The 288,358-nt window shown below is 44.2% G+C and overlaps 2 long non-coding RNA genes across 3 annotated transcripts; one reads left to right on the top strand and one right to left on the bottom strand.

Annotated features, from left to right (window-relative positions):
• The first annotated feature begins 125,781 nt into the window (after positions 1-125,781).
• Positions 125,782-228,238, top strand: LOC144507951 (uncharacterized). Of its 2 annotated transcripts, none has more exons than XR_013500181.1 (3): positions 125,782-125,987; positions 137,737-137,861; positions 225,484-228,238. It is a non-coding gene; the product is annotated as an uncharacterized LOC144507951 (long non-coding RNA). The 2 variants fall into 2 exon arrangements; XR_013500180.1 differs by lacking the exon at positions 225,484-228,238 and adding an exon at positions 140,022-142,778.
• On the bottom strand, positions 177,931-178,179 carry LOC144507952 (uncharacterized). Its single transcript, XR_013500182.1, has 2 exons — positions 178,101-178,179; positions 177,931-178,032 (listed from the first exon to the last, which is right to left on the bottom strand). It is a non-coding gene; the product is annotated as an uncharacterized LOC144507952 (long non-coding RNA).
• Positions 228,239-288,358: the final 60,120 nt, after the last annotated feature.

Genomic DNA, 288,358 nt, shown 5'->3' with positions numbered 1-288,358 from the left:
CCTGACATTTTCTGCCACAGAAGAAAAATGTATCATGTTGTGGTACTTCATCATTTTGGAATCCACATGTTATGAAGCACTCTGCATACCTCCAGTTTGAAAAAACAATAAATCTTCCTCTGCTATATTTGAGCTGCTTGGATGTAGTCGTGTCGCATGCATCAGGTCTGATTTTAACCCAAGTGGGAATCGGCAAGGTGGAATGAGATGCGAGTCACTGCTTCGCACAGAGCTAAGTGGCGTAAGTCCTGGTTGATTGCAATCCAAGCCTTATCTGTGTGCCACTGATCAGATGTCCACATGAAGTGGGTGAGATTATTGGTCACTGTCCCAGCCTGAAGACATAGTCAGTCGCAGTGAGATAGATTGTCGGGGGTAGATAGGAATGGGAGAGTTGCCAACGCAGTGGTGGCTTTAACTTCCTTAATGAAGCCGAGAAAAGCACTCATACTCTTCCTGGGCCATGATGCAGATTATAAAAAGTAAGAAAACTACCCGTTTCATTCTTTCATTCATTCTGGTTCCACATCCACTTCCTACCATCTACTCCTGAGGGGAAAGGCACATTTTTCCTTTTCAGGCCATCAGTTAAAATTGAAACCCTCCTCATGCTGTTATCAGATGCCAATCGAATAACCCCATTGGTTTCAGAAGGGTTTCCTGGCTGCTTAAAAAAGCAAGTTAAAATAGCAAACACTAAGGATTATGTGGGATCTGTTAGGAAACCAAAGGTAATTTTAAAGGATTTCTATTTGTATTGGTAATCATTAAAAATAACATATAGTTTTAGGTGGGTTTAATTTATTGTTTCTATGCCTGTAAGGGACCTACATTTAAATTCATGTTGGACAAAGGTGTCTGTATGTGTGGGGATTGGTTTCAGTTACAACTGGGATTGTATTGTGCTTACAGGGAGCTCGGGCATATCGAATAACTATAGTTGCTTAGCAACTAGAGGCCCTTGTAAAGAGAAGGAGCTTTTCTTTGTTCTTACTTTAACTGGAAGCTGGAGCAGTTGGTGGCAGGCAGTTAAAGAGGGAACATCTCTCTCAGCTTTGCTAGAAGAAAAGTCATACAATGGAGTAATGGTTAAGAAAGCCAGCGCCAGAAATCTAAAGCACAGTTACACAAGAAAATTAACAAAATGAAAACACATTTCCAGGAAGCCTGAAGTTAAAAGGATAAAGATGAACTGGGAGCAGAACAGGGTACTGTTCATTTCAAGTCATAGGAGTGAAAATGAGCTGGCGAGTGAGAAATCAGCAAGACATCTGAAGTGATTCTAAGGTTTGTGATATCTTACGAAAGCTTGTGAGACATTAATTGAAATAATTGTGGAGCAATCAGTGGCTGGATATTGAGATTTGTATGTGTAAAAGCAGTCAAAGAAATCCTACAGGGGTTGGTGTAAAACCCGGAGTGGATTCATTGATCGAAGAGGAGCTCTGTTTAAAAGAGTCCTTTGGAAAAAGTGGACTGGATTTCATAATACAACCTGCTAATGAAAAGCATTATTATGAGAGAAGGTTTTAAAGTGTGTTTTGGAAGTGGAGTTTGGCAACTCTCATTTGACAATCATCTGGGGGGATTCTGAGGAGAAATCTACAGCCACTAACATGGGTTCAGGGCAGAATGTATGTCAGACCACAACCCATCTGTGTGCTTAAAAATAGGACTTGGTGTGAATGAGACCATTGTAGATTCAAATGCACTGTGTCGTCCGTGTTAATCTTAAAACCTGTGCATATTTGCTAAGCTAAGGGGAGAGTAAAGGAATATTGTATTACACTCCATTTTTTCATGTTTAATAATTTTTTTTCTTGTTGTTAAAACTAATTAGTGGTCTTGTGATTCTGTTCCTCCACATATGATGAAAAAAAGTAAAAGTAAAGGTCTTTTGAGCTAGGTTTCCATTCTGGGATCTTCCCGTCCAGTTATAACCTCAACTGGGATCATAACAGATGTCAGCAGGTAGCTCTCTCAGTTAGAATCATAGAACTAAAGAGTCCCAACAGTGCAGAAAGAGGCCATTCGGCCCATCAAGTCTGCACCAATCCTCTCCCCTATCCCCGTAGCTCATGCATTTCCCATGATTACGCCACCTAATCAACACTTCTTTAGATATTAAGGGGCAATTTAGCATGGCCAATCCACCTAACCTGCACATCTTTGGAAGTGGGTGGAACCGGAGCACCCGGAGGAAACCCAAGCAGACACAGGGAGAATGTGCAAACTCTACACTGTCACCGAAGGCTGGAACCAAACCCATGTCCCTGGTGCTGTGAGACAGCAGTGCTAACCACCTTGCCACAGTTAATTTGAATTGCATTCCCAAACCCATTTCCACAGGGGGAAGTTTGTTGCTTTGGTTTTTTGTTTAACGTGCAAACTCCACACAGGCAGTGACCCAAGCCGGGAATCAAACTCATGTCCCTGGCACTGTGAGGCAGCAGTGCTAACCACTGTGCTGCCCAGCTGAAGCTGATCGTTAGCCAAATGGGTGGGTCTTAGACTGAAACCTGTGATGCTGCTCACATAGGCAGAGAAGGTTGATATTATATCAAACCTGATTTCTTTTGTTAAGGGTGGATATTAATTTGGGTAAAACCTTCTAAGTAAACAAAAATGCTGCAAGGCCCTGGAGTATAAACATTGTGAAATGTTAAAGTAGGGTGAAGGTGGCACAGATACAATCAGAGGGCCTTCATTTCATATGGTTCAGGTCGCATGAAAGGGACATTAATGAATTGTCACCCGTTTTCACTGCACAAAAACCCAGAGGATTGGCCGGGGTTTGGGGGGGAAGCTGGTTGGGCAACTGATCCCTGATCAACTATTGTGTGCTGAATTATACCCTATCATCTTGCACCATTCTTGTGAGATCAGGCTAAACACAGTCTGGTCACTTCTCCTCTTCGCATTTTGTTTATTGAAACAATATTTGCCCACTGTTGACCCCCCTTCTGAGAAAATAATATTTTCCTTTCAAAAGAATCTTGGGCAGGATTTTTTAACCTCCCCAATCCCATCCCACCCCCCACATCCCCCACTCTTCCCTCCCCCACCACGGCATGTGCTGTGGGGGCCCACAATCAGCTGGCAGCAGGACCTTCTAGTCCCACTGTTGTCAATGGGATTTCCCATTGTTCGCTCCCTCCACTGTCGGGGAACGGCCATCGATGGGACCAGAAGATTTCGACCACTTCTGATGTGCATGATGTACAGGTGTGTAAAATTAGTGTCACAATTTGCATATCAATGAAACCAATGAGCCAGATCTTGTGGGAGCCATTAAATTGTGATTGATATTAATGCAGGTTCAGCTTTGAGCGGATCTGGGAGAGGGGGGTTGGGATTAGGAGATAATGGGCACAAGATCACAATATGCCTGGAATCTGATTTCAACACGGATGCCTCAGTGTGGCTTGTGTCTGTGTTTTGCTTCTCCAGTGCACAGATATCGTCATGATGAGCACCTGGAGGATGTGATTTCACCTCGACTATTTAAAGAGCCAATACACAGATGGAATTTTGAGGAAGTGGTTGAATTACTTTGAATGGAAAACAGGAAGGACAATGGCTAATCCCACTTTATTGTGATGAACCTTAACATGCTGCTGAGTAAAGGGGAAGGAAAGGGTCCTTATTTCCCAGTGATGGGAAAATAAATACTGCTTGAATCCAGAATGTGTAACTGGAGTTGGCTGAAGAGGTGAACAGAAGATTGTGTTTGAGCTGTGGTTTCAGTACAGGAAGCAGTCCCTGGATCGCACATCCTCCACTGTAAAACTTGAATCTTGATATAGTTTGCACATTCTCCCTGTGTCTGTGTGGGTTTCCTCCTACAGTCCGAAAGACGTGCAGGTTAGGTGCATTGGCCATGCTAAATTCTCCCTCCCGAACAGGCGCCGGAGCATGGCGACTTGGGGATTTTCACAGTAACTTCATTGCAGTGTTACTGTAAGTCTACTTGTGACTAATAAATAAACTTTAACTTTTAACCTTAACACTAACACAGACTCTGACAATGACCATGCAAACAATGAATACCAACATATTCTACCACCTTTAACAGGATGACAGATATATCAGCCATGGCATTACATGGCACCAACAATCTGCTCTAAGATGGTTTTATTTTATTCATTCGTGGGACATGGGCATCACTGGCTGGTCGGCATTTATTGCCAATCGCTAGTTGCCTGAGGGCAGCTGAGAATCAACTGAAGTCACATGTAGGCCAGACCAGGTAAGGACAGCAGATTTATTTCCCTGAAGGATATTAGTGAACTAGTTGAGTTTTTCCTACAATCGACAATGGTTTTATGGTCATCTGTAGATTGTTAATTTATTGAATTCAAATTCCACCATCTGCTGTGGTGGGATTCGATCCCAGGTCCCCAGACGATTAGCTGAGTTTCTGGATTAATAGTCTAGCGATAATACCACTGAGCCATCGCCTCCCCCTTCTGTTCTGCTGCAGAAAGGCAGAAATGAAGTGCAGATGGACCAGGAGAGGGAATGATGGTGAAAGGGGATAAGCAGTGAGAACTCCGCTCATAGTACTCCTACCCGTCACCCATTGTTTCCTCATCCGGTTCAGTGTCCAAATGGCTGCCTCCTCTCCCTCTGGTTGAGGATGCCTCTGCACAGGTAGAGGAGGAGCAGTCTTTGGTGGGACCCTCCGTGGCTCCAACACCAAGATTGTAGACCAGGAGCTGCTTGGAAGTATCATGGCAGCTCCTAGAAATCCGGCATAAGCCTTTGTGAAACTTTTGTTGCAGGCACACAACAGCAGATGAAATGAAATTCCTTACAATTGCCGAATGTTCCCTGATGATCTGGGGATATTCGGATTGCTAAACATGTGCAGTTGAAGACCAATCAAGAGAAGCCATGAAACCACCCATCATGATGTTCTCTCTGCATTAATATCTTCACACTGCACAATAAAATCTCTCACAAGTACTCTCACCAACCAGCTTTCCAGAGGAAACTGCAAAACCAGCTGTCAGCACTGAGCTTTTATAAATCTTGGGATTCCTGATTTTATTTTTACAATCTTATGAAGTATCACTCAATCCCCTGTCAAGTTTCCCAGAGCTGCAGAAACCTATTCTCGGACACGTTGATATTACTGTGCTTGGCAATTTAGGGTCAGGTTTTGAGAGTTTGACAAATTAACCTTGCCTTGACCCTCTCCCACGCATTGCCTGGGAATTAATATCAAACCCATTATTACCAAATATCTCACAGCCTGTGGACCATTGTGACAAACTTGTTCTCTACAAAATGACACATTTTTCCCAACTATTTCAGGTGAACAGTCGAAACAGCTTATGCACTTGTCTGATTAGAAGAAGAATATGTTCACATTGAAATTACAACTTGTAATTAAAATATGTTCTTGATCCAAAAAAGCTTGCCATAAATCAGCCACCAATAGACCTGTAATTAAAATGATTTTCATTACCACTTTGGCTCAGTGCTGTTTAATTATCACATGCCATATAAATATAGTGCCAGTTTTAGGTTGCATCTCTGCACTTACTAAAATTGTCACGACGGTGTTGAAAATCCAGTTATTAAACTGACAGACTCAATAAAAGTGGTGTAACATCACAGGAATCACCCTTTAGCAGTGATCCCCATCAATTAATGTTCAGTGCTTGTTTCTTTAATAAGAGAAAATGTTATTCACACAAACCTCCCTTAACAAAATATCAAAGCTATTGAACCCAGAGAAACAAATAGATTTAGACAATTGATGTTGGCTCTTCCTGAGCTTCCTGTTATAGTTACTGGGACAAGTCCCAAAGTCCCCGTGCAGACAGTTGTGGCAAACAACATTCGCTTAAGCAAATACAGAAGTCCTTAGCTTCCTGTTTTTCCCAGTGAGGTCACCTGGAAAGAGCAAGTTGAATGAAATCAGGTGTTTGTGTTCGTTGTGTCACCGCAGCAGATCTGATGTAGAGTTTGGGATTATCCTTTCCTGTTATTTGCACCCTGGCAGATTTCCTTTGCTGATTATTAGCAGCACATCAGATGTATTAATGTTATTCAGCAGCTGTTCTACAATAGCTGTGTAAACACTTCTATGACTCTGGTTCCTTTCTACACAAACTTGCATGAGGAAATGGCATGGAGGGAAGAAAATGAGATCATAATTTTTTTTCTCTAAGTGAACTATTAGTCATAATCAGCCAATTAGTTTGTTTAGTGGAGCGTGTAATTGTGTTGAATTTGGTCGAGTTTTCTGGTCTCAAATAACTCTCACACATAACAGACTCATTTTACTGGGTCAATTTTGACTGAGATGGAATAAAAAGACAACAAAGTAATGTGCGTTGTGACAGACGTACAATAAAACCAGACTGATAATTTACATTGTTGTCCCAAACTATCCCAACTCTCGTGCCCCCATGGCTTAGCAGTCACAAGGCAGCATAGACAGATAGGTGGATGTGCACTGAGGCTTAATTGTGGCATGCCAGGTTTCAACTAACAATGCTACTGAGACGTTGATTAGCACTGGATAAGGCTAGTGAGCACTGATATGGATTTTTAAAATAAATATTGCATGGTAAAATGTGAATTTACAATGTACTGAGAAATCTATAAAATTTGGCATTAAGTATTTAGTGTATATTTAGCTGCAACCTTCACTTTCCAGACTCCAACCAGCACTACCTTGGCCCCCACAGCTCAGGAAAATGCCACAGAAGCCGAAGCCTTCACTCGCCCGGTCTCCACTGGCCAGACCTGCTACCCTGGGGCTGGACTCCTACCCTGGGGCTCCCACCAAACCTGACGGCCAGACCAGCAATCTGGAGCCAGAGCCTCCACCCGACCGGGCCCCAACCCCTCTAACCTGGAGAGCTGTGACCTCCGGCAGGCCCCAAGCACTCCCTCCACTCCCCCCTTCCACAGTCAGCCCACACTCCTAAAAATCAACTCCCACTGCCTAAAAATCACTAACACTGCTCTCTTAAATTTACTTGCAGGTCTAGGGATCCTCCAACCTCTGAAAGAAGATCCCCAACTGGCAATGACCCAGAGGACCTCAACACGTGGACCCGAACATCGGCACATCCGTGACCCCAGAGACGTCATGCATTTGCCGGCCTTTGACTCATCCATGCCGGAACATGGTCGGAACATCCTCCGACCTCTGAAGCCAAACCACAGCCCGACAGCGACTTGGAATGCCTGACCACGCAGACCCCATCTACCGACGCAGGAACTGCAAGCGAGGCAACAAATCCTCCATCCACACACCGATCAGAGGGGAGAAACTCATTGGACGCACTTATGCCCTTAACACCGCATATTACTCTCACTGTCTCCCAGGCCCAAAAAGAAGCCGTCACTCCAGGAAGCGTGGAAAACATGCAGACCTGCAGGTGAGAATGAAACAATGCAGTCCCAAGGCTCCCCTCCCCGGCTTACTCCTAGTAAATGTCCAACTTCTGGAAAACAAGCTGGGAGAACTTAAAGCCAGACTCACTTTCCAATGAGAACTGAGGGACTGCTGTGTGCTTTGTTTCACAGAGACATGGCTCACTCCTGCTTCACTGGACTGTGCCCTATACCCAGAGGGCTTCTCAATCCACTGAATGGACTGCACAGCGGCCTCAGGCAAGACTGGGGAGATGGGGCCTGCTTTCTAATCAACACCTCATGGTGCCTAGACATTGCTACACTGGCAAGTTTCTGCTCCCTGGACCTAGAATACCCGAAATGCTAAAATGCCACCCCTACTACCTTCCGCGGGCGTTCACCTCTGATATCCTGACAGCAGTTCACATCCCAACCCACGCAGACCTGAAGACTGCCCTGGACAAAATATAAACCACCACAAATAGCCTTGAAATGAAACATCCCGATGCCTTGTTCATCATGGCTGGGGACTTCAATCAGGCCAAGTTCAAGAGTGCTCTACCAAATTATCACCAACACATCTCCTGTTCCACCAAAGGCCCAAACACCCTAGACCACTGCTATACAAATATCAAAAATGCTTACCACTCTATCGCCCACCCACACTTTGGTAAATCAGATGGATGTGCTCCTGCTCCCGGCTTACAAGCAAAAACTGAACCAGGAGAATCCATCAAAGAAAGTCGTGCATTGTTGATCTGAGGAATTGGATGATCTCTTACGGGACTGCTTGGAGTCAGTTGACTGGTCAGTATTTAAAAACTCTGCGACCAGCCTGAACATCAGTGCTGTACACGACTGTACTCCTTATACATCTATGACTGTGTGGCCAAATTCCCCTCCAACTCGATTTACAGGTTTGCTGATGACACCATCGTAGTGGGTCGGATCTCAAACAATGATGAGACGGAGTATAGGGATAGAGTGATAGAGAATCTGATGAACTGGTGCGATGACGGAGGGATTATTGTCAATGTCAACAAAATGAAGGAGATAGTCATCAACTTCAGCAAGCATAGAGGAGAACATGCCCCTGTCTACATCAATGGGGATGAAGTAGAAGTGGTTGCGAGCTTCAGGTTTTTAGCTGTTCAGATCACCAACAACTTATCCTGGTCCCCCCATATGGACGCTATAGGTAAGAAAGCCCACCAACACCTCTACTTTCTCAGGACACTAAGAAAATTTGGCATGTTTACTACAACTCTCACCAACTTCTACAGATGCAACATAGAAAGCATTCTTTCTGGTTGTATCACAGCTTGGTATGGCTGCTGTTCTGCCCAAGACTGCAAGAAACTACAAACGGTCGTGAACGAAGCCCAGTCCACCACGCAAACCAGCCTCCCATCCATTGAAACTGTCTACACTTCCTGCTGCCTCGGCAAAGCAGCCAGCATAATCAATGACCCCACGTACCCCGGACATACACTCTTCCACCTTCTTCCGTCAGGAAAACGATACAAAAGTCTGAGGACACATACTAATCGACTCAAAAACAGCTTCTTCCATGCTGCCATCAGACTTTTGAATAGACCTACCTTGCATTAAGCTGATCTTTCTCTACCCCCTAGCTATGACTGTAACACTACATTCTGCACTCTCTCCTTTCCTTCCTTATGAATGATATGCTTTGTCTGCATAGCGCGCAAGAAACAATACTTTTCACTGTTTACTAATACATGTGACAATAATAAATCAAATCAATTCAAATCAAATGTACTTCTTTTTGGTGAGGAGAAGAAAGGCTATGTGTTAAGATTAAACTGTGAAGAAATAAAATGTGCAACCACATGTAATAGATACATAATACTTAGTTTGTTGTATAGTAAAAGGTCCTAGCTGGAATCACAGTATCATAGAATCCCTACAGTGCAGGAGGAAGCCATTGAGTCCATCAAGTCTGCACTGACTCTCTTTCAGAGGATTCTGCCCAAGCCCTATCCCTGTAACCCCACGTACTTACCATGCTAATGCCTCGAACCTACACATCTTGGGACACCAAGGGGCAATTTAGCATGGCCACTCCACTGAACCTACACATCGTTGGACTGTGGGAGGAAACCGAAGCACCCGAAGGAAACACATGCAGACACGGGGAAAACATGCAAACTCCACACAGCCAGTCACCCAAGGTTGGAATTGAACCCAGGTCCCTTGCGCTGTGAGTCAGCAATGCCAACCACTGTACCACCGTGCCACCTCCTATTGCATAACAAAGTGGAAACACATCCCATTTCAATGCCACGTATTCCTGAATGGAGATATTTTATTTAATTTTCCTTTGTGATATAATAATGACTCCACTATCATAAATGGAGGGTGTTGTTCATTATTGTTTCCTTACTTGCAATGTCACTTGGCCGGAGCTTCATTTTGAGAGGTGAAAACTATGCAAGTTATCTCCTCCGGTCTGTAAACGAAAGTTCCAAAAGCAAAACCAGGGAGTGACAGAGAAACACTGGCAAATGTGCAAATATCTCCTACTGCAACAATTAAAATGACTTAGTCATTCTGTCGAATAAACTCCTTCTCCAAAATATAGAATCAGAACAAGTATATAGAAATGCTTGAAAAGTAAAGATATGAAATTAAAAAATAACTTTCGTGCGCCACAATAAAATTATCATGAGAAAGTAAACAAAATAGAAACTGGCATGTCAAAACTCTTGACTAGACCCTGCAATGTTAGCCTTGATTCAACTGAGTTCAGGTTCAGGTCAGGTTCAATGGGTTGCAATTGGTTTAGATTAAAATCCAGCTGAAAGTATGGCTTGCGCATCCCTGCTAATTGTATTGAATCAATGAATGTTAGGTGTGGCTGTGTCCTCTTCCTGAATCCACTTGATTGTTTTATTGTTGAAAAATCCATTACTAGTCCACACCACATTTCGACTGAAATTTAATCCAATCCTGCAGCTGTTGCTTTTCATTAAGCTCCATCTTAATGGCCAAGCTTAAATAAATTCACCACAAATTCAAAAGTCACCCCCCCCCCCCGCTCCCCTCAAAGCACCCATTTCACAATTACCCCCAAAACAGCCACAGATGGTTTGCTATAATTGTGTGTATTGTTTAATGCATTGGTTTTTCTTTTGGAGCAACATAATGACTCTAACTACATTATTGTAAATTAAAGTCTTGTGATCAATGACTAAATTCGAGCATCTGAGGAAATTTTAATGAGGTATTTTTGGCAGCGATGTGCGGCTACACTGAGTTCATGGTGCATTCAAGAAATCACGGGAATACTATTGGAAAAGGCCTAGTTGGGTGGGAAAAGGGATTATGTGAACAGACTTCGTTTATTCACATCTGGAGTCTCAGGTCACAAGACAGGAAAAGTGACTTTTAACTTACCACTGGACCACAGAGGCAGCGCTGTAGATTGAGCACCTAATATAGAAGCCACCTGATGTTCTAGACCATTGCGTTTAATGGAAAAGTAGAAGAGGTGTTTTCTATAGACATCGCCAACCAGCAATGCCAATTTTACATTCCAGTGGGGTATTATAACTTACTTCTGTGGAATCATGTTCGGCACTGATTTGAGGCAATATTTGGTGTCTGTTGAAATCGAGTGTGTCTGTCTATTCAAAAGTCAGTCCAAAAATGCTCTTAGCTATGATGGCTTGGAACTTACGAGTAGGTAGGCCTGAAGGAAGGCAGCACATAACTCCAATTATTTTCTTAGTTCCAGCTTATGTACCATTTGCTCTGACTGGTAGATGCCCCATAGACTATTCAATTGAACTGGTGTAAGCAATTGGATCTGAATGTGTCCGCTCTTGTTTTCTGTGTTACAGTCAGCTGGTTTATATCGATAGGCATGTACAACCCTCATATGTTAACTACTATGTTCTTTATATTTTTACATTTTTCTCATCTATTTTGCTTCTTGTTTTAAAAAATTATGCAAAGTGGACAATGCTAAATGGTTTTAGCCCTGTAATGACCGGAAATGCAGCAGTGTACACAATGCCACTACATAAATTAAGGATTCATGACCATAAGGTACAAGGGCACATTTTTGAATCACTTTTCATCGGTGTCAACTTGGTTCAGTTACTAAAATCCTCATCTGTAAATTAGATGATTCCAAATTGCCATGGCAATGCAGTATTGGCAGAGTGCCACATGGTTGTCAGTGCCATTTTTCAGATGAACTGTTAAACTGAGGTGTGAAATCAAAGATCTATGCACTTTATGAAGAACACCGTTAAACCAGCCAACATTCTGCCCGAAAGCAATGTCACCAGAAAAATAGCTAGGTTGACGGCACCTTACTATGTATAGTGGGCTGCTTAAATTATCTGTGTGCTATGGAAATGCAAATTATTTCATTATTTCTTGCTGATTTATATTCGTTTTATTTATGGGACATGGTCTGATGCCAGCATTTATTGCCCATCCCTAGTTGCCTTTGATCTGAGTGGCTTGCTAGGTTATTTCAGAGAGCAGTTAAAAGTCAACCACATTGCTGTGGCTTTGGAGTCATATGTAGACCAGGTCAGGTAAGGATGGCAGATTTCTTTCCCTAAAGGACATTAGTGAACTAGATGGGTTTTTCCAACAATGGTTCCATGGTCTTCAGTAGATACTTAATTCCAGATATTGTTTTATTGAATTCAAATTCTGCTATGGCAGCATTTGAACCCGAGTCCCCAGAACGTTAGCTGAGTTTCTGGATTAATAGTCTAGCGATGATATCTAGGCCATTGCTTCCCCTGTTATTTTATCCATTCCTACACCACAGCCAAGCAACCTGCCCCACCCACTGATATATCAGCTTTCGGATGATAGTAATATTTAGTTTCTTACCCATGTAGTTAACAATTTTCTACAGTTATTAACTGGTGATATTGGGAGTCATATTCATTATAAATGGGATATGGAATGATTTTGGACATAATATTGAAGAAAGGAATGGACCTAGATTTCCTGAACTACATTGACTAGCTTTATGGTTGATATTTCTTTCATGAATTGTCAGATGTTCCGAAACACACCAAAGACTTTTTCTTTCAGATTTGATGCATCACAGCTTTCAAATTAAATAACCAACAACTTTCTAAAGCTGCACACTCACTTGTCCTGGGTGTTTTTCAAATTAAGAGTTTTAACAACGCCAGGTTAAAGTCCAACAGGTTTATTTGGTAGCAAATGCCGTTAGCTTTCGGAGCGCTGCCCCTTCCTCAGATGGAGTGGATATCTGCTCTCCAGATATCCACTCCATCTGACGAAGGGGCAGCGCTCCGAAAGCTAATGGCATTTGCTACCAAATAAACCTGTTGGACTTTAACCTGGTGTTGTTGAAACTCTTACCGTGTTTACCCCAGTCCAACGCCGGCATCTCCACATCATGTTTTTCAAATAACATGCAGGCTTACATTTGGATGTTTTAAGACACGTGGCAGTCTCTGTTCAGAGGAATGAAAAGGCTTGTAAACATAACTGCTACTGGAAACTCCGTGTTGTTAAAGAGCGTCAAGGTCTCTCCATGTGTGCTGTTTGTACTTGTACACGGCTTCCCTCAGGCAATTGAATGAGAATGGAAATAGAGCTTATGCTAATACTGACTATGGAAAGCGCAGGGATGATGGATTGAATAGCTTTCTGCAAAGCTAAATTATCTTGGGCTGAATTTTACAGTCCATTGTGGTTCAGTTTCAGGTCCTGTAAAATTCTATGGGTGCCTTTCCCACTTCCTACCTGCCTGCCTATGACTTGGCCATGACTTAATGGGTGGCAGGTGAGGCCAGAGGCAGCCCAGCAACCTTCACACCAATTGAGGCCTCAATTAATGGGCACTTATTGGTCACTTCTGCCCAACCACAACTTTTCAGACAGGAAGAGGTTGACAACAGGTGTTAAGCCCGCCTTGGGTGGGTGGGATGGGGTGCTTCTGTACAGGCCTCCTTTTCCTCCTCCCCCTGTGCCGCGGGTGTGCGCGCGCACACACACACACACACACACATACACACAGTCCTGAGAAGCCACATGTTGAAAAGCCTTTGGATTTGCTCTTTCCCCATGTCTCATGGCACATGAGCTAGACAAAGAACATGCTTATGTCGATTTCCATGGCTAGTTTATCCTGGAACAGGTCACAAACCTGTTGCCAGCTTGAAAGGTTGCATGGCTGAGCAGGAGATTCTCCTGCTCATTCTGCCTGCCATCAGCCTATTGGAAGGATTCACAAGTTGATATTCAACCTGCTCACTCACGTTATGAATGTATCCTCCATGCGAACCCGGAACTCCTGGCTCAGGGGCAGGTACACTACACAAGAAATAGAAGCAGGAGTAGGCCACCAGGCCATTCAAGTCTGCCCCGCCATCCTAGTGATTTATTAGGCTTATATTAACACTGCAATGAAGTTACAATGAAGGCGCCACACTCTGGCGCCTGTTTGAGTACACTGAGGGAGAATTTTGCATGTCCAATGCCCCTAATCAGTACGCCTTTCAGACTGTGGGAAGAAACCAGAGCACCCAGAGAAAGCCCACGCAGACATGGAGAGCACATGCAGACTCCGCACAGTTACCCAAGCCGGGAATCGAACTCGGGTCCCTGGTGCTGTGAGGCAGCAGTGCTAATCACTGTGTCTCCATGCTGCCCCAATACGATCATGGCTGATCTATCCCAGCCTCAACTCCTTTTCTGTGCCATTTCCCCATTGCCCCCTATTCCTTGATCTATCATACATTTATGCAACTCCACTTTAAATACTTCTAATGGTCCAGATACCACTACGCTTTGGGGCAGAGAATTCCAGTGATTCAGCATCCTCTGTGAGAAGACATTTCTACACACCTCAGTTTTAATGGGCCCTCGGCCCTTTATCTTGCAGCTATGCCCCTTTATTTGAAACTCTCCCACTATGAAAACATTTCACCACCTACCCTGTCAAGCCCCCTCAGCATCTTATATGTTTGAATAAGGTCACCCCTCACCCTTCTAAACTCCAAAGAGTACAGAGCCAGACAGTTTAGTCTCTCTAGATAGGACAACCCTCTCATGGTGCCCCGATCTCAATTCAGCCAGGATTTGCCAGTGTGCTTAGTGCATCCACCCCCCCCCCCCCCACCCCTCTACCTTACCCACATGACAGTGGGAAATTCACCCAGCTGTTTTTTTTTTAACAGAGTGTGGTAAGATCTGGAGAGAAACATGTCATTTTTCTCACTGGAACCAAAACTCTGCCAAATTCTAGTAAGATCGACCCCATTGCCTAAAGAGGAATATGGATAGGTTAGGTGAGTAGGCAAAAACTTGACAGATGGAATATAATGTCAGAAAATGTGAAGTTATGCACTTTGGTAGGAAGAATAAAGGAGCTAAATATTATTTAAATGGAGAAAGACTGCAGAAAACTCCAACACAGAGGGATTTGGGGACCCTTGTTCATAAATCACAAAAAGCTACCATGCAAGTTTAGCAGGTAATTGGGGGAGCAAGAGCTGCCAACTACAATCAGTGGGTGGGGAAGAGGTGTTGACTCCGATCGGAGGGGGGGAAGGAGGGGTAGGGCGTTGAATGCCGCCTCCGATCGAGGGGTGTTGGGGGATGCCCCTGAGAGCTCCAGACTTGGGTGACAGTGTGGAGTTTGCACATTCTCCCTGTGTCTGTGTGTGTTTCCTTTGGGTGCTCCGGTTTCCTCCCACAGACCAAAGATGTGCGGGTTAGGTGGATAATCTATGCTAAATTGGCCCTTAGTATCCCAAGACGTGTAGGCTAGGGGGATTAGTGGGGTAAATGCATGGAGTTACAGGCATAGGGCAGGGGGTGAGTAAGATGCTCTGTCAGCGAGTCGGTTTGGACTCGATGGGCCGAATGGCCTCCTTGTGCACTGTAGGGATCCCATGGCTCACGTGTAAATACAGTGCTGTTGGTAAGGCTCAGAACAAAGCTTGCATCGATACAAAACATTCCATAATTAGTTTTGAAATCTATAGTAATTGGTTGAGTTAGAGACAATCTCAACAGCTAAGTTCTATACATAAGGCACTGAAACAGCAATGCAATAAGTTAATGTATGTTTTGTGCGCTGCCCATAGAGTTTATGGAAAGGTTTTTTTTTCGGTATCGGTAATTGGACAGAGAGGTATTACTCTGACTGATTTTGCATTTTGCTGCAACACAGCACTCATTAAACTCGGCTTGAGAGCTGGTTGGATGAATACGCTTTCCTCCAGCACTAAATGCGATCCAGCTGAACTCTGGATTGTTAATTTATAGATAGGATGCCAAGCTGCAGGAACAACTTCCTGTGCGAGGTCATTCCAGTTGGCCTGGCCATGCAGCAGAATCATGCCTTTGGAATTCCTTTCAAGGTATCAATAAAGGATCATTTGGATTCGAACCAAACAGTTGTTAAATGCGCCAACTGATGCTTTGTTGAGCGCTCCGGAGTAATCAGGGGAGTCTGAAATGCCAGATATAAACAGGCATTGAGTTGCAGAACAAACTAACTAATTGTAGCCATTAGCAACCGTGACAGGGAGCACAGCTCTGGTGGTCTGGTTTTCAGTTGCTTCCTCACAAAACCATCTGGTGACAATTGAAATTTTTGATCAGAATAAAGGTGCATCTAAGGATAGAGTTGGGTTTATGCTGCTTGACAAGTTGACTAAAACGGAGCTATCCAGAATTTTACTCTGCTTGAAATTTATTTCTGCCCAAAGTACCTTGGAAGCACTTGATTCCAGATCCTGGCTGGCACCTTGGTTTGAACCACCATTGATGCCAGTGCTCTGCCAAAAGAGGCTGTATTCGATCCAACCTTACGTTTAACCTCCTTTTAGGAGAATGATTCAAGAACTGGGTAACAGACTGGATTTTCATTCCCAGGTCCCGATCCCATCATCAGGATTCAATATATGTCAGGAATCTGGAATTGTCAGCGGCTGAATATGAGGGAGATTTTCAACAACGGTAGATAGCCGGAAGACCAATTGAAGTAGTTCAGATTCGTTGCAGTCCCACAGTCTTAACTGGGCACTGCCTATATGAGCAGGGGGACGCGATAGTGCCTTAAGATGGAAGTGTCCTTTTTAGAATTTAGAAAGTTTTAAATTAAAATGTGATCATTGTTGCCAAGCCATCATTGTGGAGGCCACCTTTTCCCATCTGACAGACTTTAGCCTCAGTTGGGGGACCCATATGACATCTGGAAAATTCTACATAGTGTGGGTAGTCAGATGCTCTTTCCTAGGGTAGAAAAATCAAGTACTCGGGGACATAGGTTTAAGGTGTGTGGGGAAAAGTTTAGAGAAGTTGTGTGAGGCAGGTTTTTTACACAGAGGGTGGTGAATGTCTGGAACGCGCTGCCCAGTGAGGTGGTGGGAGCAGGTATGATTGCGGCATTTAAGGGGCATCTGGACAAATACATGAATAGGATGGGAATGGAAGGATACGGACTCCGTAAGTGCATATGGTTTTTGTTTAGGCAGGCATCATGATCGGCACAGGCTTGGAGGGCCGAAGGGCCTGTTCCTGTTCTGTACTATTCTTTGTTCTTTGTGTGAAAAGCACCCTTGATAAGCACTTGAATTGACTCAACTGGCTACCTACCTCTGGCGAGCGGGTAGCTGTCACTCCCTGGATGCAGCCTGCCTCTAAATAGGACGGAAGTGGGAACCTGACGGTAGACCAACCTCCTGGCCAGTAGCGCAATAAATGCTGGCATGGAAAATGCAGCCCAAACTGTCAATAGATGACAGGTTGGCTGAAAAAACAATGCGGGCGGGATTTTCCGGCCACACTCGCACCAAGTCTGGAAAATCCTGCCTGAGGTCAACGGACCTTTGCATGGTCTGTGTCCCACCTGCTACAATCCCATGGCAGGCGGGACAGGAAAATTCCACCCTATATGTTTGAGGACTATGAAATATATTTTTGGTCCTTGTACATAAACAGATTGTCAACAGTCAGAGTATTTTTTTTCCAGACTCCGTGTTAGTTCAGCAAGTTTGTGATGTATCTCCTTTCACCATAACTCTCATGAGTTTGGATATCCTTCTCAGGGTATCTACACACTTCACTTTGCTCTTCCTGCCAAACAGTACTTTTCCTATGATGTGATCAAACTAGATGTTGCAGCGAATTTACTTCACGAAGAATACTGAATGAACTTATATGCAAAGATACGAAAAGGAGGATGGGCTCTTGGGTCCATCAGTGTTTAGCTTTTATTATGCAAAACCTAGATGCACCAAATGCAATCACTATTTATGCTAACTCCTTGAAAGAGCATAAGCATACCATTGCTGGTGCTGGCCCTCATCTATTCTTGGCAATCATTAAATACCCCATTCAAACATTGGGGGTGCAAGACTTCCAATTTTCTCCTGCCTTAACTTATGCAGATGTGTACTGGAAGAGTCGGAAACCATTCTGAGGCCCAGATTCACTGGGTTTAGGGGGAGTGAGGGTGGAGCCACCAACCACCTAAAACATGGGCATTGATGTAAAAGAGTGAGGAGAGAACTCCATTAATTGGGTGATCCATCATTCCTGGACCTTCACTTAGCTCTGGTGAGTGGTATAAGACCACACATGCCATGCTAACCAGGGCCAGTGGGATTCAAATAATGTTTCTTGCCAGATTAGGACCCCAAAGAGAAAAAAACATCTATTTGATTCAAGCCATTTAAATGTGGCCTCCTTACAAAAGGGCTTGCTAGAGACGATTTCAGTTTGTTACAGGGGGAAGTGGGGAGTCTCATATCCCCAAACTGCATCTCCACGCTGGGAACTTTGCCAATTTTTCAGCCCCTTTGCTGCAGTGATGGGTGGGGTACTTTATACATCTCTCTACTGGTGCAGGTTTCTGTCACTTCAACATAAAATGAAGAAACATCTCCCTGGCCCCTGAAGACACATTGGAATCAGCAGTGTAAGTTCCTGGTGCGGACATCTCAACAGTTATGCTCAGATTCACTACTGCGCCAATTTTTCAGACCTTAAATTATCACATTCTTTTGTGTAGAACATCCATAAACATGGACCAACCAGGAGGATGGGTAACTGTACATTGGAGAAAAATCTTCCAGGATTTTGTCCACTTTCCACTGGTCTACTTCATGTTTTCTCACGGTATCATCATCCACTTTAGAGACCAGGTCAAATTTAAGGAGATTGCTGCAAAACTAAAATCTACAATAACTACCTACAAGGCAGGATGAGAAATTGTTTAGTCAAGGAAATATAACACTATACATCCACTATAATGGCTTTGCACCAGTTTTCCATTATAAGAACATAAAACAAAAAACTAATAACTCCAGCATTCGCTGCTGAGTGCTTACATTTTCTAATGTAAAGTGTGTCAGTACTGTGAATCAGTAGACTGTGACTAAAACCAATGGACTGAAAATTCTGAATGCAAGATTGCGCATTCCCTACACGAAATCCCAGAACACCAGGATCTGTACAGAGAGCACTGGAGACAAACGTTAGCTCCTGTAACTTTGTGTTAAATCTCTGAGCACTGAGGTACCTCCTCAAGAACAACTCAACAGCCAAGCATCAAGGAATACACATCTTTATTCGGCACGGTGGCACAGTGGTTAGCACGGCTGCTTCACAGTGCCAAAGAACCGGGTTCGATTCCTGGCTTGGGTCACTGTGTGGTGTTTGCATGTTCTCACCATGTCTCCGTAGGTTTCCTCCGGGTGTTCCGGTTTCCTCCCACAGTCTGAAAGACGTGCTGGTTAGGTGCATTGACCCGAACAGGCGCCAGAGTGTGGCGACTAGGGGAATTTCACAGTGACTTAATTGCAGTGTTATTGTAAACCTTACTTGTGACAAATAAATAAAGAAACTTATTTACACAACTTATGGACCAGTGGGCTGACGAATGGCAGATGGAGTTTAATTTAGACAAATGCGAGCTAATGCATTTTGGTAGATTGAACCAGGGCAGGACTTACTCAGTTAATGGTAGGGCATTGGGGAGAGTTACAGAACAAAGAGATCTCGGGGTACATGTTCATAGCTCCTTGAAAGTGGAGTCACAGGTGGACAGAGTGGTGAAGAAGGCATTCGGCATGCTTGGTCAGAACATTGAATACAGGAGTTGGGACGTCTTGTTGAATTTGTACAAGACATTGGTAAGGCCACACTTGGAATACTGTGTGCAATTCTGGTCACCCTATTATAGATAGGATATTATTAAACTAGAAAGAGTGCAGGAAAGATTTACTAGTATGCTACCGGGACTTGATGGATTGAGTTATAAGGAGAGGCTGAATAGACTGGGACTTTTTTCTCTGGAGCGTAGGAGGCTGAGGGGTGACCTTATAGAGGTCTATAAAATAATGAGGGGCATAGACGAGGTAGATAGTCAATATCTTTTCCCAAAGGTAGTGGAGTCTAAACCTAGAGGGCATAGGTTTATGGTGAGAGGGGAGAGATACAAAAGTGTCCAGAGGGGCAATTGTTTCACACAGAGGGTGGTGAGTGTCTGGAACAAGCTGCCAGAGGTAGTAGTAGAGGCGGATACAATTTTATCTTTTAAAAAGCATTTAGATAGTTATGTGGGTACGATGGGTATAGAGGGATATGGGCCAAATGCGGGCAATTGGGATTAGCTTAGGGGTTTTAAAAAAAAATAAGGGCGGCATGGACAAGTTGGGCCGAAGGGCCTGTTTCCATGCTGTAAACCTCTATGACTCTATGACTCTAAACTTTAACTTTATTCAGTCTACTCGCTCCACACTCCAATCGTTGACTGTTCACTCAGGGCAGTTTCCAACCAGCTCACCCCACAACCCAGGTCACCTGACCTGCTCCCTTAAAGGGGAACATACATAACACTTTGTTGTGTGAATGGTAAGTTATTGAACTTGGAGTTTTGTTGATGTTCACACGAAGGTTGTAAAGTTAGGTTTCCACTTTAATTTATCTGGGAAAGGTGTGCTAAATTTATTCAACCACAATTTGGTTTTGGAGCCATAAGGGAACAGTACTTCAGGCAAAGGCAATCCACATTTAAGTGATCAAACTGAAATAAAATTCCTACATTGAGAGAGTGTCATTACTTGGGATGATACATCATGCTGAGTGTGGCCTCGCCAATACAAAATGGACACATATCTGCTCAATGGCTCTGACCTGCTTTGTAGAAGGTGCAGGGTTCTGTCAGTATTTATAATACTCAAAATAAAAGTGGAAACTTTAATCACATGCTTCATAACTGTTGAAATACTGTTTTGTTTTGGCAGCAAGCATTTATTTACAATTGTGATGAACATCTTGCATGCAGTTTTCAACTTTTTTGCTCAGCCTTCAACTTGCTCGGCCACATATCTCTTAGTTAGTCACAATTTCTGCTGCATTACACCTGACAGCTCACAATGTTTAGAGGGTGAGAAGTCCTTACACTCAGGAGGAATGTGTATTTTATGTTTACTTCAATTAAAATGCTCTTGTCTCCATTCAGTTCCTTGTTTCTATTCTTTATTTTTTAAATTCATTTGTGGGACATGGGTGTCACTGGCTGGCCAGCATTTATTGCCTATCCTTAGTTGCCCTTGAGAAGGGGGTGGTGAGCTGCCATCTTGAATCGTTGCAGTCCATGAGCTGTGGGCTGACCCACAATGTGGTTAGGGAGAGAATTCCAGGATTTTGACCCAGTGACAGCAAAGAAACGGCGATATATTTCCAAGTCAGGATGGTGAGTGGCGTGGAGAGGAACTTGCAGGTGGTAGTGTTCCCATGTAACTGCTGTCCTTGTCCTTCTAGGTGGAAGTAGTCATGGGTTTGGAAGGTGCTGCCTAAGGATCTGTATAGGCTGTATTCAAAGATTCTAAGCATTCCCAGAGCGGAAGAGGCAATTTTGTTAGTTGTTGGTGGATGATCCAGCCCTATTGTGATGGTTGTGATCTTGAATCTCCTAGTGCAAAGTCATAAACTATCTTTACAGCATCTGGAACAATGTGCAATGCATGGTGGCTGCCAGCATCGGCCTTCTCTCTGGGATTTTATCAATTCTTTAAGATACTTGGCTGGAGCGAAAGAAAATGCAGGGATCCTGAGGAGAAGCTGCCTCATAACATTCTTCATGAAGACCAGCAATGGGTGTCTTCAACATAGTTGAACCTTGCCTCCATTGCTATTTCCAATCAATTGCTCAGACTCGATTCTGCAGTGATTGACTCCTGTAAGTTGATGCCCAAATGTCAATGGTTCAAATCAGAATGCTCCGGAATTTGCTTTCCAGTTATGTCCTCTGCGTTTTGGAGTTGCCTTCAATAAGTTCTGAGGGTGCCACTTGCTCTGCATTTCGGTAAATCTCCTGTTCATGATGGCAGTACTTTTGGAAGTGCACTGCTTCATATTCTCACTAACTGTCGTAGTCTTCACATCGACAGCTTAAAGATTGAGGAAAATATCTTGCTGCTCTTCACTTGTAAATAATGAATTACTCAATGTAACTTCCTTAGGCTCACTACATCCAGTGTCTGGGTTGCTCATGTCTGTTGTTAATGGTTGTGACAAACCTCTTGACACAACTTGCTGTGAAGTACAAGGGCCTGTTGAACAGTGTTGATTGGGGGTGGGTGGGGTGGGGGGGTGGTGGTGGTAAATTGGGTGATTGGGTGTCTAGGAATCTTTGGAAATCGGAGAGATGGGAGAAACCAGCTGGCCGTGGACCACACTCTTTTAAAGTGACTTGGGAGGAGCACATCTGCCCCTTCCAGCTGCATATTTCGATAACTAGATTTGAGAACCACCAGGGTAAAGGTGAAGACCTACCTTTTTCTGAATCAAACTAACCTTGCAGTGGAAGCTACAAGCAGCTGTGAGGGTCTTTCTTTGCCTGCTAGATTACCTAGAATCATAAAAAAATCATAGAATACCTATAGTGCAGGAGGAGGCCATTCGGTCCATCGAGGCTGAACCGACAACAATCCCACCCAGGCCCTATCTTCGTAACCCACATATTTACCCTACTAATTTCCCCTGACACTAAGGCGTAATTTAGCATGGCCAGTCAACCTAACCTGCACATTTTTGGACTGTGGGAGGAAACCAGAGCACCCAGAGGAAACCCACGCAGACACGGGGAGAATGTACAAACTCCACACAGACAGTGACCCAAGCCGGGAATCAAACTCAGGTCCCTTGCGCTGTGAGTCAGCAGTGCTAACCACTGTGTCACCATGCCACCCCAAATACATGATTCAGATATGGGAACTGCACTCTGATGTTTTGGCCTTTGTTGTTGTTGCAGGTTCCGGGGTTTAGATGTTTCAGTAAGATCAGGGAAGGTGGTAAAAGAGGGGGAGGTGTGGCATTGTTAGTCAAGGACAGTATTACGGTGGCAGAAAGGACGTTTGATGAGGACTCGACTACTGAGGTAGTATGGGCTGAGGTTAGAAACAGAAAAGGAGAGGTCACCCTGTTGGGAGTTTTCTATAGGCCTCCGAAAAGTTCCAGAGATGTAGAGGAAAGGATTGCAAAGATGATTCTGGATCGGAGCGAAAGTAACAGGGTAGTGGTTATGGGGGACTTTAACTTTACAAATATTGACTGGAAACACTATAGTTCGAAGACTTTAGAGGGGTCAGTTTTTGTCCAATGTGTGCAGGAGGGTTTCCTGACACAGTATGTAGATGGGCCAACAAGAGGCAAGGCCACATTAGATTTGTACTGGGTAATGAACCAGGCCAGGTGTTAGATTTGGAGGTAGGTGAGCACTTTGGTGATAGTGACCACAATTTGGTTACGTTTACTTTAGCAATGGAAAAGTATAGGTATATACCGCAGGGCAAGAGTTATAGCTGGGAGAAAGGAAATTATGACGCGATTAGGCAAAATTTAGGATGCATAGGATGGGGAAGGAAACTGCAGGGGATGGGCACAATTGAAATGTGGAGCTTGTTCAAGGAACAGCTACTGCGCGTCCTTGATAAGTATGTACCTGTCAGGCAGGGAGGAAGTTGTCGAGTGAGGGAACTGTGGTTTACTAAAGAAGTTGAATCTCTTGTGAAGAGGAAGAAGGAGACTTATGTAAAGATGAGACGTGAAGGCTCAGTTAGGGTGCTTGAGAATTACAAGTTAGTGAGGAAGGACCTAAAGAGAGAGCTAAGAAGAGCCAGGAGGGGACATGAGAAGTCTTTGGCAGGTAGGATCAAGGAAAACCCTAAAGCTTTCTATAGGTATGTCAGGAATAAAAGAATGACTAGGGTAAGATTAGGGTTAGTCAAGGACAGTAGTGGGAAGTTGTGTGTGGAGTCCAAAGAGATAGGAGAGGTGCTAAATGAATATTTTTCGTCAGTATTCACACAGGAAAAAGACAATGTTGTCAAGGAGAATACTGAGATACAGGCTATTGGAATAGACGGGATTGAGGTTCATAAAGAGGAGGTGTTAGCAATTCTGGAAAGTGTGAAAATAGATAAGTCCCCTGGGCTGGATGGGATTTATCCTAGGATTCTCTGGGAGGCTAGGGAGGAGATTGCAGAGCCTTTGGCTCTGATCTTTATGTCGTCATTGTCTACAGGAATAGTGCCAGAAGACTGGAGGATAGCAAATGTTGTCCCCTTGTTCAAGAAGGGGAGTAGAGACAACCCTGGTAATTATAGACCAGTGAGCCTTACTTCTGTTGTGGGCAAAGTTTTGGAAAGGATTATAAGAGATAGGATTTATAATCATCTCGAAAGGAACAATTTGATTAGGGATAGTCAACACGGTTTTGTGAAGGGTAGGTCGTTCCTCACAAACCTTATTGAGTTCTTTGAGCAGGTGACCAAAGAGGTGGATGAGGGTAAAGCAGTTGATGTGGTGTATATGGATTTCAGGAAAGCATTTGATAAGGTTCCCCATGGTAAGTTATTGCAGAAAATACGGACGCATGGGATTGAGGGTGATTTAGCGATTTGGATCAGAAATTGGCTAGCTGTAAGAAGACAGAGGGTGGTGATTGATGGGAAATGTTCATCCTGGAGTTCAGTTACTAGTGGTGTACCGCAAGGATCTGTTTTGGGGCCACTGCTGTTTGTCATTTTTATTAATGACCTGGATGAGGGCGTAGAAGGATGGGTTAGTAAATTTGCGGATGACACTAAAGTCGGTGGAGTTGTGGACAGTGCAGAAAGATGTTGCAGGTTACAGAGGGAGATAGATAAGCTGCAGAGCTGGGTTGAGAGGTGGAAAATGGAGTTTAATGCGGAAAAGTGTGAGGTGATTCACTTTGGAAGGAGTAACAGGAATACAGAGTACTGGGCTAATGGTAAGATACTTGGTGGTGTGGATGCGCAGAGAGATCTCGGTGTCCATGTGCATAGATCCCTGAAAGTTGGCACCCAGGTTGATAGGGTTGTTAAGAAGGCGTACGGTGTGTTAGCTTTTATTGGTAGAGGGATTGAGCTTCAGAGCCATGAGGTCATGTTGCAGCTGTACAAAACTCTGGTGCGGCCGCACTTGGAGTATTGCGTACAGTTCTGGTGGCCGCATTATAGGAAGGATGTGGAAGCATTGGAAGGGGTGCAGAGGAGATTTACCAGGATGTTGCCTGGTATGGTGGGAAGGTCTTATGAGGAAAGGCTGAGGGACTTGAGGCTGTTTTCGTTAGAGAGAAGAAGGTTAAGAGGTGACTTAATAGAGGCATACAAGATGATCAGAGGATTAGATAGGGTGGACAGTGAGAGCCTTTTTCCTCGGATGGTGATGGCTAGCACGAGGGGACATAGCTTTAAATTGAGGGGTGATAGATATAGGACAGATGTCAGAGGTAGATTCTTTACTCAGAGAGTAGTAAAGGCGTGGAATGCCCTGCCTGCAGCAGTAGTGGACTCGCCAACATTAAGGGCATTTAAATGATCATTGGATAAACATATGGATGATATTGGAATAGTGTAGGTTAGATGGGCTTTAGATTGGTTTCACAGGTCGGCGCAACATCGAGGGCTGAAGGGCCTGTATTGCACTGTAATGTTCTATGTTCTAATATGGTGGCCGATGCACTTCCAGCTCATAAGGAGCATGCATTTTTTGCCACCATATTGGAGATTGAGGAAACTGTATCTGAAGAATGTGTGCTGCACAGTCATGGTAATAACATGAAAATGATGAAAAGGAATGAGTGTTCTCTGAATGATGTCTTGGAGGCTGGAGAATAGAAACTTTACCTTCTGTGGATGAAAAAGTTACATGTTGGGTACATGATCTCGGCACTTTTCCCAATAACACAGAACTTATTTTGCATTTGCATTTGCTGGATGTAGCAGATAGCGTTCAGTCACTCGACTATCTCGACCCGTGCAGCTTATATCTCAGATTTAAGTATAAGCTTCATGGAATCATTAACAAATTAAAGGTTCTTAGGTGTGTCTCTCATCGCACATGTTTCTCCACATTTATACTTTCACACCTCTTTTCATTGTGTCGACAGAAAACTAGTGAACACCTTTTATAATGTCGCAAAGAAGCCTTTGGCTTCCCAAAATTTGTGGCCACTGACAAAATGCAGGCCTGGCTCCAAGGACATGTTTTTCATAAATATTGAAATAGAGGAGTAGGTTTTGCTTGCGACCTCAGAAGAGGTCCAATCTCTCCACTGTGGTTGTCGGTGTTTCCATGCTGGAAGTTTCCTAATTTGCCAATCTCACAAAATGTATAATGAAAACAGAAAATATTGGAAGAACTCAACAGGTCTGGCAGCATCTGCAAAGAGAGAAACAAAGAGACTCCTTCACAAAATGTATATTTGCTTGTGAAACCGTACAATCCAAAACCATATTTGGACTGTGGGAGGAAACCGGAGCACCCGGAGGAAACCCATGCAGACACGGGGAGAACCATAGGCATGAACTGGAACTGAGGCCTAAAGAGATCCATGTGAGGATTCCAAAAGCTAGTCAAAAGACTGATCGCACAGTCTCAGGTTAAAGTTCGAGTGTAACCTTTGAAAGGCAAGGGAAGTAAAAACAAAGCAGGCAAAAAAAACAATCAATTCAACAACTTTACTTCAAAAAGGAAATATTTTTGATGGTTTAAAAAAATAGACTCCCTACAGTGCAGAAGGTGGCCATTCAGCCCATCAAGTCTGCACCGTCTCTCTCTGACAATATCTTACCCAGGCTCTCTCTCCCCCACACTATCCCTGTAACCCCACACATTTACCATGGCCAATCCTCCTAACCTACACACTTTGGGACACTAAGGATCAATTTAGCATGGCCATTCCACCTAACCTGCACATCTTGGACTGTGGGAGGAAACTGGAGCACCCGGAGGAAACCCAAGCAGACACGGGGAGAATGTGTAAACTCCACAAAGACAGTGACCCAAGGCTGGAATTGAACCCGGGTCACTGGCGCTGAGAGGCACTGTGCCACTGTGCCATCACCATGTCATGTTATGTTAAATTATGGTTTTTAATTCATTCCGATAAAATATCTTGGATTGCATTGTTTATAATGCACAATTAATCACATGTATCTGATAAAGTGCCGGCAGTTTGGCACCTTTGCTCGGTCTGCTTATTTACATGATTGCTGCATGCTGCCAGTGCTCAGCAAGCTGTTCATTGGCTGTGTGCATCAGCAGGACATTCAACATTAATATTTGCTTGCACTACTTAAAGCTAGCCTGCGCCTCTTAAAGCTAGCCTGCACCTCTTAAAGCTAGCCTGCACCTCTTAAAGCTAGCCTGAGCCTCTTAAAGCTAGCCTGCACCTCTTAAAGCTAGCCTGAGCCTCTTAAAGCTAGGCTGCACCTCTTAAAGCGAGCCTGCGCCTCTTAAAGCTAGCCCGAGCCTCTTAAAGCTAGCCTGCATCTCTTAAAGCTAGCCTGTATCTCTTAAAGCTAGCCTGCATCTCTTAAAGCTCGCCTGCCCCTCTTAAAGCTAGCCTGCATCTCTTAAAGATAGCCTGCACCTCTTAAAGCTAGCCTGAGCCTCTTAAAGCTGGTCTGAACCTATTAAAGCTAACATGAATCTCTTAAAGCTAGCCCTATGGGGCGGCACGGTGGCACAGTGGTTAGCGCTGCTGCCTCACAGCCCCAGGAACCCGGGTTTGATTCCCAGCTTGGGTCACTGTCTGTGTGGAGTTTGCACATTCTCCCTGTGTCTGCGTGGTTTCCTCTGGGTGCTCCGGTTTCCTCCCACAGTCCAAAGATGTGCGGGTTATGTTGACTGGCCATGCTAAATTTCTCCTTAGTGTCAGGAAGATTAAATACATGGGGTTACGGGGATAGGGCCAGGGTGTGATGTGGTCGACGCAGACTCGATGGGCTGAATGGCCTCCTTCTGCTCTGTAAGGATTCTATAGTTCTGTGCCTCTTAAAGCTAGCCTGCACCTATTAAAGCTAATCCAAGCCTCTGACATGGAGATGCATGTGGCTGGAGCAGGTACTGCCCTGGTAAGTCCTGGTAAGCAGGTAAGTCCTGTGCGGGCTCAGAAAGGCAGAAGAATGGCTTAATATGGCTGAGTGTGGGCAGACACCCAGGTTTTCTGGTGCTGCTCTGGATGTCTTGGTGGGGGAGGTGGAAAGGAGCAGAGATGTCCTGCATCCACCTTCTGATACTCAGTGAAAAGATAGTGGGGGCAGATAGTGGTGGAGGGCAATGCCAGGAGACTAGCCCACAAGGCATGGATTCAGTATCTCAGAAAGCTTATTGCCCCCACAATAGTCAAGACCATGGAATGCATTTACAAATGCTGTATCCTATCAACTAACTTGTGGTTCAGTTTAGTTCAGTTGTCTAGACAGCTGGACAGCTAGATTGATGCCAGCAGCACAGGTTCAATTCCTGTACCGGATGAGGTTATCAATGAAGGCCGTGCCTTCTCTTCCTTGTCCCTCGCCTGAGCTGCAGTGATCCTCAGGTTAAATCACCCTTCCCCCCCCGTCAAAGGGGAGAGCTGCTTATGGTCATCTCGGACTATGGCAAATTTACCTATCAACTGCACCACTGGCTTTATGCATGGCTCAGATCACCACAGGGCACATACAGAATGCATCTGCCTCCTTTCTCCCCCAATTAGTACTGAGCAAACCACACACCCACATCTCACAGCCTGCAGCACACACTGCCAACTATTCAATCATCTCATCCAAATCCTGCAAACAGATTGCACCACACTCACTGACAGCTCTCCCTCTCTCTTACAGGAGTAGGTGATGCACAAACAATAGTTGTGGAAATTAACCAGAGGCCTGTGGGTGGGGGTGGAGTTGGGGGGTGGTGTGGAGATTGGTGGAGAGGGGGACCTGGTGTAGACACGCTGGCATGATTTAACCCCCAGTGGTCTGGTCATGCTGGCCATTATTGGAAGGGCCAGCTGCGGGGCTAAAAACCATCAAAGGTGACAGCATTCTCATACTCATGTTATAATAATGCAATACGATATTATAACACTATATTATAATTCTCATTATCTCCCTCAAATTCCACTTCCCCCTTTTCCCAAGATCTCTTCTGATCTACAAGCCGCGGATAGTACATCATGCACCTCTTATTTCCGACCCCTACATTCCTTCATTAAAATCTTATCCCCTTGTGCATCTTGCTTTCAGGTACTCAAGAAGGGAAACTTGCCCAAGCAGTGGACAAAGAGAGTGATGATAAAGACACACTGGGTGGAATTTTACTGGCACATCCGCCCGAAGTTCATACGATCCAGCCCAAGGCCAACGGAGAATGCCGCTCTCCGAGCCTCGCTGGCCCCCGGGATCAGGGCAGACGTCAGTAAAATTCCGACCAGTAGTCACTCAATTTCCAGCAGCCAGCAGCTCAGGTACTGAGTCTGGGCATATCTTAGAGGATGGATTGAACAGAAATTGATTCTAAAGTTTAAAGTTTATTTATTAGTCACAAGTGAGGCTTACATTAACACTGCAATGAAGTTACTGTGAAATTCCCCTAGTCGCCACAGTCCGGCGCCTGTTCAGGTCAATACACCTAACCAGCATGTCTTTCAGAATGTGGGAGGAAACCGGAGCACCCGGAGGAAACCCACACAGACACGGGGAGAACGTGCAAACTCCACACAGACAGTGATCCAAGCCGGGTATCGAACCCGGGTCCCTGGCGCTGTGAAGCAGCAGTGCCAACCACTGTGCTACCATGCTGCCCCTTGGTAATATACACTTGGTAAAAGACTGAGAACAAATGCACTGTAGTCAATGCAGGGGAATGTGCAGTTATTCACTTTGCTGCAAGATTAGATTATACATGTGTATAAGCTGAGGACTTTACTCGGGCAGATTACAGTAGACTGATGGGTGTACATAACAAAATGCTCGGTGCATTGGGTAACCTGCAGGGGAGCCTGTGTTCAATATCGAGGAGCATGGAAGAGTCTAGCTACAGCTTTGGCACACTGCATTTTGTAGAGCTTGGCGATCATCATTTCCATCATGGCAGAGGTTCCTGTGAAACAACATGCATACAGTCAATGGCACCCTACACCATGGGGAAGCCTGCGCTTCCAGCAAGCTGTTTCATTACAGCTACCACATTGGCTTCTACCCAGTGGAAAATTGCCCAGGCGTCTCCTGGTCGCAAAATGCAAGGCTAATCCAACCCAACTAATTACCACCCCATCAGTCTACTCTTGATCATCAGCTAAGTGAAGTAGGTGTCTTTGTCGTGGCACTTACACAGTAATAACCTGCTCACTGGTAGTCAGTTTGGGTTCTGCAGGGTCACTCAGCTCCTGACCTCATTCAGCCATAGTCCAAATGTGGACAAAAGAGCTGAATACAAGTGAGAGACATCAAGGCAGTATTTGACCAAGTATGACTTAAAGGAGCCGTAGCAAACCTGAAGTCAATGGGAATCGGGGGAAAACTCTCCACTGGTTGGAGTCATAGCTAGCACGGAGGATGATAGTTGAGGTTGTTGAAGGTCAATCATCTCAGTCCCAAGACATCTCTGCAGGAGTCCCTCAGGGTAGAGTCCTAGGCCCAACAATGTTCAGCTGCTTCATCAATGACCTTCTCTCCATCATAAGGTCAAAAGTGAGGATGTTCGCTAATGATTGCACTACTTGTAACTCCTCAGAAACTAAAGCAGTTCATGCAATACGCAGCAAGACCTGGACAACGTTCAGGTTTAGGCTGATAAGTGACAAGTAACATTTGCACCACACAAGTGCCAGCAATGACCATCTCCAACAAGAGACAATCTGACCATCTCCCCTTGACATTCAATGGCATGACCATTGCTGAATGTCCCCAGTATCATCATCCTCAGGGTTACTATTGACCAGAAACTGAATTGGACTAGCCATATAAATACTGTGACTGCAAGGGCAGGTCAGAGGCCAGGAATCTGTGGATGGTAACTCACCCCAAAATCTGTCCACTATCTAACAAGGCACATGCCAGGAGTGTGATGAAATGTTATCCACTTGCCTGGATGAGTGCAGCTCCAACAACACTCAAGAAGATCAAAACCATCCTGGACAAAGCCACTCACTTTATTGACACCCCATCTACAGATAGGCACTCCCTCCTCCACCGACACACAGTGGCGGCAGTGTATGCCATCTACAAGATGCACTGCAGCAACTCACCAAAGCTCCTTCGATAGCTCCTTCCAAACCCATGTCCTCTACCATCTAGAAGGACAAAGGCAGCAGATGCTTGGGAACACCACCACCTGCAAGGTTACTTCCAAGTCATACATCATTCTGACTTGGAACTATATTTTCATTCATTCACTATTGCTTGCTCAAAATTGTGTGTGTACCTACAGCAAATGGACAAAAAGACGGTTTAAGAAGGCAGCTCTCCACCACCTTCTCAAGGTCAATTCGCGATCAGCAATAACTATTTGGTTGAGCCTAGGATCCAGTGAAGATTTGAGGCCTTGGCTGGGTGCCATACCGGCAGCAGCCACCGTCTCATCAGTGGCACCATCATTTAATAGTACTGCCAGCCTCTGATTGGCCAGCAGCTCTCGGCTGGTAAAGCCTCCACCCCAGTAGTCCTTTATCCGGGAGGAAGGCCCACCACTGACCTCTTAACTACTTAAGTGGCGCGTGACATGGCAGACCTTCCCTAAAGGAGGTGGCATGGAGCTCTCACGGGCTTTCCAGCTGACAACCAAGACCCCATCGCTTCAACACAATTCCACCCAATATGTGAGACTTCCGTGCTCCAATAAGGACATCCTCATTGAAATCTCCCAACTTCTGCAACCAAAACTCCACCTGACAAGAGTGGAGAAGAACTAATTTACCAGTGACTGAGAGGGTGACCATGACAATGAACTTGGCACCTTCCATGCTGGAACTGGAGATTTTGTTTTTATTTGTTTATTTGTGGGATATATTTGTGGCACTGGGAGTTGAGTGTGTGGAGGGAGTCCCTTGCGCGCATCGATCGGTGTCTTTAAATTAGTTTTGCAAAAGTTAAAAGAGGTTTTATTTCTTCCAACTTTTTTCTGAGTAACTATGAGTGAAACACTGGCAGAACCGTCTAAAATTAGCGTTTGAAATTGCTTTATCGGATGGTTCCCAGCACAGCATAATTTCCCAGAGGAAGTTAGCACACTTGAGAGATTATTATGCAAACCCTTACTTGGGAACATCTGAGAGGGATTCTCCAGTGCATCTATCCCCCAAATCCGATGCGGGGGAGCCAGAATGTTACAGTCCAATATATGTTCAACTGTGTGAGCTTAAAAGAGGGCAACGGGTTGATCCTTGAGTCACAAAATGACAGTACTGATATCAAATCAGCATTGCAGACTGATAGGCATCATAATTTAATCTGCATCCCTCTGGCAAATGGCACTATGTACACACTAACATCTGCACCAAAGATGGCAGCCAAATGCTTTGCATCACAAGTGTGTGCATGCACTACAGATGCTGTTTTGGATACTTAAGGGATCTCATAGCACCCAAAGGACAGGCGCTACCAATAAACTTAAACTTGTCCAGACATTATTGGTTTCCATAATATTTCATGATTTCAATAAGTTATTTTAAATGCTAAACTATCCCTGTGTAAATCAATGCAATTTTGAAGTGAGGTAAATGGGACTGTGGAGCTACGAGTTGGGAAATGAAAGTCAGACAGAAACAAGCCTACGTTTCTCTTGTCTGTGTTGTACGTATGACTATTTGAAAAGCTTTCACAGGAATAATCAGTGGAGGGTATAACCTCCAGAAGAGAAGAACATAATTTGGAGAACATTTTCACATATCTGTGAATGTTAGTGGAAAAGATTCCCATGCTTTACATGAAATTTAATGATCCCCTAACACCCAACATTCACAAATAAAGCAGGAAAATATACACCATACGGAAAATGGAGGTAAACTAACTCATTGATATGAAGAAACAAAATAATGATATAATTAATGAAAAAATATATATAACATATAATACGAAATTGAGATGAAATATTTGGAGTTATTCTCAGGCATAGATTGGTCCCAGTGTGGTGACATTGTCAGCAAGCCCTGCCTAAGGCAGATTATTAGCATGTTCCATCTTTTTCATAATGAATTGAGTAATGGTGTTTAACAGAAGACCATGATTAGCTGAATCATACTGTGATAAGCAAAGTACTTAAAAAGCAGTTACAAGTTTACAACAAAGAAATGCAAATGAGGATACCTGCTCAAAGGGTTATTCTTTCCAGTTATTTCATAAGATTATCAATTAATTCAATTAGTTGGTAGGTGGTAACGTGGTGCTCCAATCTTCCACTCATAGACAAATGGGTGAATGCCGAGGCAAGTTTTCAAATGTGTTTTAGTTTTATTAGAAAGAAACCACAAGACAAGAACATTGCAAAATCAAAAATGAAGAGAAAACAAGCCCTTGTAACACGTTAGCTATCTCCTTTGTTACGGAGTAAAACAAGTGCCACTCTGTAAAAAATGTATCATCATTCCTAGAAAGAGAATAAGGACTTCTCAAGTACTGGCAGGACGTTACTGCAATGGTAACACCCAGATCTTTTATCCTGCTCTGGATTGAAGATTAAAGCACTTGCCGCAGCAATCAAATCTGATTTTTCATTGATGTGAATGACACGTTTAAATGCATTTTATCTTCAGGAAAAGATTAACTGGTGTTATGTCATAGAAAGGATCAAAAAATTGAACAGAAATCTCACCCAAGGTGATGGATATCGTTTGTGGTTTTATTGGTTTTAGTCATCTACATCAGGGAATTACCAAACTGTGCTGTATTAGTTTAATGCTGTTTTCTGGTATTCAAGTAATACTACAGCTATTGATTTGAGAGGAGCTTACAACGTACGATCAGCAGATCCTTGTTATGCTGTAGGCTAATCTTTGGCTATACATGCAGGACATAGGGTATAATGTTGACTCTGTACAATGGTGCAGAACGGGTGACAGAAAATCAGCAGGCTGATTTATATCTTTCATGATGTTACTTCCATTGAAGTCGATAGAAATAAAAATAGGGGGGATGGCAAGAGATGTGAAACAGTCTGCTGATTTTCACTTGCAGTTTTGTACTCTTGTGCATCATCAAAATTACACTTAGAGATACACAGTGGACCACCTGCAATCTTTAAAATGTGGCTTTGCTAGAGTTTTGCTGTAGCCAGTGCAAATGTAAAGCATTGTGAGACGCCTTCATGGAAGAGCTCTTGGGCTGTTTAGCTTTAGTGTGGCTGAGTGTCAGGTTGGCTCTGAACACCTAATTGAAATTGTTACTTTTCATGCAACAGATCATTGCACATCCCTAATTTTAATCCCTCTACCATTGGCAGCCACACCTTCAGCTGTCTGGGTCCTAAACTCCAGAATTCCCTCCTTAAACTTCTTTCCATCTTTAAGAAGCTCTTCGAAACCTATCTAAAAACATCGGCCAAACTTTTGGGCCAAGATTCTCCAACCCTGTCCGCGGCTGGGATTCTCCAGTCACGCTGCTGAGAATGGAGGTTTGGCTGAGCGCCAAATTCTCCATTCTCGTACCATATTGGAGAACTCCAGCCTCGATCACAAGTTTTAACATCTTCTTACGTAGTTCAGTGTCAAATTTTGTCTTATAATGCACCTGTGAAGTGTTTCAGGATGTTTTACTACGGTATATAAATGCAGTTATTCACCCCTAAAACATTGCATGACATAAATCTGACAATGTAACTCTACACTTATAGCAAATCCTATTACAAAGGAAGTAACACTGAAAAGGATTTTATATAAGACAGTTAAGTTATTTTTATTCATTAAGTTATTTAACAGTTATTTCCAGAAGGCCTTTGACAAGGTGCCGCACAGGAGACTGTTAAATATGTTAAGAGCCCATGTGTAAGATCCTGGCATGGATAGAGGATTGGCTGACTGGCAGAAGGCAGAGAGTGGGGATAAAGGTGTCTTTCTCGGGATGGCAGCCAGTGACTAGTGATGTGCCTCAGGGGTCACTGCTGGGACCACAACTTTTCACAATATACACTAACGATTTGAAAGAAGGAACTGAAGGCACTTTTGCTAAGTTTGCAGAAGATACAAAGATATGTAGAGGGACAGGTCGTATTGAGGAAGCAGGGGGGCTGCAGAAGGACTTGGACAGGCTAGGAGAGTGGGCAAAGAAGTGGCAGATGGAATGCAATGTGGAAAAGTGTGAGGTTATGCACTTTGGAAGGAGGAATGGAGGCATAAACTATTTTCTAAATGGAGAAATGCTTAGGAAATCAGAAACAGAAAGGGACTTGGGAGTCATTGTTCAAGGTTCTCTTAAGGTTAACATGCAGGCAGTTAGGAAGGCAAATGCAATATTAGCATTCATGTCGAGAGGGCTAGAATACATGAGCGGGGATGTACTTCTGAGGCTGTATAGGCTCTGGTCAGACCCCATTTGAAGAATTGTGAGCAGTTTTGGGCCCCATATCTAAGGAAGGAAAGGGTCCAGAGGAGGTTCACAGGAATGATCCCTGGAATGAAGGGCTTGTCGTATGAGGAACGGTTGAGGACTCTGGGTCTGTACTCGGAGTTTAGAAGGATGAGGGGGGATCTTATTGAAACTTACAGGATACAGCGAGGCCTGGATAGAGTGGACGTGGAGAGGATGTTTCCAGCAATAGGAAAAACTAGAACCAAAGGGCACAACCTCAGGCTAAAGGGACGATCCTTTAAAACAGAGATGAGGAAGAATTTCTTCAGCCAGAGAGTGGTAAATCTGTGGAACTCTTTGCCGCAGAAGGCTGTGGAGGCCAGATCATTGAGTGTCTTTAAGACAGAGATAGACAGGTTCTTGATTCGTAAGTGGATCAGGGGTTATGCGGAAAACGCAGGAGAATGGGGATGAGAAAAATATCAGCCATGATTGAATGGCGGAGCAGACTCGATGGGCCGAGTGGCTTAATTCTGCTCCTATATCTTATGGTTAAGCTGGATATGCAGAGCAGCATTTGATGCTTTTCATGTTTTAGAGACTGCAGAAATGCAATATAACCGTGGTTTCCCAGTGTAAAACTGCACCAATTTATGTAATGGTGTGTGAGGCCACACAGAGGAGGCTGCAATTATATATTTAGAAATGCTACTAGCAGCTAGCTTAAACACTTTAAAAGATGAGTGTCAAAGTTTTTAATGCTTGCAATGAAAACAACATCAGATGCAGGAATATACAGAATTCTTGCCTAATTAATGAGCAGTGTGAATGGTAGGGCATAACTCTATACTGTCACCTATCAACACTCCGTAAATAATATCAGTGTCAAACAAACTCTACCGCATAAGTCAATCAACTGAACCCCACTGCAAAAGTTTCATGAGAAAAAAATATATTTATAATGCACTGCATGGAACATATAAATAAAATATCCTGAACTACTTATGATAAATAGTTTAAGTTTATTTTTTAGTGTCACAAGTAGGCTTACATTAACAGTGCAATGACGTTACAGTGAAAATTCCCTAGTCGCCACACTCCGGTGCCTGTTCAAGTACACTGAGGGAAAATTTAGCACGGCCAATGCACCTAACCAGCACGTCTTTCAGACTGTGGGAGGAAACCGGAGCACCCGGAGGAAACCCACGCAGACACGGGGAGAACATGTCAACTCTGCACAGTGACCCAAGCCGGGAATCAAACTCAGGTCCCTAGCACTGTGAGGCAGCAGTGCTAACCACTGTGCCACTGTGCTGATATAAATACATATCAAGCAAAGTTTAAAATGACATTGTTCCCAGCATGAAACGGCACTCAATCGCAGTGTGTATCAGGGAATTGGTATCGAAGTCAGTGCATCTGAATCATGATACATTCAATTTGCCCATCATTAATACTCAGCAAATTGAGAACTGGTGAATTGGGATCACTGCCCCCTGCACCCAGTTTTCTGATCTGTAATTTCTTAGAGCTAAGCTCCATGTAGTTAGTGTAGCCTCAAAATAGACTTGGAAATTAAGTTCTGTTTAAGTCTAATGCACAAAAAAGTTATTACCGAAGAGATTCTAGTCTATTTATTTATTCAGTGAGTGCACTAAGGCATTGTGATATCACCAGTGTGAAATTATTGATTCATCTAGCTATTTTTGAACATCACCATCTATGATCAGGTTTCTATTATTCTCCATACATTCATTCTTTAATAAAGTAATAAAACAATTAATTAACCAATGAATCAATTAAACAATGTAACCATTCACCACCAAGTTCAATGAAAAGTGGTGCAAAATATTTCAAAAATACTAAAAGTACAATCTTTGAAATGTCCATACACCACCAGTATCTTACCATAATTGGCTGAAATCATGCCTGTGCAGATACATTCCTCCATAGCATAAAGAGAAGATGGGGCTACCGTTTAATATTTGTTTCCTCAGTTTAAACTTTTGAAAGCTTAACAATAGCCACTGGCTACTTTTCAATAGAACATTGCAAATATTGTAAAAAATGTAAGTCAACTGAAAGTGAACACAGCACACATAACCATCATGCTTATTTTGTGTGGGTGGAGTGGCACGGTGGCACAGTGGTTAGCCCTGCTGCCTCACAACACCAGGGACCCAGTTCGATTCGCGGCTTGGGTCACTGTGCAGAGTCTGCACATTCTCTGCATGGGTTTCCTCTACGTGCTCTGGTTCCTCCCACAGTCCAAAATATGTGCTGGTTAGGTGCATTGGCCATGCTAAATTCTCCCTTAGCGTACCCAAACAGACGCCGGAGTGTGGCGACTGGGGGACTTTCACAGTAACTTCATTGCAGTGTTAATGTAAGCCTACTTGTGACACTAATAAATAAACTTTAAAATCACAATATTATTTCACATTTGAAGCAGTCTATGGAGCAGATAATATTCCCATTATAAAGACCTGGAAATATATAATTGTACAAGTAATAAGAGCCAAATTTTTGCTTGAGATTTCTCATCTGTCCTTTCTCTCAGTTGTGTATCCATACAGATATTTGAATTATTTAACAACATGATAAGATGATATACAAATGCAAATTATTCTTTCTGCTTATTCAGTAGTTTTGTTCTAGTTGCTGGCTCACTGTTGTAAGTGGTCACTTAAATGATTTTCACAGAGCTTTCTTGTCATTCATAATTATTACGTGTGTGTATGTTTTCAGGAAACCTTCAAATTATTACACAGTATTAATTTCCAATGAATATCCCATGATGTTCACTTTTTCCTGCCAACTTCCTCCCTCCCTGATAGAAGGCCCCCGATGGAAATTTATAAAATTATGAGAGATATAGATAGGGTGAGCAGTTGGAAGGTTTTTCCCAGGGCAGAAATGACAATTACAAGGGGGCACAAGTTCAAGATAAAGGGCAAAAGGTTCAGTGGAGATGTGCACGAGAAGTTTCTTTACACAGAGGGTGGTGGGGGCCTGGAATGCACTGCCAAGTGAGGTGGTTGAGGCAGTTACGTTAGCCACATTTAAGACTTATCTTGATAGGCATATGAACAACCGGGGAATAGAGGGATATAAGCGGTTGGCTTAGATAGGTAAACATGATCGGCATAAGCTTGGAGGGCCGAAGGGCCTGTTCCTGTGCTGTTCTTTGTTCTCTCGCTGGACTATGAATCTGCATGTGCCACAATATTCCCTCCACACTTTGACAGGCCTGGCAGGTGATTTGACTGTGAGAACATCATAGCCCAGCCCAGTATTCTTTCCACCTGTTATTCAGTGCCAATTTCCAGCGATGGTTTGAACGGCACTCACGAGTTAAAATTATGGCCAACCCATTTTCCAACTTGCTGACTCTCAAGTTTTTCAACATACAAGTGGGGCACAGATCAGCTAGATAGTCAATAACTTTTCCCAAAGGTAGGAGAATCTAAAACTAGAGGGCATAAGTTTAAGGTGAGAGGGGAGAGATACAAAAGTATCCAGAGGGGCAATTTTTTCACTCAGAGGGTGATGAGTGTCTGGAACAAGCTGCCAGAGATAGTAGTAGAGGTGGGTACAATTTTGTCTTTTAAAAAGCGTTTAGACAGTTAAATAAGTAAGATGGCAATAGAGGGATATGGGCCAAACATGGGCAATTGGGACTAGCTTAGTGGTTAAAAAAAAGGGGCAGCATGGACAAGTTGGGCCAAAGGGCCTGTTTCCATGCTGTAAACCTCTCTGACTCTATGACATTCAACGTAAGATATTCAAATTAAAACAATTATTTAAATCTGATTTGGTGGGCAGAAGACTTATATTTTGCAAAAAAAAATGGAGTTAGCATTGATTCTCATTATTCTATATGGAAATAATTTAATCTTTCTCATGAAATATAATGATGACCTCCAGCTTTCTCTGCTTTTATAAACAATTCATCCCTTTTTTGCTCCCCTGTGCCAAGTACTGAATGAATAGCTGTGTGGGAACTAATTGGATGCCCCAACCTTCTTACATGACTAGCTTGATACATTTTACTCTGCTGTGGAAAGCAGCAGGCGAGTCACAATAAGCATTTGTTCAAATTTGGTCCCCAGAGCTGAGAGCGTTTATTCTGAACTGAGATCACAATAAATCAATCTGCACCATTTCTACAAACATTTTACCATGAAATGGCTGTAGGTTTGCAGTGACTGTGAGTTTGCAGTTTAATGAGGTGTAAAATATCTAACTGAAATCCAGCAAAAGAATAAGGAACTGCATCTGCAATGACAGTTAATTACACAATGTAGGATGAGGTTTATTTCTTTAAAAAACTGTCAGAATGCCATCGGCTGACAAATTTTAAATTCCTAATATTTCTTCCTAATGTGTTAATAAATTAAGCAGTAGTTAAGCGTTATATTTTAGCGTGTGAAGAATGTGTAGTGATATACAATTTAGCACAAATTGGCATTAAAATAAATTTTATAATCTGTGAAATTCAAAGTCAAGAAAATCCCAATTTATCAATTGCAGCATGACGTGTCTATCTTTGGATTAGACATGAAACTGAGGTCCTGTCTTCCTTCTCAGGTGGTCACAGTAGAGTCCATGCCAATATTCCGATGAACATCGGGAGAATTATCCCGAATGTTCTGGCCAATATTTATCCCTCAATCGACACCCCAGGAAACGGATAATCTTGCCATTATCATATTGCTGTTTGTGGGAGCTTGCCACATTTCCTACATTGCAACTGTGAACACACTTTCAAAGTACTTTATTGGTTGTAAAGCACTTTGGAACATCCTGTAGTGGTTGTGAATGACGCATGTTTAATCAGGTTAATCTTTTATCAGGTTTAATGCTTAATGCCCTGATATAGTTTTTTTTAAGTTTTAGCTTATGCCACTGGCCCCATAATTTCCTGTGTCATCAAAAATCAGACTGAAATTAACTTGTCCTCTTCCGAATCCCACGACAAATGTTTGATCCACTGTGGTATCCCTCCAATCCCCTCTCCACCTGCAAAACCCTCTCTAACTCTCCCGTATGACAACTCGCTTGATTGACAACCATCAAGGCCACCCGACTGTTGTAGATCCAAAGTCCCCCAACACCCATTCCTCCTACAGCTCCCCACTAAAATGTGAATGAGGGCTGATTGTAAAAAGTGTTAAACGCTGCAGGCTCCCCTGACCGAATAGGTTACATGCCCCACTGACTTCCAGCTTGCAAGTTAAAATCCTCTTAAAAGATGAGAAAAGCAGGTAAAAGTGATTAAGCAGCAACGGGTGTGAGTGCAGAGGTGGATGCCACTGTTTTTGGGGAAAAGATAGTAAGAAAGAATTTGCATTATTACAGCACCTATCACAACATCTCAAAACCCTTTGCAGCCAGTGTAATAATTTTGAGTTCGAGTGAATGTTGTATGGTAGGAAACACGGCACTCAAATTGTGCACAGCAAGGCTTCACAAACAGCCATATGATAACGTAATAAGTCCTTAAAGGCAGAAGTCCCTTCACCAAAATCCCTTTATTTACAAGTCTGACAACAGCAGAGTGCTTTCAGTTAGCAGTCTACACTCGGAGTCCCAGAGGAATTGACACTCCTGGTTAAATCAAGAGGCTCAAAGCAAGAGGCTCCCTGATTGACCCATCAACTTGGCCCTTAATCAGGGATTCATATTCTAATAGGCCCACCTCAATTGCCTGATTAACGTCATTACAGATAATGACCATGCTACTTTAGCAATGTTGGTTGAGGGATGTTGTTCTTCAAAGTAATAGGGTGGAATCTTTTACATCCATCTGAGAGTGTAGCTGGTGTCCTGATTTGACATCTCATTCAAAAGACAGCATCTCCAACAATGCAGCTTCCTCTCAGTACTGCACTGGAACATCAGCCTGCATTTTGTGCTCAAGTTCTTACAAGGGGATTTGAATTGCCAAAATCTCAGACTCAGACAAGAGTGCTACCATTGAGCTATGGTTCATTACTGATAGGGAGCTTGAAGCTTAGCTTTTGGTTTTTAGCAGAATGCCAATTTTTCTTTAGATCCTAATGTCCATGAGGTGGGGGGTGGGGGGGGGGGCGCGGCGGGGGGGTGCGGTGGGGGAGAGGGTGGTCTTCAATTTCACTTTGAAATCTGGGCGCCCATTGCAGTATCCAGAAGGTGGTCGGAGACATGGCTGGGCAGTGCCAACTTGGCAGTGCCAGGTGGACAGTGTCAGCTGGCAGTGCCAGGGTGCCAGGGGCAGTGTTAAGGGGGGAGGAGGGGGCATGAGTGGGTTGGGTCCTGAGGGGGTGGAGCATGAAGAGGGTGGAGCATGAAGGATATCCATTGGGAGGGCCCCAATGACCCAGTGCTGGTCATCTACGTTGGCGGGGATGGCGGGAGGGTGGTTGGAGGGCGTGGTGAGGAAACATGCCTTCAATGGGGGGGGACTCCAATGTCCATGGGGGGGGGGGGGGGGTGGGGGGAGGGATTATGGTCTTCAATTTCATTTTGAGTTCATGGGGTCCTTTGAAAATGGCCCCCGATCTCTGTGAAGCCAGACTTGCCGGTGTGTTTAGACCCCGCCCCTCTTAGACCCTACGTAAAACTTGCCACTCTCTCAAAGTATGAGTAAGTATGGGAAGATCATAATTCGATTCATGGCGGACATGCGGCAAGAAGAGCATCTGTTTCCTGGCCAAAATGACTCTTCATTTTGGGGGAAATCCCGCCCAATATGTTCATAGAATAATAGAATCCCTACAGTGCAGGAGGCCGCCATTCGGCCCATCAAGCTTGCACCAATAACAATCCCACCCAGGCCCTATCCCCTTAACCCCATGTATTTACCCTGCTGATCCCCCTGACACCAAGGGACAATTTAGCATTGGCAATCCACCTAACTTGCACATCTTTAGACGATGTGAGGAAACCGGAGCACTCGGAGGAAATCCACACAGCCACGGAGAGAACATGCAAACTCCACACAGACAGTCACCCAAGGTCAGAATTCAACCCAGGTCCCTGGAGCTGTGAGGCAGCAGTGCTGACCACTGTGCCACCCAAGTACTGTGCCACTGTACTGCCCACCACTGTGTCATCGTGCACTGTACCACCTGCCACTGTGCCACCCATTTGCCTTGTGAGATTTTATCAGATATTCCTGTAAGTTATTGATGTAATTGCTCAAATGTTGGAAAGCACAATATTGCATGTAAGAAGTGAAGCATAATTGAAGAAAAATTTCATTTGGTGCTTGCAAGGTCGGATGCAAGTATTATGCTCAAGGATAGCATTATCCAAGTCTTTAAGAGTGTGCCAGTGAGGAATCAGTGCCATGTAAAGTGTAGAGTGTCTGTCAGAGCCTGAAACAGTTATTCTAGGAATGATTAGCATCACCAGGATTTGAACCAGAAAATAACTATGTCCCATTTGAGTGATGAAACTTGTGAAAGATGAAGAACAATTGTCATGAATAATTAAACATGAGATGGGAACCTCCAACTGATAACCCATGAGAAATGAAAGGTATGATAGACTGAAGAGAAGTTATGGTAACCCGAAGTAAACAGCATTTAACAGACAAAGGCTCAATGCTCATGTATTAAAGAATATAATAACGTGTATTTAATATGAACAAGTTCAAGTTATGCAAAGTGCAAATGACCATTCATTATTACAACCACTTAGAAAAAAGACTGTTTACAACTGGGCTGTGTGGTAGCATACCCCTTTAAGGGATGAGTTATTAGGGTTCACATGACCAATCAGGCCTACCGGCCGCACAAATCGAAAGCTGGAGCACCGGATTTCTGGCAGTCGGAGTCCAGGACTCATGGAATTCATTAACGTTCTTACCTCTGTTTTTTAAAGTTTATTTTTTAGTGTCACAAGTAGGCTTACATTAACGGTGCAGTTAAGTTACTGTGAAAATCCCCTAGTCGCCACACTCCGGCGCCTGTTCGGGTACACTGAGGGAGAATTGAGCATGGCCAATGCATCTAACCAGCACGTCTTTTGGATTGTGGGAGGAAACCGGAGCACCCAGAGGAAACCCATGCAGACACAGGGAGAACATGCAGACTCCACGCAGACAGTGACCCGAGCCAGGAATCAAACCCGGGTCACTCGCTCTGTGAGGCAGCAGTGCTAACTATTGTGCCCGATATAGTGTATAGTTACTTTCCCCCAAATAAACCGGCTCATTTCTCTGCCTTGTTGGTTGTCAGTTCCTTGCAACTATTACGAGCTGTAAGTACTAAAAAAATGCTAAAAATCCTAATGGATGTGTTTGCTCAGGACTTGATTTGTTATCTCCAGTCTTGGTATGGGGTACAAACAAATTAAAATGTTCACTGTACAATCACAAGGGAATGAAGAAATAATACTGACACATATAATTGCGGAAGAAAATTGTTTTATTTCCTTTAAAATGAATGGTTTTGTTGATTCTAAAAATAACCCTCCCAACAGGAAATTATCTGTAGGCTATTTGTGGAGATACCTTTCTGTGAATATGATTCCTCTGGGCCATCAGCACACTGCAGGGTAGGGAGGATATGGACAGATAAATTGGGGGAAGATCATTTTAAAGCAATCCAGACAACAAAACTATTTTCAGGCAATGACCCCCCGAGGATACCGTGTTGTTAAACTACAGCACTTATCACTCTAGGGCTATGAATTAAACACAATTTGTTCACCCATCAGGAACATAACTCCTTTATCCTGTTTTTCAGCATGTGCTGAATTAATAGTTATGGCGCCTGGTGTTTTTCTCCACTAAAGCACAATCTGTAACGGAAGGTAACTGGCTTGTTTTTCCTCATTAAGTGAGTCTGGGGCTGAAAACATTGCTAATTGTTCCTGTTTCTGAAAGTTTAAAATAGATTTTTCCTGTTAATGCGTACTGAAGGTGTATCCTTACAGTAGATTAAGCAAACACGCATTCCTGCATACCATTCTCTTGCAGTTTACAAACCCCAAACCACTTTCGTTATGTTGTAATTTATTAGTACAAGCAGGTGAGGACAACTTGCTGCAGGACATTGTGTCAAATACTCAACTCTAATAAAGACTTGCATTTATATAGCGCCTCTCATGTCCTTGGGACATCCCAAATTGCTTTACAGCTAATGGAGTTCTTTTGAAGTGTAATCATTTTTGTAATCTCGAAGACAGCGCAGCCAGTTTGCACACATCCAGCAATGTTAAATTGACCAGATAAACTTGCTCTTAATTATGTTAATTGAGTGATAAATGTTGACCAGGACACAGGGATAGCACACCTGTTCTTCTTCAAGATAGAACAGTGGGATCTTGGACATCTACCTGTGATAGAAGATGACGCCTCGGTTTAATGTCTCATCTTCAATACCACCCTGAAGTGTCAGCCCAGATCTTTGTGTTCATGTCTCTGGAGCAAGACTTGAACCCACAACCTTCTGACACAAAAGCAAGAGTGCTACTAACTGATCCATGGCTAATATCCTGAACTTTCATAACAATCAAAAAATTGTTGGGAGATGCCACCCTTCGAATGGGAAATAAACCGACAGCCCATCTGCCCGTTTTGAGGTCTGTGAACAATCCCACAAAGCTATTTCATAGAAGCGTATGAGGAGCTTTCTCTGGTGTTCTGACTAATGCGTTCATCCCTCAATCAACATCATTAAAACAGATTGGAGGTTAAAGTGGTGTTTGCCAGCAACACAATACAAGCTCGTAGTGAATCAGCAATCTGATTCATTAGTTTTTCTTTGCGATTGACTTGGATTTTTAATTTCAAATCAAATCAAAGCAACAGTGAGACTCGAAAACAAATTTCCCAAAAAAAGATGAATAGTTGTTTGGTGAAATTCACTAGAAAGAAGGTTGGACACTGAAAAATCAGCCGCCAATTCGCAATGAGCCTATTTCTCACTACTGGCATTGACCAATTTCACCCCCATTATCTAATCATTATCACCTTTTGGTCTGTGAGATCTAGCAGCGTGCAAATTGGTTGCCTACATTATAACAGCGACTACACATGAAAAGCACTGAACACGAAGCACTTTGAGATGTCCTGATTTCATGAAAGGTATTGGATAAATGCAACTCTTTTTTTTTACTTTTAGTTAATAAAAGTTAGTTCGATAGTCAGAAGCTTTTTCCCAGGGTCAATTACTAGAGGGCGTCGGTTTAAGGTGCGAGGGGCAAGGTTTAAAGGAGATGTATGAGGCAAGTTTTTTTACACAGATTGTGGTGGGTGCCTGGAACTCGCTGCTGGGGGAGGTAGTGGAGTACATGAGGTAGTGGAGGTAGTGGAAGCAGATATGATAGTGACTTTTAAGGGGCGTCTTGACAAATACACGAATAGGGTGGGAATAGAGGGATATGGTCACCGGAAGGGTAGGGGGTTTTAGTTCAGACGGGCAACATGGTCGGTGCAGGCTTGGAGGGCCGAAGGGTCTGTTCCTGTGCTGTAATTTTCTTTGTTCTTTGTCTTTGTTCTCTTAACAGAGGGCTGCATGAGTAGTGTGAGCAGCAAGCAAAACCCAACTAGATTAGTACACAGGAATAAGTATTCGATTCAGACATTAGCGAATGGTTGTGAATGAACTCATAAATCTATGATACAACTGAAATGACAAAGAGGAGAAACTAGATTTACAGTGGATTCCTTACATGCACTTCATCGGCAGCTTTGTTAGATTAGTATGTGTGTGAACATAGGAGCCTTGAAAGTACTTCAGGATTGACCTGGAGTCTTCAGGAATTGAGGATCAATCTCCAGGACACTTCTGTGTGTAATTCTGGAAAAAATCATAGGAACATTAAAAATGATCTTTTAAAAAAGATTTTGGGTGGGATTCTCCCAAAACAAATACTCAGGCCCTGATTTTACCAGCATACCCACCCCGATTTTTGCGTGGGCGAGACTCGCAGAACGGCATTCTTTGTTTGCCTCGAGCGTGATCTTACAAGTCTCGGGCAGACGTGCCGGTAGAATTCAGGCCTAAGGGTCAAATTCGGGTAAAAGCTGGAGCAAATACCGTTGGTTTTTCAGCAGGATTTTCAAAATGAATCTCCCACACTCTGTGCACTGCAGAGTGCCCTTGCGTAAATCATGCTGAAAAATCAGTTGGCGAAGTCTATTCCCGCTGGAGAGGCTGGCAGCACAGCACTGAGCGGGCCATTGCGCATGCGCCGATCTGTCAGCGCCAAGATCGGCACATAGAACATAGAAAAGCTACAGCACAAACAGGCCCTTCGGCCCACACGTTGCGCTGAACATGCGCAGTAGCCTCACACGGCTAACCTCCTGATTGCTGGCTAGCTCGATCGCTGGCCAGACCTGTAACCCTGCATCACTGGCATACTGACCCTCCCCCCCCCCATCGTCTGATCGCTGGCCTCCTGGATGTGTCCAGGCCAGCTTTGATCCCCCCCCCACTGGCCTGCCTCGATCACCCCCCACCACCTCTGCAGTCCCGATCTCGCCCCCCCCCCTTGCAGTCCTGATTTCCCCCCCCATCAACCAGCCCCCTCCCAGTTCCAACCCCACTTCTCCCACAGCCCTGACCCCACCCCCCCTCCCCCCACCCACTAGCAGCCCTGATCTCCCACCCCGCAAGTGGGGAGCTACTGTAAACCCCGCTGGAGTGAAACACTCCTGACGGGGAGTGGGGGAGGGGGAAGACTCTCGAGGACCTGGAGACTTCAGTCCCGGGCCCGCGAACCAGATGCAAATTCCAAATGAAATAGATTGTACAGCTCTGTGCCGATTTCTGGCATGGAGCTGACGGCGCAGGAGACTTGCGGAGGCCATAGTGCCCAACAGTAAACCTGCTAAATGGCCTCTGCTTGAGTCTCCCAGCCCGAACATTTCTCTTTACCAGATATAAAAGTATTGAAAATGAGGGAACAAAATGTTGTTCGTCCGGCATCTAATTGGATAAGTCCCTGTGCTTTCCAATTGATATAGATAGGCAATGTGTCACAAGGATGGATGTATTGGGTGACCAATGGCTGGAGTGTGGAGGCAGGTCATGTGATGAAGCCTCCGGGAAGACATTTAATCACAGTTGACAACTCTACTTTTAATAAAATCTTCAGTTTCTCCCTCACCCTTAGTCCAGTGATTTGCATTCCAAGTGAATAAACAGCTCAGTTCCTCTGATTGGGCCAGCAGCACCTGGGAGGCAAGGCCACCATTGCCAATTAGATGGTGGCACCACTGGTGGCCTGTTAACTAGTTGCTGCTGGCAAAATGTTGTGCCAGGGTCCTGGTACCTGTTGCCATGGGGTTTTATTTCTGCTTTTGGCAATGTGACTTCCTCGATGATGATAAAACTCAGCTCACAGCGTCAATCTACCATCTATGAATAATCCATTTTTAAATTACTGAAAATTTCTTTTAAAAACTATGTTCCAGTTACATTTGGGGGAAGTCGTGTGTGCCAATTAAAAAATGATCGCCCAAAATCATTCAAAATGTCCTCATTCGTGTCTTTGCCTGGCAGCACAGTAGTTAGCATTGCTGCCTCACAGTGCCAGGGACCCGGATTTGATCCCCGTGTCACAGTCTATGTGGAGTTTGCATGTTCTCCCTGTGTCTGCGTGGGTTTCCTCCGGGTGCTCCGGTTTCCTCCCACAGTCCAAAGATGTGTGGGTTAGGTGGATTGGCCATGCTAAATTGCCCCTTAGTGTCAGGGGGACTAGCTAGGGCAAATGCATGGGGTGATGGGGATAGGGCCTGGGTGGGATTGTGGTTGGTGCAGACTTGATGGGCCGAATGGCCTCTTTCTGCACTGTAGGATACTATGATTCTAATCTGGCTGAATTTTTGGAGCCTCCTTGAAGGCCTGAAGATGATACAATTATTGGAAGCGACCAATGCGATTAATTAATTTATGAATGTGGCTAGCGAGTGCGTGGGGCCTGTTTGTGGGCAGTACTTGTTTCTGCATGCCATGGGAACCGGCCTTCACTGCCAAAGTCAACGAACCTTTTGTCGGTCTGTCAAACTTTCGATTCCACCCGCGGCGAATCCTGTGGTGGAAAGTCCCGCTCTGTTCTTTTAAAACAAATGCAAAAGTTGATGAAAACTCAATTGACACTGGATTCAACTCGCACTTAAATTCAACAATCTTTCAACCCCTTACTCTGACATCAGTGAAATTGTGTCAGAAAAAGCCAGCACAGTTCAGCAGAAACTCCACAAACTTTATAGCGGCTTTAATTCTTTGATGGGGTTATTATTAGTATCCATAAATAATGCTTTCTTTTGGGTTAGGATTGATAGCTTTTCCATACTCATTTTGCTCAACTATTGCCAACTTCCCACTGGATCACACGCAAGTGGTAAAAATGTCAGATTATCTGGTTTACACTGTCCTAGATTTTACTTTATTGTATTATGATGCTCTACGTTTCAGCATTTTTGTTCATCACATGGTATGGTTTTTCCTGGGAAGAAATCCCTCAATTATTTCCGATTTCATTAGCCACATAAATTAACAATCTGTGTTCCTGTTGTACTGCAGCATATGTTTTGTAAAGCAGCATTTTAAGATTGATCGAAAGTTTAAATTTATGAGTCCTCAGTGGATCACTTGGCCAATGTAAGACCTGAAGTTTCTGATTTATATCAGATTGGAATCAGCCACTCACCACAAATGTTTCCGCTATGACACAGTGAGAAGTAATGATTTATCCATTTTCAATGACTGTGTATGCACGCCACTCATGAATTTAAATACCATGGAACTATTAAAATTCATCTTACTATGCTGTGCTGGATCAGACAGTTCTATCCTAAAGTTTATTTATTAGTCACAAGTGTGCTTACATTAACACTGCAATGAAGTTACTGTGAAAATTCCCTAATCACTACACTCCGGTGCCTGTTCAGGTACAGGGGGGGTGGGGGTGAGTTAATAGGTTGTAATGAACAAAGCATCGTAGCTGTGAGGGACAGCTCGGTGGATAGGATATTGGTATGTAGATAGGCTGGAAAATTGGGCGGGGATCCTGGATTCAGGATTCAATCCTGGACCGGGGAGCGGCGCGGGCTTGGAGGGCCGAAGGGCCTGTTCCTGTGCTGTATTGTTCTTTGTTCTTTGTTCTTTGTACACTGACAGAGAATTAAGCATGGCCAATGCACCTAACCTGCACATCTTTGGAATGTGGGAGGAAACCGGAGCACCAGGAAGAAACCCACGCAGACACGGGGAGAATGTGCAAACTCCATACAGCCAGTGACCCAAGACAGGAATCGAACCCAGGTCCCTGGCACTGTGAGGCAGCAATGCCAACCTCTGCGCCACCATGCCATAGGTTTGGTTGCACAGTGCTGTGATGGATTGAGTGGTAATGAGTTGCAGGCTGGACTGGGTTACAAAGTGATGGACTGAACTATAAGACAATGGGCTGTCCCAGTTACACTCTGACTGCTTTGACTTTTGCCTTCTTTGGCTGTTCCACAGATGGCAAGCAAGAAGTAGAGAATCTTGGCCGGGATTCTCCCAAAAACATTCTAAGTGCCAAAATCGCGTTAAAAGCTGGAGTAAATCCCGCTGGTATTTCTTAGCGAGATTTTCAAAATGAATCTCCCACACTGCGCATCACAGAGTGTCTCAGCGTGAATCACGATAAAAATCCCGTTGAAGAGGCCAGCAGCATAGCGCTTGAGCGGGCCACTGCGCATGCGCCGATCTGTCAGAGCAGAGATTGACGCATGCGCAGTGGCTCCACACTGCCGGCTTCCCGATCATTGGCCAGCCTGATCGCTGGAGCCTCCGAGCCATAGAAAAAGTCACCCACTCCAGTCCAGTTTGTGGTACCTGAGAAAAGTTAGTGTGTCATTACAAGAAAACAGATAACTGATTGGTTGCTGAATATTTCGCTCATTTTCCTTCAAATCCATGAAATGTATTAGTAATTGTAAGGTTTCTTAGTTGTAAGGTTTGTTAGCGGTAAAGGTTATTGTGAGTATCAGTGTTTAATGATTATGAATTAATTTTTAAAAATCAATTAACATATAATAAAGATGGCAGGGCAGGTGACGTGTTGTGACTGCAGAATGTGGGATATCCTGGACACTGGGGTAACCCAGGGCAAAACTATCTGCAGTGAATGTCTAGCTGGGGTGCTTCGGTTCAGTGTCATTGAACTGGAGGCTGAGCTGCAGACGCTGCAAAGCAGCAAGGAGGGGAAGGTTATCTGGACACTTTGTACCAGGAGGCAGTCATAACCCTGAGGATAGGGTCTTCTGATTTAGTCAGTGGTCAGGGACAGGAAAATGTTACTGCAAGTGAGGACCCAAAAGGTAGAAGTGGGGGAGCTTCAGTCTTTGCAAATGTCCAACAGGTTTAAGGTTCTTGCAGACTGTTTGAATGAATGTGGTGGTTTCAGGGTGAATGAGCAAACTGACCATGGTGCAGGAAGCTATTCAAGCAGGGCAGTGAATGGGAATGTACTGGCAGTTGAGGACAGTATAATCAGGAGGATAGACATTGTTCTCTGCAGCGGGAATTCAGATGGCTATGTTGCCTGCCCGGGACCAGAGTTCAGGACACCTGCTCTGAGCTGGGAGGAACCTGTAGAGGGAGGGAAACTGTAGGGGAGATCCAGTGGTTGTGGCCAATGTAGGTACCAATGACATTGGCAGAACAAGGGAGCAGGTTCTGCTGAGGGAGTATGAGCAGCGAGGGGCTAAATTAGAAAAAGCAGAATTGTATTATTACAAAGAACAGCACAGCATAGGAACAGCTCTCCAGCCTTCCAAGCCTGCACCAAATTTGATGCCTGCCTAAACTAAAACCATATGCACTTACAGAATCTGTATCCTTTCATTTCCATCCTATTCATGTATTTGTTTAGTTGCCCCTTAAATGCCGCTATCGTACCTGCTCCCACCACCTCCCCGGGCAGCGCGTTCCAGACATTCTCCACCCTCTGTGTAAAAGACTTGCCTCGCACATCTCCTTTAAACTTTTCCCCATGCACCTTAAACTTATGTGCCCTCATACTTGAGTTTTCTACCCTGAGCCACAAGCAAATTGGTGTAGGATAAATCAGATTAGAGACTTAAATGCATGGCTCAAAGATTAGTGTGGAAGAAATGGGGCTTTGATTCATGCGGTACTGGCACTGATACTGGTGGGAGAAAGTAGGAGCTGTACCTGAACCGTGATGGGACAAATTACCTGGTGAGTCGTATAACTAGGGCTGGAGAGGATTTTAAACTAAATACTGGGGTCAAGGGATCAAGTTGGGGGAGATGTGATGAAATAAGTAGAGAAGACAAAGCAAAAGGGCAAGATAGAAATAAGGGAAATAATGAACAGAACATGGCAGGAAGGGACATTGTGTACAAACCTAAGAATTTACCAACAGATAAGGCTAGAAGTTACAAAAAAGCAAAAAGACAAAACAAAAGGCTCTGTATCTGAATGCATGTAGCATTCATAATAAAACAGATGAATTGAAGAACAAATAGTAATAAACACGTTTGATGTAATAGCCATTACGGAGACATGTCTGCAGGATGACAAAGACTGAGACCTGAATATTCAAGGATATGTGACATTTTGCAAGTACAGAAAGCCAGGAAAAGGTGGAGGGTGGCTCTGTTAACTAAGGATGAAATAGTCACAATAGACAGGGATGACTTTAGCTCTGGAGATCAAGATGTAGAATCCATTTTGATCGAGATGAGAAATAATAAATGTAAGCAACCACTTGTAGGAATAGTTTATGGGCCCCCTAACAGTAACCACATTGTAGAGCAGGGTATACAGGAAGATATAATGGGGGCTTATGTGAAATGTACAGCAATCATCTTGGGTTATTTTAATCTACATATAGATTGCACAAATAAGATTGACAAAGGTAGCCTGAATGAAGAGTCCATAAAGTGTTTTCGGGACAGTTTCTTCGAGCTGCACATTTTTTTGATTTGTTTATGGGATGTGGGTGTTGCTGGCTGGGCCAGCATTTATTGCCCATCCCTAAGGGCATTTAAGAGTCAACCCCACATTGCTGTGAATCTGGAGTATCATGGAGTCCAGACCAGGTAAGGATGACAGAATTCCTTCCCTAAAGGACATTAATGAACCAGATGGGTTTTTAAGGCAATCGACATGGTCATCATTAGACTTTTAATTCCGGATTTATATTGAATTCAAATTTCACCATCTGCCAGAGGAGGGTTCAAACCCTGATCCCCAGTGCATTACCCTGGATCTCTGGATTACTAGTCCAGTGACAATACCACAACACCATTCCCTTCCCAACCAAAGAGCAGGCTATGTGCAATGAGACAAGATAAACTAATAACCTCACAGTGAAAGCTCCCCGCGGTAGCAGTGATCATAATATGATTGAATTTCACATTCAGTTTATGGGAGAGAGGATTGGATATGAGATATAAGACAAACATTTTAAAGTTAAACAAGGGCAATTATGAGGACATGAAGACAGAGTTTGCTATAACGAACTGGGAAATTAGGTTAAGGGATAGGTCAATAGGCATGCGATCCGAGACATTTAAGGAGATATTTCAGAATACTCAGAAAATATACATTCCAGTGAGAAAGAAAGACTCTAAGGGAAGGATGCACTGGGCAGGATTTTACGACCTCGCTCGGGCAATGAAGAATTCCGTCCTGCGAGCCTCGCTTGCCCCGGTTCCAGTGTGGGAAACGTGGTAAAATTTCGGCCACTGCCTGTGGCAAACTAAGGAAGCTAAAGCCAGTATCAAATTGAAAGAAAAAGTGTATAATTCTACAAAGATGAGTGGCAGAAGATTGGACAGAATATAAAGAATTTCAAAGAACGACTAAAATATTAATAAGGAGGGAGAAATTACAATATGAGAGAACACTAACTATAAATATAAAAAATAGATAGTAAGAGTTTGTACAGATATTTAAAAAGGAGAAGAGTAAGCAGAGTGAGTGTTAGTTCTCTAGAGAGTGAGGGTGGGGAACTAACAACGTAACATAAGGAAATTGTAGATGAATTGAACAGGTATTTTGGGAAGAATTCTCCCGTCCCACCAGCCTGCCACAGGAATCATAGAATAGAATCCCTACAGTACAGAAAGAGGCCATTCGGCCCATCGAGTCTGCACCGGCCACAATCCCACCCAGGCCCTACCCCCATATCCCTACATATTTATCCACTAATCCCTCTAATCTACGCATCTCAGGACATTAAGGGCAATTTTTAGCATGGCTAATCAACCTAACCTGCACATCTTTGGACTGTGGGAGGAAACCGGAGCACCCGGAGGAAACCCACGCAGACACGAGGAGAATGTGCAAACTCCACACAGACAGTGACCCGAGCCGGGAATCGAACCCAGGTCCCTGGAGATGTGAAGCAGCAATGCTAAACACTGTGCTACCGTGCCGCTCTAATCATAGCGGATGGGGTGTGGGCGGGCCACGCGAAGGTCCATTGACCCCAGACGGGATTCTCTGGTTTTGTTGCGAGCGCAGCCAGAGAATCCCATCCTTTGTGTCAATGTAGAGGATACAAATAACATCCCAGAAGTGCTTGTGAATCAGGAGGTGAAAGGGAGGGAGTAACTTAAAACAAATACGATCACCAGAGAAAGGGTACTGAGAAGATTATTAGAACTAAAAGCTGACAAGTCCCTAGGTCCTGTTGGATTTAATCTTAGGGTCTTAATCAAAGTGGCTGCTGAGCTGATAGATGCATTGGTTTTAATTCTCCAAAATTCCCTAGATTCCCTTGGAAAGGTCCCATCAGATTGGAAAATAGCAAATTTGACTCCGCTATTCAAGAGAGAAAGAGGAAAGAAAGTCAGAGTCCACAGACTAGTTAGCTTAACATTTGTCATTGGGAAATTGTTGTAATCTATTATTAAGGAGGTTATAACAGGAACTTATTAAATCTCAATGGAATCAAGCAAAGTCAACACGGCTCTGTGAAAGGGAATCATGTTTGACTGATTTATTGTGGTTCTTTGAGGAAGTATCAAGCAACATGGATAAAGGGGAACCTGTGGATGTGCTGTACTTAGATTTCCAGAAGGCATTTGACATCGTGCCACATCAAAGATTACTAGTCAAAGTAAGAGCTCATGATGTAGGGGGCAACATATTCGAGGATTGGTTGCAGCTAACAGGAAACAGAATAGTAATGAATGGGTGTTTTTAGCTTTGCAATATGTGACCAGTGGTGTGCCACAGGGATCAGTGCTGAGGCCTCAACTATTTACAGTTTATATCAATGACTTGAATGAAGGGGTCAAATGTACGGTTGCTAAATTTGCTGGTGACACAAAGATAAGTAGGAAAGTAAGTTGTGAAGAAGACATAAGGACACAGATAAGTTACGTGAGTGGGAAAAATTTGACAGATGAATGCGAACTTGTCCACTTTGATAGGAAGAATAGAAAAATGGTGTATTATTTAAATGAAGCGAGATTGCAGAACCCTGTGGCACAGAGGGATCTGGTTGTCCTGGTACATGGATCAGGATAAGTTAGTTTGCTGGTATAGCAAGTGATTAGGAAGGCAAATGGAATGCTATTGTTTGTTGCAAGTGGAATGGAATCAGTGCTGGATTTATGCATATGTTAAGTAACCTACAGTTCAGGCCTCACATTATGAAGGACCTGTAAATATGAGAAAAGATGAAAAAAGTTTTTCATAAATAGTTGAAAAAATAAAGAAGATGGGAAAAAAGACTTTCTAAAATGAACATTTTGGTTCTGATATGATAAAAAAATTATTTAAATAGCTGCACAATTATTTGCACATTGAGTTTATATATTTGCAGAAATAACTATAATTCATATCCACAGTGCCACCTTAATGCCTGGCATTTGGTAGTCACAAGATCCACGAAGACACTTCAATCACTAAATAGAAGTGGCCTTTTCAAGACAATAATAAATATAAAGTATATTGGTTTTTGGAATTTTTTTTAAAGGAAGATATTTTAAATTAAAAAAACAAAGTGTGAAAAACAGACGTGATGCACTCGTAATCCATGATACAGTTGTCTACAGGAAACTTTGCACAGCAGCATCAGTTTTGTCTGGTCCATATCACACTGGGATCTCCCTTCTTTCCTTGACACCAGGTAGATACATAGTATTGAAATATACGTCTTGTATTTTTTACTTCTACTTGTAAACATAAAAGATTGAGTTCAAAAACTTTGTCTAAGGTTAATTTTCTCATTATTAGAGACAGGCCTGTTAAGTGGACGTCAGAAGAGATTAAAAGAAGCAGCAGCTTGAAGGGCGGATAAAACAATTACCGAAAGCTGACAGTTATTTCGCTGTGAAAAAGGAGGAACCTCATACTCAAGAGAGTCAGCCAGGCCCACAGCAACCACGAGCATCCACCTCTTGTATTAAGATTGATGATACAGATGTGAATGTGGCTACTGGACCTTAGGATGCCACAGAGTCTGAAATCCCAGCTGAAGGAAATAGATACACAAACGTCCAATGTCCTTGGTCTCTGGGGTGTCTTGATGAGGATGATATCTCATTCTGAACACAGAAAGATGCCTCAGATCGAGTGTCAACTTTAGAACGACTCATTTGAGAAATTGAAGCACCCATTCAGAAACCAAATTAGATACTGTTGATTTCATTCAAGGAAAGTTAATTGTGAAAAATACAATTGGGAATGGCTAGTACATTCTCCAACAACTAGTTGTGTTTGCTGTTTTGTCTGTAAACTCATCTCAGCAACATCAACAGCACTGGCTAGTGATAGGTTTAATGATTGGCAAAGCTCATTATGGAATATAAAAGTAGGGATGCTTTTCTCAGTTGCATAGGGCATTGGTGAGACCACACCGAGAGCAGTGTGCACAGTTTTTGTCTCCTTATTTAAGAAAGGATATAAATTTGTTGAGACCAGTTCAGAGAAGGTTCACTCAACTGATACCTGGGATGGAGTTGGGGTCAGGGGTTGGGGGTGGGGGGGCAGGAGGGTGAGGAGGAGCTGTTACCGTATGAGGAAAGGTTGGACAGTGGACGTGCTGGCCTTGTTTCTATTGGACTTTACAAGATTGAGAGAAGCTCCTATTGAAACATATAACATCCTAAGGGGACTTGACAAGGTAGATGTTGAAAGGATGGGAGACACTCGACCCAAACGACACAGTTTCAAAATAAGGAGCCTCCCATTAAAGACGGAGATGAGAAGTTTTTTTCCTCTCAGTGTGTCGTAAACCTTTGAAAGAGGGTGGTAGAGGCAGGGGCATTGAATAGTTGTAAAGTAGAAGTAGATGGATTCTTAAATAAAAAGGGAATCAAAGGCTATTGAGGGTAGATGGAATATGGTGTTGAGGCCACAATCAGATCAGCTATGATCCTATTGGAGGAGGTTTGAGGGGCCAAATGGCCTTCTCCTGCTTCTAATTCCTATGTTCGAGAGAAGTATTTGACGTCTCTCATTATGCTTTCGATTTTCCTACACTAATATTGCTGCTGTCATTTAACCATTGGCTATTCTCCACTCAAGCAGTTCACTATTCTGTGCCTTCACTCTCCTTCCCATTGTTCTGTTGCTTTTAAATCCTTTCACTCATGATATCTTCTAGTTCTGAAAAAGAGTCCACACTTGAAGAATCAACCTATCTGTTTTCTCCAAAATTACTGCCTGACCCACCAGTTTCCAAGATTTCTCTTTGTTTTTGTAAGTTTACAGCTTCCGCAATAATTTTGCTTTTCATCGCTGAGGTGTTGGCGTAGCCCTTATGATGCTGGATTGGGCAACATATTACTATTCTGAGATGACTGTCCTGTACAGGCCTGGATTTGAATGATGCTATAGTATGGTTGTTTAGTTACTTGATGCTGTACTGGATTGGCTCACTTACATACCTAATTACAAAACTATACCCAAAAAATAGTGGATAGTCTGGGTTAAATTACTCTCGCTCTAGACCATGACCCAGAGAATTGTTTCATCTCTGATGTCCTTTCAGTTCTTACTTGGAGGGCACCTTGGTTAGTGCTGCTGCCTCACAGCACTAGGGACCCAGGTTCAACTCCAGCTTCATGTGACTGTCAGTGTAGCATTTGCACAATCTTTCCATGTCTGCGTGGGTTTCCTTCGGGTGCTCCGGTTTCCTCCCACAGTCCAAAGATGTGCAGGTTAGGTGGATTGGTCATGCTAAATTGCCCCTTAGTGTCAAGAGGACTAGCTAGGGTAAATACATAGAGTTAGGGCCTGGGTGGGATTGTTGTCGGTGCAGGTTCAATGGGCGAATGCCACACTCAATGGGCACTGCAGGGATTCTATGATTCTTTAAAATGTCCACAAATGAAATGATTTCTTGAAATCATTCCTTAGAGTTTCTCATAAAATTCCCTCAACCCTCTGTAAGTTGAAAAGTCTGATTCATATGTAACCACCTCAAGTTTTTTTCCCCAAAAACAATATTCCGAAGACAGCGATAAACAAGAAAAGTTTAGATTTAGCCCTGTGCATTGTCAATGATGCTGACAATGAAAGATTTGGAAAGCCTCAAAGCTAAGAAATGTATTTGGTTTAGGTAAAAAGGCTAGTGTGTGAATCTTTAAAAGCAGTAAGAAGTCTCACAACACTAGGTTAAAGTCCAACAGGTTTATTTGGTAGCACAAGCCACTAGCTTTCGGAGCGCTGCTCCTTCATCAGGTGAGTGGTATTTCAGTTCACAAACAGTGCATATAAAGACACAAACTCAATTTACAAAATAATGGTTGGAATGCGGGTCTTTACAGGTAATCAAGTCTTAAAGGTACAGACAATGTGAGTGGAGAGAGGGTTAAGCACAGGTTAAAGAGATGTGTATTGTCTCCAGCCAGGACAGTTAGTGAGATTTTGCAAGCCCAGGAAAGTCATGGGGGTTACAGATAGTGTGACATGAACCCAAGATCCCGGTTGAGGCCGTCCTCATGTGTGTGGAACTTGGCTATCAGTCTCTGCTCAGCGACTCTGCGTTGTCGTGTGTCATGAAGGCCGCCTTGGAGAACGCTTACCCGAAGATCAGATCAATTTTTAAAAGGCCATTGGTAGACTTTTTCTATGGCTGCTGTTCTGTTGGAGAACCAAGGTAACATTATAGAGAGTAGTGCTGTCAGTACAAAGTGTTTTCATCTCCATGTGGCAAGAAGAAGTGATGCAGAAGCCTTGTAAGCAATCTTCCAATTTCCATTATTGATTTCCTCTCATGGTGATCTGCTATTTCAAGACTCCCTTCACACCAGGAAGCCACTTTAGTAAGTAGCTTATGACAGCATTAGAAAGCTATTCCATCGGGGAACATAAGAATAGGTGCTGGGGGGTTAACTTGATCTAAATGCGAAGGTGCCTAAGGTTTAGTACAAGCCAAGATGCACAATGATACCTAGCCGGTGCTGAGATTTCCAAACCCGGGTACCTTGAAATCAGTATTCATGCTGCACGTGGAACCCTTCCCCCATATGGTGCCATTGCCAGGGTCTCTTTTCCTCTTACACAAAATTTTCAAATGCAGAGTTTACCATTGCTTACTGAAATGGTCACTGATAGCTCACTTTTAATTGGAATGCACAGTGAATTGTATGAACTCTAAGTGGCCTTTTGGTATCCCATTATGATTTCTTCAGGTCTTTACTCTCAGTAAAATCTATGATACTGTTCTATTGCAGTTGTTTCTGGCTATACCTCATTGATATGTGGGGACCACTAAAACATGGAAAGGAGAAAACATATTTAGATGATCAGAATCTTGCTAAGGCAGGTATTTCTTAGAGCAAGAGTGCTGGATTTAAGATAAGCTTTCACTTAGGTCTGGTGTTCCTTGATGAGTTTACAGCTTTCACATCTATTGATTTTTAAATGTACACTTATAAATGAGGTTGCATCTGCTAAACGGGTTGAGGTTCTGTACTGAACATTCAAAACTATTGTATATACTGGCTTTTGCCTCTGGTAATTGCGTACTGCACTGTGGAAGTATTGTTAATTTTGAGTGTATATACAAATGGCTTCATGTGCCTAATGGAAATGCAATTTGAAAATCAGTGGGTTTCGAAACTCCTGCAAACATGAAATAAAATACGGCATATTGCAAAACCTGTTTTTCCAAATATTTTTGCACTGCTAATTTATTTGTATAAGTAATGGCTGCTGGCAAAAAGTGCTGAGAAAAATGCACTGTGTGGTATCACGGAGGAGCTGAAAGCTGATGTGCGTAGAAGTCACTTTATCACCTATAGGCAAATACTGTATCATTTTTACTAGGAACAAGCTGGATTGGAGCCAATTTATAGCAGGGCTTGTCTATGCAGAACCATAATCACACTGTCTCACTACACTTGTCAAAGATCCTTTATTCCTTTCCTTAGTGTCTTTCTTTACCCTTTCATGAATATCATAGAACCATAGAACCATAGATAGGGATAGGGTCGTAAAGAGTGCCTTTGGTACATTGGCCTTTATAAATCGGAGTATCGAGTATAAAAGTTGGAGTGTTATGGTAAGGTTATATAAGGCATTGGTGCGGCCGAATTTGGAGTATTGTGTACAGTTTTGGTCACCTAGTTACAGGAAGGATGTAAATAAGATTGAAAGAGTGCAGAGAAGGTTCACAAGGATGTTGCCGGGACTTGAGAAGCTGAGTTACAGAGAGAGATTGAATAGGTTGGGACTTTATTCCCTGGAGCGTAGAAGATTGAGGGGAGATTTGATAGAGGTGTATAAGATTTTGATGGGTATAGATAGAGTGAATGCAAGCAGGCTTTTTCCGCTGAGGCTAGGGGAGAAAAAAACCAGAGGGCATGGGTTAAGGGTGAAAGGAGAAAAGTTTAAAGGGAATATTAGGGGGGGCTTCTTCACGCAGAGAGTGGTGGGAGTGTGGAATGAGCTGCCAGATAAAGTGGTAAATGCGGGGTCACTTTTGACATTTAAGAAAAACTTGGATGGGTTCATGGATGAGAGGGGTGTGGAGGGATATGGTCCAAGTGCAGGTCAGTGGGACTAGGCATAAAATGGTTCTGCACAGACAAGAAGGGCCAAAAGGCCTGTTTCTGAGCTGTAATTTTCTATGGTTCTATGGTTCTAAAAGGGTTTTTACAACAATCAATGATAGTTTCATGGCCACCATTACTGAAGCTAACCTTCAATTCCAGGGGTAGGATATTACAGTCCCACCACAGTGTATCTTGGGTCTTTATCCCCAGTTCCCCTACACCTCTCCCAAAGTCACCTCTTAAAGTGAAAGTTTCTTTGGTGTTTTCACCATTCTCTCTATACGTTGCTCCTCTCTGATAATGGACTGCATTTCACCAATGAATGCTTTCAATCCCTTCACAAAGTCATATAGATCTGTGCGTACCATAGGTTCCCCAAAATACCACCAGCCTAATGGAGAAGCTGAGTGAGGAATAAGCATTGTCAAAAACCTCTTGAAGAAGAATGATGACTTTGAACTCTTTCTGCTTAGCCATCATTCGACACTATTGCATAATGGGTTTATCCCGTGCGATGGGTCACAGATTTAGGACCTACTTCACTTCCTGCCCCATACCTTGCTACTGAGTGTCATAGAGAAAGACTATGATCAAGCTGGGAAGAAGCCTACCATGCAAGTCGGGCTCATACATTCAACCAGCAGCACAGATCTCACAACTTTCCAATTCTGGACAAAATGGGGGCAGCACGGTGGCACAGTGGTTAGCACTGCTGCCTCACAGCATCAGGGACCTGGATTCGATTCCCGGCTTGGGTCACTGTGTGGAGTTTGCACATTCTCCCTGTGTCTGCGTGGGTTTCCTCCGGGTGCTCCAGTTTCCTCCCATAGTCCAAAGATGTGCGGGTGAGGATGATTGGTCGTGCTGAATTGCCACTCAGTATCCGGGGGACTAGCAGGGTAAATACATGGGGCTATGGGGATAGGGGGTAGGTGGGGTTGTGATCAGTGTAGGTTCGATGGGTCGAGTGGCCTCCTGCATTGTAGGGATCCTATGATATAAGAGAGAAGGTATGGATCAGAGACTGGGATTGTGCGGATATGATAATTGAAAAACTCTTGCAATGGAAATGGTACCTGATCAGGACACAGTCAGACATTGTTCAGTGGAACAGATCTGCCCTAATCCTGATAGACTGAAAAACATCAACAGCCTAGACAGATTTTGCTGAATCAGAGGAGAGTGTCACATCTCTTATACTATATAGGGAGGAAAGCAGTGGTGACAGCCCTCTCAAACTGACCTCAGAGCAGCAACATTCCAAACGATGCCAGAAGGAGCTCAGCAGTCATTCAGGGTGAATGGTGAAACAACCAAAGAGACTTTCACTTCAAGAGGAAACTTTGGGGGAGGTGTATGGGAACTTGGAATAAAGACTCGGAGGGTGGTGGGGAGATGTAGTGTAAAGGGTTAATTCTGATAAGAGCACACTGAACCTGTGCAAAAGAAGCTACATCACAGTAATGTCACTCACTCATTGAGGGAGGATGTCTGAGTCGCATCTCAGAGGGCAGTTCCAGCTCTATGGCAATCTTTGTAAACAGTTGGCATGTAAATAAATATTTCTTAACAAAGCCCTGTGCCTGCGGCAAGATCTCTTCTAGAACAAGAAACCAACACATAACATGTCACAGCATGATAACAGATACTCTTCCAACTCTTCAACCTCCTCCCAATTCACCTTTCCATCCCCCTTCCATGTCCATCTCCATTTTCCCTCTCCTTTGTCATCCCCTTTTCCCTCCCAACCTGTTCACTCTTTCACCTGCTCTTCACCCACTGATCTTTCTCCTTCTCTTCCCACTAACTTCTCCCTGGTACCTGTCCTCTTCACTCTGTCCCGATTTTCCTTCAAGTTCCCTCGATGCTGCTTCAATTCCTCCAAGAACTCTCACTTCATTTAACCTAAACCCTGCGTTTAGTCTTCACTCCACATGAACAATGCCCTGGGACATCAACCAGGTGGAGAAGAAAGCTTGCATTTGCGTAACATTCGAAAAATCTCAGAAATATATCAAATTACTTGTCATGCAATGAGCCATTCTGAAGTGAAGTGACTAATTTTAACTTGGCAAGCACGGCAGCCAATTTGTACACATCAAGATCCCATGAAAAGGATCAAACTAATGACTGTTTTTTTGGTGGTGGTGGCTGAGTGAGAAATACTGGAAAAGATACTGTGGGAATGCACTGTTTCTTCAGAAAGTGCCAGTGGGTCTTTAACCTGCGTCACTAGAACAGGCAGACACACCTCAGTTTAATATCTCATCTGAGGATAACACACTTGACTGACCTGTGACTCAGCACTCTGTCAGTACAGTACGGGGTAGCGGCAATTGAAATTATCGGAGGGAAAGAAGAAAGTAAGAATTTAGATTCGCACATCCTCAGTCATGTACTGAAGTGCCAACATGTGTTAAAATCAATAAATCTTCTGATCTTCCACTTCCATCTTCATCCGTCTTTGCACCATTGTCCCAGTTCTTTTCCTCTTCTGCCTCCAGCTCTATCCCTACGATCTCCTTCTTCCTATTTGTGATTACCCAGCTCTATTTGTCGAAACAATCTGCTCTATCAACACACACTCATCACCGCCACTGTTGACATATCACCACAGCTGCCACTATTCCCATCACCCCCCAGTATGAATAAGGGCTTTTTAAAAAAATGGGTTATTTTAAATGGACAAAAATTATAGCAGATGCCTGTGATTTTGCGACCCAGACCCAAAGGCTCCCTAATGATAGCTTGCATTCATATAACCAGCGGTAGAAAATTCAAATCTTTAGCTACGTTGGAGCGGCTGAGAACAACCAAAATCAACGTTAAAATTCAAAAAATAAATAAATTTGACATTATCTACACAGAAGCCATTCCTTTCAAATTAATGCAAATGTATTTTGAAGTACTCCAGACGCAGTTATATTGTGCATAGACAGATGGTAGAGGCAACTTAGAGCCCAACTATTTCATACCTGATTAAATAAAAAAGCAATCCTGTTTAATACTTGTGGCTGCTTGAGTGTAAAACCAGGATTAGTGCTGCTATCATATTACCTCAAAGAGCAACAGTCCTATCCATGTGACAGCACAGTCAGTTGCCTTCAGAATCGTAATGGGGCTAGTGCAGTTAATTGTACAGGCAAGACCAACAATTTGTTTGAATCTGGTTTACTGTATCTTAGCCAGCCAACTTGGAAATTCTATTTTGGCGTAATTAATTTACTCAAAATTTTACAATTTTATTCAATTGAACTTTTTTTATTCAATTAAATTGAAAGGATGCAATGCATTCCGTAAATAGGCTTATAAATTAATATTTAAGAAAACTAAAAGCGCTCAAGTATTCTGTGTTTTCCCGCTATCACACAGGCCACTTATAACTTGGAAAGCTCAACTGGTAGCTGTGGAATGTGCTATGGTTAGTGTAAATCATTTTAGCGTGATTTTAATTCCTGTTTAAAAAAGCAACAGTGGTCAGATCTGTGTCCTAAGCTGACCTTGTTTTTAATGAATGCTATTTTTCTGCAGTTCTGGCACTGGACCAGCCACCCCCATTGGGGTCCAGCTGGGCTTGGAGCAGCTCACAGAGGCTGCCTCAGTTCGTACAGCCTGCCAAGCGGAAGCCAGGAACAGTGCCGAGAACTGAAATAGATTTAAAAAAACATTATTTTGAACCCAAAAAAGAACACAATAGGCTCTCAAATGGTGCCTTGTACAAACAGGGCTTTTTCTGCAGGCAAAGAATAGCTCCATCAAACATGTCAGAAAGACACTGTGCTGTTGAAATGCTTCTCTTCTGGGGCTGTATTCTTGGCTGCCATACTCTGCTTATATGCATCGTACAAAGTGGCAAACTCCCTCGGTTTTCTTGATTTTTCAGCTAAACTTGCACATTCAATCAGTGTCTGTTAAGACATGAATAGATCTATTGTGACTTAAGATGTAAGCATTCAGGCAGCAGCATTTTGACTCAAGTGAGTAATTAGGTGAAATGGTTGGTAGTTTCATAGCCGAGAGCACTCTCAGTGAATGTGACATAATACTTGAGAGCCTGAGAACATGTCAAAAACATCAAATAGCGCATGTTTATTTTTCTCGTGTCGAGTTAAACCACATTACAATGGGCGGAGCCTCAGAAACCTGTGCTTCCTTATCAGGGAATTACCTGATCAGCCTTCAACCAAGAGGAACATTATCTACCTGGCAGGAGTTTCGCCATAACATTTTGTAATGTTGACATTAATGTTGGTGCTTTTTTTTTGCTTATGTGGTGGGAATGTGAAACAGTTTTTGTGTCACTCAAATCTACCACTAGTCACAAGACTGGAAAAGGAAGATTCTAAAAATTCCATTTAAAACCACAAACCACATTGCAAGGACCTAAGGAGATGGAAAAGTGGCACAGAATTACCATAGAAGACCACTACTGACTTAAGAGTGTAGGTTTTGTTAGATATTTTATTATCTCAGTATTTTCCTGCAATTTTACCTTTAGAAAGACCAGTTGGCACAGCGTGAGGGCAACAAAGAGGCTAGAATCATTTTACGTCATGCGTATAGTTACCTCCACTTAAAACATCTCAGTTCAAAATGGCCAGTCACTTACACTAGCCATAAAATAATAATCATTATCCATGATGGCCTCGTGGTATTATCGTTAGACTATTAATGAAGAAATTCAACGAATATTCTGGGGACCTGAGTTTGAATCCTGCTACGGCTAGCGGTGGAACTTGAATTCAATGAAAAATATCTGTAATTAAGAGTCTACTGATAACAATGAAACCATTGTCCACTGTCAGAAAAACCCATCTGGTTCACTAATGTCCTTTAGGGAAAGAAATCTGCTGTCTTTACCTGGTCTGGCCTACATGTAACTCCAGAGCCACAGCAATGTGGTTAGCTCTCAACTGCCCTCCAAGGGCAACTAGACATGGGCAATAAATGCTGGCCAGCCAGCGGTGCCCATGGCCCAAGAATGAATAAAAAAATTGCATTAATTTCAACGTTGCCGGTGATAGTTTCTTAAGTGCTCTGTTTATTCCAAAGCAAAGAGAAACCTTTTCCCCCATTCCAGTGCATTTCTTACAGTCCATTAGCTTAAATTGAACATTATTAAATCACTTGTTGAATCATTGCTATTTGTGAAGTAAGTAAGTAAAGTCACCATAGTCCCAGATGACCATAGGCTTCTCCTCAAAGGGCAGAGTTGACTGGTGGCGATTTAACCCGAGGATCACCACACCTGGGCAGCATAGTGCCACAGTGGTTAGCACTGCTGCCTCACAGTGCCAGGGACCCGGATTCAATTCCAGTTCCGGGTGTCTTTCTGTATGGAGTTTGCACGTTCTCCCCGTGTCTGCGTGGGTGTCCTCTGGGTGCTCTGGTTTCCTTCCACAGTCCATAAGTATGCAGGTTAGGTGGATTGACCATGCTAGATTGTCCCTTAGTGGCAGGGGGATTAGCAGGGTTATTATGCGGCGTTACGGGTATATGGTCTGGGTGAGATTGTTGTCAGTGCAGGCTTGATGGGCTGAATGGCCTCCTTTCTGCACTGTAGGGATTCTATGAAAGTCCATTCTATATGTTGATTGCACCTCAGGTGAGGGGCAAGATTGAGAAGGCAGGGCCTTCATGAATAACCTCAGCCGGTATGGGAATTGATCCCGTGCTGTTAGTGTTGCTTTGCATCACAAACCAGCTGTCCAGACAACTGAGCTATACGGGTAACAAAGTCAGCAATATCCAGATGTAAAGTCATCTGAAACATGAGGCCATCTGTTATTGTTCAGGTACCAGGAGATCTGTTGTGTCCTTTCAAAATTCTTGTTTTGTTGTTACACCATGCTGAATTTTGAGTGTTGTTTTCCTCTGGCAACTGCAACTGAAATGATGTTTAATTCGAAACATTACTGTTATACTGTGATAGCACTGCCTAACACATTGGGCATAAATCTACATTGGGTTCAATTCCGGCCTCGGGTCACTGTGTGGAGTTTGCATTTTCTCCCCGTGTCGGCGTGGGTTTCCTTCAGGTGCTCCAGTTTCCTCCCACAGTCCAAAGATATGCGGATTAGGTTGATTGGCTATGCTAAATTGACCCTAGTGTCGGGGGATTGGCAGAGTAAATATGTGGCGTTATGGGAATAGGGGCTGGGTGGGATTGTGGTTGGTGAAAACTCGATGGACCGAATAGCCTCTTTCTGCATTGTAGGGATTCTATAAGGGATGGAGACTGTCAAGAGCATCTATTGGATCGGTCCCGCATCTTCATGGGAGGACAAGAGTGGAAGTACAAAACTGGGTAAGCTATAAGAAAAAACAGCCAATGTGTCCAATTTTAACTGACCAATGCCAGAGCTAATGTTGTGGTGGCAATGGCCTGAACATGGTGTCAGTAGATCTACCACAAATACATTGGTTATTGGCTTGTCACTCTTTTACAGGAACCATATCTGTTCTTCCATAGCACATGAAACACCCTCAGGAACATCTGCAATGGAGCTCCCCATGACAGAGGCTTTAAGATGCAAGTTGCATGGAAGTGTGTAATATGGTAATTGTAGGTATATGCTTTTCCAACTGTAAATGAATCAGGAAGAAATGAATTAAAATCAGCAGAATTTGTTTTGAAACCCTTAGTGTTTGGAGGCTCCCTTAACTTCCCATCACCATAACCCTGCCCAGGAATTTGACCAGTGTTTATTGACTCCAAAGTGTCAGCCTACCAGTTGCATCGAACTAGCCATTGAAATGAAGGTGGAGGGGACTTATCCGGCAGGACTCAAACAAAGATTATTCACTCAGCAAATTGCAAAGTAAAGAAAATGTATTTCATCAGCAAATAGAGTCTATTTAAACAGGACACTATGGCAGTCTACAGAGTCTATTTTAAAATGTTGATAGAAAATGCAGCAAACAGAAATGGTGGCTGAAATCATTTACATTTCATCTAGCAGCTTTCAAAACATCAAGGCACCACAAAACACATTCAGATACTATAAAACTGTGTATAGGGGAAGTAATTGTGAGCAGTATATTTACAGAGAACATAGAACAGTACAGCACAAAACAGGCCCTTCGGCCCACGATGTTGTGCCGAGCTTTATCTGAAACCAAGATCAAGCTATCCCACTCCCTATCATCCTGGTGTGCTCCATGTGCCTATCCAATAACCGCTTAAATGTTCCTAAATGTCTGACTCCACTATCACTGCAGGCAGTCCATTCCACACCCCAACCACTCTCTGTGTAAAGAACCTACCTCTGATATCCTTCCTATATCTCCCACCATGAACCCTATAGTTATGCCCCCTTGTAATAGCTCCATCCACCTGAGGAAATAGTCTTTGAACGTTCACTCTATCTATCCCCTTCATCATTTTATAAACCTCTATTAAGTCTCCCCTCAGCCTCCTCCGCTCCAGAGAGAACAGCCCTAGCTCCCTCAACCTTTCCTCATAAGACCTACCCTCCAAACCAGGCAGCATCCTGGTAAATCTCCTCTGCACTCTTTCCAGCGCTTCCACATCCTTCTTATAGTGAGGTGACCAGAACTGCACACAATATTCCAAATGTGGTCTCACCAAGGTCCTGTACAGTTGCAGCATAACCCCACGGCTCTTAAACTCCAACCCCCTGTTAATAAAAGCTAACACACTCTCGGCCTTCTTCACAGCTCTATCCACTTGAGTGGCAACCTTTAGAGATCTGTGGGTATGGACCCCAAGATCTCTCTGTTACTCCACTGTCTTCAGAACCCTACCTTTGACCCTGTAATCCACATTTAAATTAGTCCTACCAAAATGAATCACCTCACATTTATCAGGGTTAAACTCCATTTGCCATTTTTCAGCCCAGCTTTGCATCCTATCTATGTCTCTTTGCAGCCTACAACAGCCCTCCACCTCATCCACTACTCCACCAATCTTGGTGTCATCAGCAAATTTACTTGGTATGTTCCCTTATCCTGGTACATTTGGTACAGTCAAATTTACTTGGTATATCATGAGTATAAAAGTTGGGGTCTGATGTTGCAGATGTATAGAACGTTGGTTCGGCCGCATCTGGAATACTGCATCCAGTTCTGGTCGCCACACTACCAGAAGGACGTGGAGGCTTTGGAGAGAGTACAGAGGAGGTTTACCAGGATGTTACCTGGTATGGAGGGGCTTAGTTATGAGGAGAGATTGGGTAAACTGGGGTTGTTCTCCCTGGAAAGACGGAGGATGAGGGGAGACTTAATAGAGGTGTATAAAATTATGAAAGGCATAGATAGGGTGAACGGTGGGAAGCTTTTCCCCAGGTCGGTGGTGACGTTCACGAGGGGTCATAGGTTCAAGGTGAAGGGGGGGAGGTTTAACACAGATATCAGACGGACATATTTTACACAGAGGGTGGTGGGGGCCTGGAATGCGCTGCCAGGCAAGGTGGTGGAGGCGGACACACTGGGAACGTTTAAGACTTATCTAGACAGCCATATGAACGGAGTGGGAATGGAGGGATACAAAAGAATGGTCTAGTTTGGACCAGGGAGCGGCGCGGGCTTGGAGGGCCGAAGGGCCTGTTCCTGTGCTGTATTGTTCTTTGTTCTTTGTATGTTCCCTTATCCTGGTACATTTGGTACAGTCAATTTTTCCCATACTGGTCTCAGAGGTGGAATATTGTGAAATGGTATTCGCTTTGGTGAATAACTCTGGCCATTCTCTATGGTTTGCTATATTTGCTCCATTGTTCCCATTTGATCAGAAAATCTCAGGGTGGGATTTCCGTTGATTTCGTCCATGGGCGCGACTGGAAAATCCTGACCTACATTCCTGACCCGAATTCAAACATGCAGTTAAAGGAACAAAGAGCATGTTTGAGTACACGTGAGAAATTCTCCATTAGACTTCTGAATGTTTGATACATTTGAGCACCTTAAAGCAGGGATTCACTCTTTTATTTCGATTGAAGCTTTATTTCAGTTACTTGGGCTACTTGTTGCTTCCCAAAAAGATGGTTACTATATTCTTAATATTAATTATCTAATGTAGCATTATGACTGCGATATAGAAATACATTTCCAAAAGTCAAACATTGTTTCATCAAATCAATGGTAGGATATGAGTCTGAGGTAATAAGCTGCAAATTATGTTTCAGGACAACAATGTACAACTGTTTAATCTACTCTTATGAAATTTCTTTGTCAATTATTTTAACCCATTTTACTTTAAATGGGTTTGCAAGTAATGCAAGTTAGCAATGGCGGCACGGTGGCACAGTGGTTAGCACTGCTGCCTCACAGCACCAGGGACCCAGGTTTGATTCCCGGCTTGATTCCCGTGCAGAGTCTGCACGTTCTCCCCGTGTCTGCGTGGGTTCCCTCCGGGTGCTCTGGTTTCCTCCCACAGTCCGAAAGACGTGCTGGTTAAGTGCATTGGCCGTGCTAAATTCTCCTTTAGTGTACCCGAACAGACCCAGGAGAGTGGCGACGAGGGGATTTTCACAGTAACTTTATTGCAGTGTTAGTGTAAGCCGACTTGTGACACTAATAAATAGACTTTAAAGTGTAGCATCATAGAATGGTTACAGCACAGAAGAAGGCCACATTGTGTGTTGGAATTTCAGTGGAGGGAATTGATTTGAACCCCTCCCTCGTTTCTGTGATATTACAAAGTGTTATTTCCCAGCCATCAATTGTTAGAGATATTTTCCACTTGCATGTGATGTATGTGACAGTCAAAGTTACATCAAAAACAAAAACTGACTGTTCCTTAGTCGATAATTTGGCCAAACAACACTGATATTTTTTGTAAGGGCACCTTTGAACGATTTGTCAGGGGATGAGAATGAAGTATTGCAACCCCAGCACTCAATACTAGCTCAGTGTTAGTGTGGAAATCCAACCACTATTTCACTACTGTTGAAGTATATAGCAAGGGAATACATGGATATATTAGCAAATTATACATTCTTCAAGGGTTTTTTAATTCTCTAATATTTTGACATGCACATTTATTTCCATTATTTGAAAACCAAGGTTAATACCTTGTTGTATGATAATATCATTGAAATACTTCCAGCAGTATATTCCTACCAGGAGGCAGAATTCATTGTCTTTCTAGTTTATTGTTGGCAAAATGGTGAACAATGTACACTACTGAATTCTGCTGTGGTCCTTTTCTTGAACAATCTCGCCCCTTATGCCAGTCAAACTGTTTATTTCAATCTAATAGGCGGAATTTTACAAGATTTTTTTCTAAGTGCCTAGCTAGAAAACGGGAGAGTTGCTGCTGCGTTTTTCGGGCGAGTTTTCATGGTCTCTGAAAATATGGCCTAGACCATTTCTAGCTGCTGGAGGCAATGGGCAGGGCCTAATTCACCAGACAGACTGCAGCTCAGATTGGAGCCACAAACTGCGCATCCGCAGGAAAACCAGAAAGAAAGCAACTCTGTTGACAGATACAGCCTCCCCCTTCCTCCCCCACAGACATCGGAGACCCCCCCAACATTACTCCCCCTTACCCCCCCACTTAACCCCCCTCCACACCCCTCCAGACCCCCTTTCACATGGCTCACTTATCACCCCCCCCCCCACTTAGTCCCGATGGCTGATTGACATGACTCTCTCTCTCCCCTGCCCCCGATCCTCACCGAAGCACAAATCCCACCCACCCACCCCCTTCCATCAGCACACCTGCAAGTGCTGACTTGGCTTCCCCTCCATGGTAACAAGGCAAACTGCATTAAACTCACTGGGATGCTGTAACGGGTGTGTGAAGCACCCAAACTGCCTGTAGCTGATCTGCCCTAACAAGAGAGAGAGCTTCATAAAAACTCCAAGGATGGATAGACAGGCAGGCAGTGCAGGAAGATATGTCCTTGAGGGAGACGGCCCCCGATTTTCCGATGTTGATCTTGCCAGGTTGCTGGAGGCAGTGGAAGCGAGGCGGGACACCCTCTTCCCCCCCAGCAGGATGCCGTCCCAGAGAAAGGGATGGATCGCAGCCTGGGAGACAGTGACAGCATGTGTTAGTGCCAGGGCATTGGCCAGTAGAATTGGGAAGCAGTGCCACAAGAAACTGAATGACCTAATCGGGGCAGCAAGGGTGAGTGTGTTACCTCATATAGCATCTTGCCCCAAAATGGTCCCTAGATCCCCCCACCCCCAGCACTCTGCATGCTTTCAACCCGTGGCCCCCAAGCACCTCCCTACTCCCACCCAAGAGTATCACAACCCTTGTCCTCTGAGGGCCACCCCCTGAAACCCTGCAGGACACGTGCCCTCAGACTTAACGCGGCTCCTTCTGTCCCCACAGGAGAAGAATACCCATCAATGCTGGGACAGGGCAAAGACAGGAGGTGGTGCGTCTGAGATCCAGGTCCTCACCCTCTTTGAGGATGAGGTGTAATATATTGCAAATGCTAGAGATCTGAAACAAAACAGAGATAGATGGTGTCCTTTCAACTTCAGTTGAACTCATGGGGCGGCACGGTGGCACGAGTACCCCCTACTCCCTCCCTTGTGTCCTGTGTTGCAGAAAGGGACCTCGACACGAGGTCAGCGATCTGAGCTGGGTCCGTGCTGGGACTCAGTGAGCAACAACAGCCCCCCAACCCCCACACACTTGCAGGCCCCCCCTACCCCTGACAAAAAACGCAACATGGCCACCACAAAACAACCCGCTCTGAGCAGCATGGAGCAGTTTGAAAGCAGAAACTTACCTCTTCGCTCACCCTCTCTGATCAAGTGCCTGAACCCGACTTATAGAGGAGGTGTTTTCCAGACTGATCCAGGCTGCAGCAAATGTGGTCGTTAAGTCAGGTGAGCTGGGACGAATGAGAGTGAAGCTCACTAATTACATTGTGATGAATACAAAAAAATGCAAATTGACGTTTCACCCACTGTGGGTGGACTTCCGATCGTGCCACTTTTTTTTTCTTGGTAAAATGGGACTGGGTGCCAAAATGGGCACCATTCCCACTTGTCACATCACATCCAATTTTACAGCATTTTCCCACTGCAATGAGGTCATAAAATTCCTGCCAATATTTCTGATTAACTTTTTCCGTCCCATTTACTATTGCATATACCTCTACAGGCTAACTCCTCAGATATCCCTTCTTCTGCTCAAAATTACTCTATTCTTTTTTCATATGGGTGGCACGGTGCCACAGTCGTTAGCACTGCTGCCTCACAGCGCCTTGGACCCGGGTTCGATTCCCGGCTTGGGTCACTGTCTGTGCAAAGTCTACACACTCTCCCAGTGTCTGCGTGGGTTTCCTCCGGGTGCTCCGGTTTCCTCACACAGTCCGAAAGACATCTGGTTAGGTGGATTGGCCATGCTAAATTCTCCCACAGTGTATCCGAACAGGTGCCAGAGTGTGGCGACTCGGGGATTTTCAGAGAAACTTCACTGCAGTGTTAATGTAAGCCTTCTTGTGACACTAATAAATAGACTTTAACTCAGGCACCCCAACATTAAGATATTAGCACCATGGCTCATCTCTATAGAGCTTCTAAAGCTTGAATGTTTCCTTTATATATTTTGGCAACCAAAGTGGGATGCAGTTATGGCCTGATGGTATTGACCAGTTTGACCATGACTTTCTCTCATTTGTATTCTGTTACAATTAAACAGGCTTGCTCGATGGCTGGTTCTATATGATAGGCAATAAGGCTACGATGCCAAAACATTGAATATATTCAAGAGGTGGCTGGAAATAGCACTTGGGGTGAATGGGATCGAAGGTTATGGGGAGAAAGCAGGATTAGGCTAGTGAGTTGAAAGATCAGCCATGATTGTAATGAATGGCAGAGCAGGCTCAAAGGGCCAAATGGCCTCCTCCTGCTCCTTTCTCTATGTTTCTATGTTTCTATGCTACTAAAATGCATGGGTTTCTTTCAACTTTACCACCATTCCAATGCTATTCATGAGGTACCTCCGTTAGCCTGTTGATCAGAGGTATATATTTGTCCTGCAGGTCCAGAATTATTCTTTTTTTATTAGCTGCTCAATCTACTTTCTTCTGGGGGATCATATATAAAATACCCTCCTCCAATCTGTTGTAATTCTTCTCTCATTTCTTTGAACTTAGTTCTTGTCAGGTTATAAACTGGCTTCTGGTAGAACTTAAACTCAGATTGCGCCTTGATCATTCTGTGGTCATTGCCCCCCTGAGACTTCTAGTTCCTGTACATTGTCTGAATACGAGGTCAAGCTGAGGGCTGCCTCTTGTGGTTTACTTCATTGCAATTAGTAACGACACAATTGTGCATTGCATTTACCAATTCTAAATCTGAACCCCTTGAGAAAGCCAATTTGAATCAAAATCTTAATTTTGCAGAGCTCTCAGTAATGCAGGCCTATTTGCAATTTGACCTGTATGTAACACAACTTACCCTATCCTTAGCATATCAAAGGACTTAATACTTGCTGAAAGAACGGACAGAGAAAAGTCATGCAAGTTCATTTTTGTCCACTATTATGGACAACAACAATTTGTCAGCTACAAAACCAGGAGATGCTGGAAGCACACAGCACGCCAAGTCATCGCCTGTGGACAGAACAGAGAGGCTAATGTTTCAGGTGTGTGTCCTTTATCAAAACACTGGAATAATTTTAATCCAACACTCCCATTGGGAACCCCAACCTGATCAAATCAGCTCCCCTTTTTGCACTTTGTCCAATTTTGATTTCTATTGAACTCAATGTCAGGAGGTTTGTTAAACAAGGGCTGGCTTCCCACCAAGTTTTTAAAGCTTACTGTTAAAATCCCCTAGTCGCCACACTCCGGCGCTTGTTTGGGTACAGTGAGAGAGAATTTAGCACGGCCAATGCACCTAAGCAGCACATCTTTCGGATTGTGGGAGGTAACTGGAGCACCCGGAGGAAACCTACGCAGACACGGGGAGAACGTGCAGACTCCGCACAGACAGTGACCCAAGCCAGGAGTCAAACCCGGGTCCCTGGCGCTGTGAGGCAGCAGTGCTAACCACTGTGCCACCATGCCGCCCCATGAGTTCAACTGAAATTGAAAGGACACCATCTATCTCTGTTTTGTTTCAGATCTCTCGCATTTGCAATATATTACACTTGAAATTTAACAGTTCTGCTGATATCAGACTTCAATATGCTGATTTGACATCATTCCGATTTATTCTTGTGATCTTGTTTTGTGGAAATCTGCATTAATCTGTGACATGAGAATTTAAATTTGATTTTCAATAGTCAAGTCTTCTGTGGTTCCAGCTTACACCCGAGTGTTTGCCATATTTGGTATAACTATTTCAAGCCCTTTTCCCTCTTCAAAGTGCATTCCTATCTTCCAGGGCCTTTGTGTCAATCCAACAACAACATAAAGTTATATTTATAGAATACCTTTATCATAATAAAACATCCCAAGGTACTTCACAAAGGCATTATAAAGCGTACTTTCACACTAAGCTATATGAGGCAATATTAGGGCAGGTGGTCTTTGAGCAAATAAGTAGGTTCAAAGGGGAAGATAGATAGAGAGGAAAGACAAAGAGGATGGGAATTACAGATCTTGGGCTATTGGCAGCTGTAGGCATGGTCAGAAGTGGTGGGGCAATTAAAATTAAGATGCTCAAGAAGTCACAATTAAATGGGTGTATATATCTTGGAGGTTTTTGTGGCTGGAGGAGATTGGAGACGGGAGGGAATGAGGCAATTAAGGGATTTGAAAACAAGGTGAGAATGTTAAAATCAAGGCATTGCTTGACTGAGAGTTAGGCCAGTGAGCACAGGGGTGATAGCTAAAGAACGTTGGTACGAGTAAGGACATAAGGAGCAGAGTTTTGCATTACCTCAAATGAGGGTAGAATGTGGGAGGCCAGCCAGCGATAGTTGGTAACAGAGACGTGAATGAGCTGAGCCAGAGCAGAAGTCGAACAATATTATGGAGAGGGAAAATAAATAGTTTTAGTGATGGTGAGGATATATGGCCGGAGGCTCATCTCAGGGTCAGTAATGACTCAAAAATGCAAACAGTCTGGTTTAGTTTCAGACAGCTATCAGGGACTTAGATGGATTTGATGACTAGAAAAAGGAATTTTCAGTGGGGACCAATGATATTGCTTTTAGTATTCCCAATAGTTAATTGGAGGAAATTTCAGCACTGGATGTTCGATGATGTATCAATAATGGAGGAGTCGGGAAATGGAGTGGTGAGATCGAGCTAAGCGTTGTCAGTGTACATGTCAAAACTTACTATTTTGCTTTTGGATGATATCACCAAATGTAGCCCATAAAACAGGAAGAGGCCAAAGATAGACCCTTGGGGAATAGCAGACATAACAGGAGGGAGAAGAGAAGCCATTGCAGCAGAGGTAAAGGTTTGGGAGCAGGAAGAAAATCTATTGTCAAGGATACTCTGGTTCTGATTTAGACAGATCAGAATAGAACTAAGCAAATGCAATCCCTCTGATGATAGTGGAGAGGCATTGGGAACACAGACAGGTAACTAAAGTACCTCTGACAGTGCCTTGTTAAGGATGGAATAATTTATGAATAGAATATAGCTTGTTGATGGAAAAAAGGTGAATGCGAAATTTAAATAACTCAATAGGGAATAGAGGATAGGCGACAAAGTATGTTATCACACCCAATTTTCTAAATGCTACATTAAGAGTGATTGCCCCTCCATTGCAATATCCCCTGAGAAGCAAGAGTGTGTAATCGCAACATAATTGAGCAATACTCTGCTACATAAGTAGTCTTTTTCTTTTGCTTGCTAGTTGTTAAATGTTAAATTAAAACACAAATTTAACAAAACAGTACTGTAAATCATTCCTCATAATATTAAACCCAGTGTGGATTGATTATCTATGGGGTAACACTTTTAAATATAAATTGTTGTCAATGGCTTGTATTCATTTGTATTTATTTATCAGTGTCACAAGTAGGCTTACATTAACGCTGCAATGAAGTTACTGTGAAAACCTCCCGTTGCCTGTTCGGGTACACTGAGGGAAAATTTAGCATGGCCAATGCACCTAAGCAGCACGTCTTTCGAACTGTGGGAGGAAACCGGAGCACCCGGAGGAAACCCGCGCAGACACGTGGAGAACGTGCAGATTCTGCACAGGCAGTAACCCAAGCCAGGAATCAACCATTGTCCCTGGTGCTGTGAGGCAGCAGTGCTAACCACTGTGCCACTGTGCAAGCACTGTAGTGTTTATATTGTGCGTTCCAAATATAAATTTGGGCTTTATTAAGAAGTTCAAACATTTTGGAATATTGCTGTGTAACCTGTAGCAAACTATTGTTTGGTATTTGCCAGTATCATTAGATTCAAGGTAGTGGCTGCTGATGATATAGTTTTATGAAATCTATAATAAAATATTTATTCCTCCTTTTCAAAGTAAACACTTTTAATTGCACGTAGTTTTTTTTATTCATTCGTGGACATGGGTGTCTCTGGCTGGTCAGCATTTATTCCCCATCCCTAGTTGCCCTTGGGCTTGCTCGGCCATTTCAGAGGGCAGTTGAGAGTCAAATGCATTGCTGTGGCTCTGGAGTCACAGGTAGGCCAGACCGGGTAAGGACAGCAGATTTCCTTCCCTCAAGGACATTAGTGAACCAGATGAGTTTTTTCTGACAATCGACAATGCTTTTGTGGTCAGTAGATTCTTAATTCCAGCTATTTTTTATTGAATACAAATTCCGCCATCTGCCGTGACAGGATTCAAACCCAGGTAGTGGAATAATGGGTTATAGAATGGTTCTGATAGAAAAGCTGTTTAAATTTCTCATTACTTAACCTTTTGGTGGCCCTCAATGTCACAATGCTGAAAACATTCCTTGCCTTCCATTGCTGTAATTCATGAACTGTAGCTTACACACAGGAGCTTCCCCAGGTCATATCCTCTTTGCTTTAGACTCCTTCTACACAGCGGGGAAGGGAATCAGCACTTGACCCCTTTCAACAGATATTCAACAGAGCAGATGATTCCCCATTACAGAGCTTATGACTAACCTTTGGTATCCTGCAGCTGAAAACTAAAAAAAGAGTTCATTCATGGCATATGACAGTCCAGGAGTAAGGCACATGCAGTATTTTCAATTTCCATAACTAGTTTGACATGAGTAATGGCCATGACTACAGTGAAAGCCAGCAGCACAAATGTAAATCCGATTTACATTTAGGGAAAACATTGTACATATTTTATATTTTTGCAAATTTTTTGGGGGGAGTGGAAATGTCAACATTTGTTTTTTTTAAAAAAAACATTTGATCCACTTACTTTAGAGAAGCAATGCTTGGGGGAATCTGCTCGAGGTGTGTAAAATAATGAAGGCACTAGATTGTTTTCACATAGACTGATTATTCCAATAAGCTTGGTCAGGAAGACCAGGCACTGTGCATCGAAAGGAAGACTTGTGTTTATGTAGTGCCTTTCATGACCTTGAGGCATCACGCACTTTACAGCCAATGAAGTACTTTTGTAGTGTAGGTACCATTGTGATGTAAGAAGTTGTGTAAAGCTAGAACTAGTTAACTATCAGAAAGTTCTTTTTTTCCCACACAACAGTAGAACTATGGACAAGCTGACGGCTCTTGGGTCGAGTGCAGGTTCCCTGCATATATTCAAACCAGAACTAGATCAGTTCCTGGCTGGAATAGAGATCAGGGCATATAAAAGACAAGTGGAATAACAGAAAGGTAAATCATCGTCAACATGTTCTCTGGGACTCATTTCGGTTACCGAAAGAGATCGGAGAGGAACATTTCAAAATTTCCCCTTTAAATTGACCTAGCTTTTAAAAAATCATTTTCTTTTTGGTTCACTCAAGAGACAACAAGGTGGATGGATGAGGTTGTAAAGTGTAATGCAAAAGACATCACGATGAAACAGAGCATGCTCAATAGATCAGCTTCCCCTTATCCTTCACATTATTTCTATAAAACGTAATTATGTCTACTATCTTTATTACTGTGGACTCATCCAGTTGTTACAGCCACCTTCTATTGCTTATGAGAGAGCATGGAAAACATATCATTAATGTGGCAGAAGGTTTTATTTCCCCTGGTCTCGAAGGCTGTTCAATTGCCTTGGACATCACGTATGAGCCAATACTGCTTTTGTTTTATATCCTATGGATGGATGCTGTCCAGGGGTGGTTAATAGGCAGTAATGGGAAGACCAATTGATTTTCCCTCCTCATTCATGGTCCTGAGGCCAGTTATAGAAGCATAGAGCCATAGAGCACAGAAAGAGGCCATTTGGCCCTTCACGTCTGCACTGACCACCAAGCACCTATCTATTCTAATCCCATTTTCCCACATTTGGTCCACAGTCTTGTATGCTATGATGTTTCAAATGCTCATCTAAATGTTTCTGAAATCATAGAATCATAGAAACCCTACAGTGTAGAAAGAGGCCATTCGGCCCATCGAGTCTACACCGACCACAATGCCACCCAGGCCCTACCCCCATATCCCTACATATTTACCCGCTAATCCCTCTAACCTACCCATCTCAAGACACTAAGGGGCAATTTTAGCACGGCCAATCAACCTAACCCGCACATCTTTGAACTGTGGGAGGAAACCGGAGCACCCGGAGGAAACCCACGCAGACACGAGGAGAATGTGCAAACTCCACACAGACAGTGACCCAAGCCAGGAATCGAACCCAGGTCCCTGGAGCTGTGAAGCAGCAGTGCTAACCACTATGCTACCGTGCCGCCCTTACTGTGCTACCGTGCCGCCCAAATGTTGTGAATGTTCCCACCCTTTCAGGCAGTGAGCTCCAGATTCCCTCAAATCCCTCTAAATATCTTGCCTCCAACTTTAAATCTATGCCTCTTGGTTATTGACCCCTCTACTAAGGTAAAATGTTTCTTCCTATCTATCCCATCTATGTCCCTTATAGTTTTGTACACCTCAATCAGGTCCCCCCTCAGCCTTCTCTGCTCTAAGGAAAACAACCCCAGCCTCATCAGCCTCTGCTCTTAGCTGAAATGTTCCAGCCCAGGCTACATCCTGGAGAATCTCCTCTGCACGCTGTCTAGTGCAATCATATCCTTCCTATAGTGTGGTGACCAGTACTGCAGTTCTAAGGTCCCAGCTCCTCCTCCATTTGAGGTGACCAGCACAAAAGGACTTACACGACATAATATCTGAATGATTTTAATGTATAACTAAAGCATTAGATTCCTATGCAAGTGGATGTCAAGCACTTGTGTGTGATGCACCTCCTATAGTTAAGTAGCTCATTGACTTTCACTGGGTAAAAGTCAGCAGTGACCACAAACAAAAGCAGGGACATTCTGGTTAAATGACTGAGTGCAGTGCTCATGATGCCTCTATCTACTATCACCGAGGAATCTTGCATTTTTATTATTGAAAAGGGGAAAACATGCCATCCATCCACTTGTCATTTTCAAGGAATGCTCTGCAGCCAAAGACAACAAGACTTGGAACAGACTGATAATTTTATTTGCCTGCATATGCACGCGCATGTATGACAGCAGACTGAGTAACGACAGTCTGCATAGCAAAGGAGCAATATAAATCCTGTTCTCTGATGTGTTGTTAGGTCTTATGTTTAATGGCACAAGTACTTTCGCACAGCAGTGAGGGAGAACATGCTTGTCCATGCTGCATCACATAAACTCAGACCCAGTCAGACGCCATTACGATAAGCAGCATGGCCTTGTCAATGGTAATTAAGGGAGCAATTATTATGGAAATCTGCAATTGATTGATCATCAGCTATTCCAAGTGTGAAGAAAATAGCTTAGCAGAGCAATATGACCTTAGGTTAACCTGCGACCTACAACTTTAAGTGATTCAGTTGCATCATTCATTTTTCAACCCAAAGCTAGGATAATAAGGAATTCTGACATTAAGGTTATACAAAAATAATAATCGCGATCCACGGGGAGAACATGAAGATGATTAATACTAGTGCAATAGGCCCATCCTCATAAAGGAACAATTGACACTATTGCCTTGGAAGTTCCGTGTGCTGATGATTTCAAAGTGTACCAGTGTACTGACTGAAGCAGAGTAGATTTAGCTTTCAGTTCATGTTATAAAGGACAAGAGCAATCTTTCAAAGTTACACGTGTTTCACTCTCTGGAGAATCTATATAGTAATCAATAACTACTTTGGAATTGTAATAGGCACAAGGGAAATTGCTGCAGCCTCTCGTAGTTTTGTAACATTCCTTTCCTTATTCTCTTTCAAATACAGTGACTCATACTCCAGTCTGATTCTAAGGTCATCATTGACCCTCTGCACCCTCCCCCAAGGGTAAATCCTTCAGGTGTGAACCCAGTGAAAGTCAATGAGCTACTTAACTTTAGGGGGTGCATCACACGCAAGTGCTTGACATCCACTTGCGTGGGAATCTAATGCTTTAATTATTCATTAAAATCATTCAGATATCATATTGTGTAAGTCCTTTTGTGCTGGCATGTCACCAGTGTAGCCCTGCTGCATTCCAGGTATTTCATCGATGCAGGTAAAGCTTTCTTTATGTGCGGTTTTCTGTGTGAATCGTTTTCTCTGACACCGTATCACCCACTCTCGAGATAATAATGACTGTTTTCATATTGGCCCTCAAGTTGGGAGCAGGTGTCTGCTTAGCATTATAATCTGGATAGCTTGTGATCCTTGCATCTCGTCTGAAATCACAGTGCTATCATAATGTGTATTGGCACATTGTTGGCTGCACTAATTAAGAGGCATGAAATCTCTCTGCAATATGTGGCCCAGGGACCTTGGGACTAATCTCTTGACTGCTGGAAAAGCCTTAATGGGGAGGTAAAACAGGAGTTGACAATTGCCTGACAGGAATGAATACAAAGGAAGATTTTATAAACTCATGCACTTTATTTCTAATCGGGAGTCACCAAAATTACATATAAGAGGCTTTGGTCTAGAGATTCTTTGGCATCAGGCCTGGTTTACAGACAAAAAATTGGAAACGACTGACACAAAATTCATTCACTCTGATATGTGGGCGCTGGAGCTGTGATTCAATGTGTGTCCACACCCATTGGAAACAAGGTGGGCGAAGGCACAAAATATGTTTACTCCCCTTGGCCGCGATTCTCCCATCCCGACCCGCAACTTTTCTGTCGGGTCGGGGTGAGAGATGCGCATCGCCAGCCTTGTTCCGGGATTTGCGCATGCACCAGGAATGCATGCGCATCTCCCAGAGCAGGCGAACAGTCGCAGGCCAGACCATGCTGGAAACCGACGGGAAGGCAGGTAAGTAATTTGAATCTGTTTTTAATATGTTTTAAATGTAGTTTGAATGTAATTATCGGGAACTTATCGGTCCCGATTGAATCTCCCACTCCGCCAGGAGTACTTCATTCCGGCAGAGTTCAGGCTAGCTCCCCACATTTGGGAACCTAGCGGGAGACCCCGCTGGAATGAAAGGGGGACAATCAGGGCCCAACAGGGGATTGGGCGGCAGGGGGATTGTGCCCCTTGGGCATGGGCACCCTGGCAGTGCCAGCTCGTGCCCCCTGTTACTGCCCAAGGGGCAAAGTGCCCATGCCCAGGGGGCACCTTGGCACTGCCCAGTGGGCATCGGGCAGTGCCAAGGGGGCGGGGCCTATTGTGGGCAGGGCCTTGGGGCGATCAGTGGGGTGGGGGGGGTCCCGCTGTCAATCTGCATGACGATCGGTCTGGGATGGAGGGAGGGCAGCACTTGGGATGGGCGGGGGGGGGGGAGGGGTTGTTGGTCTGCCGGCGGGAGAGCCCGGGTGGTGAGCTGGACATCGGTGCTCTCTGGGGAGGGGGGGGTTGCGGTCAGGGCTGGCCCGGGAACTGTTGTGAAGGCCAAGATAGGGCTGTGGGGAGGGGGACTGGAGGGGTAGCACTGCGGGGGTCCTGGGCTGGCCAGCGATCGACCTGGCTAGCAAACAGGGAGACTGACAGATCGGGGTCACTGCGCATGCGCAGAGTTCCAGAGCTTTCAGTCTCTAGTGTGAATAGGCCCCGCCCCCCTGGGTTTTTTATGAGATTCACGATTGGGACCTCTGTCGTGCACAGAGTGCGGAGATTCGGGTGAGAAGCTGAATTGGCAAAACAGTCGGGATCTAGAACTGCTTTCCTGCCAAGTCAGCGCTCTTGGGAGAATCGCGGCCCTTATTTCCATAGAAGCATAGGAAAACTACAGTGCAGAAAGAGGCCACTCAGCCCTTCGTGTCTGTGGCAGCCAAAAAAGCAAAAATAGAAACCAGGTGTTCATTTTAATCCCACTTTTCAGCACCTGGTCTGTAGCCTTGCAGGTTACTGCATTTCAGATGCAGGACAAGGTACTTTTTACTTGAGTTGAGTGTTTCAGCCTCAAACACCAACTTAAGCAGTAAATTCCAGATGCCCATCATCCCCCTGCCCCTCGAATCCTTCTACCAATCATCTTCAATCTTTGCCTCCTGGTAGTTGACCCCTCAGCTTGGGGAAAAGGTCTTTCCTGTCTACCCTGTCTAGGCCTCTCATAATCTTGTACATCTCAATTAGGTCAGTACTTTGCCTCTTCTATTCTAAGGAAAACAACCCTAGCATATGGAATCTCTCCTCATAGCTGAGTCTTGGTAACATTCCCCTGCATCCTCTCCAGAATAATTATGCACTCCCTATAATGCAGTGACCAGAACTATTTGCAACATTTCAGCTGTTGTCTAACCAGCATTTTATACAGTGCCATCATTACATTGGCAGCATGGTGGCACAGTGGTTGGTACTGCTGCCTCACAGTGCCAGGGACCCGGGTTTAATTCCCGGTTTGGGTCACTGTCTGTGCGGAGTGTGCATGTTCTCCCTGTGCCTCTGAGTGCTCTGGTTTCCTCCCACAGTCCGAAAGACGTGCTGGTTAGGTGCATTTGGCCATGTACAATTCTCCCTCAGTGTACCCGAACAGGCACCGGAGTGTGGCGACGAGGCAATATTCCTTGTGTTAATGTAAGCCTACTTGTGACACTAATAAATAAACTTTAAAACATCCCTGCATTTGCATTCAAATAAAGGCCAATAAAGGAAAGCACTCCAAAGCAGTCCAAAGATGTGCGGGGTAGGTTGATTGGCCATGCTAAAATTGCCCCTTAGTGTCCTGGGATGCGCCGGTTAAAGGGATTAGCGGGTAAAATATGTAGGGATATGGGGGTAGGGCCTGGTTGGGATTGTGGTCGGTGCAGACTCGATGGGCCGAATGGCCTCTTTCTGCACTGTAGGGTTTCTATGATTTCTATGATATGCTTTCTTGACCACTTTGTCCACCTGTCCTGCCACCTTCAATGACCTGTGGACATAAACTCCAAGGTATCTCACTTGTTAACCCCTCTCAACAACTTTTTGTTTATTAAACATTCCCTTGCTTTATGTGCCCTACCCAATTGCATTATCTCACACTTTTCTGGATTGAATTTAATTTGTCATTTCTCCGCACACTCATCAAACCATTGATATTTTTCAAAGTCGATAGCTATCCGCTTGACTATCAACAGCATGGTCAATTTTTGTTTCATTTGTAAATTTCCCAATCATGCCTCCCGTATTTAAGTCTAAATTGTAATATATACAACAAACAGCACGGGCGCCAACACTGAGCTCTGCGGAACAGCATTGGAAGCCGTTTTCCATTCACATAAACATTGCCTTGTTTCCTGTCACTGAGTCAGTTTTGGATCAAATCTGCCATCTTCTCCTATATCCCTTGAGATCTCACTTTTCTGACCAGTCTTCCATGTCGGACCTTGTCAAATGTCTTACTAAAATCCATGTAGACAACATCCACAGTACTACCCTCATCATTCCTCCTTGTTACTTCCTCAAAAAAATTCTATTAATTTAATAAGACATTACTTTCCCCGAACAAAACCATGCTGACTTTCCCTGATCAATCCGTGCCTTTCTAAGTGGCAGTTTATCCTGTTTCTCAGAATTGCTTCCAATAATTTGCCCACCACCAAAGTCAGGCTGACCGGCCTATAGTTTTCTGGCTGATTCATCGCGTCCTTTTTAAATAATGGTACAACGTTAACAGCCCTCCAATCCTCTGGTACCTTGCCTGTTTCTAGTGAGGGTTGGAAAATTATCCTCAGAGCATCCGCTTTTTCTTCTCTGGCTTCCTTTATCAGACTGGGATACAACACATCTGGCCCTGGCGATTTATCCAGGGATGCCAGCCCCTCTAGTCTTTCCTCTCTCACAATGCTTATTGTATTTAATATTGCACACTCCGCTTTAACTAGAATGTCTGCATCATTCCTCTACTTATTGAAGACAGAGACAAAGTACTCATTGAGAACCCTGCCCATGTCTTCTGAAACAACCCAAAAGTTACCGTGTGCATTTTTGATAGGCCCTACCTTTTCCTTAGTTATTCTCTTGATCTTTATGAACTGGTAAAACATCTTAGGATTTTCTTTAATTTTACCTACCAATATTTTTTCATATTCTTTCTTTGCTTTCTTAATTTCCATTTTTACTTCACTCTTGCACCTTCTATATTCCTCTAGGCTTTCTAAAGGATTAAGTGTCTGTGACTGTCACAAGCTTTCTTTTTATATTTTATCTTGGCCTATATTCATCTGGATAACCAGGGGGCTCTAGATTTGGCAGTACCAACCTTTTCCTTGTACCAACATGTCTACACTATGGCTGTGGGTTTTCACCTTTGAATGCCCCCCACTGATTTGACAGTTTCTTTCCTTCTAAAATTTGTATCCAATCCAATTCTAACTCCCTTCCACCAGTTGGGGGTTATTTGCTTGTGTTGCTTACTTAAATGTGAATATAAGACCATAGGACCATAAGACAAAGGAACAGAATTAGGCCACGTGGCCCATTGAGTCTGCTCCACCATTCAATCATGGCTGATATTTTTCTCATCCCCATTCTCCTGCCTTTTCCACATAACCCCTGATCCCCTTATTAATCAAGGGCCTATATATCTCTGTCTTAAAGATACTCAATGACCTGGCCTCCACAGCCTTCTGCGGCAAAGAGTTCCACAGATTCATCACTCTCTGGCTGAAGAAATTCCTCCTCATCTCTGTTTTAAAAGATCATCATTTTAGTCTGAGGTGCTCTCTGGTTCTAGCTTTTCCTGCTAGTGGAAACATCCTGTCCACGTCCACTCTATCCAGACCTCACAGTACCTTGTAAGTTTCAATAAGATCCCCCCTCATCCTCTAAACTCCAACAAGTACAGACCCAGAGTTCTCAACCGTTTCTCATACGACAAGTTCTCCAGTCCAGGGACTCATTCTTGTGAACCTCCTTTGGACCCTTTCCAAGGTCAGCACATCCTTCCTTAAATATAGGGCCCAAAACTGCTCACAGTACTCCAAATGGGGTCTGACTAGAGCCTTATATATTGAATATCACCTTCATTTAAAAATAATCACCGAAACCTTCCGACCTCGTCCGCAGCTGGTATTCTCCTGTGTTTATTTTTATTTCAAAAATATACTTTATTCATAAATACTCTGAAATAAACCATTGCAAAAATGACATTTCCAATAATTACAAACAGTGCCAAAAACAGTCATATATACTTTACGGTGCTCTGTTCCAAGACATTACATTTATTACAGTTCAGTTCTTCAACAAAAACTGCATACATTCATCACATTTCACTATGTGCTGTTTTGCAGAGTTGCACACAGTTATGCAATCCAAGGGGTTTCTACAGTTTCTGGCCCTTCGGTCTGTCTTGATTGAAAGGCTTTAAATGGTGGCCTTTGCCCATTCTGCCTTTGCAGCGGCTGCCCCAAGCTTGAACGCGTCCCTCAGCATGTAGTTCTCCAGTGTTTTTTTTTATACTTTTCCAGTTCAATCAAATCAAATCCAATTCAGAGTCTCAACAAGTTGAGACATTTCAGATCCAGGTTGACAAGACAGGGCGAGCGACCAAACCACCCTGTCCTGGGCCTGATCTACATGAGCCAAGCTGATTGGAGAAGGGGGAGGTTCCTTCTCCAAGACTTGAGCTCATTTGCATCTTAGCCAAAAGGCCGAGATGCCGCTTTAAAAAATTGCTTCATATGAAACATATGAAGCTTCAGTGTAACCTAATGACCTCAACCAAGTGCGGCCGACCATGGGCTGCCGACCATACCACACTTGATCTTAGCCAAAAGGCCAGTGTTGCTGCGATGAATGATGCTGAACATTGTGCAATCATCAATGAACATCTTCAATTCTGGCCTTATAATGGCAGGAGAGTCATTGATGAGGGCAGGTGTCAAGATCTTTGAAGAAAATGAAGATTTAAGAGTGGAATAAATCAAAGGGGAAAAATAGTTCTGGATAAAGTAAAGTTTGAAGAATTGGATTAAAGAGGAATTGATAAAGAGTGTGTCTGTTTGAAGGGGTTTTGATATGTGAATTAACTTAGCAGAAGGAAAGCAAATGTTTACTTAAGTGACTCGGAGGGTGAACAATGAAATATAGAAGTAGGTGTTAGAACTGTAGAAGAGGTGAGTTCAAAGTAGAGAGATAAGAATATAATTTATACTTCTATGCTAAAAGCCTTGTCTAAAGGGTTATTTAAATAGAATAACGACAAAGAAGAAAAATAATATATCCATTGCAGGGCTGAGTGCAGCAGAAGGAGAGGACAAAAGCTGGCCAACAGTCATGACCTTAGCTATGCCCTGCTGGGAAACAGAGTTCTTGTAAAGCACAGAATTCTGGGCTCCAAGAAGCTGTTTAAAACTCTATGAAAGACTAACCTGATCCACTGAAAAGCTGCATAAACTTGAGGATAACTCATGGGCCGTAACTATTTGCTGGATTTATCTCACAGAGTTATACTATGTGAGATGTTGATTTGGGCAAGTGACTTTTCTCAGAGTTCAGGAACATAGGTAGAAAAGAACAGGGGATAATTTCCTAAGAGACTGTGTGTGTAGCCATCAATTTAGTTTACATTTGATTGGTATCAGGAATTTTCTTGTGTGTTTTCATTTAAGTTAATACCCATTCTTTTATTTGAGTGCTAACACCAAGACTAACCTTTTCTCACTGGTTTGCATATCTTTCCTCACATTATACTATATCGAAAAATACATATCTCAGAACCAGTGTTTCAAGTTACCCTTCTGGATTTTGGGATACTGTTGCATTTAACATCAGTGGGGTTCATAACATCGGGCCTAGGACATTACCACGAGGAACTTCTGCAGCAATGTCCTGGGACTGAGGGCGGCACGGTGCCTCACAGCTCCAGAGACCTGGGTTCAATTCCCGGCTTGGGTCACTGTGTGGAGTATGCACGTTCTCCCCGTGTCTGCGTGTGTTTCCTCCGGGTGCTCCGGTTTCCTCCCACAGTCCAAAGATGTGCGGGTTAGGTTGATTGGCCATGCTAAATTGCCCCTTAGTATCCCAGGATGCGTAGGTTAGAGAGGTTAGTTGGGTAAATGTGTGGGGTTACGGGAATAGGGCCTGGGTGGGATTGTTGATGGTGCAGATTTGATGGGCCGAATGGCCTCCTTCTGCACTGTAGGGATTCTATGATTCTATGATTGACCACGGCCATCTTTCTTTGTGCTAGATTTGACTCCAACCTGCAGAGAGTTTTCTCCCTGACCCCCATTGACTCAAGGTTTGCTTGGGCACCTTGACAGCACATTCGGTCAAAAGTTACCTTGATGTCAAGGGCAGTCACTCTCAAATCCACCAAGGCTGTCTTTAGGCCAGGAGCTGAGTAGCTCTGGTAAGCATCACTGAGCATGTCATTGCTGAGTAAGTACCACCTGATAGCACTTTCAACAATACTTTCCATTACTACTGATGATCAAGAGTAGACTAATGGGGGCAGTAATTGGCCAGGTTGGATTTGTCCTGCTTTTTGAGTACAGGGCATACCTGGGTAACCTTCCACATTGCCAGGTAGAGGCCAGTGTTGTAACTGTTCTGGAACAGCTTGGTTAGCGGTGTGGCTCGTTCTGGAGCACAAGTCTTCAGTACTCTTGCTGGAATATCCTCAGGGTCCATAGCCTTTGCAGCATCCAATGTCTTCAGCTATTTCTTGATGTCACATGGAGAGAATCAAATTGGCTGAAGACTGGCATCGGTGATGCTGGGAATCTCTGGAGGAGGTTGAGATAAACTTACACTTGGCATTTCTGGACAAAGATTAATGCCGAATGCTTCAGTGATGTGCTGGGCTCCCTCATCTTTGAGGCTGAGATATTTGCGGAACTGGTGTTCTCTGCTCCTTCAATCAGAGCTGTTCCTTCCCCTCATTTGCTGCTGATAAGCTCAAGAGCAGCAAATGTGGGAAAGGAATGGCCTGTAATTAAGGAGCAGCCCCTTGCAAAATCTGAAGTTTTGCTCGTCTATCTTACTGGCATTACGGGTGGCACGGTGGCACAGTGGTTAGCACTGCTGCCATACAGTGCCAGGAACCTGGGTTCAATTCCCGTCTTGGGTCACTGTTTGTGTGGAGTTTGCACATTCTCCCCGTGTGTGTGTGTGTGGGTTTCCTCCGGGTGCTCCAGTTTCCTCCCACAGTCAGAAAGATGGGAGGGTTAGGTGGATTGGCCATGCCAAATTGACCCTAGTGTCAGGGGATTGGCAGGGTAAATGTGTGTGGTTGCAGGAATGGGGCCTGCATGGGATTGTGGTCGTGCAGACTCGATGGGCCGAACTGCCTCCTTCTGCACAGTAGGGATTCTATGATTTTGAACAGTGGCTCCAGGGGCCATGTAGAGGGTCTTCATAGTGGGTTGTCCTTTGGACAAGCCTGCTTTACAAACTCCAGCAGTGGTGAGATTCCAGCTCCGTTGGAAAAGCGGTCAAATCCTCTCAAAAATCGATCCTCCTTTCTTTTTAATATTGTGATAATTTTATGTCTGAGATCATTTTGGATCTTGGTTCTGTTTGTTAAATTGTTGATCCATGACATGAACTACTAATTTTAAGTTTGCTCTTTACCCCACAAGACATTTAGGGCTGTTTAGCTGAGAAGCTACATTTGTTGATATTCGTGAAGAAAGCTTAATGCATTCATAAAACAAAATCCTCCGCTCTGCATTTTAATACAGAGCACCAATCCATTTCTTTAAATGGGTTAACACTTCTGTCATAATAGCTAGCAGAGAAATGTCATACAAATGCGTTAGATTTGTATAACATTTCTCTGCTAACATTACCAACATTAACTTTTAGGTTAAATTGTTCCTGAGCAATAATCTCTACTTGTTAATTATTCCTGTACAATATTGGCAATGCAATTGTAATTCATAATGATAGGACTAATTCCAAAATTACATTCTCCTGCATTCTGGCAGTACTACTACAATTTATATTTGTATGACACCTTGTGAAATAACTCCTCAGAGGCCAATACCCCTTCACCAAACTTAGATTTATTTACAGAGTCAGTAACACTCCAGTACTAACGGAGTATAAACCCCGAATGCCAGTAACGCTGACACTCCACATTATATACATGGGCAAGGTTTCCTGATAGGCCAACTCATTGCTGCCTTAATCAGGAAGCTCATATTCTAAGAGGACCACCTTGTGGGCCTGGTTAAAGGCATTACACCTTGGATCTACTAAATTATCCCACAGTGCTTCAAGTTTTAATGGTCATTCCCTAGCTTCATTCAACAATAACTCAAATCTATGTAGCATCTTTAGCACACTTAAATGTCCGAAGTTGTTACACTGGAGCTTTATCAGACAAATGTTGACACTGAGCCATGCCCGGAAATACGAAGGCAGGTGACCAAATGGTTAGTTAAAAATGTAGGGCAGAATTCTCCAGCCCCGCCATGGCGTGTTTTCCCATGTAGGAGGCAGCTCACCATCGGCCGTGGCTGGATCATCAGGTCCCGCCGAAGTCGATGGCGGTTTACATTCCTCGTCCGTGCTGCCATCGAGGAACCTGCGGCAGGGGTCGACTTCAGCAGGACCGGAAGATGCTGCCGACGGGAAGGGCTGGAGAATTCTGCTTGCAGGTTTTAATGTGCGGCTTAAAGGAGAGGCAGAGAGTCAGAGAGGTTAAGGGAGGGAATTCCAGACTTTACTGCCTTGACAACTGAAAGTACAGCTGCTAGTGGTGGGGTCATGAAAATCGAGGTTGTCCAAGAGAATAGAAGTGGAGCAGTGCAGAGATCCCAATGGGTTGTAGAGTAGGAAGAGGTTACACAGACAGAGAATGGTGATATCGTTCTCTTGGCAGGATTTGAAATCAAGGCCGAGGACTTTAAGAATTGAGATTTGGATAGACTCAGAGCCAATTTAGGTCAGCAAGCAGGAGTGATTGGGGCTGGGTGCAATTTAAGTTAAGAGCAGCAGAGTTTTGGATGTGCTCAAGTTTAAAGACATGGGGTGGGATTTACTGCACAACTCGCCATACGTTTGGCCACGGCAGAGGCACCCGCTAATTGCTGCCAGCAGGATCTACGAGCTTGAATGGCTGGAAAGTTCCGGCCATAGAGATTTAACAGGCAACAGAGGCGACTGTCGGTCTGGCAGCATCTGTAAGGAGAGAAAGGAGCTGGTGTTTTGAATCCAGATGACCCTTTGACAAAGGGTCATCTGGACTCGGAACGTCAGCTCTTTTTTCTCCTTACAGATGTTGCCAGACCTGCTGAGATTTTCCAGCATTTTCTCTTTTGGTTTCTGATTCCAGCATCCGCAGTAATTTGCTTTTATTTTATAGAGGAGACTGCCATCCTATTGGTGTGAGCTGGATTTGAATCCTGGTCCCAGAGATGAAAGATCATGGAGAAACGAAAAGGACATTCTCCCCTTTTGTGATTGGTTGTTGGTCAGTGACTTTAAAATCATTTCCAATGACAGTATAAGAACACAGTATAGTCTATGAGCTCTACAACTGGTCCAATCATTGCTTAATATGATAACTGTCACTCTAAGCTGGAAGCCTTTTACTGTAAAATACCTGTGAACTACATTGCATGATGGGGAACAAAGGACAAGTCGTGGATGGAATGTAATTCATTCAAATGTCAGTCACTACTGGTGGCCGCTAGCGTTAATTGATATTAATTTAAAACCCTCTTGCATGAAAGAGTTGTGAAATCCAGGGCTGCGATACTTAGACACCAAAGGTTCTGCTTCAAATGAGAAATGTAATCACTGTGTGATCTCCGTAATGAAACATTGAGGCACTGGTAAACATAACCACATATATGTATATAATATAACATGTAGTTATTTTTTCAACAGTTCACTGAGGAAAATACCATCAAATGGTCTTACTCGTATGAAAGATACTTCTCATATATTATCTGTGTATTTCAGAGGAGTCAAGAAATATGAACAGAGTGATACATTTAACCATGTTTCCTGTGACAATTTATCTGTCAGATGTATGTGGGGCAGCATGGTGACAACAGTGGTTAGCATTGCTGCCTCACAGTGCCAGGAACCCGGGTTCAATTCCTGCCTCAGGTCACTGTCTGTGTGGAGTCTGCACATTTCCCCCCCATATCTGTGTGGGTTTCCTCCAGGTGGTTTAGTTTCCTCCCACAGTCCAAAGACAGGTTGGTTAGGTGGATTGGCCATGGTAAACTGCCCCTTAGTGTCAGGGGGATTAGTGGGGTAAATATGTGGGGTTACGGGAATAAGGGATCAGTGGGATTGTTGTCGGTGCTGGCTCGATGGACTGAATGGCCTCATTCTGCACGGTAGGGATTCTACGATTCTATGAAATTTGAGGATCTAACAGATCATTCCAGATATTAATATTCATAAAAGTGTAATGAAAAATTCAATGATATGATTTTGTCGTTTAAATCCAGACCATAGGTTTTCTTACATCAAATTAAAACTATTATTTTTGTGTGAGACATTAGTTTGGGGGAATGGAACATTTTCTACTCTTGTCACCCAGTGTTAGTGTCAAATGGATTAGGGAAGGTGGCTAAACAGTGTGTCAGAGTCACATTTTCATTCATTCGGAATAAGAATTCAATTTAATGGAAAATATGCACAGGTTAGAGCTGAAGTTGCCCTCACAAGGAACTATTAAAAATATTTAAACTTTCACTTGAGGTGTTTACACCTTGGCCTGACAATTCATAGAGAGAAAAAAAAAGATGTTGGATTGATAAAGAGGGTAACTTCCATCTGCACAGCTGGCCATAGCTTAATGGAGTTCAGCTGTTCATGGTAGAAACTACCTGTTTTCCATTCCATGTCCATGGTGTGATGATAGTATTGCAATTGATTATATATATATATATATATATTTTTTTTTTATGTTTAAGGGGATGTTTAAAAATTCAGCTTCATTCTCCAGGCAGTCAGTATGTCTGGTAGGAATGAAGCTCAGATGCTGAGAGAGCAGGATAATTATTAATTTTAGCCATGTAGTGTTTACTTAGATAAAGCTAATGGGTTTTGTTTATAGATGGAGGTTTCTCCTGGGATTTTTGATTAGATTGATTGAAAGGGTCATGAGTTATCCATCAAGTGCCAATGTGGTAACGGGAGGAGCTAGGCTTGTAGCAGGGAAAAAAACTGGGCAGTTGCAGTCTTTAGCTGAGGTCTGGCTAAAGTCAGAGGCATATGCAGGCTGTTCCTGAGAACCCACAAAATCACTCTGAAAGCTTTAAGACTGTTAACACGATTTATAGCAAGTACGCCTGGGTTTGCTAACTGTACTTATTTCAAAGTGGATAAAAGAAAAATACTGCAAATGCTGGAATCTGAAACAAAAACAGAAAATGCTGAAAAATCTAAAGGGTTTGACAGTCTCTGTGGAAAGAGAACAGAGCTAATGATGATCCTTTGTTAGTGCCCATTTAAAAGTGTTTTTCATGAATGCATGAATGGGGGTTATTTGGGACTGGAACAGTCATAAGCGAGAAAGTAAAGTTGCTTTCTTCCATTTATAAATGTTGTTCAACTGTTAATGGTTAAGCTGATTCATTTGTTAGAGTTATATTAAAACTGTGTTATTAAATAAAGTTTGTTTCACCATAAAAGATCCCTACTTTGTCAGTGGAAACACTCCTGGAGGGAAATATCCTATCCTCACATTTATGCCAAAAAAAGAAAAATTGTTGGGATCTAATTTGGCTTCCTAATGTAACTTGGGGTTCTTGTCCAGTACCCTAACAATGGAATTAAAATTAAGTAGGATGCAGATTGGACAGGCAATAGGCTACACTGGGTCACTCCATGGGAGGCGAAGGTGGAAATATACCCTATGTTGCCTATTTCATATTGTCATAGAGTCATTAAATCCTACAGTGCAGAAGGAGGCCATTCGGCCCATCGAGTCTGCACCGACCATAATCCCACCCAGGCCCTATCCCCATAACCCGATGCATTTACCCTAGCTAATCCCCCTGACACTAAGGGACAATTTAGCATGGCCAATCCATCTAACCTGCACATCTTTGCACTGTGGGAGGAAACCGGAGCACCTGGAGGAAACCCATGCAGACACGGGGAGAATGTGCAAACTCCACACAGACAGTGACCCAAGCCAGGAATCAAACCCGGGTCCTGGTGCTGTGAGGCAGCAGTGCTAACCACTGTGCCACCGTGCCACCCAACTTGTAAATAAATAGAATTCCATAGTACTTACCTGGTATGAACCTACGTCAGCCAAACAGCTGAGACTCAGACCAAAACTATTTTAAAATAGTTCCAAGTAACAAAGTATGCAACATTTGACTTTTTTCCAACAATTGAACGAGTCTGTCCAAACAATCTGGAAAACCCTGTGACATTATGAAGTGAGAACGGTTCTCAAAATCATACATATCTATTAAATTTGTATGCTATGTGAATGAGTAACTTGAAATTTTGTTTGATGAATTTAAATGTTGCATGGTTTTCTCAATGGTAATTCATAATAATTATTAAGCTAGGGAGGTTTTTTTTTGAATGAATAGCCTGTGAACTTTATTTTAATAAACTTGAAATCAGTTCTTGACCTGTTCTATGTTTACACAGTTGGGATGAGAAGATGTTTCACAAATTAAATGCCATGCAGAAATCAGAGGGTTTATGTTGAAGTTTAAACACTCAATATAAAATCAAAAGATAAACTGAAACAGGATGGCAGTTTTCCATTGATACTCCAAACCCAGCACTAAATCTTTGGTTCCTCATTCCGATCCTTCGGCATTTCAGGAATTCACAAATGCCGGTCCCTGCATCCAGAGGGTGATTTTCGAGGTGACGGATATAAAATGGCTGCCTCTGGGACTCCCATGTCATTAATGATTAAAGACATAGCTCTCATAAAGAGAATCAATAGGAGGCCCAACAGCTCTGAGAGATCGGCAGCCCCACCAGACGTGAGAGCTGCCAATGTAGGTCGGGGACAGAGGGTCGCCTCAGAGGCGCCCTCTGAGGAACATTACAAAGATTCACCATAAATGGTGATCATACCTGCTACACCATCATCGTGGAGGGATGGCGTGGCATGGCTCCGGAGGGTGGCGTGCTGAGGGAGTTGTGGCCCTTTGGCAGTTACGATGGGAGGATCGGTGGTGAGGGCGGGTGTTAAGTTCAACGTGGCGTCAATAGCCCTCAGGGCTGTCACTGGGAAACTGGCCTCCATCCGGGTGGTGGTGTTGGAGGGGTGGGGGTGGGGTGGAAGGGTTGGAGGGGGGGAAGGGGGGGAAAGGGGTGGGGCGGGGGGTGGCAGGGTGGTTCTGGATGCCTCGGGGTTCTGGGGCCGTCTGAAAAGTTCTAGGTAAATTCATTGTATGACTTCAACAGACAGTTTAATTGGTCTGATTGGGTACCCATCACGAGTGGGCAGATAGGCATAACCCCTTTTGATTTGATTTGATTTATTATTGTCACATATATCAGCAAGTTTGCGGATGACACAAAGATGGCTGGACTTACGGATAGCGATGAACATTGTCGGACAATACAGCAGGATATAGATAGGCTGGAAAATTGGGCGGAGAAATGGCAGATGGAATTTAATCCAGATAAATGCGAAGTGATGCATTTTGGAAGAACTAATGTAGGGGGGAGTTATACAATAAATGGCAGAGCCATCAAGAGTATAGAAACACAGAGGGACCTCGGTGTGCAAGTCCACAAATCCTTGAAGGTGGCAGCACAGGTGGAGAAGGTGGTGAAGAAGGCATATGGTATGCTTGCCTTTATAGGACGGGGTATAGAGTATAAAAGCTGGAGTCTGATGTTGCAGATGTATAGAACGCTGGTTAGGCCACATTTGGAGTACTGCGTCCAGTTCTGGTCGCCGCACTACCAGAAGGACGTGGAGGTTTTAGAGAGAGTGCAGAGAAGGTTTACCAGGATGTTGCCTGGTATGGAGGGTCTTAGCTATGAGGAGAGATTGGGTAAATTGGGCTTGTTCTCCCTGGAAAGACAGAGAATGAGGGGAGACCTAATAGAGGTGTACAAAATTATGAAGGGGAGAGATAGGGTGAACAGTGGGAAGCTTTTTCCCAGGTTGGAGGTGACGATCACGAGGGGTCACGGACTCAAGGTGAGAGGGGTGAGGTATAACTCAGATATCAGAGGGACGTTTTTTACACAGAGAGTGGTGGGGGCCTGGAATGCGCTGCCAAGTGGGGTGGTGGAAGCAGACATGCTGGCATCGTTTAAGACTTACCTGGATAGTCACATGAGCAGTCTGGGAATGGAGGGATACAAACGAATGGTCTAGTTGGACCAATGAGCAGCACAGGCTTGGAGGGCCGAAGGGCCTGTTTCCTGTGCTGTACTGTTCTTTGTTCTTTGTATCAGCATACAGTGAAAAGTATTGTTTCTTGCGCGCTATACAGACAAAGCATACCGTTCATAGAGAAGGAAATGAGAGGGTGCAGAATGTAGTAGTCCTCTTCCAGCTATCAATCAAGTCTCAAGGAAAATTGAGGACCATGCTGGCAGACCAGCACACTGGCCAGCTGCGGGATGTTGCGGGCTTGTCCATCTCTGGCCTTGCCTCAGTGTCGCATCAAAAATTCAGCTCTCAGTGTTTGGAACTTCACCCGAAACTGAATTCTGGAAGGTGTGTCGCACGATTGATCATTTAAAATTACTCTGTCAATGATTTTTTTAATATTTATTTATTTTGTTATTTCCATGCATGAACAATTGATCGATGTGTTCAATGAAATTACCACTGATGTTAATGAATAAATATAGAATAATGTAAGAGGCATTGCTGGGATTGCTTCGTAATCATAGAATCATAGAATCTTGACAGTGCAGAAGGAGGCCATTCGGCCCATTGAGTCTGCACCGACAACTATCCCACCCAGGCCCTAGCAACTCAGGCCAATGCAAATGAAAAGATCAAACACTACAACCCGTCGACCCATAATTCTACTTATTCAATGATTCATATTAAAAAGAGTACAAAATGATTAGTTTTTCAACATTTAAAAAACTTGCTTAATTTTCTGTTTACAAGGGGACGCTTCTCAGCAGTTTTGATCAGAAACTGTGCCTTTCCTTCGATTACTGATTTATCCATCGCATTACGGGCGATAGTGACAAGTGGATAAACCAGATATTTTACAGGGCTTAATATGATTCCTATTCTTGGTCACATGGTACATCGATGCGCGGTAACGTATAAACATTGATGGAGAGTTTTTGCCATGGACAGATCTAAGTATCTTTATGAGATGATGCAAGTTTACACATTGTTGAGAATCTAGTTACAAATAGAATGCAATCATTGAATAATACAGGGTCTTTGTTGTGAGGTCACCAGGATGATGGCTGGGTGATTTCACAGGGTTACCAATGCATTCTGCAGCTGGCTTGTGGCCGTTATCAAATTATCAAATTTAATTAGCTTTGGGAGCCCACAGAACTTGGAAGTTACCATAACAACCATATTAAAAGATATCAGAAGCTGTTGGGACTCCTTGTTCTCTCATGAATGCACCGTTTCAGTTCTGTAAGGCCAGACATGAAGAAATATACCCAAACCCTGGCTGACCGAGGGGACAAAATTCTTGACAAGAAGTGATCTTGTTCAGACCCCATTCTGAGAGAGCCACAGTTGTAGCTTTATGGTTCTAAGTCTCGAGAGGATCCCCTCTCTGGCTCAGGGCTGCTTTCCCTTGCCCCAAGCTGTCAATTGTGTGGTACTGGGATGCCTTCTCTTTGCCTCCTGATCTTCTTAGTCCTCTTTCAAAGCTGTGATCAGTTGATGGGGTTGGGGAAGGAGGCAGGGCCTCAGGAATCTTCTGTGGCCTGGAGGGACTCTCTGCTGCTCCCACCTGCTCCTGAGGCAAGGCAGTTGCATCGGTAGGTGAGTCCCATGCTCCTTTTGCCCAGCTGCCTTCCACTCACTTGTGATCCTGGTGAACTGACTGTCTCAGGCAGCCTTCACTTGAGCAGAATCATTATTCTCGAGAGGAGAAATAGGCAATTAGAATGTCTCACCATCACAGGCTTTCATTTTAGCTCTCAAAGACAATTTGCAAATGAGAATCGGTGGAGGTGGTGCCGTGGTGGTATTGTTGCTGGACTAGTAATCCAGAGATCCAAGGTAATGCTGTGGGGACCTAGGTGTAAATCCCACCATGGCAGATGGTGAAATTTGAATGAAAAAACAATCTGGAATTAAAAGTCTAATGGTGATCAGGAAATGATTGTTGTAAAAGCCCATTTGGTTCGCTAATGTCCTTTTTCCTTCTTTTAGGGAAGGAAATCTGCTTTCCTTATCCAGTCTGACCTATATGTGACACCAGATCCACAGCAATGTGGTTGTCTCTCAAATGCCCTAAGGGATGGGCAATAAATGCTGGTCCAGCCAAGGGTTCTCAGCACTGCAATTGAGACAGTGGTGCGGCCGTGACAATGTGCCCTGGCTTGGATCTGATGAGAGTGCAGAGAGCACAGAAGGATACCGATATGACCAGAGCAAATGGCCCATCCAGTGACGCCCACATCCCATGAATGAAAAAAAAATTAAGACATTTTGAGAACATTTGCTCTGGTCATATCTGTGTCTTTCTGTGCTCCCTTCACTCTCATCAGATCCAAGCCAGGGGACATCATCACGGCTTCTGTCTGTCTCAATAGCAGTGATGAGAACCCTCGACACCCTTGACTTTTACACCGTTACCCAACTCTCAAATCTCCTGATGGGGGAGTGGAACTCAGGGAAATCCAATTCAATTTTACAGAATGCATTTTAGATTCACCCATCCAGTTGAGAGCATCACATTTCCGGGTATATGCTTTCAATATCATAACAAATGCTGAGATGTTTTTAACAACGTCCCTGATGGGGAACAATCTCATGTTTGAGATTGAGCTGTGATCAATATCTGAGTTTTAAGCAGTGCACTCAAGAGAGAGAGAGAGAGAGAGGGGGGGGAGGAAATAGAGAGAGGCAGAGAGAAAGAGTATTGTGTGAGGGAGAGAGCACACAATGAGAGAGAGAGTGGGAGGAGTGAGAGTAGAGGAGAGAGATAGGGGTAAGAGAGAGGGCAAAGAGGGGAGAGAGAGAGGAGTGAGGGAGAGGGAAGAGCAGAGGGTGAAGGAGAAGGAGAGAGAAAGGGAGGGAGAGGGAAGGGTGGAGAGTAAAGGAGAGGGAGAGAGACAGAAAGAGGGAGAGAAGGAGGGCAGAGGGAGATGGAGGGAGAGAAAGGGAGAGAGAGGGAGAGAGAGATTGGGTAAGAGATGTGGAGAAAGGAGGAAAGCAAGGTGGGAGAGGGAGGGGGAGAGGGGAAAGAGGGAAAAAGTGGGTGGAGGAGAGAGAGAGAGAAAGAGAGAGGGAGAGAGCGCGAGGTGGAAAGGGAGAGAGGGGGAAGGAGAGGGGGAGAGAAAATTCCAGTATCTTCTCTCTTAACTCAGTGGCAGACCAATGCTAGATAATTATATTCTTTATCGTTAAAATATTATTTATTGTCACAGTAATTGAATTTTCCCTTCTTTTACATATTATTTAGTTGCAATATATTCTTCAAACAGCCAGCCTAATTGTGTTTTAAGGTTATCTGGATAGTCGTGTACAGTAAGAGATTGGATAGCAAACTGAATACACCTTGGCTATGAATATGTTTCGGCTATGGGATCAGAGTGAGGCTGGTCTGGAGTGAACCAAGATCATTCAGGGCAATTTTACTGCCACAGCTTTAAGGTGATTAGTTTGGCAAAAATGGAGAAGCACTCTTGTGTCTTAAGAGAAGACTCTTTGAGCCTGGAAGCATTGCAGGAGAATCAGCCTGACTTGCTTATATTGGTTATTGGAAAGGGCTGTCCAATTTTGTCCCAACTAAAACTTTCTCACCGTAGCACTACAAATTACTCTTCAATGTTCATGTCCAATTGCCTTTGAAAAGTTCCTGTACCATCTGCTTCCAGCATCCTTTCAGGTAATGTATTCCATCTCTTACACATCTTCTGTGTGGAAACATTTCTCCTCTAGTTTTTTTGGGTTATTTTAAATCATCACCGATTTGCCAGAGGAAATAATTTATCCCAACTTGCTCTATCAAGACTCCTCATAATTTTGAACGTCTCCATTAAATCTCCCCTTAACCTTCTCTGGTCCAAGGATAATAATCCCAGTTTTTCCAATCTTCAATTGGTGCAGACATGATGAGCCGAAGGGCCTTTTCTGCGCTGTATGACTCGACAGGGCGAATTTTACTGTCCTACCATGAGAATTGGAGCAGATGAGGGGCGGAACATGGAAAGGTTCGTTGACTTTGGGTGGGATTTTCTGCTTTTGGGGCAGGCGAGCCTGCAAAATCCCGCCCTATGACTCTATGAAAAGTCATAGAGTGATTTTTTAATCATTACACAGGACTGTATAATATTGGTATAATACTGCTGTTGTGTATGTACAATGGTTTCTGATCGATTTGACAACAAGGAAAAAGGATTTCCAAGGTGCCATATCGTGGGTTACTTAAACCTCCACTGTAACCCCTCCAAAGCATTGGCATTCTTTCTAAAGTGTCATGCCCAGAATTGTATACAACACTCCAGCTAAGCAGTCATTTGCATTACTTCCTTGTTTTTGTACTCAGTGCCCCTATTTACAATCCCATACACTTTCTTTAACCACCTTATCAACTTGTCTTGCCACCTTCAAAGATTTGTAAATATGTAACCGCAGGTCCATCTGCCCTTGTAACTCCTTCAAAATGTAGGGAACTGGTTAGCTCAGTTGGCTAGATGTCTAGTACATGGCTCAGAATGATACCTGTGGCACAGGTTTGATTCCTGTTCCTGTATCCTCACCTTGTCCCTCCCTGAGTGTTGAAGGCAAACCACCACTGACAAATAAAAAATCAGGAGGAAGCATCAGAAGCCATTTTTGGGCAGAGCATATATGTATGAATGAATGGTCTCCCATGGTTTTCCCACCAATGATGTTAGATTGCCTGTAGTTATCAGGTTATCCATTTCCTCGCTTTTTAACTGGGCCATAACATTTGTGATTCTCCAATTCTCCAGCACAACTCTCTTATTCAAGGAGTAGAGCAGGAATGCACTGCTGAGCACGTATAAGGCTCTGGTCAGACCCCATTCGGAATATATTAATAGAGCAATTTTGGGCCCCAGACCTAAGGAAGAATGTGCTGGCTTCAGAGGGGGTCCAGGGGACATTCACAAGAATGATCCCAGGAATGAAGGATTTGTCTTATGTGGAATGGTTGAGGAGTCTGGGTCTATACTGGATGGAATTTAGAAGGATGAGGGGGGATCTAATTGAAACTCACAGAACACTGAGAGGCCTAGATAGAATGAACGTGGAGAGGATGAGAGCGATTCTCCCATCGCGACCCGCAACTTTTCTGGTGGGTCAGGCTGGGAGATGCGCGTCGTTGGCCTTTGTCCGGGATTTGCGCATGTACCAGGAACGCATGCGCTTCTCCTAGAGCCGGAGAACAGTCGGAGTGCAGACCACGCTGGAAACCGGCAGGAAGACAGGTAAGTCATTTGAATCTTTTTTTAATGTAGTTTAAATATGTTTAGCATTTCATTATCGGGAACTTGCCGGTCCCGATTGAATCTCCCACCCCACCAGGAGTACTTCATTCCGACAGGGTTTAGACTAGTTCCCCACATTGAGGGAATAGTGGGAGACCCCGCCGAAATGAAGGGGGGACAATCGGGTGCCCCAGGGGGTTGGGCGGAGGGGGGGTGGTGTCCCCTGGGCATGGACACCCTGGCAGTGCCAGCCTGTGCACGCTGGCTGGCACTGCCCAATGGGCAAAGTGCCCATGCCCAGGGGGCACCTTGGCACTGACCGCCGGGCATCGGACAGTGTCAAGGGAGTGGGGCCTACTGTGGGCGGGGCCTAGGAGTGATCAGTGGGTGGGGAGGTGCCGCTGCCACTCTGCATGACGATCGGTCTGAGATGGAGGGAGGGTAGTGAGTGGGCGGGCTGGGGGGTGGGGGGGGGGGGGGGGGGGGGTGGAGGGGGGGTGGTCTGCCAGGGGGGGGCCTGCCTCCCGGGGGATCTGCCTTTTGGTGTGGGTCTGACCCCAGGGGTTTAACGGGGGGAGGGGCGTCTGCCAGGGTGAGGGGGATGGAGGGATCGCCACTGCTGGGTGCAGGGAGATGAACATCAGGGCGGGGGAATCAGGGCGATTGTGATCAGAATTCTGTTATCCCCTCTTATCCTCTCCTGTTATCCACTTCACTGTTACCAACATTACCCACTTCTGTTCTGAAGACAGATGCAAAGCATTCATTTAGCACTTCCATCGAGATGAACTTCCTGCCTTTTGTCCCTAATTGTCCCTAATCCCTTTAACTGCCCTTTAACTCATTTGTAAAAGATTTAGGTTAACATCTCAATTAAAATAGGTGACAAAGAAATTTCACTGGAATATGGTTGAACGCCAACATATGAAGAGCCTAATTTCACAGCATTAGGTTATTTTTGTCGGTGCTGCCAAAGCTAATAAAGAGATCGCTTGTATTTTGTTTGGACGCCAGGATATTTTGTTTGCAATCATCATGATCTGATGATGTTCTTACTAAATGCCAATGCCATTGCGTTAGTGCACATTATGAAGATAACCACGTTCCACCATTTATCTTTCAGACATCATCGTAAAGAAATTGGGCTGAATTTTCATTCAACTGAAGAGTCAGGACCAGAGGCAGGCGTGCGGACCATTTCATTGCCCCTGGCTAGCTTGCCAGATTGCCAGTACGTTTGCACTGTATTTTCACGGAGGCCACTTCGGGGTGGTGATGGCTACCCACCTTGCAGAGGCTAATTCAAGTGCCTACTGAGGGCACTCATCAGACACATTCTGGGATACTCTGGATAGCCGACTGGTACCCACGGTGAGGGTGAAGCCTGGTTGATGGATGGAGGTGGCCACCCAATGGCAGAGCAGGGGGGGCGAGTGACGCCTATTTTACACAACTGCCAGAGGGCCACAGTTGTGATCGTTGGCCATTATAGAGGGACTTCTCCTCCACAATGTGAAGCCACTTTTTATTTTTGAATTTTTCCCAGAAGTGGCATTCCATGAATGCCACTTTAGGGCGGCACGATGGCACAGTGGTTAGCACTGCTGCCTCACAGCGTCAGGGGCCCAGGTTCAATTCCGGACTTGGGTGACTGTCTGTCTGGAATTTGCACGTTCTCTCCGTATCTGCGTGGTTTTCCTTCTGGTACTCTGGTTTCCTCCCACAGTCCGAAGATGTACATGTTAGGTAGATTGGCCGTGCTAAATTGCCCTTGAGAGTCAGGTAAATATGTGGGGTTACGGGCCTGCGTGGGATTGTTGTAGGCGCAGACTCAATGGGCTGAATGGCCTCCTTCTGTACTGTATGGATTCTATGTTTAAAGTTTATTTATTAGTGTCACAGGTTGGCTTACATCATCATTGCAATGAAGTTACTGTAAAAATCCCCTAGTCATACTACTCCTGAAGATAAGTTGGAGGAGCCACTGATGGAAGTGATTGTCTATTTAATCATCTCTCTTTCTTACTGGGGAAGCACCCATTATTCCTTGTTAGTCTGGCTGAGGCTGGGAATACAGTGGGGGAAAAATTGGATAAGAGCCGAAAACAGGCATTTTCTTTTAGCTTTTAAAGTTTATTTATCAGTGTCACAAGTAGGCTTAGATTAACAATGCAGGGAAGTTATTGTGAAAATCCCCTAGTTGCCACACTCTGGCGTCTGTTTGGCTACACTGAGGGAAAATTTAGCATGGCCAATGCACCTAACCAGCACATCTTTCAATCTGGGAGTCTATGAACTGGGTTTTACTGGTTATTTGTTTGTTTGATCGCTTGCTTGGTTGAAAAGGAGCTCTGCAAAGCTACACTATCATTACCGTCATTACCCAAGGGAAAGAGGATTAATAGAAGTGATGATAATCATACCTGTGAAACTCAGAAGTGCAAGTTGTTGTTGAAAAAGACTCCAGGCCAGCCCTGTGTGAAAAAAGAACAGCATATTGTGGAACAGTGCAGCCAGATAATATCATACCTGTGCAGGGATTAATGCAATAGCTGCATAAGATGCATCTTTGTTGTATTGGGTGGAATCTACCCCTCAGCGCACAGAATTCTGGCTGAGGCCAGAAAGCCAGTGTGTGTCTCTCCACACAAGTATTGGGATGACCCCCCTTCCCTCCTCCCAAAACAAAGGTGTCAGGACCCCCAACACCGCCTCAATCATTGCCCCCCCCCCCACACACAATCCCGGTGACATCCCCGCCCCCCCCCTCCCCCTCAACCACATAGGCATCAATGTGCCCCCCAACCAGTATCAGCGCCTCCAGCACCCCCTCCCCTAGCACATACACATCGGAGTGAAAACTCCCTCCACACAAGCATTGCCCCACACCCATCACAAACATAGGGAATTCCCCCCGCCACCTACCATGGGGCTCCCTGGTTGGCCTGCCCCTGGCACTGCCTCTCTGGCACAGATTAGCACTGCCAGGTTACCAGATCCCGCTGGCAAGAATTTCATTACTTGACTCCGATAGGATTCTGGGTCCATGTTGTGGTTAATGCTGATGGCTAACGCAGGCTCAAATTTCCACCCATTGACTAGTTAAAGTGAGATTTACCTGTTAGTTGGTATCATTTAGCTGTTGCTTTATGGGCTGAATTTTACGTTCCTCATTGGCAGGTTTGTAGACGGAGTGGGGAGTGGCAAGGGCGGGGGGGGGGGGGGCGCGGGTGGAGGTGAGGGGGGTCGGTGGGGGCCGGGGGTGACTGTCAGCAGGTTCCCGCAACCCCCGCCACTGCCGCTACTCCTCAATTTTATGCTGGTTGGCAAGGCTCCCTTTTCCCTGTTGAGGCTCTTATGTGGCCAATTCTTTAAGGGCCATTTCACGCCCCGCTTCAATTTTCAGGCTGGTGGGAGGAGTCTAGGTGCAGAACAAAGCCCAAAATTTAACCCTGTGCAGGCTTCAGCTGTGAAGTGGGGGGAGGGTACTTTCAACAGCAACCACCTTTTAACATGAGGCACCCCCACTACCACCCAAAAGGTCGACTCCCGCAACAGTTTCCCCCCCCTTCGAGGCTCCCTTACCCCACCATCCCAGCCCGTCAACCAACACTCCAACGCCATTCTAGCCACTGCGCCCCTTCCCACCAGCATCACTGATGCTCCTATCCCTGAAACCCCCAAAACCTACCTGTCCTGGCCTCCTGGGTCATTTGGTAAATGGTTTATGGGATCATTACGTTGTGAGTAATGAGTCCTGAGTCCTCGGCCCCTGCCGAGATGTACAGCCACTCAACAGTGTTTTCAGTGTTGAGCTGTAGGCTATTACCACATAAATTACCAGGAAGCACCAAGTTTGCCTGCTCTCAAATGCTAGAATTCCACAATGGCAAAGAATGATTAACCCATTTTATAGACATATGTATATCCATTAATTCCTTACTCACATTCTCTTTTCAATTGGAAATTGCTACTGAAGATCATCAGAGCAAAATTGCAAAAAGCAGAGGGTGTTTTTTTCACCCTCTGAACTGCAAGTTATATGTTAAAGGTTTGAAATGGTTACTCATGTATCACAATCCCCATGCAACACTGTGGCACAGTGGTTAGCACTGCTGCCACACAACGCCAGGGACCTGGGTTCGATTCCTGCCTGTACGGAGTCTGCACCTTCTCCCCATATCCGTGTGGGTTTCCTTTGGGTGCTCCGGTTTCCTCCCACAGTCCACAAGATGTGCTGGTTAAGTGCATTGGCCATGCTAAATTCTCCCTCATTTGATTTGATTTATTATTGTCACATGTATTAGCATAGAGTGAAAAGTATTGTTCCTTGCACGCTATACAGACAAAGCATACCATTCATAGAGAAGGAAATGAGAGAGCGCAGAATGTAGTGTTACAGTTTTAACTAGGGTGCGGAGAAAGATCAATTTGTACCCGAACAGGCGCTGGAGTGTGGCGATTCGAGGATTTTCACAGTAACTTCATTGCAGTGTTAATGTAAGCCGACTTGTGACACTAATAAATAAACTTTAAAAACTAAAAAAAAAACCCCATGCCTGTTTTCGGGTCTTATCCAATCTTTCTCCCACTGTATTCCCAGCCTCAACCAGACTAACAAGCAATAATGGGTGATTCCCCAGTCAGAGAGAGGGACAATCAACTAGAAAATCACTTTGATCAGTGGCCTCTCCAGCTCATTTTTAGGAGCAGTGTGAGAGAATGCCAAAGATAATTTTACCCTTGTGGTCAAGTGGTGCAAATCACAAAGCAGGCAGAAGGAGAGAAATGTATTCTGCTCTAAATCCTAAAAATAAAGCAGCATGACTTGTGGGCAATTATTGACATAACTAGATTGTTCATGCTTTTGTTGCTGGAGAATGTGAAAAATGTATAAAATTCAGCTTGTGATGTTAAGTTTGGCTGCCCGATAGGAATATCTTTGTTCAGTGAAATCACAAGAGGATATAGAGTTAGATAATCTATTACAGGAATGCGTTTGTACTTGTTCGGAAATGCTGACTCACTCTGCTTCATCTCAGCGAGTCATATGAGATGTTTGTTATGATCACATGCTCCAGTCACCATGGTGGTGGCATTGTCAATGTCATCTTGGGAATACGCACTTTGACTTTGCTTGCAGTTTAGGTCCTGTGAAATCATGGGCTCTTGTGAGCAACTGTTATTCAGTTAACTACTTGAGAACCAAATTTTACAGTGGACAGACTCACTCCCTCACATCTTTACAAATAAAATCACCTTTGACTACTGCAGAGAAGAAATAGCAAATCGACAAAATGGCACGATTATATTGCAGAAAGAAATTAGAATCAAGCACATTATGCTAACAGGAGCTTTCACTATATTAAGATGTGTAATACCTTCTGTGTGTCATTTGTCTTGTAAGGTGTAAGAGATGATAATTATGATTGATAACAGGGGAGACTATAATGAAATTCTTTTTGCACAGAGAAAAGTAATTAAACTGATTCAGAAAATTAGTGTTAATGATATAGGCTGCCATATTGTTGTGTCAATATGTTGTGAAATCCGTTTTGTAAACAAAACTAATCATACCATCAAAATAATCATACATTCTTGCATTTAATATGATCCCTGCCAGGTATTTTTAAACCGATCCCTCTTTCCCTATGCCGCTGTCTTCTGAATTACTCAAACAAATTATGAGGCAGCAAGTATATTAAGGAGAATTGCTAAGTCATTGTTCTTTTAACAAGTAGGCTGTACTGTAAGCAATTAGCTTATATTACTTTGAAAGGCTGTTGCAACCCCATGAATTTTGTGGTTAAAGGTTGCTCTATTTACTGGGTGCCATTTAAGAAAGCCTCACCTAAATTAGGACTGCAATATGTTAAAAGGGGGAGTATTATGTAGCAACATGCTTTGTAAAGAAACACAACCAGTGGCTAAATCTAGCCTTCAATATTTCATTGATCCAAGCATTGCTGCTGTCAATACCTGCCAATTAGAGATCAGTACGATAAATGCCAATCAATTAAATTATTGTTATGTTTCATCGATTTTGCCCAGACAATAAGTCATGGCTGGTAAGCAAGGAAAGAGGCCTCTTTGTGGGCTTGTGGTGGAATGCAGTAATGGGTTGGGTTTTTATCATGTCACTTGTTCATGGTGCAATACCTCTGGAAACATTTTCTAAGTTTTTACAGTGGTAAGTGCGTAAGGTACCATCAACCGTTCCTGAAAGCTTTCTCTGTCTTTTTGACAAGGAAAACGTATGGGGAGGTGCTGGTCCAGTGCTATTATCACTAGACCATTCATCCAGAAACTCAGCTTACGTTTTGGGGACCTGGGTTCGAATCCTGCCACGGCAGATGGTGGAATTTGAAATCAATAAAAAAAAAATCTGGAATTACAAATTTACTAATGACCACGAAACCATTGTCGATTGTCGGAAAAACCCCATCTGGTTCACTAATGTCCTTTAGGGAAGGAAATCTGCCGTTCTTACCTGGTCCGGCCAACACATGACTCCCAAGCCACAGCAATATGGTTGGCTCTCAACTGCCCTCCAAGGGCAACTAGGGATGGGCAATAAATGTTGGCCAGCCAGCGACGCCCATGTCCCACAAATGAATAAAAAAAATCTACCAAAAATTAAATCGACAATGGTTAAAAGACAGTCTGTATTTATTATTTTGTAGCTTGTTTTTTCATTTTCAATGCAGACTATCCATGTTACTTGTCTAATCTGAAAGTCCCAAATTTGAAATAGAGTTTTATTTCTGTTACATAACAACTTCAAGCATTTCAGTGACACTACACTTTTCATTACTTTTTCCAATATGGAGAGTCAAATCGGGGGCTGGCGGGGGGGGGGGGGGGGGGGGGGTGAAAATTGGGCATTCAACATGCTCACCCAGTCCCACCAGCTAATCAGGTTAAAAGCAGAGTTATAGTTTCTATCATATGTTATTAATAAATGATTTTCCATCCATCCTAATGACTAGTGGGACTTCAATACTTTAGATATTCCATAATGCCATGATATTCTGCCCAGGTGAGATTTACACCAGTTTATTGGAAGGACAGAGTAGATTTGCCAAACTGGTGTAATGTCAGAATGTTGCGAAGGGTCGATTTGAAGAGTTCAGAGCGCTTCACTTAGTGTTATTTTTGCTTTGAATTCTCTGACAACATTGACCTTCTGCCCTCAATTGACACACAGAACCATAGGGTTTGTAAGCCAGCACTCAGCTTAGAATACTATACCAGGCAAAAACTGAAAATCTGACAGGGCAGCCAATACCCAAAACGTCCCACCCAGAACCACTCTTTTACATTATTGCATGGTGGCCAAGTTTATGTCATGGTTAATGCCGGATTCTCAATAATTTCTCACAGCTCAGCAGAACAAAATAAAAGATTGAAAGGAGTGCCATGATATATAACATCATATATAAATGATAAGAAAATAAAGAGTCAATTACTTACCTGCATGGAATTTTAAAAATGGGTAAATGCAAACAATTTTAACACATTTGTACAGTGACGTCATTTAAACTGTCCAAATTGTGTCATTTGTTGAGAGAAAAACTGTGGATGAATAAATGAAATTTGAAGGGATTTACCAATGCCATTTTAGCCTCAATGTGCTGTACCGGCTTGAAGTAGATTCCAGAGTGTGTGATTCTAACAGTACATAGATTTATTACCATATTCCACAATTGTTTTTGCCACCCAGAGTGTTGTAGCAGACACCGGTGATAACAGTTGCAAAGGCAAATTGTGGCATTTTATAATTAGTGATATTGTGACATATGGATTGAGAGATGCAAATAAATATCACAGATGCAATACATTGAAGAACTCAATTCATTTTTAATCAATTTATCCATTTACGACATGGCATTTGGAATCAAAGTTGTTGCATCTTTCCAGATTTGTCTATTCCCTGTCTCATCATCATATGTAGCCGAAAACAGTTTATTCCCATCTCTTCATTAGCGCAGCTCATTTCAATGCTAAATTTGAGAAAACCATCAGGATGTGCATCAGCAGAATAGCTTTTTAGTTACCCAATGTTGCTCTGATTTTGCTCTTTTCCCATAGGAATTGTCTGATCTTCACTCAGCATTTCTCCGCAATGGCTGAGAATTCTGGTGGAAAACCCTTTAAAGATTCAATCCACGACAACACAGTTTATTGCTCTCACCAGCTCCACCAGCGTAGGCCCAAGAATGAGTGCCTGGCCAGCCAGCCAGCACTCCAGACAGAGAGGGTACTTTAATGGGCTGGATGTGTTGTGGCAATAAAATGTCTTGATAGCTCAGTGAGGAAGAACACTACTCAATGTGACACTGAACCTAATAGATTAGGAATATCCCATGTTCGCTCTCTGATCTGTACTGGACTAATTGATGATAAACAGTGTAGCATTAAGGAAGTTACAATTCAGTCCAATGCCACTGGGCTACGCAGGAGGAAAATTTAGCCAGACCGAGTTCCCAGTCCAAATTGCCTTTCAACAATCATTGATGGAAATTATGTAGGCATTTGGTGGGGAAAGCTTTAGTTTCAGCTTTGACCTAGCAATCTGACTGCCGAGGCTAACAGTTAAAGAATGCTCCCTGATGGCTGCCTATCCCACAGAATTGTACCCAAGCTGGAAGCTCCATCATCAGAAGAAGAGGAAAAAATGAGTGCCAATTTTCTTCAGAGAAGAATCATAGAATCCCTACATTACAGAAGGAGGCCATTCGGCCCATTGAGTCAGCACTGACCCATCTTCTTTTAATTCTTACTCAGTCCCTATCCCTGTAATCCTATGCATTTACTCCACTAATCTTGGGACACTAAGGGGAGATTTAACATCACCAATCCACCTAACTCGCACATCTTTGGAGTGTGGGAGGAAACCGAAGCACCTGCAGGAAACCCACGCAGACATGGGGAGAACGTGCAAACTCCACACAGACCAGAATTGGACCCGGGTCCCTGGCACTGTGAGGCAGCCGTGCTAACCACAGATGACTGGAAAATATAAATCCCAGGACAGTGGACATTTACAGGAAACATGATGGACTGACTCTTTACAGGACAGAGTATAGATGTGGGGATGTAAGGGACCCAGAAGTTCAGATTTTCCCTGTCTGTCATGGAGTTTTGACTGTACAACATGCATAGCTTTTGGCTTGACAAGTTTCCTGCTTGTCAGTCACCCTGATTGACAACTTTGGCTTCTAGCTAGATGGGAATACTCAGAGCAGCTCACAGCCACAGGTAAGTTTCCTGCTAGTGGCGGCCCAGTCCCTCAGAGGGGGAAGCAACTACTTTCTCCTCAAAGCTGTTCCCACCTCTCTTGGTTTCCCAAGGCTTGTTGAACAGTAACTAAAGTTGAATCGGAGCCTCCTAGCCTGATTTAAAAATATGACCTTGGGTGAACCACCTCTTGGGAGTGGGTTGATTGCTCTTCCCTTGTCTTGCCTCTGTTAAAAGTGGATTAAAGTTTTAACATCTCACCTGACCACGACCTAACTTTTTTTTGGGGGGGAGTTAAGTTGCAACCCATGTTTTCTCTTTAGAAGTCTAACCTTCCCTATTTGTCCATGTGTCACTGGAGTTGCATGTGCTTCAGGTCAGAAGTCAATAGTTTCAGAGTGTCAGACTACACTGAATGCCTTTATCAGTGGAGAAAACATAGTTTAATGCATCAAATGGGCCAAACCCTGTAACAGTCAACCCCCTAGGTTATTTAAAAAGATTTTATTGGTCTCAATGTGTCTCAAACATAGGTTAAGAAAATGAAATAGATGTAGGGTGAAAGAAATCCTCAAAAATACTCTGCAGAGAAAGGCATATACTATTCATCATGTTTACTCATAATAGTTCATAATAGTTCATACATCTCCATGTGAGTGGAGCTGCCTTCATTAACTCACATGACTGAGTACTTATCTATTGTTATGTAAATCTCCAGATGGTTAAACAGCATTTTAGCAACAAACTGAAATATTTTACAAGTCAACACACAGCAGTTACTATCTTGCCTGTAATTCAATGAATCACTTATTTGAAGGAAAGATTACACTTTATAAACATCCTTATCTATTTTCTCCAAAGGTGGAGGCCAATATTTTAATGTTCTCTACTTATTAAAATCATAGAACTCCTACAGTGGAGAAGGAGGCCATTCGGTCCATCAAGTCTGCACCAGCAGCACTGGTATGTACCCAGCTAGTCCCCTGATACTAAGGGGCAATTTAGCATGGTCAATCCACCTAACCTGCACATCTTTGGACCATGGGAGGAAACCCGCACAGACACGGGAAGATTGTGCAAACTCCACACAGACAGTCATCCGAGGCCAGAATTGAACCCAGATCCCTGGTGCTGTGAGGCAGCAGTGCTGACCACTGCACCGTCATGCTGCCTGGACAGTTCACATGATCTGACAGATCTGAATTACATGTGTCTTAGTACAGACAGTACTTTGACAAGAAACTTCCTCAGCAATAATCCTGCTAAACCACATGTGGTGTTGGCAGGAATCTAATGAATGTATTTCTGCTGAAGTTACAGTGAGGAATCGGAGATGCCCCAGGAAAATCTGGGTATAATGTTCATAACACTGGGGGGGGGGGGGGAATATTAATATTTTTAAGGTTTATTGCTAGAAGCTGGATTCACATTCATTCCATGCAGAGTGTGGGTCCACTGACACATAACCCAGTGGATAAAGGAGCAAGTAACTGTAACATGGGGTCTCTGCTTCACATATGCATTTCTGCACCTGGGGTTGTGAACAATTATCCAAATAAGCTGACCCACAAAATTGAGTGTAAATATACAATTACTACAGTAACTCAAGGAGAAGCTTCTGAGAATATACAGAGGTGTACAATAATTGAGACCTGTCACTGTCAGCCACATCTCAAGAAGAAATAAAAACAGAAGTTTCTGCTCTCTGCTTGCTGCAGGGTCTCACAAATGAAACTAGTTTGGATTGATCACAGTCTATTCCATGAACACCACGATCCTGCAGATGAAAAGTGACTACAATCTGCATTAGAGTTTAGCTCAGACAGCCAGCAAAAGCAGCTATTTGTGGAAATGTCAATCTGCTACTGTTGGGGGATGTTCTGCTGAAGTTGAGCTTAGTATGTTGCTCATGCAGAGAGGAGGGCATATTGCTCTGCAACTGGTCTGTTTGACACCAGACCATGGGATGTTTGAAGCTCTGTGTCAAACATGGAACAATATTTCTTTCTCAATGTAATGATTTTAATCAAGCAATTGAGGTTGGCCTGCTTGAATATGAACTCCCTGGCTCCCTGATTGGACCATCAAATCAATAAAAGACGTCCCTGATTAAGGGTCAAATTAATGATCCAATCGGGAGCCCCATGCTCTGTACTGAAACAGAAGTGTCAATACCTCTGCACTCTGGATGTAGACTACATACTGAGAGTACTCTGTATAGTTTTGCTGGATCTTGTAAATAAAGGAATTCTGGTGAAGTAACTTCCACTTCTGAGGACTTATTTCACTCAACCAATCGTACCTTTCACCGAATTAGCACAAAGTTTGAGCAAATAGATGTGTAAGCATTTTACAATGAAGATTTATTCAGCCTGTAGTAAATATCCAGGGTATGACTTTGCATTCTGGGCCAGAATTCCGTTGTTGGGGTCAAACGAGGTTCCCAAACGTGAACTGCGTCAGGACCAGACACTTGGCAATGATTTTCCCACGATTAGCCATTTAGAGTCCAGAGGGCATGCTCACTAACCAATCAAGGAGAGTAGGAAGGCCTTCAAAGCTGGAGGACCAATACGTGGCCCTCCAGCACAGACGGCATGCCCGCCATTGCAGGAAAAGAGGTCCCCATCAGTGGTGATTGTCCCTTTAAGGATCAATCTGCAAAGTAAGGACCACATGACCCGGGGAACCAATCAGGGAGCAGGATGGGGGATCACCCTGATAAACACTGGCTTCTATACTCAGAGTCATCCCGGGAGCTGATTGCAGCCACGAGGTTGTAAGCCTCTGTATTGTTATAAGTTGTGTTTTCCCTAAACTGGTATCATCTTTACAGTATCATGATGCACTCCTTCAGCAACTTGAAAAACCTGAAATGAAAAACCAATTACAGCTATTGGGCCACTATGTTGGAGGCGAAACCCCGCTACAGGGGAGCAGGCGGATGCAGCTGTAACCAAATTAACACAGTAAGAGTTTTAACAACACCAGGTTAAAGTCCAACAGGTTTATTTGGTAGCAAATACCATTAGCTTTCGGAGCGCTGCTCCTTCGTCAGATGGAGTGGAAATCTGCTCTCAGACAGGGCACAGAGACACAAAATCAAGTTACAGAATACTGATTAGAATGCAAATCTCTACAGCCAACCAGATCTTAAAGATGCAGACAATGTGAGTGGAGGGAGCATTAAGCACAGGTTAAAGAGATGTGTATTGTCTCCAGACAGGACAGCCAGCAAGTCCAGGAGGCAAGCTGTGGGGATTACTGATAATGTGACATAAATCCAACATCCCGGTTTAGGCCGTCCTCATGTGTGCGGAACTTGGCTATCAGTTTCTGCTCAGCGACTCTGCGCTGTCGTGTGTCGTGAAGGCCCCTTGGAGAACGCTTACCCGAAGATCAGAGGCTGAATGCCCGTGACCTGTCATATACACAGACAATACACATCTCTTTAACCTGTGCTTAATGCTCCCTCCACTCACATTGTCTGTATCTTTAAGATCTGGTTGGCTGTGGAGATTTCCATTCTAATCAGTATTCTGTAATTTGATTTTGTGTCTCTGTGCCCTGTTTGAGAGCAAATCTCCACTCCATCTGACGAAGGAACAGTGCTCCAAAAGCTAATGGTATTTGCTACCAAATAAACCTGTTGGACTTTAACCTGGTGTTGTTAAAACTCTTACTGTGTTTACCCCAGTCCAACGCCGGCATCTCCACATCATGACTACCAAATTAACAAGCAGAGGGCTCAGAGTTTGCCTGGTGAGCTGGTCCCCTGGCTTGTCACTGGGCAGACATCTCCAAGAAAATGCTGTCTGTGGAGGGTGGGGGCTGATAATTATCTCAATTGTCCAGCCACTGTCATGGGGAAAATGGCTCAGGATACCTGAACTCTCAAATAGATTCAAAGTCCTGATTTTGTACTTCTTACCTGGTCAGCCTTTCCGTTACTAAGTGGAGATCTGCGACGTTAGCCAGCAAACTGGCTCACGGGCTGCAAATCCACGTGCCCACCCGATTTTTCTTTTGCCCCACAAATGGGTGAAAATTCTGCTTCTAATTTTCTATTACGGTAGGATAGGCAAAAGACATGCTTATCCCAGCTAGCCTATCCGAATGTTTGGGTTCTTGCTCCATGTTAAGCTTGGATCATTTTCATCTTTCTTCTGCCTTCGTGTCAAATCTATATTTATTCTATTCTTTGTTGAATCACAAAAGATTCTTTTTTTTTTGTAAAGTTTGCATTTTTTGCACTATATCCAAAAATGTCTTTGTGGTAAAAAAAAATGTGGGGTAGAATTACATATCTGCTGCTATGTCTTATTTGCAATATCACCAGTTCCTAAAGCAGAAATTCTCCACCAGTATCCCATTAAACAAATTTCTCAGACAAGTGCTTACATGTCTTTCGAATAAGTGGTTTCAAAACAAGTTCCATTAAGATGTATATTAAAGCCATTTATACAAAACATCAAAGCAGTTGTTACACTAGAAACCGTTCCCAGTGGATTAACTTTCCTGATTCTGCAATATAAAATATGATTTTTTTTTAGAATGAGCAAAGAACACAAGGACATTGTTTAATGATCCTAATCCTAAACTGAGGAATGCGAATCTTGTGATACTCCTGTAAATCACATGGATAGCATGCATTCCTCAGGCACTTAAAGGTAAAACTAACCCTTTCACTGAAACCAAATATTAGGTATTACTTTTAATAAAATCTGTCAGGCAGACATTTGATGGCTAACTCTGAACACTGCCATAGCCCATTACTAATGTTGACAAATTTGTTTTTTTATAATGAATAATATCCCCTGAAGCTGCCCTGCAGGCTGTATATCTTTGTGTCTTCATTGGAATGACACCTAACCTCTCACCCCTTGCATGGTTCCAATATGCGGATGGTACATTTGCTATGTTTAAATCCGCAGCTGCATGTAATAATTTCCTTACATGTCTTAATGGGCTCCATCCTGTGCTCAAATTCACTTTTGAAATGGGACAATCAGGTCAAATCCCTTTCCTTGACGTACCAGTTGAGAAATTTGCCAGGAGGTTCTCCGGTTTATCACAAGTGTCCATTTACGGCGCAATATACAAGTTGGGACTCTATTAGTCCCACACGCTATAGGATTGGCCTTGTTGGCAACCTTGTAAACAGGGCTGAGCCATTTTCTGACCATGCAGACTTGTTGCTGTAATAGGGCACATTAAAGGCATTCTGCAGTATAAGGGCTATGCAAACCAGATCATTTCACACTGTGTTTCCCACAAACTCATGAATGGGTCTGAATCCATCACTTTTGACCCTGAAAAGTGCCCAGACTACCTCAGATAAACCCCGGAAGGGCAAGGTATCTCAAAATTTTGAGCAACATGCGAAGCTAGCTTTCTCACGCTGCAGCTATGCAGTAACAACACAAGTGGTATTCACCACCAACAGGGTGCTGCCATCAAGCTAAAAAGATGTTTTGCCCAGCACGCAAATGAGTAATAAACAACATGTCTCTTGTGCTGGTCACAATGGGCAAGTTACAGACCATATCCAAATGGTCCGTGTTTGCAAAACTCAGAACATTAGATGTGGTTCTGCGATTGAACAACATTTGTTAAATGATTCTCAATGCGCTAGCAATTATGCTGACAACCAATCAAAGATTTTCAGTCAGGCTTGCATGTGGCACATCTATGTGTACTGTTGTAGCTACATATATTAGTATACAGGGCCATGTTATTTGCAGACAGAAAGGACATGTACACACGTTGTACCCATTTCAGCTAATCAAAATCAATGACAGCCATTCGCTGATTCATTCATCTGCGAATGCCTTGACAAACCAGAGTCAAGCTGCCTGGTTTAAGTTTCAAACAATGCTTGGCAGTTAATTGTCAGTCACCATCAACTGGTGCATTCTTCATGGCAATGCCTCTACCAGTCAGAATCTGCTTGCCAATCAATCAGCACTCCCTTCTCAAACAGTAAAAGTTATTGTTCCCATAACATTTGGTATTCTAGTGAATAGTCCTGAGTGTGAAACAAAAAGCTTCAATAAAACTGTCTCTTTCTTTAGCAAGATTTATCATTCTATAGTACATTTTATTGCGGTAAATGTAGATTGAGAAACAAAGATTGGGAAATGTTTAACTCTCACTGACTGTTGGGAAGGATGTAGTGGAGCAGTTAAAATAAGAAGCCATCATCCATATCCTACACTGATTGGCAATTTTAACATTTGTTTTGTGAATAGGTGAGATTGCTACAGGACTCTGACATAATCCTCATGAATAAAGAAAAATGGAACTTTAACTTGTTTATGAGTGGCTCACTCACTATAGCCATCCTATTCAGTGAATGCCAGTATGGCCAATGGTTTAGCTTTGATTTGATTTATTATTGTCACATGTATTAGTATACAGTGAAAAGTATTGTTTCTTTCGCGCTATACAGCCAAAGCATACCGTACATAGAGAAGGAAAGGAGAGGGTGCAGAATGTAATCATAGCTAGGGTGCAGAGAAAGATCGCCAAATCTGGAAGAGGTTGTAATAGTGAATTATTAAAGAGTTTAAAAGAGTTAGAATAGTTTTAGAAGCATAGAACAAGAGTAAAAGATAGAATTAGAAGGTATATTGGGTACAGCTCACAAGAGGTTGACTTGCTCCGGCGCCATCTTGGTGACCCTTGATATTCCTCTGGGCCTTACAGGGAGAATCCAGACCTCTGCTGCCCCAGGCTCTAACCCTCCACAATACCACTCCTCCCAGGTTTACCTCGCTGCCAACAGCCTTCTCCTAATGACCAGTGATTGGACTGGAGGCTTCCCCACCTTCATCTACCTTGACAAGTCGAGCGATTGAATTGTTCAAGCAGCAGATCAGTTGCATTCCAATCAGGTCTGCTGGTTAAAACCTGTTGGGCCTGCGACTCAAACTCCCTCACAGGATTGCAGTTCACTCCCACTTACTTGCTAGGTAAATTTGGCCTTTGGAAAAACATTAAGAAAGACTGCAATCTTACAGTGGCCTTAGTATTGGAGAGAGTAGTCAAACTATATATACTACCCACTTTTGTATACAAGTAGGAGACCATTTTAATTTTGTTAATATAAATAGACATTACAGTTATTTGACTGTTGGTAAATTAAGACTTACTTATGTGCAAAAATAATAAATTATTTTAACAAATAAATATAAATTTAGATCTAATTATAATAATTAAAACATTGTGGATATTTTTATTGTTTCAATGATGAGAAACTATAGTTTATCTGTTCCTGCCACGTTGCTGAGAGTCTTTATGTTAATTACCCCCAGTATAGGATTGCCCCTTGATGCAGTACGTTTTGCCTGGATTACATGGGATGGGATTTTCCAGCCCTTCCTGCTGGTGGGATCTTCTGGCCGCACTGAAGGCGAACCCCTCGCAGTGAGTTCTCTGGTGGCAGGATGGACGAGCTACACAAAATGCCATAGACCTTGATGGGACTGAAAGATCCTGTCTACGGGCAATGGCAAGCTGCCTCCGCTGCCAGAGAACATGCCGTGAATTTCTATCCAAGGCTTTTTTGTCACTTATGTCAGACTCCTATTTATTGACTACAGCTCAGCCTTCAACACTATTATTCCCACGAAACTCATCTCTAAACTCTGTGGCCTGGGCCTTGGCACCTCACTCTGTGACTGGATCCTGAACTTCGTAACTCACAGACCACAATCAGTAACGATAGGCAACAGCAACACCTCCATGATCATCCTCAACACCGGTGCCCCACAAGGCTGTGTTCTCAGCCCCCTACTATACTCCTTATACACCTATGACTGTGTGGCTAAATTCCCCTCCAATTTGATTTTCAAGTTTGCTGACGACACCACCGTAGTGGGTTGGATCTCAAATAATGACGAGACAGAGTACAGGAATGAGATAGAAATCTGGTGAACTGGTGCGGTGCCAATGATCTCTCCTTCAATGTCAACAAAATGAAGGAGATTGTCACTGACTTCAGGAAGCATAAAGGAGAATATGCCCTTGTCTACATCAATGGGGACGAAGTAGATAGGGTCGAAAGCTTCAAGTTATTTGTAGGTGTCCAGCTCACCAACTTGTCCTGGTCCCCCCATGCCGACACTATAGTTAAGAAAGCCCACCAACACCTCTACTTTCTCAGAAGACTAAGGAAATTTGGCATGTCAGCTACGACTCTCACCAACTTTTACAGATGCACCATAGAAAACATTCTTTCTGGTTGTATCGCAGCTTGGTATGGCTTCTGCTCTGCCCAAGACCACAAGGAACTACAAAACGTCGTACATGTAGCCCAATCCATCATGCAAACCAGCCTCCCGTCCATTGACTCTGTCTACACTTCCCGCTGCCTCGGCAAAGCAGTTAGCATAATTAAGGACCCCACGCACCCCGGACATCCTCTCTTCCACCTTCATAAAAGATCATTAATACTGGTTGGATGGAGGTTTTGTGGCACAGTGTGTAGTATCCCTATTTCTGAACCAGAATCTCTGGGTTCCAGTCCCAGACCCAGGACTTAATGGCTAAGGAAGGTGCATTCATAACATGGCCAACAGGTTGAGTATCAACCTGCAAAATCCTTTCATTACACCAATGGCAGCCATAAGAGCGGGAGAGACTCCTGATCAACCATGCTTGGTGTGGAGTGGCACCCTCAAGCTATGAGCCTCTGGTGACAGGCTAGCGACTTGTTCCAGGTAAAACTCGCTCTGATATCAGATGGAAGTGCACCACTAGGTGCAGCAAGAGAAACAATAATACTGGTTGGTGCTTGAGAAATTTTCCAGGTGAATTGTGACAGAGATAATGTCAATTATCAAAAGCTATATTACGTATTTGGCATTAATATTCAGAGAAGGAATGAGGACTTGGCTCTTTTGTTGAGCTCCGTGGGATGTTGACATTAATGATAAATGAGTTGATCTAAGTGCGTAGGTCTGACATATATATATGTATAATAGTGGAAAACATGCTGCTGTGATGATAAAAGCAATGTGACACTGAACGAGTTAACTGTAACTCAACTGAAAAAACCTCTTGTCTGAAGTTACATTCCGGGCAGCTCTGACAATCAGTTGATGACTCACAATGATAGTAAACCATGTGAACATGTTGCAGAGATTCACCTATATATTACACAGAAGGAACTGACGCAGGATGATTTGCATCAGCCACTCGCAACCTGTTCTGAACGCAAGTCCCTTGTGATTAACTCGTGCCTTAATCTCCAATCAGTAGTGAAATTGTGCATTGCGTAAGCCCAGATGCAGTCCAGTAGTCATAAGACCAAATAAAACCAGCAAGGGACAAAGTCTAAGCCACTAAATCAGTGTGACTCTGTAACTTCCAGAAAGATGTTCTCCCGAGGAATTGAGTTAAAGTACAAAATGATTTCCAAAAACTAACTTTTAAAATAGGATATTTGTGTATCTGAAATTTAAGCCAGTGGAGACTTTTAATAATTGTAACACATCAAATTAGGAATTAACTAATATTGGTAATATTGCTAAGACAAGTCTAAGGCAATTCCATTCCTCTGTGTTTTGTCATTTTGTTTTAAAACTCGGGGTGGGAACTTCCTGGAAGGGGGACAAAATCCTGAAGTTGGGGAGTTTGTGAGATGGCCAGCACCCTTGGGTAGGAGACAGGACATACCCTATGATGGGGAGGCAGTGGTGTAATGGTATTGTCACTGGGCTAGTAAGCCAGAGATTCAGGGTAATGCTCTGGGGACCCTGATTCATAATCCCACAATGGCAAATGGTGAAATTTGAATTCAATAAAATCTGGAATTTAAAATCTGGCCGTGACATGAAACCATTGTCGTAAAAATCCATCTGGTTCATTAATGTCCCTTAGAGAAGGAAATCTGCCATCCTCACCTGGACTGGCCTGCACATGACTCCAGATCCACAGCAATGTGATTGACTCCTAAATGCTCTCTGGGATGGACAATAAATACCCGCACATGAGAGCAATTGAGCTGCTGTCATTCCCATCCTTGAGAAATCTCTCTGGTGGTGGGACTGCATTGGGGAGCCATTAGAACATGGCTCCTTGGCATTTTACTGGACCAATCACCCCACCACCTCAACTCCCCACCACCTCAACTCCCCACCCTCCCACTTCCCAGCCTTAACCTTCATGTCCACCTTCCAGGGGATGGTAAAATTCTGCTTTTGGAGGCAAGAAAGTGGTCTTGTTAGCATCCTTTTATGAACTGTACTAGTACCTCCAGAGTTCCAAAATGACAGCCATGGCATGTGTGTCTGCTTATGGGGCAAAGTACATCCAATGCATGTTAGTGTAGTTGACATTCATGAATTGAACACCCGCAAAAGTATGCACACCAAGCAAACCACAATGTCACTCAGGGTGCAATACTTATTTGTTGCAAGTGGCACCATTTTGGAGTCAACTAATACCTTTAATCTCAGGAAGGACCTCCTGATTAGCTCTATTTAACAAGGTCATTAACTACTTACAGGTTAATTGCTGGCTGATTTCTCCTAGTTCTTGCTGCAATTCTACAAGGGTTTGGTTCTCTCTATAGGTGTTTCAAGTTGGAATGTCTACAAGGTGTGGTGTGGCAGGTGCTGAAAATATTTTGCTGATTTCAAGGCTTTTGCATTAACCAGTTATTGCCAGGAATGGACGCACTGGTGGGCATCCCATTATAGAGCGCAGCCTGACTTGGAGAATGAAGAGAGACCATGCAGAGTAGGATTAGCTGCTGGAAGAGGGAGAAGGAGAAGGTTTTCAGCAGGGGCCAAATCTACAAGGGTGCTCATGGAGTAGTTCTCCTACCAGAACCCAGTGAGGAGCAATGTCTGAGATGTCTATGGCTTCCTCAGGACATCCTCACTGCAATTTGTCATCTCCTTTAGCTAAAAGTGCGACAACAGAGCAGGGTATTCTCAGTGACTGTAACGGTTACCCTGGCCATCCTGCACCTGGCTCCTTCCAGGCTGAAAATGTAGATATTTGCAACACCTTGCAGCTTTCCACCCTCTTTTACATTGGCGAGGTTGCTGACACGTTCTACTCAATGAAAGCAGGTTACATATAATTCATTTTTGCACAGAGTGAAGCCTGAGGAGCATGAACACATCTTTACTCGGAATGCTGCTTCACCAAGGCGCAGGGTATCATTGATTGCCCGTGCATCATTTTGCAGGTGCCATATGTCAACTTTTCCTTATCTTGGAAGCAACAATGTGACTGTGGGCAGAGAAATATACACAACAATGCCCAACATCCTGGCAGCAACCATGATATTCTTCATTCTGTGGCAGACCACTGAGGCAGGGTTGCTACTGGCTATCTGCTGACTGCGCAACTCTCGACTCTGGCACAGAACCCATGCACATGTATGCGACATGCATTAGATGAAAATCATGCTGCTATACAAATAACCTTTCCTCTGCTTGAACAGCTCGGGAGGAGCCCTACAGTACTCGGCTGCAGCTGTCAAGATTAATGATATTCAGCTACATGCTGAAAAGTCTCACCAACACGAGAGGACACTCCACATAGCTACCAGCTGTTGGCTGAGCATCAGATCAACAGCTGCATGAAGAAGCGAATGAGGAGGATCCAAAGATGTGTGGGTTAGGTGGATTGGTCATTCTAAATTGCCCCTTAGTTTTCCAGGATGCGTAGGTTAGCGGGATTAGCGGGGTAAATACGTGGGGTTAATACTTGGGGTAACGAGGATAGGGCCTAGGTGGGATTGTTGTCGGTGCAGACTCGATGGGCCGAATAGCCTCCTTCTGCACTGTTGGGTTTCTATGAGGAGGAAGAGGAAATGTTGAAAGAGGGAAAGATGGAAATTAGACAGCCCCTTTCTGGCCAGGCTATCCGTGAAGAATTCACCCAAGTAAAATCCCGTAACCGCATCCCAACTTTCCCAATCACAAACAGTCCCAACCCTTATCTTCCCTCTCTCACTGATCATCACAGTGTCCAATGAGCGTGATGTAAAAAATAAAAACCACACAAAATAATTGTTCTGAACTAAATTGATAAATGAAATCATGTACTGCATACAGACACCAATTAATGGGCAGAAAGGGCTGTCAAAGTGTGAGTACTTCCCTTCCTCTTACTCCTTTCTGCCTCCTTCTTTTGCCTCCCATCACACCTGAAAGTGGTCACAGGCTGATCACTTAAGATGGCAATATTATAAAGCATACATTGGACTCACCAAACAGTCTGGAGACCATTCTGCTGAGTGCTACAGAACTTCTTCAGTGTGCTACAGGCAGGTGAATCATTGCTTCACTCTTCGGCTTTATTTAGTTTTGGGGACTCCCATTGCATGCATGTTGGGCACATGTGTGTGGATTGTCATGAACTATCTCATCGGTGGGTAGCACCTGTTGCCCAGCAGACGCCCTTTGGTTTGCTGTAAATGCTGAAAATAGGAACACTTTGAGAACTGCTGCAAAATGAATATGTTGTGACTGTGACTAGAAGATGGGAATTGACCTCCGTGACGTGCTGCCTGTGATCACACACCAGCTGCACATTTAGGGAGTGGAATTGCTTTCATTTCAGGTTCATGGCAGAGTTGACATGAGGCAAATGCAAAGCAATGTGTGTGCAGCCCTCATGCTCATTCCACCTACTGCTCTCTGGCAAGTGGGAATTCAATTATTTTCTCTGTCTTTGCAGAGACAGCCAAGTGATCTCCCTTGTGCAGCAATACCCTGCAAACTGTGAAATGTTGCTCACGCCTCCAGCAGCAGCCTGGAAGGAGCCAGATGCATGAATGTTAACAGACACGGTCACCATTAAAGCCACTGACACTGTAATCCCTCTCTCGAAGGTTGGAATTGTGGCTTCAACACTTGGCAGATTTCAGGGAGGTCATCCATGCTGAAGTGTGGAAGTCTCGAGCATTGATTGTGGATGAAGTTCAGGGAGGAGAATTCACTCTGAATGCTCTGGGCAGAACCCTTCTGAACATTTCTCACCCTCCTTCATCCTCTAAAACTTAACCTGCTCTGTGTGACCTCTTCTCCTCCTCACCGTCATGCCTAATTCCAAGTGGGAGGTTTCCATAGCCATCCACACCTGGAAGCAACTGCTTTGTGCACAAGTTATCACCATATATTTCTTTAGCACTGACTACCCCCTGTCGACTGATGAAACTTTTTAACAAGTGTGGCAAATCACACAAAATGCAGAGGATTGCAGCAACAGTCAGAAGAAGTAGACCAGCAACTAACCTGTAAGAAGTTTAATGATGCCTTTAAGTAACACTGGTGGTGGTGGAGGGGTGGCAGGGAGAGGGGGGTGCAGGGGGGGGGGGTTAATATTCCTTCGTACCATTGAATGAGTGTTCTGCTGTGGGAGGTTAAAAGGCACAGCTTGAGCATGGAGTTCCAAAATAGCAGCACTGGCATCAAACCAGACGTCATGACCTTTCTGCTCTGCATAATTTTGGCGAAGGTTATACGCGCATGTGTGCCGATTAAACCATTTAACAACTTGGCTTCCAGTGCTCTTTGCATCAGAAGTCTGTATGCACCACAGATGTCATTTTGGAATGTTAAGGGGTCCCGTAGTATCCAAATAAAGAGGAACCACCAAACCCCATTCTACCCCCAAGGATTCTCCACTGGAGGGTTTCCTTTCCTTCAGCTCTGACTATCTGGAACAGTCTCATAGAATCATAGAATCCCTGCAGTGCAGAAGGAGGCCATTTGGCCCATTGAGTTTGCACCGACCACAATCCTACCTAGCCCCTGTCCCCGTAACTCCACCTATTTACCCTGACACTGAAGAACAATCATTTAGCCAGTCAACCTAACCCGCACATCTTTGGAGTGTGTGAGGAAACCAACGTCTCATTGTCACAAATTCCGACAGTCCCAACATTGCCAGTGTCATTTATAATTTGTATTTATTTCTTCATGTTAATTTAATTCTGTATATAATGGAATTACTGGCTATCTGAATTATATTCAGTCGATGGATTTAGCTTGATTCAAATTAATTTGTAACTAATTGCTCTTGTTTTTCTATTTAATAATTTCTTTGTTTTATAGCCCCTTGGCTCCTACTTATTATTTGCATATACCACATATTTATTCAATGCAATTCATTTATGCAAATAATTGATTTAATTGGCCCACATTAAAGCTGATAAAATACTAGAAAGAAAAATGAGGAAAGTACAGCCCATAGGATTCACTCATGTGGCACTCATCTGGTAAGCATTGCAAAAGTCTCTTCAATTGAAATTATTGCCCAAGTCATGGACACAAACAGGGCGGCATGGTGGCACAGTGGTTAGCACTGCTGCCTCACAATGCCAGGGACCCCCGGGTTCGATTCTGACCTTTGGTGACTGTCAGTGTGGAGTTTGCACGTTCTCGTCGTGTCTACATGGGTTTCCTCCGGGTGCTCCGGTTTCCTCCCACACTCCAAAGATGTGCGGGTTAGGTTGATTGGCCATGCTAAATTGCCTCTTAGTGTCAGGGAGATTAGTAGGGTAAACACGTGGAGTTACGGGGATAGGGCCTGGATGGAATTGTGGTTGATGCAGGGTCAATGGGCCAAATGGCCTCCTTCTGCACTATGGGGATTCTATGATTCTATGAAACAGTGTGCAAGGGCTGCAAATTGGACAACAAAGCAAAATACTGGATTGTGTTTTCTCAGTACATGGCCCACCCAGAGTGCACAAGGAAACCAACTTCCAGTTGTCCCCCTCCAGTCTTGCCTCACTTGCCCCTGTCCACCAGCTTGCCATCACTGATGTGAGGTTGTGGCAAGAGTCCGGTGTGGAGTTGTCCAATGACACCGAAGAGTTAAAATGGTTTGGGCCCCACAGCAACAAGTCAGGGTGAGCCTGGTGATCAGCTCGCTGCCCCACACTCGCCATTCACTTCGAGTTAAAGTCGATTCCGATAGGGCTCTGTCCACATTTCGTCGTAGCTAAAGTTTGAAATGGAACCTTTCCTCTGGTGTACATTCAGCCACCATAATATTGATGTATTCAGCTCTGAAATGCTGGAAAATACCAAATAAATTTAAAAATTACACCTCGTATGTATCTGTCTTGCCTTCTGGATGGCATCTGTCACACTTCAAAATGTTACACTTAACTGCAGATGCGAAACTATCATTAAAAAAAAATAAGAAAGTCGATGATTTCCTGCTGCTTTCTTCTGATCCAGAGCCAAACTTTCACAAGTTGGTACAAGTAATCAGTACATTATAACAGTTTTCCAGCAACTACAAGCATCGAAATGTACCCATCTTCCCACGATAGCTACGGTCTAAATAGACCTCCTATTCAAGTTTCAGCCTGTCCATCAGCCATGTTTGGTAGCTGTACTAGATTTTTCTTTGAATTTCTAAGCGTCATATTACTTTGTATGCAGCATGACTCATCCGGAGATGTAATAGGTATATGCGACTGCTGACTGAAGCTTACATAAACCATGACTTAACTGGGCATGTAAACTTTGTAGGTGATAATAAATCTCTTCATCTGGACAGGTTCATAGCTCCTTGAAAGTGGAGTCGCAGGTGGACAGAGTGGTGAAGAAGGATTCGGCATGCTTGGTTTCATTGGTCAGAACATTGAATATCGGAGCTGGGACGTCTTGTTGAAGTTGTACAAGACATTGGTAAGGCCACACTTGGAATACTGTGTGCAATTCTGGTCACCCGATTATAGAAAGGATATTATTAAACTAGAGAGAGTGCAGAAGAGATTTACTAGGATGCTACCGGGGCTTGATGGTTTGAGTTATGAGGAGAGGCTGGATAAACTGAGACTTTTTTCTCTGGAGCGTAGAAGGTTGAGGGGTGATCTTATAGAGATCTATAAAATAATGAGGGGCATAGATCAGCTAGATAGTCAATATCTTTTCCCGAAGGTAGGGGAGTCTAAAACTAGAGGGCATAGGTTTAAGGTGAGAGGGGAGAGATACTAAAGTGTCCAGAGGGGCAATTTTTTTACACAGAGGGTGGTGAGTGTCTGGAACAAGCTGCCAGAGATAGTAGTAGAGGCAGGTACAATTTTGTCTTTTAAAAAGCGTTTAGACAGTTACATGGATAAGATGGGTATAGAGGGATATGGGCCAAATGCGGGCAATTGGGATTAGTTTAGGGGTTTTGAAAAAAAGGGCTGCATGGACAAGTTGGGCCGAAAGGCCAGTTTCCATGCTGTAAACCTCTATGACTCTATGGAGAGAGAACAGCAAGTTCTTGCTCTGTAAGGCATCGTCATTCTCTTGGGATTGCAACTCAGCAATCCAAATGACTTGTTGGAGAATGGTTTCCTGGACTGCTGTGACACACTGCAGGCCCCTTGGAAAACTGGTATCCAGAACCGTGACAGCAGCAGTCTGATCTTCTACTAGTGCTTGTGTGTTCATGGAAGCTGAACCATCAGCCATCAGACATGGCATCGTGGCTGGTTCCACAAGTTATTAATTGAATCTGGCACCCCTTCCATTCTGACCCACATGGGCTCCAAGCTCTGTGTAAAACCCTGCTCCAGGACTCCATTCATCTTCGCTGACGTTGCTTACAGGTTTTCGGGTAGGCTTCCCAGTATACCAAGGATTTTATTGTGCATATTCACAGGCTTTTTTTTGTAGCCTCACCCATCAAAGTCCTCATGAGCCCTCTGCAACAGAACTGGCATGCAGCCAGCTGGTACTTCTCTGCACTATCTTTTCCCATGTCCTGGCTGTGGTATACTTGGGGACAGTGTCTCACCACATGCCAATCCTGCCAATATCCTCCTGTAAATTATTCACAGGCCCACATTTTCGTTCCTGGGTCAGGTGCGCACACTTGGGAATTCTACTGTCCATGTACACCCGACCTATGAAAATAGTAGCTTGCAGTTCTAATTTTGGATCTAGGGGATCATGCTGGATTAGTACAGCTGCTATCCCTGGGCTGAGTATGACCACAGCAAACTTTAACTGCTGAGCAAACAAAATCCTAAAGGGAAACATGGTTTAAGGGCCTTAACCTTTTTTGGGTGCAGAGGTGGACCTGCCCCTGTGCTCTGGAGCTTAGATGAATTTAATTAAAAAATGATTTCAATAAAAGACAGTCTCCAAATTCACTATCTCCCTCCCTCCCCCCACCACAAAGACACCCTATGCCCGATCCATGCAAAACTATTCCAGCCCATGGCCCCATCCCATGTCCCTATGGTCCCTCCTTCATACACCCTATGTCCCTCTCATCCTCATGGCTTTTTCTCACTCCTCCATTTTAACTCGATGCCAACACGTGCTCCCACCTACCACCCATTGCTCTTAACCTCTCCATGCGAACTCACCAAGTATCCTTTAATAGTTATTTGACAGCTTGATAACTCTTTGAGAGCTTGACAGTTCTTTGACAGCTTTGACAGTTCCAATGGAATCTTTTTGGGAAATGTTTTGTAAAACTAATTTAAACTGTCTAACTGCAATTCTGTGTGCATAAGTTTCCTTTATTTCTTGTAACTAAATCTTTTACTTTTAATTATAAAATCCCCAAAGTCTTACTCAAGTTCATGCTTCTAAGATTTGGACATTTTCATCTCATTGTCAGTATACAAAAAAGGTTAAGGCCCTTAAACCATGTTTCCCTTTAGGATTTTGTTTGCTCAGCAGTTAATGTTTGCTGTGGTCATAACACAGCATTTGTACCTTGTGAGTTAGAAGAGGTTTGGGGGTGCAGGGCAACTGGGATTTGAGAAAAAGTATTAGGTACGAGGAAACTTTAATCGTTTCAGCCATACTGGTGGTCATGACCTCAGAAAGTTTCCTTCTCACCATGGTTCTTGGAGCTTGACTCCTGACATTCACCCCTGTAGCTATCTGGTTCCATTGTCTTCTCATCATAGACTCATCAGATGGGCAGAAAAGTGGCTAATGGGAGTCAACCAAGAGAAGTGTAGGGTTATGCATTTGGGGAGGTCAAACAAAGCAAGGGAATAACATTTATGGAGAGGATACTGCGAAGTGTAGAAGAAATGAGGGACCTTGGAGTGAATGGCCACATAAAGGTTAAGAAAGCACATGGTATTGTTTTATTTATTGGCCAAGTTGTAGAAATTAAGAGCAGGGGGCTCTGCTGGAACTGTATAAATCATTAGTTAAGCCACGACTTGAGTACAGTGTGATGTTCAGGTCACCTCATGACCGAAAGGAGGTAATTGTACTGGAGATGATACAAAGGAGATGTACAAGGATGTTGCTCGGCCTGGAAGATTGCAGCTATGAAGAAAGATTGGAAGGACTGTGGTCGTTCTCCTTGGAACAGAGGGGGCTGATGGAAGATTTGATTGAGATGTACAAAATTATGAGTGGGAGTGAATGGGACGAGTCTCTTTACTTTAGCAGAGAGGTCAGTGACTAGGGGGATAGATTTAAAGCGATTGATAAAGGGGAGATGACGAAAAAAATCACCTGAATTGTTGGTGGGGTCTGGAAATCACTGCCTAAAAGAATATTGAGGCCGAATCCCTCAACTTTAAACAATGTCTAGATATGCACCTGAAATGCTGTAACCTGCAGGGTTACAAGCAAATGCTGGAAGGTGGGATCAGACTGGCTGCCTTATTTTTCAGCCAGCACAGACACAATGTGCCAAGTGGCCTCTTTCTGTGTCACAAGCTTTCTTTGATTCAATGATTCATGTGTCTAGAGTGTATCCTGGCCCCCTGGGGATACAGGACATCTCCACTCCACTTCCTCTACCAAACTATCAGTGCAGCAGTTGGAAACCTGACTGCCCACACTCTCCCATGGTCAGCTGTTCTTCTCTCTGTCGGGCTAGATTCAGCTGCAGCACAACTCCCAGCATCTGCTGCATCTGAAGTACACTGGGCCTTTAAGAAGTGCAGACTAGCTTTAAGAAGCGCGAGTGACCAACAATCTTGGACTTCCTCCTACAACGGCCAATTAATAGTAAGAGAAGCACTGGCAAATTAAAGGTGTTATTAGTGGATAGCCGAGTATTCCCAGGCTTTTAGAAATCTGGTGGCTGAAGGATGCGGAGGAGAGCTTCACGAGGAGGGTAAGTGCTTGAGGGCCAGGGGGAGCAGGGATGCCTTCTCCCTGCCTCTGCCCAAAGGTCAAACCTCCATCAGACCCTCGTCCTATACAAAGACCCTTGGGATCGGATCTCCCCCCCCTCCTCCCCAGTGAAGGCTGTGATGTAAACTGCAGTTGGTCGCATCATGGGCATTTCAGTCCAGATATTCACTGACTCTGTGATGGTGTGAGGGGAAGGTAATACTATTTAAGTGCTTGGCACGCAACTGATCAAAGTCATAGTGGATCTTCCACTTGATAAGATCATGAACTCTTACCTGTAGTGTTTCCAAATTCACAAATTGTGGAGGTTGCTTTGACGCTAATGGGCAACTTCAACACATCCCCCTGAGAACATTAGAAATTGGAGTAGGATGAGGCCATTCAGCCCCTCAAGCCCTTAGCTGCTATTGTTGAGTGCCTATTGCACTCAGCCTAGTATTATGTGAGATTTTACCCATTCACGCGTAAGCTCCTATACCTGACATTTGGTCAGGAAATTGAAATTAGCCTGATCCCATAAGTCCATGCAGATTGTGCTTGATAACATGGTGCATAGTCATAGTTAACTTTTAAAGATAATTCAGTAACATAACCTAATTTAATTTGGTGGCTGTATATAGGCCATTTTTTGATGAGTTATTTTTAATATCTTAACACACAGAGCGAGAGAGAGACAGCCCAAACATGAACAGTTTAATGCTGACCCACTTTATTTCCAAACTGGGCTTTGGACATCACTATCTAAATAAATTAGCTGGTTAATCTTCTTTCTAGGGGTAGATAGTAAAGGTGACCCTATTCTCAAACTGTTCAGTCTTACTGTTGTCGCAGTGCAGTCTGGGAAAATATAACAGCTTTCATTGCTCTATGGGAAGTATTTTCTGTTTCCCCTCCCCCCTCCCTCACCTCATGGCATGTTTTGCAGTCGCAGAGGTGGTCCGCCATTGACTGGCAGTGGAATATTCTGGTCCCACCACTGTCAACGTGGTTTCTCTTTGTTCACACTTCCTGCTGTTGGGGAACCTATGGCCGGCAAGGCAGAGTTTCTTCATCGGCGGAACCAGACGATTCCACTGACGGGAAGGGTTAGAAAATCCCTCCCACTGTTTCCGATGAATAGTCTGCCATTTTATTGATTTTGTGATTCGGGCAACACGGTGGCACAGTGGTTAGCACTGCTGCCTTACAGTGCCAGGGACCCGGATTCGATTCCTGGCTTGGGTCGCTGTCTGTGTGGAGTCTGCAAGTTCTCCTCGTGTCTGTGTGGGTTTCCTCCGGGTGCTTCAGTTTCCTCCCACAGTCCAAAGATGTGCTGGTTAGGTTGATTGGCCATGCTAAATTGACCCTAGCTTCAGGGGGGATTAGCAGGGTAACAGTGCGGGGTTACGGGGTTAGGGTGGGATTGTTGTCGGTGCAGGCTCGAATGGGCCAAATGGCTGCTTCTGTACTGTTGGGATTCTATGATTCAAGCTGTGAAAGTGGAAAGTTTCCCGAGCTTAATTTCTTCCAATCTGAAGCATGCATTAATGTGCACTCATGTGTCTCCACAATAAGTTAATAACAAACTCCACATCATCACAAAACATTACCACAAACAAAAAGGACTTCATGCAATAAACAGGAAAAATCTGAATAACTTCACCAAAAATTTGGTGGAGGCAGCCAGCCCTATAACATCCTTGTAATATAGTAAGTTGATCTTTTTCAACACCCTAGCTATGACTGTAACACTACATTCTGCACCCTCTCCTTTCCTTCTCTGTGAATGGCATGCTTTGTCTGTATAGCATGCAAGAAACAATACTTTGCACTGCATACTAATACATGTGACAATAATAAATCAAATCAATTGTAGAACTTGCCAGCTGCCTCTGGAAGCCTGATTACACCTGTCGTTCACCAGATATATGCTGATGAAGCCTGGGGCCTAATCTTTTGGAGAAAATCTGGGCCTTCAGCTACTGATGTGCACAATCTATTTCAGGCTCAGAAATAGGTCAAAACAAATTTCTTCTCCCAATTGAGTATTACTATGGTTATGTTAAACTGGGGAGAGGTTTGGAGGAAGCGGGTGGTTTGTGGGGGGGACAATTTAAATTGGCTGGGTCAAATGCACCGAACTACAAAAAAATAACTTTTAGAAGAGTTTGTAATGAACACAAAACATGCTGCTCCTTCTAATTCTTCTTTTCAGTTTTCTGCTGAAGACTGGGTCCTACCCACAGCACCACCATCTCTACCATGAATAAGGCAAAGAGGCAAGTCCTGAATCCACTCCAATCAGAACCCCATTATGTTGGCAGCAACCTGATCCACACTGGCCATCCATTCCCCCAAGGAGTCCAAGTTGCTGTGACAATATACAATTTTACATTTATGTTGTACCCTGAAGCTATGAATAGTGATGGTACAGGTTGCAATTTCTTCCCATTACATGACTGATCAGTCCACTCCTGCTTTTCCATTGAAATGATTCCCAACTTGATACTCAACTTGTTGTGGATGCACTTTCCATGGCCAGCAAGGCTCGAACCCAGAACTTCTTGTTCAGAAGCAGAGGCATTATCACTGTCCCATGAGATCTCCTTGCTGTTCCTTCACCAGGTGCTCCACTTATCACTGTACTCTTTGCTCTTGCCCACCTCAATTACCAAAGCATTGTATAAAAATCAAAAAATATTAATGACAATCAAATGGATGTGAGTAGTGCTGGTGCATAGACTGGACTGTACCTAATTATACTGCAGTGCACTAAGCAAAACCATGCGAGATGTCACCAAGTGTGTGATGGTTTTCATAAAATCAGAGAATTTTACAGCACAGAAAAAGGTCGCATGAACCTGTACTGATTGTGGAATAAGCAATTCACCTTGACCCATTCCAGAAAGGTCCCATCTCCTCTTAAACTTCTATGTTCTTAAAAGTTGTCTAGTCTCTCTCATTTCTCCTTATCACTCAACTTCTCAGCGCTAACTAGAGGAACAACACCTCATCTTCCAGCTGGGCACTTTACAGCCTTCCGGACTGAACATTGAGTTCAACAACTTCAGAGCATGAACCCTCCCCTCCTCCTTCATCCCAACTCCATTTATTTTGTTTCTTCTTTTCATCTTATTCATCCATTTTTATTACGTTATATTCTTATTTTTATTTTTCCACTTCTAAAATCTCACTTCTCATCTTCTTTTCCAACCACCCCCCTCTCCTCCACCGCGACCGCCCCCCCCTCCCCTGCCCACCCCCCCCTCCCCCGCCCACCCCCCGCCCTCCCCCCCGGGCCCCTCACTCCACTAGGGCCAACTGCTACATTCCTCAGGTTGTCCTTAAGTTTAAGTTGATTTATTAGTGTCACAAGTAAGCTTACATTAACACTGCAATGAAGTTAGTGAAAATCTCCTCGTTGCCACACTCCGGCACCTATTCAGGTACACTGAGGGAGAATTTTAGCATGGCCAATGCACCAAACCAGCACGTCTTTCGGAGTGTGGGAGGAAACCAGAGCACCCGGAGGAAACCCATGCAGACACATGCAGACTCTGGACAGACAGTGACCCAAGCCGGGAATCGAACCAAGGTCCCTGGAGCTGTGAGACAGCAGAGCTAAGCACTGTGCTTGATACTCTGCACCTTTGTTCTGCCATGCACACATTCCGATCTCTTAATGGACGCTCTTAGCACCATTCTCAGACTTTATCATCACCATTTACCTTCCCTTTGATAGGACGAGCAAAGACAAAAGGACATTTACAGCCACCACCAACCTGCGCATCCCCTCCCGCCACTCCCCCTCCACCCCAACACACACTCATAGATTTTCCTTCTCTTCAGCTCTGACGAAGAGACATCGTGACTCGGAAAGTTGGTTCTATTCTCTCTCCACAGATGCTGTCAGACCTGCTGAGATTTGCAGCATTTTCTGTTTTTGTTTCAGATTCCAGCATCCACAGTATTTTGTCTTTTTCTCATTTGGAGACTTCACTTCTGATTTTTTTTCATTGTTTTGACATTCAGGCAGCAATAGAGTGGCAAAACCTAGAGTCGCCTAGCCAAAGATTTGTATAGCTACAGTATTATCTCTGCTATTATACAGGCAGCCACCCAAAAACTGTGAAAGCTTTAAGGGTAAATGAGATGTTAACTTAAAAAAAATGGCAGTAAGCCTGTGATCCACCATAATTAATGGCCTGCTAATTACATCAGCAGAACTTGCATGTTCCAAACCTGCGTGTTTCTGCAATTCTGTGACTGGGTTATTAATCATGAAAAAAAAAGGGCAAGCTCCCATTCTTCATCAGGGGGAATTTCACCTTCTGCCTGAGGTCTGTCGCATTCAGCGTGCAAAGTGTCCTGGACACACAGAACAAGGGGCTGTGGACGTTCCACAAAATGGGGGCAATTCTCCCAGCCCGCTGCGCTGCTCTAGCAGTGCAGTGGGCTGGGAGATATAAGCAGAGGCCGTGTACTGGGCTTCCCGCTGGGCTACACGCTCTTCGTGCGTCTCCACCCGCAGGATTTGCGGCATCATCAGCTCCACGCCAGAAATCAGTGCGGAGCTGCAGAAATTATGTAGATGATCATTGACACATCATTCCCGGGCCCAGGACTGACGTCTGAGGCCTGCCACCTCCCCCTCACCCCCCCCCCCCCCCCAACCAGGAATGTTTCACAAGAGGGGAGGTGGTGGCCCAACCCCATTGGAGTGAAGGGAAGCTATGAAGGCACTCAAGGAGGATGGGGGTAAGGAGGGGTGCCCCCTGGGCATTGCCAGCTTGGCAGTGCCAGCCTGGCCCCCTGGCACTGCCCAAGGGGCAAAGTGGCAATGCCCAGGGGGCCCCTTGGCCACTATGGTTTATTAATCCACTATGATGAAGGGGGGGCACAGTAGCTCAGTGGTTAGCACTGCTGCTTCACAGCTCCAGGGACCTGGGTTCGAATCCCGGCTCGGGTCGCTGTCTGTGTGGAGTTTGCACATTCTCCCTGTGTCTGCGTGGGTTTCCTCCGGGTGCTCCGGTTTCCTCCCACAGTCCAAAGATGTGTGGGTTAGGTTGATTGGCCATTCTAAATTGTCCCTTAGTGTCCTGGGATGCATAGATTAGAGGGATTAGTGGGTAAATATATAGGGATATGGGGATAGGGCCTGGGTGGGATTGTGGTTGGTGCAGACTAGATGGGCCGAATGGCCTTTTTCTGCTCTGTAGGATTCTATGACAGATCGACGCATGTGCACTGGCCTGCTCAGCGCTATATTACTGGCTTCTTCAGCGAGAATAGACCCCACCTTCTGATTCTTAGCATGATCCACGCTTGGGCTCTCTCCAGTGCACAGAGTGTGGGAGATTCATTTTGAAAATTCCGCTGAAAAAAACAAGGGATTTACTCCAGTAAATTCGGTACTTCAAAGTTTTTTTTGGGAGAATCCCATCCAATATAACCTGAAGCATCCATGTGAAGAACTTTGAGGTATTGACCAGAAGTATATGTGAGGAGCCACTGCCTAAAGCCGGTGAACTTTCAAAGAAAGATTGAAGCCTTCAGTCAACTTGCACATATATTTCTTATTTGCTAGGTTGCCCTGATTGAATTTTAGGGACCCGGATATTGGGAAAGATTTATTAGTACAATTGCCTCACTGTTCAGTAAATCCTGAATTAGGACAGCAATTTGGGAATGTGTCTATGATTTAAGAGATAAACGAACAAATGGGAGCATTAACCCTGAATCTCTAGGGAAGAGTGGGTGGATGGAGTAAGTCTTGTTCTACCATAAGTTCAGATGATTGATCAGAGGAAGCCACATGAAAACAGCAGAGGCCCAGGGTATTTCCTCTTTTTCAGGAATTTCCTCAACGCCTTGCAAGGAACAAAATTTCTAGTCATCCAGTAGTAAGCAATGAGAGAACTAACTTCACAAAGTAAATCAAAATAAAGGTTTAATAAAGAAACTTCATTACACCACCACTTAGGCCACATCCTGGGCTACAAATGCATCCCATAATCCCCATCTGCTTTCTATTTATACCGGGTCAGCTGACCACCACATCATTTTGCCATTGGTTACATAATAATAAGGGATGGGGTCGGGGATAGAGTTCACTAACCCATTCATTAACCCAAAGAAGATCAGAAGTGAATCTTTTCACAAGATCACAACCACATAATCCATATCCCTTATTTATTTTTTAGATTATTATTCTTTCATGGGATGTGAACATGTGTTTATATTCTAATAAGGTTTGATTTTTTTTCATTCAAGGGATGTGGGCTTTGTTGGCTGGGTCAGCATTTATTGCCCAGTACCTAATTGCCGTTGAGAAAGTGGTGGGTGAAATGCCTTCTTGAACTGTTGCAGTCCATGTGGTGTAGGTACACCCACAGTGCTGTTTGGGAGGGAGTTCCAGGATTTTCACCAAGTGACAGTGAAGGAACAGCAATATACTTCCAATTCAGGATGTTGTATGGCATGGAGAGGAACGTGCAGGTGGTGGTGTTCCTATGCAGTTGCTGCCTTTGTCCTCCCTGGAGGTAGTGGCCATGGATTTGGAGGGTGCTTTTGAAGGAGCCTTGGTGAGCTGCTTGAAGTGCATCTTGTATATGATACACCTTGCTGCCTCTGTGGATCGGTGGTGGAGGGAGTGAATGTTTAAGGTGATAGATGGTGTACCCATCAAGTGAGCTGTTTTGTTCTAGATGGTGCCAAACTTCTTGAATGTTGTTGGAAGTGCACTCATCCAGGCAAGTGGAGAGTATTCCATTACACTCTTGACTTGTGCCTTTTAGATGGTGGACAGGCTTCGAGGAGTTAGGAGCTAGTACTCACTGCAGAATTCCCAGCCTCTGACCTGATCTGGGAGTCACAGTATTTATGTGGCTAGTCCAGTTCAGATTCTGGTAAATGGCAACCCCAGGATGTTAATAAAGGGGGATTCAGTGATGGTAATGCCATTTAATTTCAAGGGAGGTGGTTAAATTCTCCCTTGTTGGAGATGTGCAGCTGTGTGGTGCAGAAGCAGCCTGCCATTTGTCAGCCCAAGCTTGAATGTTGTGCAGGTCTTGCTGCACAAGGACATAGATTGTTACAGTGATGTTGAACATTGTGCATTCATCTGTGAACATCCCCACTTCTGACCTTATGATGGAAGGAAGGTCATTAATGAAGCAGCTGAAGATGTTTGGGCTGAGGACACTACCCTGAGGAATTTCTGCCACGATATTCTGGGATAGATATGATTGACTTCCAACAATCATAACTAGCATCCTTTATGCTAGGTATGACTCTAACCAGTGGAAAGATTTCCTTGATTCCCATTGACTCCAATTCTGCTAGGGCTCCTTGATGTCACACTTGGTCAAATGCTACCTTTATGTTAAGGACAGTCACCCTCACCTCAGCTCTTGAGTTCAATTCTATTGTCCATTTTTGTACCAAGGTTATAATGAGGTCAGGAGTTGAGTGGTCCTGGCAAAACCCAAACTGTGTGCCAGTGATCAGCCAATTGCTGAGTAAGTGTTCACTGTCGCAACTTCTTCTGTCACTTTGTTGATGATCGAGTAGACTGATTGGGGCAGAATGAGCCAGGTTGGATTTGTTCTGGTTTGTGTGTACAGAACATACCTAGGTAATTTCCCACATTGCCAATGTTGTGGCTCCACTAGATCAGCTTGGCCAGGGACGTGGTTAGTTCTGGAGCACAAATCTTTGATACTATTGCCAGAATGTTGTTAGGGCTCGTAGTGCTTGTAGGATCCAATCCTTTCCACTGTTTCTTGATAACATGTGTAGCAAATTGAATTGGCTGAAGACTGTTATCTGTGATGCAGGAAAATGCAGCAAGGAGGCCAAGGTGGATCATCCGCTCAGCACTTCTGCCTGAAGACTGTTGCAAATGCTTCAGCCTTGTCTTTTGCACTCATGTGCTGGGCTCCTCCATTATTGAGGATGGGTGTTTTTGTGGAGCCTCCTCCTTTAATTACTTGTTTAATTGTCCACTACCATTCAAAGCTGGACATGGTAGGACTGTTTGATCTGATCTGTTGGTTTGAGATTGCTTAGCTCTGTCTATCACATGCTGCTTCCACTGTTTGGCATGCACCAGGTGGACATTTCATTTTTAGATATGCCTGTTGCTGCTCCTGGAATGCCGTCCTGCACTCTTCACTGAACCAGGGTTGATCCCCTGGCTTAACAGTAATGGGAGAGTGGAGGATATGCAGGGCCATGAGGTTACAGATTATGATTGAATATAATTTTGCTGCCGTTGATAGCCCACTGTGCATGATGGATGCTCACATTATAGTTGCTATATTTCACCAAAGTTTATCCCATTTAGCATGGTTGTAGTGCCACACAACATGATGGACAGTATTCTCAATATAAAGACAGGACTTCATCTCCACAAGGATGTACAGTGGTCACTCCTACTGATACTGTCATGGACAGATGCATCTGAGACAGGTAAGATTGATGAGGATGAGAGCAAGTATGTTTTTCTCTCTTGTTGGTTCCTCACCTCCTTCTGCAGACCCAGTCTAGCAATTATAAACTTTAGGACGTAGCTAGCTTGATCAGTAGTGGTGCGACCGAGTCCACTTGGTGATGGAATTGAAGACACCACCCAGAGAAAATTCTGTGCCCTTGACACACTTAGTATTTCCTTCTAATGGTGTTCCACATGGAGGAAGGAGTACTGATTCATGAGCTGAGGGATGGAGGGATGGTAGGTGGCTATCTGCAGGAGGTTTCCTTATCCATGTTTGATCTGATGCCATCAGATTTCATGACACCCAGAGTCAATGTTGAGAACTCCCAAGGCAAGTCTCTTTTGATTGTATACCACTGTGCTGTCACCTCTGGCTTGGGGGTGGGGGAGGGGGGGGGGGGGGGGGTGCTAGGGTCTGTCTTGACGGTGGGACAGGACACACCCAGGGATAGGGATGGTGGTGTCTGGGACATTACCTGTAAGGTACAATTCTGTGAGTCTAACTATGTCAGGCTGTTGCTTGACCAGTCTGTGAGACAACTGTCCTCATGTTGGAACAAGCCCCTAGATACTAGCAAGGAGGGCTTTGCAGAGTTGACAGAATTTGGAGTTCATTGTTTTTTCAGGTGCCGAGCCCAATGCCTAGTGGTCAGTCCGGTTTAATTCCTTTCCAGCTTTGTAATGTTTAGATACATCTGGCGGCATGGTGGCACAGTCGTTCGTTCTGCTACCTCACAGCTCCAGGGACCCGGGTTCAATTCCGAACTTGGGTGACTGTCTGTGTGGAGTTTGCACGTTCTCCCTGTGTCTGCATGGGTTTCCTCCGGGTGCTCCGGTCTCCTCCCACAGTCCAAAGATGTGCTGGTTAGGTGGATTGTCCATGCTAAATTGCCCCTTAGTGTCCCAAGATGTGTCGGTTAGATTGATTCGCCATGGTAAATACATGGGGTTACAGGGGAACGCCAGGGGAGAGGGCCTGGATAAGATACTCTGTCAGAGAGTCAGTACAGACTCGATGGACCAAATGCCTCTTCTGCAGTGTGGGGAGTCTATGAACTGAGTGATTTGCTCACCCACTCGTCTAAGTGAGTGGGTGAGGTTCTGGCAGATGGAGTACAATGTTGGTAAATGTGAGGTCATCCATTTTGGTGTGAATAATAGCAAAATGGACTATTATTTAAATGGTAAAAAATTGCAGCATGCTGCTGTGCAGAGGGACCTGGGTGTCCTTGTGCAGGAATCTCAAGGGGTTGGTTTGCAGGTGCAGCAAGTAATTAAGAAGGCAAATGGAATTTTGTCCTTTATTGCTAGAGAGATGGAGTTTAAAAACAGCAAGGTTATGTTGCAGCTGTATAAGGTGCTGGTGAGGCCACACTTGGATTACTGTGTACAGTTTTGGTTTCCTTACTTGAGAAAGGATATACTGGCACTGGAGGGGATGCAGAGGAGATTCACTAGGTTGATTCCGGAGTTGAGAGGGTTGGCTTATGAGGAGAGACTGAGTAGACTGGGGCTATACTCATTGGAATTCAGAAGAATGAGGGGAGATCTTATAGCAACATATAAGATTATGAAGGGATTAGATAAGATAGAAGCAGGGAAGTTATTTCCACTGGCGGGTGAAACTAGAACTAGGGGGCATAGTCTCAAAATAAGGGGAAACAGATTTAGGACTGAGGTGAGGAGGAACTTCTTCACACAAAGGGTTGTGAATCTGTGGAATTCCCTGCCCAGTGAAGCAGTTGAGGCTACCTCATTGAATGTTTTTAAGGCAAGGATAGATAAATTTTTGAACGGTAAAGGAATTAAGGGTTACGATGAGCAGGCGGGTAAGTGGAGCTGAGTCCACAAAAAGATCAGCCATGATCTTATTGAATGGCGGAGCAGGTTCGAGGGGCCAGATGGCCTACTCCTGCTCCTAGTTTTTATGTTCTTATGTTCTTATTTCAGGGAACATTAAGAGTCAACCATATTGTTGTAGGTCTGGAGTCACATAGAGTCCAGACCAGCTAGGGTCAGCAGATTTCCTTTCCTACAAGGACCTTGGTACCCAAATAGGTTCTATTTTTCATAGTCACCATCACTGAGGTTAGATTTTAGTTCCAGATTTATTTATTGAATTTAAATTCCACCAGCTGCTGCGTCCCTGGAACCTGCATCCCCAGTAAATTAGCCTGGGCCTCTGGACTACTAGGCCACAGACGTTAACATTGTGCCACCGCTTCCTCTTTGGACTTCCTGAGGGGATAATGGGAAGACAAAGCACTGACATAAACAATTGGTGGTCCAGTGATCAGGATGAAGTATTTCTGTCACCAGAGTGGATACGGCTCCAGTTGTTTTTTTTGTAGGTTGTGAACTGTTTCATCCTGCGGGCTTCACTGGAAATTATCATCTTCCAATCACAGTATTACAAGGATAACAAGACTCCCTTTCAGCACTCAGTAACGAATTTAAAGTGCTGTCAATATAGGCATTCCTAAAATATGTATAATGTAAAAACTCTTAAGAAGTTAATGAGGATTTATCGCCATTGTGTTATACCTGCATCAATGCACACCGATCACAAGAGCTCTCACTGCAAAGAGCATATGGTGCAGAGATACGTTTCATGGGGATAGATAAATTACTAAACATGACACACTTAATATTTGGGCTTTATCTCTCCATTTGTTTTTCTCCAAATTCATCTGCTCAATTCTAACCAGAAGCATATTAATGTGAAGCAAGTTGAGACAAATGTCTCTTTTATGATAGATTGATAATGGACGATATCAATTTCCCCGTAATAGTTCACATGATCATTACAGTGCAAGCATATAAAAAGCTGTTAAACAGTTATTAGATATGTTATCATTGCCTGAGCACACTTCAGCATAGTTTGACGCACAGCAGAATAATAAAGATAAGCAACTTACTACATATGCCAGGCTGCCAACTCACATGTTGTCATACTATAAATAGAAGATATAATGTTATCTGCGTCCTCAACATGACGTACAAACGTTTCTGTTCAAGGGATTAAAATAGCCAGCCGAAGAAAATGACATACAAAGCAAAATACTACAAATGCTGGAAATCTGACGTAAAAACAGAGCATATGGAAATACGCAACAGGCCTAGGTGCATCTGTGGAGGTAAAAAATAGAGCTAATGTTTCAGCAGGACACAATCCAGGAGAAAGCATCCCGCCTAATCAGCAACCCATTCACTACCTTATACATTGACCCCCCACACTGCTGATGCACAGCGGCAGAAGTGCGTACCATAAACAAGTTTCACTGCATTAATTTACCATGGCTCCTTCGACAGCACCTTCCAAATCCATGAGCTCTACCACATAGAAGCACTAGGGCAGCACATGCATGGGAACACTGCCAACGATAAGTGTCCCTCCAAAACACACTGCCCTGATTTGGGACTATATTGCTGGTCCTACATAGAGTCATAGAGGTTTACAGCATGGAAACAGGCCCTTCGGCCCAACTTGTCCATGCCGCCCTTTTTTTTAAAAACCCCTAAGCTAATCCCAATTGCCCGCATTTGGCCCATATCCCTCAATACCCATCGTACCCATGTAACTATCTAAATGTTTTTTAAAATATAAAATTGTACCCGCCTCTACTACTACCTCTGGCGGCTTGTTCCAGACACTCACCACCCTCTGTGTGAAAAAATTGCCCCTCTGGACACTTTTGTATCTCTCCCCATGGTTGCTGTGTCAAAATCCTTAGCAGCACGTAGGTGTATCTGTACCACCTGGACTGCAGCGGTTCAAAAAGTTAGCCCACCACCACCTTCTCAAGGGCACTGAGGGATGGACAACAAATGCTGGTCTCGCCAGAAACACTCGCATCCTATGAAAGAATGTTTAAAAAGCGTGATGACCTTTTGTCAAAACCATAAGAAAATAATAAATGCAGATGCTATGGTGAACTTCCTCATTAAAAGTGATCAAATGTTGTAAAAACACCATGTATTATCCTTCTTTCTTAGAGACTTAATAGAGGTTTCTTAAGAGACTTAATAGAGGTTTATAAAATGATGAAGGGGATAGATAGAGTGAACGTTCAAAGACTATTTCCTCGGGTGGATGGAGCTATTACAAGGGGGCATAACTATAGGGTTCGTGGTGGGAGATACAGGAAGGATATCAGAGGTAGGTTCTTTACGCAGAGAGTGGTTGGGGTGTGGAATGGACTGCCTGCAGTGATAGTGGAATCAGACACTTTAGGAACATTTAAGCGGTTATTGGATAGGCACGTGGAGCACACCAGGATGATAGGGAGTGGGATAGCTTGATCTTGGGTTCAGATAAAGCTCGGCACAACATCGTGGGCCGAAGGGCCTGTTCTGTGCTGTACTGTTCTATGTTCTATTTTCTTTCATTTTTCTTATTCCTCTTCAAAGCAATTAACTTCAGATTGACAGTAAGGCTTTCTTGATGGCTGAGCTGGTTAAGACAATGAGCAAGGCAGTGGTGTAGTGGTAATGTCACAGGACTTGTAATCCAGAGACCTAAGATAAGGTCCAGTGACCTGGGTTCAAATCCCACCATGGCAGATGGTGAACATAAGAACTAGGAGCAGGAGTAGGCCATCTGGCCTCTTGAGTCTGCTCTGAAATTTGAGTTCAATAAGAATCTAGAATTAAAGGTCTAATGATGACAATGAAACCATTGTTGATTGTTGTAAAAAAATCCCTCTGGTTCACAAATATCCTTCAGGGAAGCAAATCTGTCTCCTTACCCAGTCTGGCCTCTATGTGACTCCAGACCCACAGCAATGTGGTTGATTCTCAAATGTCCTCTGGAATGGAGGCAGTTAGGGATGGACAATAAATGCTGGCCCAGCTAGCGATGCTCACATCCGTTAAATTAATTTTAAAAAACATGGGGCATTATGATCCTGTGCAGGATCTCCAATCGGCACTAAATTGGGTTTCGTCAAAAACGGCATATGGCTGAAGGGCCTGTTTCCTGTGCTGTACTGCTCTTTGTTCTTTGTTCTTTGCTTGCCTTCATCAGCCGGGGCATTGAGTATAAGAGTTGGGAAATCATGTTGCAGCCATAGAAAACCTTGGTTAGGCCGCATTTGGAATATTGCGTGCAGTTCTGGTCACCACACTACCAGAAGAACGTGGAAACTTTGGAGAGAGTGCAAAGAAGGTTCACCAGGAAGTTGCCTGGTCTCGAGGGTGCTGACTATGAGGAGAGGTTGAATAAACTAAGATTGTTTTCACTGGAAAGATGGAGGCTGAGGGGAGACCTGATAGACGTCTACGAAATTATGAGAGGCATAGACAGGATGGATAGTCAGAGGCTTTTTCCTGGGATGGAGGTGTCAATTACAAGGGGGCACAGGTTCAAGGTGAGAGGGGGAAAGTTTAAGGGAGATGTGCGGGGGAGGTTTTCCACGCAGAGAGTGGTGGGTGCCTGGAATGCGCTGCCAGAGGAGGTGGTGGAATCAGGCACAATAGTAACATTTAAGAGGCATCTGGATGGGTACATGAATAGGGAGGGAATAGAAGGATATGGACTGAGTAAGAGCAGAAAGTTTTTTTAGTTTTGTTCAGGCATCATGATTGGCACAGGCTTGGAGGGCCGAAAAGGCCTGTTCCTGTGCTGTACTTTTCTTTGTTCTTTGTTTTCTGCACATCTGTCCTAAAATAGGCCTAACCTGCTGACTGATGCTATTTCAAAATATTTGCTAAAATCTTCTGTCTTCATTGTGGCTGGGATTTTCTGGTGTTGCAGGTTAATGGAGTTTTGGCTGGAACGCCAAATTTTCCGTTGGCGCTCGCAATGGATTCCACCATGGACAGAACCAGAGAATCCTGCCCATTGTTAACCCATCTTTCCCAGACAAAAAATAGATTAAAAGTGACAAAGTAATTTTGATCAATAGATACTTAAACCACGAGATCCTCAGTATCATTGAGACTTTATGCCATAATCCAATTTCAGGAAGGGGATGACCAGAGTAATAAATTCCAATTCCAACAATCTTATTTACGTTTAATGGGTGTGGTAAACCACTGTTATCTGCTATCTGTTACCTGTATATGTGGCACATCCCGGTCGGTTCCGCCCAAGTCTCCTTCCCCTGATCTGGGTATAAAGGTGGTGGCTCCTCCCCCCTTGTTCTCTGTTCAGACCAGATCATCGACAGGGATGGCTCCAAGTTCTTGCCAATAAAAGCCTATTTGTCTTGCTCACAACTAGTCTCGGCTCGATTGATAGTGCATCAATGGGGATCGTTTACCAACAAAGCAGTTAACACCACAAAATTGCTGTACATCTCTTTTTGGCTATATATGTGTGTAGATGCATATTTGCATATGTAGCATTTAAAGTGTTAAAACAAGACAGTAGACCATGATACCAAAAGAATTAGGAACAGGAGTAGGCCATTTGGCCGCTCAAGCCTGTCCCGCCATTCAAAGGGATCATGGCTGATCCGACATTCCTCATGTCCACTTTCCTGCTCTTTCCCCATAACCCTCGATTCCCTTACTGATCAAAAATCTATCTTTCTCAGTCTTAAGTATACATAAGTACTCTACCCTAAAAGCCCTCTGTGGTAAGGAGTTTCAAAGACTCACAATCCTCTTCATCTCAGTCTTAAATTGGCACCCTTTTATCCTGAGACTATGCTCTCTGGTCCTAGACTCTCCCATTAGGGGAAATATTCTCTCAACATTTACTCTGTCAAGCCCCGTAAGAATCATATATGTTTTAATGAGATTGCCTCACGTTCTTCTAAATTCCAATGTGTCGAGTTCCGACCTCCTGAACCTTTCCTCATAAGAAAATCTCCCTACACCGGGGATCATTCTAGTGAGACTAGTCTGAGCACAGGAGGTGAACTGAAGAAACTATGGCATTTTGTCTGTAGTATGTATCAGTGACAATTGGGAATATTATCGACTGGAAAGGGTGACTCTGTGATGTGCCCACAACCCAGTTAAAACAGCATCTTCCCAAATTAACAGAATTATACAATTTAGAAGTCAATATTATTATAGAAAAAATTTAAAATCTCTGCCAGTTAACCAGAAAAAAAAACTTGGATAAACGCTGCTGAATCCTGAATTCTCTCCAACTGAAACCTACTAAGTAGTAAACATTCCGTTGATCACAGTACGAGAATATTAAATCCCCGAAGAGAACAGCAGTGATGTCCTGTCTCAAATACCGGCTCTTTTAACTTATTCACATGCATCTTATTTATCTTTTCCTACTTCTCCCCAGGTTTACTCTGCCCCTCTGCTTCCCCCTTGAAGGTGCTGACTCTAGAGTGAGGTACAGTTGCACCAGATGGGCGGCACGTTGGCACAATGGTTAGCACTACTGCCTCACAGCTCCAGGGACCTGGGTTTGATTCCCGGCTTGGGTTACTGTCGGTGTGGAGTTTGCACGTTCTCCCCATGTCTGCATGGGTTTACTCTGGATGCTCCGGTTTCCTCCCACAGTCCAAAGATGTGCGGGTTAGGTGCATTGGCCATGCTAAATTGCTCTTTAGTGTCCCGGAATGCATAGGTTCGTGGTGTTACGGGGATAAGGCCTAGGTGGGATTGTTGTAGGTGCAGACTCGATGGGCCAAATAGTCTCCTTCTGCATTATAAGGTTTCTGTGATTCTATGAGTGCCAGTTGCCCTCTGGTAAATCAAGACACCTAAGTTGGGATTTCCATTAAAGTGTGATCCCAACAGGAATTGACAGAATTACAGAATCCCTACAGTGCAGAAGGAGATCATTCCCAACCTATCCCCATAACCCCATATATTTAACATGCCCCCCCCAACCCCCCCCCCCCCACACTGAGTGGCAATTTAGCACGGCCCATCCACTTAACCTGCACATCTTTGAAGAGTGGGAGCAAATTGAAGCACCTGGAAGAAACCCACATAGACATGGCTACAAGGTGCAAACTCCACACAGACAGTGACCCAAGCCGGGAATTGAACCGAGGTCTCTGACGCTGTGATGCAGCAGTGCTAACCATTGTACCACTGTGCTGCCCCTTGAGAGAGAGAGTGATTTGTACTGCCCAGTGTGATGAACCGTAACCCAGCAGAATTATCCAGCCTCAATATAACATTTTTGGCATAGACAAGGCATTAGAAATATCGCTAATGGTGGGTGCAGTTATTTTGGAGTAGGGCTGAGGGCTGTGACACACAGTTGCAGGTTGCATTAGCTTATAGGAAAGGCATTATCATCACCATTCATTTCAGGAAAGGGAGGACAGAATGGCTGTCAGATCGGCAGGAGGGTAGAGAACCTTTGTCTCTTCTGATATAGCACTGAAAAAAGAAGTAAGGGAAAAGAAAGGGGATGGATATCCTTTAACACACTGTGCTATGGGGCCCAAAGAGAGATACCCAGAGGTAATGAAAGAAGACTTGCAGGCTGTTGCTGCCATACATCATCACAGGCTTGATTCAAGGATGAACCTACTCAGAGTCCAGAGTTTCTGCCATGAGTCCTCATGCGACTGACCAGGCCGACTCTCGAACTGCCAATCTTTGGATACATGGGGCAGGATCTCCATGAGGTATTGCCGTCTGGAGTGCAGGATTTGTTTCCTTTTTATCCTTCTGAGCTGCACACTGCCCCATCATTAAGGTGTTTGGACTCAAAGCGTGATGGATAAGGTGTCGCCATTTTGAGTGATTGGGAACTTGCTCCTCCCAGTCATTAATGTCAATGCTTCCATGCTTCAAGGAGAGTTCAGAGTGTCTTTGTAGTGTTTTCTTATTCCTTCCCTGGGATGCTGACCATCTTGAGAGTTGAGAAAACAGGAAATGGTGGGGGAGATGCCCATCTGGACAAGTATCCTGTCCATGGGAATTGATTTTGTAGGGTCTTTGCCTCAATATTTGTGGACCTGGTGTCAAGGAGAACACTGGTGTTTAATGATCCTCCCACTGAATTTGGATGATTGGAGGAGGGATTGCTGGTGGAGTTTCTCGAGCGCTCTTATGTGTCACTGATACATGGTCCAGGCCTCACTGCAGCACAAACCTGATTGGTCAGATAGTGGCAGAAGACAGGAAATGACCTAATAGTCAACCTGATAAAGGAAGCAACCAACACCTTTCAAAGGTAATTCTCTGGAAAAGAACCCTACTTATGCACATCTTTCCATGTTTCCTGCCCATAATAAATGAAAAGCAAGCAGCATTTACCAGAAAGGCAAATGGATTGGCAGAACATGACTCTGAAACTCTAATAAAAAAACCTGAACTCCAGTATAACAAAAAGGGATTTGTCTTATTTTATTGACCTTGAAGCTGTGATCTTGATCATTGACTTTTAATCATCGCTGTTTCTCAGTTGTACACTATTTTTGAGTTAACAGTTTTTTGGGCACCTTGTCAACATTTTTGTAGCTTGACCTATGCGTTAACTTAAAGGCATCAGGATAATGTTCACCTTCAGCACTTGACCCCCCTCCATTGGTCACAGAGCCTCTGGATTTACCATCACCAATGGGCTGGTAAAATTCTGAACTCTATCTAGGTCAAAAGATTCATACTCCCAAAAACTTAAAATGCACATAATGCACAAAGTGATTCTGATTGCCAGTTCCATTACTTCAAGTCACTGGACCAGTCTACATTTCTGACACCATACATACAGATGAGCAAGCATTTTGCAGAGTTCTGCACAGTAAGTGAGTGATGTAAACCCCCAGGTCTGTAACAAAGTTAATGTCCTGTTTGGTTGAAGAAGAATGAGGAATTTCTCACTGCATTTCTCATTTGCCTATCCACCCTCTTACAATGCGACCTGTCCCCATCTAAAACCCTGATAGACAGGAAGCTTTGTGCACAATTTCCAATCCTGCCGAAGAAACTCCTGATGTGGAGATGCCGGCGTTGGACTGGGGTGGGCACAGTAAGAAGTCTCACAACACCAGGTTAAAGTCCAACAGGTTTATTTGGTAGCAAATACCATAAGCTTTCGGAGCAATGCTCCTTCGTCAGATGGAGTGGTCTCTGTTCTCAAACAGGGCACAGACACAGAAATCAAATTACAGAATACTGATTAGAATGCAAATCTCTACAGCCAGCCAGGTCTTAAATGCATCTCCTCCGGAGCCTTCAACATGTCATTGATGAAGACGAACATCTCGCCAAGGCCATCCCCACACCCCCACTTCTTGCCTTCAAACAACCATGCAACCTCAAACAGACCATTGTCCGCAGCAAACTACCCAACCTTCAGGAGAACAGTGACCACGACACCACACAACCCTGCCACAGCAACCTCTGCAAGACGTGCCGGATCATCAACACGGATGCCATCATCTCACGTGAGAACACCATCTACCAGGTACATGGTACCTACTCTTGCAACTCGGCCAACGTTGTCTACCTGATACGCTGCAAGAAAGGATGTCCCGAGGCATGGTACATTGGGGAAACCATGCAGACGCTACGACAACGGATGAATGAACACCGCTCGACAATCACCAGGCAAGACTGTTCTCTTCCTGTTGGGGAGCACTTCAGCAGTCACGGGCATTCAGCCTTGGATCTTCAGGTAAGCGTTCTCCAAGGCGGCCTTCACGACACACGACAGCGCAGAGTCACTGAGCAGAAACTGATAGCCAAGTTCCGCACACATGAGGACGGTCTAAACCGGGATGTTGGATTTATGTCACATTATCAGTAACCCCCACAGCTTGACTCCTGGACTTGCACAATTTCACAAGCTGTACTGTCTGGAGACAATACACATCTCTTTAACCTGTGTTGAATGCTCCCTCCACCCACATTGTCTGTGCATTTAAGACCTGGCTGGCTGTAGAGATTTGCATTCTAATCAGTATTCTGTAATTTGATTTCTGTGTCTGTGCCCTGTTTGAGAACAGAGACCACTCCATCTGACGAAGGAGCATTGTTCCGAAAGCTTATGGTATTTGCTACCAAATAAACCTGTTGGACTTTAACCTGGTGTTGGAAGAAACTCCTACCAGGGTTGGTAGCCAAGGACCACTAGGATGTCCAAGAAAGGGAGCAGTCCTACAGACAGTAGCAAGCTTTTGCCTACAACGATGATGTGAGACACTTGCCACAGCTGCAACAGAGCGACAGGGTCTGGGTTCCTGAGCTCAAGAGATAAAGAACAGTCCTCTCACAGAATGAGGACCAATCCCCATTCTACCAGATTGGCACAGCAGAGAGCACAGTCAGGCGCAACAGGAGAAGTCTATGCACTCTCCTTTGACTGGTTCCCTCCATCACACAGTTTCGGACTATTAATGCCAGTTCAACCTCCAAATCAACAACAAGAGCCAGAACCAACCGATCCTGCCACTCTTTGGACCAGGCGGTGAATGAGATGTGGAAGGGTTATGAAGCCACCTGACCGCCTAAACCTTTAACTTTAAGGCATTGAATGGATAGTTAGAATGTTGTTGAGCTAATACTGTACTAGCAATAATATTACAATAGCATTAAGGTTGTAACAATAACATAAATGCATAAGACTTATAACAACATAAGACTTAGAGAAAACCAACATAACTCTATATCCATGGGATAAATAAATGCTGGCCAGCCAGCGACGCCCATGTCTCATGAATGAATAAGAAAAAATAACTGCGGGGCGAGGTTTAGTAGAAGGGTCTGGCACACATGGGGTTAATGTGGAACTGAGTACAGTACCACCCACACAATGATGGAAGTGGCACAGTGATTGGCCATGCTAAATTGACCCTAGTGTTAGGGGGTATGCAGGGTAAATGTGTGGGGTTACAGGAATAGGGCCTGAGTGGGATTGTGGTTGGTACAGACTCGATGGGCCAAATGACCTCCTTCTGTACTGTAGGAATTCTATGATTCTAAGGAGGAACATGACCAGACCTAGATCAGTATGATGTTGGCGAGAGACGTGTCAGGACCTAAAGGTGTTTGCTAGTCCTGTACTGTATATTTGTATGTAGTTACAAGTAGTTAATAAAGACTTGCTGTCACGAAAGACTATGAAGACTTTTTTTAACAGGCACACTCTGGAACCAACAGCATTACGGCAGAAGAGGCACTTATACAAATCTGTCGAGAAGCATAGATTTCAAACTGATCAGCAACTTGGCTTCAGAGTTTGAGTTTTACTGAGTTTGGGCCAGCCACCCTCTGTTACACTTCTGCAGCCAATGCAAATTTCAATGGGAGCCAAAATGAACTCCATGGCCACTTCAGAAGTTTTCATAACTTTTTTATTTCTGTAAGGGTTTAAAGATCAAGTTTTTCTTTCAAAAACAATATTGGTCCATGAAACTTATTGAACTTGATTGTAGAGCATTTGCTGCTCGGAATATTCTGAAAATTTCATCAAAAAATCCATAGAATTACCACTTTAGGATCAAGGAAATTCTGAATCCAAAAGTGGCTTACCAACGGTGTTATGCCACACTGACATTGCCATGATATCTTCCACTAATTTAATGAAACTTTCACCAAACTTTTCTGCCGCTGATTAACCAAGCATCCAAGCAAAAGGACAGCTTCAGAAAATATTCTGAGCTTATGCCTGTTCTGCATGGGTTGTGAATTTATGCCTAAGATCTTACAATGTTCTTCAGCAATATCTTTGCTTTCTCCTCACCGAGTCCTGAACTGTATTTTCTCTGCATCTTTGAATTAATCCAAATAATTTCATTAAAAATGTAAGCAAACTTCAAAGAACAAAGAAAATTACAGCACAGGAACAGGCCCTTCGGCCCTCCAAGACTGCATCGACCATGCTGCCCATCTGAACTAAAACCCCCTACCTTTCCGGGGACCATATCTCTCTATTCCCATCCTATTCATGTATTTGTCCAGATGCCCCTTAAAAGTCACTATCGTATCTGCTTCCACTACCTCCCCCGGCAGCGAGTTCCAGGCACCCACCACCCTCTGTGTAAAAAACTTGCCTCGTACCTCTCATTTAAACCTTGCCCCTCGCACCTTGTGGTGAACCATAGTTGGTTACCACTATGAGTACTGAACCATAGATGGTCAGCACTATGGGTACTTGTAGATATGTTACTGTTGTCACTGTTGGGGTTAGGGTTGGGGTGTTCTACCTGTTGATATTGTTCTGTGGTACACTCCAGTTGGCTCCGCCTACCTGGAGGAGTATAAAGGTCACTGCACTGCCTGGTGACCCTTTAGTCTGGGATTGTATTGTATATAGTATGCTCCATTCTTGTTATTAATAAAAGTCTTTATTTCCCGGGTACGATCTAGCCACCCGAGTGATCTAATCGCGCATCACACCTTAAACTTATACTCCCTAGTAATTGACTCTTCCACCTTGCATACCTGTCGTTCATAAAGAATGGGTACGATGGTTTTAAACTTTCATTTTCATACGTAAAGAGAAAATTCATGGAAGAATGTGACAACAGTTTGTCCCTACCCTCAGCCCTCAATTGTTTATACTGATTTCCAATTGTTTGATGCAGGAGTTTATCTTCTGCCGTAAGTGAATGACAATTCTTGAGGACATTTTCTGCATGAAAAGTAAAGGTTAAGGCTGTCAAAGCATCCTTTATGAACACTAAGCATGTGAGAAATCTTTTCAACTCTTAATGCAAATCATTCAAATGCTAGAAGGATGCATTCAAAGATACTGAAAATTTCAGCACTTAGTAAGGAGGAATCAAAGAAATCACAGGGAAAAAATGTGAATTTTGGGGGTAATTTATCGGTTACTTTTTTCAATAAGATACAAGATTTCTCACATGCTTAGTGTTCATAAAGGATGCTTTGACAGCCTTAACCTTTACTTTTCATTATATATTGGTGCTAAAAATTGTTTTCAATATTCATAGAATCATCGAATCCCTACAGTGCAGAAGGAGGCCATTTGGCCCATCGAGACTGTACTGACCACAATCCCACCCAGGCCCTATTCCCACAACCCAGGCATTTACCCTGCTAATCCCCCTGATACTAGAGTCAAGTTACCATGGCCAATCAACCTAACCCACACGTCTTTGGACTGTGGGAGGAAACCCACACAGACACGGGGCAAATGTGCAAACTTCACACAGACAGGGACAGACACAGACAGGGACCTGAATTGAACCTGGGACCCTGGCATTGTGAGGCAGCAGTGCTAACCACTGTGCCGCCCCTATTGTTGACCATTGCTGTCCTCCTCCATACCCTTTCTTCTGTCGTTCAGTTCAATGATTCACTCTAACAGAGTAACAGTTTTAACAACACCAGGTTAAAGTCCAACAGGTTTATTTGGTCGCAGTTTTGTTAAAACTGTTACTGTGTTTACCCCAGTCCAACGCCGGCATCTCCACATCATCACTCTAACATAGCCAGCAAATTGACAGCAATGCGTTATTTTACCTTCTCTGTTCTGGCACACATTGTTAGGTAATATCCTTGGCCCCTCTACATGCTGCTCTTCAACATCTTCTTTAGACATGGGGATATCTTTCACAAGTGTGATAATCTAATAAAGCATTCTAGCTCTCATTTCCGTTGATCTGTTGACCACTTGTTTGACATCAATTACCGTTTGAGGCACAACTTCCTCCAGCTTTCAGAATATCGCTACAGGAGTTCCTCCGAGTTGTGTCCTAGGCCCAGTCATCTTCAGCTGCTTAGTCAGGGACCTTCCCTAAATCCTAAGGTCAGAAGTGAGGATGTTGGCTGATGATTGCTTGGCGTGCATTTGATTCACAATTCTGTGGATATCCAAGTAATTCATGGCCACATGCAGTAAACCTGGATATACATCCAGGACTGGGCTGATAGGTAGCAAGCAACAAGCAATGACTACCTCCAAGAGAAGCTCCCCTTGACATTCAATGACATTACCATTGCTGAGTCACCCTACCATCAACATACAGCTACAAAATAGGTGGGAACTTAGGTATTTTATGGTGAGATACTCCCTTCCTGACTCCCCAAAGCCTTTTCATCATCATTACATAAGTGAAGAGTGTGATGGACTGCTCTTCGCTTGCTTGGATGAGTGCAGCTCCAACAACACTGAAGAAGTTCAAAATCACCAGAAGCAAAACATCTCATTTGTTTGACCTATCAACCACCACCTTAAACTCATTCTTCATCCAGCACAACAAGATAGTGACAATAGTTTACATTGGCGTAACACCTTCAATGTAATAAAACCTCCCAAAGTGCTTCACAGGAATATTACAAAGCAAAATTAGATACTGAGCCACATCATGAGATATGAGCAAGGCAAGATGGCCAAAAGCTTAGTCGAAGAAATTGGTGTTAAGGAGCATCTTAAAAGAAAAATGAGAGACAGAGAGGTTGCAGAAGAAAATTCCAGAGCTTAAGCAGGACTTGCTTAAGTAATGGAGTAATTAGAATCAGAACTGGGGGAGGGCAGAATTAGAAAAGCACAGATATTTTGGAGGGTTGGGGGAAAAATCAGAGATAAAAGAGGGGAAAGGTCATGGAGAGATTTGAAGAAAAGGGATGTGAATTTTTTAATTGAGCCAATCTAAGTCAGTCAACTCAGTGACAGATGAATGGGACTGGTTACATGGACTGATTAAACCAGCGATAAAGGAAAAATACTGCGGATGCTCAAATCTGAAACATAAACAGAACATGCTGGAAAACTTCAGCAGGTCTGACAGCATCTGTGGAGAGAGTATCACCAATGTTTCGAGTGTGGATGACCCTTCGTCAGAGCTTCTGACGAAGAATCATTCCAGTCTCAAAACGTTGGCTCTATTCTCTCTCCACAGGCTACGCCAATGCCTTATTCACAGTTAGAAGCATTAAGTAAATAATTGGCTAGATTAGAGAGAGTAGGGACAATTATGGAGATGAAGTGCAGCAATTGGCTCTGCCAACTGTGGTAGTTCAAAAAGCAGACAGGTCCTCTTGGATTTGTGAAGATTGTAAATAACTGGTAAAAATGGTGATTGAAAATGAATCTTACCCATTGCCTACCTGTGAAGATTTGTTTTTTAATTTAACCAATGGAAAGATATTGAGTAAGATAGGTTTTTTTTATTCATTCAAGGGAATTGGGCATCACTGGCTATTGCCCATCCCTAATTGCCTTTGAGACATATGATGGTGAGCTGCCTTCTTGAACTGCTGCAGTCCATGTGGTTTAGGTAGGTACAACCACAGTGCTGTTAGGGAGGGAGTTCCAGGATTTTGACCTTGTGACAGTGAAAGAACGGCGATATCTTTCCAAGTCAGGATGGTATGTGCCTTAGAAGGGAATTTCCATGTGGTGTTGTTCCCATGTGTCTGTTGTCCTCATCTTTCTCGATGGTGGCAGTTGTAGGTTTGAAAGGTGCTGTCGAAGGAGCCTTAGTTCCCACAGTGCATCTTGTAGATGGTACACACTGCTGCCACTGTGCATTAGTGGTGGAGGCAGTAGATGTTTGTGGATGGGGTGCCAATGAAGTATGCTGCTTTGTCCTGGATGGTGTCAAGCTTCTTGAATGCTGTTGGAGCAGCACTCATCCAGGCAAGTGGAGAATATTCCATCACACGCCTGAAGTGAGTTACTCACCACAGGGATCCTAGCCTTCGACCTGCTCTTGCAGCAACAGTATTTATGTGGGTAGTCCAGTTCAGTTTCTGCTCAAGTGCATTTTTGTGATTAGAATTAACCGAAAAGAGCAAAGAATTGCTGAAGATTCATTCACACAATGGGTAGGGAAATTCAGGGAGGGCATGCTTTTATATTTGATACTCCTTCCCTGAACCTCTTCATCTCTGCATACCCCTCCATTTTAAAAACCTCTTCAAATTTCTTCTCTTCAACCTAGTCCTTGGCCACACCTTCTAATCTAATCTTACCTGATTTAGCCTCTACTCTCAATCAACCTAGATGTGAAGACAGAGAAATAGAGAAACTTAGGATAGAGAACAGGAGAAAACATAGGAAGGATTATGAGGCCATGGTTTATACTGCACTACACAGGTTAGATTGAAACAAAATCATGTCAACTTTTAAGAACTGATTAAATAACTGGTTGAAATACAGAGATGTGGGAACAAGGTGAACATACAGCATTAGGGTAACCGCCAACATGGTTGGTTGGATCAAATATCCTGATGATTTTTTTGTATCATTCTATTTAAATATCTTGTGATTATCTTACTTAACACGTGCAATATAAATGTAAGCATTTTTTGTTAGCATTGCTGCCTCACAGCGCCAGAAACTTGGGTTCAATTCCGGCCTTGGGTGACTGTGTGGATTTTGCACCTCCTCTCCTTGTCTGCGTGGGTTTCCTCCGGGTGCTCCTGTTTCCTCCCACACTTCAAAAATGTGCGGGTTAAGTTGATTGGCCATGCTAAATTGCCCCTTCATGTCAGAGACACTAGTAGTGTAAATACGTGGAGTTACAGGGATAGGACCTGGGTGATATTGTTGGTGCAGACTCAATGGGCCGAATCGCCTCCTTCTGCTCTGTGGGGATTCTATGATTCGATGATAATGTATTCTATTTTGAATCACAGGATAGGATGTAATGTAAATTAATGTGATAAAGCTGGAATAGAATAGTTTGAACAAATAATTGATAAATTCCTATGTGCTCAGTATTATAAAGAACTATAGTAATTTGTTAATTTTCTAATTTTTTATAGTTTTCAATGACCTCTCATTTACTTCATTCCTTGTTCTTACCTACAGACATTTTTGTTCTTTTGCTGCTCAAGCCACATGCTCATTTCAGGAAATGTTCTACATTTCCAGGGAAAGCAGTGTCCTTGACTTATAAATGTGACCAATTGAGTTCATACCTTACTGCCTCTCTTCAGATTATGGCATGATTTTGACCTTTGACCTGATGACTACAAAATGATCAATGACTTCTTAATGTACTGACGTCAGCTTTCACATTACGATGTTTACTCAAACATTCAAACAACCTTCTGATGTAATTTTATTGTGCTAGATGCAAATCGCGCGGCGGAGTTTATTGACACGGATATCAAACGTACAGCATCATAAACTCTCATTAGTGGCTACTGCTATGAATTGTTGTCACACCAACAACTAACATCCTGTATCTTTGTGCGTCCAATGCTTTGCAACGTCAGTGAACACTGACAACCTTAGATCGCACTGAAGTCATAAATGCATATGAATCTATTAACACAAATTTGTCCTTTAACTTGTTCAAGAGCAATGTTGAATATGCACATACATGTTTAAGTATGCAAAAGTTTGTTTCCTGCTTTTATCTTATCAAAAATGAATGTTGTGTGCACGCAGCTGAGGCAACGAAGAAATGAAGATTAAAATTTGTACACAAACAGTTGAGAAATATTTCACAAATACCTACGTGGCACAGTGGTTAGCACTGCTGCCTCACAGCAACAGGGACCTGGGTTCAATTCCCAGCTTGGGTCACTGTCTGTGTGGAGTTTGCACGTTCTCTCTGTATCTGCGTGGGTTTCATCCGGGTGCTCCGGTTTCCTCCCACAGTCTGAAAGATGTGCTGGTTAGGCGCACTAACCCGAACAGGTGCCGAAGTGTGACGAGGGGAATTTCACAGTGACTTCATTGCAGTGTTAATGTAAGCCTACTTGTGACTAATAAATAAACTTTAAAATGATCTTAAGGGAAAATATAATCGGAGAAATCAAAGAAGGGAATATTTTATATATGATTACAAATATTAAACTATCAGATTAAGTGAACAACTCTAAATTACAGATATTCAATTATTTGTTTTTTTCTTAATTTGATGCAGCTTAGTACATTTTCTCCCATCCATTTCCTCTACTCAGTGCCAAAAGTATAACGATATTTCGTTCTTTAGGGGTAAAGTTATAAGCCATTGAACGTATTTCAGACTGTGCTAATTTTTCCTTTGGCATTTCCTTTAATGAGCACAGTTTAGCGCCATTATCCGCGTTTCGAGCTGGAATCCACCTCACTTGATTAACCGTGGGTATCGCGTCCCTTGGGTTCTATCCCAGCACCCATATTAAGGCTACCAAGCTATGACAGCAGATTAATTCCCAAATTTCCACCAGTCACAACAATATCGTGTTACTTTAATGGAACTGGAGTCAAGGCATCAAATTTCAGGTCATGTCCTAAGATATAATGCCCAGCCTTCGACATGCTGAATATATTCAGTTACAATGAACGCATATCCCGCCTATTTACTGCAGCATCTCCAGGAGAATCACAGTAAAGGGGTATTAAAATATCAAATAAACAAAATAAAAATTAAAAGTAATCCAATTTACTTTGAATTTTATTGCTCCCTGAACACCGAGTTGTTTTTGTTCCCCCATCTAGCAGTGGGCTCTGTGCCAACTGCATTAAAGTCAGGTTGGGAATATGTTTGTTGTCTTGGTGATGTGCAGTGTAATAGAATAGGAAAAGCTGCTGGAAGCATGAAGTAAGCAAAGAATAAGGTCTGTGTATTTGCGATAAGAAAGAGCATGCAGCAGGCATCGACTCTTAACTGGCAAATATTTAGAAGCTGACAAATTGCATTGGATGTAATGTTTTCCATACATATCAAATACACCAAAGTCCGGTGTGAGGAGTACTTATTTTTGCTTTTACAACCATAACAATGCCATTCGAATTGCAAACAGGACTGGAGGCTGAGGGATGCCTGTGTAAAAACAGTGTGGAAATTGCTGCTGCTGCACTTTCTGAGGATTAACTCTGGGTGACTAGTAGATTTTGAGAGTAACAAAGCCAACTTTTACTGATGATTTTTGCTGAGAGCTAACCTGTGGACTATATGGGGGTTACATTTCCAAACCTCTGAAAATGGATTGCAGTGGACGAGTAACTCGTATCAGGTCGTTGGGTTGCAAACAGCGTGGTAAATTTGTGCTGCCTGCTGCTTTACATGATTGCTGTGGCAGTCAGCGCTACCCTCACTGTTATTGATCGCATGCATCAGCAAGGGATCTAATGTCACTGAAAGGTAGCAGTAATTAAAGTTGGGCTACTCCTCTTAAAGCAATCAGGTGGCATAGTGGCACAGTGGTTAGCACTGCTGCCTCACAGCGCCAGACACTTGGGTTCGATTCCCAGCTTGGGTCACTGTCCGTGTGGAATCTGCATGTTCTCACCGCGTCTGTGTGGGTTTCCTGTGGGTGCACTGGTTTCCTCCCACAGTCCGAAAGACATGCTGGTCAGGTGCATTGGCCACGCTAAATTCTCTCTCATGGTACCCGAACAGGCACTGGAGTGTGGCAACTAGGGGATTTTCACGGTAACTTCATTGCCGTGTTAATGTAAGCCTACTTGTGACACTAATAAATAAACTTTAAAGCATTGCGGCTGCAAGAAATGGTGGGAGTATTTCCCAGGTGAGGACATAAGAACATAAAAAGCAGGACCAGCCATTCAGCCCTTTGAGCCCACTTCCAGTTCAACACTATTTTCCTACGCTATCCCCATATCCTCTGATGCAGAAATCTATCGATCTCATTCTTGCACAACCTCCACAGCTGTCCATGACAGAAAATTCCAAAGATTCACCACTCTCTGAGGAATGAAAGAGCCTCCTCATCTCAGTCCTAAATGGCCTGTCCCTTATTTTGAGACTATGCCTCTTGGTTCTAGATCACCACTACCACTACTGTCCTCACCCCAGCGGGAGGAAACATTCTTCCAGCAACAATCTTGTCGAGCTCTGTAAGAATTTTGTATGCTTGAATGAGATCATACTCATTTTTCTAAGATCCAGAGAATAAAGGCCCAGTCTATTTAATATTTCCTCATATCCTCCGTCCCATATTTCCTCCATCCCATATTTCCTCCATCCCAGGAATTAGTTCAATAAACCTTTGTTGTTCTCCCTCCATGGCAAGTATACCTTTCCTGAGGTAAGGAGACCAAAATTGCACACAATAGTCTAGGTGCAGTCTCACCAAAGGTCTACATAATTGCAGTAAGACATCTTGACCCCCATACTTAAGTCCTCTTGAAACAAAGGTCAAAGTAATATTCATGGGGCAGGTGTTGGCATAGTGGCATCGTCGTTGGAGACTCAGGTTCAAATTCCACCACGTCAGAAGTCAATAAAAAATCTGAATTTAAGAGTCTCTTGATGCCCATTGTCTTAAAATCCCATCTTTATGATTTGATTTGATTTATTATTGTCACATGTATTAACATACAGTGAAAAGTATTGTTTCTTGCGCACTTACAGACAAAGCATACTGTTCGTAGGGAAGGAAAGGAGAGGGTGCAGAATGTAGTGTTACAGTCATAGCTAGGATGTAGAGAAAGGTCAACTTAATGCGAGGTAAGTCCACTCAAAAGTCTGACGGCAGTAGGGAAGAAGCTGTTCTTGAGTCGATTGGTACTTGACCTCAGCCTTTTGTATCTTTTTCCCGGTGGAAGAGAGTAAGTCCGGGGTGCGTGGGGTCCTTGGTTATGTTGTTCACTAATGCCTTTAGGGAAGGAAATCTGCTGTTGTTACTTGCCCTACATGTGAGTCTGGATCCATAGCAATATGGTTGACTCTGAAATGGCCTTGCAAAGTCACTATCAAACCACTACAAAGTCTACAAAAAGGAAGGAAAAAACTGCTTGCTGTACCTGCATTTCAGTTTTCAGTGACTCATGAACAAGGACCCCGAAGTCCCTTTGAAGTTTTCAAATACTCTGTTTTCCTGTTTTTCTGACCAAATATCACATTTGTCCACATTGTATTCCATCTGCCAAATTTTTGCCCACTTGCTTCAGATCCGCTTTAGCCTCCTTACAACTCACACTTCCATCTAGTTTTGTGTCTTCTGCAGACTTAGAAATATTACGTGTAATCACCACATCCAAATCATTGATATAGATTGTGAGTAGCTGGGGCCCAGGCAACCACCCCACTAGCCACAGGTACTCCACAAGACACAGTCTGAATTTGACCAATTTATTCCTACTCTCTGTTTTCTGTCCGTTAACCAGTTCTCAATGCACCCCTATCCCATGTGGTCTAATTTTGTGTGGGACCTTATCAAATATTTTCTGAAAATCTAAATATACCACATCCACTGATTTCCCCTTTTTCTATTCTGCTAGTTACATCGTCAAAAACTTCAACAGGTTTGTTAAACATGTTACACCATACTTAAGGACCTTCTACCTCGAGTGCCCACAGGAATCATAGCGGGTGAGACAGAAAATTCGGCGAACCATTCAAAGGTCCGTTGAGCTCAGGTGGGAATTTCCGGTCTTGAGGCATGTGCGGCCGGAGAATCTCACCGTCTTAAAGTCTGCTGATTTTGCATTTGGAATAAACCAAGGACAGTGGCAGGTGCAAATTCCACAGAGGTGTTCTATCTAGGTGTGCCCATCCAAGACGAAGGTCCCCACTCCAGATGATTCAACTTGGAACTTTCCAGAAGCTTCAGGTAGTGTGTGTTGAAGTTGCAAAAGTCACCTAACTCTTGGCAGAAATTTTAATAGTTTTGTTAGTGCCTGTTTTCAAAATTGAAGGACAATTCTGGAAGCCTCCATACAAATAGGGCCCATGTTTAGAACTATGAATAGGGCACGACTTTACTGGGCATAATACACAATCTCAATAATGTCCAAAGATGTGCTGGTTAGGTTGATTGGCCATGCTAAATTGACCCTAGTGCCATGGGATTAGTAGGATGAATACATGGGGTTATGGATATAGGGCCTGGGTGGGATTGTGGTCGGTACAGACTCGATGGGCCGAATTGCCTCCTTCTGCACTGTAGGGATTCTATGTGGAGCCAGTGAATATTGAAATCTGAATATGTCTTTAGCGAGCACACCTGTTTACTCCTGTTTAGCTGTCTGTGAGGAGAGCTCGTGAATTGAAGCACTAACCACCAGTTTCTTTAATGTAGGCCTCTGGATGATCATTTTGACCTTCTTTACCAAGGTAGAGTCTTGTTCTAAATATAGGCTAAACTAGTGTTGCATTGGATTTGAGAACACGTTCCAGTAAATAGGATAATTTGGATTACCTGAGGCTATGTAAGTTCAACACATGTGTAGGTTATTGAAAAAGATATATACAGTACCATGGACTCAGAATAGTTTGGGCTAATTTGAATATACTGTCTTAGGATGATTGCTCACAAGCATTCATTCTCATTTTGGTGCTGTTTCAATGAGGCAGAATGCAGAGCACTCGAACATCCTTTCAGCTGGTTGAACATGCTTAAGTCGCTGAAGGGGTCACTTTATGGTTGGCACAGACATATCCTTCCAATATGGCACATAAATCTTACAAGTTAGGATCATAAGTCAAACTGTCAATACAAGCTGCTTGCACACGATTTGAACATGGACTTACAGAAGCACGTACTCAGGGCATTTGAGGGACACTGTTTCAGCCTTTCCAAGTTCCTGTGTATGTACCTTCATTAGTTGCTTACGGGGAAAGTTCTCACATAATGGACAGAAACCAACGTAGGCTGGAGGAAGTCTCACAAAAATCACTTGTTGACTCTTTTTAATGCGAGACCAATCAAAGATCCCGATCTGGATGAATAGAATTCAATCCTCTCCTCCATGGTGAGTTTGGCAGGGGCTCATTTATTCAGGCAGGAGGGTGGTCTGTGGGCACTCTACCACCTTCCCACACCCACCCCAATTAAGTTTTTAGCAGAAAGGCCCAAGGAATGCCTTCCTGCCCCATCACTAAACGAGGTCCTGAAGTGGGCAATTAATGCACACTTAAGGGCCTCAATGTGCCATTGCTGGTGTTGCATGTGTTACTCAGGCTCCCCAGATGACAAGTTTCCCCATCCAGTGGTGGTGTTAACCCGGTGTGGGGGCCACATTCAAAGTCATTCAGTGTCTGATGGATTGAGGGACCCAGCATTGGAAAGGGAGGTCTCCACTGAGAGATACTCTCCCAGCCTGACCCCCTTGTCCCATAACTCCTTCCCGACAAACTCCTCTTGCCATCACTCACCTGTGATTTATGATACAGTCACGATCCCAGGCTTTGGGCTGGTATCATGATGGCAATACCTCCACCTCCCCAGTGGGTCAATAGAACTGCCAGCCTCTGATTGGTTGGCAGCTCTTAGTAGGTGAGACTCCACCTTTGGAATCCTTGATCCTAGGCTAGACCTTGTTCTAATGTAACCAATGGTAACATGCTGTGTCAGCTGGTCAGCTGACCCAGTAGACAATGTAACTAGTGGCAAAATGATGCGATGGTCAGCTGACCAGCTGACCAAATATAAATAAAAAAGCAGATGGGGATTGTGGGGAGCTTGTGCGGTCCAGGGTATGGCCTGAGTGCTGGTGTAATAAAGTTTCTTTATTCAACTTTTTTCTTTGCTTTACTTTGTGAAGTTAGTTATTTTATTGCTTGCAACTGAAGATACTTACTCTTGGACGAACAGGCCTGCCCCTGTTCAGTTAAGAGTTTTAGTGGCATCTAATACAGCTAGCCTTCCCTAAAATGGATGAGAAGGGGCACCCACCAACTTTCCAGCCAGTGGATGAGACCTCCATCAGCTCCGACAAATACTACCCAATGAGTGGCAGGGGATGAGCTGAGAGGACTCACCCAAATACTGGGTAGCGACTTGCATTGCTTATTATTCTTTCTGATCTTATTTACTTTGTTATTTACTAATACACCATATACTGCACTGATGTTCCTGACTCATCGCCCAGATACTGGATAGACAACAGCCAGAAGAACAGTTTGTACAAGCAAACCAAAAATAAATGAACAGCCCTTTAAGAGGACATTAACAAAAAAACAAAAAGTACAGAGAAACTGCATCAAATTAAAATAATGTTCCCGGGGGCTAACAAAGTACAGCACCCCCTGCACATCCACTGGTTGTGGAAGGTCTCAAGCGCACTGGCAAACACAACGTTCCCTCTCCAAGGACACCTAAGTATGGACATAATCAGTAAAAGAGAGGCAGGCAGTCATGTAGAAATACCCCTCAACCACCCACTGTCTGAACCTGTCAATGGTCACCTTGGCCAGGCCCAGGAGCAGGCTAATGAGATCTGTCCACTCATCCCCGCACTAGGTGACCAAATATCAGGAGCATGGGACAGAGTTACACATGAAAGTTCAGGAGCAGCAACCCTCCCCCACAAACCGCCCTCCCCCCCAACCCCCACACTGCCTCCGGATTCTGAACCAAGGTCTGCAACCTCACACATCCTACGTAACCATGGAACACAGACTCCTCAGGGCCACAGAAACTACAGGCAGCCTGGGAGTCTGTGAACCATCTTTTGTTGCACAGCACTGCCGCGAGCAACACCCTCCACACCAAATCCCCAGTTGAAACAATTTGCAGCGAATATAGCACCTTTCACGCCCCAAGGCACTTCACAGAAGCCTCATAAAGAAAATTTGACACCAAGCTACATGAGGAGATGACTAAGAGCATGGTCAAATGGATGGGTTTTAAGAAGACTTCCAAGGGAGGAGGGAGAAATAGAAGGATGGAGAGGTTTAGGAATAGAACTCCAGAGCTGAACGCATGACCTCCAATGGTGGTGTAATTAAACCTGGGAATACTCAAGAGGCCAGAATTCAACGAATGCAGATATCTCAGAGGGTGATGGGCAGGAGGATATTACAGAGGTCGAAAGGAGTAAGACCATGGTGTGATTTGAAAGCAAGGATGTTGCTTAACTGAGAACCATTATAAGTCAGCGAATGGAGAGGGGAATGGTTGAACAAGACTTGGTGTTTGTAAGGATGCAAGAGCAGGGTTTTAGATAAACTTAATTTTTAAAAAGTTAGCCAGGATTGTGTTGGAATAGTCAAATCTCCAGGTATTAAAGGCATGGATCTTACAGTGCGGAAAACTGCTCAGAAACTCAACTTGGGTCAAATATGGAAGAATGTATGAAATCTGCACCCAGAATGTTCAAAACATTTAAATTTGATAGCATACTATAAGGATTTTGAATTGATTTGATTTAATTTGACTTATTATTGTCACATGTATTAACATACCGTGAAAAGTATTGTTTCTTGGGCGCTATATAGACAAAACATACCATTTATGGAGAAGGAAACAAGAGAGTGCAGAATGTAGTGTTACAGTCATGGCTAAAGTATAGAGAAAGATCAACTTAATGCAAGGTAAATGCAAGATAAATGAGAAAGGGAGGGTTGTGGGGGGGGGGGGGGGGGGGTGAAGGAAGAATTGTTGAATGACTCCAGAGGTAATAGTGTGGGGGTGGAAAGTGAAGTGGGCCTGACAGATGTTCTGGTTATGATTGATAAGGAGGAGTGAGTGATGAGAGGAGATTTGAAAGGGTGTGACAATAGCTGAGGACAGAGTTCAGATTGCAGCTAGCAGTTGGATGCAGAATATCTCTAATGCATTCTGATCAGTGGATATCCCGCTATTGGTCTTCCTTTTTTTAACTAGGGAATCTTCATGAGGAAGCCATTATTGGTCCCATTAGCAAAAATGGTTGCACTGGAGCAGTTGCCACAATGATGCCTGACTACCTCAGTGTGAACAGCAATTAAAAAAAAGAAAACAATTGAAAAATAATCAGGAAATGTTTCTCTCAAATTTCAGACAGGCTCTTAAAATCCATTTCCTCATATATCTGAATGTAGCAACCCTAGACTGGAGATATCAATGGGTAAGAACATAAATCAGTTTTATGTAGGTGGGAATGACAAGTAATTGCTTTCCTGTCTAAATGATTTTGTAAGAACTTCACTAAATTCCATGCTACCTGAACTGGAAATGCACAATGATGCCTTAATTTGGCAATAGAGGTCTCAAACTGATGTTTCATTTTGGATTTTTCCAATTCATGCTCATTTATGGGACAAATCTGATTAGAACATATAGCTGGAAAAACTCAAATAATTCAGACAGCAGCTGTTTCGGGTTAATGACCGATCACCAGAAGTCCTGCCATATGTGCGTACAACAGAGTCAGCTAGGGTTCTTGGGAAATATAGGAAATAATTGTCATTGAAAGGGAAAGCACCATTCCTCTCCAGAAATGTCTTATCATAGATTCCCCACAGTGCAGAAGAGGCCATTCGGTCCATCGAGTCTGTACCAACTCTCCGACAGAGTATTTTACCCAGCCCTATCACTGTAACCCCACACATTTACCATGGCGAATCCATCTCATCTACACATTTTGGGATTGTGGGAGGAAACCGGAGCAGCTGAAGGAAACCCCCGCAGACACGGGGAAGATGTGCAAACTCCACGTAGACAGTCACCCAAGGCTGGAATCGAACCTGGGTCCCTGGCGCTGTGAGACAGCAGTGCTAACCACTGTGCCACCATGCCAGATCTCTCAGAATTAATTACCTTAAGCACTTAGTAAATTATGATTACAAAATAGGTGCAATTTTCATGCAATGTATCACTATTGCATGACATAACAACATGGTACGGTTGGAATCAACTATGACATAGGTCTAGCATTTCAACCAGGGTGTTTCGTGCCAGGACTAAAATATCCTATGAATTTGTACAAGAAAATGATTAGACACATCTTCAGCCTTTCGATGGCTGAGCACATGACTCTAGAATTAGGACAATCCACAGAGGTTTTAGTTTTCCTTCACATCTTTATTTTTCATCTTCTGTGTCAATGAAGTCACCTGTCCTTACAGACATAGGACCAGCGCTTGTCTGTTACTCCAGAAACCCGTCCACCTCTCATTTCACGAAGCTTAACCTTTCCAATGGTTTTTAGAGTGAGAATGGTGAGTAAAAGAATTGAAGTTCATGTCAAATCACTGATCCTGCATTCAGCGTATCAGTGAAGGTTTGGACAGTTCTCATTGTGTCGAATCGGGATGCCCCTGACAGAAGCTTTCGGATTTCCCTGTGTCACAAAAACATTCTTCATGTCAAATAGTGATTTTTTTAATCCACTGGCTGGAAATCTGAGCTGAACTTTTAAAAAATAGAGACTTTTCAGATAAACTTTTAAATGGGCCTACCTTATATTAAGTTGATTTTTCTCTACACCTTAGCTATGACAGTAACACTATATTCTGCACCCTCTCTTTTCCTTCTCCTTTATGTACTCTATGAACGGTATCCTTTGTATAGCGTGCAAGAAACAATACTTTTCACTGTGCACCAATATATGTGACAATAATAAATCAAATCAAATCAAATTTTAAAATAGAGACAATTGATTTGAGCTCGCAACCTAAGATGGCTACCCAATTTGCAAATTTGCATCAGTGTATTTTCCAATTTCTAATCCACTGAGATGGATCACCGGGCGCAATTTTCCCACCCCGCGACGCTGGTCGAGTAACGTAGCGGGGAATGGCACGAGACTGATTTTAATATTCAGTGGCTGATTTAAATCTCTTTATTGAGTCTGGAAGCAATTGCCCAGGGTCACTTGGATTTCTGACCTCACCAGTGGAGGTCCACATCGGGGGGATCACAACTGGTCCCCAGTAATGGAGACTGGATGCGATAGCTTCGCTGGTGGTACCGGTGACCAATGAGGTCCCCGGGGTCGGGGGCAAGGGGGTGGTGCCCCTTAGGGCAGAGCTAATCTGGCCCTGCCAGGCAGGGACCTTGGCAGGGCCAGCCTGGCACCCTGGCACTGTGTACCAGGTGCCTTGGCACTTCCAGCCTGGCACACTGGCAATGCCCTCTAGGCATCGGGCAGTGCCAAAGGGGTGGAGCTTAAGAGGGTAGGGCCTCACAGGAGGCGGGGCCCGATGGAGGCAGAGCCAGATTCGGGGAGAACATAGGAGGGGAGTGAAGGGGGGAATCAGCATTACAGTGTGGGGGCTAGTGGTGGGTCCTGCCACTCAGAGTCGGGGCCTGTCATCGGGAGACCGGAGTTCAGGAGGGGGGGAGGCGGGTCTATCAATTAGGAGGCCGGCGCTGTCCAGGGGAGGAGGATGTAAACCAATCTCCTAGTATACTTGGAGATCAGCGCATGCCCGATGGCCCCCTGACCTCTCCAGCGCGTTTAAGCTCCAACCCCCATACTGGCGTGAAACTCAGCTCGCTCCAAAACTGGAAAATTCTGCCTGAGGTAAACAGACCTTTACATGGTTTATCCTCCATCCACTATGATTCCCATGGCAGGCAAGACAGGACACATTTTTCCCTTTGAATTTTTTTTGGGAAAATCATGTCAGCAAAGACCAATTAAGGACAATGGTTTCAGCATAATGTAAGTGAGCTTCAAATCCAGTACCTACTAGCAAGGCATCTGGGCAGTTAGCTGGGACATTCAACAGGGAATTCCCAGGCATAGATCAGAATTCGCCGGTCTCACATAGCTGCCGCTGCCAGCGAGTGTGGAAAATTTGGTGCTTGGCCAAATCTCTGTTTACTGCAACAGGACCCACAAAATCCAGCTGCAGGCAAGATGGAGATTCGGCCATGAACTCATCAAGCTGCACTGAGAATATGCTTTAAACGCAATCACTTGAATACTGGGTGCAATTCTCAGATGAGAAAAGCTGTGTGAAACTTTTTGCTGCACATATGCCTTTTCTCACAGCCAGCTGGAGAGGCGAGCAGCAGAGTGCCCAGGGGGCCATTAGGCATGCACCAATCTCCGAGTATACCAGGAGATTGGTTTACATCCTTCTCCGCAAGGGCATCGCCGGCCTCCCAATCGCTGGTCAAAATCTGGGATTCTGAGACCGACGCATCCTTTTCAAAGGGTGCCCGGATATCAAGGTTACATTTAAGGCCTGCCCACCCCCTCCCACAGAGATTGGGACTCCCCCCTTCCCGCCGCCCCATGGAAATTGGGGCACCCCCTATGGACATGGCCAACAGACAAAGGGAACATCCCCACATGCAGAATGGGAACCCCCTGAATGGAAGAGGGTAAACCCCACCCTTGCCAGAGCCCTCTGCATGTGCCCCCTGCAATATGTTGGCTGAGAGAGAGGATTCCCAGACATGAACTGATTAAATTACAAGATGGAATACCCTTGTCGTGACCATATTTGAATCACTGGGTGATGGTTATGTGACAGATCTACTTTTTGTGTGTTTAAACATTTACTTCCTTTGCAATAAGAAAACAATCAGATGAGAGAAGACTTGAGAGGGTGACCTCCTCCCCCTCTCCCCTCCCCTCCATCCCTTCTCCACTCAGTCTCCAAACCACCTTGCAAAACCTGTCTGCTGACTGTGCCCATCCAGGATCACATCTGCCACAGACAGTGACTTCTTGAAGGAAATGAATCCTGCACTAGTCTCTCCAGGGGAAAGAACAATCAGCCATCTACATTTTCAAATCACCATGGCACTAGAAGCATCAAGACACGGAGGAGAAAGTCGCAAGACAACCAAATTCAGCCTGAAGCCAGCCAAGTCAACAGGCTCCACTGACCACATAGCCCTTTTATTTCTCTGGACTCAAATTTGATTAAACTATCCTTCCCTACTCTTTAATGTATGTGTGTGCGTGGAATTCAAAGCTTATTTTATTATTTCTATCTAGATCAAGTTAAGTATAATAAAGTGATCATTGCATGTAAATATTTAAATACTCATTGAATTGACGAGTAGATCTTTTTCAAAAAAGACCTTTATGGTCAAATGAGGAGAGGGGAAATTCGGGAGTCATTCACCCCCTCCCCCCCCCCTCCCCTTCACTTGCTCCTAATATCTGTTGAACTGCACATGTGCAGAGACCTGTGTTGCTGTCATTTTCACAGTAATGATGGTGAGCACTAACAGTTAGGGTGGCACAGTGGCACAGGGGTTAGCACTGCTGCCTCACGGCGCCAGGGACCAGGGTTCAATTCCAGCCTTGGGTAGCTGTCTGTGTGGAGTTTGAATGTTCTCCCCGTGTCTCCGTGGGTTTCCTCCGGATGCTCCAGTTTCCTCCCACAGTCTAAAAATGTGCAGATTAGGTTGACTGACCATGCAAAATTGCCTCTGAGTGTCAGCAGGATTAAGAAGGTAAAAATGTGAGGTTACGGGAATAGGGCTTGGGTGGGATTGTTGTTGGTGCAGGCTCGATGGGCCAAATGGCCTCTTTCTCTACTGTAGGAATCCTAAGTTTGTCATCGTTGCAACTGCAAATTCCAGCTCTTTATTAATACAACGTGATTTACAAAGCTGTTGTATCATTAGCCATTATAAGTCTAGTTCCTGTAACAATTTACTTAAATTAAGTCGAGTTCACAACACTTTTCATTTTAATGCCTGATTTCTGCATTCTAAGGTACATACAAGCTCATATCCGCCTTCCTTGCACTCCCCTCATTTTGTCTGATATCGAATTTTTGTTTGACTCCCTCATTTGTGTACTGACTTGTCAAGCTCACAGTACAACTGTCAGCAGAGACATTTACATGGGTATTTCTCATCAGCAGGGCTGCTCAGTGTTGAACTTCGACTGTCTCAAGGAAACGGGTTCATGGGAGAGAGTAAGGTCTGGCAAATAAATTGTATTGATTTTTCTCAAGAGCTTCTTTGACCTCAAGTGAGTGCACATCAATGCTCAATTTGCTGGAGGGCAGAAAGAATCTTTTCTATTTGTCCACTGCGATATTCCTTAAGACAAAAAGTGTTAAACAGAAGTGTTGAACTTTCTTCCTCTTTCCATACCTCAGGTTGTTTTTTTTATTTTGAAATTCATGTTTAATATTGTGCCAAACTTTGTCTTTCCCAAATTTGCTCATTGGCCCCTAAGTGAGAACATTTTGAAATGTGCCCCCACCTTCCCCCCAACTCCCCCCACCCTCCCCCCCCCCACCCCCCCACCCCCACCACCACCACGCGAAAAGGTCTGACATGTCTGTTCTAGAACAGGTGTGGGTTTCCTTTGGGTGCTCTGGTTTCCTCCCACAGTCCAAAGATGTGTGGGTTAGGTGGATTGGCCATGTTAAATTGACCCTTGGTGTCAGGGGGACTCGCCAGGGTAAATGCATGCGGTTATGGGGATAGGGCCTGGGTGGGATTGTGATTGGTGCAGACTCGATGGGCCGAATGGCTTCCTTCTGCACTGTGGGATTCTACGATTCTATCACCATGGCCTTAATGGCCAAATAGTCTCCTTCTGTGTTGTAATGACTTTCTCTAAGTATATTCTAAATATGTATTACCAAACATGAGTATTGCTGTAAAAATAAACAACTGAAAAGCAAAATCTGAACTCAATTGCCTTGCAAGCTGATTGCAATCTAGTCACACTGCTGTTGTTTGAATCTGTATTCATTGAACTTATTAACCTAGCAACTCACACAGTTGAGTTCAGTTTTAACGACACTGTTTATGCTCAATTAGATGGCGCTGCCATGGGATCCTTTCTCGGCCCAGCTCTCAGTAACATTATTGTCAATTTCCACCCCTTGCATATTTCTGAGAAGTAGATCATAGGGGCGATCCTCCCAGCCCGCTGCGCTGCTCGAGTCAATCGGGGGGATGGGGAGGGTGGATGGGGGGTCAGCGAGGCCGGCAATTGGGAGGCCGGCGACTGGGGGGTGGCCAGCGCGCATGCCCCAATGTTCTCACTCACAGATCGGTGCAAGCGCCGTGGCCCACTCCGCGCGCTGATTCCAGCCTGTCCAGTGGGATCAGGCCCCGCCCCTCACCTACCGGCATGAATCTTCCTGAGGCACTCTGTGGAGTACAGGCTGCTGGACATTCGTTCCTCTAAGTATGCCCAAAAACAGGCATAAAAATCTCCCGTTTTCCCACCTGTTGGACACTTAGTTTGTTTGGGGAGAATTATGGCTTATGTGTTCTTTTAAACTTGTTCTTTCATGGGATGAGGGCGTCGTTGACGAGGCCAACATTTGTTGCCCATCCTTAATTCCCCTGGAACTGAGTGGCTTGTCGCACCATTTCAGAGGGCATTTAAGAGTCAACCACATTGCTGTGGCTCCGGGGTCACATGTAGATCAGACCAGATAAGGATGGCAAATTTCCTTCCCTAAAGGACATTAGTTAAACAGAAGGGTTTTTATGACTATCGATGATAGTTTCGTGGCCACCATGATGGAGATTGGCTTTCAATTCCAAATTTTACATCAGTTGAATGCTGCTGTGGTGGGATTTGACCCATGTTTCCAGAACATTAGCCTGGACCTCTGAATTACTAGTCCAGTGACAATACCACTCTAACCAACGTTTGCTATCTTTGAATCTGCAGCTGCAGATAAGAATTTCCTCACACACTTTAATGGGCTCCATCCCAGGTTCAAATTCACCTTTAAAATGGAGTAGTCTAATGAGCTCCCTTTCCTTGATGCACTAGTTGAGGAAATCCGCCAACGTGTTCTCTACGTCAAACGCAAGCCTACTTTCACTGGTCAATAAATGCATTACATTGGGATTCTTATATGCTAAAAAATTAGCCTTATCGGCAACCTCATAAATAGGGCATCAGCCACTTGCTCACCATGAAAGCTTGATGCTGAAATAAGGTGCAGTAAAGCTATCCTGTGGGATCGTAGAATCATAGAATCCCTACAATGCATAAGGAGGCCGTTTGGCCCATCGAGTCTGCACTGACCACAATCCCACCCAGGCCCTATTCCTGTGACCCATCATATTTACCCTGCTAATCCCCCAACACCAGGGTTAATTTAGCATGGCCAATTAACCTAACCCGCACATCTTTGGACAGTGGGATGAAACTGAAGCACCCAAAGGAAACCCACGCAGTAATGGGGAGAATGTGTAAACTCCACACAGACAGTGACCCGAGGCAGGAATTGAACCCGGGTTCCTGGCGCTGTGAGGCAGCAGTGCTAACCACTAATCATGGCTATCCTGACCAGATCATTGCTCACTGGATATCATACAGATTTATGAATGGATGTAAGGTAACCACATTTTGTCCTGGAAAATGTCCAGTCTCCCTCAGTTTACCTTGGGGAGGTAAGGTGTCGCAGAATTTGAACAACGGGTGAAGCTGGCTGTTTTATGCTGCTACTATGAATGGTAATCTCCACTAAGGGGATGCTCCAGTCAAGCCAAAAAGGCTGTCTGCTTATCACACCAATGAAATAATGTGGTACATGAATTTCAGTGCTGGGGTGATGGCAGGCATGTCGGCCATTATATCACAAAAACTGGAAGATCACATGAAATAGTACTTCCCTTTGACTGTTTGCAACAGGCAGAGAGTGCTGACTATACTCAACCTGCCTGTGTTTGAAACTCTCAGAGTACAGGGTCCAACATTAGATGCATTTCCCCAATTGGGCAGCTCTTATTTATCAATCCTGAGGCTACTAAGAATTACACTAACAAACCAATTCAAGACAATCAGTTGGTCTCACGGCGTGGCTCACTTACACCTACTAGAAGCTACATACATTCACAAACAGGGCCCTGCCCTCAGTAAACAAAAAGAACATGTCCAGGCATTGTGCTTTTATCAGCTAAACAAAAACTTGGGTGACAGTCCCTGGCACATTCCCATGGCAACGCCTTGATCAATCAGAGTTGACTTGCCTGGTTTGAATTTAAACAAAAGCTTGGGAATGGCTATTGGCTGGTGCATTCTCCACGGCAATACCTCGACCTATCAGAGTCCACTTGCCAACCAATCAGCACCTTTTTCTCATGAAGGATAAATAGTTGTTCCCTTTGAAGTTTAGTATATTTGCGATTCTGTCTGGATGAGTGCACAACAAAAAAGCTTCTAGAACATGTCTCTTTTCATGGCAATACTCTGATATGTATTAATTCAGCAATGAATAAAACCATTTTTGGTAGTTAGGGAATCCTTCATTATATTCACAAAAGTTGACACTACCAATAGGTTGGAAACTTTCCACCATGTTTTTTATTTCAAAACCATGAATTTCCCTTTGTAAACTGGAATGAAATATAAACTCTTCACGAATGCCATGCTAAAGAATAGCACCAGGTAACTTCATCAGCAGAATTTGTCTCATTCAACAATATATTTCTTTTTATGTTCAAACTTCAAAAAGCATATATGTAATTGCATCTGAAGAGTATGAATGCAAAGGGTACATTTTAAAATGTATAGGTCATCAATTTCATCTCGCTTGCACCATCTCCAGTGGTAACACAGAAGTAGTAGAAGTTGTGCTTAGACAAGCTATGTTGGTGATCCCTTCTATCAGGACCCACGTGACACACCCGCTTGAGACAGGCACTTGTTCAGGTGCCCCAAGGGTCCACTCAGAGCCTCTGAAGGCGTTCTAACCTGACATTACACAGACCTAATGGTTGATGTGATGCCTAATTGGGAGTCTGTCAAACCAGACAATGAATTATGTGGACCACACTGCAGAGAGCAAGCATTGAGCTCCAAGGTGAGTCGAGCAGCAGAATTATTTAAAGGGCATGGCATCCAACTTTTAGGTCATCTTCTTAGGCAGTTGCTCAGGGTTGAGGGTGGTTTGCTTCCACTTTGGTTCAATGGGTTCGGAAATGGCAAATGAATCCAATGCATGACCTGCAGACTCTGCCACACAGGGCAGCTGGCACTTGGAGGGTTGGGTAAATGAGTCATTTGGAGGTTTGTGTGCCCTCTCCAACACCTCAAATTTACGACTGCACATTCCCAATGAAGTCTCTTGATGTGTTCAGTGCCTTGCTGAATGAACCTTCTCCATTTTGTTCAGTCACAAGCTAGGAACTCCCATGAATTGGCAGAAATGTTTGACCTCTTTGGGGATGCTTCCAGGACATCCCAAATGCATTTAAGCTGTCCTTCCGAGAGTCTCCTGCTGTTCTGAGTTGAGCAGTTGCTGGTGACATGCCCTGCTCAGCAAAGCTGGTTTTGAGTTATTAGGGCGCCTCGATGCTGGGCATGTTGGTTTGATGGCTCGGGAGAGGATGCTGTTGTTGGACTACCTTTCTTGCCATCAGATTTGGAAGACCATGCAAAGGCACTGCTGATGGTGCTTCTTCAGTGCTTCGAGGTACCTGTGGTTCAAGTCTCCAAATCATATAGCTGCATGGGGATCACTGCTGCCCAATAAAACATGTGTTTCGGATTTGAGATCGGTCCTCAAATACTCTCTTCCTCCCTTCAGCCAAAAGCTGAGTTTGGACAGGTTTTCAGGTGCTGGGGGAGGGAGGGATTGACAAATTGTTATAGCACAGTAAGAAGTCTCACAACTTGCAATCTTGCAAGCAGAAACTGATAGCCAAGTTCTGCACACATGAGGACGGCCTCAACCGGGATCTTGGGTTCATGTCACACTATCTGTAACCCCCCATGACTTGCCTGGGCTTGCAAAATCTTACTAACTGTCCTGGCTTGAGACAATTCACAACTCATTAACCTGTATGTTACCCTCTCTCCACTCACATTATCTGCGCCTGTAAAGGCTTGATTACTTGTTAAGACTTGCATTCCAACCATTATTTTGTAAGTTGAGGCTGTCTATATATGCCCTCTCTGCGAACTCAATCCTCCACTCACCTGATGAAAGAGCAGCACTCCGAAAGCTCGTGCTACCAAATAAACCTGTTGGATTTTAACCTGGTGTTGTGAGACTTTTTACTGTGCCCACCCCAGTCCAACGCCGGTATCTCCACATCATGTTACAGCACAAACAGTGTTGAGTACAGGATAGTGCCGAGGTGGTTACATTTTTGATATTGAAGGCTTTATTAGGGTGTTTTTGTGCGAGGCTTGGTGAGTTTATTGAGAGGTTTTATCGCTGGGGCTGGGGTTTATTTGTACATGGGCTGTGCAAGAGTGAGGAAGGAAAGGGCATTAGGAAGGGATTGCATGAGGGTGGGGAGACTGGCCAGAGTCGAGTGGTGAGCCCTACAGTCTCAGGGAACCAGGGTCAAGTGATGGGCCCCACAACCTTGCAGGCCAGTGATGTACCCTCAGTGGCCAGGGGGCCAACAGCAACGATGAGTCCTCAGCCCCGAAGAGGAGAGATCCTGATAACCATGTGGGGGAGTGGCTGGGAGCAGGAACAGGGGAAGCCATAGGGCAAGCAGGAGGGAAGAGGGAGAGGAAATCTGAAGAGCAGAGAGGACAGCAACCAGTGAATCTTTAGACAAGCAACCAGCAGCTTATCAGGAAGATTTGACATTGTCTTAGCCAACACCCTGTTCCATGGCAGGTCACATGGCAACGCAGTCCAAATACTGGTGCCTGCTCGATGACAGCATCAGTTGAGAAAAGGACCATAGACATGTCCACACCCTCCATGCTATAGCAGTACCAATGACTGCTGGATTGATCACCACCTTATGTGATCCACCAGCCTGGCTGTCAAACAATGGAACCGGCAGAAGAAATGCCAAAAAGAAAATGAACATCAAAGGCTTCAAAGATTCCAGCAGTGAGGCAGTATTGAAGAGGATCTGCTGTTACTCTGCATCTGGAAATACTCTGGAGTGTGTTCTGTTGAATTCCTGGCTCTGGCACAGAGAGTGGCTGCATCCTCACCAGGGACGGCATCAGGTGTGGCGACCTGCCACAAAAAGGTTGCAACGGGTTTTGGGTGAGGGTGGTCAGGGGTGGAGAGCTGCAATGACAATGTCTCTGTATCTGCAGCAAAGCAGAGAGCTGTGGAGTGGGCAGGCTCTGCCAACTTGGAGACAGACTCCTCCATGCCCCGTGACAGTGACCTCGGGCTGCCTGACACCCAGCCAATGCACCCAACACCCCTGTGTGTGTGCTCATCAACTCTCTCCTGTATGCTGCTTTATCAAGGTCCTCATCTGAATCTCTTGCCTGTGACCTTGCCCTTTGGTCAGTTATCTGAGGCTTGTGCAGTACCAGTGTCTGAGCTGGTGACCATGTCTGTCAGATCAGGTAATGAGGTCTCTGCAACCCTGTGGTCATAGAAACCCTACAGTGCAGAAGGAGGCCATTCAGCCCATCAAGTCTGCACCGACCACAATCCCACCCAGGCTCTATCCCCGTAACCCCACATACTTACCCTGCAAATCCTCTGACAGTAGGGTCAATTTACCATGGCCAATCAACCTAACTGGCACATCTTTGGATTGTGGGAAGAAACCGGAGCACCCGGAGGAAACCCATGCAGGCACATGGAGAACGTGCAGACTCCACACAGACAGTGACCCGAGGCCGGAATTGAAGATATTCCAGCTTGCATTCTGTCGACAAGCAGTGCTAACCACTGTGCCATCTTACCCGTCATGTTTCCCGCTCCTCCGTTTAGGGTGGTTGTGGCTGAGCAAGCGATAGTTCTTGAGTGTCTGAAAGCAGAAAATCAGAGGGGAAGATTGGTATGAGGGAATTGGAGTGGACTGAGAAGCCAGAGGTAAATGATCACACCATTAACAACAATCGTTCCAGGCAGCAGGACAAGAGTGAACTGAAAGTTTGAGAAGGGCATTAGGCAGGAACATACTGTCACCCTCAATATCCTCAGTAATGCCAGACGCCATATTCTCACAGCTTGGCTACAACAGGCTGACTGCTATCTCCTCCCCAGGGCTCAGGAGTCACAGTTGTCCTTGTACCACATCAGATCTACTCGGTTCCCTTTTATTGTGTGCCGTGCCTTGTCCTGCAAAGAGCGGGTGCGGAATACCAGTGAATATGTAGAGCTGCACTTGGGTGGTGTTCCTGCGGAGCTGAATAGTTGGAGATGTGTGGAGGTAGCAAGGGGTAGACATGTTTTTGTAGGATTGTGCGTGATTGTTAATGTGCGTGGGTGAGGTGGAGTATCTGCAAGTTAAGCATGACTCCTGAGTGGTAGGTAGCGTTTCAGGATGAGTGATGAGGTGCAGTGGCATTGAGTAATGAGAGAGGTTCGTGGTGTAGTGGGTATGAGATGTCATGTGAAGACACATTCCCAGACCGCCCCATGAAATCATTCCATTTCTTACGGCAACCCTCGGATCCAGATGCCAGGAACTGACTTCCCTGGCCAGCTGCTTCAACTTCTGCAGGTGATCCTCGAGAATCTCCGACTCCCCAGACTATGGCATCTTGCATCCTGTCCGCCAGCACCAATAATTACTGTATCCAACACCGCAGAAGCCTCTATCTTCCCTGTTGTACATTTTCCCACGATTTAAACTCCAGCAATATCATTCAGTGTAGCTTCCCTTTAAGAGGGATGGACTGCCCTATAAGAAGAGCAGGATGTCTGCACCATGTGCTATTTGCACAATGCTGCTCCCCCCCCTTCCCCACACCACACCGCCCCCCCCCCAACCCCGCATACTCCACTGAGTGTACAGGCAGCTGGGAAGGAAAGGGGCAGGCAGCAGTGAGGCAGATAGTCAGCCCTATGAGGCAATTATGTTAATCGAATGTGAAGGTTCACCTGAAACGTTAACTCTGTTTCTCTCTGCTGCCAGACCGGCAGAGTATTCCCAGCGTTTTTCTGTTTTGATCCCAGATTTCCAGCATCTGCAGCATTTTCCTTTTGGAATGTAAATAGGGTGGGAGCACAGCATTTCTGTGGTGCATGTACTCCCCATGGAACCATAGTGGGCAGGTGGACATTCACAGCCACTGCACCCAGGGCCAATCCACTTTTAGCCCACAAGTTACTGGGCAAGTGTGTACAGTTGGGTTGCTCCTGTTCCTTGCACAGTTGGGTATCTGGAACATTGGTACAATGGAAGTTGCCACCCACAGAGTCAGCTTTGCCCAATATTCTTTGCCGTCTGCAAACATACACTGCGATCATTGTCTTGAAAATGGCAGCAAAACAAAAAAAAAATCAAACACCAGGGAAGGCCACATGAAGAGGATCCAAAACCACAGGTCTGTGTGCACTGTTTCCCAAGTGTGCACATCGACATACTGGAAACTTTGGACACATGTTGATAATTAAGTAAAGCAGCCACAGAGCATGTAGTGTGTACACAGTGCAAATAATATCTCCTCTGTTTTTTGAACAATGGAGAGACCTTAATGTGGTTCAGTATCTTTACCCCAGAGAACATTTCTTAAGGGTTTGTTAGTAGATGGGTCCATAGAATCCCTACAGTGCAGAAGGAGACCATCCGGCCCATCAATTCTGTACTGACTCTCTGAAAGAGCATCTTATCCAGACCCAAACCCCCGTCCTATCCCTGTAACCCCGCATATTTACTAGGGCTAATCAATCTAATCTCCACATCTTTGGACACTAAAAGGCAATTTAGCATGGCCAATCCATCTAACCTGAACAAAGAACAAAGAACAATACAGCACAGGAACAGGCCCTTCGGCCCTCCAAGCCCGCGCCGCTCCCCGGTCCAGGATTGAATCCTGTATCCAGGATCCCCGTCCAATTTTCCAGCCTATCTACATACCAATATCCTATCCACCGAGCTGTCCCTCACAGCTACGATGCTTTGTTCATTACAACCTATTAACTCACCCCCACCCCCCCATTCCAGACCATGTGATCTCCAGGGAGAGGCGAAAACCCAGAGTGAAAAACCCCAGGGCCAATATGGGGAAAAAAAAAATCTGGGAAATTCTTCTCCGACCCCCTGAGGCGATCGAAACGAGTCCAGGAGATCACAATGGCCCTGATCGGAAAATGCTTCCCAACCCTAGTCATTTCCACTTCCACGAACACCATATGAATTCCCTGCCCCCGAGACAGGTTCCCAACTATCCGCAGTCTCGCTCTGTACTGGCACCAGCAAGATGATCATAGAATGAAGCCTTGAAACGAGAAACAAGGAACAATTAGCCCGCGCCGCTCCCTGGTCCAAACTAGACCACTCTTTTGTATCCCTCCATTCCCAATCCGTTCATATAGCTGTCTAGATAAGTCTTAAACGTTCCCAGTGTGTCCGCCTCCACCACCTTGCCCGGCAACACATTCCAGGCCCCCACGACCCTCTGTGTGAAATATGTCCTTCTGATATCTGTGTTAAACCTCCCCCCCTTCACCTTGAACCTATGACCCCTCGTGAACGTCACCACCGACCCGGGGAAAAGCATCCCACCGTTCACCCTATCCATGCCTTTCATAATTTTATACACCTCTATTAAGTCTCCCCTCATCCTCCGTCTTTCCAAGGAGAACAACCCCAGTTTCCCCAATCTCTCCTCATAACCAAGCCCCTCCATACCAGGCAACATCCTGGTAAACCTCCTCTGTACTCTCTCCAAAGCCTCCACGTCCTTCTGGTAGTGTGGCGACCAGAACTGGACGCAGTATTCCAAATGCGGCCGAACCAACGTTCTATACATCTGCAACATCAGACCCCAACTTTTATACTCTATGCCCCGTCCTATAAAGGCAAGCATGCCATATGCCTTCTTCACCACCTTCTCCACCTGTGACGTCACCTTCAAAGATCTGTGGACTTGCACACCCAGGTCCCTCTGCGTCTCTACACCCTTTATGGTTCTTCCATTTATCGTGTAGCTCCTCCCTACATTATTCCCACCAAAATGCATCACTTCGCATTTATCAGGATTGAACTCCATCTGCCATTTCCTTGCCCAAATTTCCAGCCTATCTATATCCTTCTGTAGCCTCTGAACATCTTTGGATTGTGGGAGGAAACCGGAGCATCCAGAGGAAACCCATGCAGACACGGGGAGAACATGCAGACTCCACACAGACAGTGACCCAGGCAGGGAATCGAACCCAGGTCCCTAGTGCTGTGAGACAGCAGTGCTAATCATTGTGCCACCATGCCACCCCTCCAATTCTCAACGTCCACCTTGGAAAGTAGCCTTCCATTTTTCAACAGTTTGCTCTGTCTCAGATCAAATTGTAAAATTTCCAGTCAGTTGAAAGTTGAAAAATCATATTTTCAAATATAAAGGAGCAAAGGTTTAAGTTTCTTCTTTTCTTTTAGAGCGTATGCCTTTCCCAAATCAGAATGCATTTTACTATTTAAGCTGTGAGCAATAAGAACCCAATAATCAAGGTTTTCTTGAGTCAAAGGAAGACCAAATTTCTTACCCACTAAATCCAAGAAAAATATTAGAAGACATCAAGCATTTGTCCGCCATGGAGGGACAACACCTTTCATTCCTAAAAATAAACGATACCCCAATTCCATTGTCAAAAGCATGATCGCTAGTACATTGATTCCAAAATCCTTGCCCTCATTTTTAACCTTTCCAAGGCCTCGGTAACAGCTCCTACCTTTTCAATATTATGTACCTACCTATAATATCGGTTCTTCCAACAGGGGCTTGCTGTGCATTCCCACACCCTCCACTCAACCATCTCTCGTGGCGCTTTTAAGCTCCCTCGCTACACTCATTCATTTTGTTTCTGCTCTCCTCACCTTCAAATCCTCTTCAACAGTGCCTTCTGCTATCTCCTCCAATATTCCTCCTAATCCCATTAGATTTGATTGAGAACTGCGAAGTGTTTTGGGACACTGCCATAAAATTTAATTTGATTTTGATTTGATTTATTATTGTCACATGTATTGGTACACAGTGAAAAGTATTGTTTCTTGCGCACTGTACAGACAAGTAAACTAAAAAATAAAGTTTATTTATTAGTCACAAGTAGGCTTACATCCACACTGCAATGAAGATACTGTGAAAATCCCCTAGTCGCCACAGTCCGGCGCGTGTTCGAGTACACTGAGGGAGAATTTATCATGACCAATTCACCTAAACAGCACATCTTTGGACTGTTGGGGGGAAACCGGAGCACCAGGAGGAAACCCACGCAGACCCAGGGAGAATGTGCAAACTCCACACGGATAGTGACCCAAGCCGGGAATCGAACCCGGGCCCCTGGCGCTGTGAGGCAGCAGTGCGAACCATTGTGCCACCGTTCATAGAGAAGGAAACAAGAGAGTTCAGAATGTCGTGTTACAGTCATTGCTAGGGTGCAGAGAAAGATCAACTTAATACAAGGTAGATCCATTCAAAAGTCTGATGGCAGCAGGGAAGAAGCTGTTCCTGAGTCGGTTGGTACGTGATCTCAGACTTTTGTATCTTTTTCCCGACGGAAGAAGGTGGAAGAGAGTATGTCCGGGGTGCGTGGGGTCCCTAATTAGGCTGGTTGCTTTGCCGAGGCAGCGGGAAGTGTAGACAGAGTCAATGGATGGGAGGCTGGTTTGAGTGATGGATTGGGCTACATTCATGATCTTTTGTAGTTTGTTGCGGTCTTGGGCAGGAGCCATACCAAGCTGTGATACAACCAGAAAAAATGCTTTCTATAGTGCATCTGTAAAAGTTGGTGAGAGTTGTAGCTGGCATGCCAAATTTCTTTAGTCTTCTGAGAAAGTAGAGATGTTGGTGGGCTTTCTTAACTATAATGTCGGCATGGGGGGACCCCAGGACAGTTGTTGGTGATCTGGACACCTAAAAACTTGAAGCTCTCGACCATTTCTACATTTCTAAAAGTTCCAGTGGTTATAATTGTTGACCAACAAGAAACCATGGGGCCTTTTTGATTTGTTTGACTTCATGACTCACAGGATAAACTCACTGAGTGATTAGTGGAACCAAAACTGTATAGAATGATATTGGGTTTGAGGCAGTGATCGATTGAGATTTTCATCTGGCTTGTTTCAGGGAGAAATAATACCTCCAAGGTCATGCTGATCTCCACTACAGAGGTGCAAATGAGACGAATACCAGGAGGCATTTCCATGTGCTTTGGTTGTAGCACTCTGGAGGGGAGCACAGTCGCCTTGCATCAATTAGTTGCTTCTAAAACTAATGCTTTCTTTCTTTCTCCCCATGTATTTTCCCCTGATTAGTTGTATGTTGAGTTTCTGATGATTTTTGCCCTTACATCTGATCCAATAATGTACCAATAAACTCATTATAACAGAGCATATTAGATTTCCGAATGACCTTCACAGCAAGATGTGCATCCTTCAACACAGGAACAACATTTCACACACAAAAAACATTATGAGAAACTTCAACCAGATGCTGCCCTGAAGGAGATCCGTTCACTTGGTGTAGCTTCGATTCGAAGAAAGTGACCTTGAAATTGAGTGGTAGGTGAAGTAGCTCACCTGTTCCGTAACAATTTACATCTGAACCTAGCTTATCAAGAAGACTAAATAATGTCCATTTATATTCCCAGAAATAACTGTCTGATCTTTACTTAGGAAAATAATGATATGCTAATCATCAGTTTGGATTGTGGAGGCTACTTCACGGGGGGTATTCTAGTTACAACTTTCAACATGTACAAAGTAATCAATATATTTCTACTCGTTCTATGAAGGGAAGAAGGTAAAGAAAGTACAGAGATGTTAACTTGTCTCCAACGCCAGATGCACTTTTCTCCATGTTACATAGAAACATATAAAATAGAAGCAAGAGTAGGCCATTCGGCGCTTCAAACCGGCCGTTCGGCCCTTCAAACCACCATTCATTTTGATCATGGCTGATCATCAAATTCAATATGCTGATCCCGCCTTCCCCCCATATCCCTTGATCCCTTTAGCCCCAAGAGCTATATCTAATTTTTTCTTGGAATCACACAACATTTTGGCCTCAACTACTTTCTGTGGTGGAGAATTTCACACATTCACCACCCTCTGGGTGAAGAGATTCCTCCTCATTTGAGTTCTAAAAGGTTTACCCCTTATCCTCAAATTATGGCCCCCGAGTTCTGGACTCCTCCACCATCCGGAAAATTGTGGGCAATTCTCCCAGCCCGCTGCGCTGCTCGAACAGCACAGTGGGCCAGAGAACATCAGCGGCGGCTGTTTTGTGGGATTCCCACAGGGCGCCACGGCCTCTGCGCCTCTCCCAGAGTAAGATTTTTGGCGTCATCAGCTCTGCACCAGATTATCATATAGAAATGTCATTCAAGTTGACATTTCCATACGATTAGCAGGCCCAAGATGGAATTCTCCAAACCCGCGAACATCTCCCTCCACACTCCCCCGCTGGGAGTGGTTCCCTCCAGCGGGGTTTATAACTGCTCCCTACTAATGGGGAACAGGCGCCCTAACCCCGCTGGATGGAACAGGGACTAATGAGGCCCTCCAGAAGGTTGGGGGAAGGGGTTGCCCTTTGCAATGCCAGCCTGGCAGTGCCATCCTGGCACCCTGGCACTGCCCAAGAGACAAACTGGCACCGCCCAAGGGGCACGGCCTATGGGGGGAGGCGATCGGTGGGGAGGACACTCTGCCACTCTGCAACTGAAATCACTGGGCAAAGGAGGGAGTGAGGGTGATTGGGACTGCCCATCCATGTGGAGGTTGGGGGGGTGGGGGCTGTTGGGACTTCAGGGTGGAGATCGGGGCTGGCCAGGGGGGCTGAGGGGAGATAGAAACATAGAAACATAGAAAACTACAGCACAAAACAGGCCCTTCGGCCCCACAAGTTGTGCCGAATATATCCCTACCTTTTAGGCCTACCTATAACCCTCCATCCTATTAACTCCCATGTACTCATCCAGGAGTCTCTTAAAAGACCTTATTAGATATCAGAGTTGGTCATCGGGATTGGGGAGGGGGCGGTCGGGACTGTTGGGGAGTGGGGGGTCGGGGAGATCGGGAGCTGACCCGGGGAGATCCAGGAGGCCAGTGATCAGGGATGGGGGGTCAGTAAGCCAGTGATGGGGGTTCGTGGGGCTGGCCAACAATTGGACTGGCCAGCGATCGGGAGATCGGCAGTGTGGGCCACTGCGCATGCGCCGATCTCAACACTGACAAATCGACGCGTGCACAGTGGCCCGCTCAGCGCTATGCTGCCAACCTCTCGGGTGGGAATAGGCCCAACACTTTTCAGAGGGAATCATGCTAGGGCACTCTGTTATTCACAGAGTGTCGGAGATTTGCTGTGGTCTGTACGCTAAAAACAAGGCAGGATTTACTCCCATTTTCCCGCTTGTTGGGAACTTTGATTTTTTTGGGGGAGAATCCCAGCCATTCTTTCCGAATCTGCATCAGATGTATTTAAAACAAAGCGAGACTCCCATTAAGAGAGCAGGGAGAAGATGCTGATGTGTCATGTGAAAACATTATTCACTGGAATTTCTAGGCCATTATGTTAATCGGGGTAGGTCGGCACTAATTGCTCCCTTGTTCAGATTTTCCTTTGACAACTGGTCTGTGTTCAAAACAGACCCCTTAACACCACCTTCCCAGATTATATTTTTCAGATGAACAGAACTGAACTCCGGCTGTTGTAAGGTCACATCTATTGGAGATGCAAAGATGATAATTTATTGATGGGAGTTGCATCTAGCCCATCTTTCATTGCTCGGTCAGATAAATCTGCTATTGTCGCTGGTGTTACTCTTCACATCAAATGCATGAACACTATCAGCAAGAACGTAAACTCTTCAGTCGGCAACTGAAAACTAACATGGTCGAATGCATTAATATTTTTAGAAGCAGATTAAGTTTGTGGTCTATCTACCGGGAAATTATTTTCATCATTTCGGGATAAACAAGAGTAGTCACCTTTAAAAATGACAATCAACACCTTTGACAAGTGCACTTGCGTGTAACATGTTGTCTATATTTGTAATTGGGAAGCATTACATTCTGTTCCCAGTTTACCTCCGTATCCTTTTCATTAAATAAGTACATGAAAAGTCCATTGTCCTTTCTGACATCCAATCCACAGAGCTACATTTAGAACCAAATCTATCTTCATAAATATATGTGACATAATTTGTTATAAGTTGCAGAATCATGAGAGAAATAATTAAGTGCTACAGTGGGGAGCCGGGGTGGGGGGACTGAGGGTGATTCTGGGTGATTGAAATAATACGGGCAATGTTTATTAGCAACAATTATCGAGGGATCTTCTGATGAAGATGACAGGGGCAGGTGAAAGTGAAAATGTGGTCCCTGATTTGCCATTAGCAATGTGATAGGAGATCCAGTAATGTGTTTGTACATATCTTAAAACACACTCTTCAATTTTACACATGCATCCCTGCAAAGCTGGGAGCAACAGCAGAGGAGTACCACTAATCGGACAGCTCTTTCAATGATCCAGCACAGGAATGGTGGGCTGAATGGCCTCTGCTGTATTGTCTATATTTTTAGGAAAGGACCTCTCCCTGACAAACAAGATGATCTTTCAAATTGCACTTGATGAGGACCGTATCAAAGTGTATTAGTTACAAAGGCTGATCGAAATGGAACCTTAACTACATGGAGCCATTATTGTCCAGTTATTTATTCTGCGTTAACATCAAATTGAAGTATTAAAATAAATGGAAAGCTGTTCATTTAAATAAGTCAAACTCCATTTTCAAGTTATGTGTGATTCATAACCAGAGAACAATGTACACACAGTGCGATTGTTCCACAAACAATTGTGTTATAATTTGAAGCATTAAACTCAAGGCAAAGTTCACTGGTTTTCTTCCCTGGAACTCTAGCTACTTGTATTTGTCTCGGTATGCCCTCATTGCACGCAAATGACACTTTTGATGTTTCCAAAAGTATTTTCCCGATCTTTCTAAATATTACCAGGAGTGACCCCCAAGCAGACAAAGCCAAAGTAGGCAAACTCCTGACCTTTTTCCCCGTTGGTTGGCCCTCTCTTCCATTGGGTATGTTTGTATACGACCAGGGTTAACAATATCAAGGCTGCGCCAGCTGCTCATTTATAAAAAAAAGGCTCCTGGGAAAATGGTGCTTCCACAGACAAAGGCTGCTGAATGCGTACTTTAGAGGAGATTCTTATTTACATAAGCACATAAAGGCAAATCCCTTAGCAATTAGCAGTATCAGGAACCTGTCAGATTGCTCCTGAAAGGAGGGCTGCATTTTTTATTCACATATTCAATCAATATAGTTCTTTATGCTTTTAATTAGAAGATCCCATTGTTACTTTAGTGTAACACTCAAGGGTCTGATGATGATCGGGGTAGGGGGTAGATTTATTAGTTAACCACATGTCAAAGTGTTGCCTCTTGTTCAGGCAGACATTTTATCTACAGCTTTATTCTGAAAATGAATGACAAAACGTCAATGGATTTAAATTTAAGCCAAAGTTTTCAAATATGAAAGCTTCGATTCCTAAGGAGATGAAGTTAACTTTTCAAACAAAATCAAATGAACAGAAAAAAATGTAGCTTTGAACCAATAAATGAAATGTATCAAGGGATGTCCTGTTCAGCTATTTAGGTTTAATACTAATTACTTGGCTGGTCTGAAAGAGATGAATTAAATATCACTGCCTTACTCATGCTACTCAGGATACATAGCCACACACACCAGGATCCTGTTATTCTCAAAAGCTCAGACGGTCACCTCCTGTGCTCAAATAGGTACATGTTGCATCGTTCATTATTTCCTTTCCAGATACACTCTTACCCTCACTATTAACCAAATGGTCAGATCATTTTATGAATTTTAACTTTGTATGTGGAGCCTTACCTTTTGGCTGTGGATGCCAGGATTTTATGTGTTCCCCAGGATTTTCCACTCAATCCTTTCGATAAATCTCCGATATGTGCTCATGAATGCAAAATTTATGAAATGACCAATTCTATCCTGATAACTTTCTCACACGATTAAAGATGATCTATTTATTTTAAAATATTTATTTATTGATTAGTGTCACCAGTAGGCTTATATTAACCCTGCAATGGAGTTACTGTGAAAATCCCCCAGTCACCACACTCCGGCGCCTGTTCGGGTACACTGAGGGAGAATTTAGCATGGCCAATGCACCTAACCAGCACGTCATTCGGACTGTGGGAGGAAACCGGAACACCCAGATGAAACCCACGCAGACACGGGGAGAACGTGCAGACTCTGGACAGACAGAGATCCAAGCCGGGAATCGAACCCAGGTGCCTGGCGCTGTGAGGCAGCAGTGCTAACCACTGTGTTACCATGCTGCCCGGTTACATTACATATATGTAACATGTATCAATGGTGGTGCAAAACGCATGCCTGCCCGTTAAACACTCTGCCAGATTTTAATTGACTGAAAACAGTGAGGTACGAGTCAGAAAAAAAAATTCCATTTGTTATTTTAATCAACTGGGGATTGCACTGATGATAATTTGGACACTGCGACAGTATCTATACTTTTCAAACTCATTGATATCGTACATCAGTGTCTAAAACTGTGTTCCGTGGGGTCTGTGGGAGGCTTGCAGAGGTTCCATGGGAGCAAATATTGAAAACGTTTTTTAAAATGTCCTTCCAGCTTGTCCAATTGGAGGTGCTTTACGCACTGCATTGCACTATTGGATTTGAGTTGATTTATGATTATCACATGTATTAGTATATAGTGAAAAGTATTGTTTGTTGCGCGCCATACAGACAAAGCATACCGTACATAGAGAAGGAAAGGAGAGAGTGCAGAACCTAGTGTTACAGTCATAGCTAGGGTGTAGAGAAAGGTCAACTTAGTGCAAGGTAGGTCCACTCAAAAGTCTGATGGCAGCAGGGAAGGAGATGTTCTTGAGTTGGCTAATACATGCCCTCAGACTTTTGTATTTTTTTCCCAACGGTAGAAGGTATGCCTGGGATACGTGGGGTCTTTAATTATGCTTGCTGTTTTTCCGAGGTCGTGGAACATGTAGACAGTGTCAATGGTTGGGAGGTTGGTTTGAGTGATGGACTGGGCTTCGTTCACGATCCTTTGTAGTTTCTTACAGTCTTGGACAGAGCAGGAGCCATACCAAGCTGTGATACAACCAGAAAGAGTGCTTTCTATGGTGCATTTGTAAAAGTTGGTGAGAGTCGTAGCGGATATGCCAAATTTCCTTAGTCTCCTGAGAAAGTAGAGGCATTGATGGGCTTTCTTAACTATAGTGTCGGCATGGGGGGAACCAAGACCCAGATTGTTGGTGATCTGGACACCTAAAATCTTGTCAGCCTATCAGTCGCCAAAGCACCTGAGAAGCTAGTCTCTGATTAGACAAGATGGAAAAGCAACAAATTGCACATGAAAAGTTTGAGGCAGGGGCAGCACAGCTGAGAGCCTAAGTGAGTGGCAGGTTGATGCGCTATTCAAACACGAGGCTTGAAGCTCAGGAAATGAAAGGCTTTTATTTACTATAACGAAGCTACTAGAACTTATATACACTATCCCAGACTGAAGGGGTCCCGGCCAGAGCAGGGACTCTTATACCTCTCCCAGGAGGCGGAGCCCGACTGGGATGTGCCACAACACTACAGTACAAAGGTGTAACAACCCCACCCTAACCCCAACAGCAACAATAGCATAACCCAACAGTAACATATGTACATCCTTGTAGTACTGGCCAGCCCCTAGCTCAGCACTATCCAGTGGGAACCAACGATGGTTCACCACATTCACCCCTCCTTTGAGAACAAAGGCCGGCAGGGTACAAAAAACAGAATAAAGTGTCAGCAGTCTATAAGTTCAGACGGTCAGGGGTACCGCACCGTCATTGTGACCTCCTCAATACCGGCGGTGACACCGGAGTAGGCACTTGCGGTGGCGTTCTCCCCAAGGCGGCATCCAGCTGTTCTTCCACGGACTCACAGGCCAGTTGACCCTGAGGTGACGGTAGTCCAGGGGATCCTGACACGCCCTGCGGTGGCGACCATCTTCTGGGCTCAGGCAAGCTGTACATGGGAGTAAAATGGTTAAGCAATGGTCCCGATGCTGCCCGCGCCGTGTCCGGGGAAGAAACAAGAGATAAAGGGTTTGTTACAGGGGGTATGGGAGCGACAGGGGTTGCTCCATCCCCTGCTGGCGCCAGGTCTCGGAGCGAGACCGTGTCCTCTCGCCCGTCAGGGCATGCCACATAGGCATACTGAGAGTTGGCGTGGAGGAGATGGACCTGTTCGACCAACGGGTCGGACTTGCGGGCCCTTACATGTCGCCGCAGGAGGATGGGTCCTGAGTACGTCAACCAAGACGGCAATGAGATCCCCGAGGAAGACTTCCGAGGGAATGAGAACATCCTCTCGTGGGGAGTAGCATTGGTTGCCGTACACAGGAGGGAGCGAATAGAATGGAGCGCATCAGGGAGCACCTCTTGCCAACGGGAGACTGGAAGACCTTTTGACTTCAACGCCAGTAAGACAGCCTTCCAGACTGTAGCATTCTCGCATTCCACCTGTCCATTACCCCTAGGGTTGTAGCTCGTGGTCCTACTAGAGGCAATCCCGTAGGAGAGCAGGAATTGCCTCAAGTCATCGCTCATGAACGACGAGCCCCTGTCGCTATGGATGTAGCCGGGGTACCCGAACAGGGTAAAGAGATCACGGAATGCTTTGATAACCATGGCAGCGGATGTATCAGAGCAGGGAACAACAAAAGGGAACCGAGAGTACTCGTCAATGATATTGAGGAAGTACACATTCCGATCTGTTGAGGGAAGGGGGCCCTTAAAATCGACACTCAGTCTCTCGAAGGGACGAGTGGCCTTGACTAAATGTGCCCGGTCAGGTCGGTAAAAGTGCGGTTTGCATTCCGCGCAAACCCGACAGCTCCTTGTTACTGACCTGACGTCCTCCACCGAGTAAGGCAGGTTGCGGGCTTTTATAAAGTGGTAGAGCCGAGTGACCCCAGGATGGCACAGGTCATTATGGAGAGCCTGCAAACGATCCTCCTGTATACTAGCGCATGTTCCACGCGAGAGGGCATCTGAGGGCTCATTGAGTTTCCGTGGACGATACATGATGTCGTAGTTATAGGTGGAGAGTTCAATTCTCCACCGCAAGATCTTGTCATTCTTGATCTTGCCCCTCTGCGTGTTGTTAAACATGAACGCCACGGACCGCTGGTCCGTGATCAGGGTGACCCGTTTTCCCACCAAGTAATGGTGCCAGTGCCTGACGGCCTCCACAATGGCCTGGGCCTCCTTTTCCACCGCTGAATGCCGAATTTCGGGGCCTTGGAGGGTGCGGGAAAAAAACACGACGGGCCTGCCCGCCTGGTTAAGTGTGGCGGCCAGTGCGAAATCAGATGCATCTCTCTCCACCTGAAAGGGGATGGACTCGTCTACAACGTGCATCATAGCTTTCGCGATGTCGGCTTTCAATTTATCGAAGGCCAATCGGGCCTCTGGCGTTAAGGGGAAAGTCGTGGACTTAATGAGTGGACGGGCTTTATCCGCGTAGTTGGGAACCCACTGCGCATAATAAGAGAAGAAGCCTAAGCATCTTCTCAGTGCTTTTGCACTAGCAGGTAAGGGAAGTTCAGAAAGGGGGCGCATACGGTCTGGATCAGGGCCAATGACCCCGTTTTCCACCACGTATCCTAGGATGGCTAAACGGCGCGTACGAAACACACACTTCTCCCTGTTGTAGTTCAAGTTCAGGCGAGATGCAGTGCGTAGGAAGTTCAGGAGATTCGTGTCGTGGTCCTGCTGGTCATGGCCACAGATGGTGACATTATCCAGGTACGGGAAGGTAGCCCGCAGCCCGTTGTGGTCCACCATTCGGTCCATAGCACGCTGGAAGACCGAGACCCCATTGGTGACACCAAAGGGAACCCTGAGAAAGTGATACAAGCGATCATCCGCCTCAAAAGCCGTGTATTGTTGGTCCTCTGGGCGAATGGGGAGTTGGTGGTAGGCAGACTTGAGGTTTATGGTGGAGAACACCCAGTACTGCGCAATCTGATTGACCATATCAGATATGCGCGGGAGGGGATACGCATCCAGCTGCGTATATCGGTTAATGGTCTGACTGTAGTCAATGACCATCCGGGGTTTGTTCCCGCTCTTGACCACCACGACCTGCGCTCTCCACGGATCAGCATTGGGTTGTATGATCCTTTCTTTGAGGAGCCGCTGAACCTCAGATCTAATGAAGATCCGATCCTCAGCGCTGTAACGCCTACTTTTAGTCGCGATGGGCTTGCAGCCTGGCACAATATTCTGCAACAGGGAGGGTGTGGTGATCTTCAGCGTCGAGAGGCTGCAGGCAGGGCGCGTTGGGCAATTTGGAGGCTGCTGCTGTTTTCCCACTGCCAGTGAAGGGAGTGGCCCAACCTACTGTAGGATTACACTCCTCAAGTGGACCATGAAGTTTAGTCCGAGAAGTATTGGCGCGCAAAGATACGGCAACACAAGGAGCTTGAAACGCTCGTAAACTGTGCCTTGCACCTTCAAGGTTACCACGCAACTCCCTAGCACGGCAACAGACCGGGACCTTGATGCCATAGAGATTGTCTGTTTGGCAGGTTGAATCTGGAATCCACACCACTTCACAGTGTCTGGGTGGATAAAGCTCTCAGTGCTCCCGCTGTCAAACAGACAATAAATCACGTGGTCATTTACCTGGATATTCATCATAGATTTGTCAAGTCTATGAGGCTTGGCCTGGTCCAGGATGATCGACGCCACCGTTGGTTCATGAGCGCCACTGCAGGCAGGTGAAGTCGATGAGGAGGACCCCTGCTGGTCGTTCGTGGTCAGTGTCGACCAACATGGCTGCCCCCATGAGTCGCACGTGGGTGAGGGCGCCAAACTCAGCGGCCCCTGGTGGTCATACTCCTCCGACTCCGTCGACCATAATGGCATCGTCCTGGTCTCGCACGTGGACGAACCCCACGACGACTTCGACGACAAAGACCCGAGCTCTGAAGAATCGCAGGCCGCACTGCCGTTCCTGGGTTTAGATCGGCACACTTTTGAATAATGCCCTTTTTTACCGCATGCGGTGCACAACACAGCTTTAGCGGGACACTTTTGCCGAGTATGCTTCGCTCCTCCACAGAAATAGCACCGCGGGCCGCCCGGGGCTGCTGCCGTTGTCTGGCCCGAATGGGAGCACGCCATTACACAGCATTTCAAACCCGAGGGACGAGGAGGGATTTGCGACTGCTCCTGCCACGTTTTCTCCACATGGTCCTCCGGATATAATACTAAGCTTTTGGAGGCCGTCTCGAGCATCTCTGCTAACTCGATTGCCTGGGTAAGATTAAGGTTACCCTTCTCCAACAGTTTAAGTCGAATGTACGACGATCCGACCCCGGCCACAAACGCATCTCGGACGAGGTCGTTCATGCTCTGCTCAGCCGACACAGCTTTGCAGTCACAGCCCCTGGCTAGCTGTAGGAGCTCGTTCGCATAGTCCTCCATCGTTTCGCCAGACTGCCGTCGTCGAGTGGCTAGGAGGTAACGAGCGTGTATCTCATTAGGTGGTTTGGTATAGCGCTTCTTCAGAAGCTCGAGGGCCTTAGGATAATCGGTGGCCGCACGGATCGCGAGGTAGACAGTGTCGCTTACCCTCGCATGGAGGACCCGGAGTCTGTCATCATCTGTGGTGACCACTGCGGAGGCTGCCAGGTAGTCTTCGAAACACTTCAGCCAGTGGTCGAAGGTGTTAGAAGCGCCCACCGCACGTGGATCTAGCGTAAGGCGTTCCGGCTTCAGAATTTGCTCCATACTCTCTCTCTTTTTTTTTTCTAGACAAGAGTTTAACGATAGTAAATAAAATTGATGCGCTATTCAAACACGAGGCTTGAAGCTCAGGAAATGAAAGGCTTTTATTTACTATAACGAAGCTACCAGAACTTATATACACTATCCCAGACTGAAGGGGTCCCGGCCAGAGCAGGGACTCTTATACCTCTCCCAGGGGGCGGAGCCCGACTGGGATGTGCCACAACACTACAGTACGAAGGTGTAACAACCCCACCCTAACCCCAACAGCAACAATAGCACAACCCAACAGTAACATATGTACATCCTTGTAGTACTGGCCAGCCCCTGGCTCAGCACTATCCAGTGGGAACCAACGATGCTTCACCACAAAGGTCGAAGTCCAGAAGTGGCTCAAAGAAATTAAGGCAGAGGCAGAGTGAGGGCAGCAATGGAGTGAGGGCAGCAGCACAGCGAAGGCAGCGGTAGAGTGAGGGCAGTGACAGGTGAAGGGCCAGGGGGTGGTGGACACCTTAGTGGACGGTGGAGCAGATGGCAGTTGATGGAGTGGACAGTGGAGCAAAGATGAGCGAGTGGAGGAGAGGGCCATGTGAGAGGGCCATGAGGACAATGGAGAGAGGGCCATTGAGAGGGATATATGAGGAGTGGGTCATGGAGAGAGGGCCATGTGGTGAAAGGGTCATGGGGACTGGGGGTGCGTGGGGTCAGACGTAAGTATTTTGTTGAATAAAATAGTGTTTTACTGATAACAAATGCATACATATCAATTACAAAGATACGTTACCCAGCACTGCACTAACATTTTGCTAGCTGGGATAATTGGCAAAGAACATGTCCAGCTCCCTTTTGAAGAAGGGCAGTGATTGGGTAACACACTGCACAAGTTGGCAACTTTCTCCACAGCTTAACGAACCTCTGAGAAAATACAAACACCCGGAACAAGCCAAGTGCATGACATCACCCTTCACATGCAAGTGCAAAACCACTGCGAATGCTAGAAATCAGAGATAAAAACAGCAGATATTGGAAATAGGCAGCAGCTCAGGCAGCATCTGTGAAGATAGAAAGCAATTAGTTTCCCGCCATTGCGTTTTCGCCAGTCACAGGGCATTTTCTGTTTTTATTATTCTCCTCTCATGCTTATATAAGTGAGTTTGCTTCTCCGTCACAGACTTTAGCCGCTAAAGTGCTCAGCCACATCCGCACTATATAACGTTATTCAATTAGCTATAATATTCTTAGACTGGACTTGACCCTCTTAAGCAGTCTGCTGGTGCAGGAGTTGCAAGATCACCACTGGGATTATTTTAGTCCATTTGCTGTTTATTTGTTAGTTCAATTGGCGATTTTCTTTGGACTCAGGCAGCAATATATTTAATTGTAATGTAACAATGACAAAGAAATGACTGCCAGTCTCTAAAAAGTAAAGTTTATTTATTAGTCACAAGTAAGGCTTACATTAACACTGCAATGAAGTTACTGTGAAAATCCCCTAGTTGCCACACTCTGGCACCTGTTTGGGGACACTGAGGGAGTATTGTGTATGGCCAATGCACCTAACCGGCAGGTCTTGCGGACTGTGAGAAGAAACTGGAGCACTCAGAGGAAACCCACACAGACAGGGGGAGAATGTGCAGACTCCGCACAGACAGTGACCCAAGCCGGGAATTGAACCCTGGTCCCTGGCACTGTGAGGCAGCAGTGCTAACCACTGTGCCACCATCACCACCATCATGCTGATCTGCACTTACCTTTCTGTTTTGATGAGTTTTGATGCAAAGCTTATACAAATCTCAAAGATTTAGGAATGTGCATCCACAGGAAGTTTTTTTTAAAAAAGGGTTAAATGTTGTTTTGAGAATAATTACAGATTTCTGTGACTGGGTACACCTCAGGTTACAGGATTGGGTGAGGTAGTTCATGTATTCTTACCACAGACAGAATGCCTGCACTATGAAACATGCCTCAAGCCGTAATATTCGAAATCATTATTCTAAAAAATGTAGCAGTGGCAAGGGAATTGGATATGCTTTAAATATCCAGCCTGCTTTTTTTTTTAATCTGCAACAGATTCTTCCAAAGCTCCAAGCCAGTCCCAAATAAATAAGCATTTATTAAACTGTGGGTTTTTACAAGTTTTGGTGCCAGCTCTGTGACTGATTTAATGACTGCATCAAGCTCATATGGTTTCCTTAATGACTCTTCCAAACATCATCTGCTGTTACTGCAATGAAGGGATTGCAGTGAAAACTTCATGTCCTTCTATTGAGATACACCAGTAAATGCAGACGGTCGACAAGGTGAAAGACACTGACCCTGTGAATGGCTACCGGCTCAAATGCTTTTTGCTGGCGGGAATTGTGCACACGGGGCCATAAAATTGGTGACTCATGAATTCACTCACTCACTTTCTGTGTGCTAAGGGCAATGCATGAGATCCCTGCACTGCTGCTTCCAGTCAGCAGCACACCTTCTGACAAAGAATGCTCAATACCTCGATTAGCAGTGCCAATCTTGTGGCTGAATCAGGAAGCGTGCAACTTTCCATTTGAGTACAATTTACTAGAATTTACCAGAACTCTGAGGAAGGTCTGGGGAGGGATAGCGCTAAAATGGTGAGAAAATGTGTATATTGTGTGTAAGGAATGTCGGGGGGAAGGAAGGCAGGAGGGGGATGTTGAGGGTGGGTTGGAGCTGACTTCTTGCTGTCATAGCATAGGGCGTTGGGGAAAGGTGGAGGAATGTTCTCCCACCCAGATGCCAATTGTGCCACGATGGCCAATTAAGGACCACTTCCTGTCGCATTTGACATTTTACTCGCGATGGATGAGCACTTCATCATGTGGGGGAGACAACCTGGTGAACCCTGGTAGACTCCCGGTGTGCTCAGGTTCTCCCCTCCCCCTGCCCCCACCAACAATCATCAAACCTACCTACCTGATCTGTCTCGAGGCTTGACGGACTGATCTCCGCAACTCTTGACCCTACTCAGCTCGTTGTGCAGGCAGCGTCCATCACTGTGTCCTCTCAGCTTGGTCAAGCCCCTCGGTGGCCACACTGACAACTCCATTGACACTGCTGAGACTGAAAAGCATCCAGCCCTTAATTGGCTGTGAGTTCCGGGGAGAGGGGGTGGGGGGGCGGTGATTTCATTTAAAGGAAGGAAAGCCCCAGTGGCAATGGATTATTTGCCGGATGGGCCTATAATGCAACCAATGATCCCACAAATGGCCATGGCAAGTTCACCTCTGGCTTTCAAGTCTATCATTGAAGCCCCCTCAGCCCTAACAAATTTATCCCAATATGTGCAGTTTGTTTCTCTCACTCACATGGATACTAATGGAAGCCAGCTTCAGGTTTTAAGGATCATTTGGGAGCCACACTGTTGTGTTGTGTTGCAAAGCGCCTCAGGAAACCTGAATGCTGTGCTTGCAAAGGAGAGGTTTCTTCATATATTCCTTGGATATCAGTTCTTGGGCAGCTTCCAATTAGGGGAAAGCCAGGAATTCCAGTGGGGGCGTTTGGTCTGAGTGGACGTTTGCCAATGCCAATCATCTGGACACTAAAATCTTTGCAATGGTGAAAGTAATTGAGTAAAGACATTCTTTGGAATATTTCCTTTTGAACATTCAAGGTAGCATTCAGGGACCTGCGTGTCATAATCGTGATTTAACTAAGGTCTTTTTGATGAGATCATTGGAGTTCCTGCCTTTATCTTTTTCCAGATGCATTGTTTAATTTTCCACAACTTTATTGGCCACCAGTAAATTGAAACATATGTTGATGAGCTAATATATCCACAGAATGAAGGAATATCCCAGCAGGTTTTTGTCCTGATTCCAAAAACGACAATATCCAGGAAAGATCAACTAGGCTAATGATATCAGTTTTCATTGTTTAAAACGCAGCACAAGGAAAACATGTCCAGCTAAAACTGGAGAGATTAGAACAGTGACCAAAAAGGTGAGTTTTAAGGAGGGAGGTGGAGAGGTAAGAGGTCCAAGGAAGGAATTCCAGTGATTAGGAATTTGGGTGTTAGAAGTATGGACGTCAATATTTGAGTGGGCGAATGGATGAAGATCTTGGGAAAGGTAGTCACAGGGCTGGGGGAGGTTACAGAGATTGGCCAGTCCATGGAGGATGGGAATATTAAATTTGTGGTGTCGGAGAACAGGAAGCTAAAGTATGTTAGCGAACACAGGGATAGTGGGGGAATCTAGGCGAGGGATATAATTTGGCAGCAGGGTTTTGGATGCGCATGGAAAAAAACAAACAAAAATGGTTATTTTTCTTCTGAAATAAATATTCATTAAAGCAGTCCAAGAAAGTTTTAAAGTAATCCAAACGTAAACTGGCTCCTACCATGATACCAAGTGTTTCAGGATATGCAAATTTTTATTAGTGTTAACAATTTCTGGGAAAACATTTAGGATTGCCGATCTTTATAATCAACTCCTGATGGGAAGGTGCAGAGAGATAGCACCTGATCAAATATTTCCCATGTTACAATCTCCATCTCCTTCGTCAGATGGAGTGGAAATGATCACTCATTTCCACTCCATCTGACGAAGGAGCAGCACTCCGAAAGCTAATGGTACTTGCTACCAAATAAACCTGTTGGACTTTAACCTGGTGTTGTTAAAACTCTTACTGTGTTTACCCCAGTCCAACGCCGGCATCTCCACATCATAGGTGCATTTAGCCATGCTAAATTCTCCTCAGTGTACCCGAACAGGTACTGGCTGGAGTATGGCGACTGGGGGATTTTCACAGTAACTTCATTGCAGTGTCAATGTAAGCTTACTTGTGACAGTAATAAATAAATTTAAAGTATAATATTTTCTACTTTTGAGTCCCAAGCCACTTCAAAACAAGACTACCCCTTTCCTGCCATGTGTCAACCCAAAATATTTTGATCCTGTTTTTCTCACAGATTGTCTCCCCTTCTCCTGGAGAGTTAACCTTCTTACTGGGATTCAGTTCCGTAAGTGCCAGTTGTTCTTTGCTCCTTTGTTACAGTGCAATCATTCACTGATTATTAGCAGTTTGTTTGATAATGTTAAGGGAATCAGAGATGCTCACCTAATGAAGAAAGCACAATTTGTATTTGTACAGCACCTTTCATGACTGCAGCAAGTCACAAAACATCCGATAGCCAACAAAGTACTTTTGAAGTGTAGAGAAACATGACATTCAATTCATACCACAGTAAGTTCTCACAAACAACAATGACACAATTACCAAGCCATCTGTTTTAGTGAAATAAAAACAGAAAATGCTGGAAATACACAGCAAGTTGTGCAGCATCTGTGGAGAGAGAAATAGGGTTGACATATCAGGTCAGTGGCCCTTCATCAGAACTGGGAAACGTTAGAAAGCTAATAGGATTGAAGACAAAAAAGAGGAAGCTGGTGGGGTGGAACTTGATAACAAGGAGAACCCTGTCATGATATTGGAAGGAGGGAGAAGGGGCCAAAGTGGAAGCATGGAAACTATTGAGACAAACACAGTTAAGAGTGGGGGGGGGGGGGGGGGGCGGTGGGGGGAATCTTCATTTGAGGGAAAAGGAAGACATATCAGAGGTGCTGGTATGGAAGGATTCATCATCAGAACAGATGCAATGGAGACAGAGGACCTTTGTGCATGGAATGGAATCCTTACAGGAAACAGTGTTTGGGAATTCCAGGAGGATCTGGCAAAGGCGTCAAGGATTTTGAAAAACCATGAGGTGAGGGAACCTGCAAGGGGTGAACACATTTGGCGGGGCCTTGCAATGAACCCAAGGAGCCTGTTAAGAAAGAAGCCTCTGCCGATTGCCACCAGCCCCCACACAAGAAACCTGCTGGGCTGGGCTCATGCCTGAGGCCTCTCACACCATTGGTTAAATCATGGCAACATTGGGATGAGGCCCTTAAATGGGCATGAACTGCCAACTGCCTCAATTGGCCCACCGGCTGGCAGGCTACCTGACGTCACTGATAAAATTGCAGTGGGGGCCGAGCATGCAAGTAGGCTGTGGGCGGCAGCCCAATGGATATCATGTCCCCCCACCACCTTAGATCCAGCCCATAGAGTTGCACGTGGTAAATGTGTGTTAGAATGTTACATGGGAACGTGGACATTTCTGGAAAAGAACCAAAGAGAGAAGTTAAAGGAAGGAAGGCTTCAGACTTAACCATAACCATAGAATCCCTACAGTACAGGAGGAGGCCATTCGGCCCATCGAGTCTGTACCGACCACAATCCCACCCAGGCCATATCCCCATTACCCCACACATTTACCCTGCTAATCCTCCTGACACTAGGGTCAATTTACCATGGCCAATCAACCTAACCTGTACATCTTTGGACTGTGGGAGGAAACCGGAGCACCTGGAGGAAACCCACGCAGACACAGGGAGAAAGTGCAAACTCCGCACAGACAGTGACCTGAGGCCAGAATTGAACCCGGGTCCCTGACGCTGTGAGGCAGCAGTGTGTCACCATGCCTCCCTCACCCACTATTGATTCCTCAATCATTTCTATGTCCATGAACTCAAATGACCCTTCTCTCCAAAGTATAGTCTTATTCCTGACCCACATAAGTTTTCTTGCTGGGAGCGCAGGATTGTACAATTGACCATTAAGGACATTGAAATAAGCAAGACAACTCCAGCAAAACAGGATCTACTAAATAGGAATATGACCCTTAATTTAAAAACTGATATTTATGGTGTATGACTTTTTTCTAATCATTCCGCAGAATCAGCACCAACAGACCATATTTTTTCAACACAACTAACGGTGCTGCCAGGGTGCCAAGGAACATGTTGTCCTTTGGCACATGTGTGTTGCCATTTAACAGAATAAAGGACAGATGGCAGGGAACTTGACTTAGACAAAATTCAGATCTTTACAAACGTTTCCAGAAGGGCTCATTTGGATCACTTCAAGTTATGGATTCCATTTGCCACTTGGCTCTCTGTGATTTTTTTCTTTTGCTTTGATTACTGTTCCTAGCTGAATTCAAAATCAGGATGGTTTGTCTGAAGCGATTTGCATGGATAATTAAGCAGAGAACATGCAGTGCAGGTCATGTTTCACTCAATCTACAATTCCATATTTAAGCAGACTAAAGGGAATGCTTTTAAGCTAATTTACCCCAGGTAAAAAGACTTGTGCAGAACTTAGAATGCATCCGTGATTCGAGAAATCTGGTGAACACTCTTTACCAGGAAAAGAGAACATAACTGTCAACCATTATCAATAAGGGAGAACTTGAAATGTTTTTTCAATCACATGGTGTTAATGACCTTTTCGCACACCACCCCCTGGGCGATTCTCTGACCGCGCCACATCTGGTGCGGATCGTGCCGATCGTGGAAAATAGCGCGCGGGCCTAAAAATCAGTTTCCCGTTTGGTGCAAAAACATTTGCAATTGTCCCGGCCCCTTTCTAATGCCGTGAACCAGATCACACCCAGAAAGGGTGCAACGCCGATTAGCATATTTGAAGGAGCATTTAAATATGCATAGCCCATTCAACTCCCAGTGCACGGGATCCTCCAGCCTTCGGGCACAACACGGGAATCACTACTGGCCTCCACCAGTGGAGACCTGGCACAATGGCCACACCGAGGGGCTTGGAGGCCATTGATGTCCTTGGGTGGTCAGGGGCATGGCCTGATGGTGCCCATAGTGCTGTGCCCACCTGGTGGTGCCCACCAAGCGTCCCGGCAGTGCCAGTTGAGCATCACCAGTCTGCCCGGGAGTGCCAAGGAGCTGGGGTCTAAGTGAGGGCTATGACAGGAGGGGGGGAGCTGTGCAGAGGGCTATGACAGAGGGGCTCTGCAAGGGTATTGCAGGGATGGAGCATATCGGTGGTCATGATCAGGGGGCACATGTTGGGGGAGGGATCCATCGGAAGGACACTGAAGCCCCAGTGCCAGCAACCTGTGTCAGCGAGGGCGCAGGGGAACATGCCACCGATGAGGGGGGGTCCGATATTTGTGGCAGGTGTCAGGGGGTCTCCCAGTGCACTGTGAAATTGGGGCGCCCTTGCAAAACAGCACCCGAGCACCCTGAAGCTGGCCTCACCAGCATGTTTAGGCCAGACTCCCACCCTCTCCCTGCAGTACCGGTGCAAGACTCCCAACTCTCCAAAAAAGTGACTGTCTGCGGAGATTGTGATGTGGAGCGTGCCTGAGAGACCGGCTCCACTACTCTCACTGTTATGGCACTGAGTCATTTTTTTGGGAGAATTCCACCCCTGATCTTCAGCCTGAAACATCAAGCTGGATTGTATGTCCCTCTGGAGGTGGATCTGCAGACAAGGGGAGGTGGGGGGCGGAGTTCTGTAAAATACCATGGTCACATGCCCATCACCGAGTCACCTGACCCTACTCCCACGCAATGTTACCAGCAGCAGCCAAAGGGGGAAGGCATCAAGCAGTTTGTTCAATCTTGAACCAATCAAAAACCTTAAGTGGCCAATTAACAGGCAATGAAGAGCCTTATCCCATTGCCACTGCAGCATAAGAGACCACGCCAAGCATCTACCCTGGCAGCTTTCGCCGCACAGGCTGACAGCAGTCAAGGGACATGCTTCCTTAGCTTGCCCCCCCAACCTCAGTTCCCACACCCCTTTGAGCTTGCTCACTCTGGCCCCTGCCCACCTACTGTCCTCACCAGGGCCTTCCAACCGAGCCCCAGCGATATGTGCTTCCTCCTGCTGCTACTTAACCTTCACTGGTGCTAGTTCTGACTGCAGTTCTAGCTCCTCGGCACCAGGGGCCTGCTGCCACCCCAGCATTGGCTGCCAGATGTCTTGTGTTAAACCCTCCAAGCATATTCCACTGTGGGGCAAGCCACCAGAGTGGGGATGGGCTCGCTTCTGATGATGTTTTGCTGGAGGGGTTGTGAAAACCCTGACAACCATTTAAATCCAGTCCATTAACTCTGTTTCTTTCTCTACACTTGTTGCTGGATGGATTTGGTCCTCTAGGACACGGGGATGGTCCTATGATGCGCAGTACCATTCACAACTCCTTAGATGCTGAAGCAGTCCATATCCAAGTGCATCAAGTCCTGGACAATATCAAGGCTTGGACCGATAAGCAGCAAGTGGCATTCGTGCCATATTGAAGCCCAAGATCGGCCATGACTGTATTGAATGATGAAGCCAGCTCAACGCACCATATACTCCTGCTCCTATGTCTTGTATCCCACTGAATATTTCCAGCATTCTCTGCTTTTGTTTTGACTGTCCTCAAGTCCCACAGAATTCCCTGAGACTAACAATTGTCTAAATGTTGGTGTTGTTTTCTGAACTTGTGAGTCTTTTAGGAAATACTTCAGATTCTCTTTGCTACTAACACAGAGGGAAAAAAAACCTCACAGGAAAAGCTTGCTTAGATGACAGGAATTTAATGCCACTTATTACCATTATGAAATGGATCACTGATCACTGATGACTATTATAATTGCGAGGTATCTCCATGCTGCCAGCACAGAAATTAAATCGAGTTTTGGTCTCCCTAGCATTGCCTTTGCAATGCCCTTGGAGAAATGGGAGGGAAAAATCCACAAGGAAATCAGAAGTATGAAAAAAATGACCAGCGGAGCGTATGGGCAAGATGAGGACCCTTGCTGGAATCGGAGTTCATTAGACAAATGCATGTTGTGTAAGAATTAAAACAAGCGAGTTAGGAGCACAAATTCAGCTCAAAGATGATGGCACAGTATCCATTACAGTCTCCATTGCTGGCCGCAAGCCAGGGACATTTGGAAACGAAGGGAAGTAGCAATATTGATAAATTATACAACTGCAGCAGTCAGTGGAAAGGATGTCAGTAATGGTGATCAGGCAGTGGAAACATTATGGACAGAGTTACAGTAAATGAGGCAAAACCTCAGTAAGAGCTGTTTACTGACCTCCTCACAGCAGTGACGCAGTGGCCTGATGTACAAATACTAACATCAGGGAGGCATGCTGCAAAAACACTATGGCTATAATGAGAGATTTTAATTTTCAAGTAGACTGGGAAAGGCAGACAATCTTGAGTAATAAAAGCAGTGACTTTCTACATTATATTCTGGGCAGTTGTCTGAAACAATGTACTTTAGGGCTGATAGGGGAACAGGACATTCTAGATTTTGTGTTTTTTATATTAATGATCAGGATCTGAACATTTTTGGAAAGACCGGTATTTATTATCCATTCCAAGATGCACTTACCACTCTGCTCAAGGTTAGTTAACACAGCACAGACCGGGAGTTGAAACTGGGAACAACTGGAGAGAGATTTTACACTCCCCCACTCATGGGTTGAATGCAGTGGTGCTCTTAAAATACATTGCATGACCTACCCGCACTGACCCCAACCATTTTGCAGTGGAGGAGGGGGGGTGGGGTGGCGAAGACATTGGTTGAAATTTAACATTTTCTTCTAAGTGCTGGACCAGATGAGAAAAGCAGAAGATCCCGCCCCCACCCCCCCACCCCCCCCTCACTGGGACAGAGACCAGCGACGCACAGCCACCCCTTCCATCCACAGGGTACCACCTCCCCATACAGGACCACTCATCACCCCACCAGCTCATGCGTCCCACCCCCCGGAGGTCACCCTGCATGGACCTCCCCAACTGAAGCCCCCCTCCCCGGACGTGCCCCCTGGCACAGCCCCTGGCAACCTGGCACAACCCTGGCAACTTGGCACTGCCTCCTGACAACCTGGCACTGTCCCCAGCACCCCGCTATCTATGGTGGTACACTGCAAATTGCCTTCCCTTACTAAGCATTAGCAGGATTAACCTACTTGTCAAACATGTTATATAAAGCACGGTCACAGAATGTTCCTGTCATGCAAATTGCTCCTATATACTTCATGGAATTTTTACCAGATACAGTGAAATTGGCTATTACTTTTTATACTTTTTCATTACAAAAATAAGTTATTTTTTATTATATGCTTAGCATTACTTTGAGAGTTAAGCATACTTGAAACCAATAATAACCAGATATAAGAGTTAAAGTTAAAATATTACTGTTACCATTCACTTTTGTATTAATTGTCAAATAATCTGAATATTAGCATTGAACAGGTTGATATATTATAAACTTCATATTGGGGCATTGAAAATTTAGTTCAAGACCTGACGTTCATTGAATGTATATTAAATGGCATTTGAGGAGAAGATGACTTAGCTTTGCTCCAGCCACAATTCATATAGCCAGTGTGAAAAGGATTTTAAAAAGCTCAACAGATGGCTCAACTGACTATTCTGTTGGTTCTTTCTTAACAATAACATTTAAACGATATTCATATACCAGTAAATTAAACTTCGAGCCCTGAGATGGAGAATCCATGTATTCTGTAGCATCACTCAGCTATATTCTCTCAGCAACATTGCAGGACTGAGGCTTCACAACAAATTTACAGAAAACATGTTAAGGTTATTCTACCTCTTTAAAGACATGGCATGTTTAATTTTTGGCATTTTTTTTAATACAATCGTGGGACATGGGCAACCCTAGCTGGCCAGCATTTATTGCCCATCCCTAGTTGCCCTTGAGAAGGTGGTGGTGAGCTGCCTTATTGAGACACTGCAGTCCACATGCTGTGGGTTGACCCACAATACCATTAGGGAGAGAATTCCAGCATTTTGACCCAGCAACTGTGAGGGAATGGTGATATATTTCCAAGTCAGGATGGTGAGTGAATTGGAGGGAAATTTGCAGGTGATGGTTTTCCCATGTATCTGTTGTCCTTGTCCTTCTAGATGGGAGTGACCATGGGTTTGGAAGGTGCTGTCTAAGGATCTTTGGTGAATTTCTGCAGTACATCTTGTACACAATGCTGCGACCAAGCATTGGTGGTGGAGTGGGTATTGGTGCCAATCAAGCAGGCTGCTTTGTCCTGGATGGTGTCAAGCTTCTTGAGTCTTGTTGGAGCTGCACCCATCCAGGCAAATGGGGAGTATTCCATCAAACATCTGACTTGTGCCTTGTAGATAATGGACAGGCTTTGGGGAGTCAGGAGGTGAGTTACTCGCTGCAGTATTCCTAGCCTCTGACCTGCTCTTGTAGCCACTGTGTTTATGCGGCAAGTCCAATTGAGTTTCTGGTCAATGGTAACCCCAAGGATGTTGACAGGGATGTTTTTATAAGATTTATAGCAACTAACTTAATATCATTCTATCAAAGGTCTTGCATATACGTTCCGTGTAGTGTATTTGATTCCCAGCTGACTCATGGCAAGTACACAACAGCCTTGTAAAACCTTAGTCATCCTGATTTGGTCTATAGGTGATCATATTCCTAAACTCCACTGTTAACAAAAGTCCTTCACTTTGAAATTAGCTTGTGCCATGGTGCCTATCGATAAAATCCATTCTGAGGTCAGAGCCCCAGGAGAACACAAATGCTGCAAGCGGACATGCCGTTATTATTAATTTAATTATAATTCATTCCTTCGCTGCCTTATAATTTACAGACTGCTTATCCTTCCAGGAACTATAAAAAGAAACTAACACAGGGGAAGTGGCATGTTTCATAAAGAAAATTCATTCTCCTTATTAATAATTTACCTATTTGGATGGAGTGTCCAGAATCTATTGCGAATCTGCACATACTGTGAACATTTACATCTGTGCTGGAATGAGGTATAAATGCAGATTTGATTTGATTTATTATTGTCACATGTATTGGGATACAGTGAAAAGTATTGTTTCTTGCGCGCTATACAGACAAAGCATACCGCTCATAAAGTACATAGGGGAAAAGGAAAAGGATAGAGTGCAGAATATAGGTAGGGTGAAAAGAAAGATCAGCTTAATATATGACAGGGCCATTCAAAAGTCTGATGACAGCAGGGAAGACGTCGTTCTTGAGTCGGTTGGTACGCTTTTTTTGTATTTTTTTCCCGATGGAATAAGGTGGAAGAGTGTATGTCTCGGGTGCATGGGATCCTTGATTATGCTGGCTGCTTTTCCGAGGCAGCGGGAAGTGTAGACGGAGTCAATGGATGCGAGGCTGTTTTGCGTGATGGATTGGGCTACGTTCACAAACCTTTTATAGCTTCTTGCGGTCTTGGTCAGAGCAGGAGCCATACCAAGCTGTGATATAGCCGGTTAGGTTGCTTTCTATGGTACATCTGTAAAGATTGGTGAGAATCATAGCAGACATGCCAAATTTCCTTAGCCTCCTGAGAAAGTAGAGGCGTTGGTGTGCTTTCTAAACTGTAGCATCGGCATGGAGGGTCCAGGACAGATTGTTGGTGATCTGAACACCTAGGAACGTGAAGCTCTCGAACATCTCCACTTCATCACCTATTAATATCACATATTAATTGTGTGCTGATTTGTTCCTGAGGAATATAATTATTGGTTTCTCTAGCTGTGCATTCGAGGATGGTGATAGGGTGACATGGTGTGGATTTGGAAAATGTACTTTTTTATGATTGGTTGACAGGAAAATGTTTTGAAGTGAATCTTCCCATCCAAGTACTTGTGGTATTAGGCCACTTCAAACTTTTTTCACCCAAAATTATTTCAGCTTTCTTTAATGACTCTTCAGGAGTCCCTGTTTGTGCCTTGAGATCTCAATAACTGCTGTTAGCAGCTATACTATCCTCCCACCTTTAAAAGATCCTCAGTGTTTGGAAATAGAGTCAGAGAGATGTACAGCACAGAAACAGGCTCTTCAGCCCAACTTGTCCATGCCGACCAGGTTTCCTAAACTGAAATAATAGAGGATCATATCAGATTTTGACTAAAGGATAATTATCGGAGAGAAAAACAAAATGAGGGCCACAGAGAAAAGGCAGGTGAGTCAGATTAACTGACTCTTCCAGAAAGCCAGCACATACAAAGGGCTGAATGGCCTTCTTCTGTAATCATTCTTTTAGTCTGTGAAACTATAAAGTCCTTTTGTTAATCAAATAATGAACAACTGAATCACACATTACTATGCTCTAATTACAAGAGAGCATCTTTTATCTGCATTTTCAGGTACAATTGATGAAATTCTACAGAGGCTTTCCTGATTTCCCATCAGAACTTTTGCTGGAAATCAGTACAACCCCAGGGAAATACCCACAGTTGGGCCAGAGAGCAGGAAAACCCCCATGTTTTTTTCAGGACTTACCACTTTTAGTTCCAATTACATCATAGAGTTACAACTTACATGGATTAATTTTAAACACTTATTCATTTGGATTACCGTCCTGTAAATTGTTCCTAGATTTTCTCCTGGCTTTTCCATTGTCCATTGGGATTTATGAAATATCCCTTCACTGAACATTTGAATTGCACAGAACTTTTGTATCTGCAAAACAGTTATTGGAACATCCTGAAATTTGAGTATCTAAACGCCCCGGTCCAAGTATGAGCTGTCAGCCAAATAGAAACTGAAGTAACACAGAGTCTGTGCTGATTTGAAAGCTGTGTGTCAGAGGCCCTCACAAGACTATTTTTCTGAGCACCAAAAACAAACTTCACAACATGTGGCAGGAAAAACTGGCTCCAAAATTTTGACTTAGCTGGCTGACAAAGTCATGAAGCGCAATGATTGGGTCTCGAAGAGATAACCATTAAATCAAAACGTAGACAGCAATGTAATACTTCTGTTGCTCAATATTGTTCCATTTGTCGTATTCTTGACTTTAGAAGGTTGTGGCTCCAAGCCCTATTTCAGGACTTTTTGATCTAAGCAGCACATCACTGCAGGATAGAAAGAGTATTGCCTTACTGAAGATACAGGGGTAGAGTTTCAACTCGCAAATCAATTGAAAGAAAATTGGGAAGTTTCTGTTATGGGTGACCAATCTTCAAATGCAGTTTTGCACCAAATTTGATTTGATTCGATTTGATTTATTACCGTCACAAGTATTGGGATACAGTGAAAAGTATTGTTCCTTGTTCATAGTGTACATACGGGAGAAGGAAAGGATAGGGTACAGAACTTAACTTAATTGCAGTTAAGAGAAAGATCAGCTTAAAATATGGTAGAAGCATTCAAAAGTCTGATGGCAGCAGGGGAAGAAGCTGTTCTTGAGTCGGTTGGAACATGTTCTCAGACTTTTGTGCCTTTTTCTTGATGGAAGAAAGTGGTTATTTTCCAAAACTCTTTGGACTCTGGACTGGTTCCTACAGATTGGAGGGTATCTAATATAAGCTCACTATTCAGAAAGGGAGGTAGAGAGATAACAGGGAACAATAGACCAGTGAGCCTAACGTTGCTACTGGGGAAGTTGCTGGAGTCCATTATTAAGGATTTCATAACTCAGTATTTGGAAGGTAGTGGTACCAAAGTCAGCATAGATTTACAAAAGGGAAATCAGGCTTGACGAATCTATTGAAATTCTTTGAAGATGTAACTGGTAGATTTGACTGAGGAGAACCACTGGATGTGGTTTATTTAGATTTTCAGAAGGCTTTCGACAAGGTCTCATGTAACAGACTATTATGTAAAGTTAAAACACATGGGATTTCAGGTAATGTCTTGAGATGGATAGAAAGCTGGTTAGCAGATAGGAAGCAAAGAATTGGCATAAATGGATCTTTTTCTGATTGGCAGTCAGTGTCTTGCGGGTTTCCAAATGGATCTGTGCTAGGACCCAAACTGCTCACGTTATATATTAATGATTTGGAAGAGGGAACTGAATGTATTATCTCCAAATTTGCAGATGATACCAAGTTGGGTGGAGGGTGAGCTGTGAGGAGGATGCAGAAATGCTTTCAGCATGATTTGGCCAGGCTGAGTGTGTGGGCATCTGCATGGCAGATCATTTATAATGTGGATAAAGGTGAGGTTATCCACATTGGTAGCAATAATAGGAAGATGGATTGTTACTTGAATGGGTGTAAGTTGAGAGAGGTGGATACTCAGCGAAACCTTGGTGTCCTCGTGCGTCAGTCGCTGAAAGTAAGTGTGCAGGTACAGCAGGCAGTAAAGAAGACAAATTGTATGTTGGCCTACATAGTGAGAGGATTTGAATATAGGGATAGGGATGTTTTGCTGCAATTGTACAGGGTGTTCGTGAGGCCACATCTGGAGTATTGTGTGCAGTTATCTGAGGAAGGATGTCTTTGCTATAGAGGGAGTACAATGAAGTTTTATCAGGCTGATTCCTGGGATAGCAGGTCTGTCATATGAGGAGAGACTAAGTCATTTAGGATTATATTCACTGGAGTTTAGAAGAGTGAGAGGAGATCTCATAGAAACTTATAAAATTCTAACAGGGTTAGACAGGGTAGATTCTGAAAGAATGTTCCCAATGGTGGGGGTGTCCAGAATTAGGCGTCATCGTTTGAGGATAAGGGGTAAACCTTTTAGAACTGAGATGAGGAGAAATTCCTTCACCCAGAGAGGGGTGAATGTATGGAATTCATTACCACTGAATGTAGCTGGGGCCAAAACGTCATCTGATTTCAAGAAGAAATCAAATATAGTTCTGGGGGCTTAAGGGATCAAGTGATATAGGGGAAGGGGGAATCAGGAAATTGAATTTGATGATCAGCCATGATCAAAATGAATGGCGGAGCAGGCTTGAAGGGCCGAATAGCCTACTCCTGCTTCTAGTTTCTACGGAAGAGAGTATGTCCGGTGTGCATGGGGTCCTTGATTATGCTGACTGCTTTTCTGAGGCAGCAGGATGTGAAGACGGAGTGAATGGTTGGGAAGCTGGTTTGCGTGATGGACTGGGCTACGTTCACAGCGCTTTGTAGCAATCCAAAGCAGCAAGTTGAAAATCTGCTCAAAGTCTTTTGGAGGAGATGTTAGACCATGAACTCATCTAAGCTATCAGATGGACATAGAAGATCCCACTGCCAGCACAAAATACAAAACCAAGCACAGAGTGCTTGATGTATAATTCATTTGTGCCGATTGCTTCCAACATCGGCAGCATGCAAACTGCAACTTTGCAATGACTGCAAGGCACATCCAGTGCTAACAGTGCTGTTGAGTAGCCACACACTGGGGCACTTATGAGAGACTGTCAAGAGTTCAAACTTTTAATCTCCCCGCTTCCCTCCACCCACCCCTTCATCCTAACAGTATAAATATCACCCTATTTTCTATTGTATTCAGCTCTGACGAACGGTCATGCTGACTCGAAACATTGGCTCTATTCTCTCTCCACAGATGCTGCCAGACCTGGTGAGATTTTCCAGCATTGTCTGTTTCACATTCCAACATTCCCAGTAATTTTCTTTTATATAAGAGATCAGACTTGCCTTCATGACTTAAAACCAGCCTCCACTCCCACAGTAACTTCCTTGTCATGGTAATGTAAGCCTACTCATGACATTAATTAATAAACTTAAAAAACTTTAGTTTCTAAAGTTTTTAAAATTTAATGAGGAGGTGCATTGTGGCTGCAGCAGCTTATGGAAGTCATTCTAGAAGTGACTTTGACCTGGAAAAATACACCCGAATGGCACAGCATGACACAGACCGAGCTTCATGTTAATCAGTGCAGTACTGGGCACTTTAACCTGAACAATAGAAGAGGGGTGTTTTATCAAAAGTGGACAGAGAGGTTCTCCAGACAGACATGGCAAAGGCACTGAGAAAAGATAACCTTTGCAAGCAAACCCAAGATTGTAGCCCTAAGGACATGGATGCAGTAGAAGTTTAATGATCTTACATGAGTAGTCAAGGTCAGTGAATATATCTTCAAATATCATATCCCACCAACTTATCCACGAACCTCACATTCCGCTCAATTGTAACATACCCACTGTCACGACAATTTAGTGTTGTGTGGTTGCTGAAATGTTGATGGTATGGAAAACTAGTGCAGAATAAAGGCATCATGGCTGCTGCCAGGATACTGGGCATCACTGTGCATGGTGCACTGAGTATGATAGTACATCAGCTGGACATTGAGGGAGTGGAATCTTTTGAGTTGCAATATATCTCTGTTCCGTTGGCTTGATGGAGGGTTACAAGTTAGCAAGAAATGAGCTGAAAAAGGGGCTCAAGAGAGCTAGGAGGGGGCATGAGAAGTCCTTGGCGGGTCGGATCAAGGAAAACCCCAAGGCTTTTTACTCTTATGTGAGGAATAAAAGAATGACCAGGGTGAGGCTGGGGCCGGTCAAGGACGGCAGTGGGAATTTGTGCATGGAGTCAGAGGAGATAGGAGAGGTGATGAATGAATACTTTTCTTCAGTGTTCACCAAGGAGAGGGGCCATGTTTTTGAGGAAGAGAGGGTGTCACAGGCTGATAGGCTGGAGGAAGTAGATGTTCGGAGGGAAGATGTACTAGCAATTTTGAATAAACTGAAGGTTGATAAGTCCCCTGGGCCTGATGAAATATATCCTAGGATTCTTTGGGAGGCAAGGGATGAGATAGCAGAGCCTTTGGCATTGATCTTTGCGTCCTCACTGTCCACGGGGGTGGTGCCAGAGGACTGGAGAGTGGCGAATGTGGTTCCTCTGTTTAAGAAAGGGAATAGAAATGACCCTGGTAATTATAGGCCAGTTAGTCTTACTTCGGTGGTCGGTAAGTTGATGGAAAAGGTCCTTAGGGATAGGATTTACGACCATTTAGAAAGATGCAGCTTAATCCGGGATAGTCAGCACGGATTTGTGAAGGGCAAGTCTTGCCTCACAAATTTGATAGAATTTTTTGAGGAGGTAACTAAGTGTGTAGATGAAGGTAGTGCAGTTGATGTCTTATACTTGGATTTTAGTAAGGCGTTTGATAAAGTCCCCCACGGTCGGCTTATGAAGAAAGTAAGGATATGTGGTATAGAGGGAAGTTTGGCCGATTGGATAGGTAACTAGCTATCTAACAGAAGACAGAGGGTGATGGTGGATGGAAAATTTTTGGACTGGAAACCGGTTACCAGTGGAATTCCACAGGGATCAGTGCTTGGTCCCCTGCTATTTGTCATTTTTATAAATGACTTGGAGGAGGGGGCTGAAGGGTGGATCAGTAAATTTGATGACACCAAGATTGGTGGAGTAGTGGATGAGGTGGAGGGCTGTTGTAGGCTGCAAAGAGATATAGATAGGATGCAGAGCTGGGCTGAAAAATGGCAAATGGAGTTTAACCCTGACAAATGCGAGGTGATTCATTTTGGTAGGACAAATTTAAATGTGGATTACAGGGTCAAAGGTAGGGTTCTGAAGAATGTTGAAGAACAGAGAGATCTTGGGGTACATATCCATAGATCTCTGAAGGTTGCCACTCAAGTGGATAGAGCCGTGAAGAAGGCCTATAGTGTGTTGGCGTTCATTAACAGGGGGTTTGAGTTTAAGAGCTGCAACTGTACAGGACCTTGGTGAGACCACATTTGGAATATTGTGTGCAGTTCTGGTCACCTCACTACAAGAAGGATGTGGAGACACTGGAAAGTGTGCAAAGGAGATTTACCAGGATGCTGCCTGGTTTGGAGGGTTGGTCTTACGAGGAAAGGTTGAGGGAACTTGGGCTTTTCTCTTTGGAGCGGAGGAGGTTGAGAGGAGACTTGATAAAGGTTTATAAGATGATGAGGGGGATAGATAGAGTGAACGTTCAAAGACTATTTCCTCGGGTGAATGGAGCGGTAACTAGGGGGCATAACTATAGGGTTCATGGTGGGAGATATAGGAAGGATGTCCGAGGTAGGTTTTTTACTCAGAGAGTGGTTGGGGTGTGGAATGGACTGCCTGCAGGGGTAGTGGAGTCAGAAACTTTAGGAACATTTAAGAAGCTATTGGATAGGCACATGGAGTACTTCGGGATGATAGGGAGGAAATAGCTTGATCTGGGTTTCAGACAAAGCTCGGCACAACATCGTGGGCCGAAGGGCCTGTTCTGTGCTGTACTATTCTATGTTAGAACATAGAACATAGAAAGCCACAGCACAAACAGGCCCTTCGGCCCACAAGTTGCGCCGACCACATCCCCACCTCTAGGCCTATCTATAGCCCTCAATCCCATTAAATCCCATGTACTCATCCAGAAGTCTCTTAAAAGACCCCAACGAGTTTGCCTCCACCACCACCGACGTCAGCCGATTCCACTCACCCACCACCCTCTGAGTGAAAAACTTACCCCTGACATCTCCTCTGTACCTACCCCCCAGCACCTTAAACCTGTGTCCTCTCGTAGCAACCATTTCAGCCCTTGGAAATAGCCTCTGAGAGTCTACCCTATCCAGACCTCTCAACATCTTGTAAACCTCTATCAGGTCACCTCTCATCCTTCGTCTCTCCAGGGAGAAGAGACCAAGCTCCCTCAACCTATCCTCATAAGGCACGCCCCCCAATCCAGGCAACATCCTTGTAAATCTCCTCTGCACCCTTTCAATGGCTTCAACATCTTTCCTGTAATGAGGTGACCAGAACTGCGCGCAGTACTCCAAGTGGGGTCTAACCAGGGTCCTATAAAGCTGCAGCATTATCTCCCGACTCCTAAACTCAATCCCTCGATTAATGAAGGCCAGTACGCCGTACGCCTTCTTGACCGCATCCTCCACCTGCGAGGCCGATTTAAGAGTCCTATGGACCCGGACCCCAAGGTCCTTCTGATCCTCTACACTGCTAAGAATGGTACCCTTCATATTATACTGCTGCTTCATCCCATTGGATCTGCCAAAATGGATCACCACACACTTATCCGGGTTGAAGTCCATCTGTCACTTCTCCGCCCAGTCTTGCATTCTATCTATGTCTCGCTGCAACTTCTGACATCCCTCCAAACTATCCACAACACCACCTACCTTGGTGTCGTCAGCAAACTTACCAACCCATCCCTCCACTTCCTCATCCAGGTCATTTATGAAAATGACAAACAGCAAGGGTCCCAGAACAGATCCCTGGGGCACTCCACTGGTCACTGACCTCCATGCAGAGAAAGACCCCTCCACAGCCACTCTCTGCCTTCTGCAGGCAAGCCAGTTCTGGATCCACAATGTTCTATGTTCTATATCTCTGAATTTATACATGCTGTCCACATGCGTGCAATTAATGATACCCTGCACCATGGGGAAGCTCACATTTCTGATCAAGCCACATGTTCATTATGCCTGCTTCTCTCTCGAAAGAGTGAATGCAATGTATGCCCTGCCTTTACATACAAAATGTTAGTGCCCTCTCTTATATCACAGTGATTGACAAACTGTTGGAGATGTCACATGTTCCAGCCTGGAAGTAGCCCATGTAAAGACTTCCAAGGCCACAGGCACATTTTACAGCCACTGGCAATGCTGTCCTTGTCCTGCTTTGATGCTTAAAGACTTTCCACAAAAGGGACAGCTTCCAGTGAGCACCTCCTTAGTGAAATGGAAACATCACACACACTGTTCCTTGCTGAAATTGAGATAGAAGATTTGTTCCTTGAAGACCCTGAGTGGACATGATCTCCTGTTAAAACCCTTCTTTCCCTCCTCCTCCTCTCTTCTCAAGCAGTGTATCTTCCTTCGTGTCACGTCTGCTCATTTTCCCTGTCATTATGCAGGCCAAAGGCGAGAGCAACTGCAGCACCCATGACTGCGAGCAGTGAACAGAGCAGTCAACATGAGAACCATGGTCTTCACAGTGTGTCAAGGCCACACTGTACAGTTCACCAACGGTAAGCAACAGTACAAGCCCCCATAATCTTCCACCAAATCATCAGCAACTAACCTGAAAGTAGCTGAGTGTGAAAGGAAGAGATACAGAACAGAACTACCCAATAATTCATAAGATAAATTACAGTGAATTAGGCCTGCGTAATAGTTAATGGGTTACAGATTCCAGTATAACTGACATCAACCAAGGAGAATTTAAAATGGCAAATCCTGAAAGATGCAATGATTGATCAAATGGACAAGAATGACATGTAAATTAGGTAATGCTGAGAATGTATTAAATATAAATATAAAATGAAACAACTTGCTTCTAAAAACTAAAAATTCTCCCAGCTTTCCCTTCTTAAGACAGTTAAAAACCCCATCATCCTTCTGCTTAATACCAGATATATCCAAATCCTGTGGAGGGCAGCTACTAGAGGATTATGTGAGCAATATATCCCTAATAAGCTGTGAACTCAAGGTTTGTAATATTAGACAAGGAATAAGTATAATACAGATCACACAATGCAGTTGAATGGCTTAGAAATGTTTTCTTTTGTACCTTGTCTGGAGGAGAGGAAGAAATGTTATTTTGTATTGTTATTTTAATTTATTTCACACATGAGAAAATAATTAATTACATTACACAGTATATAAATAAAATAAATACCAATTAATGTGCGGCACACATAATCGAAAGCAGTAGGAAGAAGTATAAACTGAAGTACAGGTTTGCTTGGGAGCTACACAGTCTTCATTAACGACGAGATCACAAGGCCAATATATGTAAATCCTATTTTCATTATGAAGAAAACATTGGGTGAAACCCCCTCCCCTTGCTTCTGTGGTGTGTTTCCGGCTGTTGTCCATCAATGGGATTGGGATCTTCTGGTCCCGCTGATGTCTTGTGTGGGTCACCTGTCACGCCACTTGGGAACCTGCCACAGGGGGTCACTTTCAGCGGGACCGGAAGATCCCACCGATGGGCAGGGCTGGAAAATCCCACCCAACTTCTTTCCTGATGCCCCAGAAAAGAAGCTAATGATCCCAAATGCTCTTGAGAACATGATTTTCAAAGATAAAAGCTAGTTTCCATAGTGAGGTGAAACTTGCATTTCTGTTTTGATTATCAAACCGCCTGTTTCTAAGTAGAAGAATCTGTTTTGTGTTATTTGAGGATTTTGTACAGCAAAGTCTCAGATTACATTGTGAGGAAGACAGATGATTCACTTTCGTAAGTGGCTGGATTTAGTTGGCGTTTCCCTCAGTACTTAAGGCAGGACATTTTCTCTGAAGCAGCATGTGCATTTGATGGTATTAAGTTTGGATTAATGGGGGGCTAGAGATGATTGCTAACCAATGAATCCTGCTGGAAGTACTTACATGTGGATACAAGTGAGGATCGGGTCGAGTTCAGTCTGCATGTCTATGCCTACACAGATTGAGAATGGCATTCTGGTGAAGTCATGGAAGGTTTCCAGCAGCTGTCAAACTATCCTCGAGTATGAATCATCTTGCAGGAGGGAAGAAAAAGAGAATATTGAGAAAAACAAAGTTAACCAACACAAAATCTGAATACAATTCTTCCATTGGTTGTTAGTTGGGATTATTTAAAACTATGGGATGTAAATAGTGCAGTGAATCGTATGCTATGCTTGGGAAACTAATTCATTAAATGAATCCCTACAGTGCAGAAAGAGGCCACTCAGCCCATTGAATGCACCGACTTTTCGACAGATCATTCCACCCAGGCCCTATCCCCATAGCCCCACATATTTGCCCTGCTAATTCCTCTAACCTACACATCTTGGGACACTAGGGGACAATTTAGCATGGCCAATCCACCTAACCTGCACATCTTTGGACTGTGGGAGGAAACTGGAGCACATGGACAAAACCCATGCAGATACGGGGAGAACGTACAAACTCCACATAGACAGTCACTCAAGGCAAGAATTAAACCGGGTCCCTGATGCTGTGAGGCAGCAGTGCTAACACTGTGCCACCATGCTGTCTAAGTTTTTTGATCCAAAGCATTTGAATAACTAAAGCCGTTTATCAGTCTGGAGTCAGCTATTTATAGCTTATCCTGCTGGGAACTGGCTACTCACCAGGGATTTGGTCAACAGAGATATCTAGAACCAAATGGGAAGATGCAGGTTCTCAATGACATGCCTATCTCCCTGGCTGTGTACCTGCTTGTTACAGGTATTGGACTAGCAAGTCTGCAGCACTGAGTTGACAAGTTTCTGAACTTGCATCTCAATCCCAAAAGGACCCACACGGCTTCTCTCTGCTTCCCCCTCCCCCACTGCCGCCTGGGAAATTGTCCCAAATCCGTCAATAACAAAAATACTCATAGCTACTTGTGACAATAAAGAGTTAACATTTTCTGCAAAAAAATTGAGTAAACTCACTTAGTATTCAATTGATTTGCTGTCATTCTAAGATCCAGAGCATTGAATTACAAGAGAACAATGTGGATAAACTAGTCAATTAGTGTGCCTCCTGGGCGCTCTGTCCATTGAACTACGCTGCCTTTCGAAAACAGCTAGTCGAATGGTGGATTTACTGATCAAACGACGATTCTGCAATCAAGCCAAACGATCCTGGTCCTGAAGCACCCTTATTTTAATGGTACAGTCCATGACATTGTATCTGAACCTGGTGTATTGGGACGAGTCTGCAGAGGCAATTCAGCATGTCTGCTATGACTCTCAGTAATTTTTACAGATGCACCATAGAAAATAACCTATCCGGTTGTATCACATCTTGGTATGGCTCCTGCTCTGTCAGGAGACCACAAGAAACTACAAAGTGTTCTGAACGTAGCCCTGTCCATCACACAAACCAGCCTCCCATCCATTGACTCCAGAAAGCAGCCAGCATAATCAAGGACCTCACGCACCCCAAACTTACTTTCTTCCACCTTCTTCCGTCGGGAAAAAGATACAAAAGTCTGAGATCATGTACCAACTGATACAAGAACAGCTTCTTCCTGGCTGCCATCACACTTTTAAATATATTATTATATATATTCATTACATATTATATATTAAGCTTTCTCTTCACCCTATCTGTAACTGCAACACTATATTCTGCACCCTCTCCTTTCCTTCTCTCCTATGTACTCTATGGACGGTTTGTTTCTGTCTGTATAGTGCACAAGAAACAATACTTTTCACTGTATCCCAATACATGTATAAGTCATTGGTGAGGCTGCACTTGGAATATTGTGTACAATTTTGATCATCCTGTTATAGGAAAGACATTGATAAACTGGAAAGGGTGCAAAGAAGATTTACGAGGATGTTGCCTGGACTAATGGACCTAAGTTATAGGGAGAGATTGGCCAGGCTAAGACTTTATTCCTTGGAATGTAGGAGGATGAGGGGTGACGTATTGAGATGTATAAAATCATGAAGGGCATAGATAGAACAAACACACATAGGGCCCGATTTTACCAAAACTTTGTGGTAAAGTTGGGCGTCGGGCCTATACCGCGATCTGCACCCGATTCCGAGCAGATCGCGGCTTTACCAACTCCCAATTCAGGCGTGGGTCCGGCCCGCGCCCGAATCGGGTGGCCCGACGATTTAAATGCATTTGCATGCATTTAAATCGACTTAATTAACCGCGCGCCCAACTCTACCGCCAAATCCCACTTTACCGTCTTCTGGCCCGTTCCGCATCCGCGCTGTAAGCAACCTGCAAAATAAAAGTCTGAAGTCATCGCTGCAGCTTCCAAAGAGCGGGGTCAGAGCCTCCAACGGCTCTCTGACCCAGGTCATCCTCTGGTTGGGGAGGGGGGGGTGGGTGGGAGGGGGGGGGGCGGGACCCAGATCATCCTCTGGTCAGGGGGGGGATACACCATCACTGGTACACTACCAGCCACAGCCATCTCTCCCATTCTCTTGCCCCTGCAGGGAAGAGTAATCTGTGGCTGGTAGTGTACCAGTGATGGTGTATCCCTTTACAGGCCCAGCTTGGTCCTTCTCCAGTGTCTCCTCTTGGACATGTACTGATCTTGTAGCTGGTTTTCATGCGGATCCACTGTGGAATCGGCCAGTTCTGCTTCATCTTCTTAGCGAGGAATCGCTTCATCCTGAAGGTTTTGTGGGATGGCATGGCCGCACTTCCACTCTGGCAGGAGGGATCGGCTGCAGACTGGCAGCAGACCACCGCCCCCCCCAGACCAGAGGATGATCTGGGTCCCGTCCCCCCTCCTCCTCCGCCCTCCCCCCCCGCCCCCGACCAGAGGATGACCGTCAGAGAGCCGCTCTCTCCGCTTTCTGCTTTTTTTTTCTTTCGCGCCTGGGCGCGCTCTGTCAGATTTGTTTCGAACTGCGCATGCGCAGTTCAGAGCTCCGATCGGTCTGCCAGCGCTAAGCCCCGCCCACAGTGCGAATCGGACCGGAGCTGGCGAAACGCGTATGGGCGCACTGGAAAGAGGATTCCAGGCGCGGATCTATTTGACGCCCAGATTTGGCACTTAGACTCAAAATAGTAAAATCAGGCCCATAGTCTTTTTCCCGGGGAAGGGGAATAAAAAACTAGAGGGCATAGGTTTAAGGTGAGAGGGGAAAGATGTAAAAGGGACCTCAGGGGCAACTTCTTCACACAGAAGGCAATGCGTACATGGAATGAGCTGCCAGAGAAAGTGGTCAAGGCAGGTACAAAAGCAATATTTAAAAAGCATTTGGATAAATACATGGATAGGAAAGGATTAGAGGGATATGGGCCAAATTTGGGCAGTTGGGACTAGCTGGGAAGGCACCTTGGTCAGCATGGACAAGTTGGGCCGAAGGGCATGTTTCCATACTGTATTGCTCCATGACACTATGACTCTATGACAATAATAAATCAAATCAAATCAAATAATTCCTAATACATTACATTGCTGGCTATCACAGATAGGTTGAGCTGGTCTTCCAGCAGATCAACAAGAAAATGTAGCACCTGGATGGCACTCATGGCCTGAAAGTGTTAAGTGCTGTGGACAAACAGTGAGGGGGATGGAGGGGTTGACCAAAGAGGTTTGCAACATTTTAATAAGTCAATTTGTTAAGACCTTGGCATGTGTGACAGCAAAAAGGAGGAAAAAAAGATGACATTAGATAATTGGTTAATATTTACAGTGATAACTGAATAGGATTTCAAAAGAAACATTATCGGTCAATGCAGTTACGCAGACTTTTCACATTTTTGAGTAATGATTGCAGCAGATGTCTCTAACATTGACCTGAATGGCGTCTCGCTTAATATTTGAAATAGTTTCAGCTGTCATGTGACATTAAACAACATAGGAAAGTATCAATTTTCTACTCCAAGGAGATGAAAGGCTTTTTTTTATTTTGACTGTGAGAGTTGAGTGTTATAGAGCTACGGTTAATGCAGAATTTGAGCTTCATTTTTCATTGATCTTTAAAAATTCTTGTTCTTCCAAAAGGGAATTCAAATGCTACATTTTCAATTTTTTTTTAGGACTTTTTTGTTTACTTGCTTGTACGGTCAGCAAGAGGAACACTTTCAAGTATAAAACAAATCCCTGAAGTAGGTACTCTGTTAAACAGCTGTTTTACTTTATCACTCGAAGCCCCAAGATGTTTTAAAGTTGGGTGTTAGCTGGATGTTGTTTGAAGGTCATGCTTCATAACTCATGGGATTTTTGTTATACTTCTTCCTTTGTTTCAGCGATTTTTAAAATTAGATACATTTTAATAAATAATGCGCAGTAGAGTCACAAGACAACTTGTGACGAAGTTTTGAAGAAGGATAAAGTAATTCTCTTCGTGTGACATTTTCATTTTTTGATTAAACCGAATGGCCCGAGGGAGCCAGGGAGACTGAGAAAAACACAGGCTGTATTATGGAGATTGTATTCTGCAGTTGTAACAGGAAGAAGCAGCGTGCTCTCTCAGATCATTGAAGCAAATTTCATAGATTCCAAAGCAGGACCTGAAATAAGTGGACTGCGGCCCAATATACTGGGGCTTCCTATAACGAATCGACGTCTAAGTGGGACATAGTTCAAACCCATTTTGCATCTTTCTCTGATATCAGATACGGCTGCTCCACTCTCCGGACTTCACCGGCCTTGACCCTCAGCACTGACAGGTCCACCTCGGATCACATGTGAGAATTCCAGTTCTCTACATACAACATGAGAAAAGGCCACCCTAGAGTCTAGACATTTTGTGTCAAGCAATTCCCAGGAACCATATAAATCTGTGAGCAATCTGATATGAGATCTACTGGTCTTGCAATAACAAACTAGTAAGAAGTTATTTGTAATTCACCAAACAACTATATTACAACAATTCTGAATAATTTATTGATGTCAAAAATATACATTTGATGGAAATATCAAATGTAAATGTATATATGTATATTATATATATAAAGTAAATTTTATTTATTATTCACAAGTAGACTTACATTAACATTGCAATGAAGTTACTGTGAAAATCCCAGAGTCACCACAATCCGGTGCCTGTTCGGGTACACTGAGGGAGAATTTATGCACTTAACCAGCACGCCTTTTGAATTGTGGGAGGAAACCTGAGCACCCGGAAGAAACCCACGCAGCCATGGGGAGAATGTGCAGACTCTGCACAGACAGTGGCCCAAGCCAGGAATCAAACCCAGGTCCCTGGCGCTGTGAGGCAGCAGTGTTAACCACTGTGCTACCATATTGTATATAAATCATTATACTATGGTATAGAATTACATGCTGACTTTTAGAATACACAGATCATATACGTCATCAGAAGGTTTGATAGCCAGACAATTCCCCTTCCTGAACTGATAATATCTTTGGATAACTTTATGGATATTATTATCTTCTTCAAAGTTCTACCATGAAGATAAGTTTTATTGCCATATAAGAAGCAATATTATTTCATTACTATACCATTTTCCTCCTGCTATCCAGTATGCTCTAGTTTTCTTCAAATTCAGCTCTAACAGGCAAACAAAGTGATTCCAACTTTGTGTTGTGTGACAATACTGTGCCTTTAAGAAGTGTATTTTAATCATGTTTCTCTGCAGGCAGTTGAAGCAGGTCCAACCATTTTATTGGCACTGAGATGTCTGTAACCGGTGTCCTCTAATTGCTAGTGAATTGCCAGCAATATGATGGGTATCAGTCTGATTTTAATCTGTCCTAATGCAGTGTTCTATGGTTTGATGGTCCTTTGGGAAATGCTGAGTGGGGCTTGATTTGAGATTGATTGACAGTATACGTCATGTGGTTACCGATAGCGATGCTTCAGAGAAAAGTCCAGTTTTTGTTTTACTTTCTCAGTTTCTGCCAGGGCCTAGTGGGAGAAGGCAGTGTGTTTCTCTCTCTCCCTCTCTCTCCAGAAGCTTTTGGAAAGTTCCAAGACTTGGAAGCCTCAGAGTTTAATCCAACATTCAAAGGAGCAATTCACAGCAGGTGTTAAAAAGCTGAAAATTCAGCATCACCTGAGCATACTTGATTTTCTTTGTGCCAAGTCTAGAAAAGGGATGGTCTTTGGGATGGTGTTAGATTTGGAACAGCATAGATAGCTAGCTGTTAAAGTTATACTGTGTCATGTTTAATTCTTGTAATTGGTATAAGCTATGCTAAGTTTTTAAATTGTATTTTAACTGTATTAGAGTCATAGAGTCATAGAGGTTTACAGCATGGAAACAGGCCCTTCGGCCCACCTTGTCCATGCCACCCTTTTTTTTAACCCCTAAGCTAATCTCAATTGCCCGCATTTGGCCCATATCCCTCTATACCCATCTTACCCATGTAACCGTCTAAATGCTTTTTAAAAGACAAAATTGTACCCACCTCTGCTACTACCTCTGGCAGCTTGTTCCAGACACTCACCACCTTCTGTGTGAAAAAATTGCACCTCTGGACACTTTTGTATCTCTCCCCTCTCACGTTAAACCTATGCCCTCTGGTTTTAGACTCTCCTACTCCTGGGAAAGGATATTGACTATCTAGCTGATCTGTGCCCCTCATTATGTTATAGACCTCTATAAGATCACCCCTCAGCCTCCTACGCTCCAGAGAAAAAGGTCCCAGTCTATCCAGCCTCTCCTTATAACTAAAACCACCAAGTCCCGGTAGCATCCTGGTAAATCTAGGTTTATTTAAGTATATTTAGTTTATTTAAGTATTCTTAAATAAACTTTGTTTGATAAAAGCTCCCTAGTGGGTCACTTGAATCATACCTGGAGTGAAACACCGCATGCTCACCCGTTCCAAATTCAAATGTAAAACTTTGGATCTAGGCTAACTTCACAAAACACCTTGGAGTTTCTGGCCTGGGTCTTAACAGTTGTCACCTAAAATGGACAAGATGGATCCGGTTTCTCATTACTGAAGTAAGATTGGGAGCGACGTATGATTGGTAGCTAATCCGATATTGCCCATTCTTCACTCTCACAGACCCAGGGCAGAATTTTCCCGTCCCGCCCGCCACGGGAATTGTAGCGGGTGGGGGCGGATCGCGCAATGTTCCATTGACCTCAGGTGGGAATTTCTGGCCTTAGGATGAATGCGACCATAAAATCCCACCCCCAGTGTCAAGATGACCCCACCATGAGTGGAACGATGTCCGAGCTATTTATTTAAATGATGTTGCTCCAGGAAGTTAAAAGTTCCTCACAAAAAAAAATCAACAGCAGAAAAAGGAATCCTGAATGAAACTTGAGTCAAGGAAAGGTTATTCCTATTTCCCCTTCTCTTAGGAAAAGCAAAGTACCTTGTAAGCAGACATCATTAACATCTAAATCTAATATCACAGATTTATTCCATATGGATAGCAGTTGACCTCAGATTTCTGTGTGGCTTCTATTTTTTTGGGAATGCTGCCATATCTATCATAAAAATTGTTGCTATTCCCTTTTATCTTGTTAATTTGAAGTGTGGGGGAGTACATTTATTGGTATCTGATGTGCAATTGTCTTTGTGGAGAAAGTTGCAATTGGAATCTTAGGCAATAGCTGGCGTATGTTTACGGCACTAATTTACTTCACTAGAATCTGTCCAAATAGAGAATGTGAATTAATGGCATCAATCGAAGTATTTTCAGAACTGCTTTTGAAGACATTCCACGTATCATGTGACCATAACAGCCGGTGCAATGCCTCACTAAAGCAATTAACGACACGTGAAGTGTAGATTGAGCATGGCAATTAAGAAGATAAACAGCTGAATTAGGCCTCTGTCACATCTGACAAAAAAAGTGAGCTATAATTTCATTGCCGGTTTTCACAACAGATCTCCTTACATTGCAATTCAACAAAAACATATCAGAAAATCCGTGGCCATTCCGAAGAAACCCAGCAGATTTTGTTGTGACGCTGTCTTACGCTGCATGCTGAGATTCTTTTTTCTTAAAAAGCAAAGCGGCCACTCTGGTTCAATCACACATTGATGCTTTCAATCCACAAGCAGCCAGACATTACAGCCGTGTCACATGACTCACTACTCCGTCAAACCAAAACACAAAAAACAGCATCTGTCAATGATTTAGCACTCAGATTTGAGACTATCCCTGTGCCGTTTGATCAGCTAACTGCTTGCAGGTGGATGAAATGGAATATCTCCAGGAGAGTGAAGGGCACAGGCTCGACAAGTTCAGCGCAGTGAACGAACTGCAGGCTTCTAGGATAGAAGGTCAGCGCAGCTGTGACAGGGATGGAAAGTGAAACAGACGTGTGGACTAAATGCATGTTTCATCTGCAGGCAGACTGATACTGTTGTGTTCTTTATTGCATGTGTCACTTGCACTGTAGATAGACACACACTTGCACATAGTATGCATAGTCAGCAAGGTGATACTCTTGGGGAACTTAACTCTTTCACTAGGGGCAGCATAGTGGCACAGTGGTTAGCACTGCTGCCCACAGTGCCAGGGACCCAGGGTCGATTCCTGGCTTGGGTCACTGTCTGTACAGAGTCTGCACGTTCTCCCTGTGTCTGCATGGGTTTCCTCCGGGTGCTCCGGTTTCCTCCCACAGTCTGAAAGACGTGCTGATTAAGTGCATTTGCCATGTTAAATTCTCCCTCGGTGTACCGGAACAGGTGCCGGAGTGTGGCAACTAGGGGATTTTCACAGTAACTTCACTGTAGTGTTAATATAAGCATACTTGTGACACTAATAAATAAACTTAAAAACATAAGTTGACATTTATTTTTTTTAAATAACTATTATTTGGGGAATGCTTTAGTCACAAGAAACAAAGGGGAAAAAATTGGATGAGGCTGGTGATCAGGTCCAGGGGCTGTGATGCATAATTAGTCTGCACCCATCCGTAGTGATGTACGCAGTATGCAAACTTCCTGATGGTTTAAATGATGGCGGCAGGCTGACCAATGCTAAGTTCACTGCCGAGTTGCGGCACTCCTCAGCAGAGCGCCCCAAGTTCATGTGAGGTAGCACTGTGAGTTAGCCTATTTAAAGTCAGACGTGAAAATGGGACAACTGGCCCGAGGTGGTGCTTCAAGTTTCTCTGACACAGTACCAGAGGCCTTAAAGAAGGAGGCGGACAGGAGGGGAGAGATCCTCTTCCAAAAAGGGTCAGGAAGACCAGCCAAACAGGCAATACAAGGACAATGGGAATAGGTGCTCATGCGGAGAGATTGACTAAATTGGCATCTCTTCTGTGGAGTTTAGAAGAATGAGGGACAACCTCATGGAAACCTATAAATTTCCAAAGGGGCTTCATGGGATAGATGATGAGAGATTGTTTCCGCTGGTAGGGGAATCTAAAAGAGAGGTGCACAGTCTCAGGATAAGGGGGCAATCATTTAGGACTGAGATGAGGAAAAACTGCTTCATTCAAAGAGTTGTGAATCTTTGAAATTCTCTATCCGAGGGTGTTGTGGATGATCCGTCATTGAAAACAATTAAGGCTGGAGTAGGCAAATACTTGGTCTCTCAGGGAATCTAGGGGTATGATGAATAGGCGTGACAATGAAGTTGAAACCCAAGATCAGATATGATCATATTGAATGGTGGACCAGGCTTGGTGGGCTATTCCTGCTCATATTTTGTGTGTGCTTGTGATCAATGCCGGCAATCTATCTTTGAGGGCCTGGATGCAATGTCACAAAACGTTCAATGACCTAACATGAGTGGTTAAAATCAGTGGATGCATCTTCACAAGTCATATCCTTACAGGTGAACCATTAGACTTACATTCACCATGCTCCATTCACTCATGTTCCAATAGTCTATATCAGGCATGACTCATTCCCAACAACAGAGCGGCACAGAGGTTATCACTGTTGCCACACAGCACCAGGGACCCAGGTACAATTCCCGGCTTAGGTCACTGTCTGTGCAGAGTCTGCACATTCTCCCTGTGTCTGCGTGGGTTTCCCCCGGCTGCTCCGGTTTCCTCCCACAGTCCAAAGATGTGCGGGTTAGGTGCATTGGCCATGCTAAATTGCCCCTTAGTGTCAGGGGCACTAGCTAGGGTAAATGCATGGGGTTATGGGGATAGAGCCTGGGTGAGATTGTGGTCGGTGCAGACTCGGTGGACCAAATGGCCTCCTTCTGCACTGTAGGATTCTATGATTCTATGAAACATAGCCTCATTTCACCTTCACACACTAAACACTGCTATCAGCCTCACACTCACTTCTCACAATATGCACATAGTCTGTCAATATGACAGGCACAGCACTCAAACCCATTGCATCACACACATTGGCACACTCTCCAGCAAGGCAAGGTGGCTCATACTCAGAAATAGAAGCACCTAACCGATGGCACACAGGTCCATGTCCTTACCTGATAGAAGAGATGGTGCTAACAAGTACTGCTTGTACTCACGACTCAGGCCTTGGCCATTGTGGGGCTGAAATAATTTAGGATGATGGTATATTCCTAATTAATCCACCTTTCATACCCCACTTCCCTTTAATCTCACAATCTCCCTTGCTGTCTCTCATGCCAATCCTACTCTTGTATCTTTACCTTTCAGGTACTCATGAACTACCAGTGAAAAATTGGTGTGGAAACCTGAAGTCCAAAAAGAACAAGAACCCAGCAAAGAAGGGACATGATCTCTCAATCTCACAGTCACAGCCACCAGCTCAGATAGGCACTGTGCATACTTCAGGTAGAGATTGGATCGACACATCGTTAATCACCAGCCCTGCAGCCATGGAGGGCGACACTGTATACAAATTCTGCTACGGAGGGTGCCAATGAGGACTTCAAGTGGGCAGGCTACAGCAAAATGTCGATGGGCATACACAGAGAAATACTTTGTGCATTTACTGGCCTGTCAGAAAAGGCAATGTCACTACAATGGAACACAGAGGTGTCCAACTCTATACTTATTATGTATGAGCCTAATTGTGGACTATAAAAAGAACACAAGGTAGGTCAGTATAATTCAAACAAGGAACGGTTTGTGGAATGTCTTAACAATAGCACAGTCAGTCCAAGATTGACTTTTCCAAGCTCCATCCTGGGTGCAACTTGTATCCTGGGTCAGCTGACACAGTCTCTTAGAGGGACATTAACCCCAACTACATACATAACAATACCAACACAGTGTTTGAAGCCTGTCCTGTCCTGGCCAACTCTATGAGAATACTTGAAGACGTGACTCCATCACGATGCAGCAATTGGTGCTTAATGCCTCAGTGTCCATTAAAGCACAAGCAGAAGCCACACAATATCTGACCAATCGCCGCAGTGAAGCTCAGACTGATGTCTTGAAATCACAGTTTGTAGTTCTGAAGGTTTAGCTTGGTGCCATGCAGGCTTAGCCTGCTGTGCTCATGGCTGTATATAACATTGTTCAAAGGGAACTTTAGGTTCTCACTGCTGCAGCAGTTTACTCGGATTGTTGAGCCCCACCCTACGGAGTGGTAGTGGCCATAAAAATGCTGAACAGATAGATGAGTTAAGTGTCTCACCAACTTTACCAAAATGAACCACACACTCTTTAACAAGTACTGATTATTGCAGCTTTTACTGCATCTGTAGTGCTATTTACACAGAAATCTTTATGGTAACAACAGTTATTTTAGATTATTTGTCATCGTAATTCCTGCTAAGTCCATAAAAATAAGACCTTCCAACACAGTCTTATCTGTGAAAAACCTCTGAATTTTAACTCATTTACTGCTATTTCTTGTTAATGCATCAAGCACAGCCCATCCCTTTTGAGAATTGAACCCAATCCCTGAATCGCCAGAATATCTGGTTACACAGTGAAAATTGGAGGAAAGGGGATCATTGGATCAACCAATGTCTTATTTGCACTCGTGATTTGTGCTGACAGGTTAAGTTGCTATATTTGAGTAGTAAGTATTTTATTGATTTAACTGGTGTTGGCAGAGTTGATAACAAATATCAGTCTTATTTTTAAGGTACAATATACAATTGGACATAGAATGCAAACAGAAATTCTGTTTCACATTCATAGATTTTAAAAGGCTATTCTCAACTGGTGTATTGGGTTCTATTCTGGGTACCACACTTTTTGAAGAGTGTGAAGGCATATAGAAAGGGTGCAGAAAGGATTTCTGAAAATGCTTCCAGGCATGAGAAACTCCAGCCACATGAGAATCGAGAAACTTGGGATTGCTCTCCTTAGAAAAGAGAACATTGAGAGGAGATTGATAGAAGTGTTCAAGATCACGAAGGATCTGGACACAGTAGAGGGAGCGGGTAATTGTTCCCATTGGTGGAAAGGGCCAAGAACCAGCAAACACCAATTTAGGGTGAATGGCAAAAGAATCAGCAGAGATGTAGGCCAGAATTCTCCAGTCCTTCATGCCCCACTGCCGCTGCCAGTGAGCACGGACAATTTGGCACTCAGCCAAATCTTCATTCACCGCAGTGGGACTGGAGGATCCCAACTGTGGGCACGGTCGGAGAATCCGGCCCCGAGTCAAAACCCATTAACAAAACAGGTGGGAATGTGGAATTTGGTGCCTGAAGGTGTGGTGGATGTGGATAAAATCAGAGCTTTCAAAGGGCAATTAGATAAGCATTTGAAGAGAAACAACTTTTAGGGCTACATGGAAAAGGTGGGGAACTGAGGAGTAGCTGAGTTTCTGTTGCAGAGAGTTGATACAAACATAATGGGCTGAATGTCTCTTCTGTTCTGATCTCGGTTTACAACATTCACTGAAAATTGGCTTTCTGTTGCCTTTTTCACAGAATCCCTACAGTGCAAAAGGAGGTAATTCAGCCCATCAAGTCTGTACCAACTCTCTGACAGAGTATCTTACCCAGGGCTACCACCCCGCCCTATCCCACGGCTGATCCAACTATTAAACCTAATAAACACATCTTGGGAAACTAAAGAGAAATTTAGCATGGCCAATCTACCTAACCTGCACATCTTTGCACTTTGGGAGGAAACTGGAGCACCTGGAGGAAACCCACGCAGACACGGGGAGAATGAGAAAACTCCACACAGACAGTCACCCGAGGCCGGAATCAAACTCAGATCCCTGGTGCCGTGAGGCAGCAGTGCTAACCACCGTGCCACCGTGTGTGCCCCCTTTTTAAGACCCATTTTAATTTTTGAAAACTCAGTGTGAGAACATTAGTTTTATTCACAATGATGCATAGAAATATTCAGTTTTGGAAAATAATGAGCAAGTTTTAATTTGAAAAAAAGCTCTGCACATTTGTATAATGGCAGAAATATACATGTGCTGTGACCTCTGTACTCTCTTTCCCTGTTAATGCTGGAATAAAGACTTTGCAGCTAATTTATATTCGTCTGGATTTAAGCTGAAGTTCAATGCCAATGTAGTAATATCACAACATTTTGCTTCCTTATCTTTGTTCTGGAGTCTAAACTCTGTAAATGGAGCATCGACTCTGACCTAAAGGATTAAAATAGAGTGATTCTGCTGTGCTCATTAAGCTCTGAAAGCAGGGAGCTTTACTGTGATGTTTACCAGTTAGTGCAAAGTTTCTCTCGCTGTGTCAGCCTGGCCCAATCAATGCACCTGTGAAAAATAATGGTCCATAACTAGCAAGCATTTTAAAAATAATTTAATACCTCTTAAGTAATTGGACACTTTGCAAGTGATTCTATGAAATAGCAGGATGGGTTTTAACTCTATGGTGGGATGTCAAATGAGGGTTGGAGACACCAATAATCTTCCCATCGGAAATATCCATGGGAAATCAACCTCACTTACCTCCTTTTGTTGGACGGAAAGAGACAGCTGGCAGGCTTCAGGCAGATCAGGATCTCAGGACCAGAGGCAGGTTGTCGAATTCAGGGTAAGCCATGAGGGAAAGGGGAGATTGAAGCCAATTCACAAATGAGAGGGGACCATAACTTTCCTTGTGAACCCGAGGGTGCTTTTAGATCCACTCATGACTTTTGTGACAAATAGTAAACTAGGAAAATCTTCCCCATTGAATCTAGCAGCACAAAAGCCAAGAGTTCTGTGGTGTGTGTGCCAGACATGAACATATGAAATAGGAGCAAAAGTAAGCATTCAATCCCTCAAGCCTGCTCCATTGAACCATAGAATCCCTACAGTGCAAAAGAGGGCATTCAGCTCATTTTATCTCTGTTATGTAAAATTTCCACAATAATTGCTGACTTTTCTCTCAAGACCTGCTGGGAAAGTAGTTGTGTTGTATGCCATCGAAGCATTATAGACCAGGACCATTGCATAATCTCAGCTAGTGAAGTGATGAAGGAGGTGAAACATCGGCCAGTGTTCTTACTCCTAATTGCTTATCCAACAACACTCTGTTGGAATGTATAGATATAAGAGAAAGAAAGAACTTACATTTACACAGCACCTTTCAAAACTTCAGAACATCACAAGGTGCTTTACAGTCAACAAAGTATGTTCCAAATACTGTTGCTGTTCTGGTAACAGATGCAGCAAGTATATTTGAAGGATACAGGTTAAAAATAATTTGGAGCTTTTGACATTCCAAATGCCTGAATTAATATATAGTTTTACAGGGTGTTGGGTAAAAGCACATCTCGAATATTGTGTGCAGTTTTGGTCTATTTATCGAAGGAAGGATGCAAATGCATTGGAGGAGGTTTACTAGATTGATACCAGGAATGAATGGGTTGTCTTATGAGGATATGTTGGACAGACTGGGCTTGTTTCCACTGGAATTTAGAGGAGTGAGGGGTGACTTGATTTGAGTAGGTAAGATCCTGAATTATCTTGACAAGGTGGACATGGAATGGATATTTCTTCTCAATTTGCACACAGCAAATTCCCAGTCACACAGGTTGGTGTAGTTCCTCTTTCATAGAATCCCTACAGAGCTGAAGGAGACTATTTGGCCCATCGAGACTGCACCAACTCTCCGACAGTGCATCTTGTCCAGGCCCTCTCCCCTGCCCTATCCCCGCAACCCCATGCATTTGCCATGGCTAATCCCCCTAACCTACACATCTTGAGACAATGAGTGGCAATTTAGCATGGCCAATCCAGCTAACCTGCACATCTTTGGAGTACCCGGAGCATCAGCAGACACAGGGAGAAGAGTGCAAACTCCATCGGGACAGTCACCCAAGGCCAGAATTGAATCCAGGTTCCTGTGGTGCTGTGATGCAGCAGTGATAACCACTGTGTTGCCTCTTCTGTCCACTGTAGTGCTAGATGAGGGGCAGAAGTCCCGCCTGCTGCCAATCAATGCTCATTGGGCTATAGCAGTCAGAATCATGGGGATTGTGTTCCTCGCTGACTCTTTTGGATTGTGGAGGCGAGCCGCCCCTCCTGAAAAATCCAGGCCCAGATTGTTGTTGGTGAAATTGCTGTGTGCAAATCGGCTGCAGCCTTTGTTACATTACAACAATGGTTAAGCTATAAAAATACCTGATCGGCTGTCAAACTTTTTATCCGCAATTCTGAACTAAAAACAGAAACCGCTGGAAAGACTTCACAGGTCTGGCGGCATTTGTGGAGGGAGAAACAGAGATAACGTTTTGACTCTTCTTCAGAGCTATTTTAAATTGCATGTCTTCCTTTCTTTCCTTCTTTGAGATTCAATGGCTGATTCAGAGAGCCCCCATCCAGGGTCCTATCATTCTTACCTGTGAGCTATTGTCTAAGTAAATACAAAACATTCAAATGTTGGAATTTCAAAGATCGGTGATTGTGTCAACTACGTATTAGTTCACCAACACAGAATACACATGTTCATGGCTTACACAAACAGCTTCAGCTGATAATGTTAATCAGCTGTCTCAGCTTGCAAGTTTCACATGTAGCATTGGTAACATATTTCAGTGGCAGAAACAAAGTCTGCCTTGCTTTAAAATAGCAATACATGTGTATGTATGTGAAACAGAAGAACAATTACCTGTGTGTTTTGCTTGCCCTTTACTGAGTCCTTGCCCGGATGCAAGTGATTTGAAGCATGCAGAGTCCATGGCCATATACTTAAGAACAAACAAAGAACAAAGAACAATACAGCACAGGAACAGGCCCTTCGGCCCTCCAAGCCCGCGCCGCTCCCCGGTCCAGGATTGAATCCTGAATCCAGGATCCCCGCCCAATTTTCCAGCCTATCTACATACTAATATCCTATCCACCGAGCTGTCCCTCACAGCTACGATGCTTTGTTCATCACAACCTATTAACTCACCCCCACCCCCCCATTCCAGACCATGTGATCTCCAGGGAGAGGCGAAAACCCAGAGTGAAAACCCCAGGGCCAATATGGGAAAAAAAAATCTGGGAAATTCCTCTCCGACCCCCTGAGGCGATCGAAACGAGTCCAGGAGATCACACTGGCCCTGATCGGAAAATGCTTCCCAACCCTATTCATTTCCACTTCCACGAACACCATATGAATTCCCTGCCCCCGAGACAGGTTCCCAACTATCCGCAGTCTCGCTCTGTACTGGCACCAGCAAGATGATCCTAGAATGAAGCCTTGAAACGAGAAACAAAGAACAATTAGCCCGCGCCGCTCCCTGGTCCAAACTAGACCACTCTTTTGTATCCCTCCATTCCCACTCTGTTCATATAGCTGTCTAGATAAGTCTTAAACGTTCCCAGTGTGTCCGCCTCCACCACCTTGCCCGGCAACACATTCCAGGCCCCCACGACCCTCTGTGTAAAATATGTCCTTCTGATATCTGTGTTAAACCTCCCCCCCTTCACCTTGAACCTATGACCCCTCGTGAACGTCACCACCGACCCGGGGAAAAGCTTCCCACCGTTCACCCTATCTATGCCTTTCATAATTTTATACACCTCTATTAAGTCTCCCCTCATCCTCCGTCTTTCCAAGGAGAACAACCCCAGTTTCCCCAATCTCTCCTCATAACCAAGCCCCTCCATACCAGGCAACATCCTGGTAAACCTCCTCTGTACTCTCTCCAAAGCCTCCACATCCTTCTGGTAGTGTGGCGACCAGAACTGGACGCAGTATTCCAAATGCGGCCGAACCAACGTTCTATACATCTGCAACATCAGACCCCAACTTTTATACTCTATGCCCCGTCCTATAAAGGCAAGCATGCCATATGCCTTCTTCACCACCTTCTCCACCTGTGACGTCACCTTCAAAGATCTGTGGACTTGCACACCCAGGTCCCTCTGCGTCTCTACACCCTTTATGGTTCTTCCATTTATCATGTAGCTCCTCCCTACATTATTCCCACCAAAATGCATCACTTCGCATTTATCAGGATTGAACTCCATCTGCCATTTCTTTGCCCAAATTTCCAGCCTATCTATATCCTTCTGTAGCCTCTGACAATGTTCCTCACTATCTGCCAGTCCTGCCAGTTTTGTGTCGTCCGCAAACTTACTGATCACCCCAGTTACTCCTTCTTCCAGATCATTTATATAAATCACAAACATCAGAGGTCCCAATACAGAGCCCTATGGTACACCACTAGTCACAGGCCTCCAGCCGGAAAAAGACCCTTCCACTACCACCCTCTGTCTTCTATGACCAAGCCAATTCTCCACCCATCTAGCCACCTCCCCCTTTATCCCATGAGATCCAACCTTTTTCACTAGCCTACCATGAGGGACTTTGTCAAACGCTTTACTAAAGTCCATATAGACAACATCCACGGCCCTTCCTTCGTCAACCATTTTGGTCACTTCTTCAAAAAACACCACCAGGTTAGTGAGGCATGACCTCCCTCTCACAAAACCATGCTGACTATCGTTAATGAGTTTATTCCTTTCTAAATGCGCATACATCCTATCTCTAAGAATCTTCTCCAACAACTTCCCCACCACGGACGTCAAGCTCACCGGCCTATAATTACCCGGATTATCCTTCCTACCCTTCTTAAATAACGGGACCACATTGGCTATCCTCCAATCCTCTGGGACCTCACCTGCGTCCAGTGACGAGACAAAGATTTGCCCAACGATTTCACCTCTCGTCTCCCTGAGCAGCCTTGGATAGATTCCATCAGGCCCTGGGGATTTGTCAGTCTTTATATTCTCTAACAAACCTAACACTTCCTCCTTTGTAATGGAGATTTTCTCCAACGGTTCAACACTCCCCTCAGAGACACTCCCAGTCAACACATCCCTCTCCTTTGTGAATACCGACGCAAAGTATTCATTTAGGATCTCCCCTACTTCTTTGGGCTCCAAGCATAAGTCCCCACTTTTGTCCCTGAGAGGTCCGATTTTTTCCCTAACAACCCTTTTGTTCCTAACGTATGAATAAAATGCCTTGGGATTCTCCTTAATCCTGTCTGCCAAGAACATTTCGTGACCCCTTTTTGCTCTTCTAATTCCCCGTTTGAGTACTTTCCTACTTTCTTTGTACTCCTCCAGAGCTCCCTCCGTTTTTAGCTGCTTGGACCTAACATACGCCTCTCTTTTCTTTTTGACCAGTCCCTCAATTTCCCTGGTTATCCACGGTTCTCTAATCCTACCCTTCCTATCCTTCTTTTTTACAGGCACATGCTTGTCCTGTAGCCCTAACAACCGTTCCTTAAAAGACTGCCACATACCAGATGTGGATTTACCCTCAAACAGCCTCTCCCAATCAAGGGCTGCCAATTTCTGCCTGATCCCACTAAAGTTAGCCTTCCCCCAATCCAACACCTTACCCTTGGGACACCACTCATCCTTTTCCATCACTATCCTAAAGCTAACAGAATTGTGGTCACTATTTGCCACATGTTCCCCTACCAAAACTTTGAAGACCTGACCGGGCTCATTCCCCAGTACCAGGTCCAGTATAGCCCCCTCTCTAGTCGGGCTGTCTACATATTGTTCCAACGAACCCTCCTGTACACATTTTACAAATTCCTCCCCATCCAGAGTCCCTGCCCTCAGCGATTTCCAGTCTATACCAGGGAAATTGAAGTCTCCCACTACAACAACCCTATTTTTCCTGCACCTATCCAGTATCTCCTGACATATCCATTCTTCCACTTCCCTTGGGCTGTTAAAGCAAGCAAAGATTAGATATTCTTACATAGCATGACATTGGATCATGTAAACCTTTCTTTGCATTTGCTCCCAGAGAAAGAGGGGAGACTGCGTATATTTGCTCTTCTCATCCAACTTTTCAAGTACTATTAGGGGAGGCAGTGCTATTTTCAATGGACCAGTAACCCAGAGACCCAGGGTCATGCTCTGGGGATCTGGGTTTGAATCCCATCACAGCAGATGGTGACGTTTGAATTCAACAAAAATCTGGATCTAAAAGTCCAATGATGACCACGAAACCATTGCTGATTGTCATGCAAATCTATCTGGTTCACTAATGTCCTTTAGGGAAGGAAATCTGCCATCTTTACCTGAACTGGTCCACATGTGACTCCAGACCCACAGCAACGTGGTTGACTCTTAAATTCCCTCTGAAAATTCAGTTCAACGGCAATCAGGGGTGGGCAATAAACGCTGGCCCAGCCACACCACATGAACGAATTTAAAATGATGGAATGGTGCCACTTAGATCTGAGCAGAGCAATCCTTCTTAGCTGCAACTTTTGTAGAACATAAGACATGCATTCTAATGTTTATGACCTGGGTTTGCTACATATAATATATACTTTACATTATTCATAAATGAGACGAGTTAAAATAGCTTGTATGCTTGCTTATAAAACCAGCCGCATTTTGTTCCAAAAAGCCATCATCAGTGCAATGCAATACCAGTGTATCTCAATCCATACTTCCTGTGTACTATCCTGCTATATTCCTCAACTGTCAGTATCCATTGAAATCTTTCCTAATATCTGTTGCTTTGTCTGGGTATCTCTTTATGTTGTCAAGTGACTTGGGTTATGTTTACATGCACTAACTTAAGGGGAGATGGTGGTGTGGTGGTAATGTCCCTGGGCTGGCAATCCAGAGACCCAGTCAAATGGTCTCGGCACTTGTGTTCAAATCCCACCACTGCAGCTTGTAGAATTTAGATTCAGTTGATGAATGCAGTGTTGAAAGCTGGTCTTAGCAACGGTGGCCTTGACAACAATGATTTTTTATTGTAAAAACCCATCAAATTCACTAATGTCCCGTAGGGTAAGAAATCTAGGGTGGCATCCACAGCAACGTGGTTGATTGTTAACTGTTCTCTATGGCCTAACAAGCCACTCAGTTCAAGGGCAATTAAGGATGGGCAACAAATGCTGGTCTTGCCAGTGATGCCCACATCCCATGAAAGAATAAAACATATAATGGGGCTGTATGAGTGCGAATTATGAATGCTCCATCTCAATCTCTATAAAACTTTGTCCACGGAGCTGGGCCTAAGGTTAGTAAACGGGATACCACAGCTTGCTAGCATGTCATAGTGGCATGTTTTAATCAGTTTAGATTTTTGTTACTGATCCAAAATTGAAAAGAATAGGAGAGAAAGCAAGAGGAAGTTTCACCAATTGGACTCAGGCCTGAAGTTGGGAGAGAGAGTTGAAATTAAATATCACAATTCTGGAGGACTAAGAACTGCTGAGTGAAATGAGGAAGAAGCAAAGAGGAAAAATCTGTGACAGCAGCCGACGTGAACGCAAACATTTTACTAGAAAGAAGCTGTGCAATGTTGGCCCTAATCTTCTATAAGGTTAATGGATTCTTTCAGGTTCTTTACGTGTGGTCTTTTAAGAAGATGTCTTATATGGATGGCTTTATAAGTGAGGAAATATTTACTCTCCTCTATGTTCTTGGCTTCAATTAAGCAGAAACTCCGAATCCTGCACAAACGTTTGCAAGCACATAACGAATGCAAATAGCACCACATATATAACAGTTCAAGGTGTACAGTATTGGCCTATAATTAAACTTGTTTATGGCTCCTCTTGAAGCCTGAATATTTTACAATCATAATTGTGGGAATATGTGGACCAAAATTTTCCGACCGTTCACGCCAGCAGGAATTTTCCCATCCTGCTGCAGTGAACGGAAATTTTCTTGCTGCCAAATTCTCCACCTTCGCTGCAGTGGGTGCATGGCATGAACGGGCGGTAAGATTGCCCCCCGTGGTGGTAACCCTGGTAAATCCCTGTGTGAATGGGAGTACCCATGGGTGTAAATTATCTGATTTTTTTTTTCATTTACGGGATGTGGGTATCACTGGCTGGGTCAGTATTTATTGCCCATCCATACCTGCTCTCCATTTCAGAGAGCATTTGGGAGTCAACCGCACTGTTCTGGATCTGGAGTCACATGTAGGCCAGACCAGGTAAGGATGGCAGATTTCTTTCCCCAGAGGACATTAATGAATCAGATGAATTTTTATGACAATCAACAATCATCCATCTTTACACGAATTGTCAGTAATTCCCCCAAGTTCATTCCATTACAGTGTTTTATGTACAGGTTCTGTCAACGAAGACAGCAACAGCGCACGCTGTAGAGGAGCAGTGTATCATTGACTGCAACTTCTATTTTTTTCATGGTCATCTTTGGACTTTTAATTCCAGATTTTTATTGAACTCAAATTTCAGCATCTGCCATGGCGTGAATCGAACCCAGATACCGCGAGCATTACCCTGGGTCTCTGGATGACTGGTCCAGTGACAACACCACTATGCCACTGGTTCTTTCAGGCAGGCATGGGCACATGCCCAGGTATCCACAATTATCTGCCTACTGATAAAACAATGCAGGGAATGTTGCAATCAACAAGCATCAGTTTGTTCCTGTCTTGTCCGCTTACTAATACAACAAAAATTATCTTCAGCATCATTTCTTCTTTGTTGAGCAGGAAGAAATCAAACATTTTGCAGGTGACTTATACATTAATATACAAAATGGCCTGGAGCTGCTGGAAGCAGCAAAGGAACTGCTTTTGTTGTTCATCCCTGTGCAGTTGCCCAAACTTTTTGTGGGCCTGTTGGTAAAGATTTCTGGTAATCAGGCATTCAATCCACTCCAAAGCCGTCGAGCGGGGTGGATGGTGTCCGCGAAAAGGGAAACCAGCAGGGAATTTTCTTCTACCAATCAGATGAAGACTCCTCACTGAGACACAGACTACAAAACAAGAAATCAAACTGCATTTAAATCACTGTACAAGCAGTGAAATAAAGATGGGGACATGTGGATTTAAGCGAGCATGATGAGAAAATACTTAAAAAGAAAACAAATTTTGATTCCTTTTAAATCTGAGGGAATGAGACTACATATCTGCAAAATTAATATTTCAGAATCAGAGAGGTTGTTCATCAATAATTATCACCTATGGAACTAAAAGCTCTGTAGCTACTGATTCCACAACCTCTAACTTTCTCATCCATCTTTCCGCAAATTGTTAGTAATTTCCCCGAGTTCATTCCATTATAGTGATTTATGTACAGGTTCCATCAACGAAGACTGCAGCAGCGAACACTGTAGAGGGGCAGTGTATCATTGACTACAACTTCCGCTTTTTTTCCAATTTTAACTGTGCATGTGCCAGGAAGTTGCCGTCAGTTTTGCCCTGTAATAATCGCTCCTGTTGACAGCCGTACCATTATTAGTCCAGCAAAACCTGAGCCAACAGTTTACTTGGCTCTGGGTTTTTATCTGCAAACAGTTACCCATGATGACTCGGCTCAGGATGAAAGATGCTGCCATGATATATTAGCAGGCCGTGAAATATAGTTCTTTAGGCCAGGCTAAAGTTAATTCCATTGACTAAGTTCAATAGTTCAGCATTCTGATTGGAACAGGTGCTGACATTTCAGAAGTTGTACAATATTTAACACAACAGCCATAGGAAGGAACAAAAGAGAAGAAAATCAGAGAAGACCGCAGATTGGGCAGCACAGTGGCACAGTGGTTAGCATTGCTGCCTCACAGCACCAGGGACCCGGGTTTGCTTCCCAGTTTGGGTCAGTCTCTGTGCGGAGTTTGCACATTGTCCTCGAGTCTGCGTGTGTTTCCTCCGGGTGCTCTGGTTTCCTCCTACAGTCTGAAAGACGGGCTGGTTAGATGGATTGGCCATGCTAAATTCTCCCTCAGTGTACCCAAACAGGCGCTGGAGTGTGGCAACTCGGAGATTTCCACAGTAACTTCATTGCAGTGTTAATGTAAGCCTACTTGTGACACTAATAAACTTTAGAGGGCAAATTCTAAAAAGAGTTTCTGCAAACAAAGCGAGGCTTCAGCAGAGGGAATTAGGGCCTTGAGCAAGAGGCAACTCCAGACTCAGAGTGAGCAGTTAAAGACCCCAGAGAAGGGGACGTGCTGAGAAACCCCAGAGAGAGGGGAGGTGGGGTGACATTGGAAACCCCCAGTGAAAACCCAGGGAGAGGGCAATGGAAGACCCTCAGTGATGAACTGAAAGTCTGAAGGCAGCGAGATTCAGTTGGATCCCATCCTGTTGTATTGTAATGAATAGTTCCACAGGACCATAGAACCCCTACAGTGCAGAAGGAGACCATTCAGCCCATTAGGTTTGCACCAACTCCCCAAAAGAGCATTTTACCCACGATGCCCCCTGCCCTCTCTCTCTGCCCTATCCCTGTAACCCCATACATTTACCATGACTAATCCACTTAACCTACACATCTTTGGACACTAAAGGGCAACTTAGCAAGGCCAAACCATCTAATCTGCACATCTTTGGACTGTGGGAGGAAACCGGAGCATCCAGAGGAAACCCACGGAGACAAGGGGAGAATGTACAAACTCCACACAGACAGTGACCAAAGGCCGGAACTCAAACCCGGGATCCTGACGCTGTGAGGCAGCAGTCCACTGTGTCACTGTGCCATCTTCCATTCCTTGGAAGTTTTAGCAAGTAAAAAAGCTGTCGGCTGTAATGAAAAGCCACAGCAAAGGAAGAAGTAAGAATGATGAGAAAGGATTTGGAAAATTTCGCCAAGAACCACAGCAAATCAAAAAGGAGGTAAAAATTTGTGACCCGAATCTAAAGGCAAAACAGCCCAGCTATAGCAAAGCAAGAAAAAAAGAACAAGTACTATGAAAAAAGTGAAAATTGCTACAAAATCTATTATGGTCAATGGGAAACGGTACAACCTTCATCAGCAAATGGTGGAGAAACTAGAGCAGGAAGATGTGGAAAAGGTAAAAAGGGTTGAGAGAAACAGTACAAGCGGAACTCAGCAACAGAGTTTATAGCATTGGAACTTGAGAACAGCCAAGGAAGTCCTCTTGCAACCATTTGATGATGGAAGAGAGTACTGTTAATCTCAAACTGAAAATGCATCAAGAATTTGGTGCGGCACGATGGCATAGTAGTTAGCACTGCTGCCTCACAGCTCCAGGAACCTGGGTTCAATTCCAGCCTCGGGTCACTGTCTGTGCAGAGTCTGCACATTCCCCCCATGTCTCCGTGGGTTTCTTTCGGGTGCTCCGTTTTCCTCCCACAGTCCAAAAATGTGCAGGTTAGGTTGATTGGCCATGCTAAATTGCCCCTTAGTGTCAGAAGGATTAGCTCGGATAAATACATGAGGTTACGGGAACAAGACCTGGGTGGGGTTGTTGTCAGTGCAAGTTTGATGGGCCAAATGGCCTCCTTCTGCACTGTAGGCATTCTATGATTCTATCCTATTCTATGATTTGGTCCATGGCACTGATGTAGGACATCCTGTATCATCTACTACAAGAGTCATCATACTGTAGAAGCAGAGCTATCATCCACCAGTGCCATGCTGGGAACCCTGTAGAAATCAAATGATCAAACTACCATCATGTGGAATACACCAAGGAGCTGGAGAAATTGGCATTCTACAGAGAGACAGAAGCTGTTTGGTATTCGAGGGTGCTGTGGAGGACATCGCAATGGACAAACCCAGAGAGAGAACACAACTGTCCAGCAAGTAAAGTTGCAACTACAACCAAAGGAATATAATAATTCTCGACAAACATACAGAGCATCAGTAAGGAGAGATCATTATCTAAATGTTGCCAGAAGAGACTGTTGAGTTCACCTTGGAAGAAACTCAGAAATGGATAAACTGAATGGATTGCAAAAGCACAGCAATGAGCTAAGAGTAAAACCAGCGCATACTGAGAATGAGAATCTGAAACCAAGCAGAACAGCTAAATGATTGGATTTAACCAAATCATGCGTGAGAGATTGGAAAGGCAGCAGTTGGGAACTAAAGCTGAGTTAGGAATGAACTCGGAAACAGGTTGAAGGCTGCTAATACACATGCCACCCTGAAGGCACTTGTCAGACAAATGGAGGCCAGGGGAGGGACCATGCTTTTGCTGGCCCACAGAAAATATTCAAGGCAGATGCTGAGTTGTTGCCTCACGCACCTTCTTCATTTACTCCTTCCCCTTTGCTCCTCCCACTCATCGTGAAAGGAGCTATGAAGTGGAAACCGCAGATGGTGTGATTGTTCAACTTCTCCTTTCCTCCCAAGCCCCCTTCCCTCACCCCCAACTCTCCCCTTGTGCTTTTCTGCTCTTAGATACTCAAGTACTGATGACTGCTCGGCCTCCACAGAGCCATGAGGAAGAGGGAGAGCAACCCCATGAGAGCAAAGGAGAGGTCTTGCCACTTGACGTTACACTCACAGCTACTAGACCAAATAGCACCGTGTAAACTGTAGAGTTTAGGGTAGTGCATTTGGTCATGGGGAGCAGAATGTAGGGCAGTGTATTGGCACATGGTGAGCAGAGTGTAGTGTATTGGCAGATGGGGAGCATGGTGTAGGGTAGTGTATTGGCACATGGTGAGCAGAGTGTAAGGTAGTGTATTGGCACATGGTGAATAGACTGTAGGGTAGTGGACTGGCACATGGTGAATAGACTGTAGGGTAGTGTATTGGCACATGGTGAGCAGAGTGTAGGGTAGTGTATTGGCACATGGTGAATAGACTGTAGGGTAGTGGACTGGCACCTGGTGCGTCACTGAGCATAAAGGAATAGGGCAGAACCTGTATCAACTATGCAGAGGAGAAGGTCACAGGTGAGTTGCGCATCAGAGGATTGAGATGAAGACCTTGATGAACCAGAACAAGGTTCTTTGATGGCAATGCACACCTAGATACTTGAAGCATTGATATGGCCAGCCAGACAACCTTCACTCACTAGCAAGGAATACTAACACTCCAATATAATGGCAGGTATTATGCAGAACTCAGAGATCATCACTTCCAGTGTGGTACTGGAGGTACCTCCACAGCAACACTACAAGACCAAATCATGTTGGAGTGTCTGATGGTCACCATCGCAGCTCCCATTAAGGCTTCCCAGCAACTCACTGTTGCAGTGGGAGCTCAGGTGAAGGCAGGACTGCAGACACGTAGGCCCAGAAACTGCCATTGTGATACTGGATCAACAAGCCATGCATGCTCTCATAACAGACCAGCAATCTGTGCTTCAGCAGATTGGGCAGGTTGTGGCACAGTGGTATTTTCACTAAACTAAAATATCCAGAGACCCAGGGCCCGATTTTACCATTGTGTCACGCCCGTTTTTGGGCGCGAAAACGTGGTAAAGTCGGGTGTGAGGCCATTATCGCGATCCGCACCCGTGTCCGCACAGATTGCCACTTTACCGAAACCCGGGAATGGCGGCGATCCGCTTCACGCCCGAAACGGGCGCAACGGTGATTTAAATGCATTTGCATGCATTTAAATTGAATTAATGAACTGCCCGCCCAACTTTATCAGCATTTCCCCCTTTACCACCACGTTTGCCAATCCGGAACCGTGCCGTAATGGACCTGCTGAATAAAAGTTTGAATCGGGAGCTCCAGCTGCTGAAGAGGCGAGTTCAGAGCTTCCAACGGCTCACTGACTCAGATCAGTGGTGGGGGGGAGGAGGGAGACGGAGGTCAGATCACTCTCTGATTGAGGGGAAGGAGGGGAGTGAGGCCAGATCGTTGTCTGGTTGGTGGGGGGGGCAGGAGCAGGAGGAGGAGGCGGGTCAGATGTATCTCTGCTGGGGTGGGGGGCAGGGCCGATCGTTGTCTGGGGGGGGGGAGGAGGAGGCGGGTCAGATGTTCCTCAGAGGGGGTGGGGCAGTGAGTGAAGCCAGACCATTCTCTGAGGGGGGGGGGGGATGAGCGAGGCCAGATCGTTGTCTGGAGGGGGGGGCAGTGAGTGAGGCCAGATCATTGTCTGAGGGGGGGAAGGAGGGAGGCGGGTAAGATGTACCTCTGGTGGGGGAGGGGGAGGCCCCATCACTCACTGGTGGGGTGGGGGCAGATGGATCTCTGGTGGGGGGGAGGGGGGGCAGGGGGGTCCGCTGCCACTCTGCGGGCGATCGGTGGGGGGGGGAGGGGGCAGGAGTGGCGATTGGTCTGGGTAGCGGGGAGGTGGATAAGGGGGACAGTGATGTCTGTGGGGGCCATTGCTCCCGCTTTTCGCTCCCGCTTTCTGCGGACTGGGAGTGATCTGACATGGGCGCGCTTTTTCAATTTTTTTTTACTGCGCATGCCCAGTTCAGAGCTCCGGTCGTTACGGGCGTGCTAAGCCCTGCCCACAACCCAAATGGGACCCGCAATTTTTTTTTCAGGCTGAGTGCGCATGGGGGGTGCCTGAAAGCAGATTTCCAAGTCAGATCTGCATTACGCCCAGATTCAGCACTTAGAATGAAAATGGTAAAATCGGGCTCCCAGGGTAATGCTCTGAGGACACAGGTTTGAATCCCACCCTGGCAGATAGTGAAATTTGAATTCAATAAAAATCTGGAATTAAAAGTCTAACGATGACCATGAGCCAGTGGCAATTGTTGTAATGTCCTTTAGGAAAGGAAATCTGACACCCTTACCTTGTCTGGCGTACATGTGACTGCAGATCCACAGCAGTGTGGTTGACTATGTCCTCTGAAATGGCCTAGCAAACCATTCAGTTCGAGGGAAATTAGGGATGGGCAATAAATGCTGGCCCAGCCGATGACACCCACAAGCCATGAATGAATTAAAAAAAGATTGCTAGGGTTGTTGAGGTCCCGCCCCATCCATGGAGCAGAAAATTGCTATCTTCTCTCAGGATGACAGCATTCCTGCTCCCCCCATAGCCCCTCTGTCAACACACCTGCTTTTGCCTTGAGCCAGCCAACCCAGAATTCTGCCAGCTTTACCAAGGTGGTTTAATCTGAAAGAAATGCTTGAGGATAGGCTGCAAGGCCGGCCATCTTCAATTTCCCCCAATGAAAATCAACAAGCTTTCAATGGCCATGTTCCTCAAGTAGAATTACAAAGGTGCAATAGGACAGGAACAAAGTAGACACTAAAGGAATGCGAAAGTTGATAGTTCTTTTTTTGTATCGTTGGATAAAGTTGTTGAGTTGGATTTTGCTCTTAGTCTTTAATGATTATGTTCGTCAAGGGGGCTTTGTGAAGGGAAGTCTGATAGCTGGGGAATGGTGGGTCCAAACTGGAATCTGAAGGTTCCTTTTAACTGAAGCAAAGTATCACCTTAGAGCCTCATATTCTGTGGCCAGTTACATGTGGTAAGTTCCCGGATTCTACTTGCTCCTTCCACATGCACTGCAGTGGTTCAAGAAGATGGCTCACCAGCACCTCCTCAAGAGCAAATAGGGATGGGCAAAAAATGGCGGCCTTGTCAATGACGCTTGTATCACATGAAAGGATAGATCTATTGGTTTTATAACTTCACACTTTTCCTTTGGAGAATAGTGTAAGGTATTGAGTACAAGAGTTGGCAAATCACGTTGCAGCTATATAAAACCTTGGTTAAGCCATAGTTGGAGTATTGCATGCAGTTCTGTTCACCGCACTACCAGAAAGACGTGGAAGCTTTGGAGAGAGCACAAAGAAGGTTCACCAGGATGTTGCCTGGTCTTGAGGGTGTTGGCTATGAGGAGAGGTTGAATAAACTAGGATTGTTTTCATTGGAAAGACTGAGGCTGAGGGGAAGCCTGATAGAGGTCAAAGGCTTTTTCTTAGGATGGAAGTGTCAATTACAAGGGGGCACAGGTTCAAGGTGAGAGGGGGAAAGTTTAAGGGAGATGTTGGGGGGAAGTTTTTCACGCAGAGAGAGGTGGGTGCCTGGAACACATTGCCAGGAAATGTGATAGAAGTAGGCACATTAGCAACATTTAAGAGGCATCAGGATGGGTACATGAATTTGGAGGGAATAGAGCGATATGGATCGAGAAAGGACAGGAGGTTTTTTCTGTTTATTTAGGGCTTCATGATCGGCACAGGCTTGGAGGGCAAAGGGCCTGTTTCAGGGCTGTACTGTGTCTTTTTTTGTTCTTTTTGTCATGGAAGCATTGTGGGCTGATAACAACCTGACAATTTGCAACAAGTAGGCTCTTTCCATTGGTAGCACCATTTTGTTCCAGTTTACATGGTGCCTTTTATGACCTCAGGATAACTCAAAGTGCTTCACAGTCAATGAAGTACATTTGAAATATAGTCAGTGTCGTGAATGTAGGGAGAGACAGTAACCAATTTATTCATAGCAATTTCCCATAAAGAGCTTGAAGAAAATAAGAAAACAGTGGGTATTAGTGATAATGGGTAAGGATTAAATTTTAATCACAGCACTAGGAAAACTACCCTGCTCGTCTTAAAATAGCCCACTTGAAGGAAAAGATCAGGCTGTGATTTATGACCCAAGGATGGCAGTTCCAAAATGGCAGCACTCTCTCAGTACTGCACCAGGGTGTCATCTTAGCTATTGAATTTAAATTAAATTCCTGGAGTGGGGCTTAAACCCACAACCTTCTGACTCACAAAATGAGAGTGCTGCCACTGAGCCAAGGCTGTGGAATATATAACCTATAGTTCTCAGGGGGGTTGACTAATCTGCTCTTGCCAGAGCAACTCAAATTTTACTTAAATTTTTCATGGGAACCATATGGAATATTCTTGAAGCGATGTGTGTTTTTTTTTTAACATCCTTTCATTCTCAAAGATGCTTTTAAACTGTCTCTGAAGGGATTTAGGAAGCTTTTTAAAGAAAGATGCCTATTCAACTATAATGACCTTGTTGAGTGACATTATACAATTGTGGCTCACCTCAGTGGAATAACATTTTTTCATTTGGCCTCAACAATTTGATTAGCTCCTTTATGACATTTAATTGGAAATATGCCAAGCTACAAAATGTTATACTTCATCAATTCACACATTATATTCATAGACTATAGGTTATACAATGCAAAGGGATTACGTTTGAGCTCCACAAAATGACTTGTGAACAACCTTGGAGCCTGACTCTGGGGGAAGTGGTTACCTCTGTCATAGTGTTTCGGCCTTTTACCTTCCATTGAAACCATTTCAATTATTCAGTAGTGGTGACACAAGTTTCCACCAATATTACCAAACAGGAGAAAGTCAGTTATTGCTTTTTGATAGCTGAAAATGTGGTATTAAAAAAAGACTCAAGGAATACAAAAGGTTGTGCACAGCCACATTCACAAATAGCCTTCCCGATTGCCTGCATCAATTTCAGTCGCGAAGCTATTCAGGTGAATATATTTATTGGACAAAGATGGAAAGATCTGTGAGCAGCTGTATTCAACCTCTAACAGAGAAGCATGTTAACAGCATCAATCCCATAATAATCATAACTGGAGTACCCAATGAACTGTCGCGGCAATGTCATGCAGATAGTGCATATTATAGTCGGTAGTAAAGTGAATGCATATCCTTCTACTTTTATTGTTAGTGACAGTATTTTATTTATATAAGAACATAAGAAATAGGAGCAGGAGTAGGCCATCTAGCCCCTCGAGCCTGCCCCGCCATTCAATAAGATCATGGCTGATCTGACGTGGATCAGTACCACTTACCCGCCTGATCCCCATAACCCTTAATTCCCTTACCGCTCAGGAATCCATCCATCCGCGCTTTAAACATATTCAGCAAGGTAGCCTCCACCACCTCAGTGGGCAGAGAATTCCAGAGATTCACCACCCTCTGGGAGAAGAAGTTCCTCCTCAACTCTGTCTTAAACCGACCCCCCTTTATTTTGAGGCTGTGTCCTCTAGTTTTAACTTCCTTACTAAGTGGAAAGAATCTCTCCGCCTCCACCCTATCCAACCTGGCAAATAATGTGATCAAGTAGATTTGAAAAATAGAAACCAGAAAGAATGCCAGGGGTGATTTTCTGGCGATACTTTGAGCGCTAAAGAGCCGTGAGGTTGTCAAAATGAGGCCTTTGGCTGAATTAACCTGTGATTAGTGCAAAGCTCCATCTTGGTAAAGGAATTGAAACTTGCACTACAGCTGCCCAGAGGATCGTGGAACAGTTGAATGCCACTTAAGTTGCCTATTCACACTCATTAAAGAAGCCACATGGCATTTAGGTGGCTAATGCTTGACCTGACACTCTCTCCTAACAGTGATCAGCGGCCTGGGAGTTAACAAATCATTCCTGAGGATTCTGAATGCCGATTAATTTTGTCCTTCACTTGCGGTTGGAGGTTTGAAAAGGATTTTGAAACACATCGGAACATACTATTGGACACTTTGGGCGGAATTCTCCAGAACTTCCCGCCCGCGGCATCTACCAATCCCGCCAAAGTCGACTCCCACTGTGGGTTCCGCATGGGCGAGGAATGTAAATCACCATCAACTTTGGAGGGACCAAAAAATCCCACCAGCGGCTGATGGCAAGCTGTCTCCGCTACGGGAAAATCCGCCATGGTGGGGCTGGAGAATTCCACCCAAGCTCAAGACTTCACCCACCAACGATCGAACAACATTTATTTCTGGAAATTCTCCGAGGATTCACCTAAAAGAGTAAACGCTGTTTATTCTACCTATTGGAAACCTTTCAGAGTCAAATGATAGGGAGTATTTGATCACCAACAATGTACTCATGGCCCCGTTTGTCTTCAGGAGGAATGGAAGAAGATGAGGCCAGGAGGTAGATGGTTGCTGGGAGCAAGAGGGACAGGAGGATGAGGAGTGTCTTGCTGCACACTCCCCAATCTGAGAGACCAATTGCTACGACCATCAATTGTGCCAAGTGGATCAAGCTCAGGAGCCACAAGAGGAAGCAGAGGAGGAGGTTTGAGGAGGAGAGAGGGGCAGAAGGATGAGGTAGACCCATTCCCTTCTAAGATAAGGACATTCCTCCTCCTCCAGCAGGACCTCCAATAACATATCCAACCTCCCATGAGTCCTCCCTCTCAGTCCCGGAGTCACCCTGAAACCGGCTGCTGTCTAACCCACACCATGTCGTCAGTGGAAGTGGTGGGTGGGACCCACGTATATTGCGCTACCTACAAAAAACATATCTAATCAGTGTTTGAGTGCTATACGTACATGTAACTCTGCTTTAACAATTCCACAGGCAAGTTCAAATTACGGTAATCAGAAATCAGGACTTAAAACGCAGGTTAAAATAAAACTTCATGGACTTTAAGAGAATGCATAATAATGTGGGGCATCCAGACTCGAAACGTTGGCTCTGTCTCTCTCCAGAGATACTGTCAGACCTGCTGAGATTTTCCAGCATTTTCTGATCTTGCTTAATTATGCAAATTGGCTGTCCATCACCAGGAAATTTCCCAGCTTTCCACTATTTTACTAACCAAATCCCACGTCCATTCCCACCACACAGGGATTGGGGAAATTCTACCCATTGTTTCTGCAGTCAGCAATTAGTGTCATCTAGATGACAGCAAGATGACAAGCAAATAGTTTGCTCTCCGAATCCAAGGATCTGTTTAATAATCCCAGATTATGTTTCAACTCAAATAATAAGAGTAGATAAGATGAAAGATAATTTAAACATCACAGTAAAACAAACCAGGGAAAAGTAAATTGAAAAGGAATGTGGTTCCAGCTCGAAATAATTCTTCCAAGATTTCCAGATTTTCTATTTCATTCCTGAAGATTAAGGCAGCACGGTGGCACAGTGGTTAGCACTGCTGCCTCACAGCGCCAGGGACCCGGGTTCAATTCCAGCCTTTGGTTATTGACTGTGTGGAGTTTGCACGTTCTCTGCGTGTGTTTCCTCCGGGTGCTCCAGTTTCCTCCCGCAGCCCAAAGATGTGTAGGTTAGGTGGATTGGCCACGCTAAATGTGTGGGGTTACAGGGATAGGGTGGTGGAAGAGGGCCTGAGTAAGATACTGGGCCAGAGAGTCAGTGCAGATTCAATGGGCCGAATGGCCTCTTCTGCACTGTAGGGATGGAATGAAATCTATGAAGATTGAAACTATTACCCCTAGGAGTTTCTGCTTCCTCGATGCTATTTCAATAGATAACATTATCATTATAATACTAATTTAGCACAGTAGACTAAATGTTATTTTAGCTGGTGTTGCTTTAATGCTCTTCTCCCGAGTTATATTATTGATTATAATTATAAGTTACAATCTTTTTTACTGATCATTCTGCAAGAGCGTAGTTTGTTTTCAATTACCAATGTCTTGTAAGTATTCAACACAATTACTTCAGCCAATTTAATGGATATACATAAATTCCACTAAAGATCTAAACTGCAACACAGGACTAATGGTTTGAAATCAAAGTCCCAGAAGGAATCCTCATGCACCAGTAACATGATTTTGTAAAACTACCCCTCATGTGGCAGCCTGACAGGAATTGTAGCCTTAGTTGGGGTTTTAATAATGATTCTGAAATTGATAACAGCAACTTTGGAGGTAGCATAAGAGGGGCTGATGGTTTATGATGAATACTGTGGTATTGTTCTTTGACTCGGATTCAGAAATGGGTAACTTTTCCAGTTCCGCCTGTCCGTTGCGGGAATCGTCACAGTCAGGAAGGAAAATTTGACAGGCTATTGAAAGGTGTGTTTTAGTTTAGTTTATTTATTAGTGTCACAAGTAGCCTTACATTAACACTGCAATGAAGTAACTGTGAAAATCCCCTCGTTGCCAGACTCTGGTGCCTGTTCGGGTACACAGAGGGAGAATTTTAGCATGGCCAATGCACCTAACCAGCACATCTTTCGGACTGTGGGAGGAAACCGGAGCACCCGGAGGAAACCCACACAGACATGGGAAAAACGTGCAGACTCCACACAGACAGTGACCCAAGTCGGGAATTGAACCTGCGTCCCGGACTTCAGTAAGAAGTTTAACAACACCAGGTTAAAGTCCAACAGGTTTATTTGGTAGCAAAAGCCACACAAGCTTTCGAGGCTCTAAGCCCCTTCTTCAGGTGAGCGCAGGAATTTCCAGTCTCAGGATGGGCGGGACTGGAAAATCCCACCCATGGAATGAAAGACAAGCTTTGATAATCACAAGAGCAACTTGCATTTATATTGTGAATTCAACACAGTAACATGAATCAAAATGCTTCACAGAACGTTTAATACAGGAAGACTGGAATTTCCCACTCCCCATGCCTGTAGGTATAAATCACCTCCTCCCTGGCGGAATAATTCTCTTTTCTCCTCATGGTTCCTAAAGTAACATTGCCCTATAATCTGGATAATCCTGTAAATAGAGCATGGCTAACTTCCAACTAAATCATGAGAGATGATGTGCACCAGTAGTCACAGTGGTTTTATGATAATCAGTAGTAAAATACTTCAATAAATCAGCAGGAATCGCCTTACGAATGTCAACAGATGCTGAAAAAAGGTAAAGGGTATGTTGCTGATTTTAATTTCTAGATTTATAAGCAAATGAAAGACTGAAGAAATGAGTTTTCAAGTAATAAGTGTGAAGACAATGAAGTAACTTTCCGAAAAGCAGTACCATAAAGAGCAGAAGCACATAAAATGTTAATTATTAATGCTGTGTTGGGGTGAAATACCTGAGATTTGTAAAAGCTAAATCAACAGGAGGTCACTGCAGGGGATAATTAACTCAACTATCACCAGTGTTCCCGGTTGCCATGAAAATAATGACATTAAATGGGAGCAGCAATTCGGAGTAAATTTGCTTTCCTGCTACCTGCAAGAATCAAATGTTGGATTTGCACTGGAATGCAATCTAACAAAGAGGCAGAGCAGGGATAAAAGGAAATTTCGGTGGACCCTGGAATCTGAAACAAAAACAGAAAATGCTGGAAAAATCCCAGCAGGTCTGACAGCACCTGTGGAGAGAGCATTTGTGGAACTCACTGCCCCATAGCGCGGTGGAGTCTGAATCATTCAACAATTTCAAGAAGGAGATAGATATTTTTCTGAGTAAAAAATGGGTAAAAGGGATATGGGAAACAGGTCGGGAGGGAAATGGGTAAAAGGGATATGGGAAACAGGTGGGGAGGGAAACGGGTAAAAGGGATATGGGAAACAGGTAGGGAGGGAAATGGGTAAAAGGGATATGGGAAACAGGTAGGGAGGGAAATGGGTAAAAGGGATATGGGAAACAGGTGGGGAGATGGATTTATGACCAGGGAGAGATCAGCCATGACTTGATTGAATGGTGGAGCAAGCTCGAAGGGCTGAATTGCCCACTTCAGCTTTTAATTCCGATATTCCTATGCACCTGTGTTCTTATGTAACAAAGCTGACTGAGCTGAAGAAGGGTCATCTAGACTCGAAATGTTAGCTCTGTTCTCTTTCCACAGATGTTGTCACACCTGCTGATATTTTCCAGCATTTTCTGTTTTTGATTCAGAACAGGGAGCTGCCCAGTGTTGATGCAAAGAAAAATTATTTTGCCACTGGGCAAGGTTGCTGAAAATCTGAGGTCTCATCCTTTGAGGCGGCCAATTAAAATAGTGTGCAATTTTATCAGTCGTGGCCTGCTTTGTCTGCTTTCTCTGTTGTCTTTAACATTGGCAAGCATTTTCTCCATCTGCACTCTTTAGTAGTGTTGTGCATTGATATGAGCTGAATTCAGGCAATGGTGGCTTTAAAGTGATACCTGGTTAGGCAGTGTGGAGCTTCTGTAACTTATACAATATAAAAGTGAAATACTGCAGATGCTGGAAAACAGAAAGTGCTGGAAATACTCAGCGGGTCTGGCAGCATTTGTGAAGGAAAAAAGAGAGTCAACATTTCGAGACAAGTATGACTCTTCAGAGCTGAAGGAAGGTAGAACTGTGACGGGGTTTACGCTGTCGAAAGGGGAAGGGGAAGAAAAGAACAAAAGGGAAGGTCTGGGATAGGGTAGAGGGCAGGAGCGATTAAATGACAAAGATGTCCTGAAGCAAAATGCAAAGGAAGTGATAATGATTCTAGTTCAGAAACAAAGCATTTGTCTGGAGTGAGTACAAATGACAAAATAATGAACAGATCTGTCCAAAAGCAAAAAGCACGAAAAGCAAGATTCAGGCCACCACATGGTCAAAACATCAAAATGATGGGCCCATTTAATGGTCCGAAATTGTTGAACTCAATGTTGAGTCAAGAAGACTGTAAAGTGCCTAACCAGGAGATGAGGTGCTGTCCCATTAGATGAAAATAAGATACTGTGGATGCCGGAATCTAAAACAAAAACAGAAAATACTGGAAAATCTCAGCAGATCTGACAGCGTCTGTGGAGAGAGAACAGAGCAAAGGTTTCAAGTCTGGATGACCCTTCATCAAAGCACTGAGATTTTCCAGCATTTTCTGGTTTTGTTGCTGTTCTATGAGATTGTGTTGAGCTTCACTGGAACACTGCAGCAGGCCAAGGATAGAAATGTGAGTGTGAAAGAACAGTGGTGAATTAAAGTGGCAAGCAACCAGAAGCTCAGGGTTATACTTGAGCCTGGATGGAGATGTTCTGCAAAGCGGTCACTCAATTTGGATTTACTCTCCCTAGTGTAGAGAATACCACATTATATTGAAAATTCCCATCATTTGTAGTCCCCTTTATCATGAATTTGTTTACCCACATGAATGTTTATGTACACCAAATTGTGGTTCGTGGCCCCAAATTTTCACTCACCCGCGATTTAGACTCTATGTTAAACTGTTTAGACTGTCAAACTCTGACCTTTGCCACGCCTTTCCCATACAAAAAGCACACGCACCGTCTCTGCACAAGCACATGTTCACCGTTCGCAATTTCACCCTTTGTGAGGTTTCATGGGAACAGCGAGCCCATAAACAACATGAGTTGGTCGTGCTAAATTGCAAGAAGTACAATTAAATGGCTACTTCAAAAGGACCTTGGAAGGTGGGGAGAGAGGAGGTAAACGGGCGGGAGCTACCCCTCCTACATTTCATGGGAAGGTGCCGTTGGAAGGGGTTGAGATGTTGGGGTGAGTGAGAAAAGATAGCATATATAACTTACAACCTGCCTGTACAATAACATATAATGAACTGCATATAACAAGTGGTCAACCTCTTATTAACCGACTAAGCTAGGAGTAGCAATATGAGACCTTATACTTTTGTTTTCTCACTAGGTGGATGTGTCATGTGAAATACCTGATGGTGTAATTTGTTCATGGCCATTGTCATACTTCAAAATAAGTTGGACAAAGTATATAAGGGGAACAACACCAGGACAAGCATTATACAGACAAGCTTATCAACATAGGAGGAAGTACTGGTGAAATGGCTATACTACATTTGATCATGAAATATCTCCAGAGGGATTTATCAATTCTAGGATCAACATCCTGGGAGTTACCTTTCACCAGTAACCAAGCTGGACCAGTCACTTAAATCCTGTGGCCACAAGAGCAGGTGAAGGGCTGGGAATTTTGCAATGAGTAACTCACCTCCTGGCAAGATTTTCCGGCCATGCTCGCCCCAAGACCGAAGAATCCCACCCGCGGTCAACAGACCTTTGCATGGTCCACCCCCCTGCCCGTTACGATTCCCGTGGAAGGCGGGATGGGAAAATTCTGCCCCCTGACTTTTTAAAATCCGTCCATCATCTACAAGGCACAAGACTGGACCGTGATGGGGAATACTCGTCCCTTTCCTCGATGGGTGCAGCTCCAACAACGCTCAAGAAACTTGACATTATCACGCGCTTGATCAGTATTCTATCCATTACCTTGATTTACCACAGATGCAGAGTGCCATTTACAAGATACATTGCAGCGACTCACCAAGACCTCTTCAACAGCATTTTCCAAACACGCAACCTCTACAACCTAGAAGGGCAAGGGCAGCAAATGAAGGAGAACATCACCATTTGCAAGGTCTCCTCCCAGCCACACACCATCCTGACTTGGGACTCTATTATCATTCCTTCATTGTCGCTGGACCAAAATCCTGCAGCTCCCTTCCTAACAGCACTGAGGGTATAGTTACACCACATGGACAGCAATAGTTCAAGAAGGTGACTCACCACAACCTATAGGAATGGACAACAACAGGTGGCATTACCAACTCCATGCACGCCCTATGAAAAACAAAAAAATGAAGGAAAAATCTGAGAATATTATTAGTCCTTATTTCCAGTGCACTCGGCCATTTCTTGATGTTATACGGAGCGAATCAAGTTGGTTGAAGATGCCTCGGTGATGGGTGCAGATCTGAGGAGGAAGTGAAGAGGATCACCCACTCAGCACTTTTGGCTGAAAATGGTTGTGTGTTTCAGCTTTGTCTTTTGTGCTCACACATTGCTCTCACTATCACTAAGGTTGGGAATGGACATGGAGCTTCCACCTCCCTATTGCTTACTTGTCCACTACTACTTGTGACATGATGTGACAGGAGAGCTTTGACTTAATCCATTGTTGGCAGGATTGACTATTTCGAGAGCATTCTATTTCTGCTGTTCTGCATGCGCATGGCTGTGTATTATAGCTTTACCAATTTGCTAACTGACTTCAGGTACAAAGAATAAAGAAAATTACAGCACAGGAACAGGCCCTTTGGTCCTCCAAGCCTGCACCGACCATCCTGCCCGTGGGTGCTGCTCCTGCTCCCCTTCTACACAGTCTAATGAATATGGGTGGAACAAGACTACCACTACAATTGTTGAGTTGTTGTTAGTTTTTTATTGACCTTGGTTTTGGCACAATTACTGGAAAATAATCATAATTATTGGAAATTAATCATAGGCACTATGATTAAATAATAACTCAATTGCCAATTAAATTAAATGTTTTGAGGATTGAGTATGAAAAGGCAGTCAGCTATTTTCCACATTGAGTAATCAAACCTGACCATGGGGTCACAGTTGAAGTAAGGATAAATCTTGTTTGCACACAAACTCCTTCAGCCACATGAGTGAGTCAGAGTCAACTGCTCGTTTTGGAGGGAAATGACTTTAAGCAATGAAAAGAGAACAGAGAAAGTGGAGAAAGAATTGGGAGGATCAGATATTATTCATTCAGGTGATTTTCTCAACAAATAAGCAATAATGATGTGGCGTCTACTGAGCCATGGGGAGGAATTTTTCATTTTTCAGACTAAGTGTGATGGCGGGCAGGATAGTTGGTGAGTTGCCCACTGTTCAGCAGGTTCTCACACCCAATCTTCCACTTGAAAACTGATCAATTATGCATCGGTGAACTAGTCACCGAATCACATGGCGGCGCAGGCACTGATTCGGCCGTTCGCCATTATCTTAAGGGGTCGAAGTTACTGGTGCCATATTTAAGCAGTGCCCAAACACACATTCACTCTCCACAGGCCAGCTGTGCAGTGTGGCCGAACGACGCATCCCCCAGGAGAAGCAAGCCCTGTGCATATCGATTTAGCCCTGACTCCCTGATGGCTCCCCTTCAAGAAGTACATAAATGCTGCGATGTTCTCTTCCCAAGGGCTGAAAGCAGAAGATTGATCAAGCTGACCTCGCCAGCCTGGGTGTAAGTCACTCGGGGGGTCTGTGCCCATTGCCCACAGAAAAGAAACAAACTACAGTGCAGTAAGAGATCATCTGTTCAGTCAGTACGTTCGTCTCAATCTAGATTCACTCTAATAAGGGCATCAGGTACTCTAAGTGTTACAGTCCACATGGATCTCACACACTATTAACAGATGGGCATCTGCACTGAATATCTTTGACACAGTCCTCATCATAAGACCATAAGAAATAGGAGCAGAATTGGGCCACTCGGCCCATCGAGTCTGCTCCACCATTCAATCATGGCTGATATTTTTCTCACCCCCATTCTCCTGCCTTTTCCCCATAACCCCTGATCCCCTTATGAATCAAGAACTTATCTAGCTCTAACTTAAAGACACTCAATGGCCTGACCTCCACAGCCTTCTGTGGCATAGAGTTCCACAGGTTCATCACTCTCTGGTTGAAGAAATTCCTTCTCGTCTCTGTTTTAAAGAATCGTCCCTTTAGCCTGAGGTTGTGCCCTCTGGTTCTAGTTTTTCCGACTAGTGGAAACATCCTCTCCATTATTCCTCTGCATCTGCGCCGTCCCTCCCTTATTCCCATAACTCCACCCAAACCCAGTCATTCCACTGCCTACCATCTCCTCACTCATTACCTTGGTCATCTGAAGTCCACAACCTCCTCCCGCCCCACATGATTCTGCCAATTCCTCTTGCCCCCTGCCCCTTACCCAGGCTGGTCTCTCTGAGTCTGGAACAGCACTGCCTGAACAACCCACTGGTCTCACCTGAGGGAACATCTTTGCCAGTGGCCAGGAGACGGAGCAGTGGGGAGAGTTGACAGCAGCACAGCAAAACGTTGGCGAATGCTGGGTTTACGCACCTTGAAGTTCTAAGTGAAGTGAAGGTGGACAGGCACACATCACTTTTATCCAGTTGTAAATCAGATGGGCCTAATTACCTGCTGACTTGCCACTAAGTTAGGAGGGAGAACATGATTCCAGTGAGATATAATTTTAATGAGTATTCTTGACATGCTAATGAATGCAAATTTGGCTCCTGACATGGATCAGGGTGAAATTTGACCCGCCATTAGGCCGCCATGAAGGTTCAGAGGGAAAATTCTAACTTCTGTTCCTGCCAGCTTTTGGTCTGCGTTCCTGCCCACCACGATCGCCACCACTGGTGGGAGGGGAAAATTGCAGCCACAGCTTGTGCATCATTTTCACCTCAACAGAGCTCAGAGCTTCACCTCATTAATACGTGCAAAAGCAAAATGCTGCAGATGCTGGAAATCTGAATTGAAAACAGAAAATGCTGGAAATATTCAGCAGCCTGATAGCATCTGTGGAGAGAGAAACAGAGCCAGGATCTGGTGGAGGCGATGGACGCCTCAGTCACATTGCCTCATTTTGGAAAGGTCCGCCATATCTGTACCAATCAGACACTTAACGGGCCAGCAGAGCACCTTTCTCTGGGATCAAGGAGCCTGGGCGCTGAAGCCCAGCCCACTGAGAGATGCCAGCCAATCCGAGGCTGTACTCAGCAGTGCCATTGAGAAAATGGTGGCTGCAGCTGGTATGACACCCACCCAAAGACGAGAGGGACTGAGGCATGGGTAGATGGTGGCTGGAAGATAGCCACAAGGTACAAGTCGTGTGGAAGAGTGGGTGGTTGGCAACAAGGGCATGGGGGTGGCTATCAACAGACCCCCATCATTTTCCAATGCCAGGCACTGAGTGCCTTTGAATGAGGCATGCAGAAATCTTGCTGGATTATAACACAGTGGAGGAGGTTACAGAGAGACAGAGGGTCAAGGTCAGGGAGGGATTTGAAAAAAAAATGAGGATTCTAAAATTGACATGCTGCTCGACCAGGAGGCAATGTCTGTAAAGTTGCACACAGGTATTGGATGAACAGGACCTTGGATACAGGTAGAATCTTTTCAGATGAGCTCAAGTTTATGTGGTGTTCAAGATGGGAGGCTGGCCAGGAGATCGTTGAAGTAGTCAATTCTAGAGGAAACAAAGACATGGATGAGGGTTGAAAGATCAGATGAGATAAGGCAGAATTGAAAACTAGGTTTAGCAAAATACTGCATGTCTCTGCCATATAGCATGGATCTAGCCCAACAGGGAACAGAAAATGCTGCACTATAACAGTTACTAATGTTGATAGGAGAACTGCAGTACTGGACAGAATTGTCTTGTCCTGCCCACCAGGCACATCATAGTTGGGGGGGGGGGGGGGGGGGGGAGCGGGAGGTGGAAGCGGGGGAAACCATACAGGGGTCTGTTGACCTCAGGTGGGATTTTCCGGTCTTGGGGCGAGCACAGCCAGAACATCCCGTCCACTGTGTTTGAAAGTCTTTCAACCATCATGTAGCTTGAACATTGATTGGTGAAAATGGATGATGCTCGAGTCATGCTTCCTCCATTGTCTAACAATCAAGTATGAGCGATCCAATTTCTCTCAGCGCGATTTCTCTCATGTTCCTGACTTTCTTTCGGTCAAAATACTTGGATTGGTAGAATAATTTAGCCATATTATTATAAACCTGAAACATCAAAGTACTAATGGAAGAGATATTCATGGGTTTTTGTTCAGAAGTAATACAAAATTAGAGGTAACTATTCACCAGATGGCAAGGCTAACGGTACTTTGTGTAGCTCATCGAAAATTCAGAAAACTTGACCAGTAACATGTCGTAGCAATAAAATTCAAGAATGAAATTTCCTGTAACAAGTTCAGACCTCAGTGTCAAAATTCCCACGCAAAGCACATTATGTGAAACAAAAGAGGATACTTTTCCATGTAACTCTTAGTTATTTAGTTGATTCTTTCAACACGTGACAGCATCGGAATCAATTCACGTTTGGAGCACCTATACCCTTCCTGTGTACATAAAGGGAAATAGATATCAAGTTCTCAAACTCAACAAACACATCAGAATTTCTAATCAAATTCATTGCTGTTCTGGGGGCCATATCTTAGGAATATATATTGTTATGGACAGAATTGATGTGTATTATAATTGTTCGTAATCAATTGTTTTCATATATATGTGTAAGAAGTTAATGGCCTGAATCTCTGACCTCACCTGCGGCTGGGATTCTCCAGTCCCACTGCTATGAGTGGAGATTTGGCTGAACGCCAAATTTTCTGTTCTCGCTGGCGGGGCGTATGAGGTCAGAGAATTCCAGCCTATGTGTGTTCTTACCCTCAGAGTGGCTTATCCAAAGTTAAATAATTTCCAGCAGCAAGCTTTTGTAATTCTTTTTAAAATAAAGAAGATTAATTATGATCACTCTCATGCCCTGGAGACCTTAATGTGATGTGTACTATCACATGTACAAATATTGGGTACAGGTGAGGAAAAAACAGAATTACGAGTCGAAAGGATTTAAATCTCCTTTGAAGCAGCTGAACTGGTGCTGCTGTGGGAGTAGAGGTAAAATAAGAGCAGAGGATTCTCAGTAAGCTGCCAAGTTTCTTCTAGTTGACTTGCCAGGAAATCAGGTAAACATGAAGGTGGAACAAGCTGGAAGGGGGAGATTCCTTCTCCCTCTTTCAAGGTGCAGCTCTTGTTAAGAACCCTGCTGATGTTAGCAATGAGGGTATCCCAAAACCCTGAAGGGTAACTTGGAACAGCAGTTCTTAAGAGCGTGTTTTTTTTTCAATTTGTTATAATGTGAGGACACATATGCAAACCAATGAGGTCTAGTCTTAACTTTTCATAAGCATGCTAAAAACTTGGCTGCCTTAATCATGTGATCTATACAAGTCTAAAGACCTTTCCCAAATGAGGTGGTGAGTTGGACTAATACACATCCCATTTGTGGCCTCTCGCACTTTTGAGTGCTTTGAGACGAGAGCCCATCAGAATACAATGGAGTGTCCTTGAGACTGATTTCATATTCATCCAGCACCCATTGACATCTCTACTGTCTGTGGCAAAACAGGGAGATGAATTGGCTGATATCTCTCTACCCCCTGGTTACTTACAGATCACCCTTAACAAGAGAACTTCTACATTTCACAAATGGCGGGGACTGTTCATATTTTAATGAGGTATTTGCTTGAGTTTCAGGTCTTGTCTGGAGCCAATATTGCCGAAGTCACATGAAGTAACGCCAGACCCAATTTTTAAAAATACAACTTTAAAATTTGTCATAGCTTCATGCTGGCATGACCATATTGACTTTGGAAGGAGGGCAGTGCAGATTTATCAGAATAATGCTCGGACTTAAAAGGCTACATTTGAGATCAGATTGCATAAACGCATCTTGTATTCCCTTGAGTTTGGTAGATTAATGATCTGATCAATGATAAGAAAGGTTTGATAGGATAAATATGAAGAAACATTTTTGTAAGAGGAACCAAGAAAACGGGACATTACCTTAAAATTATAGTTCGGCCAGTTAGAAACAGTGGCCAGAATTCTCCGACCTCACCCGTGGCTGGGATTCTCCAGTTCCGCTGTTGTGAATTTGACTGAGCACCAAATTCTCCATTCTTGCTGGCAGTGGTATCAGGGCGTATGAGGCCAGAGAATTCCAGCCAATATCAGGAAGCAGCTTTTCACAGTGGGTGCTGGGAAAGTTGGAGTTTTCAAGACTGAATAATTGACTTGTGTTAAGATAAAGGCATCAAGGGAGATGGAGCAAAGGTTTGTAAATGGAGCTGAGGTACAGATCAGCCATGATCTTATGCAATGACAGAGCGGGCTCAGGGGGTGGATGGCTGAATCGTGTTTCTAATATTGCTAGATTTCCATGTTCACAATATGAAAAAACAATGTTTTGTTGACAAACATGTCAACAAGAGGGAAATGAAAAGTCTGCCTGTCAAATCTAGCATATAACAAAGAAATATTTTGCAGAAACATCTGGCTACCAAGCCTGAATTAACTTCAGATACTGTGCCACGAACAGCAAATTCACTTTGCGAATTGCCAAGACACTAGGTGGTCCTTAAATATTTCGCTTTTCTTTTAGCCAGAAATCCATTTGTTCCATTTATATGCCCTGAACATATGGAATGAAGCTGCATATGTCTGTGCCTTTATACCAACAGACAGAAGGAAGAATTGCGCTGGTCATTATGGGATCAATGATGCAATCCTGGTACATTGGGAGGACAGTTATTCTTTTGAATGTTGTGCACATTGTTCTATCAGGCAAGCTCAAGTACTAATACAAATTGAACTCACTGATGAAAAAATTGCTGCACTCTGTGCAGTACATGAAGGACTGTGGAACAATGATCAGGTGAAATGAAGGAAAAATATATATATCTATATTCAACACAAAATACTATAAAATCTAAGCAGGTCTGACAGCATCTGTGGAGAGAGAATACTGCTAATGTTTCAAGCCTGGATGACCCTTTGTCAGAGCGGAAGACAATACAAAATAGGATGAGCTTTATACTGTTGAGATGCTGGTGGGGGGAGGAGCTCAGGGAGCTGGATAGAGAGTCAGTGGTTGGTGGAGATGGGAGAGATTGACAAAGATGTCACAGACAAAAAGACAAAGGGAATGTAAATGGTGGTGATTAGAGGTCAGAATGTGTTACTGGCAGAACAAACATAAGCAGCATGTCAAAGGACAATCTGAAGCAAGTAACAAATGGCCCTAACAGGGTGGGGGCGAGGGGAGACAAAGGTAAGGGAAAAAAAGATGGAGAAATATATTAAACAAAGAAAAATGAAACAATGAAAGAAATGAAAATAAATTTTAAAATAATTCAAGTAATTTGATGGAAATAGGGTGAAGGGGGAGGAGAGGGTTCATGCTCTGAAGTTGTTGAACTCAATGTTAAGTCCAGAAGGCTGTAAAATGCCTAATTGGAAGATGAGGTGCTGTTCCTCCAGTTTACATTGGGCTTCATTGGAACATTGCAACAGGCCAAGGGTGGACACGTAGTCATGAGAGCAGGTTGGTGTGTTGAAATAGCAAGCTGGCCGGTGAGCCGCACATCTGTGGTGGGTAAATTGTTGGAAGGTATTTTGAGAGACAGGATCTACAGGAATTTAGAGATGCAAGGAATGGTTAGGGACAGTCAGCATGGCTTTGTGAGTGGAAAATCATGTCTCACAAATTTGATTGAGTTTTTTGAAGGGGTAACCAAGAAGATAGATGAGGGCAGTGCAATTGATGTTGTCTACATGGACTTTAGCAAGGCTTTTGACAGGTTGTTGCATCAGGTTAAATCTCACGGGATCTAGGGTGAGGTATCTAAATGGATACAAAATTGGCTTCTTGACAGAAGCCAGAGGGTGGTTGTAGAGAGTTGTTTTTCAAACTGGAGGCCTGTGACCAGCGGTGTGCCTCAGCGATCAGTGCTGGGTCCACTGTTATCTGTCATTTATATGAATGATTTGGATGAGAATATAGGAGGCATGGTTAGTAAGTTTGCAGCTGACACTAAGATTGGTGGCATAGTGGACAGTGAAGCAAGTTATCTCCAATTGCAACGGGATCTTGATCAATTGGACCAGTGGGCTGACGAATGGCAGATGGAGTTTAATTTAGACAAATGCGAGGTGATGCATTTTGGTAGGTTGAACCAGGGCAGGACTTACTCAGTTTATGGTAGGGCGTTGGGGAGAGTTACAGAACAAAGAGATCTAGGGGTACATGTTCATAGCTCCTTGAAAGTGGAGTCACAGGTGGACAGAGTGGTGAAGAAAGCATTCGGCATGCTTGGTTTCATCGGTCAGAACATTGAATACAGGAGTTGGAATGTCTTGTTGAAGTTGTACAAGACATTGGTAAGGCCACACTTGGAATACTGTGTGCAATTCTGGTCACCCTATTATAGAAAGGATATTATTAAACTAGAAAGTGTGCAGAAAAGATTTACTAGGATGCTACCGGGACTTGGTGGATTGAGTTATAAGGAGAGGCTGGATAGACTGGGACTTTTTTCTCTGGAGCGTAGGAGGTTGAGGGGTGACCTTATAGAGGTCTATAAAATAATGAGGGGCACAGATCAGCTAGATAGTCAATATCTTTTCCCAAAGGTAGGGGAGTCTAAAACGAGAGGGCATATGATTAAGGTAAGAGGGGAGAGATACAAAAGTGTCCAGAGGGGCAATTTTTTGACACATAGGGTGTCTAGAACAAGCTGCCAGAGGTAGTAGTAGAGGTGGGTACAATTTTGTCTTTTAAAAAGCATTTAGACAGTTACATGGGTACGATGGGTATAGAGGGATATGGGCCAAATGCGGGCATTGGGATTAGCTTTGGGGTTTTAAAAAAAAAGGGCGGCATGGCCAAGTTGGGCCGAAGGGTCTGTTTCTATGCTGTAAACCTCTATGACTCTATGACTCTAATTATGCTGCTGTAGGGACAGCAGGGCTGTCAGAGGCAGAGAAAACAGCAAATAACAGAAACTGCTAACACAGATCCTGCACAAGAAATGACTCAAATACACTTATTAAAGGCACAGTATTGTCACACTAGGAGTGCGATAATGGAGTCAACGAGGTCAATGTGTATGAATGCTCGGCAGGTATAACCTGGAAGATGCAGCAGATAAACATTTATATTGGATCCATGCATTCTATTCAGTAAGAGCACATGTGTGCATAAGAGTGAACCTCAACAAAATTTGGTGGGGGAATAATGGAGAACAATGAAATTGTCGCTTAAAGTACATGAGTAGTTGAATATTCCTAAAGAAACAGGTCTGGACGAAATGCAGCTGAATATGACAATTCACAAAGTATAAATGTGAATGTTGTTCTGGAAATTCTTCAAAATGCATTGGACTCAGAAGGCTTGAAAATCAAACATAGAATCATAGGATCCCTACAGTGCAGAAGGAGACCATTCGGCCCATCGAGCCTGCACGGTACAACAATCCCACCCAGGCCCTATCCCCATAACCCACTATTTAACCTGCTAGTACCCCTAACACGAAGGGGCAATTTAGCATGGCCAATCAAAAAACCTGCACATCTTCGGAATGTGGGAGGAAACTGGAGCACCCGGAGGAAATCGCACAGACAAGGGGTAAATGTGCAAACTCCACACAGACTTTCACCCAAGACTGGAATCGAACCCGGGTCCCTGGTGCTGTGAGGTAGCAGTGCTAACCACTGTGCCACCGTGCCACCCATAGCTGCTGTTATTTCCTTTCTTCAATGGTGATTTAATTTAACTGATTTTAATTTTGCCAGCCTTTCAGCAAACAACATCATAAAAGATTATCAGATAGCATGAGAGCTCAGATTGAGACATGCGGTCCTTCAGTTATAGCTTTCCACATTAGTCTTCCTGTGATGCATGCTTCTCGCTCTTTCCAAGGAGATGTTAAATCAGACCCCCATCTGCTTGTTCAGCTGGACATAGAATGAAAAGCCCGTGTTCTCCCACTACCCAGGCCAGTGTCTGTATATCAGCCAACACCATCAAGAAAAAAGCAGGTTGATGGGTAATTGACATTATTTGTTGTTTATGGGACACTGCTTTATGAAATTGCCTGCCACATTTTCTTATAAACCAACTTGGCTGCACTCAATAAGTAATTCACTGACTGTGGAGAATGATGCTATGCCCTGAGGACACAATAAAGTGCTACTTAAATTGGAGTTTTCCTTTTGTTGGAGAAGGCACGAGGCAGGGGAGGGAATGAGAGGCGAGATGTCCTGAGTTCCATCTAAAGTTTGTACTGCACCCCAACAGACTTACGCATTTTCATTGCAGCCAGAGTTCTACAATTTCCTGATTATTCCTCAAGACTGAAAGCCAAGGCAAATGTGCAGCAGGTCTTGATCAGAGAGATTCTATATTCTGATAATGCTGCCCTGGCTGCCCAGAGAGAAGACAACTCCAAAGGCTTATGGTTCATCTCTCCTGTGCCTATGTTGGTAACACGGTCAAGAAAACTATAGTTATGGGGCAGGGTGTTTATTTCTCTCGCCATGATCAGACCCAGTACACCACTGGAAGCAGTCAGTAGGTTCTGCTACCTTGGATCTACAGCGGCAGACAACCTTTCCCTTGAAGAAGAGCTCAGCACACTCATTGCCAAGGCAGCCACCAACTTCAGCTGACTAACAAACAACAGACTGACCCACAAGAGCAAGATGCTTATCTGTAAGGCCCGATTGCTCAGCATGTTGCAGTATGGCTGAAAATCCTGGATAGCTTACATCTTTCGTGAACAGAGCCTCAATGACTTATATCATCGGTGACAACACTGCATCCTTAGCATCATGTAGAAAGAAAAAGGTTGGAATTCTCCAGCACTTCCCACTGGCAGGATCTTCCAGCTCCGCTGAAGTCTCCCCTCGCTGCAGGTGTCCTGATGGCGGCATGGGCGAGGAGTGTAAATCGTCATCAACTTCGACATGACTGGATAACCTGCCATGGGGGAGCTGGAAAATTCTGCCCAAAGTCACTGCTGAAGCAATGCCTTTTTGGGCAAAAATACGAAGCATACTTAGTATTTTGTATACTAAGCATACAAAATACTAATGCCTAAGGGGAGATAACCTATGCCAGGAGCCCAGCAGTTCTACAATTGACTCACCTGAGGAAGGAGCAACACTCTGAACGCTCCAAATAAACTTGTTGGACTTTAACTTGGTGTTGTGAGATTTCTTACGGAGCCCAGCAGGGCACTCAAACTCTGATTCGAAGATTCTGTCAAAAGAGACATGGAAATTCTCAATATCAATCGTGACACAAATGGTGACACCAATGGTGGCCAGGCATTTGGTCACCACCATGTATGGTTTCAGAAGCTTCAAAGCAGATGCCAGCCCAACGAACAACATGTCAGCAGAGATCATTCCCTCATCACTGGCAAGGGACAATGTGTGACATTTGTGACAGTTCTTTGCCTTTGCAGAATTGGCTCACTCTGCCATCAAAAAGATTTGCAGCAGATTATCTCATTTAACCTCATCAAAGTTCTGAGGTTGCATTTCCATCATCTCTCGCAGATGGAAGGATGTCAACCAAACAATGTTTTATTTAGGATGTGTGATTATGGGCAGGCATGTCTGATCCTGGGGCAATAATTTGCTTGACAGGCCTAAAGTGGTCGGCAGTATTAACCACACCGCTGTAGGTTGTAGCTTCTCAGAACAGTGATGGCACCTTAGAAACCGCTTTGTTTCGGAGGCTGAACAAGGTGAGAGTATTGTTGCTGTTGGAAAGGATACATGCAGTGCTTAAAAGACCAAGTGCAGCAGAGCTGAATATCAAACATTTGGTCAACAGAAACAAAATAATGACAGCAACGTCTGTCACACACAAGAAGCACAATTTGGTGTGAAGTAGACTGTGGCATTGCTACCTCAGGAAGATTTTAAAGGAAGCATTTGCATGTATTTCCATTGGCAATCAAAATAATCAAGGAGGATACTGGTTGGAACCCCAGGATCGTGAAGGCAAATTGAGGAACAGAGAGATTTTACTTACAATAAAAGTCTTATAATTTGCAGTACATGTTTTATTATTTTGCAATATGGTATTACAAAAATGATTTGATATTATGGGCACAATTGTAAATCCATCTGGTTCACAAATGTCCTTTAGGGAAGGAAATCTGCAATCCTTACCTGACCTGGCCTACATGTGACTCCAGGCCCACAGCAATGTGGTTGTCTCTTAAGTGCCCTCAAGGATGGGCAATAAATGCTAGCCCAGCCAACGATGCCCACATCCCAGGACTGATTTTTTTTTAAATTGGAATTTACTCAGATTTGAATGCAATAAATAATGGGTTGGGCCTGGATAAGGTGCTGTTTCGGAGAGTCGGTGCAAACTTGAAGGGCTGAATGGCCTCCTTCTGCCCTGTAGGGATTCTAAGTCCTCCCATTTTATTATGTAAAAGGCATGGTATAAAATGCTGGAAAATCTCAGCAGGTCTGACAAAGGGTCATCCAGACTCAAAACATTGGCTCTATTCTCTCTCCACAGATGCTGTCAGACCTGCTGAGATTTTTCCAGCATTTTCTGTTTTTGTTCCCGATTCCAACATCCACAGTATTTTGCCCTTATCACTCACTGTATAAATGTAATTGTTGTAGTTGTTCCTGTTGTGTGTTTTGTTAAAATGATAGTCACTGATTTGCTCTTTTACTGAATAAATAGCTTAACTTTCATCTTATTTTAATAACTGTCCCAGCTAGCACAACACCATACACTGATAAACTGTGCTATATATGTTCTCCACTACGATTGTCCACGTAGTGATTTGCTGATTTGAGGATGATAGGGAAATGAATATCACCCACTCACCTAAAGCTAATTTCACATTAACTGACAATTGGATTATTTTATATCTAGTTTTGATTCAGCGGCTGCCCCTTTAAATCTAGCAATGACACACAAACTGACTGCGGCCTGCATTGATGGAATATTGCCATTTTTATCACTTAAAAGCTGAAATCATTCAAACTCCAATGATGCTATCTATGCCAAACGAATGGGGGTGGACAGAGGAATGAAAAAAATGCCAACCAAGGCTTCGAGACAAAACTGTCTGACTGACTGTCGTATGGACAGCCAGTGAGTGAGAGACAGGAATAATGTCAGTGGGATAGAAAGGACAAGCTACCATCACAGAGACATTTGAGAAGGCTGGTATTGCAATGTGGGAATGATGAATGGGCGAAACAATCCAAAAGGAAGAAAATGTCGAGGCGTTCCGGATCTATGTGCTGCAATTATGGTACATATAAACAGATTATTTTCTTTATTCGGTGAAAAAACTGTAACTTGTTTTAATTAATGAAGCATCCGTGAATTAAATTCTGTTGGAAAAATAGAGAACGTACCAAGCTTCCTACTCTTGAGTGGGGATGGAATGCTTCACTTTGTGTCACTGAAAAATGATGTATCCACATTCTTTGCGAATGTTTAAAAGTGTTAGCAGCCCACTTTGGCTAATCCCATTATCCACTTCTTTAGCTGGCAACAGAAACGATAACTTGCATTTAAACAGCATGTTTTAACATCATAAATCACACCAACTTGCTTCACAGGAACTTTATTATAATGGCAGCACAGTGGTTAGCATTGCTGCCTCACAGCGCCAGGGACCCAGATTCAATTTCGGCCTCGGGTCACTGTCTGTGTAGAGTTTGCACTTTCTCCCCATGTCTGCATGGGTTTCCTCCGGGTGCTCCGGTTTCCTCCCATAGTCCAAAGATGTGCGCATTAGGTTGATTGGACATGCTAAATTGACCCTAGTGTCAGGGGATTAGCAGGGTAAATGTGTGGGTTTACAGGAATAGGGCCTGGGTGGGATTGTGGTCGGTACAGGTTCGATGGGCTGAATGGCCTCCTTCTGTACTGTAGGGATTCTATGATTATCAAATAAACAGAAAGAGACATCTGTACAGATGACACAAAGCTTGGTCAACCAGGTAACTTTTAATATGTGTCTTAAAGTTGGAAAGGTACGAAGAGGGGTGGATATGTTTAACAATGGAACTCGAGGACTAAGCACGCCAGCAGTTGAAAGCGCAGTTATCAAATGGTTGCCAGACTGGAGGAGGTTACAAAGATAGGTTGGAGCTAAGGCTGTGAAGAGTTTTGAAGACAAGGATGTGCTGTTGCTGGGCTGGTAGTCAATGTAGCTCCATGAGAACAGGATTGATGGGTGAAAGGAACTTGGTGTGAGTTAAGATATAAGCAGCAGAGTTTTGGATGAGCTGAAGCATATAGAGAGTGGATTTTGGGAAGCTAGCTAGGAGACCATTAAAATAGACAAGTATAGGGGTAGGAAGGTGGGAAGAATAGATTGGTAATCTTAAATGGAGATAGAGTGCAGAATGCTGTGGTACAGATGGATCTGGGTGTTCTTGTGCATGAAGCACAACATTTAGCATGCAGGTACAGAATGTAATTAGAAAGACAAATGGAATGTTGGCTTTTGTTGCAAGGGTTGGAGTAAAAAAGGAGAGAAGTCTTTTTAGAACTGTACAGTGCATCCGTGAGACCGCACCTGGAATGCTGTGTAGTTTTGGTCATTTTATTTAAGGATGGATATACTTTCATGCTCAGCAAAGGTTCACTCAATTGATTCCTGGAATGAAGGGGTTGTTTTATGAGGAATGTTTGAGCATATTAAGACTATACCTGTTGGGATTTAGAAGAACAAGAGGTGATCTTGTTGGAACATATTAGAATCTGCTGGGGCTTGACACGACATTCTCAACCATGCTCAACCTAGGGGGGACTGTTTAAAAATAAGGGCCAGGATTCTCTGCAGTGAAGGGAGATTTGGCTGAGCGCCAAATGCTCAGTTCTTGCTGACAATGTTGTGGGGTGTGTGAGACCGGAGGATTCCGGCCAAGGGGTCTCCCATTTAAAGTGGTCATGACTATCCCCCCCACCTCCCTTATCACTGTAACCCCATGCATTTACCCCACTAATCTACCTAACCCTCACATTTTGGGACACTAAGGGGGCAATTTAGCATGGCCAATCTACCTAACCTGCACATCTTTGAACTGTGGGAGGAAATCGGAGCACCCGGACTACACCCACTCAGAATGTGCAGACTCCACACAGACACTCATCCAAGGCCGGAATTGAACCCGGATCCTTGGTGCTGTGAGGCAGCAGTGCTGACCACTGTGCTGCCTGTTATGTTAACCAAAGGCATGGATAAGGATTTCAGCACATAATACGCTGAGGCAGGGCAGAGTCTGCCATAAATACAGAGGTAACGGAGATGATGGAGAGGATTTTCTATGTTTTTATGTGTCGCCTCAAGCTCATTGTGGAGTCAAACATGAGAAAAATGATAGAAATGCTGGAAGAAGGTTTTGTGCCTTATTTTGCTGCAAAGGATTAAGTGAATAGTTTGTTGTTCAGTATTAAACCCATTTCTCTAAAGCTGAAATCAAGAAAAACTGTGAAACAGAGCCATATACAAATAAATATTTTATTCATTAAAATAATCGTAGAAACATTTTCTTCACATGAACAATGCAATGGCTTTTCTTTTGCATTCAGTGTAAAGTTCATAATTTTTAATCATGACCATTAGTAGCTATGGGTGACACAGTGGCACAGTGGTTAGCACTGCTGCCTTACAGCATTAGGGACCCAGGTTCGATTCTGGTCTCGAGTGACTGTCTGTGCCGAGTTTGCACATTCCCAACCCCTCCCGCCCCCCGTGTCTGCATGGGTTTACTCTGGGTGCTCTGGTTTCCTCCCACACTCCAAAGATGTGCAGGGTAGTTGATTGGCCATGTTAAATTGCCCCTTAGTGTCAAGAGGATTAGCAGGTTAAATGCATGGGGTTACGGGGATAGGATGGGATTGTTGTCGTGGCAGGCTCGAGGACTGAATGGCTTCCTTTTGCACTGTAGGGTGGCATAGTAGCACAGTGGTTAGCACTGCTGCTTCACAGCTCCAGGGACCTGGGTTCGATTCCTGGCTTGGGTCACTGTCTGTGTGGAGTTTGCACATTCTCCTCGCGTCTGCGTGGGTTTCCTCCGGGTGCTCCGGTTTCCTCCCACAGTCCAAAGATGTGCAGGTTAGGTTGATTGGCCAGGCTATAAATTGCCCCTTAGAGTCCTGAGATGCGTAGATTAGAGAGATTAGTGGATAAATATGTAGGGATATGGGGGTAGGGCCTGGGTGGGATTGTGGTCGGTGCAGACTCGATGGGCTGAATGGCCTCCTTCTGCACTGTAGGGATTCTATGATTCTATGATCCTCTAAAGTAGCCATCGGGTGGAAAACAGTTTTCCTATATATTACTGAATGCAGTGTCTTGTTTACACTTTATTCCAGGTCCACACAGCAACTGGATGTTTTAATTCAATATGTGAACCTCTGTCAGTGTTACAAAACCAATCTTTTTATATTACCTCAAGCGACAGATATAAGGTACCTGCGATATGTTTGTCCTGCACATATCAGTTGCTTTGTGAATCACAAACTGGCTCTTTAAAGGGAATTATTATTGCATGGAGAGGCTCGATCTGATATGTGGGGTGTGCTTTTAGGATGCCATTCACAGGTATGTGAATTCGCTTTGCGGAATATTTTTGTGAAACAGGATCCAATACTTTAGAACTGTGAAGCTTTAATTAGTTCTGCAGCACAAGGCTCCATCAATGCAGAGAAAAAGACTAATAAACACTGCTATAAAACAAATGATAGCAACTGACAGAAAGAATGATAAAGGTAAGTGCTTTCTCTTATTGGCCACAGTGTTTAGCACTGCTGCCTCACAGCGCCAGGGACCCGGGTTCAATTCCGGCCTCGGATGTCTGTGTGGAGTTTGCATGTTCTCCCTGTGTCTGCGTGGGTTTCCTCCGGGTGCTCCGGTTTCCTCCCACGGTCCAAAGATGTGCGGGTTAGGTTGATTGTCCATGCTAAATTGCCCCTTAGTGTCAGGGGAATTAGCAGGTTAAATATGTGAGGTTAGAGAAAGGGCCCGGGTGGGATTGTTGTCGGTGCAGGCTCGATGGGCTGAATGGCTTCCATCTGCACTGTAGGGATTCTATGATTCTATGATATTCCAGGCATTCCCATATGGCGAGGGTGAGTGCCTCGATTCACTTCAATGGTTTCTGACTGTCACAGGAACTTGGTGGTTAGAATGGGTGTGAACCTTATGAAAAGTTGGAATGTCCAGTTTCTGGATTATGTCAGGATTGAAAACAGCTTCAAAGTCAATTTGTTGGAATGGCTTCTCTTTCTGTTCTGCATCAATGTATCTGATGCCACCCAAGGATCTACCCTTAGCCTTTTCTATTTCTCACCTGCCAACATCATCCACAAGCACATCACTTTCCACCTTTTCACAGACAATATCCAGCTTTACTTCATCATCACCCGTCTTGACTTCTCTGCTGTTTCTAAGTTACCAGGCTGCTCATCCTGCATCCAATACTGGGTGAGCAGAAAATTCCCCCCAATTCTTTATCGGGAAGACTGAAGCCTTTGTCTTCAGTCCTCACCATAAAATCCGTTCCCTGGCCAGTGACTCCATCTCCCTCCCTGGTAACTGTCTGAGGCTTCACCAGATTGCCCACAACCTGGTGATGTACTTGATCCGGAGATGAGTTTCTGATCACATACCTGCAGCAACACTAATACTACCTATTTCTATCCCTGTAATGCTACCTAACACTGTCCCTGCTACAGTTCATTGATCTCTTTATTAGCTCTAGGCTTGATTATTGCAATACATGATGCCATCCATCTTCCCCACTCTGTAAAATTGAGGTCATTCAAAGCCCTGATGCCCATGTCCCAGCTCTGCGCCAAGTGTCACGTAACATCACCCTTGCCCTTATTAACCCACTATGACTCCTGGTTTGGCAATGCCTCATCTTTGTTTTTAAATCCTTCCACGGCCTCAACTCTTTCTATCTCTGTAACTTCATCCAGCCTTACAAATTCTGAGATATCGGCTTGGTTAGCACTGCTGCCTCACAGCACCAGGGACCCGGGTTTGATTCCCGGCTTGGGTCACTGTCTGTGTGGAATCTGCATGTTCTTCCCGTGTCTGCATGTGTTTCCTCCGGGTGCTCCGATTTCCTCCCACAGTCCGAAAGACGTGCTGGTTTGGTGCTAAATTCTCCCTCAGTGTACCCGAACAGGCGCCAGAGTGTGGTGACTCGGGGATTTTCACTGTAACTTCATTGCAGTGTTAATGTAAGCCTACCTGTGACACTAATAAATAAAGTTAAACAACTTTAAAATAAAAGCTCCTTCAACTCTGCCCTCTTTGACATCCCTGTTCTAATTGCTATCCCATTGGTGGAGACACTAGCTGCCAAGGCCCTGGGCTCTGGAATTCCGCCCGTAAGCCACTCTTCCCTCCTTCAAAACACTTCAATGTATCTACCTCTTTGACCAAGCTTTTGGCTGTTTACACTAATGTCTCCTTGCAGGGCTTGGTGTCAAATTTAGTTTGATAGCACCTCTGTGAATTGAGACATTTTACTCTGTTGAAGGTGCTATATAAATGCAATGCTGTTGAAGATGATTTGTATTCAAAATGTCACTTACACAGCATTTAGATTGGCAATTTTAATTTCACTTCTTCCTGAATACTAATATAAACAGTACTCTTATGTTACTATATCTGGGGTTGAAAGAAAATCTTTCCTTTCACATCAAGAGAGGCATGTATTTAACAATTGATGTAGTGATGTGTAATTTTATATTATAAGATGGAAGTAGCTTGTATCATAATTAGAAGCTATTGGTCTGCATTACTAAAGGAGGGAACTGGACAGCCATCAGAGAGATGTGTGTCATCACATATTGATGCAGAGAGCAAGAATAGTCTCCCTGCTGTTTAACTACTTGGAATTGAACCTGCACTGTGCTGGGTGCCAGTGGGGTGCTTACTGACAAAAGCATTGCAAAAACTCATGGCAATCAGTACTAGTTACAAATACGGAGGATGAACAAACAAGGCTGTGCCAGTGACTTAAATAATTGTCAGGAACCATAGAGGCAATGCCCAGATGTTGGAAATGCAACAGTTGCTAAGCAACTAAGGATACACACAAATAAGATTGATAACTATAATTCGTGAGCAAACAAGACATAGTTTATAATTTCCAGTTAATGTTTCAATGGGACAGATTATGAAATCATTATGTATGTATATGAAAAAGCACTCAGTAATATTTAATTACTGTTTCAAGAAGCATCAATAATCACTGCAAGTTGACTTTGCTGTTCTGTCTGTTCTCCCAACTGGTTTGTTCTCTGACTGTATTTCAATAAATAAATAGTAAATTTTTTCCAAAATGTTGCAATTATACTGCGGGGAGGCCTGAGGTCAGGCAACTGCGGCATGGTGGCACAATGGTTAGCACTGCTGCCTCACAGCGCCAGGATCCCAGGTTCGATTCTGGCCTTCGATGACTGTCTGTGTGGAGTCTGCACATTCCCTCCGTGTCTGTGTGAGTTTCCTTTGGGTGCTCCAGTTCCCTCCCACAGTCCAAAGATGTGCAGGTTAGGTGGATTGGCCAGGCTAAATTGCCCTTTAGTGGTCAAGAAGTATGGGTTAGGTGGATATGCCATGATCAATGCGTGGGGTTACGGGGTTAGGGCAGGGGATTGGGCCTTGGTAGGGTGCTCTTTCAGAGGGTCAGTGCAGACTTGATGGGCCAAATGGCCTCTTATGCACTGTAGGGATTCTATGATTCTATGATGAACTGAATATGCCAGTAGCTGGTCTGATCGATTTCCAGGGCCAGGAATCATTAACATTGTGGGGGTCAGTTTAGCTCAGTTGGCTGGACAGCTGATTAGTGAGGCTGGACAGCTGATTAGCGACGCCAACAGCATGGGTTCAATTCCCATATTGGCTGAGGTTATTCATGAAGGCCCCTGTCTTCTCAACCTTACCACTGGCCTGAGGTGTGGTGATTCTCAGGTTATATCACCACCAGTCAATGCCTATGGTGATCTGGGACTATGGCATCTTTACTTTCTTACTAGCGGACTGCAAGCTGACAAAAAGTACACCAGTGCAGCACACTTAGCCACTGGACTTGTAAACGTGGATCGGCAGGGGAGGAATCTATCTTGGGATATGGGAGGTATGGTTGGAGGTATGGGAGGGTGGGACTCAGATGAGGGATGCCACAACCGCAGTGACAGACTGTGCTATTCAGTGACATTTTTAATGATGCTTCAAAATCTATCCCTCCTCCACGTAATTTTTGTTTGCGTTTGTGCTCTGGATTCACCATGTTAATCAATTTGCAATTTATTACAAAATTCATACATATATGCAGTAAATCTGAAGTTGGAACAGAAAATGCTGAAAATACTCAGCAACATCTGAAAAACAGATTTCAAATTAATGACTTTTCCAATAAAAGCTGAGATTGATTTAACTATTTAATCTATTTAGCTATTGTGAAAGCTGCAATTCGCCCCAGGCCTTCAGTTTCTTATTGAAAAAAACCACTGAAAATTATAGGGCACACTCTAAAGAACAGGTTCACCTTACTCAGACCACCCTTTGATTTACTACTCATGCTTTTTAAACTCTCCAATTTTATAAGGATTTGGAGGCAGCATCTCGCACCAATTTCTGGGCACCTCCCCAGATAATACCCTGTCACCGCAGACGGTGGCTTTCAGTGAACTCGAAGAGCTTTGAATGCCCCATCTCCATTATTGCTCTTGTGCTGCATTTCTGGTTAAGTGCTGCTTCTATTTTCCTGGGTCTGGGAACTGAACACACCCCCAATGCTAAAAGAGAAGAAACAAAAGGCAGTAATTTTTACTACCTTTAAAACAAATTCTCTGCTCTGCTTATTTCATATTCCCATCCCATTCAGGTGGCACAGCGCTTCACAGCGCCAGGGACCTGGGTTCGATTCCCGGCTTAGGTCGTCGTATGTGTGGAGTTTGCACGTTCTCCCCATGTCTGTGTGGGTTTCCTCCGGGTGCTCCGGTTTCTTCCCACAGTCCGAAAGACGTGCTGGTTAGGTGTATCGGCCATGCTAAATTCTCCCTCAGTGTACCCGAACAGGCGCCGGAGTGTGGCGACTCGGGGATTTTCACAGTCACTTCATTGTGGTGTTAATGTGAGCCTACATGTGACACTAATAAATAAACTTTAAACATTCCTTACTGTAATATTTCTGCTGACCGTTTCTCATTTCCTTCACATACCTTGTGGTGGTGAATTTGATGTCTACCACCGACAAACATGATAATTCAGTTAACCACACAGAGGGAGCTGAAGCTCATGCTCCTCACCTATCCTGTAGCATCAAGCTCACGCTTGAGACATTTATCCAAATAGCTAGCTGAGTTTTTGCTTCTGATTGCTCAATAGAATATTTTAAATTCAAAGCTTTTCAGATGAAATTAAACACCGTGAGATATCCACCTGCATACATTTTTCATGAGGTAATGATGCTCTGAAGGCTTTATAAAAGCTGACTGGACTGCAGCTAATTCCGTGTAAAAAAAAAAGGACAGCTAGAATCATCCTTATAAAGTTCCTTTAAACCATCTTTGAAACTATGATTATCAGCAGGGAGGGCAAAGGTAAGGAATAAGTAGATGTCAAGTTCTCAGATGAGGAAAACAAGTGGTCCCTTGGTGTCTAATTTAATCCACAGATGCTGATTAAGTATTTTGATTCTAATGGAGACATGATCAGCCAAACATTTGGACAGGTTTAATTCAAACCACTTAGTGACAGAGCCCAATTCATGCCACTGAATGGAAAAAGACCCATCACCAACATACAAATCTTCAATTGTAGCCTGAATGTGAGGAGTTCTCAGCCATTTTGCTTTCACAATTATAAACTGCACAAAAGAACTTCTGCTCCTTAGCCAATGTACTACCAGAAGGGCGGCACGGTGGCACAGTGGTTAACGCTGTGCCTCACAGTGCCAGGGACCCGGGTTCGATATCCGGCTTGGGTCACTGTCCGTGCGGAGTATGCACGTTCTCTGCGTGGATTTCCTCTGCGTGCTCCGGTTCCCTCCCACAGTCCAAAAGATGTGCTGGTTAGGTGCATTGGCCATGCTAAATTCTCCCTCAGTGTACCCGAACAGGTGCTGGAGTGTGGCAACTGGGGGATTTTCACAGTAATTTCATTGCAGTGTTAATGTAAGCCTACTTGTGACTAATAAATAAACTTCAATTTAATAATCTTAATCTTCAAAGGGGAGGTTATTTTCTTTGTCCCTTGTATTACAAAGTTGTAAATCCTGTGATAACGAATGTGTTAATAATTTTGTTATATTTGGGTATTGGGGAATTTTTCCACTCAAATACTCTACCAGAGGATTGACCAGAGCTGAAGGTGTTGAAGAGAAATAACAGCCTCAATATTAGCCCCTCCATGACTATTTCAGAGCTCTGGAGACCCAGAATCAGTACAGAGATGGGACCAGCCTTCCCCAGAAGGCAAAGAGGGACAGGAGAGTTCCCCTCAAGCTTGCTGTCTGCCTCCCCTCTGCCAGTTGCAGCCTCTCTCCATAGCCCATGTTACTATGTGCTAATCCTATCCTCCCCAGCTGATGCCTCATCTGTGAATGTAGATCCACCACGGCCGTTCCCACCCCCCTTACTTTCAAGTGATGTTTGATCCCTGGTTGCGATTGCCAGGGATCATCCTATCAAATTGGCTGGCCGCTGAGTGGAAAACAGCAGAAGTGAGTAGGAGGGCTTGCCTTGAATTTAGCAGGAGCTCAGCCTTATCAAGTTTCTACCTCACTACCACTAGTGGAAAATGGGTTCAATATTTAAGAGGCTGGCACACATGAGTTTGTAATTGTGATTTCACACTCAGTGAAATCTCAATCTTGGGCAGAATTCAGTCATGTAGAAGAGGCTGACTAACTACGCACGAGGAAGAAGGCAGATTAGCTGGGATGGCATCCCAGAGTGTGGGAGGGATTTTCCACACATGCCATGGCATGTTTCACGGCGGCAGTTAACTAGCAGCCAGATCTTCTGGTCTTGCCACAATGAATTGGGTTTTGCATTGTAGGCATACACAACACCTTGCCCCCCCCATTCCCCGCCCCTGCCCCTGATGTCACGCTGGCACCAGCTGAATATTCAACGTGGCCTCAACATCTGGAATGAGTACTCGCTAATGTTATGCTGATGTATTCAGATGAGGCTCACACCCTTCCCCGACATGTTCCACATCACTCCACCGACAATGTCTGTTCAAAATCAGAGAACAAGATCTCGCCGGCAAGAATCCTGTTTTTCCAAACTCTCCGCATTTTGACTAGGGCGGTTGATGGAGGAGAACCGGTGGATGCGGTGTTTTTGGATTTCCAAAAGGCGTTTGATAAGGTGCCCCATAAAAGGCTGCTGAAGAAGATTAGGGCACACGGAGTTGGGGGTAGTGTGTTAAAGTGGATTGGGGACTGGCTATCCGACAGGAAGCAAAGAGTCGGAATAAATGGGTGTTTTTCCGGTTGGAGGAAGGTAACTAGTGGCGTGCTGCAGGGATCGGTACTCGGGCCGCAACTGTTTAACATTTATATAGATGATCTGGAGGAGGGGACGGAGTGTAGGGTAACGAAGTTTGCAGACGACACAAAGATAACTGGAAAAGTGAATCGTGTGGAGGACGGAGAAGATCTGCAGAGAGATTTGGACAGGCTGAGTGAGTGGGCGAGGATATGGCAAATGGAGTATAACGTTGATAAATGCGAGGTTATACACTTTGGAGGAAATAATAACAAATGGGATTACTATCTCAATGGAAACAAATTAAAACATGCTACCGTGCAAAGGGACCTGGGGGTCCTTGTGCATGAGACGCAAAAGCCCAGTCTGCAGGTACAACAGGTGATCAAGAAGGCAAATGGGATGTTGGCCTATATTGCGAAGGGCATAGAATATAAAAGCAGGGATGTCTTGATGCACCTGTACAGGGCATTGGTGAGGCCGCAGCTGGAATACTGTGTGCAGTATTGGTCCCCTTATATGAGGAAGGATATATTGGCATTGGAGGGAGTGCAGAGAAGGTTCACCAGGTTGATACCGGAGATGAGGGGTTTGGATTATGAGGAGAGGCTGAGGAGATTGGGTTTGTACTCGTTGGAGTTTAGAAGGATGAGGGGGGATCTTATGGAGACTTATAAGATAATGCGGGGGCTGGATAGGGTGGAGGCGGAGAGATTCTTTCCACTTAGTAAGGAAGTTAAAACTAGAGGACACAGCCTCAAAATAAAGGGGGGTCGGTTTAAGACAGAGTTGAGGAGGAACTTCTTCTCCCAGAGGGTGGTGAATCTCTGGTATTCTCTGCCCACTGAGGTGGTGGAGGCTACCTCGCTGAATATGTTTAAAGCGCGGATGGATGGATTCCTGATCGGTAAGGGAATTAAGGGTTATGGGGATCAGGCGGGTAAGTGGTACTGATCCACGTCAGATCAGCCATGATCTTATTGAATGGCGGGGCAGGCTCGAGGGGCTAGATGGCCTACTCCTGCTCCTATTTCTTATGTTCTTATTTTGAGCCCACGGCGCCATTCCCACGGACAGAGCGAGTGGGCTCAAGGTCCCACCCTTTGTCACTGAAACATCCGTGGGCTCAAAATAAGAACATAAGAAATAGGAGCAGGAGTAGGCCATCTAGCCCCTCGAGCCTGCCCCGCCATTCAATAAGATCATGGCTGATCTGACGTGGATCAGTACCACTTACCCGCCTGATTCTAGTTCTATGAATGCACAATGAGAACTTCCGATTGAGTCCTTGACCCTCTGGGTATATAAAAACTGAAACAATTTCTGAAAATTTACACCCAAATTCAAAATCCTTATTTGCCTTTGCAACTGTACCATAGAAGGTACATTTAGAATAGAGTGTATGCACAGTTACATGCACATTGAGGAGAATTGAAACGTTTTGTTTTACCAAAAACACTTACCCAGACTTCATCACAATTTCTTAGATTAAATGCGTTGTGCAAAGGAGGATGGGATAGACACACCATGGCCTGATTTCTCCGACCGTTCATGCTTACAGGAATGTCCAATCCCGCCAGCAGCACATCCTTGCTGTGGGTTCCCCAGCGGCATGGGCTGGCTTCAATGAGAAATCCCACTGACAGCGGTGGAACCAGAGAATCCCACCACCAACAAATGGCACACCTGGAAATACACAGCTGGGGATGCCGGAGAATCATACCCCATATCTACGGCTGTGTATTGCTGTGGAAATCCATCTTACAACGTTTGCTGTTTTGGTAATGTCAATAAAAATATTTAATTCAACGTAAAATCATTACATAAAGAGAGAGGAAAAGATAGAATTAAAGATAAAGATAAAAGAAACCGACATGGTGGCACAGTGGTTAGCACTGCTGTCTCACAGCGCCAGTGACCTGAGTTTAATTCTGGCCTCAGGTCACTGTCTGTGTGGAGTTTGCACTTCCACCCCGTGTCTGTGTGGGTTTCCTCCGGGTGCTCCGGTTTTCTCCCACAGCCCAAAGATATGTGGGTTAGGATGATTGACCATGCTAAATTTCCCCTTAGTGTCTGGGGGATTAGCAGGGTAAATACATGGGGTCAAAGGCAGGGTGGGAGGGGGGGGGTGGTTTGCTGGTATAGAGCCTGGGTGGGCTTGTTGTCAGTGCAGGCGCAATGGGCCAAATTGCCTCTTTCTGCATTGTAGGGATTCTATGAAGTAAAGCAAAAAGGGAATGCTTTATTTCAATATCAATTGTTGAAAACCCTCTGATAACTTAAATCTGAAGGAGTGAGACACTTCACTTATGAAAGTAAATCTGTACTGGACAGGTTGTTCGACAATATTTTAGATTTATTACACTGTTAAAAGTTCATTTGCACTTGAATGACAAGCCCTAAATTTTACTGGTTGTGCCTTTCTGTGTTTTTAATGAGTATCTGGTAGATAAATACTGCAACTTCACACCCTTCATGTGTTTGAATGCTAAGTCCCCCCTGAGACACTGTTAAAATGGATCTTGTGGTGGAGGAGGGCAAATCGAACAGCAACTTCCTAATGTCCACCGTTAACTGTGCACGTTTCGCTCTGATTTATTCTTGATAACACTGAAGGAGAATTTAGCATGGCCAATGCACCTAACCAGCACTTGTTTCGGGAGGAAACCGGAGTACCCGGAGGAAACCCACGCAGACCTGGGGAGAACATGCAGACTCCGCACAGACAGTGACCCAAGCCGGGAATTGAACCCAGATTCCTGGCGCTGTGAGGCAGCAGCGCTAACCACTGTACCACCATGCCGCCCTGATCGACTGCTTGTGACGCAGAGCTACACTGGTAGTAGGCATGGATGAGAAAATTGTAACTCCACTTTGCTTGTGTACTTTGTGGTGCAGCCAAGTTTCCAAGAGGCAATTTGTGGGACAAGCCAGAAGGTCATGCTGCAGACATGGGCAAGCCTAATTTAATTGGAGCATTTCTATAATGTGGAGATGCCGGCGTTGGACTGGGGTAAACACAGTAAGAAGTTTAACAACACCAGGTTAAAGTCCAACAGGTTTATTTGGTAGCAAAAGCCACACAAGCTTTCGAGGCTCTGAGCCCCTTCTTCAGGTGAGTGGGAATTCTGTTCACAAACAGAACTTATAAGACACAGACTCAATTTACATGAATAATGGTTGGAATGCGAATACTTACAACTAATCCAGTCTTTAAGAAACAAAACAATGGGAGTGGAGAGAGCATCAAGACAGGCTAAAAAGATGTGTATTGTCTCCAGACAAGACAGCCAGTGAAACTCTGCAGGTCCACGCAACTGTGGGAGTTACAAATAGTGTGACATAAATTCTGATTCTAGGATCGCATGATAAAGGAGTCTTTATCATGCGATCCTAGAATCAGAATTTATGTCACACTATTTGTAACTCCCACAGTTGCGTGGACCTGCAGAGTTTCACTGGCTGTCTTGTCTGGAGACAATACACATCTTTTTAGCCTGTCTTGATGCTCTCTCCACTCCCATTGTTTTGTTTCTTAAAGACTGGATTAGTTGTAAGTATTCGCATTCCAACCATTATTCATGTAAATTGAGTCTGTGTCTTATAAGTTCTGTTTGTGAACAGAATTCCCACTCACCTGAAGAAGGGGCTCAGAGCCTCGAAAGCTTGTGTGGCTTTTGCTACCAAATAAACCTGTTGGACTTTAACCTGGTGTTGTTAAACTTCTTACTGCATTTCTATAAACCAGGTCTTATGAAGAATTTCATGATTGCAGGCATTGTTTCAAATTAGCACATACTTTGGCTATATAACATAGGCTTATAATGAGTACATAGACCTGAATTGCTTTCAAGTGTTTCCTAATGGAAAGTTGTTGTTGGTCCCATTACAGTTTAAGCCTAATTTTTGAGCAGAAAACATTCCTTTGCTTGTGCATCGAATATTTTGCCTACACATATTTCCCTGTATATTTCTGCATTTTTGCAAAAGCCCTCAATTTGCTCAAGCAATATAGTACAAGATTGGGATGATGGGAGTTCCTTTGAGTGAATTTGAATTTAACCATGAATTGGATGAGGGTGAATATCTGATTGGCTAAAATCCTCATGTCCATTGACATTTCAAACAGGTTACTTATTTCTAACAATATCCAAAGAGCTATGGTTGAAGCCACACCAGTCTTAGCTGTGCATGCTGGAAAAGATGTGTTTTACTGTCGATACTTCATTGTAGAAACAGTGGGCAGAATTTTATGGCCTTGCTCATCCCAAAACCGTAAAATTCCACCTGAGGTCAACGGACCTTTTCACGGTCTGCCCCTTGCCCAATTCCCATGGTGGACAGGATGGTAAAATTCCAGCCAGTGACTGAGTCCTGCCATTTCCCGCGAGATGTCTGTCAACCTGATATCAAATTCTATGCAATATAACCCTCCCAAGCCACAATAAGGGATTCTGTGTGGGTTTTCTCTGGTGCTCTGGTTTCCTCCCACACTCCAAAGATGTGTGGGTTAGGTTGATTGGCTATGCTAAATTGCCCCTTAGTATCAGGGGGTTAGCAGGGTAAATACGTGGGGTTATGGGGATAGGATCTGGGTGGGATTGTTACCAGACTAGGCTTGCTGGTCCGAAAGGCCTCCTCCTGCACTATAGGGATTCGATGATTAGAACTTCCTCTCATGCAGAGTTCAGTTTCACTGGACTCCTTCCACTTAAGCAGCTTAGCCACACACTGCTGTTAAAGGTTAACCAGGCTTCAAAAATTGTTTTAATAATACTGAAAGCATTTACAATGTTTGTTTAACTCAGTTGTAGCTGTTGTGCCTGAGTCAGAAACCCTTCTCCAGGGCTTGAACATGATAATCTCGGCAGACACTTAAGAGAGTGCTGCATTATCTGAGGTGCCATGTTTTGGTTGATGTTAAAATGAAATTCAGTCTGAATATTTGGCTGGATATAAACTGCCATTATTCACAAAGTAAGAAGTCTCACAACACCAGGTTAAAGTCCAAAAGGTTTATTTGGTAGCATGAGCTTTTGGAACGCTGCTCCTTCATCAGGTGAGTGCTTTGGTCAAAATTTACCCCTCAACCCACATCACCAAAACTACTCATCACAGTGGGTGCCTCATTGAACACAAGCTGACTACCTTGCTTACTGACAAAACAGGAGTAACGATGCTTCAAAGAGTAATTCCTTGGCCATTAAATACTTTGGAATAACCCGAGAACAAATCAATGTGAGTTTGTTCACTTTCTGGTTGAGAATAAATAATTGGAGATGGTGTTTCACATAGCCATTGTGTTCAGATAACCAGTTAATAGGCAGTAGGTGTGCCCCACTTTCCCCATTAACAGGTGGCAGGTGTGTTCCCATATTGTAGAATGCTATTCTGATGAGATCATTGTGGTTTGATGAGAAAGCTATGCTGTGGTTCTGGAGAGTGAATTAAACCAGTGCTGAGATTACCCCAAACTGAAGTTTTTAACTGTAATAGGGAGTACGTTTTCTTGGAAAGATACAAGCACGATGACTTGTTCAGGTTATTCCCAGGCTTGTACTGCAAGTAGCAGAGGTTTTTTTTTAAACAGAAGGTAGTTAGCTATCAAGCTAGGCACAAAGAGAAGAATGGAACCAGCTCATTGTGGTAAGAGACATTTAAGAACTTAAATTTCAACCAATAAGGTAGCTCTTTCGGCACCAATCAAGTAAACGAACTCAAATTAACTCAGGGACAAAGTAAAAGGGGCGGTTCCCCAAAAGGAAGGGGGGAACAGCCCGAACCAAAATCAAAGTCGAAAGGAAACTTAAAACGTCAAACCAAAAGGTGATTATCGGGGTCGATAATACACCCCAGCCCCTGCGGCGCCCAGTGGTCGCGGAAGGCGTCAACCGCGCCCGTGGACACCGCATGCTCCCTCTCCAGGGACACCTGGCCGCGAATGTAGCCGCGGTAGAGGGGCAGACAGTCGGGATGGACGGCCCCGTCGATCGCCCGCTACCTGGACCTATTGATGGTCAACCAATAAGGTAGCTCTTTTGGCACCAATCAAGTAAACGAACTCAAATTAACTTGGGGACAAAGTAAAAGGGGCAGCTCCCCAAAAGGAAGGGGGGAACAGCCCGAACCAAAGTCAAAGTCGAAAGGAAACTTAAAACGTCAAACCAAAAGGTGATTATCGGGGTCGATAATACACCCCAGCCCCTGCGGCGCCCAGCGGTCGCGGAAGGCGTCAACCGCGCCCGTGGACACCGCGTGCTCCCTCTCCAGGGACACCTGGCCGCGAATGTAGCCGCGGTAGAGGGGCAGACAGTCGGGATGGACGGCCCCGTCGATCGCCCGCTACCTGGACCTATTGATGGTCAACCAATAAGGTAGCACTTCTTCAACCAATAAGGTAGCACTTCTTCATAATTTAATTTAGGATCTTAGGTTTCAGCCAATCAGGTAACGCATTTTCATAATTTAATTTAGAAATTTAGGTTTCAGCCAATCAGCTGTCACTTCTATGTAATTTTGTTTGAAATTTGTTACAAAATTAAACACACGATTAACATAAGCATAATTGATCACTAAGTGAAGTGCATGAATACTTTTCAGCTCTGACTGCTATTCATGTGCCTTCAGTATTGCCTACTGTGCAATATGACAAGCACACCTCATAATCTCAGCCTTATAAAGAGCTTGATTCATTTTGCCTGAAGGGCACATCCCAGTGGATTCCTGTCCTGTTGTGTTTGACTTTTCTTGCTATTCCCAAGTATAGCTCAATGACTAACTGGTATCCCACCTTTCCTTGAGGTAAAAAATAGTTTCTGTTTGGATTAGGCTACAATACTTTTTTGATCTCTCTGTCAATTAAAGTACATTTGCATATTATTCATTCTAGACCGTTGACAAAAAAATTCTAAAGAATTATCATAAGCCACTATTCATGGAAATACCTTCAATGACAAGTGCAGATTTTTAAATGATAAATTTTACAACACCTGTCTGTTATAAACTAGTTTGGCTTTGATTTGATTTGTTTTTTCATCACAGGAAGAGTGACAATTGTACAGGTTTCTAATTGGTAAGTAGGCTAATTATATATTAAATTTGCTAATTTTTGCAGAGTCTCTGATGACCATCAGTCAGCCTTGCCTCCTCTACCCATTTCTAAAGGCAGTAGCAACCTCCATGTTCTAAAAGGGTCTCACATTTTCTCATTTCAATTTGATTTATTATTGTCACGTATTTTGGGATACAGTGAAAAGTATTGTTTCTTGTGCGCTATACAGACAAAACATGGCATTCATAGAGTACATGGGGAGAAGGAAAGGAGAGGATGTTGAATATAGTGCCGCAGTTACACAAAAAGGGTGTAGAGAAAAATCAGCTTAATATTAGGTAGGTCCATTCAAAAGTCTGATGGCAGCAGGGAAGATGCTGCTCTTGAGTCGGTTAGTATGTATTCTCAGACACGTGTACCTATTTCCCAATGGAAGAAGGTGGAAGAGATTATGTCTGGGATGCGTGGGGTCCTTGATGAAACTGGCTGCTTTTCCAAGGCAGTGGGAAGTGTAGACGGAGTCAGTGGATGGGAGGATGGTTTGAGTGATGGACTGAACTACGTTCACAACCCTCTGAGACTTCTAGCAGTCTTGGCCAGAGCTGAAGACATACCAAACTGTGATACATCCAGAAAGGCTGCTTTCTATGGTGCATCTGTAAAAAAAAATTGATTGTCTCATTTGAAAATCATAACTGAAATTTCTTGGGATGTGATCCTGGGACTCCTGTCCACTAAGGATCTCCATCTCCAAAGCTGCTGTGGTAATGAAAGATCGCCTAATTTAAACAGGCCTGGTGAATGTCTGTGCCATTAGAGATGCACAAGTCAGGGCTCTGATTGCCCCGTCAAGCTGAACATGATCTGGGAATGCTTGTTTCTTCTCTCTAAAGGCATTGTCATCGAGAACCTGCCTTTAAATTTGAGCATTTAAATCAGAAACAAAATCCTTCCTTTTGGGGATCCCGACCGTGATCCTTGGTCCGAACTCACGTGGTGAGCACCACAAATGCTGTTCCTGAGGCCTATTCACCCCTTTCCCCTACGAGTACCCATCTCCGAAGGTACCCCAACCTGCGCCAAGCCTGTGCGACCAAGAACTCCAAGTGGGCATCACTTCTTTTGCTTCAGCCAGTGACCTTGTTTGGTAGAGGGCAAAGATGCTATATTCAAAGAAAGCAACTGTACATAGCGTTAGGACATGACCCAATGTATCCAACCCTTCATCGCTGTTCAGCAGGACTCCCACCGGAACCCCCAAGTGATTTTTACAGTCCTAATATTTCAGGTGCTGTAACACTAATTCAACCTACATGTGGTTATGTGCTTGACTACATTTTTGAAAATGTTTACAGACATCTGTTATTAAAATAAACATCTCCATGTGTACAGTCAACAACAGAATGGCAGAAGTGCTTCTGGCATTTGATCAAACAAAAAAATACTCCTAATTTCAAAAACAAAATTCTCACAAATCAACCTAAAAACTTAGTTCTCGGCTACAACTCAGAAAGCATATGCTGTCACTCTATGAATCTTGCACCATTTACATAAAAAAGATGTTTGAGAAACCTTATTGGCTGAGGACCATTAAGACGATAAAGAGCCAAGTATCATTCTTGTCACTGAGGTATTTTGACACAACTTATGGCATTGTGCTGTGTGCCTGTAAACAATATGGAATAAAAGATTTGTCATTTTTTTTGTGAAGCCAATGTAAGAATAAATTTTAAAATAATATCATGACGAACGAAAAGCAATGTTGTTAATCAGATTTTTTTAAGTTAGCCTACAATTTGATTGCAGGTGTTACCTATTGTCAATGATAAATAATTATCCAAACACTCACTGGTAATGAGAGAATTTAGATATTTCAGCTTTGCTTTGTAACTCCCCATCTTTTAGCCAATTTAAGGAAATTTTAGGGTAGGAATTTATCTTGGATGTGCGAGATCACCTTTGGGTACATGTTTTATGAGCTTCCCAATACTCGGGCTATTAATTACGTTCCTCAGATGACACGTGAGGCATTTCTTTTTGCCTAATTTTACTCTTGGTCAAACTGATTTATACACCCCTTCCCTAGGTGTGCCAACCTGCTTCCTCACCATCCACTGCCTATGCAACTCACCTTATAGATGTTCATCCACTCCGTTATATCAGTGTCATCTTGTCTCACATTTTGTTTCCATTTTTGAGCGGCATGGTAGCACAATGGTTCGCACTGCTGCCTCACAGTGCCAGGGACCCGCGTTTGATTCGCAGCTTGGGTCACTGGCTGTGTGGAGCCTGCATGTTCTCCCCATGTCTGTGTGGGTTTCCTCCGGCTGCTCCGGTTTCCTCCCACGGTCTGAAAGACATGCTGGTTAGGTACATTGGCCATGCTAAATTCTCCGTCATTGTACCCGAACAGGCACTGGAGAGTGTGACGACTAGGGGATTTTCACAATAACTTCATTGCCGTGTTGATGCAAGCCTACTTGTGACACTAATAAATAAACGTTTCCTTTTGCACATCTTTGTGCTCTTTTAAATAGAAACTCTTTAACTGCTTATTTTAAATCAGAAGGAGATGGGACACTTCATTGAAATAGTCACAGTTGCAAGTGGACTAAAATGCACAAACGACCTACATCAGTTCATTTTTACTGGTCGAAACTGGGATCCAAATAGAATTTTTGAAATATCTCTTGCAATCTGTATATCTTTAGAGGTGATAGATATCTTTGGGATCGAAATCCGCACTAGCCATCTGGTGGAAGCTAAGTTTGTAGACAGTTAAAATCTGTCTATAATTTGCCCCTTACCCCTCACTTGCAATCTTAAGCTGCAGAGTTCTGAAGATGGACGGGCATTTGTCTACATTAAGGTTCTATTAAGTTTTAATGCAGAACTGAGTAGGGGAGTATCCATGGCTTTGATATCAGGTGAAAATAGGTTGACCGTGCCTTTTAAGGATGAGAAAGCCCAAGAACTAACTGAGAAAGTTACCCTTACGAGACCAGCAGGAGCGGGGATGTCCTGAGCATCTTGCAGCATTAAACACAAATCTGTTCCTAACTCCTTGTCGATGTTCTTCAATGATCATAGAATCCTTACAGTACAGAAGGAGGCCATTGGGTTTGTACTGACCGCAGTCCCACTCAGGCCCTATTCCCATAACCCCACACGTTTACCCAGCTAATCCCCCTGACACTAGGGTCAATTTAGCATGGCCAATCAACCTAACCCGCACATCTTTGGACTGTGGCAGGAAACCAGAGTACCTGGAGGAAACCCACTCAGACATGGGGAGAAAGTGCAGTGACCCGAGGCCGGAATTGAACCTGGGTCCCTAGCGCTGTGCGGCAGCAGTACTAACCCATGCTGCCAGATGAGGCCCAGGTAGATCTGTATGCCTTTAGATGGTCTATACTGAGGGATCTATCTGTATGTTCAGAGACTTCTTAATGACCTGTCCTCCCCACATTTGTTCATCCTGCATCTCTTTCACCAGGTAGTATCGTCATCCGTTTGTAGCTAATTGTGCTTGCTAGACCCCAAAATTTTCACAATCTCTCAGATTCTGTAATACATTATCAACTCAAAGCTGTTCCAAGCTGACATTGCATTTCTTTATTCTCGACAATTATTTTACGCGCACAATACCTTAAAAGCAGTGGGTACAAGAATTTGAATGAAAACCCGCTTAAATGGCAATTAACAATTTTCTCACGAGATAATCTTTGGTACAAGTACCACCGTCAAGCTCAGAAAACTGCTGAATTGTATTGAATAGGGTTGGATGGTGGAGTGGGGTGTGCTGGGGGATGTGGTGAGAAAGTAAATGCTATAGCAAGCAAAATCGCTCTGTGACAGCACAAATAATACATGCGATGCACTTAACATTCAGTAACTTGTCACCTTATATATTACATGCTGGTAAACAAACATGATAAATAAAAGTAAGGATTCATTGTGTATGCTTAAGGGTTTGTGCTGAGGTAGTATTTATCAGCTGCAAGATTTTCCCCATGGGTTTTGGAACCCCATCTCCTGGTCAAAGAGGATTAGAAGCCCTCATTTTCTGGTGAACATTCACTATTAATGATTTTCTCCAAATTGGTCAATAATTGGCCTGTGGAAAGTTTGTTGTCCAGTAGTAGGCTCTTGATGTAAGGGGGGTCAGTAGGAGGATGTGTTGGCCTTGGAGGGAGTACAGAGAAGGTTCACCAGGTTGATACCGGAGATGAGGGGGTTAGCTTATGAGGAGAGATTGAGTAGATTGGGCCTGTACTTGTTGGAGTTTAGAAGGCTGAGGGGAGATCTTATAGAGACATATAAGATAATGAAGGGGCTCGACAGGGTAGAGACAGAGAGATTCTTTCCACTTAGAAAGGAAACAAGAACTAGAGGACACAGCCTCAAAATAAGGGGGAGTCAGTTTAGGACAGAGTTGAGGAGGAACTTCTTGCCTCAGAGGGTAGTGAATCTTTGTAATTCTCTGCCCATTGAAGCAGTGGAGGCTACCTCGTTAAATATGTTTAAGTCACAGGTAGATAGATTTCTGATCAATAAGGGAATTAAGGGTTATGGGGAGCGGGCGGGTAAGTGGAACTAAACCACTATCAGATCAGCCATGATCTTATTGAATGGCAGGGCAGGCTCGAGGGGCTAGATGGCCTACTCCTGCTCCTATTTCTTATGTTCTTAAGCACTGAAGAAGCAATAAGATCCCTTTTTAAGTAAATGAGAGAGACAGAAAGCACCTCAAAATGAAGACAGCCTCTCTCCAACTTAAAAATAAATGACTTCAACAACCATGTCACCATTGTGGAGGGAAGTCTAAAAATTCTGCCCTACGTTGTTGGATTCAGGGTATGTTAGCAAATCCTCTGACTGTACTATTTTCTTGCAACATGCTGAAACGTTTGGGTTATTCTGTTCTGCTAGCAAAGTGAGTACTGG

This window comes from Mustelus asterias, chromosome 19, assembly GCF_964213995.1.
Source record: "Mustelus asterias chromosome 19, sMusAst1.hap1.1, whole genome shotgun sequence".
Taxonomy (NCBI): Eukaryota; Metazoa; Chordata; class Chondrichthyes; order Carcharhiniformes; family Triakidae; genus Mustelus; species Mustelus asterias.
The sequence above is the reverse complement of the archived record's forward strand: the minus strand, read 5'-3'. Positions and strand labels throughout refer to the sequence as shown.